Here is a 266,078-nt window from a genome sequence, read left to right as displayed (position 1 = left end):
ACGATTCCTACAGTGGGTGGGGGTGGGGGTGTGACCTAAACATCTTATCAAATCACACATCAATGCCGGATTTACGTATAAGGCAGTGGAAGACAGGAGTGCCTGGGGTGCTCTGGTCCATGGGGTCACGGAAGAGTCGGACACAACTAAACAACAACAAGAAACTATAGCTTAGGGCCCCACTCTCCTGGGGGCCCCAAAAAAATTTTAAGGAAAAAACCTGGATGTGTAGCAGTGGCCCAAAGGGGCCACAATGAATATGATAATGTGAACCCCAATAAATAATTGAATATGCTATTATAGAAATGTTATGGTAACCTGTTGCTTTAAGGAAACAGATGATTTGACCTTCCCTACAGGGAAAGAAGGACAACAAATAATGTCAATCACATTCATAAGCTAGAACATAAGTTGATACATAGAACAAAGGCCTAACACAGATTCCCATGCACGCAAACTAACGAAAATGTAACAATCTCTGAGAATCAAGGTTTAGTTAACAATGCTTATTGCGCATTCGTAGTAGATTAGGCAATGTACATGCGTACTAAACTAAAATGAGGTAATGAAATATGATTGGTTAAATTGAAATGCTTTGTCTGAAATGTTATAAATACCCCTGCCCAGACCTTTGGGTGGGGTTACAGGCTTGCGAAAATGATTCGACTGTAACCCTTATTACTTTGCAATAAAGAAAACAAAATGGACTCCTAGCTCCTCTAGTCTCTGAGTTTTATTGGTATAGCTCAGAAGAAGGGCCTTTTGCCCAATGCAACAGATGTACATTTCCAAAATATAAGATAAAAAATAAATAAAACCTACATACAGCAAGTGTTTTCTGTTGTGTAGGCTCCTATGATGTAAGTAATGGGCCCCGCCTGCTCCCTAAATTTTATATATATATTAGATACCCGTTAGGTCCATAAATTATATAGTGTTACAAGAATTTTAAGGTCACATGTGTGTATTAGATCATAGAATCATGGAGTTGGAAGAGACCACAAGGGTCATCCAGTCCAACCCCCTGCCAAGCAGGAAACACCATCAAAGCATTCCTGACAGATGGCTGTCAAGCCTCTGCTTAAAGACCTCCAAAGAAGGAGACTCCACCACACTCCTTGGCAGCAAATTCCACTGCCGAACAGCTCTCACTGTCAGGAAGTTCTTCCTAATGTTTAGGTGGAATCTTCTTTCTAGTAGTTTGAATCCATTGCTACCTGTCTGCTTTTCTGGAGCAGCAGAAAACAACCTTTCACCCTCCTCTATATGACATCCTTTTATATATTTGAACATGGCTATCATATCACCCCTTAACCTTCTCTTCTCCAGGCTAAACGTACCCAGCTCCCTAAGCCGTTCCTCATAAGGCATCGTTTCCAGGCCTTTGACCATTTTGGTTGCCCTCTTCTGGACACGTTCCAGCTTGTCAGTATCCTTCTTGAACTGTGGTGCCCAGAACTGGACACAGTATTCCAGGTGAGGTCTGACCAGAGCAGAATATAGTGGTACTATTACCTCCCTTGATCTAGACGCTATACTCCTATTGATGCAGCCCAGAATTGCATTGGCTTTTTTAGCTGCTGCATCACACTGTTGACTCATGTCAAATTTGTGGTCTACCAAGACTCCTAGATCCTTTTCACATGTACTGCTCTCAAGCCAAGTGTCACCCATCCTGTATTTGTGCCTTTCATTTTTTTTGCCCAAGTGTAGTACTTTACATTTCTCCCTGTTAAAATTCATCTTGTTTGCTTTGGCCCAGTTCTCTAATCTGTTAAGGTCATTTTGAAGTGTGATCCTGTCCTCTGGGGTATTAGCCACCCCTCCCAATTTGGTGTCATCTGCAAACTAGATCAGGATGCCCTCAAGCCCATCATCCAAGTCATTGATGAAGATGTTGAATAAGACTGGGCCCAAGACAGAACCCTGTGGCACCCCACTCGTCGCTTCTCTCCAGGATGAAGAGGAGCCATTGATGAGCACCCTTTGGGTTTGGTCAGTCAGCCAGTTACAAATCCACTAGCCCACATTTTACCAGCTTCTTTACAAGAATATCATGGGGCACCTTGTCAAAGGCCTTGCTGAAATCAAGATAGGCTATATCCACAGCATTCCCTTCATCTACCAGGCTTGTAATTCTGTCAAAAAATGAGATCAGGTTAGTCTGACATGACTTATTTTTCAGAAACCCATGCTGACTTTTAGTTATCACAGTGTTCCTTTCTAGGTACTCACAGACCGTTTGCTGAATGATCTGCTCTAGTATCTTTCCTGGTATTGATGTCAGGCTGACTGGGCGGTAATTGTTTGGGTCCTCTCTTTCCCCCTTTTTGAAAATAGGGACATTTGCCCTCCTCCAGTCTGCTGGCACTTTGCCTGTTCTCCAGGAATTCTCAAAGATTACTGCCAGTTCTGAAATCACCTCTGCCAGTTCTTTTAATACTCTTGGATGTAGTTCATCTGGCCCTGGAGACTTGAATACATCTAAATTAGCCAAGTATTCCTGTACTACCTCCTTACTTATTCTGGGCTGTGTTTCCCCTGCTGAATCATCTGCTCCATATTCTTCAGGTTGGGCATTGTTTTCTTTCTTGGAGAAGACTGAGGCAAAGAAGGCATTGAGGAGTTCTGCCCTTTCTCTGTCCCCTGTTCGCATTTCACCATCTTCTCCTCTAAGTTCATAAATGTTCATAAATGTACCAAGCAAACGCATACAAATATGTAAACATGTCTGAAACCCACAGAAAAGTCCTGAAACCAATTTCTCTCTCCCAAAATGAGCTCAAATATTTCTCTGCAAGGTCGAAGGAAATGGGAAATCTCCCCATTGTCTTTTTGCTCACAAATCCTGTCTTAAGGGCACATTTAAGATATGAATAGGGTGTGAGCCCATTAGTTATCATAACAAAACAATGGCCAGGCTCCCTAGGTAATCCAGTCAAGTGACCATTAACAGGTAACCTGGCAGACATGATAAAAACAAAATAAAAATTTATTTATTATTTAGTTTTGACTATGGCAGACCAATACGGCTACCTACCTGTAAATGATAAAAACTCACTCAGATTTCTGTTGTAGACTGCCTTTTCTGTGATGTAGGTACAGTATCTAGGGGGTGGTCTTGGGCTACACTTCTGTGATGTATGATGTTTCTGGGGGTGGCCTTGTTCTCCAGGGTGGGCAATTTCAAATGTCTATATAAGGGCTTGTGCGGCTGTGCTCGGGGTCCCTCCCTCCCTTCTGTGTGTGTGGGGGGGGGGAAGCACCCTGTTGCAACAGCTTTAATAAAGATCAGGCTTACTAGCTGCTTTGCTTCTCAATATTCTCTGGTTTGCCTCTGTTATTTTCTCCTACCGATAGAGAACCCAAAGAAGGACTCTATATGGGTTCTTGGGTACCCCATAAGGGAAAAGGAGTTTATATTCTTATAGCAATAGTATATATTCAGCACAAAAATCAGTGACTATTTGTTGTTGACAAAGACCCTGCATTTCAGGGTGCCACCAAAGCACCCATATAGTTGATCTCTGCACATGGACTTTGTAATACTGCTGCCTGATTTTATAGAACCGTAGACTTGGAAGGTACCCCGAGGGTCATCTAGTCCAACCCCCCTGGCAAGGCAGGGATCTTTTGTCCTCCAACCATCCCTGGATGGGGTAGTATTGCCAACCTTCTGGTTCACAGCCAGAAACTCGGACCCACTGAACTGATGCAGCCATTGGTCTTGTTGGTTGAGAAGGAAAATTCAGAGCACTTTTTTGTCCAAGCTATTGAAAAGTTTTATCTTCCAATAGGAGTGATGTTGGGGTTTCTAGGTTGTTATGCTATGAGCTTTGGGGCTACTTTAGGTGGTGAACTTATTGAATGTTGCCAATTCAGCTACTGGTAAGCTTTTTACTCACTTCTTAATGTACGATGGTACCTTGGTTTTCGAACGCAATCCGTCCCGAAGGCTGTTCGAATTCCGAGACGTCTGAAAACGGAAAACTCAATACGGAAGCAGGGTTTCATGTTTGACTTCTGAGGCGTGTTTGAAAACTGAAGTATTTACTTCCGGGTTTACGGCGTTTGGAAACAGAAACGATCATCAATGGAGACGTTCGAAAACCGAGGTACCACTGTATTTAAAATGAACTTCTTTCTCAGATACTTTCTCCCCATTGTTGAATTTCCTTTGAGACAGCAGGGAGCAGTCCTTTCTCAGCTCTTCACTGTCCGTTATGAACTGGTATTCTAAACACTTTTCGACTTTAAAAATATATAATTAATTTCCTTTGGTCTTCTAGATTGCCGTTTCCACGCCTTACCTATCATGTTGTCCGTCTGGTTGCTTCAATTTCCACCCCGCTGTAAATCAACAGGGATTACTGGGACTAAGATCAGAGTCAAGTTTTGTTACGTATGTTGTGCCAGTTATATATTTCTTTTTTAAAAAAGGAACTGTAAATTGCTGGCGTTACATTGCAGTGGTATAATTTGTATTACGCATTATGATTTTGCAGCATTACTATACACTTCTTTATTGTCCTATCGGCTGCATTAAGCACATATGTACAGGCGAAACTCGAAAAATTAGAATATCGTGGAAAAGTCCATTGATGTAAGCAATTGTTTTCATTAGCTACTGGAGTTTAATATATGAGATAGACTCATGACATGCAAAGCGAGATATGTCAAGCCTTTTTTGTTATAATTGTGATAATTATGGCGTACAGCTGATGATACCCCAAAGTTGATTTTATGCAGGTAGAAAGAGGGCGGGACGTACTGTCTTGTTTTGGGTCTTGCCCTTGTCCAACAGCTGCCAACCAATTACCCTTAAGGTACTGGAGCGGGTGGCGCTGTGGTCTAAACCACTGAGCCTCTTGGGCTTGCCTATCGGAAGGTCAGCAGTTCGAATCCCCGTGACGGGGTGAGCTCCCATTGCTCTGTCCCAGCTCCTGTCAACCTAGCAGTTTGAAAGTACGCCAGTGCAAGTACATAAATAGGTACCGCTGCGGTGGGAAGGTAAACGGCGTTACTGTGCGCTGCTCTGGTTTCCATCACGGTGTCCTGTTGCGCCACAAACACCGGCTGACACGGCCTGAAAGCGAGATGAGCGCCGCAACCCCATTGTCTTTGACTGGACTTAACTGTCCAGGGGTCCTTTACCTTTTATTACTGCAGCCCTTGTGTGTGTGGGGGGGTGGAGATTTCCCCCCTCGTTGTTAAAAACCAACAAGAAAATGAAAAAGGAAAAGGACTGGTTTGCAGATGTTGTTGCCTTAATCATTCAACCCGATATTATGTACATTCATAAGCAATTTCCACTAATTTCAGAGGGGTTACTTCTAGGTATCTGGACAGGTTTGCAGCCTTACAGTATGATCCCACATGAGTTATTTCCAAAGAGGCAGCTGTAATATTGTCTGCTGCAATAAAAAGAACAGAAAGTCTTGTGGCACCCTACAGATGAATGTATTTATTATTTTAGTCTTTACGGTGGCACGGCAATCTTAGCTCTTTATAGAGAGTTCAGCATGCTCAAGACTCAACCTCCCTAATTCCGCATAAAAATTAAGGAGCGAGCCTATTACCCCAGAGATCCTGTAACACTGAAGTACTGTCAAGTCACCAAAATGTGAAAAATTCTAGCCTTTTAAGGCATGAGAGCAGTTTATTATTTAACAATGAGTCCCTTAAGACAAGATTCAATGCCTGAAATACTAATATAATACCTGAAATATAATAGTTTAATATTGGTTATAGGAGAATAGTCAACATTGACTCCCCGTTCCTCTCCAGCTCCGCCTCCTCCTATCCCAGTCCTTGCTCTCTCCCCAAAACTGCTCTAGAGGATTCTCCAACCCTCCAGAGCAGATCTTAACAATGTATGAAGGATCTAGGAATGGTGGGCGGGTAGATATTCACAGCTGGTTATCCACTCATAATGATAAACTCATAATAAACATGAGTTTGGCCAAACTGCGAGAGGCAGTGAAGGATAGGCGTGCCTGGCGTGCTCTGGTCCATGGGGTCACGAAGAGTCGGACACGACTGAACGACTGAACAACAACAACAACATCCACTCATAATAGAACATAATTTTCAGAATGTCTGCAAATATCTATTAGAAATCTCCAAACTTCAGTCAAGGGAGTCGTACAAGTGGAATACAATAAAATAAAGACATTTGCACACCCCTAACATCTAGTTAGACCCAGGTGGCATTGTGGGTTAAACCACAGAGTCTAGGGCTTGCTGATCAGAAGGTCGGCGGTTCAAATCCCTGCCACGGGGTGAGCTCCCGTTGCTCAGTCCCAGCTCCTGCCCACCTAGCAGTTCAAAAGCACGTCAGAGTGCAAGTAGATAAATGGGTACCGCTCCAGCGGGAAGGTAAACGGCGTTTCCGTGCGGTGCTCTGGTTCTCCAGAAGCGGCTTTGTCATGCTGGCCACATGACCCGGAAGCTGTCTGCGGACAAACGCCGGCTCCCTCGGCCTGTAGAGCGACATGAGCGCCGCAACCCCAGAGTCGGACACGACTGGACTTGATGGTCAGGGGTCCCTTTACCTTTAACATCTAGTTGCATTTAGTCTTTGCCATGTTTTCCCGTGAACCATCATTTTGCAACTAATCCACAAATGACATTCATAGTTTTGTGCTACGTCACAGAATGCCTACTCAAAAACACTGGATTCAACGGGGCTTAGCCCCCCCCCCCAAGTTATGCAGAATTACGGTATACTTAAGTCCTTTGAAATCAATGGGACTGAAAAAGGTGCTAACTCTGCAAAGAATGTACACCTGGAGCCTCTTTTGTGCATAAATGGAGTCGTTCCCATATGAAGGATGTGGACCCCCAGATGTTGGGACTTCAATTCCCATCAGCCCCAGCCAACACAGTCTACGCTCAGGGATGATGGGAGCTGTAGTCCAGCAACATCTGGAAGGCTACAGGTTTTCTAAATTAACCATGGGTAATGTAAGAGCCAATTAAAAACAATTAAAAGGCTCTAGTCTTCTCAGCCCTATTTTGCCCATGCTTATTGAGTAGCAAATTCTACTGAGTTCAGCAAAACATATTCCCAAGTAAGGACATGTACTGTTTTAGTGTTAGACCTTGCTTAAGTGTGAGATGAAAAGAGTACCAAAAAAAACCCTGATCATTGGTTTTGCTCAACTTCCTACATTACAGTGTCTCATTTTTTTTAAAAGAGAACTGCTTGAGAGAAAGAAAGAAATGATAAGATACTGAAATATACTAAAATTCATTTTGAAAGCTACAATATTAGAAGCCGATTTGATTGTTATCTTAATAGAAAAGTGGAACGCCCATATTAAATAAAACTTTGTAAAACAGTATTCAAGCAGTCATTTAGAAAAACTGGGCTTCTTTAGATCCGATTAGAAGGAACTTTTCAAACAGAAACAAATTATCAGGGAATAATGATTGAAAGGAATCTTTAAAAAACACCAACAATCAAACGTGTAGGTGAAATATACATATCTGAACAAAATAACCAATATAAATAAATACATTAATAGTACGTGTCCAAGTCTCAAAACCTTGCTTATAATTAACAGTACAGCAAGAATCACCAGCAGAAAACACCTTCCGATTCAATCCAACATCAAGGGTAGCAGATCGATCTTCCCCCAAGAACAAACAGAACTCTTCCTATTTTCCTATCACACCACCAGAACGTTCAACTTTGAGTCTTTTTTTTAAATTGGACTACAATTCCCATAATCCCCAACCAGCTAATGGTCAGGGATAATGAGAGTTGTAGTCCAACAACAATCTGGGGACACAAAGATGAAGGACAGTTTACCACCCACACGAGAGTTTATTTAATCAGCCATTAACACAAAGCAATGAAGCCCCAGTAAGAATAGTGGCGTCCCAGTTCTATGCCTATGCGACGACAAGAGCTATGGGCCACCTGTACTTGGTGGAAAGCTGGCTTTGATACTTTGAAGTTCTAGATATGTGGGTTATTTTGGGGTACCACTTCTCCGTGTATTCCACACTGCAACAGCTGGTTAGCTTAGAAGCGGCAGAGCTACCCCCTGAATAAATCAATCTGAGATATGCACCCATCTATTGAAGAGGCCAAATTGTAGACCCCCCTCAGGCCTTAAAAAGTTCGCTCTCTTCATTAGAGGGGCCGAAAGAGTTGCACATACAGCACCACAGCTCCACTGTGTTGCCTCTTTCCCCTTTTAATGCCTGAAGGCAGCTGCGGTGTTAAGAGCGAACTCAGATTACACACAAGGAAGATGCTAAATATCGCCTGAAAGCCGAAAATTCCATACACACACACAATTCCAGCATGTAGGTTTCAGACCTTTGGCCTTGCAGATGTTGCCGTACCCCCAATTCCTGGTCACTGGCCATGCTTGCTGGGGTTTGATAGAAGTCCCCAATACCTGTTTTTAGATCTTTAAGAACAGAAAGAGCACAAAAACAAGGCCCAAAGGAGCCCTTGTTCTGCCAAGTTTCTTCCCCCCCCCGTAGGATTTACACCAGATTCTTCTGACCAAGCAATAGTGCTCCCTTCCATCTACGTGGCTCAACTGAGCCACATCCTGAGTTTATTGTAGCTGCCCCATTACTCTCCACCTCAGTTCAGACAGATCTATGGTGCCTGAGGTCTGCCTCCTCCTTTCCATTGACCTTGAACACCCCCCCCCCCGGAGTGGAGAAAAGGGCAGAAGGAAACTCTCAAAAGGGTTGTGAGAAAGAAGTTTAAAAATGAAGAGGTGTGGTCAGTGATGTCTATTAATCTGCTATGTTGCGTTAGATTAGTCGTATCTTGTGTTGCGAACACTGCGTGTTGCGTTCGTCACGGGATACGAATGCGCCAAACCCGGAAGTACCGGAACGGGTTACTTCCGGGTTCGGCGGTTCGTGCATGCGCAGACACGTCCAATGACGTCACGCACATAAGCGCCGAATTGCGCAGCAAGCATGTGCAGATTCGGCACTTCAGGATACGGACCTTTCAGGGTGCGAACGGGGCTCTGGAACGGATCCCGTTCGTAACCAGAGGTACCACTGTATTGTCCTTTAATTCAGCACCTATCTATCTGAACTTTGGGTGCCTGGCGGCTCAAAGAGGGGACAAAATCCTACCATAGCTGGTGATTCTTGACCTTACAGGGGGAACCAATGGATGGCATTCAAAGGGATGTCTCCCTAGGGCACAACTGCTGCGAGTTAGGCTTTGCGTATTTAGGTGTCAGAGAGAAAAAGCTTTTTCCTTAGGGTATGCTTCAACATGACGAAATACTGTTCCGTAGGGTGAGTCCTGTTCCGCGAATAAACTCTGTTGTTCAGCTCCACCAGGATATCCAGCAGATGCAACTTCCTGTAAGGGGAAGGGGGGGGGGAGGAAAAGAGTGAAAGTTGTCAATAGCCACATTGCAATCTGTAAAAAGTAATTTCCAGATGAACAGCTCTCGACTTTGCCGTAACATTTTGGCAACCGGACATAGTGGAGTGTATCACAATTTAAGATGGTGGGCAGGTAGCTGGGGTTTCACCTGCGCTGTGCTTTGCAATATGCTCCATAAAGCAAAGCAAAAGGGGGTGGGGAGAAAAGGAGTTTGTTTTTAAAAATGAGGAAGAGAGGCGGGAGCTCAGAGCTCCCTTAGACCACCCCTTTACAATGCTCCTGGTTCATTCTCTCCAGTGCTATAACGGCTAGAATCTTGGGATTTTTAAGTGAAAGCAGTTCCTTAGGTGCCAAAATTCCAACAGATCAGAAAAGACTATTTATGTATGCGACAACAGCCACTCGGATGTTACTTGACCAGAGATGGAAAGAAAAATGGCAAATTAAGTTGATGGACTATGCCAAATGGAGAAAAATGACCGGAAGAATCAGAAATCAGGAAGACCAAAATTTTAACAAGGAATGGGGAAAATACATAATTTTCCTTAAAAACCATTGTACACAATTAAAACCACTAGCAGAATTGGAATAACACTTGTAGTTCAGTGTTGAATTTTGGTTATACACTATGCTGTTTTAAATGTGCATTTTATATTTGACTTCACTTAGCAATGTTTTGTTTAGAAATGTTTAAGATTCTTTTCTCCGTTAACTTTGTCTGTGTTAAATATGCATTCTGTAGTTGACCTCCTTTGTAATGTTTTGTTTTGAAATCTTTTAAGATAATATTTTAGTTCCCTGTTCATTATGTTGCTTCGACTGTATACTTTATATTGGACTGTCTTCAGAAATATTTGATCCTGGATTTTTATTTGATGTTTAATATGCTGTAAACTGCTTTGAGATTTTTCTGAAAAATATAAGGCGGTATAGAAATGAAATTAATAATAGTAATAATAATTTAAAAGATTTGGATCAATAGCAAAGATGCAGGAGGAAAAGGTTAATACAAGGACCCACAAAGGGGAGGAGGGAAGTTCAGGAGATTCTTTGAAATTCTCTTTTTTTATGTTGGTTGTTGGATAATCGATTGTAAATTTTAAAATCTGAAAAACATATATATATATATAGTGAAAGCAGTTCCTCAGAGGTTTAATGTGAGGTTTGGAGCTTACAGGGTTAAATAAGCTCAACAGTCCGCCCTGCCCACAGGGAAGATGTGTCATACATCCAGGTAGTTCTGCTTTATACGAAGCCTATGTGATTTGTGACGCACTCTTTTTTCTGTTCAGTTCTCGTTTCACTTTTGACCAGGCGAGATGTCTTCCGTTAGCGCGGGAAAGAATGTCCGTGATTTATGCTTGTAAATAAACCTTGCTTGCTTAAAACAAGCTGGACTCTGTGGAATTTATATGCTGGCAAGAAAGGCACACACACCGTTGCGCAGGAGAAGTTTGAAAAACTCTGCAAAAACTCTGCAAAAGCACTAGAGAAGCAGAGGGAAAGGCAGCAAGAAGCGTTGCTGGACGCCATCGGTGTTTTCCAAGTGCTAAACTGTTTTTGAGGCTTTTCCAGTTAAAACAAAATACCCAACAGTTAAGTTCTGCAACCATTCCCATATTTCCGTCCATTTTCTGCACTCATACAAAAATGGAAAGTACACACAGGAACCACCCATAGAAAAAGTGGAACTGTTACTTTGCTGTTATTCATGTTGAGGAAAAAGCCTTCTCTCCCCCCCCCAACTTTCTACCTTTTGTGTGGCTCAGTCAGAAGCTCAGCTAGAGCAGACAGGTAGTAAGACGATGGACTCTGCAACCTCTCCAAGTGTGATGCATCCAGCATACACTGGCTCCAGAGAATGTCTGCTGCTTGTGGGATGGTACACAGATCTCCTCCATCTGTCTCTATTAAGCTGGTATTCTCCTGCCTGCTTCCGGGCTCAACATAGTTCTGGACGAAGAACAGCTTCGGTTTCCCCGAGAGATAAACACACGCATCCCCAGTAAAGAAATTCTTCACCCTCTCCAGGGAGAATGCCGGAACACCGTGGTCAGTGCAGAAGATGCCGTGTTCGTTCCCTCGGCTGATGAGGACGCAAACGAAGCAGTCGTAGTCCTTGTGCTGCTTCAGCCTCGCGACTTCGAACAGCTTGCGCACCAAGGAGTCCACGCTCAGGAACAGGCAACAGTGGACTTCGAAGGACAGGGCACTGAAGGCTTCTGCCAGCATACCTGGAGAAAGAAAAGCGCCCGGAAAAAGGAAATTATGGAAGTGCCTCGCCAAATGCAAGGCGGTTCTTTTAAAATGAGATTCAGAGGCGATACAAAGCACAAGTGAGTGAGAAGATTAAAGATTTTATTCTGAACAGCAAGCCATATATACATTGCCAAGCAAGCACTTCAATCTGCCACTTGGAAGCCCTCAAGAAGTGGCAAAGGGACTCCCCAGGTAGCCTTGGGTTTGCACAGCCCTGCAACTGATCAGTCTGTGCACAAGCTTCTCAGAACTTGGTGCAAAATCATCTGATTTATAGATAGCTAGCCTGTTAGCCTACGTGGCTTGCCTGACAGGCTATGTGCTACTAGCTATGTGCAGATTACCATACTTTTCTGTGTATAAGACGAGGTTTTTTTATTTAAAAATTATGTTAAAAATTATGGTGGTGGACTTATACACTGATAGTGCATAGGGGAGACGTGGGACTGGTTGTTGCCACGAGCCTATGATTGTCAGCAGCTATTTGGTGTGTTATTGGTTGCTGCAGCAAGGGCTGGTGTTGATTTGCTGTCGCTGCAGTAAGCTCAACAACTCTGGGTCCTGTCCCGTCCTGTCCCCCGCCAAGAAAGAAAGCTCAACAGCTCTGGGCAATTTTCCACCCCAAAAAAGCTCAACAACTCTGGGCAATCTCCCATTTTCCTAATTTGAAGTCCCCAAAAATAGGTCTTATACACGGGGGCGTGTTATACACGGAAAAACACGGTATTCATAAAAAGGTACCCTGCAATATCACTTCATTCCAAAAGATTAGGACTAGGACATTAAAGGCTGTTCTCAGCCATGAAAGAGTTTAACAAAAGATAGGGAAAAGGAAGGAACAGGGGGCAGGAAGAGGGCAACCAAGTTAGATCAGTAACTCATCAAAATACAAATATCTTCCAGATAGATAGCCCATACAGGAAGTTGGACAGCCATGTCGCTCGTTGGCTCTCATTACCTAGGTGCAGGCACACAACCTGAACTCCCCATGAAAGACCAAGTACATAGTCAAGTGCAGACATGCTCAACCTGTCGACCACAATCGACAGCTAGATCCCCAGGTTATCCTGGTCGATCGCGGGGTCCTTATCGATCATGGGATGATAAGAAGTGAGGAATGAATGTCTCTGCTCCTGCCCCCCTCTCTCTGTCCCTCTGTCGCGTCAATTGGGGCGTTGTTTTGCGTTTTCTGTTGGCGATTTGAAATACGATGATTGGCTGTAGCACTGTGCTTGCTGCGTTATTAGTGGCAGAGTTTAAGGTGAGAGATTTATGTCATTCCCCCTTAAAAAAAGCTCAACAACTCTGGTCAATCCTCCCCCAAGAAAGCTCAACAACTCTGTTGACTATATCACTGCTAGCTATTTTATACTGGGAGTTGGACGGGCCTGGTCTAGTGGATGCTCCTGAAATCTTAACATAAGAAGAGACCTGCTGGATCAGGCCCAAGTCCCATGTAGTCCGGCATCCTGAGTTCTAATGATATGAGAGACACTGTCTAGCAGCTTCAGCCACACCTGGAGAAATCAAATCTGGCCTCAGCAACAGACACCGTAGTCCAGGGATACAGAACTTGCAGCCCTCTGGATGTTGGTAGAGCCCCAACTCCATCCCTGACCATGTTGCTGGGTGGGACCAAGATTCCCCGCACCTGCCATAGCTGCATCCAGGTAGGATTACAGCAACGCTTTCTACGCCGGGTAGCCTTTGAAGGCGGTTTGGAAATGGCAACTGATACAGCATAGGGCGGCAAGAACATTGCTGAATGCTCAAAGATGTGAGCATGTTATGGAGACTTTACATTAACTATACAGGCTGCCTATCTATTTCCAGGCCCAATTTAAGGTGCTGATATTTACCTTTAAAGCCCTGAGCCCTGAGTTCAGGGATTCCACCAACCATGCCCTCCCACGCCAGGAAATCATTCATTCCACTATCCCTCTGCCATTTTCTTCTTCTTTTTCACTCAGCAAGCAAACAGCCACCTTTCTACAACTACTGAGCACGCTCAGACCTTAGAGGAAGTGATTCAATTCATTTCCTTCATAAAGACTAATATACAGTCTAGCCATCAGAGGGCAGGATTGCATCCTTATACCTCTCTCTAATTCAGTCTACTCTGGTGTGTGTTTGGGGGGGGGGGTTAGTATCTACAGCACACCACATATTCCTGTCTGACTTTTAATAACCTGTCATGAAAATTTCCACAGAACAATTTTACCCTAGAGCAGGGGTGGCCAGCTCCCAAGAGACTGCGATCTACTTACAGAGTTAAAAACTGGCAGTGATCTACCCCCTTTTTGGGGGTTCAGGTCAAAGTTGTTGAGTTTTTTCAGGGAGGAGGTAAAATGTTGAACTTTTTTAGGGGGGCGACAGCTGTTCAGCTTCTTTGGGGGGACCCAATGATCTACCAGTGATCCACTGCAGACGTCCAGTGATCTACCGGTAGATCACGATCTACATGTCGGACATGCCTGCCCTAGAGGATTCTCAGCAGGAAGCAAGACGGGCGTAGAAACTTCCTCCAATATAAATATAAAAAAATAGGCAACCTTCACACAATAAATCCCCAGCCCAACAGGGTTGTTGTTGTTGTTTTGCGGGGGTGGTAGTTGGGGAGATCCCCCAAACATTTTTTGATATTCAAAAGGGAGGGCACAGGTTCCTTCATTTTTGCTTATACCTTCTTGCCGGGTAATTCTAGTTGTCTCCCACCTATCCAAATACATAGATCTTGACTGCAGTTCTACCACATCCTTACAATAATTAACCTGCACACATTTAATTTTGGCGAGACGTGTTAAGCTGTGCATAAAACTGCCTCGTCTCCCGAGATTGTTGCTGATGAGAAACAGGAGAGAAAAAGGTTACTGCTCCTTTTCTTCCTCTGTTCTCATTCCCCCTAAAGGCACAAAACGGCCTTGACTGCACTCATTTGTGCTATTTTTAGCCACTTGTGTGTTCCAGTAGCATGTATCAAGCCCTCAAGAGATTTTTATTTTTGCTTATGTTAAGAGACTTGTGGGGAATTTTTCCAAAAAAATAAATAAATGGCTGAAGGTGAAGCAGGGGCATGTAAGAGTTAGCCTGGGCATCCCTTTTTTAAAATGTTGCAATCACATTTTTAAAAATCCAAAGGAAACAAAAATATATATATTTTTGTGCAGTTTCATAGGGGGGTAAGCAACACACAAAAATGCTTTAAAGCTTGTAGAAAAAGACGGTTATGGACAGAATAGAATAGACAATATTCAATTTACAATGAGAATAGATTAGATTCTAACTATAAAACTAAGGCGAAATATTGTTTTGCAAGCATGAATTAGGCACCTATGCTTTTTCTCATGAGAATGTATTCCTAGGCCTGGTTAGATCCACCCCAAAAATTCATTAATGGACCCAACTGCAGAGGGGGATTAGAAGTGTGAAGGAGCAATTGATCCCATTCAGAGAGAGTTCAGGTAAACTTATCTAAGATGAGTTTCCCATCCAGGTCTCTCAGCGGATCTGATTTCACAATTTTTCTCCTGGCTATGTTAAGAGACTGTCGTCCCCGTTCCCCACCACTTCCGAGCTCGATTCTGGATGATTACTTCCACAATAGAAGGCTACAGTCTTTGAGAGAAGGGAAGGCAGATTCTGCAAACAGGTGGCACCATGTCATCAAGTCAAGCTCTGATCAGATCCCAGACTGAGACCCTATCTGCCTGCAGACTGTCTCGCCAGAGTGGTGCATGCTCTATAGTTATCTCCCGCTTGGACTACTGCAATGCACTCTATGTGGGGCTACCTTTGAAGATGACCCGGAAACTACAACTAATCCAGAATGCGGCAGCTAGACTGGTGACTGGGAGCGGCCGCCAAGACCATATAACACCGTTCCTGAAAGACCTATATTGGCTCCCAGTACGTTTCCGAGCACAATTCAAAGTGTTGGTTTAAAGCCTTAAACAGCCTCGGCCCAGTATACCTGAAGGAGTGTCTCCACCCCCATTGTTCAGCCTGGACACTGAGGTCCAGCTCCGAGGGCCTTCTGGAGGTTCCCTCACTGCGAGAAGTGAGATTACAGGGAATCAGGCAGAGGGCCTTCTCGGTAGTGGCGCCTGCCCTATGGAACGCTCTCCCATCAGATGTCAAGGAAATAAACAACTATCTGACTTTTAGAATACTTCTGAAGGCAGCCCTGTTTAGGGAGGTTTTTAATGTTTGATGTTTTATCACTTTATTATTTTTAGTATTATTAATATTCTATTGGTAGCTGCCCAGAGTGGCTGGGGAAACAAGCCAGATGGGCGGGGTATAAATAATAATAATAATAAATTATCATTGACTGTACTTTTTCCATTTCTTTTTAAACATATACCATCCATATTGTCTTATTTGGATTGTTTTGGGTATTATTGAATCAAAAGTTATCATCTCCCACCTGCTTCCCCCTTTTGCTCTTTTTTATTACAAGATGGCAACAAATTGTAAGGGACTAGTTTATACAAATATCAACAACCTAAGATATGCTGATGACACAACCTTGATGGCAGAAAGTGAGGAGGAATTAAAGAACCTTTTAATGAGGGTGAAAGAGGAGAGCGCAAAATATGGTCTGAAGTTCAACATCAAAAAACCTAAGATCATGGCCACTGGTGCCATCACCTCCTGGCAAATAGAAGGGGGGGAAATGGAGGCAGTGAGAGATTTTACTTTCTTGGGCTCCATGATCACTGCAGATGACGCCTGCTTCTTGGGAGGAAAGCAATGACAAACCTAGACAGCATCTTAAAAAGCAGAGACATCAGCTTGCCGACAAAGGTCCGTATAGTTAAAGCCATGGTTTTCCCAGTAGTGATGTATGGAAGTGAGAGCTGGACCATAAAGAAGGCTGATCGCCAAAGAATTGATGCTTTTGAATTATGATGCTGGAGGAGACTCTTGAGAGTTCCATGGACTGCAAGAAGATCAAACCTATCCATTCTGAAGGAAATCAGCCCTGAGTGCTCAATGGAAGGACTGATCCTGAAGCTGAGGCTCCAATACTTTGACCACCTCATGAGAAGACTCCCTGGAAAAGACCCTGATGCTGGGAAAGATTTAGAGCACAAGGAGAAGGGGACGACAGAAGACGAGATGGTTGGACGGTGTTCTCAAGGCTACCAACATGAGTCTGACCAAACTGCGGGACAGGTGGGTAGCCGTGTTGGTCTGCCATAGTCGAAACAAAATAGAAAATTCTTTTCAGTAGCACCTTAGAGACCAACTGTGAAGAACAAACAAACACAGTTGGTCTCTAAGGTGCTACTGAAAAGAATTTTCTATTTTGTTCAAACTGCGGGAGGCAGTGAAAGATAGGCGTGCCTGGCGTGCTCTGGTCCATGGGGTCACGAAGAGTCGGACACGACTGAACGACTGAACAACAACAACAGTTTATACAATGTAGTGCTAAGCAGGAAACAGCAATTTCAGACTTCGTACACGCTATACCTTTAAAGTACACTCAGAACACATTCTTTGCCTCAAAGAATTCTGGGCCCTGTAGTTTACTCCTTACAGGGTAACCATTCCCAGCAACTGCAGTACCCAGAATTCTGTAGGGAGCAGGGAATGTGCTTTAAAGGTATAGTGTATATACACAGTCTTAGCAAAGTCTTTAAACCTATCACATAATCTAGGGGAAATCAAAACTTTGCGTGACCTGTTAATCTAGGGACTGCCTCCCTTTCCCTTCCTTGAAGACTTTTTTTGTGACAGATCCACAAGATATGGTTGGTAGAGAACTTCGACCACTTCAGGGCCCTATACCGATGCCAAGTACCTAATTATCAACTTGAGCTTTCAGCCACCGTTGTTTTGCAAGCAAAGCCTGAGTCCATCTCATCGAATCTGAGCTATTAAAAGATTACACGAGTTGCAGACTCTGGCAGTTAAGGAGGAATTCAATTTTTTCCTAGCACTTACTTGTATCATTGCCAATGCAGTCTATAATCAAGCATACTCCCAAGGGCTTGCTCCGCATTCTGTATTTGTTAAGGACCTGCATTGAATGACAAAATGTAATTATTTAGATCCTATCTCCAATACATGGACTTTCTGCTCATTCCCTTTTCCAAAGTATTTTTTGCCGAGCCTAGTGTAGTTCTACGGATAACTCCAGTTGCCCTTTTTACTGTGCATTCATGATGATTAGTGCTCAGAAGCAGTTATGAATAATCCCACTTCCCGTACTGTTTGTGCCTGCAAAAATCTCAGGGCAGACATCATCCTTTGCTTTCAATTGGTGCATGCCCCGTAACTTCCTGCTAAAATCTTCTTTTTTTATTTACTACAAATGTTCCAGTTCATCCAACACTCCTCACCCGACACACTATTTTGTTGTAGCAAAGTGCAAGAGTGCCCCATCTGTCCAGGATGGCAATAATGTTGGGGAACATCTAATAAAGCAGAATGATGTATGGATGAGTACAATACACATCTACTTCTGATGCACTAGTATTGTGCGGAATACACCTGCAAGAAATTCCTAGCCTAGCGGGGCCCTGAGCCGAGTGAAAGCAGACCTTAGATAACAGAGGTGTTGGCAGTGATAGTTTTTTTTTAAGAGACAATGGCTCTCACCTTCTGTAGGTCTGGGAGAGGTCTATGGGTTGGATCTAAGACTACAGCTGCAATCCTAACCCTACTAACCTGGGAGTAACTCCCGAAGAAGAAGAAGAAGAAGAGGAGGAGGAGTTTGGATTTGACATCCCGCTTTATCACTACCCGAAGGAGTCTCAAAGCGGCTAACATTCTCCTTTCCCTTCCTCCCCCACAACAAACACTCTGTGAGGTGAGTGAGGCTGAGAGACTTCAAAGAAGTGTGACTAGCCCAAGGTCACCCAGCAGCTGCATGTGGAGGAGCGGGGACGCGAACCCGGTTCACCAGATTACAAGTCTACCGCTCTTAACCACTGGACTCAATGGGCAGACATGGTTAGTATTCTAGTCCACGTTGGTTGGACCTAGTTCCCAGGACTCTAACCGGCGGCAGCTCCCCCCAGTCTCAAGCTGAGCAGAAAAATGCTGGTGACAAGATGGTAAGAGTCTATTAGCCCTCAGCTTTTGTTTAAAGCTCAAGTACTGGTGTCCTCACGCACAATTTCCTCTATTTGTAGCGTTCTAAAGGGCAGGTCGCGTTGTGATTTTCTTGTGTGTTTGGCCCAGGGCCATGAAAATCTCACAGCCATGAAAATATAGTGGCAGGCAAAGCAGGAGAATTTAAAGAGGGAGGACTTGTCACCCCTCACTTGCCTTCCAAGTGCAGTGCATTCGACAGCTCTAAGAAAGGCACAGTAGAAAGTACAGCCAGGTTTTAAAGCACCAATCCATTACTTTCTAAAATTACATCACTTTCTGCACTGAAACAAATGGGTCTGAAGAGTAACTAGGAAAGACACATGCGCCCACATATTGTACGATACCTGTGCTTGGGCTCCTCCTGTTTCTGGTATTGATATGTTAACCTTTGCTGCTACAAATACAAAATACAATGTTGTTATTTATGGAAGATCTGTATTTTCCTACAAAGTCATGTTTATTTATTTTTTTAAAAAACAACAACACATAAAGTCACGTACACACATATACAGCTGTGACATTATAGCAGGGATAGGAAAAAGGGTGACCTCCAGAAATGGTTGAGTTACAATTCCCATCATCCCTGAACATTGGCTATGCTAGCTGGGGATGATGGGAGTTGGAGTCTAACAAGACCTCGAGGACACTGTGTTGCCAAACCCTGATGGTACATTTCACCTGGCCAAAAACATCATCATCATCTACCCCAGCATTATAACTTTTCACCTGGCCAAAGTAGCAGCAGCAGCAGCAGCAGCAGCAGCAGTAGTAGTAGTAATAATAATAATAATAATAATAATAATAATAATAAATATTATTATTTTATTTATTCTCCGCCCAGCTTGCTGGGTTTCTCCAGCTGCTCTGGGCAGCTTTCATCACATATTAAAGATTGTAAAACATCAGACATAAAAAAATTCCTGATACAAGGAAACTTACAACGCTATTAATGTCAATTTGATTAAACAAAGAACATCCTCGGGTAAGCATATGGGATCCAGAAGTGTGTTCAAGATCTGTGGCTGTTGAAATATGACTGTTATAAACATATTAAAACAAATGGGGTGATTTTGGTGCATATTCCTACGTAGAAGTCCAGATCACAGCTGTCAACTTTTCCCTTTTCTTGCGAGGAATCCTATTCGGAATAAGGGAATTTCCTTTGAAAAAAAGGGAAAAGTTGACAGCTATGTTCCAGATGCCCAAGCATAAGACAGGCACCGAAGTAGAGTGTCGGGCTTGGATATGGAAGATCCCAGTTCAAACCTTTGATCCTTCTTTCCCAGCACTCAAAAGGATGTTGGATGTTTTATTAACAAAACTACACTTCTGGACTACTGACAGTCCGAACAGCTCCACCCTATACATGTCTACTCAGAAATAAGTCTCACTGAGCTCAATGGGGCTCACTTCCAAGTCAGTGGGTATAGGATTGCAGCAGAAGGCTACTAAAGATTAACAGGCCTTACTTACCCTGAAAGGCACATTCTCCATTTGACAGCTTTCCTTGGTTCCCAACCTGCAAATGAAACCAGCAACTAATCACATTTCACTTCTTGTTGAAAATTCCACACTGGAAATTATTAGGAAAGGGAGAGACAATATAAGAAGGCAAGTATTACGACAATACCTGGGTAAAGTTAATCAGGTTCCCCTCCCTATTCTAGAGCTTAGGCCGCAGGGGTCAGCAAACTTTTTCAGCAGAGGACCGGTCCACTGTCCCTCAGACCTTGTTGGGGGGGGCGGACTATATTTTTGGGGGGCAAATGAACGAATTCCTATGCCCCACAAATAACCCAGAGATGCATCTTAAATAAAAGCACACATTCTACTCATGTAAAAACACCAGGCAGGCCCCACAAATAACCCAGAGATGAATTTTAAATAAAAGGGCACACATGTAAAAACACACTGATTCCTGGACCGTCCGCGGGCCGGATTTAGAAGGCAATTGGGCTGGATCTGGGCCCCGGGCCTTAGTTTGCCGACCCATGGCTTAGGGCCATGCAGTGGATGCTATCTGTAGTAGACCCAGTACTTACAAAAGGAAATCCTTCTCCCTCAAAGACACTATTCGTTATGGGATCTGCTGCTACAAGCTTCCAAGCGATACATGAAGTATTTTTTCTTTCTTGTGTCCTAAAGACCACTTTTCTTAAACAACATGCAGCTTTTTGAAAATATTTTGCGTTCTCTTTTCAAAGGGCTGTTCGTGTTGCCATTTTTAACTTCCCAGAATGTGTTCAGCTAAAGTTCTTGTAAGCTAACTGTCACATGGACATTGGAAATTTTGAAGATACTGTTGGAATGAGGATACTAAAAGTCTGGGTTTTCAGTCTTCTAAAAGGATCTATTGGGTGGCTTTACATGTTCAGAGCAGCAGTGAGGAGTTAGATGCGTAAGTGACTTATAATTCTGGTAATTATGCAAAGTGTGTGTGTGCATATCGCTGTTGCACATGGAGTATCTTTAAAATATTTTTTTAAAAAAATAATTTAGTGGATTAAACACATTCACAGAGGATAGAACTATGGCCACACCTTCACCATATATCTAAAGCACTATTATACCACTTTAATAGTTATGTCTTCCCCAATGAACCATGCAGATTGTCGCTTATTGAGGGTGTGGAGAGTTGTGAGGAGACCGCCTCACAGATCTACAATTCCTAGAGTGGTTTAACAATCAATCTCTCTTCCCAGGGAAACAGGGGGAACAGGGGAGTCTGCTAATAGCACCCGTAACAAATTGGTCCCTAGGGAGTTTGGGGGCAAAGTCATGACTGTTTAAAGTGGTATAATAATGCTTTAAATGTGTGGCCCAAAATGGCTGAATGGAACCTCCACCGGCAGTCGCAGAAGGAAAGCACAACAGAGAATAGCTGCTGGCTTCAGGCCCTGCTTTAAGCTTGGCAAGCATCTGGCCACCAACTGTTGGAAACAATATTCTGGCATATAGGAACTGACACTGCAGGGTTCGTCGTATGCTCTTCATTTGGAGCACTTGTTTTCTTAAAAAAAAAAAGGTGGTGTGCTTGTGTGCAAAGATTTACAGTAGCGTTAACTAGGTATGATTTACAGCGTTGTGGGTTTGTGCGCACGCTTGAAGCAGAAATTAAAGTAATCCATCAAAATAAAAGGACAGCAAACTGCTTTCTCTGTAGCGAAAGAGCTATTATCCAGCACAGAATGATAGCTCGTTCCAAGTAAGTTCCGAGAGTTAATTAATCAACAACAGGAGTCCCTTACCGAGCAAGGGTTATTTACTTGCCCTACTCACACAAAGGGGCAGGCATTTCTGTCTCCCCACAAATGCCATGAAGCTGCAGGGAATGCATACATTCACAGCCAGCAGCCACCAATCCAGAGTCTTCCCACATGCTGCTGTGCTCGCAGAGCACCCCTCAGCTGCCCTTTTAGCATACCCCAAGCCTCACTCCTTATTGTGGGGCGAGAGAGCAATCCCGACACTTCTGCTCTTCATCTCTTTGGCAGAGCAAAGACACTGGGGGAGATATGCAAGCAGGTGAATCAGGATCACAATCAGCGTAGATGTGCTTTAAAAAAATCAGTTGAATGGATATTATACACACACACACATATACACACATATACACATACACACACACACTGTGTGTGTGTATGTATGTATGTATGTATGTATGCATATATATACATACATGTGTGTGTATATATGTATACACACACACACACACACACACACTCTGCATGAACAAGGCCCCAGGAAATTGTGACTATTATAATAATTTGTTAAGCCACTTTTCTTAAAGCAGCAGACTCTTCATTACGTTAATGATAAAATAAACACGCAAATAAATGAACGACAGGCTCAGATCTGAAAATGGCAATTAAATACAGTATATATTCCTCTCTCCTCCCGGCACAACTTTTGGGTGTGAAGATCATAGGCTCTCGATAGACCCTTCCTCTTCAGTGAGACAAGGAAACTCAGCACCCCGGCAAATACTACAGGTAGTTTTCAAGCAGTCTCCATAAAATTCAAGCACATGGCCCAACTCTGAAGTACAAGATGGCGCCGTTCTTGTGCATTCTTACAGGCGATTCATAGACCCTCCTGTGTTACACTGCCCTGAAGAGGATCTACCTCTAGCAGGGTCCAAAAAACTGGGGGGGCAGGCAGCAGCACAGTTCTGGAGAGGCAGCCAGGAGTGTAGGCCTCTCTCTGTGCTATAAACAGACCTACAGGGGCTCCTGTTTTTGTACAGGCATTGCACAAGCTGCTGGGGAAGTGGTAGCGCTTCATATATTGCTGAGCTCCAACTCCCATCAGCTTGTCACCCAGTCTAGTCAGGAATGACAAGAGCCACAATCCAAGAAGATGGGGAGGGGCTATAGGTTCCCCAAGCCAACGTAAAGCAAAGCTCCCAGTGTCACAAGCTGGCCATCCCGTGTGGTCCTTCAGTTGTTGTCTGGACAACATCATTGGCCATAGTGCCAGGGGCTGATGGGAAGTGGAGTTCAACAGTATCCTGAGGGCCACAGGTTCCCCACTCTTGGCCCATGAAGTATCACTGCTTGGGATCTACCCATCAAATCCAGTCCCAAATCTGGAAGTTAAGCCCGTTGTTCCAAACATCCAGCTTTGGCAGTGTAGCAACCGACAGGCAATATTGCACCTTATTATAGTATACACTGCACCCATATTCTCTATTCAAACTTCAAGGAGGTGTTAAAAGTGCTACGTCGTGCCAAATCCAATTTTAAAAAGGTACTAAAGCAGCCAACTTGTCGATTCAGTCATTAAACCATGCTTTCTCATGTTCTGTTCTTTCTATGGGACTCTGTATGTAAGTGGTCTCCTTGGCTCTTTCTATCAGCCCATATGGGACCAGCCTGGTGAACTTTTAATTCCTTACCCTTACGGTTATGATCGTGGGTTCCCACTTAATTTTATTTTGATTTTAAATGTGATTTGAATTGTATTTTAAACTAATCGTTTGATTTTGTGTTTTTAATGTATTATTTTATTTTGTGTTTTAATGTATTATTTTATATAATAATAATAATAATAATAATAATAATAATAATAATAATAATTGCACCACCCTTTCTGCTAAAAGCATGACTTGACAACCATTTCAGTGCATTGGGTTCATTCACACTTACCCTTGGAGGATCAGCAATAGACAGCTCAGGAAAAGATGCCTGAAGTCTGCTAGCACATACCGACGAAGAGCCAATGGGATGCTCTGGAGCTGAAAATTGAACACAGGTTCTCACAAATGCTATAAACAGTCATAATTCCCTAGCAGCATAACTTTCTACTCCAGCCCCATCCATTGCTTGATTTCATTTTTGTTTTGTTTACTGTAACTAAACACACATCCCTCTCTGAACAATAAGTATGTGGAACGTCCTTGCAGTTAATTTCTATTTTGCTCCATAATCACTGAACGATTAGTACTGAATCTGCCGTCTAGCTGCAATGGTTCCCTATAATCCAGTTGTGCTTTGTCTCTTAACACTTTCAAGCGTGGAACTTAAAACTCATTGGGACTTAATTCTGAGTAAACACATTTTAAGACTGAGTCATTCATGGCCCTGGGCCGTGGCCTATCCAAACAGCATACTGGCACATTCTGCTAAAACTGTGCCCCTGCCCTTCCTCCCAGAAGGAGAGGAGGAAAAAAACACACATCTTCCCTTTACAGAACTGTGGGTCCTTGCACCCTTTCCATAAAATGTAAAATGCTCGGGTTTGGCACCATCAGGGAAGACCTTGCATTAAAGGAATAAATAAAGTGCCCTTCGTTGCTTCCCCACTTCTGAACTGGTGAACAACACTATGCTGGACTCACGATACTCAGAATGCCTCTCCCAAATTGAACCCTGTGTTAATCATATGAGTGCCCCCTCTGGTAGGAGATTTGGAGAGCAGTAACTGAGGAAAATCAAAACAAAATCGAAAATTCTTTCTAGTAGCACCTTAGAGACCAACTGAGTTTGTTCCTGGTATGAGCTTTCATGTGCATGCACACTTCCTCAGATACCTGAGGAAAATCAGTAAGCCTTACATTTAAACAGCACCTCTCTCCTCAATCATCCTGGGAACGGTTAACAGTGGTGGTGTCAGGGACTGGCAGAACAAGTGTACACCAAGGGAAAGGAGTCTGACTTGGAAGAGAGTGGCAGTGATTTGTGGCAACGTGTACGAGCCAGGAGGCAAGAATCAGAGGCAGGGGAAGCTTCAGAGATGGAGGAAGAGGAAGGCTAGGCAAGAGAAGGGTTGGGTGCTTTCCCGCCCTCTCCTGCACCACTGTCTCCCAGAACCAGGAGAGACGTGAAAAGAGGAGAGCAGCGGCAGATTCTATACAGGCGTATTCTTCGGAAACGTGCACACAGCCCGTCGGAAGGCACATAAACTGGTGAAGGGGGAGTGGTTCCCAGTTGCAGGCCCGGGAGTAGCTGCCGCGACGCTACATTGGTGTGCTTAGGTAACCAGAGCTGTAGAGGCAATTGTGTTACTCTTTGACAACAGTAACACTCATTTTTCAGCCTGGAGAGTGAGGTCCAGCTCCGAGGGCCATCTGGCAGTTCCCTTCTCGGTACTGATGCCCGCCTTGTGGAACAGCCTCTCATCAGATGTCAAGGAAATAAACAACTATCTGACTTTTAGAAGACATATGAAGGCAGTCCTGTTTGGGGGAGTTTTTAATGTCTGATGTTTTATTGTATTTTAAATATTTTGTTGGAAGCTGCCTAGAGTGGCTGGGGAAACCCAGCCAGATGGGCAGGGTATAAATTATTATTATTATTATTATTATTATTATTATTATTATTATTAAGAGTTACCTCTCTGCCATGGTCACTCCATTGGCTGGGAAACAGCCTTGGCAGGTGGGGAGTGTAGCTCTGTGCGCTAAACTACCCAGGATTCTTAGCAAGGGGTTGTTGTTGGAATGCCTACTTGGGGATACCCAAGTGAGACGCTTTTCCACACAAAGCAGGTGCTCAACCACTGAGCTACAGCTCCTACCAAGAACATCATGTTCAATTTCTCTTTGATACTCTATTCAACATTAATATCATTTCACAGCCTTACCTTCCTGCTTGAACTTCTGGATCCTCTTCACCAAGTCTCTCCTGCACATGTGCAAGAAGCAATCTTCCAGAAAATCTAGGCGGCTAGGAGACACCAGATCTAGGTTCTCAAGGTCAGTTATAATTGTCAGGAAAGTCTATAAGAGAATTAGAACAAATGTATTAAACAGCAGACCAAGCAGTATGCATCCAATTTGCCAGAGAAACAAAATGGGGAACAATATGCTTTTTATTTTAATATTTCAGAGGGCATAAAGACGTTTCTTTTTTCTTTTTGGTTGATGTGTACAACCAACACTGGCACTAGCGTTTCCTACATAAGCTACTGTCACGGCAACCTTGCCTTTGGTGTTGCGGTGAGATAACACCCGGCTCGTTTCTCGCTTTTGAAAGCATTTTATTGTCCTTACTAATTACAGAGCTATAATTCACGTCTACACTCCATTAAAACAAACATCCTAACTGCTATCTTCCGTCACGCGCCTTTTCCAACACAATAACCCCTTGGTGCTCCGGAAGTGACGCGTGAATCTCTTCTTCCCGCTTTTGTTCCCCTCCCCCTGTTTATTACTGACATCAGCACTCCCCCTTTCTTCTGGCGATACCTCTAAGAGATTGCTGTCCTCATCGTCGGACGTATCTGTTGAGATTAATGGGCCCGGTTCTCGATACCTCGCCCCCTCCCCCTGCCTGTCTGTTTTGCTGCTTTCCCTCACTGATCCTCCTCCCACGCTCCTCTCCCTATCCAGGCTTGTCTCCGTGACATCCACTCCCTCCTCCAAGCCCCCTTCCTCCCCGGAGTCGCTGGACTCAAGCGGATGGTGTATGATCGTGCTAACATTCTCCACTTCCCCGTTCCCATGCTGCCACTGTTCCGTGCGCGGTGGAGTGACAAACCCCAGGAAGTCTGTGTCCTCATTTTCATCCGACTCAAACACCGTCTTCCACTGTTCCGTCGTAAAGGGTGCGAATGACACTACCTCGTCCACCTCCTCCTCTGACCAGTCTGGATGGGGTTCCTCTGCCTCCTCCCCTCCTCTGGACCCTTGGTCCCCCATGCCCTCCTCCTGATGTCCCTGCCAACATTCATACCCCGGTGGGGCTGGCTTTTGTGGGTATAACGCATGGAATTCAGCCTTGAGGTATTCCTCCTGAATATTATCATGGCGCATCCATGTGTTGTTCTCGGGGTCCTCCCCTTCCCAGGCTACCAAGTATTCCACCTGCCCCTCCCTCCACCGGGAATCGAGGATCTCAGTGGCCTCATTGCCTGCCCCCACTTCCTCCACTGAAGGCCCTGTTGTCACCCCCCCTTCCCCTTGATAAGGGTGCCCTTCCCTGTATGGTGTTAACAGCGCTCTGTGAAACACGGGGTGAATTCTCATGTCCTCAGGCAACCTCAGCTTGAAGGCTACGGGATTGACCTGGCCCACTACCTGGAAGGGTCCCAAACGTCTGTGCTCTAACTTCCTGCACCTGCTTCTGGTGGGCAGCCCCCTGGAGGACAACCACACCCTGTCCCCCACCCTGATGGCCTCCCCCTCCCTCCGATGCTGATCCGAAGCCCTCTTATAGGCTTCTTTGGCCCTGTCCAGCGTGCTCTTGAGTTGCTCGTGCAGTTGGAGCATCTCCTCCGCAAAATTTTCTGCCGCTGGCACACTCGGGCCCCGATCCTCTCCCCTCGGGAACGACTTCGGATGTCCTCCATAGTTCGCAAGAAAGGGTGTCATCCCTGTGGAAACATTAACTGAGTTATTATAGGCAAATTCCGCTAAAGCTAGGAACTTTGGCCAGTCCGTCTGTCGTCGGCTAACGTAGCAACGTAGGTACTGCTGCAGTATAGCATTGGCCCTCTCTGCCTGTCCATTCGTTTGCGGGTGCCTGGCCGTCGACAAGTTGAGTTCCACACCCAAGAGCTCCATGAGCTTGCGCCAGAACCGCGACGTAAATTGGCGGCCTCTGTCGCTCACGACCCTCGATGGTACTCCATGCAGCTTGAAAACGTTGTCTACAAACAACCTGGCTGTCTCCTCTGCCGACACCGCCCTGGGACAAGCCACAAAATGGCACATCTTGGTGAGCATGTCCACTACGATTAACACTGCCGTCTTGCCCTTCGACGCCGGCAGATCTGTCAGGAAGTCAATGGACACCATCTCCCATGGCCTCCCCGGGGTGGGCATGGGATGCAACAGTCCGGCAGGGGGTCTATTGTCACTTTTGACCCGTTGACACAAATCACAAGCTTGCACGTAGCCTTTGACGTCCTCCTGCACCCCTGGCCACCAGAAATCCCTGGTGACCAACTGCAAGGTCTTTTGCTGTCCCGGGTGCCCTGCCGAAGGGCTATCGTGCAGTTGCTTGAGAACCTTAGCCCTCAAGTGATCGCCCGGAACATATAATGCTCCCTTGTAGAACAACAGTTCATCCTTGGCTACGAAGCCGTCTTCCACCCCTGTACCTTGTTGAAGGTCTTTGAATTTCTGCTGCGCAAACGCATCTTCCCTAGTTAGACGTCGTATGAGAGACTCTTGATCCCTGGCTCCAGCGCACTGCCATCGGCTGGGTGGCATCACATGTCTCTCCTCCGGCACTCCCTCGTCCTCTAGGTACTGCGGCTTGCGAGACAAGGCGTCCGCCCTCGCATTCTTGTCCCCCGGGACATAATGGATCCTGAAATCAAAGTCGGCAAAAAATTCCGCCCATCTGAGCTGTCTCTGGTTGAGCACTCTGGCTGTTCTCCAGTACTCCAGATTCTTGTGATCCGTGTAGATCTGGATCTGATGGCGGGCTCCGATAAGGAAATGCCTCCATTTTTTGAGCGCCGCTACAATGGCCAACAGCTCCTTATCCCAGATGGTGTAGTTGCGTTCCGATTTGCTGAGTTTTCTTGAGAAAAACGCACAAGGTCTCCAGTCGCCTGCTGCATCCTGTTGCAGCAGTACCGCTCCTACCGCCCTGTCCGACGCATCAGTTTCCATGCGTATGGGCCGCTCCGCGTCGAGGTGCAGCAGCTGTTCCTCTGAGGCGAATACCTTGCGTAACTGCTCAAACGCCTCCTGCGCCTCTGGAGTCCACTGAAACTTCTTCTTAGTACTCAACGTGTCGGTTATTGGGCTAGTGAGCTGCGCAAAATTCCTGATGAACTTGCGGTAGAAATTGCTGAACCCAATGAAGCGTTGTACATCTTTTCTGGTCTTGGGTGTTTTCCAATCCAACACTGCCTTTACCTTCTCCCCGTCCATTGCCAGACCTTTGTCCGACACCCTGTACCCCAGAAAGTCCACTTGCCGCACATGAAATTGGCATTTCTCCAGCTTCGCATACAGTTGATGCTGTTTCAACTTCTGCAACACCTGTCTCACATGCTGCTCATGCTGCTTCTCATTTTCCGAATAAACCAAGATATCGTCCAAGAAACATACACAGCTCCGGTACAACAAGGGACCCAGCACATGGTGCATAAAGGCTTGAAAGGTGTGTGAGCCCGCCTGGAGGCCAAAAGGCATCACTGTGTATTCGTAGGTGCCAAACGGGGTAAACATAGCTGTTTTCCACTCATCTCCTTCTCTGATCCTTATGAGGTTGTAAGCTCCTCGTAAGTCCAACTTCGTGAAAATCTTCCCTTTTCGCACTGCCGCCAACAAGTCGTCGATCCTGGGCATCGGAAAGGCGGTCGGTTTCGTTCGCGAGTTTAAGATCCTGTAGTCACAAATAAGGCGTTTTTGTGCCGTATTTTTCTTGTCCACGAAAAAAATCGGACTTCCTCCCACCGCTTTCGATTCGCGAATGAATCCCCTTTCCAAGTTCAGTGTGAGGAATTCCTTCAGCTCCTGCAACTCCTGCTCCGACATAGAATACAACTTTCCTGCAGGCAACTTTGCCCCCGGCAGCAACTCAATTTGACAATCATACGGCCTATGGGGGGGCAGTCTGTTGGCTTCCTTTTCACTGAACACTTCCTTGAAATCTTCATACTGTGGTGGAATTCCCCTGGAGTCTTCCAACCGTACCGTGGCGATCCTCCCCTCCGTCTCCGACGTTTCCACCTCCATCAGGCAATTCTCCGTGCAATGCGAAGATCCGAAGGTGAGCGACCTCTGGTGCCAGGCAACGACCGGATCGTGAAGATCTAACCAGCTCATGCCCAATATGATTGGCGCTCCGGACAGGTGTGTGACATTGAAAGCAATCACTTCCTGATGCCTCGAGACGCTCATCCTCATGGGCGGTGTCTGATGTCTCACTTGGCCCCCCAGCAGCTCTCTCCCATCAATTGTGGTCACCCCCAGGGGAAAATCCAAAGGCAGTAAATGGATCTGGTGGGCCTTGGCGAAGCTTTCGGACATGAAAGAGGCTGAGCTGCCCGAATCTAGTAGAGCTTCTACCTCTAGGGGGTACCCGTTTGGCAATTCCAGCCGTACCATCAGCACAATTCCCGGCCTGGGCTCCCTTGGAGTCACTGCACTCTGCTGTTGTGGGGGGTTTACTTGCGTGCCGCCTGGTCGGTCTGCTCCTCTCTTTTTTCCAACCAGGCGTTTGGCGTCTCCCTGCTCCTGTGCTTCCCCACTCGCCTCCTGCCCCGCAGCCGCTGCCATCCCTTGCCACACTCGCTTCTGCGAACACTTACGGGCTAGGTGTCCCGTCCTGTCACACACAAAGCATTTGCGCGTCTCCTTCTCCCCCTTGCTTAGCAGCTCCCTGCGAGGTTTCTCTTCGAGGCTTTCTCTTGTGTCCCCACGACCGATTTCCATTGGCTCTTCGGGGGGCAGATGCTGCCTGTTTCCCTGAACCGGCTGAACACCCTGGGAAGGCCTCCTGTAAGCATGGAATGTCTTACTGCCCGGTACATTTCGCCCTTCCCATTCCCTTAGTTCCTGCCGAACCCCCACTTGCAGGGCCAGTTTGATATAAGCATCCGTATCCTTGGGTTTCGGTCCCCTGCTTATTTCATCCAAAATTTCCGGGTTCAGCCCCTGCTGAAAGAACGCTTCAGTTTGTGGGGCTAAAATCTCCCATCCCAGTCTATGGCAGAGAAGGGTAAATTTAGCCACATAATCTCTCATTGTCCCTTTCCCTTGTCTGAGACTCATGAGTTCCTGCTTTGTTATCTCTTGATCAATGTCACTTGTGTAATGAGCCGCCATGGCATCCAAGAAATCCTGGAGATTCCCAAGCGCTGGGTTGTTACTTGCCAAAAGTGGGCGTACCCATTCTCTCGCTGACCCCGTCATGTGTGAAATAATAAAGGCTACCTTCTCAGCATCAGTCTCAAAGTCTCTCCCTCTCACCCTCAGGGCATAATCAACCTCAGTCCTGAACCCCAAATATCCCCTGGGGTCCCCATCAAACTTACTCACTGATGCCAGCTGTTGCCTCTGAGTCACCACTGCTGTGGCTCCTCCTCCACCGGTCTTGCGAGCCTCATCAAGCCTAATTTGAAGATCTCGTAAATCTTCCTCCAGTTTGGCAACTCGAAGCTCAGAACGCTTATTTATCTCTTCCAAATCATCAGCTCTGGCTTCTTCTTCCTGCCGAACTTTCAAAATTGCTTCCTTGGCTTGAATCTCCCAGCTGGCCCTCGCAGCTTTCAGCTTCTCTTCGACCCCTTCCATATCTCCTTTCCAACAGTCCCACAGCAACGCAGTAGAGTTAGGATGTGTTGTCACGGCAACCTTGCCTTTGGTGTTGCGGTGAGATAACACCCGGCTCGTTTCTCGCTTTTGAAAGCATTTTATTGTCCTTACTAATTACAGAGCTATAATTCACGTCTACACTCCATTAAAACAAACATCCTAACTGCTATCTTCCGTCACGCGCCTTTTCCAACACAATAACCCCTTGGTGCTCCGGAAGTGACGCGTGAATCTCTTCTTCCCGCTTTTGTTCCCCTCCCCCTGTTTATTACTGACATCAGCACTCCCCCTTTCTTCTGGCGATACCTCTAAGAGATTGCTGTCCTCATCGTCGGACGTATCTGTTGAGATTAATGGGCCCGGTTCTCGATACCTCGCCCCCTCCCCCTGCCTGTCTGTTTTGCTGCTTTCCCTCACTGATCCTCCTCCCACGCTCCTCTCCCTATCCAGGCTTGTCTCCGTGACAGCTACCTTGCGAGTAAGCACAAAATATTACTCTACCCATCCGAAAACACTGCAAAGTAGATTTTCCCATTTTACAGACTACGAACTGATTCCAAGACACGGTGGCATGAGCGCAAAGCTGCCAGCACTGTGAGTTTACTGCTGAGCAGATTTTGAGCCTGCATCTTATATGGAAAGCCCTAGACTTTTATTTACAGCAGGGGTGGGGAAACATTTCCAGTTCAAAGGCTACATGGCTTTCTGGATAACTTTCCAGAGGCCACATTCATTTGTTCTAGCACAGTTCAGTATTTACAGTAAGCTAGTTTCTACAAAAATTCACACCACCCAGGCAAACAAGAGGCATTGTAAGGGTTATAAGGGACATATTCAAGCCCAGCAAAAGCGCTTAAGGACTTTGTGGCCAGTAAGGGGTGTGGCATGTGAAAGAGTCTCAACGGCCAGATTTAGAAGCTTGGAGGGCCACATTCAGCCTTGGACCCAAGGTTTCCTTAATCTACTGGATCAAAAAGGGCCCTCATCAAAGAAACTTTTGGGTGGGAGAACAGATTACAGAAGTGTTGTTAGCTATCACATCGAGAGCTGAAAGAGAGCCTGAAGCTCTTGTGAGACCAACCAAAATAAGTTCTCAGATGAATGATTTGCATTTCATTCCCCTGCTCAGTCAGCTACAGAACTCTTGACTCATATCTAAGACATATCTCATATACATATGAGACATAATTCTAACTATTGTAAATACTGATATTCCCCTTGTGAGACACAGATCAATACTTTCAAAATTCCAGTGCAGGAACAACTGCACCCTTGGGTGGAGGGCGGATGAAAAACGAAAGAGAAAGAGAAAGAAGAAAAGACAACTTCTTTCTTTTCTCTACTCAGTCATTTTGAGTTTGAATTCCCTCTGCTCCAATTCCTCAGAGCATGTAACAGAGAAAACATCCAACTGAAAACCAGCTTTAGAAACAAGCAATTCAGGGGTGTTTTTTTTAGAAGTGTGTTATTACATGCAATGCCTATGAAAAGGTGCTTACATTTTTTTGTGAAATTCCAGGAAGGCAAAAAAAAAAAAAAAAACCTCATGAGTTGACAAGGCAGCCACCCAATGCCTTTCCACATCGCCCTTTGCTGTCTGGATTTGGTACCCGGTTGGAATGACAGAACGATGCTCTCTGCTGAATTTAACATGATGGGCTTTGCTGCCTTTGGGACACGCCGAGCCAAAAACTGTTTACAGCAACGTCCGATCAAACCTGTTAATGCATGGGTAGGCAAACTAAGGCTCGGGGGCTGGATCCGGCCCAATTGCCTTCTAAATCCAGCCCGTGGACGGTCCAGGAATCAGTGTGTTTTTACATGAGTAGAATGTATGCTTTTATTTAAAATGCATCTCTGGGTTATTTGTGGGGCATAGGAATTCATTCATATCCCCCCCCCCCAAAAAAAATATAGTCCGGCCTCCCACAAGGTCTGAGAGACAGTGGACTGGCCCCCTGCTGAAAAAGTTTGCTGACCCCTGCGTTGATGCATTTGACCTTTTGTGGGAACAGATTCTTCCACCTGCACATTTGAAAGGGCATTATAATACTAGCCCCATCACATTCTATCCTGATCTTTCCATTCCACTGTGTTTATTCATTCTGCCCTGATCACCAAAGTAGAAAACTTTATTCAGCCCAAGGGCCACATTGCCAATGGTGGATGGTACCAGGCAGAGCAACAACTGCAACTCTTACGTTGGCAAGGAACTCTACATTCCAGCTGTGCAAAAGCCAGAAGGATTTTTGACACAACCACGTCTCTTCGTCAGCCAAGCAAGAGGCATTATCACAGCTGCGACTCGACATTTAACTCCGGCAAAACTACTTGAAGGCAATGTGCAGGAGGACTGGTGACAGTGCCACGGGCCAGGGAGAGGCCTGGAGGGCCACACTGAGCTATCCTCTGGTTCAGGGTTTCCCAAACTTGGGTGTCCAGCTGTTTGTGGACTACAACACCCATCATCCCTAGCTAGCAGGACCAGTGGTCAGGTGTGATGGTAATTGTAGTCCAAAAACAGATGAGAGACCCAAGTTTGGGAAACACTGCTCGAGGTCCCCCCCCTAAACTTCCTTCCTTCTGAGTATCTGCTCTCCTTCCATTAAAAGGAAGCACAAGGCTTTTCACACAAAGGAGGCCTATAAACTTAACAGCTTCACAGTTTAGTGAAGCTCCAAGATTTCAGAAAGAGGTAACAAACCTTCTCTTTTGTTGTCTTCCCGTGGGATGTATCGTTCATCATGAGGAACATAAAGGAACGCAGATCTTCTTTATCCAGTTCCTTGCTGATTTCTGCCATTAGCACCCTGAGCACAAACACACACAGAGTTGCCATTTGAAATCAATTCATAATCCCATTTCTCTTGACGATTGGGTCAGTCAGTAATTCCCATACCTCAACACACAATTCTTTCCTGAAACCATTTTTTAAAGACACACAAACACACCCTGCTTTTTTTTTACACTACGGTATTTATGCTCACGGACTGGAACGATCATTCTCCACCTGCTGTCCCGAAAACATTTAAATAGGGGAATTAAACAAAATGGGTTATGATACTCCACTCATGGAAGTCTCTTGGATGCAGTGAGTGGAACTGGAGGAGAGTGGTTAGGTTGGTTCTCTCTCCTCTCCTGAGCTACTCTTGATCCTTTGAAACAGTGTAGGAGGTTGCAGGGGAAAGGCGGAGTTTGCTAAAAATCACCCACCTTCCCCTTTCTGTTCATGGAAAGCTCAGCTGGAGGAAACAACCTTCTGAGAGTAGAGAGACACAACTGAGCTTATTTCCTAGGGGGGAAATGCACAGGACTGCACTGTGAATTGCAAGGAATGAATGAATACTTATAGGCTGTTGTCAGTCCACGGTACCCACTCTGAGAGTGGATTTCTGCTGTATTTATGCACTGAATATGACAGCAGCGTTCCATCACTGCCAATGCAGACTTGTAGCAGAATCTCTCACCTCTGAAGGAAGTTGCCCTATCTTGTATCTGCATAAGAAGCTGCTTTGACACGAAACAGGAGGCACTGCAAAATCCAGATCAGGTGAGCTCCTGATTCAGGCAGGTGAGCTCCTGAAAAACTGAGTCCTTTTTAGCCTTGCAGTTTTTTTAAAAAAGAAAGAGTTGGAACAGGCTTCTATCTGAAAAGCCACTTCTGGTCGGCATGGACCAGCCTTCCCCAAGTTGGTGTTTTAAACCTCCAAATCCCATCATCCCTAGTAGCCGTTATGGCTAGGGCTGATGGAAGCTGCAGTCCAGTCTGGCAAAGGCTCGTGTACACATTACATTACATTGGCTCCCAGTACATTTCCAAGCACAATTCAAAGTGTTGGTGCTGACCTTTAAAGCCCTAAACGGCCTCGGCCCAGTATACCTGAAGGAGCGTCTCCACCCCCATCGTTCTGCCCGGACACTGAGGTCCAGTGCCGAGGGCCTTCTGGCTTGCTGCGAGAAGCCAAGTTACAGGGAAGCAGGCAGAGAGCCTTCCTGGTAGTGGCACCCGCCCTGTGGAACACCCTCCCACCATCTGTCAAAGAGAACAACTACCAGACTTTTAAAAGACACCTGAAGTCAGCCCTGTTTAGGGAAGCTTTTAATGTTTAACAGACTATTGTATTTTAATATTTTGTTGGAAGCCGCCCAGAGTGGCTGGGGAAACCCAGACAGATGGGCGGGGTATAAGTAAATAATAATGATAATGATAATGATGATGATGATGATGATGATAATAATAATAATAATAATTTCCGACTCAGCAGAAGGCATTCTTTCCTCCTCTCAGCGGTCTGGTTTACACAACACATTAAAACTATAGTTTGAAACAAACCAAGGCACATTGCTCAAAAGTTCCTGCATCACTCCTTTTGCTGCGCTGCTGACATAAGCCGGAGTCTGGCGAGTCAGGTTATCTGAATCCTGATTTGTGGTTTGTTTCCTGGCATGCACTGGGCAGGGCGGGGGAAGATGAAACAGGACGCGGGGACAGAACCCACTTGCCCCTTCTTCGCATTTCATGCCCACATGGAGTTGGAAAGCATGGAGTTGATCTGATTTTACTATCTTGATTTAATGTGGATGTTTTCCTCTGGAGGGAGAAGAGGAAAGAATACTGAACTGCAAAATATATGCTGAATCCTACCAAAATACAGTGGTACCTCGGGTTAAGAGCTTAATTTGTTCTGGAGGTCCGTTCTTAACCTGAGGTACCACTTTAGCTAATGGGGCCCCCCACTGCTGCCACACCATTTCTGTTCTCATCCTGAAGCAAAATTCTTAACCCGAGGTACTATTTCTGGGTTAGCAGAGTCTGTAACCTGAAGAGTCTGTAACCCGGGGTACCACTGTACTGCCATCTGATCTTTCTTGATGTTTAAATATGAAACAGCCAAGTGAGTGCGGTTACCTTAAATCACTAGACATGGAGGAAACTGATGCACTGAACTCACCTGTACTTTGGTATCAACGGGGGATACCGAGACAAATGGGCTTCCACAGCTGCCCTCCCAGTCCCCAGGACTTTCCTCAGCAAGTCAAATCTCTTCAATCTGTACAGGATTTCAGACAAGGTGCTGGGCGTCAGTATCTCCATCTCGTTCAAAGCCACAAAGAGTTTCCGTGTCTCTGACGCAGGTACGTCAGGAACAAGATCTCGGCACAAATACTGCATGATTTCCCTTTCCTCCGCGTCCAGTTCCTGTTCGATTCGGTGAAGGAGGGCAGCTGGCACTTGGGGAACTGTCATCACAAGCCACTGTCCCTTTAAAAAGTCGTGCGTGTTTCCTAAACAGGAAACCGAAGTCATGAGCCTTTTTCTCCTTTCCCCCTTGATCTCCAGCAGCCGGGCTTCGCTTTCGGGTCTTTAATGTGAAAAATAAAAGCTGTATGATGATGAAGAAGAAAAAGAAGGGGGAAAGACCAAGAGATACACAATGAACAGAACTGTACCCAACACACACTTAAGTTTGTTGTCTCATCCGCTGCAATACTGGGGTCAAGCCTAGCCCTTGAACTGCCGAAGTTCTGTGAAAACCTGCCCTTTTCTTGACTGCACAAGACTCAGACTGAATGTAAAAACGGAATGCCCAGTTCAGACCAAAATTTTTTATCAATCACATGCCGAAGAGGAAGCAAACTAGTCAAAAATACATGCTGAAACAGAGAAGTCACATTCCGATAAACTACTCCCACACAGTTCAAGTCATTTTTTAAAATAATTATTCTAAGGGGTGGGGAGGGCTAAGGTTGAGAGAAAGTGGCTTCCTTAAGGCTGGTTATTGAGGCTATGGCAGCTCAGTCTTTTACAGAGCGATCTTATACAGATCCCCGGAGTCTTATTCCCAGGTAAAGGATTAAGTGGGAAAGGACTGCAATAAAAAGAACTTACTGGACAGGAAACCCCATTAAACATGATGAGACTTACATTGGAGTAAGCACGCATAAGATTGCTATTTACATTTTGCCATGCCTTCTGGAGGGAAAAAGAGTTTTAAATTCAGCTTTTACTTGTGCCAGTGAACCATCAGAAATATGGAAATATTATTTTAAAAGCTTTTCATGCTATCACTAGGAACTCCAAATGACCCTAATTGCATCGTCCAGGCCAGACACTGAGGTCCAGTGCCAAGGACCTTCTGGCGGTTCCCTCACTGCGAGAAGTGACAGGTAGGTAGCCGTGTTGGTCTGCCATAGTCAAAACAAAATAAAAAATAAATAAAAAATCCTTCCAGTAGCACCTTAGAGACCAACTAAGTTTGTTCTTGGTATGAGCTTTCGTGTGCATGCGAGAAGTAAGGTTACAGGGAACCAGGCAGAGGACCTTCTCGGTAGTGGCACCCGCCCTGTGGAACACCCTCCCAGCTGATGTCAAGGAAATAAACAACTATCTGACTTTTAGAAGACATCTGAAGGCAGCCCTGTTTAGGGAAGTTGTTAATGTTTGACGTATTTATCGTGTTTTTAATATTCTATTGGGAGTCGCCCAGTGTGGCTGGGGAAACCCAGCCAGATGGGTGGGGTAGTAGTAGTAGTAGTAGTAGTAATAATAATAATAATAATAATAATAATGCAGTGCCTTCCAACTGAAAGCTTATAAAATTATGGAGGGGAAGGCAAATACAGTAGTACAAGAGGACTTGTTGAATTCAGTGGCAGCTACTTAAACCAGGCATAGGCAAACTCCGGCCCTCCAGATGTTTTGGAACTACAATTCCCATCATCCCTAGCTAACAGGACCAGTGGTCAGGGATGATGGGAATTGTAGTCTCAAAACATCTGGAGGGCCCGAGTTTGCCTATGCCAGGCTTAAACCCATTCTCTGCCAATCCATCACAAAAGAAGGGAGGACTTTCCTGCTTGTGCACTTATGACATTTTCCTAGGTTCGATACAGAAAGAATTCAAAGAGACTATGAAGAAGAATGCCAAGGATCAAAATACTTATACCTGGAATGACTGCCTGATATACAAGAGCACTGCTAGGAAGGGTTTGAGAGGGATATGATGGGAATCTTAATGGGACATGCTCTCTTTTCCCCAAATAATATCAACAAGTAAGACTTTTGGGTTGGTACATGTCAGGTTCGAATCCACATTCTCCAGTCATGATGCTTCATGTACCTCACAGGGTGGCCATGAAGGGAGGGAAAGCGGGGGGGGGGGAACACTCTGCCTTAAATTCCTTAAAGGAAGGGCAGGATCAAAATGAAATGAAATAAAAAGCATGCTCTTCCCATGCTGAAAAGAAGTACAGTGAAGACGTACTCTGAAAGAGAATTTCAGAAAATTTTAAATAAAGGAACCACGAGCCTAAGGTTGCAATATTATGCATCTTTATGTGTGAGGAAGCCCCACTGAATACATTTGTGAATAAAGTACTGAATAGGATTTATGCAGGCTACAGAGGTTTTGATTAGAGAACCGTTGGCTCTGCCATTAAATGTGCACTCCCACTATCGGCAGATGGAATAAAATCTGCAGTCCGTATCTATCTTGCCATTTATTACGAAATACGGCATTCCCCCCCCCCCCAAACCAGCACTGATCCGAATTGAGGGGGAAAATGACCTAACTGCATTTTAAGCTTGTAATGCACACACAGCCAGAGAGACACCCAGCCTCTGTCCCAATAACGACCTATGAAGATCCGAAGACCAGGTTAAGCCCAATATTAGGATACAAATCACCAAAACAATATTAACTTGTTGGAAATTTTGGCAAAGACATGACAAATCAAACCTACCTAGAAATTAAAACTGCCTGTTCATAAGCCGGCTGGATCCTTCTGCTCATGGGCAAAAGTCCTGAGAAATTAAAGCCTTCTATATCTGCTGTCCACGTAATGTTTTCAGTCCTGAAATTAGCTTCTGGGGGGGACCAAGAATGACAGAGGAACTGGGCTCTCCATTATCTGATCAGAAACATTAATCATCCTTGACATCCCACAGGAATTACCACTCTTCACACTCAGCTAAGAAAGTCATGTCACCGACATTCCACACATCACATGCATACTTTAAAAAATCAGTCATCCCCCTTGAAGTATTTTCTTGCAAAACAACTAAGGAAGCCAAGGGGCAGAGTCAATTTAAAGTACTGAAGAGCACATACCGGTATACATTTCTCCTTCTCTCACACAAACATTCACACACCCAGCTCCTGCCATTTAAAAACAACAGTGCTTAAATTTCCAAATCCTCGTTTTAAAAAATTACAGTATAAAAAATGCACAAGGGCCTAGTGCCCACAGGTGCCAAGTTGGGGAATTCCTGTCTTATTTGGTGACAATTATAGTATTCCTGCTGCGTGACAATTTGTTTGAAGGCATCTATAACCAATTCTTCCGCAATTGTGTAGCTCCAGGTTCCTTGCTGAGTCTAGACTTCAAAAGTTTAAAACATTAAACTGTCACGGGACTAGTTCACCTGACAGGATAAGCCAATCTATGGCATGAGGAGACTGCTGTGCTGCATGGAGCTAATACAAAGTTTGGCTTAAAGTGTGTTGTGTAAAGTGGGATTCATGGTTAAGCGCCTCCCTCACTAGCTACGAAATTATCTCAGGGTGGCAGTAAAAAGGACTGTGAAGGAATAAAGTCCCCTCTGGGAGCCTACATGTTCATGCAGGCTTGGAAAACCATAGTTTGGCTTGCTGTGTCATGCATAGCAGAATCACACACTCTCGGAATAAAAGCATAAACAATTAACGAGTAATAATAATTCCAGATTAGTAGCCATGATGTCCTACTGAAACTTCCTGGTTTCTCTCTCCTCTACCTCCTCCTACTTTAATTTAAAGTAATATGATCTTGGTCATGTTGTTCAGATGCCTGATTAGCATCTTCCAAAGCAACTACTCTCTTCCGAATTTAAAAATGGAAAGCGTAATGCCGGTGGTCAACAAAAACGGTTTAAAGACTCTCTCAAGGCAAATCTTTAAAAATGTAGTACAAACACAGACAACTGGGAAACACTGGCCTGTGAGTGCTCCAATTGGAGAACAGCCTTTACCAAAGGTGTCATGGGCTTTGAAGATGCTCAAAACTCAGGGCACAAGGGAGAAACATGCCAAGAGGAAGGCACACTTGGCAAACCCTCAACATGATCAACTCCTGCCCGGAAACCTATGTCCCCACTGTGGAAGGAAATGTGGATCCAGAATTGGCCTCCACAGTCACTTACGGACTCACTTTTAAGACCGTATTCATGGAAGACAATCTTACTTGACTACGAGTGATCCCCCAAAAAGAAGAACATGATCCTGGAAAAGGAACGGGTTGATTCTTCCATTTCCTGGATTTTGTATGGAAACAAATGGGTACGTAATTTCCACAGCTGCTCCAATCCATCTTTTGACCAGTGAGGAGGTCTGGCTACACCAAAGTTGCTTGGAGAAAGTTCAGGGATGGGCAAATTTCAGGCTTGCGAGATGTATTTTGTGTAAAATAGTGGTTCAGTGACTGGACGTATGTTAGGAATTCAGGAACCACATGCTCAGGGCAGAAATTTGTGGTCAATATTGGAACAAAATCACACCTTTGTTATTTCTAGACAACTGGGATCTACTGCAAATCACCCAATTCCTGACTGAGCTGCATTTTTTTCCTTCTCAGTCATGTACACATAATACATTTAAAGCAGTGGTGTCTAAACTTTTTTCAAAGAGGGCCAGATTTGATGAAGTGAAGGGCCATGGGGGCCAACCAAAGTTGTTAACCTTTTTTAAGGGTTGGAGTTGTTGAGCTTCTTTTAGGATTGAAGTTGTTAAGGGTTGGTGTTGGTTTTTTTTTTTTTGGATTTTACCCCAAGAAATAGACTGCCACAGGGGCCAGAGTAAACCGACCGGGGGCCGGATTAGGCCCCTGATACGGACTTTGGACATGCCTGATTTAAAGCAAACACACCTTTAAAACAACATTGGGAAATGTAAGTTGTGAAAAGTGTTGTGAATGATAGCTCTGTAAGGGGTAAAGTAAAATTCCCAGGAATCTTTTTTTTTGGGGGGGGGAGATGTACATATAACCCCTGTTGCTAATTAGGATGTGGGGCTTTCCTCTGGGAAACTCACAAGAACTCCAGGCTAAAGGGGAAATAACTAATAATTCAAAATGACGTATGTAATCACATGCCCTTTCAAGCATGTGAATGAGAATTTCTCTTGAGGGTGAAAATGCTTGCTTTTGAATATAATTATGATTCAAACAGAAAACTCAAAATAGGAATACAGTACAATGCCACTTATGACACCTGTTTGATAGAAAATAAACCTCCATACCTAAATCCTTTAAATGTTATGCAGGTGGGGGGTTTTTTGCCTACCCACTTGTTCCAATCATTCATTTGTGCAATCTAAGCCAATGCAGTAAAGGATGCTATCAGAAATTGTAAATAACTGGATTTTTGTGCCTTTTTAAAAACCACTTCAAGTTAATAAATCTGGAATAAGGGTTCCAGGCTGTTAAGTCGCTTTGCTATGCATTCCTGCCATTGCACCGCTATTGTTCTATTGAAATTGGCTCTTCGCATATTTACCGTATGTGGGAGTTTTCCAAAAAACCCATTAAAGTGACCAGAACAACTGAAATCATGCGCTCGATTACAAGGCATCTGTTACCTTCCAACAAAACCACTGGGGTAAAGCTATCAACAGGATAGGGCTCTCAATGAGCTCATGTAATAAGTTTTTAAAGAATGTCTCCTATGACTTTCTTCTCTTGGGGAAGACAGGCAAAGGGCAGAAAGGTTAAGCCATTCTCGTCACAACCTGGGATGTTCCCTTTTCATTAAAGAATTACCCTTAAAATAAGAATAATGCTGGCGGAAATAAGACAACGCGTAACGCCCTTCTAATCTAATGCGTACTTTGGCCCGAAGCAAAACCGAAACGGCGTCCTTGGCGCACAAAGCGCGCTTGGATGCAGTTCTTTTAAAAAAAGAAAGAAAAAAAAAGAAAGCGGTTTATGTCGCAGCTCTGACGTTAACCCTCTAAATAGCCTCTTCTTACAAGCCGACTCCCTTAAAAAAAAACTTTATTCTGAAGTATCCCCAACGTTTAATGGGGTCGAGAGCAGAGGATCCGCAGTCTGAACTTGCATACGTTGCAAAGAGAGACGCCGCGCAGTTTCGAGCGGGCGATTCGAGCGGGGCTTACTTTGGAGTAAACCTGCATAGGCTCGCCAGAAACAGGCGCCGATCCCTCCTCCTCCCACCCCATTCACACGACTGAAGTTATTCCAAGCCGCGCTTTCAGAAGCAGGCGGGTTTTAGCTGCGGTTCCTTTTCCACACCGCCTTACAAAGCGCGCCATCCCGTGGGCACCGCTCCTTACCTCTAAGCAAGTCCTACTCGCACAACCCCACCTCTCGATCCGCGCTCCCCGGTGCCTTCCCCCTTCTCAATACGGCAGTCTCCAAACTTCGGCGTCCGCCATTGCCAGTTGTTACAAACTGCCTTGTTGGCTAGGCTCCCTTTTTGGGGAGTGGCGCTGAGCGAGCGGCGCGCAGTTCCTCCGCAGACCAGAAGAGCGAGTCAGCTTCCTTTTTACGCGCAAGGAAGCCCCGACCGTGCGTACAGGATCGGACCGCAAGTGCTTAGCAAATTTTTTTTGAAAAGGAAACAAATGTTCCAGAGCTTCCTCTACAACAAATTGGACGATTTCCCGCGCCAATACTGAATGGAAGAATCATTCAAAAGCAGTAGTTCCCAAAGTGGGTGGTGCCTGGGGGGGCAGTAGGATTCCCTAGAGGGGTGCAGAAGGTGTAAATGACTGACTTTTCAAAGCTGGTATCCTTAGATCAAGTTCAGCCATTTTGTTTAATTAATTAAAGTTTTAATTGGATTTTTAACAAATGGGCAGTTCCGATTTTCCTTTTTTACCGTGTTGCAAACTTCCTTAGTGGGTTGCGCAAATCACTCTTCTGAAAAATTCAGGGTAAGGGGCACTGGATCAAGGGGTGGGGCGGCGTCCCCGAAAAAATAGGTAACTATTGTTCTAAAGCATTGAAAGGCTAGGAAGGTTTGTAGTTAAATTTGTGGTTAGGGAAGGGTTATGCTTGGGACAATGACGTTTATGATGTAGGTGCGAGAATATATATGTATATATATTTGCCGGTTTTAGATAGAATCCGTCTCGCCGCCTGAAATTTGTTCCTTTGCAAGAGCTTTTTCCTCCCACAAACCACAACGGAAGTCAAATTAAAGCGAAAGAGGAGGAGAGGCTGCAAACCAGGAACCGAAAACATCAATGGACTCGAAGCAAGCCAGATGGGCGGATTATTATTTTGTTACAGGAATTTCCCTGAACCGCCCAGCTCCACAGGCACGACACTCACGCACACACACTTGAGTGAAGATATTTCTTTCTCTAGTGTTTCTGTGATAAGTTCATTTAGGGTTGACCGTGTATCCGATCTAAACCGTACCACTGTTGTTCTGCTCTATCGAAGGAGGGAGGCCTGGTGTGCTCACACGGCAGCCATAATGCAGAGGTACCAGCACATCCACAGCGGAGCCCTGCCAGAGGATGTCCCCACTCAAAACTGCCAAACGAGGGGTCATTTCCCCCACAAAAGACCCACCACCTGAAAATGGATTGAGCCGGGGCTAGAACAAAGGACAGTCATTAGCCCTACCGGGGCAGGGCAGGAACTCTGGAACACTCTATTGTTTTGAATAAATGTGTGCCTGGGAGGGGTCCAAGGGCACTCAGGTTACCTCCCTTGACCCTCCCAATTTGTGATGTAGTTGTGATGTTTCTGTGATGTAGTAATGATGTAATTTGGGGGTGTAACTTGGGGGAATTAGTGGCTAATAAAGGTCGGGGTCTTCTTTTGTTAAGGGCTTCCATTTTGCTCCACCTGGTGGCGGGTGGGGGCCCTGTAAACAAAGACCAAGCCTACTGGCTGCTGTTTTGCTCTGGCATTCCTGGCTGCTGTCTGTTTTTTTGACCAAGGGAGCCCTCAGATTTCTCTTTTAACATTATTCTCCTATTATTATTATTAGGCTGCAGTTGTAGACACACTATTTTTATATCTATCCCTCCTAAAGAAGCCCAAGGTACCAAACAATAATACTTGAGAATTGTCACTGAGCAATTCTGAGCACTGACTTCTCAGTAAACAAAAGGATTGAACTGTTAGTTCAGGAAACACTGATTCATAGTGCGGTCCAAACTTTGCATGCCTGCTCAGAGGTTAAGTCCCACAGAGTGCAGTGGGGCTTACTCCCAGGTAAGTGGAGGTAGGATTGCAGCCTTGGGGGGAGATGACCCCATTTGGGAAACTTACAACAGTTTGGGGTTGCTTGGCAAGCTCCCTTCCACAAGGCTTACTGAAGTCAACACATTTGTTTTTGAGTACTGGTACATATGTTATAGGATCGGCCTCCACAGAATTGCAGGACTAATCGCCACAGGTTATTCTATTGACCCTAATTTCTTAAACTTTAAAAATACATGTTTAGCAAAATGCAGAATGTTTTACAATATTCATTATTATTATTATTATTATTATTATTGCCATTTTACAGACAGGACACTGAGACTCAGAGTGACTTTGCCACTGAGACCATCCATGGTTGAGATGAGAGATGAGCCTTGTTCAAGCACATCTTTCTACCACTTTGGTAAGGTGTTATAATAATTTTTAGGTCTTATATATAAAATGTTCATAAATGTATCAAGCAAACACATACAAATATGTAAACCACATGTCTGAAACCCACAGAAAAGTCCTGAAACCATTTTCTCTTTCGCAAAATGACCTCAAATATTTCTCTGCAAGGTCAAAGGAAATGAGAAACCTCCCCATTGTCTCTGTCCTCACAAATCCTACCTTAAGGGCAAATTTAAGGTGTGAATAGGGTGAGCCTGTGACCTGGCTCAGGAATTAAGTATTGCAGGCACATGCGCTAAACCAGGGCCATGTGGTGGGCCGGACTATATTTTTTTGGGGGGAAATCAATCATATGCCCCACAAATAACCCAGAGATGCATTTTAAATCAAAGGACAGACAGGGTAAAAACAATGCACTCAGATTTCTGTTGTAGACCACCTTTTCTGTGATGTAGGTATGGTGTGTCGGGGTGGTGGTCTTGGGCTACACCCCTTCTGTGATGTATGTATGATGTTTCTGGGGGTGGTCTTAGAACTCCAGGGCAGGCAATTTAAAATGTGTACATAAGGGCTTGCGTGCATGGCTCGGTGTCCTCCTCCTCTCTCCTGCATGTGGGGGAGCACCCTGTTGCAACAGTTAATAAAGATCAGGCTTACTAGCTGCTTTGCTTCTCAATATTCTCTGGTTAGTCTCTGTTATTTTCTCCTACTGATAGAGAACCTACAAAAGGACTCTATATGGGCTCTTGGGTACTCCAAAAGAGAAAAGGAGCAGTTTTTTTTTTTTACTTATATCAAAGGTAATGTTGGTTTCCATTCCAACATATATCGTGGGATGGCGTTTCCCATTCTAGAAAATTCATACGGCAGAATTTAAACTTTTGCTACTCCAAGTTAATTTATTCAAGTATAATTTGAATAAATTTGGAAGACAACATTTGTCTGACAAGTGGGATAAACATCTAATAAAACAACAATGTACATACTGGAGAGTTTTAGTTTGATTCTTATTCTCAATTTTAAAATTGTTTTAAAGGAACCTCTAGACAAATCCATCTGTTAATCACTTCTCACACCCTATTAATGCAAAATAGGTTTTTGTTTCACAAAGTTTAAACAGTAATAATAGAAGTAATAATAATTATTATTTATTCCTTCCCATCTGGCTGGGTTTCCCCAACCATTCTGGGCGGATCCCAACAAAATAATAATAATAATAATAGCAACAACAACAATACAGTGTTACCCCGTGTTACGCACGTGATCCGTTTTGGATTGCGCTATGTAACACGGGCGTGCTTAACACGAACACCTCCCCAAACAATAAACCTGGAAGTTCGCATGTTTTTGCGCTTCTGCGCATGCGCAAAGTGCGCAGAACGCACCTGTGTGCACCCGCACGTCGTGCATGCTCTGGGGAGTACTTCCGGGTCACGGAGGTCCCTAAGTCAAACGTACGCAACACGGAGTGTACGCAACTCGAGGTATGACTGTAAAGCGATAAAACATGAACCATTAAAACTTCCCTAAACAGGGCTGCCTTCAGATGTCTTCTAAAAGTTAGATAGTTGTTTATTTCCTTGACTTCCGATGAGAGGGCATTCCACAGGGCAGGCGCCACTACCAAGAAGGTCCTCTGCCTGGTTCCCTGTAACTGCACTTCCCGCAGTGAATTTGGACTTTACTCATAGATCTCAATGTGACCTTTAATTGCTACCTGATGTTTGGTTTCCTTTGTTCCGTATTCAAACCCTACGTGCAAATATTTACACATATAAGCAATCATTAGCTATTTCAGTACTCTACAGTCTGAATGATAAATTAACCAGTCAGTATTTAACAATGCAATCCTCTGCATCTTTACTCAGAAGTAAGCACCATTGTAAGCACGGGCATGCGTGCATAGAACTGGTCTAATAATTTAGATGTAAGGTGGTTTCCTCCAACTTTACTGCAGAACGGCACTGACATAACTGACAGTGCAATGCTATAGCAAGTCTACTCAGAAGTAAATCCCATTGAGTTCAGAGGGGCTTACTTCCACATAAGCTGCTATAAGATTGGATCTAAATTGACTTAAAGTTGATTGCTTAGGTCTTGCACTGTAAATCCAGCGATTTGGTGTGTGTGGTAATTTTAGAGCACGTAGGCCTTTATAGTTAGATCGTATATCAGATTTCTATAAATCTAATAATGCAATGGGTTGAGATCAAGGGCCCACCTAGTGCAGCACTGTGTTTCTAAGGGTGCCTCGGAGAAGCCCACAAGCAGGCTGAATATGCCTCTGTTATGAGAAAAAACTGCTCATTTTCCCTTATGGGATCCCAACAGCCCATATAGAGTCCTTTTGTAGGTTCTCTGTTATTTTCTCTTTTGTAGGAGAAAATAACAGAGACCAACCAGAGAATATTGAGAAGCAAAGTAGCTAGTAAGCCTGATTTTTATTAACTGTTGCAACAGGGTGCTTCCCCACACGCAGGAGAGAGGAGGAGGACCTCGAACAATGGGGCGCAAGGCCTTATATATCCATTTTGAAATTCCCTGCCCTAGAGCTCCAGACCACCCCTCTGTACATCATATATACCGGTACATCACAGAAAAGGCGGTCTACAACAGAAATTGGAATGTTGTTTTTCCTGTCTGCCAGGTTATCTGATGGTGCCTTATCAGATTGCCTTTTCTGGTAGTCTGGTAGTCTGGCCGTTCCTTTGAGATGGTAATTACTTAATTCCTGAAACAATGGGGAGGTTTTTTTCATTTCCTCCCTCCTTGCAGAGAAACATTTGGTCAGTTTGGGAGTTAAAATGGTTTCAGGACTGTCTTCCTGCGCTGCTTCAGACATGTGGTTTATTTATTTATGTACGTGTTTGTTTGGCACATTTATGAACATTTATTATATATCTAAGACCTTGAAATTCTTATAACACCTCTGAATATGGTGCTTCTATTTAGAAATTATGGTTTGTAGCTGTTAGACCATCAGTAAGAGAGGAAGCAGAAGTCAATTGACATCATTCCTGGATATAGTCTGCCTGCCTGCTAGCTATCAACTGACATCACAATCTGTTGGGAGAGGAAGTAGCAGCATTTCCATTGTTCCTTGACCTGCTGAATTTATTCCTGCGGAACTTTATAAATAAGAAATAATCCCTGATGGGGTTCCCCCCTCCTCCTTCCCAATCCATTTCCCTTTCATGCTGCCTTTTGAGACTGCAAACCTGAAGGCGGGGACTGTTTTATTTCTGATCTTTATAAGCAGCCCAGGGAGTCTCTTGTAACTTGAATAGTGAGGCAAAAATGCTGTTTAAAAGAAGAAAAGGAACAAGCCTAGTCCCCATTCATTTTGTGTAATGGCAATTGCCCCATCTTGCATCAGTTTATTTCATCATAATGTGGGGTTTTTTGGATGAAGTACTTCTTTTTATCAGTCCCAAACTTACTCTTCGTCTGTATTGTTGAGTGACCCTGCATTGTACAACAACAACAACAAACAATTTATTACTTATACCCAGCCCATCTGGCTGGGCCTCCCCAGCCACTCTGGGCAGCTTCCAACAGGATATTAAAAAACACAATAAAACATCAAACATTAAAAACTTCCCTAAACAGGGCTGCCTTCAGATGTTACAAGAGAGAACTGGTTCATCATGGTTATACTTCTGCATAAACACCTGTTACATCAAAAACAGTCCTGCTCCACTTTAGGCATATATATCTGACAGGTATCTGGACATCCTTTGACATGTAAACTTAGGCAGTGACCATTTTAGATGCGTCAAATTGACGCGGGTCCTTTTGGACCCGGGAAAAGGCAGGATGGGGTCAGGGCAAGCTTATATGCTCTCTGCCAAGGCATGCGGGGCCCATGAATGGAAACCCCACACAAAATGGCTGCCGGGGATACAGCAGAAGTAAAGAAGTTCATTGATGAGCCCATGCAAGTAGTACACGGGTGTTGTTATGCTCGCATGAAACAAGGGACAGCAGGCAGGGTGTATACACGAGAAATGTGAGGTCAAGGAACAAGTTGGCGGCTGATGTTATATTTTTAATTCACTGATATCATTACTTTCTAATGTTTTATGTTTACAAGGTAATGTTTTATTCCCAATAGGATAGGTTTTACACAGAGAAACTAACATTTTTTTATAGCATTACCGGACATTTTCAGAAGGTGACTGGAGAGAAGTGACTTGTGGGGTGCCACAGGGTTCTGTCTTGGGTCCAGTCTTATTCAACATCTTTATCAATGACTTGGATGATGGGCTTGAGGGCATCCTGATCAAGTTTGCAGATGACACCAAATTGGGAGGGGTGGCTAATATCCCAGAGGACAGGATCACACTTCAAAATGACCTTAACAGATTAGAGAACTGGGCCAGAGCAAACAAGATTAATTTTAACAGGGAGAAATGTACTACACTTGGGCAAAAAGAAGAAGAAAAAAAGAAAGGCACAAATACAGGATGGGTGACACCTGGCTTGAGAGCAGTACATGTGAAAAGGATGTAGGAGTCTTGGTAGACCACAAACTTGACATGAGTCAACAGTGTGATGCAGCAGCTAAAAAGGCCAATGCAATTCTGGGCTGCATCAATAGGAGTATAGCGTCTAGATCAAGGGAAGTAATAGTACCACTATATTCTGCTCTGGTCAGACCTCACCTGGAATACTGTGTCCAGTTCTGGGCACCACAGTTCAAGAAGGATACTGACAAGCTGGAACGTGTCCAGAGGAGGGCAACCGAAATGGTCAAAGGCCTGGAAACAATGCCTTATGAGGAACGGCTTAGGGAGCTGGGTATGTTTAGCCTGGAGAAGAGAAGGTTAAGGGGTGATATGATAGCCATGTTCAAATATATAAATGGATGTCATATAGAGGAGGGAGAAAGGTTGTTTTCTGCTGCTCCAGAGAAGCAGACAGGTAGCAATGGATTCAAACTAAAAGAAAGAAGATTCCACCTAAACATTAGGAATAACTTCCTGACAGTAAGAGCTGTTCGACAGTGGAATTTGCTGCCAAGGAGTGTGGTGGAGTCTCCTTCTTTGGAGGTCTTTAAGCGGAGGCTTAAAGCAAGAAGATCAAACCTATCCATTCTCAATGAAATCAGCCCTGAGTGCTCACTGGAAGGACAGATCCTGAAGTTGAGGCTCCAGTACTTTGGCCACCTCATGAGAAGAGAAGACTCCCTAGAAAAGATCCTGATGTTGGGAAAGATGGAGGGCACAAGGAGAAGGGGACGACAGAGGATGAGATGGTTGGACAGTGTTCTCGAAGCTACTAACATGAGTTTGGCCAAACTGCGAGAGGCAGTGAAGGATAGGCGTGCCTGGCGTGCTCTGGTCCATGGGGTCACGAAGAGTCGGACACGACTGAACGACTGAACAACAACAACAAGCGGAGGCTTGACAGCCATCTGTCAGAAATGCTTTGATGGTGTTTCCTGCTTGACAGGGGGTTGGACTGGATGGCCCCTGTGGTCTCTTCCAACTCAATGATTCTAAGGTAAAATTATAATTCGTTGGTTTTCTAGGAGCAGTGCTTTTTAATCAAATGTAGGTTTACCAACCCATGGATTGCAAAAAGATCAAACTTATCCATCTTTAAAGAAATCAGCCCTGAGTGCTCACTGGAAGGGCAGATCCTGAAGTTGAGGCTCCAGTACTCTGGCTACCTCATGAGAAGAGAAGACTCCCTGCAAAAGACCCTGATGTTGGGAAAGATGGAGGGCACAAGGAGAAGGGGACGACAGAGGATGAGATGGTTGGACAGTGTTCTCGAAGCTACTAACATGAGTTTGGCCAAACTGCGGGAGGCAGTGAAGGACAGGCGTGCCTGGCGTGCTCTGGTCCATGGGGTTACAAAGAGTCGGACACGACTGAACGACTGAACAACAACAACAGGTTTACCAAGATAAATGTTGTCCAGTCACAAAACGAGTAAGTTTGAATTCCTGACACTCAAAAACATATTTTTTCAACTGATGAAATTTTTAAAAATTAAGTTTCGCCCTCTAAAATGACACACCCTAATTAGTACGTTTGTACAGTGCACTTGGAACATGTCTCGGGGGTTTCTTCCTATTCTAACCTAAAGCAAATAAAACAGGATCCCTGAAACAAGGTAGGAGCTACTTATATCCCTCTCTTGTAATTCAGGCAGCAAAAAAACAGCAATTTACAAAACATAAAAACCGTTACATAAGTTGCCACACAGTGGCTTAAAATTGGCAAAGCAACAGCCATGATTTACTGCCTCGTGCCTTAAAACTGCCTCCAGGGAAAGTGGTTATCGTAAAAGCTCCCTCACCAATAATGAAACTGCTGGCAGAGAAAAATATACTTCTGCAAAAAAATTAAAAAAATCAGAACTGTGTTGTAAGCAGTCTAGCATACAAGAGCCCCTATCTGAGGTCAAATTTAATATCTGCCCATCCATTTGTTTCCAATTCCCAACGTTCATGCTGCCAGAAAACAGGACCAGGAAAACAGAAGCAAGTAAAAGTGGGGAGCCTCTGTTTATGGAGCGAGGTTTTTTTTTTTTTTTTTTTTTTTTTCATGAGGCGCATTGTTAGTGAGCTGAAGCAATGTCTCTGCACAGAGAAACCCATTCCATCCTGCAACTGGCTGGCCAGTGAAAGACGAGCTGAGCAGAGTGCCAAGTCCTTAAGTGCTACTTCATCATCTCAGTGCTCCCTGCAGTCACTGGAAGCCGGCTTCCCTTTTTGTGAGTGCAGCCAAGAAGAAATTTCCCTTAAAAAAATTAATTCTGGAAAGAGTTATATGGGAGTTGGCCCTCCATAGCAGGTGTCGCCAACCTTTTTGGACATTTCGGATTCTGAGAGAGTGCTGGGGGTGCCAGTCAAGAAATAGCTGCTAAGTGGGGACATGGAATAACACAAAATGGCTGCCATGGGGAGTGTGGCCTAGCACAAAATTTAGAGAGGCTGCTCACCCTGCTGCCCTCATAGCCTTTTGCTTAGGGGAAGTCGGCTATATCCTGTTGGACCTGATTGTGGAGAACATAACAACGTTGATTTTACACACAAACCCTGATGCTGTCTGATAGCAGGGAGCCTTCCTCAGTAACCAGGCAAAATATGCTATGCGGCCATACCACACAGACCCTAATTTCACAGAATTTGCTTAGAAGTTACCTGTGCGTTTTGCGCCATGACCTTCTAGTGGGGCTAGAGACTTGTTTATTAGTTATTTTTTAACGGAAGGTGAAAAGTCTGAGGCACCTCTCTATGACACCATTGAAAATGTTGCACACGCTATCAAGGCCATGGTTGCTCCACAGACTGTCATGGCTGTGGCATTGCTGGTTTGCTGGGATTCAGCAATACCAGCAACCTAGATTGGCACTTCAAATCATAAGGTATTGTTCCCTGTCCCACTAGCAGAAACGCTCAAAGAAGTGCCTTTTAATATGCCACAGGGGTTGCAATTTCAAACCCCCCCCCTCCATCCAGACTAGGCATTCTCCAAGCTCTACATCTTCAAGCTGAGTGATCAGGGTTTATAAATGTTGCATTGCTCATAATCTTAATGCCAACTATTTTGTTGAAAACAACGTCTGCTGAAGGAGAGTCACGAGAGGGATCAAAGGGGGCGGCCTTTGAGATAGGGGTCTAAGTAGTCTAATGGAGAGTGCGAATGACGTTTCACAGAAGATCCATGCTCAATCATTAATGCCTCCTTTGCAGGCGTACAAATAATGCATCATATTGTTCGAATGCAGCTGTCTCAGCCCATAGTATACTTACTGGTGAATAAGCCTCATTGAACTAAATAGGGTATATTTCCAGGGCATATACTCCATGAGGAACGTTTGAGCATTTCTATTGAACAAACGCGTAAAAGAGAAACTATATTGGTTCATTTCAGAAACTTAAATATCCATCTGCTGACTTCACTATGTCAGATGCTCCAGGGCATTGTGGGAAATATAATGTTGTGGTGGTAGTGGGGTGTTACTTGTGGGGTAGCTGGGTTGTTGGGGGTCGCCTTGCTAAGAACCCTCAACCCTGTCCAGCTGTACTGTCTGCCTGCTTCTGGGTTCAGTTCTAAATGCTGGCCTTAATCTTTAAGGCTACTCTGAAAACGATTGAAAGGGTACAAATAAAATGAAATGGTCTGGGACCAGGATATCATAAGAATATTTTTTCAAAATTCAAAAACAACCCCCCCCCAATTGTCCTGAGTTGGACACATCATTAGATAAGATTAAAATAACCTATGTAATGTAAGCAGAGAGCGTATCATACCAGCCTTCTGCTTAGATCAGCCAGCCAGTTCTGACTGACGTCCACTCTATTTTTAGACCCTTGTGTCTGGCACAAGCTCTCATGTTGTTGAGCTCCGTTGCCAACATGTGAGATCTCTAGATCCCTGTAGCTATCGGTGTTTGTGAACCCTGATCTGTCCAGTGATCACGTTCCTACTTGTGTGACACTGTTTTCATTTGCAGGGCAGTCGCTGCTGCTTATAGGCTTTATACAGGCAGCTAAATTTCTTCAAGAATCCAAAGTTCTTCAAAATAAAGCAATTATAAAAAAAACCAGCCTTAAAATCTGTAATAGAGCATTGTATGCATGCTGGAAGGGACGCCAGCATTTTTGTAAGGTTGTGAGCGGTTTAATATGCCTTGTTTTGTATGGTTTCCAGCCTTTGCTTAACTGAATACGCATAGCGTTAATGCAGTATATTGCAAGTAAATGTACAAACAAAATAGGAAATTCTTTCCAGTAGCACCTTAGAGACCAACTGAGTTTGTTCTTGGTATGAGCTTTCGTGTGCATGCACACTTCTTCAGATACCAAGTGTGCATTCTTTCAGTGTGCATGCACATGAAAGCTCATACCAAGAACAAACTCAGTTGGTCTCTAAGGTGCTACTGGAAAGAATTTCCTATTTTGTTTCGACTATGGCAGACCAACACGGCTACCCACCTGTAAGTAAATGTACAGTACACTATCTCAGAATCCTTTCCAAAAATCTTCTCCAAACAGCAGGTGCTGGGGCTGAGGATGCATTAATACAGGAGAGGGCCTATTAGAAGAAAGTAACAGCTGATTGGAATGGGGTCGTAAGGCGAGGTAAAGTTTCACAACAACAGTACAGCTGAAAGTATGGTGTAGTAGTTGTTACAAAGTTGGACTAGGATTTGAAAGACCGGGATTCAAATATTCAGTCAAATATGAAGCCTATGAAGAGAAGACTCCCTAGAAAAGACCCTGATGTTGGGAAAGATGGAGGGCACAAGGAGAAGGGGACGACAGAGGATGAGATGGTTGGACAGTGTTCTTGAAGCTACTAGCATGAGTTTGGCCAAATTGCGGGAGGCAGTGAAAGATTGGCGTGCCTGGCGTGCTCTGGTCCATGGGGTCACGAAGAGTCGGACATGACTGAACGATGAAACCTATTGTGTGTTACTGGGCCAGATACATTCCATCAGCCTAAGCAACTTCACAGGGTGGTTGTGATGATAAAATAAAGGGAGGAGGGAAGAACATTTTGTACACCACCTTGGAGACAATATATAAACAGAATAATAAAATGACAGGTTATCTTTCCTGGTTTTTGATTTTAGAGAAACTCACATTCAAATCCCAGGGTGGCTTTGAAGGTTATTTGTGTTGCCTTGGGCATGCCAGCATTTCTCTGCTGGATCTCAAAAGGGCTGTTTTGAATTGATGGTAAAGATGAGGTGGTATTGTCGCTACCCATCCTTAGCAAGTTGGATGGAAGCACAGAGCATTAGCTGTTACCCAAGTGCAACAGTGCTCTCCCCACCTGTAACTTCCAGCAACTGGTATTGAGAGATATGCTGCCTCAAGATAGTGAAGGCAAAGGTTGCCATCATGGCTAGTAGCTACTGATCATCTTTTAGAGTCCTCTTTTAGAGGCATCCCAACTTGGTTCCCATCACTGCCTCCTTTTGATAGCAAATTTCAGCTTGACAACTTGCTGTGTGATGAAGTACTGTACTTTCTGTTGCTTCAGCTTCACTGGGTGTCTCTCGAGTCGTCTGACTCACACACCTTTGGAGTGTTGGTTCAGATGCTCACACACTCCCAAGCTTTTGGAGTCCCAGTCAAAATATGCATATAGATGCCAGTGTAATTATGTGCATTTTGGCACAGAAATAATTTTTAAGCTAACTGGGCATGAGTGGCTATTATTCGGCTTTATATTTTCCTCCTAACGTTGACTAAGAAAAGGAGGTGTACTTCATGTCACTTACATTTTCTCCCTCTACAAAGCTAAATTTATTATTCTGCCTCTAAAGAATTTGACACCTTGGATTATAGGCCTGCTGTGACAGTTTAGCACAGGGAATTGTTGCCATGGTTAACACTACAAAATGAGAAAGATAACCTTTAACTGAAACAGCCGCAGTTAGGCTGCCCTGCGCACCTGTAAGCTACTTCTACTTCCCAAGTGTGTGTTCCAAACAGTTCAGATTTTGCAGCGCATGTTCACAAGACAGGCAAAGCATTGTAAGCAGACTCTATATCCAGGTTTACCAAAATTTTAACTGCCTCATGCTTTTGAATATCTGGGGACAAGATGGCTAATGAGGAACAGTAGGCAAGTTCTGGAGCTTAAAAGCAAAAAAAAAAAAAAAACCCTGCAACAGGAGAGTGAAAAAAACAAAGAGAAAACAGTTTGACGTTCTAAAAGACAAAGGTGTTAGGATTATTTGCAAGGGAGACAACACTACAGGGAGACAACGCAAATTACACACACACACACACACACACACCATTCATGAACTGAATGAGATTCAGGGTTGATTTAGGCTTGTATAAAAGTCCTTACTCAGGGCAGCATTCCGTTCAGCTGTTGTAGTGTAAGAAGTTCTTTGGCCATACAGCAACAGCCAAACACAAGCCCAGATGCTGCCTGGAACATACACCCATGTGTTGTTTTTAAAGAAAGCCAGGGTAGAGTACAGTGGTGCCCCGCTAGACGAAAATAATTCGTTCTGTGAAAATTTTCGTCTAGCGGGTTTTTCGTCTTGCGGAGCGGCAATGACAGCCGCGCTCCGCAAAACGAAAAAAAAAAAGACGAAAATTTTTCGTCTTGCGAGGCAGCCCCATAGACTTTTTCGTCTTGCGGGGCAGCCTTCCGCTAGACGAATGCCTTCGTCTAGCGAGTTTTTCGTCTTGCGAGGCATTCGTCTAGCGGGGTACCACTGTATTGGTTAATGGTTGGAGATCTGGTTTCAAACCTCTAATTGGGCTCCAAAGCTCCCTGGGTTCTCTGGAGCTAGTCACCTTCCCTCAACCCAATCCACTTCACAGGGCGGTTGTAAAGATAAAGGAGGAGGGTGGATCGTGTGGGATATAAATGCAAATAACAGTAGCTACGGCAGGCATCTGGAGTATATGCTCATAGGCAGGACTTCCTGGTGGCAGCACACAAAGGAGTCAAGTCTAAAGCTTGGCCTTTTAGTTCCTTCTCCTGGCCTCTGAGCCAGTCAAATGGAAGAGAAAGCTATTAGGACAAAAATAAACCAATGGCAGACGTATCTTGCTTTGCCATGGCAATCCAATAAGGCGTAGTAATCAGCCTGTGATGTGTTTTAACCCCTTCCTTCCCCATGGGAGGTGAGAAAAAGAGAGCACACTGCCATTCTTTTTGAAGAACTTTAATACACATCTTTTCATGCAAAGTCAGAACACAGCAATCGATTTGTAGCTTGGAAGAGAGAAAGCAACTGATCCTCAGTGCTGGCCCTTATCCTTCTTTGGAGGGAAAAATGTATACTCAACCGCAAGAGCTACCACAAAGGCTGTAAATCCCCATTTGAATCCTTTGCCGAGAACTTCCATGATAGTGACAGGTTTTGCAAAGGTGCCCATATACCGCCAGGCTTCGTTGCTAGAGGCAAGACAAAAAGAACAAAGATGAACAAAAAGTAAAGTTGTACAACTGCCTATGTTGGTCTACAAATTTAATGATATATCCTGAAGCAATATTACAGTGAAAAGTGTTGTGGTTTTTCAGGCTTGTATCCCTACAGAAGTTAACCTAAGGAAATCCATAGAAGGAAAGCTTCTTGTCTTCTTCTCCCCTCTGCAACCCCCACAAAGTATCTCTGAAGGGCCCCACCCTCTTGAATACAGTAATGTGGGATGGACTGTGGTGCGGGGGATGCCCAAAACGGCTTGGATCTTAAGACAGCAAAGGAAGTTCACAGAAGCAAAGTTTCCCATCGCTCCTTCCCACTCTTAAGTTAGACTTTTCTATGAGGTCTGTCGTTTTTAATTATCGATTTTGCTTACAGGTTGTGTTTATTGCTTGTGGTCTCTAATAAGAATCCATTCAGCTATAATTCATAAGCAACCATATAATTTTCCTTGTCGGTCTACTGCAATCACTGAGCTTCTGATGCCACTTTAGAATGATGCATTCTTTGAAAGAGCAGCTCTCTAACATGCTTTAATGCTATCCTGGGAACATTTTCTAGTGTTTTTCAAACTTGGGTCTCCAGCTGTTATTGGACTACAATAACCACTGCTAGCTAGGGGTGATAACTGTTGTCCAACAACAGCTGGGTGCCCACCAGTTGCGTAGGAAGGGCAGGGCGTAGGGGGTGCTTCGCCCCGGGGAAGGGGGGGGTGACACTTGGTGGCCCCTCCCGCCACCCGGCACCCTGTCTGTGCTGCTCAGTGCATCTGAGTCGGTGTCGCTGCTCCCGCGGCAACCGAGCGAACTGCCGAGAGAGCGGCGGCTCGTGGGGCTGCCCCATCCGTAAAGCAGCATGGACGGGGCATCCCACAAGCCGCCGCCTGCCCGGTCGCCGCGGGAGCAGCAGCGCGGGGTGGGATGCACCGCGCATGCGCGGCACTTCCATGCATGCACAGCCCGTCGCGACATGCGTCCTGACGTTGCGACGCCCCGCCCCCCAGGGGGGTGCGTCCGCGCACCGCCCTGGGTGGCGCAGAGGCTTCCTCCGCCACTGGCACCCACATTTGAGAAACACTGCCAAGAATGTCCAATCCCTTCCCTAGATATTACAGCACTCTGGCTTGCAAAACTCCTATGTGCATCACTTGGTACTACCTGAATAAACTTCCTTACTGTGCAAAGGAAAAAATTACATTCTTTCCTCTGCCCTCTTTGCCTCTGATCTCTCCCATCACTAGCATATGGCCCTTGGAAGGGAATGTGACCCCTGGGCTGAAGATAGTTCTCTACACCAATCCTAAGTATTTCAGAGGATTTTGTTCCTGAACTGACATTAAAAAACAACCTGAACCTATTTAGAGGGTTTTGGATCTTTCCTTGTAAAAGGAGGATATTGTCTGCTATACAGTAAGTCTGTGGCTGACAAGAGCAAGTGAAAGGCCATATTTTTGCCAGCTCTTACCGAAGCCATGGATCCTTCAGACCACGCCGAGCCAACCTTTCTTGGATATCCTGTAGGGGAGTCCCCTCTACCTTCCATACTTTGGGATCAGGAAATTCCACTTTGACGGGACCATGTTCATGACCATGCCCCATGCTTCTGGAGAAAGATTTAAAAGAAAAGAAAAGCAGCTCTTACAAGATACATTGTACAAGGTTATTTATAAAACTGCATTCAGAGCTTCTCTTTATAAAATAATAGGAAATTGACCAGCCACCACACAATGGCCACATAAGAAATGTGTCAAGTATTCCTTAGCAAACTGCAGTTATTCATAATAGCAGTTCATAATACTCTAATTGGCTAAGCCCTTTAAGAACTGGGTGGAACACCCCCACTCAGCACTTGAGTAGAACATTTAAGTAGTGCTGTATTTGCAGGAGCACAACTTAGCATCTGACACCCTCTAGCATTTGCTGCAGAATGGATGGGAAGAATGTTTTGTTTTGTTTTTGCTCCCCCATCATTCTCTTTTGGAAACCAAGTTGGAAAAACTGTCTCCTGAAATTACATATAAATAGGGGTGGGTGGGTGTGTCTACCCTAAAAGCCTTCCCTGTGATAATTTCACTTAGGACAATTAAATGTCAAGCTACAGCTAAGGGAGGAGAAAGACACACACACGCACACACGTGTGTGTGTGTGCGCAGAGTCAAAACTCCAGTTTGAATGCTCCAGCAGTACAGTATTGCCAAGGTCATATAGAAGTACTATGAAAAAACTGCATGGAAGTGGGAGTAGAGGGATTGGCCATGCTCCTCATGTGGTTATGTCAAAGGTACAAGTCAGTACAGTATTTACATGACACTCAATACAACTATATTTCGCACACTTCACATGTTGTTGTTGTTCAGTCGTGTCCGACTCTTCGTGACCCCATGGACCAGAGCACGCCAGGCACGCCTATCCTTCACTGCCTCTCGCAGTTTGGCCAAACTCATGTTAGTAGCTTTGAGAACACTGTCCAACCATCTCATCCTCTGTCGTCCCCTTCTCCTTGTGCCCTCCATCTTTCCCAACATCAGGGTCTTTTCTAGGGAGTCTTCTCTTCTCATGAGGTGGCCAGAGTACTGGAGCCTCAACTTCAGGATCTGTCCTTCTAATGAGCACTGAGGGCTGATTTCTTTAAGAATGGATAGGTTTGTTCTTCTTGCAGTCCATGGGACTCTCAAGAGTCTCCTCCAGCACCATAATTCAAAATTCACAAAAGGCTCATTGACTGTTATGGAAATGATTCCCCTGCAATGGAAGTGCTTCCCTGAGACAAGACATCTGGATTAAATTAAACTTTTAAAAACTGCACCTACTTTAAGTGGCAGTAGGTTGGAAAGGCCCTAGACCAGTGGTTCCCAATTAGCTAATTACTGAGGAACCCCTATTTTTCAAAAGCCAATTTACAGACCTTCTACTTTTGAAAATTTTGATAACTATAGCATGGGTGTAGCCGGGGGAGGGCAGCTGCTCCCAAAATCAATACAAAGCTGTGATTCTGCTCCCCCCAAAAGCCTGCCCCCCCAACAAAAACCCATGCTCTATGGTAGTCACCACTGCTACAGCACATTTTGTTCCAAAATTGCTTTGCAGTGGTGACTACCATAGAGCATGGGGTAAAAAATATGAAATAAAATAGAGAAAGAAACTGTACAAAAATGCAACTTTAAAAATTATCTCCAGTCAAATTAGGAAATTCCCCAATTTTAAGAGACAAATTGTGTTTAGCAGTTCAAAGCTGCAATAAACTGCATTTTAATAAGCTTTATTAATTACAATTCCTTCTAAAATTAGTTTTTAAATGGCTTGCATTCCAAGAACGGCGGTACAAGATCATGGAGCTTCTATTGCTTGCGAACAAGATGTACTGACTTGCATTAGTCATACTCCAGATCTGTACATAAGACATAATCATCATTCTGCTCTTGAAAGTACTCATTTGACTCAGCAGTTAGATAAGTACATAGAAAAGACTTTGCAAGACTGAGATCCAGAACGATGAAACTAAAAGGGAATGAATGAATGAATTGGCGTCTTCCCATTCTTTTGACAGATCAGAAAAAAACTTTAATGGGTACTTCAATAAATTTTAGATGACCATTTATATTCTCAAGACATGATGTGCCCTGACGAGGCTTTTAGTCCTTGAATAAATTATTTAAGACAACAACCAAGGGTGACATTTTAGCTTTTGGTATATGAGTAGCAACTAATATTCCCTGTTGTTGTTTTCGAGTCTGCTCCCCCTCCACCTGCCTAATGCTAATAATGCAGTTGCATCTGACTGGTCAAATAGTGTCAGTGTACTGGAAGAAGCAAAGATCACCAGTGTCGAAGCAATTATTCTTCAACATCAACTTTGTTGGACTGGTCATGTTGTGTGGATGCCTGACTATCGTCTTCCAAAGCAACTACTCAATTCTGAACTTAAAAATGGAAAGCATAATGCTGGTGGTTGACAAAAGAGGTTGAAAGACTCTCTCAAGGCAAATCTAAAAAAAATGTAGTGTAAACAGTGACAACTGGGAAACACTGGCCTGCGAGCACTCCAGTTGGAGAACAGCCTTTACCAAAGCTTGGAAGACACTCGAACTCAGGATGCAAGGGAGAAACGAGCTAAGAGGAAGGCACGCTTGGCAAATCCACACAGTGATCAACTCCTGCCCAGAAACCAATGTCCCCACTGTGGAAGGATGTGTGGGTCCAGAATTGGCCTCCACAGTCACTTACGGACTCATTGTTAAAACCGTGTTTATGGAAGACAATCTTACTCGGCTACGAGTGATCACCAAAGAAGAAGAAGAAGTTTTGAAAGCCTTATTATAGGCTTGCAATCCTATAATACTTACTTGGAAGTGAGCACCACTGAAAACACCAATATTTATTTCTGAGTAGATACATATAGGATCACACAGCTGAACAGCAAAAGGTGCTTTCATTATAAGCAATCTGATACTTATGCCAATTACAAAGAGCAAGTGAGTTAATGTGATATCTCAACAACAGACAAGTTTTTTTTAATGTAATGAATTATTATAAAATGTCAAAATAATATAAAATGATTAATATAGCAGTTCTTTTCTTTGGCTTTTATCCCCATACACTAGGTGTAGTAACATTAAAAAGGACGAAAAGAAAACTGGAAGAAAGCAAACAGCAACTATTTATTTTTTAAAAAATTCAGTTTTTAAATGCACTTGTACTTCATAGGCAGTAGCCAGTACATGAGGGACACATCCCCCCCTCCCAGTGCTTTACTTTTCCATGGAAAACTTTGTTTCATAAGTTAATTAGGAACAATGAGTGCATTCCAAGTGCAAATAGCATTTTAGGCAAGGGTGATGATTTCAAAGCTGTAAGCTTTGTTTACTAAACGCAAGGAAAACATGCAAAATTTGATCACTCTCTACAGCATCAGGAAGTTTTCCAAAGGAAGCCTAACAATTTATGATGCAAATTCCCATATGCAAATTCCCAGAATTTGCATAGGAAACTTTCCAGTTCAAGGTTTTCCAGATAACCAGCATGGCTGGCTGTAGTCAAGCATCAGCAGGCTGTTCTAGGCAGCATCCTTTGCCACTGATGACTGCTTCTATTCCTCTTCAGTGATGCCTTCAGTGATGCAGGGCAGCAGCAGGAGCAGCTCTGTTTGCCCAGATTGCTGCAGAACTAAGGGCCGAGCAGCATCCAGTCTTTCCCTTGCTAGCAAAGGACACCATAATGATATTGAAGAAGTTACCAACCTATGCTGCAGCAATCTTGGAATATTTTACAACCCTTGACTGCACTCAACATAGGTGGTCAGCCAACATTATCAAACTACTAAACTAACCAGCATGGCAACCCTAATTTCAACATTAAAGAATTCCTTCACCTGAAAATAAAACTAAAGTCTGGTATACAGCAGCCACAAATATAGCTACTTGTCTGGTGGCTGGAGGAGAATCTTGCTTGTCACAGGAAACCAAACATAAATAATGTGCAAGCAGATGGGCTAGGAGCTACAAAGTTATGCCTTTTTGTTGCAAGGGATCCAGACTTGCTTAACCGAGCTGGTACTTCTGAGGTTTGTATAATTCCAAACCAATATGTTCTGCCCCCCCCCCCCCAAAAAACAGCACCGAAAAGCTACCGTAATTTTCTACAATAGAATAACTACATCAGTAGCGGTACCAATATGTTCAAAACAGTTGAGCTACTGATATGAATATTTGTGATATGATGAGCAATGCAATTCCCTGTCTCCACAATTTTGTGATTCATAAACTGTCCACTGTCGGTGAACTGCATGTTCTTACTTTGCTTCCCACCGACAGCTCTACCTTGTGTGTCTGTGTGTACATTAGCTTCAGCTGAGCAGCCACTGCGGTGAATCTCTCTGACACCACCACCAGAAACTCTCGTTTGTTCTCCTGCACAGGTGCATATAACTCAACAGGTGTGGAGTTTTATTTCTCTCTGCTTTATCTCTCCCAACAACACATTGTTCTGTATCCTAAGAATGCCATGTCCTTCCACTAAGGAACATGCACAGGGTTACCCCACAGCTAAACCACTGAGCCTCTTGGGCTTGCCAATCAGAAGGTTGGCGGTTCAAATCCCCACGTTGCTCTGTCCCAGCTGCTGCCAACCTAGCAGTTCAAAAACATGCCAATGCAAGTAAATAGGTACCGCTGTGGCGGGAAGGTAAACAGCGTTTCTGTGTGCTCTGGTTTCTGTCACGGTGTCCCGTTGTGCCAGAAGCAGTTTAGTCATGCTGGCCACATGACCTAGAAAGTTGTCTGTGGACAAACACCGCCTCCCTCAGCCTGAAATGCAAGATGAGCGCCACAACCCCATAGTCGCCTTGGACTGGACTTAGCCGTTCAAGGGTCCTTTACCTTTACCTTATCCTAATAATAATAATAATAATAATAATAATTTATTTATACCCCGCCCATCTGGCTGGGTTTCCCCAACAACCCTGCAAGGTAGATCGGCTTAATCGACCGACCGTTACTAAAGGTATTCAACGGACTACCAAGATGCCTTTGATTTCAAGATGCATCAACTACCGCGATGTATTGAGTAGCCCCGTTCAGAACAGGCCGAACTGCAGCCAACCACCGCCTCGAAAGCCTTGCATCTTTTATCGGTGACCCAGATGATTAGGGCAAGGAATAAGGCTTCCCAGTCTCGGCAAGGAACATAAAAGGGGAGCCGCAGGGCGGGGGGGGGGCAGACGTTAAAAACAGGAGGAACCTGTAAACCATCCCATACCTGGAAGCTCGGTGACCCTTTTCAACAGGACTTCAGGGAGCCTCACCGGAAACGGAAGCCAGTCCCGTCTTGCCAAGCTCGTCAGGAAAACCTAACCGAGCTCAAGTGGTTCCGCATAAGGAAAGAAGGCGAGGCGGCCTTTTCCGGGTTCTGAAGCTCCGCCCCTTTTCCTTCAGGCTTTAAGCGGCGCCGCGCTTCTCCATTGGCTGTAAGGTCTTTCCCCCCCTGCCCTCCCCGCGCGCCCGTCGGAGGGAAGCCAATGAATTCTGCGCTTGCTGGGGGAGGGCCAATGGGCGGGCGCCTTGTTACGCTGCAGGAGACGCTGACAGGGACTGGAGGAGGAGTGAGCGCGGGGAGGTCGGAGGTGGGGGGAGGGGGAAGCTGTGGAGAAGGAGAAAAGCGAGGCATTAGCAACAGCGCCAGCAGTAATGGTGGCGGCGGCGGCGGCGGCGGCGGCGGCGGCTGAGGCGGCGAGAGGCTGCTGTGGTTAACGCCGGTCCTTCCCGCAGGTGGGTAGGCGAGCCTCTCCTTCTTTCCCGCTTCTCGTTCCCCGCTTTCGGTGTGAGGGAGGGTGGTGGGAATGGACTGGACGTGGGGCTTCGGGAGCGGCTGAGGCGCCGCTTCTCGGCTGTGACAGCTTCCTACCCCCGCTGCCCCTTCCTCCTCCTGCTCCCCGTTGCTGGCAGGTGTTTCTTCGGCCTCCTTTCGCCACTCTGGCTCTGAGCCTCCTCAGAGCACCGCCACAGTATAAACAGGTAGCAGCAGCAGCAGCCCTTTCCTTACCCTTGGCAAAGTGGAGCCTCTCTGACGTGACCATTTTTCTTTCTCTCACCCCCCCCTTCTTCTCTTTGCCCTCCTCCCTGTTCTTCCAAGACCGGGTTCCTTTCCTCCCAAAGCAAAGCTTTATTTCACTCCTCCACCCGTTCGCCTTTAGGCTAAGCTCCCCTTCTCCAAAATCTCACAGCTGTTACCGGGGCGGTTTTCATCCCAGGACAAAAAAGCAACAACAGAAAACATCGCCTCACAGAGCCTTTTGCTTACAAGACATTTGATGATGTCCTGGCTTCAAGCTTGCACCTACTGGTGTTTTATTTTTATTTCTCCTCCAAGGTACTTGAGGCCTCTCATTGCACCTTCGAGGTTTACTCCTTCCTTGAGGGATTGGCAGCACGCTTTGCCCACCTTCAGAATAAAGAGAGGAGACCCCTTTTCTAGTCGGCAATACATCTATTGGTTTGTGCTGCGTTGCTCTCCGAGATGTCGAAGCGATTCTTTTCTTAGCAAAGTCCCTCACTGCGCTGCCACCCCTTTCTCAGTTGGTGCTTGGGAACCCTCCTCTTAACACATTAACTCCTGATACAGTGTGGGAAATGTGACTGGGCAAATTTAGTAGGGACACATTTATATCTGCAGGTTATGCAACCTCTCGACTACATGGCACATGCAGACATCCATCTACAGAGCTGGTATAGTGGACGTACATTGGCACACATTGTGTTCATGTAAACATGTAGGCTTTTGAAGTTGAGTGAGAAAAGCTGCCATACTAGCATCTATACATTCAACATTGAATACAGTTTCCTTAAGATAATAGATTGGGTTGGTGGGTTTGCTGATAGTCAACTGGATCCCCCCCCCCCCCCCCGGAAGAATGGAAGACCAGCGTTTTATAATCTACAGTGGGAGGTAAGTGCAAGTTCAGTATTTCCTTAAACAAGGATATTAATTCTATTGATTTATAGCTTTGTTCCCTCAAGTAATTGCTTTTAGGGACTTTGTAGGTATTCAAAGGGATGAGTAAGATGTACGTTAAGGTGTCTCCTGAAGATGATTCTTACTTGTCAGTCAGATGCCATTATGCAGGCTGGCTGGCTAATGCACCTGAACTGTGTAGTCTGTTCCATCTCTCCTGTGTTGAAAGGGCTGAGTATGCAGCTGTTTCATGGTTCAAAGTAAAACTGTAATTCTACTAAGTTTTGCTTATTTTCTTGCATCTAGAAGCAGAATAGGATAACTTATAATGATATAATTTTTTAGCATGTTTGTGTCAGACATTTAAAATGCCTTATTTAGAGTAAACTTCCATTAACTATAGTCTTGTTTAATCAGTTATCTTAGAACATTTGTTAACTTCTGTTATGAGATAATTAAAGACTGGAGTAAAAAAGCTTGTGAAAGAACAAGCTTCACATCTAAACAAGAAGTAGTCATTGTGGTGCCCTTCAGATGCTGTAGACCAGTGTTTTTCAACCTTTTTTGGGCAAAGGCACACTTGTTTCATGAAAAAAATCACGAGGCACACCACCATTAGAAAATGTTAAAAAATTTAACTCTGTGCCTATATTGACTATATATAAAGTAATTTTCCCGCGGCACACCAGTCAACATCTCGCGGCACACTAGTGTGCCGCGGAACAGTGGTTGAAAAACACTGCTGTAGACTACAACTCCAGTTATTCCTGAACATTGTCTATACTGGCTGGGTCTTACGGGACTTGTCATTCAAAACATCTGGAGGGCACCAAATTGGCCACCCCAGATATAAAACATTTGGACTACTGTTTTCTGTCCTTATGTGGTTTCATAGTTTAAATCTTCAAGAGAAGGTCTGATAGATGGATAGCCTCTCCAGTTCCTGGGATACAGTGACAAACTAGGTGGGAGTAAAGTTGTCTTTACAGGCTTGGCTTTATATAAGATGTAAAACTGATTAGAATATTGTACTATATCTTTAGGTAAATATGCTTACTTGTTTATGATTTCCATTCTATGTTAACTGCTCATGTTAACTGTATATATCGCTTCCTGTTATTTAAGTATGCTCAGCCTTATAATGTTACTTTTTAGGGAATTTTTTTTGATACCCTATTTTTTCTATCCATAACACTTTTCACTGTTGTAGCAGAATAGGCTAATATGTTGGGGGGTGGGGCTGATGTTTACATTGGTCTTAACTGGATGTGTAGACTGCTCAAGATGCATAAGCTGTGACTTGCCTCTGGAGCCTTGTGGGGCTGAGCAAAACTATATTGTTAGCAATAGCATGCCTAGGGGATGGGGAGAGTCACTTTTCTTTGTACAGGAAAATTAATTGTAATTTTGGTTTATCCCACTGATTTTTGTTTCAGTGGATGGTGGGGGGGGGGAATAGAGGATACTTAAGAACATAGTCATTGGTATTTTGAACTTCAGGCTTTTTACTGTATCCAAAGACATTCATGGGTTTCTAGACAGCCCAACACACCCAAAAGGCCATCATAGGCATGTTACATAAGGTATTTGTGGTACTCTTCAAAAGTGTTATGAAGAAAGGGCAAGATGGTTCAAGCAACATAAAACAAAGGAGAATACTGACAATTGTTACCCACACACCTCATGTGCATAGTAAATGCACTCCTTTGGGGGGTTATATAGGTCTACACATGCTATTACCCTATTTTCTGTAACTTTGCTCTAATTTTTTCTCTGATAACAATAGCAAAATGTGAAGATTATGCATAAATCTTCTTTCTCAAAACATTTGTAAAAGTCTGTAAATGCAGGTGTATACACAGCAGCAGCTAGACACATACAGCTCCTAAATAATAACTAATAAATGAAATTATTATTTTTTCATAAAAGTGACCCAAAGCGACTTATAAATAGCAATTGTGAATTAATGTACAGTTTGAGGGTTGCTTCCAAACCATTACTTGCACCCCTACAATCTAGTTTGCATCCTATATTTTGAGCTCCCATTGCTCGGTCCCAGCTCCTGCCCACCTAAGCAGTTTGAAAGCACATCAAAGTGCAAGTAGATAAATAGGTACCGCTCCGGCGGGAAGGTAAATGGCGTTTCCATGTGCTGCTCTGGTTCACCAGAAGTGGCTTGGTCATGCTGGCCACATGACCCGGAAGCTGTACGCCGGCTCCCTTGGCCAGTAACGTGAGATAAGCGCCGCAACCCCAGAGTCAGACACGACTGGACCTAATGGTCAGGGGTCCCTTTACCTTTACCTTTAATTTATCATTACTTCCTCTACTCGTAGCATAGTCCAGAAATGCACTTGAGTTTTCTGTGTGTCTCACTTGCTGTAGGCTTCAGTGAGGCCTGGATTTGACCCATGAAGACCCATGACTGTCTCTTGGAAGGTTGAAGGGAGGTTTGTGTAGAGGCTTGCACTGTCTGGCAGATGGTATCTATGGATCTACAGCAGGGGTCAGCAACATTTTTCAGCCGTGGGCCGGTCTACCGTCCCTCAGACCATGTGGTGGGCTGGACTATATTGGGGGGGGGGGATGAGCAAATTCCTATGCCCCACAAATAACCCAGAGATGCATTTTAAATAAAAGCACACACTCTACTCATGTAAAAACACCAGGCAGGCCCCACTAATAACCCAGAGATGCATTTTAAATTCTACTCATGTAAAAACACAATCTGTGGGCCGGATTGAGAAGGCAATTGGGCTGCATCCCACCCACGGGCTTTAGGTTGCCTACCCCTGATCTACAGAGATATCCATGGAATAACATAATGGGTGCATCTTAGTGGATTTTAGGAACTGGCTTCTCATTTGTACAGTTCTCAGAACAGAAAGCAGATGAATGTAATGAGATGCGTGTTGTAGATGTGATATGAGGTCATCCTCAGTCATTGCCGCCAAGGTATATGCAGTGTTTACCCAGTAGCTCTTTCTGTCTGTCTTTCTGCAGCCTTGACTAACAGCCTATACTCCTGGACAGAGAAAAGCAGCAGAAAGCTACTGCTTTTTGGATCTTGAAATGTTTTGTTTAAGAATGTCATCCCTGCCTTTGACAATGGGAATGTTTGACCAAACCTGTTGCTGTTGCTACAGTTCTGCACTGTTGAGCTCGGTAGACTAAACATTTTTTTCCTGTTCATTGTTGCATTTGGGTTGTTTTTCCCCTTGCCCTCTCTTTATTAGTAGGACAACATGGAGAAATGTTCTGTGTTTTCTCTTTTTTAATGTAGTAAAAAGACTTGTGAGTTTCAAAGACTAAGCCAGGAGGCTTTGATTATAAAAGATCTCATCAATATGGTCTCATCCCTAGTTTTCTTATACTTCATTGGAGTACATCCTGTACTGTATAAGGATGCTCAGTCAAGAGGAATTGTCCAACCCTCTTCTTCCCACTGAGCCTGCCCTATTCTCCTAAAGTACCAAATTACAAACCCTTACTGCTTGGAATCTTGATTTGAGACAAATGAGACTTGATTGTCTTAAGGTGACATTGCTTTACAGTTACTGTAATCTGTCCTTTCAGCAGTTCTGTCCATGGGCTAGGTAAATATTATCTAAATAGAAACCTGATATTGTATGCTACAAGGAATGCCTTTTGCAGCAGGTGTTACAAGTCCCTGTAGAAGCCGATGGTTGTGATACAAAGGGATGAAAGAGAATGTTCCATTTAGGCACCTACAGTTTTTGCATCGTTTCCATTTTGAAGCTACCTCATAGAAACCCTATCCCCTAGACTTAAGACGGCAAAAGACACAGGGGATTGACAAGTCAGCTCTTGGAAGGGAAACTACAGCTGTTACAAATATAATATTTCCTCCTTGGGTTTACCTTTAACACATCCCATGGCAAATGACCAAGCAGCTTAAAAAAGGAGGAGGAGACTTTAAGAGCTGAAAATACAGAGTCTTTCTTCAACCCCAGCCCCTGTTTACTGTGAAAACAGCCCTGAGTTTTATGGAAGATTAGTATTGAAATATGTGAATTTGATTGCAAGTGTTCTGGATTGTGAATGATAGTAGGATCTAAAAAATAATGAAACTACGGTAGTTCTGAGAGTCCAAAGGGGCCATTAGACTTGTTTCTCCTCAAACAGCAGCCTGCCCATGTCACATGGCAAACTGTGAAATTCCCTTCAGGCTCATGTGAATTAGGTACCATTCTGTTTCTGGTACAGTACACAGTAGAATAAGGCAAACTATTGGCTAATTTGCCATGTGTTCACCTTCTACCATTTTTTTTAGGATAGGTAATGCGAGTGAATATTTAATTGATTTAATCTGTTCAATGAAATGAAAACTCTGAGCCTCTTTGAAGATTAGTGTTGTCTGTTGGTTTGCAAAGGTATCCTAATGAAAGAACACTGTAGAGAAAGCAGGCTTACTGTTCTTTTTGCAAGCCCTGGTGGCAATAGCCTAAAAATCTGCTAAGAACCGTTTCATAGTTCTTCTTTTCCCACTGCAGTTGTAGCTGTGTGTGTGTGTTAGTAAAACTATTTTTAAAATTATTGCATTGAGAAGTAAATAAACTATATCAATGTTTGTTTATACTCTCCCAGAGCAAAAAAGACTTCACAGTAACAAATTCAGCATGTTAGATAATTTTGAAGTGATTGTTTGAAAATTAAATCCCTCATGACCAAATGGAGAAAGGAATAGGACCATGTGTTTATCTCTTCTTTAATATTGTTTGTTACCTTTTAGTTCATAAAGGGAAGTGGGGGTAAAGAAAAATATCCTGTAGCTAATAATAATAATAATAATTTTATTATTTATACAACGCCCATCTGACTGGGTTGCCCCAGCCACTCTGGGCTGCTTCCTGCAAAATATACAAACACAATAAAACATTAAACATTAAAACCTTCCCCATACAGGGCTGCCTTCAGATGTCTTCTAAAAGTTGTTTATCCCTTTGACATCTGATGGAAGGGCATTTTACAAGGCAAGCGCCACTACTGAGAAGGCTCCTTGTCTGGTTCCCTGTAACTTCACTTCTTGTGAGGGAACTGTCAGAAAGCCCCTTGGAGCTGGACCTCATTGTCCGAGCTGAACAATAGGGGTGGAGATGCTCCTTCAGATATGCAGGGCTGATGCCGTTTAGGGCTTTAAAAGGTCAGCACCAGCACTTTGAATTATGCTTGGAAACTTACTGGGAGCCAATGTAGATCCTTTAGGATTGGCGTTATATGATCCTGGTGGCCACTCCGCAGTCTAGCTGTCACATTCTAAATTAGTTGTAGTTTCTGAGTCACCTTCAAGGTAGCCCCATGTAAAGCGCATTGTTCTATTCCAAGTAGGAGAACCAGAGCATGTACCACTCTGGTGAGACAGTGTACAGGTAATTAGGGTCTCAGCAGGGGTACCAGATGCAGCTGGTAGATAGCCACCCTGGACACAGAATTTATCTGCGCCTCCAGGGACATCTGTGAATCCAAAATGACCCCCTAGGGTGTGCACAGCTACACCATTTAGGACCAGGGAGTCCACCACACCTTCCTCCCCCCCCCCCCCGGAACACTACACCTGTCTTGTCTAGATTCAACCTCAATCCGTTAACCGCCATCCATCCTCCATCCATCTCCAGACACTCACAGAGTACATTCACTGACTTCACCAGTTCTGATTTAAACGAGAGGTAGAGCTGGGTATCATACTGGTGAACACCCAGCCCAAACCCCCTGATGATCTCTCCCACCATCTTCATATAGATGTTGTAAAGCATGCAGAAGAGGACATCAACCAGTGTGACAAAGGTGGTTTCATTCTCATGATGGAGCCTGAATCCCAATTGGAAGGGATCCAAATGGTCCACATCCTCCAGATTAGAGTGTGCTCAATCACCTTGCCCAGGAATGGAAGATTTGAGACTGGGTGATAATTGGCCATAACGTCCAGGTTTTTTGAATATGTAGTTTAATAAGTAGTTTAATAAGCGGTTTTATAATAAGCGGTTTAATAACCATTTCTTTTAGTGGTTATCCAGGAAAACTCCCTCAAAGAGGGAAGCATTCATCACCCCATGGAGCCCATTGCCCAGCCTTGCCTAGCCCTGCCTAGGAGCCAGGGTGGGCAAGGGTCCAGGTGGTCAGTTTCATTTGTAGTTTGAACATGGCCTCAGCTGCACTAAAAACGTGCAAGGAAAGCATTTTCTTTAATGGAGTATGAAGGAAAATTCCTAAAGCACTTCACTGAGCAGGCATTTTCCATTTTCCTACGTAGATGTTTATAGTGGATCATGCTACATTTGTTTCATGTGGTATAGGCATTCACTTACCTCCAGAAGTGAATGTCTATATTTGCACACCTGATATCCTACATAGCTCAAAGACTACAGTGGTTTAATAATTTTGTGATCCTTCATTCAAATAATGAAATGAAGAGCTGAGAGAATTCCAGTTAGCTACAGGCTCTTTAACTGGATTTCTTACTCAATGATGTAATGTGCTTCCAGGGATTCCCTTTCCTAATGTTTTTGGAATTGATCCCACTAGTCAATAAGCCTCAGCTCAAAGTGTATCTCTTACAAGGGAAAACTTCAGGCACTTAATCTGTTCTGCTTTGTCATGTGCTGACATGCCTCCCACTTCTAGTTGTAATGCTTGAATTGCATGTTTTGCGGAAATATTGGGCATGTATTTTGCCCTCCCAGAAAAATAAACAGCAATGAATAACTGATAATTATAGTTTGACTGTTTCTAAAACTAAAGTTGCATTCCTGTGCACACTTGTTTGAGAGGAAGTACCATATAAATTGGTGAGGCATCTGCTGAGTAAATATGACTAGAATTCTTCTGGAAACTGCCTGACATATCACCCTGAAATCTTCGTATCTTCTAAGGCTGCAGCTGGTATTCCTGTACATATATGCATTTTGGAGTTGAATAGATTTTGTTTAGTATAAAATAGTATTTGCATACTCTGTTTTATTATAGATAATTGGTAAAATGGGGACACTATTTTTACCAAATTGAAATGTAATTTATATTTCTAAAATGTTTACATGCCTTGCACCTGCTTTTCCTTCCTGGGTTTCCTTCCCCCTCCTCTTCCTGGTTCTTACTAGGCACACATCACTCTTCTTCTGTCTGTCCTTCTGTCAGATGTGATCCCAGAGCAACCTCACAAATTGTACTCTTCAGACGCTAGGGCTTTTCAGATGATGGTGATCTTTTTTAAAAAAATGTTATCTTAAAAAATAACCCAAAGTAGTTTTCAAAGAAACAAATTAACATAAACACAGATCCTCTGGAAAGCTTTCATGTAACATTCAGAAAGCTTTAGTTTGTGAAAACAATAAGCAAAAGTATGTCACCGTCTGTGGGGAATTGCATTAAAGAGCAATGAGCTACTCAATGTCAGGCAGTTTAATGTTAAATCAGTTGTTTTAATTATGAGAGAAGCATCTGTTTACTTACTCTGTTTGTGCTACAGGACAATGAATGCTGGACAGTAACAACACATATATGTGACATGTGCACACAACTTCAGAGATGATGCACACTTTATCTAAGTGGTAAGGTTTGCATCCAGAGAAGATTTGGCAGAACTCTGCTCATGCCGCATGACTTTCCTGGCTCTTCTCCCACTGCAGGCCACTGTGCTCCCCCAAAGGGTTGATGCACCCTCCGGATGGGCACAGCAGAAGAACTGGAAAATTGGAGGGATTCAGTTAATCTGATTTGCCTAAACAGAAGTGGTCATTTTGCTAGCACAAGACATATCTGGAGCCAAGCCAAAAGCATTATAATGAAGTCGGAAATGTAACTTCACATGAATGTATTAGTAAATGTTGGTAGCAATGGCAAACTGAAGATTTAAAAAAAGATTGCTGTAGTGAGTCACTAAAAGATTGCCTTTCCTCAGACTCGTTTTAATATTGTGTGGCAGGTTAGAATGAACTATTCAAGGTGGAGAGGCCATGGGGTGCCAAAAAGTTTGTTTTGTTGCAGAGGCTGCTTGATCAGGTGATGGTTGTACAGTAGTTGCCTTGCTATCCCCATCTAAGTTCTAGGGAAACTTGTATAGTACCTCCCAAAAGAGTTATTTTAGGTACTGGAACTTCCTGGATGGGAGGTTAGGGGGGTGGGGGATGTACAGAGATTAAATGGAGGTTTAGATTGTTTTGTAGGGCGTATCAAGCCAAACAGTCTTCTTGCTAGCACCTGACATTCCTTGTTCCCATTTCCCTCTCACTGTCCTAATCCTAGCTGCTGTATTTCTTTATAATGCTACACTTATCATGCTGCCACTGAGATAGAGGAGGAGCCATAGCTGAGTGATGGAGCACATGCTTTACATTCAGAAGGTCCCAGGTTCAATCCGTGGCATCTCCAATTAAAAGGATCTGATAGATGCTGGGACATGCCACTACCTGACTATGGAAAGCTGCTGCCAGTGGGTTGGTTCTTAATTATATTTGATTATTCTCGTATTACCTGCCTTGTACTGTACAAAGTAGAGCAAGAGAGAAATATTTTAAATAAATGTTTGATACCCTCTTCACCTGCAGCTTCACATAATGCATACTAATTTGTTTTCAAAACCAACGGAATTTAATCAGGAAGTTCTGATGTAAAAATTAAAAGTAAGAAAATTCCACCATGAAGGGCTTGCACACGGATTCGTTGGAATGTACTGGAGTATATTGACCTCTTCCCTGCCAGGAGAATACTATTGTTGCCTTCAGTGTCTTGAGTTCTCTAAGCTGCAGAACTGTGGAGAAGTATTAAGTATTTTCTCTTTGGCAGCTGATAATAAAGGGTGCAAGAGATTAATGAACAAAAACTGTTTTTAAGATGTAAAAACTAAATAACCCTGATGAAATTGGTTTTCTCATTGAATTCCACTTTCAGTTGAAACAAAAGTTTATCTTTAAGGTATGTGTTTAAGTTTTCATGCAAACACAATGTCAGTTCAGCACCCTGGTTTTAATGTGCACATTCATCTTCCTGCAGTTCATACATAACCTCATGATTTTATAACACAGCACCGTTACTTGGTAGGTCACATCCATGCATTTGCCCCCCAAATTAAGTGTTTGATTTCAGCAAGGTGTAAATACAAGGGTCTATAATTCTTGGATGGCCTTGACAGCTCAGCCAAAAATTGTTGCCACAAGATTGTGGGTAGCCTGCAGGAAAGGGTATGATGGAGTGCATGGGATCTGGCTGCTGTTCAGAGTTGCATAGTGTATCTCCACAGTGGTAGTGAAGGAAGCCTTCTGCTTCCCTTTCCTGTGTGGGAGCAGGAAATAGGGGTTTGTTACTGTACTTTGTTTCTTCATGGTAGAGAAACTCGTTCCCTTGGTCAAGCAGTAAACAGCTCCCTAGTCTTATTGCTAAGATTGAACCTGCAGAGAGGCAGGAATCACCTCCTCAGCTTTTAGCTTAGGGGTGGTGGGGGGTGTTTGCCAAATGTAACACTTTAGAATGATCTCTCTCAGACCTGAGGAGTAGCTGGTTTCTGTATTGTTGGATTGTTGGCTTCAGATCTGAAGAATAACTGTGCCATGTAAACAATAGGCGCATTGTATTTAACTATTCAGTTGCATAGTAAATTATTAAACTAGTATTAGAGGGCAGAGAATCTTGTTCATTTTTTGTGTGTGTGTACCTGTTGCAGCAATATTTTCCACTAGCAGGGCATAAAATGTCATTAGGCTTTTTTTGGTAGCATTTTAATGTGAGCTTTTAAAAACACCTATTTTTTAAGATAAGTAATTCTTCCCTCCCTCCATAAACATGTGATATGTAACCTAAGCACCTTATTAATTAGTGAGATTTTTCATTTGTCTGTACAGCATAGGTAACAGTTTTTGTGTGTTTCTGCCTGGCACTTTGCTGGTCTGTGCTCTGGCAGAGCTCCCTCTTACTGTAGGTAAGGTCTTCTGTTGCCAGAGTCAGGCACACATATATACTGTATACTTTGTGTATTCAGTTTCTCCATTTCATTTAAGAAAGGGAGACCTCTTGTGTATGTGGATGTAGGCCTAAAACTGTTAAATTGGCTTTGTCAGTATTTCGGAATCTTTACATTGAATGTCTCATACCGTATTCTAAGCATATGCTCATGGAATAGATAAGTAGATACAAAACTGGGCAAAATGTATATTCTGGAAACATAGTTATAGGAAGCCACAGAAGCAGTTGATTTAACTGTACCACTTATTTTTTTTAATTTCTTTTCATGTTCCCAGGTCTACTAAAAAAATAGTAAACAAAGTGCAATTTTACAACAATTAAATACATAAATGAGAACAGCGACAGCATCATATAGATAGTAAAACTAAAGTTATCCAAGTTAAAAATGCTAACATTAGCAATTATCAAAAGCCTTGGGAAACAAATGTTTTTGCTTGGTACCTAAATGATGGCAATGAAGACCCCATGTGACCTCCCTAGGTAGCGCATTCCAAAAGCAGGAGCCACCACAGAAAAGATTGTATTCTTGGTCGTAACCAGCTGCATTCTACAGACTGTGGGGGCATCCTGAGAGAAATTATTTCAGTTGGTGGGCAGATTTGACACTTGGAAGCTCAGCTCTCAACGCACATCTGCTACCAATGTCCAGTGAGCATCTCTCTAATATGATGTCATGCTTCTTGACGTTGCCCTGTGGCAGACTAGCCAAGGCTTTATTTGTTGTTGGCGCAGCAAGTCTTATACTGCCAGAAGTTCTCTCTGTGTTTAGAACAACCAATTTTCAACTACTATTGACTCCATTGCCTTTTAGGAGCCAATAGATATACTAGGAATAAGAACGGATTATTCTTGCGTATCTCGCTTAAATTTCATGTTGCTGTTATTTGTATAATACAGTTTTGAATCTGAAATTGTATATGGATTTGTTAATGATTCTGAATTGGTCAAGCAGTTTTGAGAGTGCAATTGCCATGATTTGAGAGGAATTGGTTTGGCACTAGGACATGGGACATGAAGCTTATTGGGAAATTATAATTTGTAGCTTTTGTTTTTGCATAATTTTCTGTTGTGAACTCTGTTTATGATTTCTCTTTTAGTTGTACAACTATACTTGTTTTTCCATATTGGGTGTGATTCCCACTGCAATTAAAGCAGTGAACTTTAATTTTAAAAAGCTAGCAATTTCATTCAGCAGTTAGCAATGCTGTCAGCCATTTACATACTATTTATACTGCTTGCAGCAGCTGGAAACTATATTGCTCAATAAAAGGTGCTCTATATTTCTTACTTCTAAAGATTAATGCACGTTCTGTCTCAAAAACTCTGAAAATGGATGGAAATTAAGGGAAGGATCAGGTTATACTCCTAGTAAGAGCAGGTACTGGGATGCTCACTTCATGCTCTCTTTTTCCTTTTGGCTGAATCAGACACCCATGACACCAGCCTCAAATGAAGGTAAATTTGGTTGAGGTGCCTGTTCTGGGAGCTTATTTTCTCCCTAAACAGATCCTAGCTTATGTTGGGATCCTTAAGCATTATCTAGGACAGGGGTCAACATTTTTTTTTCCACCAGGGGGCCGGTCCACTGTCCCTCAGACCTTGGGGGGGGCTATATTTTTTTTGGGGGGGATGAACGAATTCCTATGCCCCACAAATAACCCAGAGATGCATTTTAAATAAAAGGACACACTCTACTCATGTAAAAACATGCTGATTCCCAGACCGTCCACGGGCCGCATTTAGAAGGCGATTGGGTCGCATCCAGTCCCTGGGCCTTTGGGTACTCCTGATCTAGGACAATGGACTGCTGCACTTCTGTGTAATTTACACCTTAAATCTGAAATGAGCAGGTGAGTTGTGAGAAGGACCCAAAGACTTGCCAATAAACGTGGTTAAGAAAAAGATTCCTGTCTGTCACTTTCTGTTTTAACATTCTTTTTATCTTCTATCTATTCCGTTTATATTTTAATGTTGACTAACTACTGAATAATCATTTTTGGCACAGTTCTGCTTGTTAACATTACTCATGCACATATGGTGACTTCTTGCAAAACCGCTGATCTACTCGAGCTAGATTGTTCGAGATACGTTTGTATAAGAGAACCCAAAGCTGAGCATCTTTATTCTCCTAAAATAGCTACACAAATGTGTATTTCCTTGAAGCATTTCGAAGCTGTTCCATGGTAACATAATGTTGTTGCCATTATAATTGCCAGGTTAACCCTATTCAGAGTCTGGTCTCAGTGATAGTTTTAGCTGGACAGTAGTGCTATATACGGTAGTGAAAAGCAAGTAAAATAAGACAGTAGACTGAAAATCCAGCAGATATACTCTGCCCTTTCTATGTTTCTAATAGGAAACTTTCAGATAGATCTTGTTACTTTGGCCCAACCCTTCCTTGGGTCAAGGCCTATTTTGATTGGCATTGTCAAAACAAAAGACATTTTCTGAACTGGGATTTGTGAAATAGTCATCTGCTTCACTGCATTTCTACTCACAGAAGAGGAACCTTACTGTCTTTGTGTGCTTGTGGCATGGACTGTATATTTACAGGTATCTGTGCACATGGGATAACTCAGTGCCAGGCTGCTCTACAAGTTGAGACATGTATAAGTTCTTTCCATGTTAGTGGTGTTCTAACACTCCAGAGAATAGAAATTGTAATGTAGAATGTGTTCCACTTAAGTGTAGAACACACTCCCACACACGCTCATCGTAACATTGTTGGACAGTGTTTTATGTTGTCATTTTTTTTATTGGCCTGTGTGGCTTTTGGGGAACTGTACAAAGTGGAGAACAAATAGGCATGTGCACAGCAGTGTATGAAAGGGCAGTCTTAGGAGTCTTGCTCAGTAATGAGAGGTTTTTGTGGTTGTTACTGCTGCATAACCTCTTATAAATTGATGGGAGCAGGAAGAAGTAGGCTACTCAAAACAGAATGGCTCTCTGGCTCTTTTCTTCTTCTTACCTGGAAACTTGGAGGGAAGTCTTCCACATTTTTGACCACGTTTTAAAAGCATTTTGTCTTTACTCTTAATGTAGCTTAACAGATGAACTCGATAAGGACAGAAATTCTTTTATCAGGAAATGAAAACTGACCTGTAGTGGGAAACTGCATGTGTTAGGAACAGAGGAAAGTCAAGTTTTTATTTGAACAAGGCAATCTTCAGTGTTGGATTTAGCATAAGAGAAGCCAAACCTGTTATATAGGAGCTGACGAAAGATGGATTGGAAATCTCTCTCACTTTGCGTCTGTTGAGTTATCACACAGTAGCTGACAAGAGTGTTTCAGGTTTAGTGTAGGATGACTGCGTGATGTTGTTTCTAGGGAAACTGGTGGTGGGAGCATGTAAAAAGGTAAGAAAATACATTCTCAGGACAAACGCTTAAATGAGTTGGCTTATGAGCTTTTTATGTTTGTTGTTATGCCTTTTAGCTATTTCTTCAGCCTCCAGAGCTTTTAGGTGATGAGCTGCATTCTTCTGAACACTGTATATATTAAAACTGTATTCTTAGAGCATCTTCAGTGAATGTCTTTATAGGTAGAGAGTTAGAGGCTGAACTGTGTGGTAGCCATGTTTACTGATTATACCAAATTGTCCAGGGTGTTTAAAACAAAAAAGGGGTTACAGAGAACTCCCGATAGGATCGCTCCAAACTGGATGAATAGGCAGTGAAATGGCAAGTTGAATTCATTGTTAGTGGATATAAAGTGATGCACATTAGGGCAAAAATAAATAAATCTTAATTTCACATTTATGCTAATGGAGTGATTGATAAGGAATTAGACCTTGGAGTCACAGTATCAGTGGAAGGTGCAAGCCCTGCGTGCAGCAGCTGTGAAAAAAAACAGATGCCATGCTAGAGATCATTAGGAAAGGGATTCAAAATTAGGCTACCAGTATCATAAATGGTGTTATACAAATCTGTGGGGTGACCACACTTGAAATAGTCTGTACAGTTCTAGTCCCCTCATCTTGAAAAGGATATTGTAGAGCTGGGAAGGGCAACCAAAATGATCAAGGGGTTGGTTGGAGATACTCCCTATGGAAAAAGTTAAAGAATGTTTTTAGTTTAAAGGAAAGAGAGAGGTATATAGAATTATGCATGATGTAGAGAAAGTGGATGGAGAGGTTTTTCACCCTCAGGGGCACCCAATAAAGCTAAATGTTGGAAGGTTTAGGAAAGACAAAAGGAATTACAGGTCTTCAAATATTTAGCTAGCTTAGCTGAAATTGTGATATGTGAAATTTCACTCCTTTATTTCATATTTTACAGAAACTCATTCTCTTTTTGGTATGATCTGTTACCTTATATATTGCAAGTAGAACAAGAAATGTCACATTTTATAGATGGACATCTGTTTAGTACTGTATAACGTAACTGATTTTTGTACAGTAGATCTGGAGTTGGTTGTACAGTAAAGGCCTTGTGGTCAGTATGAAATTTGATACATTGTTGAAACTCCTGAGATCCTCAGTTTGCTTTTTGCAACAAGTTGGTAACTTTCCTAATTGCATAGAAGAACTTGAAGTATGATAGTGTGCTGCAAAGGCTTAGACACTAGGTTAGTAAAATGTTCTGCATTTGTTTCCAAATAGGCTTGATTATATGGTCACCACTGTGCTTTGGTTTATGAGAAAAGAGTGGGAAGGATCCTGTACTTTTTGCATGTAAGGATTCTTTTCTGGTACTATACCAGCTGGTGAGCAGACATTTTTGTTGCTGAATCTGAATAAGTACAACAAAAACCACTCACCTCCCATAGCATCTCTTTCCAGGTTTCAGGAATAAGCAATTAACACAGAGAACTTCTCAACACACGTAATTATTATAAACTATTTAAATGAATGTGCCTGGAAAAATCATTGGCTCCTGGTCCCCCTAAGCCTCTGAATAATAGATGACTTGCATAGGAATATAAAATTAGTTTTCAATTTTCTGATTGTTGAGTTTTAGTATGAACCGAACATTGTAGCCATTCTTGGGTTATGTCAGTGGTTCCAAACTTTTTCAAAGAGGGCAGATTTGATGAAGTGAAGGGCCGACCAAAGTTGTTGACCTTTTCTTAGAATTGAAGTTCTTGAGCTTTTTAAAGGATTTTACCCCAAAGTTGTTGAGCTTCTTTTAGGATTGAAGTTGTTGAGGTTTTTTTTAGGATTTTACCCCAGGAAATAAACTGCCACAGGGGCTGGATTAAACTGACCGGCGGGCTGGATTAGGCCCCCGAAACGGACTTTGGTCATGCCTGGGTTAGGTGTACCAATCAGTTTTTGTTTTTCAGGGTTAGATTTCCATTGCTCCTTAGTTACTCAAATGTTGATTTGCTTGCTTAAAGAAGGCTGAATGGGTCTTAGGTGCAGTATTCAGTGTCTTTCTTCAGAACCTTAGCTGCAAGTCTCTTCGAGTGCTGTGACAAGATGCCCTTTTGATTTGGTGTATATGTACCAATGAGATCTTTTTCTTAGTTGTAGTCATGTTGTGACATGCTCATCTCTAGTCCAGGTACCTATCTGACAGGTGGTTGTAATTTCAGCCGCTATGCTAGAATTTCTTGTCTCTTAAGTAAATAAAAAAGTTGTTAGATAACAACAGGATGTCTCTTATGATGCACATTCTTTCAGATTTAGTAAAATATTACAGCTTGACTGAGTTTTTATTATAGTTGCTAAAGTGGTTTTAGCATGTGTTATTTTGCTGTCTACGCAGCAGTTTTGTGGCAGTTTTTTGGGACTGGGAGGGCCCTTGTAGAAAGACAAACAACTATTGTTCTAACTGGACCTGTTCACAGGACTATGTATTATTGCTCTTCCTTCCTATCTCACTGGCGGAGTAAGCAGGAATGATGTATGTCTGCCACAAACATAGCTACTTCTCTGGCGGGAATTTTTTTTGAAGATCTATGGTGTGTGCCATCAGAACATTTCTCCTGCATTCCACTTTCCTGGTTGTAAGCCCCATAAAACTGTGTGAGACGGACTGGTTCATTAGATAGGATTGGACTTTGACTAGCTAAACAGAGGAGCGAAAGAGTTAGGCAGTTCAATTTTATTTCCTAAAATTACTCCATAGCTAGAAATTACATGCTGAGGGTATGAACTGTGTTGTGTATGGGGTAATCTCAAATGGTTGAGGTGCTGCAAAGTGTCCATGCTTTGTGCAGTCAGCTTACTTCAAATGTGGATACAGGGTATCTGCTATTTTTTGTAATTGTAAAGCTAGTAAGCAATAAATGCACCGTCTGACAAGTTTTATGCCAACTTTATAAATAAGCCCACAAAAGTTCCTATCCTGTAAAATGTTTATTAGTCTGCTGTGAGCTGGCAAAGGGAATTCTGGCCCCTCCTCCAGCAGTCCACTGCATTTCTAGCCAGGGAGACAGAGTGCTGTATAGAAATTCTGTGTTTCTTTGCTATATGTGATTTATTGTCCCTCAGCCATATACTCAAATAACACACAACCGAACACAGATACGCACACCTCAGGATACACTGCAATAAGGCTGGAGGACTTGCAGCCTACTTGTCTGTCTTGATCTGTCGGGGCCCACCTGTCAATTCATGTGAAGAACATAATTGCAAATCAGAACTCTTCACCTACCCCGTGGGTTAACTTGCCAGGTAGGTATGACTGCCCACCTTTTCAGTCACCCGGTGCCATTGTGACATCAGATGATTGACAGGTGGGTGACCCACCTTTGCCTGTCAAAGTTGGCCTGTGTGAGGGGGAAGAGATAAAAGGTTCCCCAGCCGTGTACTGCAATGTTTTGTTGCAGGGCCACATGTTTTGGCTGTAACAATAACAGCATTTGACAGCTGTGGCAGACCCTAATGTCCAGAAACCACCCCAATTCCTTCCAGAGTCCAGTTTGTTGGTCTGCTTATTTTTATTACTACCATACACCATAGCCTCAGAAGACTCTCAAAGCAGCTTGCAAAAGATTTGCCTAGTGCTATCACATTTTAAAAGATTTGCACATGGTGACAAGTTTATTCAGAAACATTTTTTTTCCTCCTTGTTCGTCTTGGAAAGCCTTCTGGCCTTGAGTTGCCGGGCAGCAGGCTTCCTCAGACTCTCTGAGGTGAATGAGACTAAGCATCTGCTCAGGCCTTGATGAAGCAAAGTATTTTCTTGGCCTTTCCTTTGTTTGATGGGAAATGGGTAACTGAAGTATCAAATCTTTTTGCAAATCTTGGTTGAGACAAGAACACTTTACACAAGATTAACCTCCTAATGTAAGTTGTATGTTAAAGACTGCATACATCTCTTGCATAATTTGTTTAGATTATTTATACCTCACTTTCTACAAATCAGTTAATCATGACACATATCTTTACTTCTCTGTGTGTATTTGCAACAAGAAGCTGAAGTTGAATTTATGGTGCAGGATGACAGGCCAATATTTTCTTAATTTTGAAGTTTGATATAGCATTTCAGTATCTAATTCTTGCTAATATAAGAGGATGGGATGGTGCTGTGTTGGTCATACAGTGGAAAGTGTGGTACCGGTAGTTGGGAACAGCAATGTAGCCTAAATTGCATACATATATCCTGAATGAATATATTCCTGCAAGCCAAAATGAGATGAAATGAAATGAAATGGTAGAGGCAATCAATTCTTTTGAGTGTGGGATTGCCATTTCACAGATGATTTTATGTTCAACATTTTGGCCCGAGTACTGATAACCCCCCCCCCCAAATAGAATTGGAAACTTGTTCTTGAAACAATTTGATATATTCAGATTTCTAGATGCAGATTTTTAGATATTAAGCAAATAACTGACACAGAGGACATTTTTTAAAAAAAAAATCCCTGTCTTGTCAGCTCTGTTAAAAGTATTCTGCCCTTAGATACAAATGTTCTATTTTTATACTGCAATATGTTTTCTATGCTCAGACACCATAAAAGGCTCATCTTGATGTCAAACTAAACCATGGTTTATCTTGATGAAGATGAGCTGCAATGAGCCATAATCTCGTGTCCTCATCCCCTCTTGCACTGTGGCCACAAGAATCTTTTACTTCTGTTTCTGATTAACAGGCACTTGCTTCATCTGAATGCAATGGACTGTGGTTTCATTTTTGCTATGGCTTGTTTGAAACAAGCCAACTTCAAGCCGTAAGTTATGTAGCTGGCTTGTTCTAGTCTTCCATCCTGAGGGAGGAAGTGAATGCACATGTGTGATGTTTGCTGTGGCTTGTTCCATTATAATAAACTATGGTTTGTCATGATGTCTTAACCAGCTTGGAATCCAAGAATCTGGGCATAGCTGTAGGCAATTTGAAGATTAAAGTAACTCCCCTTTAATACTTGCATCATACGTGCAAGAGCTCTTTGTTATGCTCATCATTAGGCCTTTTTAGCCGAGAATATAGTTTGATATACAATAATGTATATATTCATGCTTTCACTGCATTTTATTCATTCTTTTTAAAAAGTATACTGTGTTGTATTGTTGACAGAGCTGGTGATTATTTGAAGGACTGGCAAATGTATTTCGAAGTGGAAAATGGCAGTATTCCACCAACTTCGTTAGAGAACTAACTTATCCAAACAGAGGTAAAGTGGAACACTATATGTGCTGTTAAATGTTTCATGTCAATGAGGACAAGTTAAACAATGATGACTTGGTAACCCATAGTTTATTCTGGTGGTGTTATGTGATAGATATTCTCCAATTTTCTTCTGGTTAACTTTGCCAGTGCTTACAACGAACCAGTTCATACATATGGCTTGATTTCTTCTCATATTATTTGCCTCGCAGTTGAATGTGTGAGCTTGATTTCATTGAAATTGCTGAGTTTGAGTTGATGTGCAGGTGATTTTTATCTATTGGGTTGGGTCCAGAGTTCAGCACTTATAATGGGACTGGTATGAGATCTGTTCGTGGTAGTTGCCTCTATGTGATTATCCAGAACAACCTTTCTCGTCACATCACAGCCCAACTGGTACAGCCGAGTCCCTTAACCCTTAGATAATTCCCAGGGGGTGGGGACTGCTCTGGGAAGGAGGTGAGAGAAGTCAGTTGCCAGACCCATTTTGCACACTTAACTCTAGATCCAGCTCACAATATTTAATCTACACAGAAGCAAGTTGTCTCTTGATGCTGCAGTCATCGAGTGATGAACATGGGGCATTCCACCGTGACGTGTGTGACATTCAGACAACGTTTTCAGTACTTTTGTAATTATTTTGACCCTAAAACAACTGCTGGTTCAAAAGCAATTAATTGACACCTGTCATTTATGTCTTAAGATATAATTAATTTGATTTGGAATATTTTTTATGTTGCCTGAATAGAGATACAAATTTTTAATTTTGCGTGACGTGTGTGACCATTTTGCAAATGTTTTTCCCTCTCTTCTCAAGTTCTTTGAATATTTCTGTGAGTTCTTGTAACATTCATGGAAATAAAAATTATTAGAATTAAGCCATATATGTGTAAATCCAAAAGAGGGGTTTTAGGAATATGAAGTAGCAATACTAAGGCTAAAAAACAACAAATAGTACTGTGACGTGTGTGACATTTAACGTGACGTGTGTGACCGCATATGAATTTTTTTTCTAATGAAACCCTTAAAAATATCATTTGTGTGGATAATTGTTATCTTTTTACAGATTGAGGTTAACAAATTAATAAACATTAACATAAAAGTGGAATTGGACACAAAGCAATCATCTTTAATGTTTGCACAACTTGTAAAGGTAAAGGTACTCCTGACCATCAGGTCCAGTGGTGTCTGACTCTGGGGTTGCGGCGCTCATCTCGCTCTATAGGCCGAGGGAGCCTGCGTTTGTCCGCAGACAGCTTCCAGGTCATGTGGCCAGCATGACAAAGCCGCTTCTGGCGAACCAGAGCAGTGCATGTAAACGCTGTTTACCTTCCTGCTGGAGTGGTCCCTATTTATCTACTTGCACTTTGACGTGCTTTTGAACTGCTAGGTGGGCAGGAGCTGGGACCGAGCAACGGGAGCTCACCCCGTGGCAGGGATTCGAACCGCCAACCTTCTGATCAGCAAGCCCCAGACTCTGTGGTTTAACCCACAGCACCACCTGGGTCCCTGCACAACTTGTAGAACAGCCTTATTTTATTGACAGTTACTGAACCAAAAATAGCATTGCATTGGTTCATTCGAACACATTCACTTTACTTTCAAATATATTCAGTTCTCTGACAAAGTGAATTAATTTTGGACAATTTTCTCTAGCTCTTTGTTCATCTGAAATCCAAGCCACATCTCCCCTCACAGTTCTTCTTTCAGGAACAGCTCCCTTATGAAGAGTCCCAGGGCCAGGGGGTGGGGCAAGGCAGGTGGAAGGAGGCCTTCCACATTTAACATTATTTATTTATTTTTAAGTATACTACACTTACCTTGACTTGCCAATGCAACTTCAAATTTGTGAATTGTTACTCAATAGAAAAAAATATTTGGTCAGCAAATGAATATTGATGGAGCATAATTTTTTTGTGATGTTTTGAAGATGGCACAGTCACAGTTAGCCCTTTGATGCCAAATTATGGAGCAAAATACTTCAAAGCTTAATCATAATCTAATAAATTTTTCTGTCAAATATTTGTTTGCCATAACAGATGTACTTGTTATGATCTATGTTAATATTTTATTATTTACATGTATTTGCATTTTTAATTTAAAAAAATGCTCCTGTCTCACACGTCACAGTCACACACGTCACAAATAGTGACGTGTGTGACTAAATTTAAAAAGCCCAACATTTTTTTTATATTTTTTTCAAAAAAAATCCAAACTTTTTTTTAGTGTTTTTAAGTTTAGTAAGCTTATAAAAAAAAATTTCAGCATGGTGAAGTTCATGGCTACATTATTAGATAAAAAATATTAACTTATTGTGACGTGTGTGACACTGGAAGCCAGAACCAGTCACTTTAACATGGACAAAATTTAATCAAAATCAAAAATACTTTTCTGCCAAATATTTTTGGCAGAACAGATATACTTGTTATGATATATGTTAATATTTTATTATTTATTATGTTTATTGCATTTTTAAAAAAACATGAACTCATCATTAAGATTTCATTTTAGAAAGTGACTTTCTGAACTTGTACAGTTATTTCCAATTTTCACTCCCCCAATTTTCTTTATATCAAATTATATTGTCATTTTAACAAAATATACACTTTCAACTACATAAAATATTTTTTGGGGAATTTTATCTTTAATTTTAATATTTTAGACCACAGGACCACTTTTCATGGAATGCCCCACATGTATATGTGAACCACTTTACAGCATAGGAAACAGGGGCAGGTCAGCTAGTGGAAATCTTAGTACATGCCAAGAATATAAAGAAAAGAGAAAATAAGAAGAGAAGGGGAAGCTCACAGGACCACAGAGGTCACCCTTGGGAAGAAATTCAGGGAAACAAAACCCCATGCAGAATAGGGACACAATGGAAAGGCTGCATGTGCTCCACATAAGATGGTTCTAAATCAGTGAGGTAACAGGAAGAGCCCAGAAAAGAATTGGTTCCATCTTGCCAAAACTTGCTATCTTTTCAACCTATTGTCTTAAAACTGGCATTGTTTTGATATCCTGTCTATCCCTTGCAGTTTAGTTCTCTTCCCCCCTCCCCCCTTCCCCTTGATAGGCATTATTCAGCCAAAGGGTCTGTAAGTACAAATATATATTTTGCTGAATTTCCACTGGAAAATGTGGATGTGGCATATTACCAAGGAAGCAATAACATTAACACCTTGGCAAGAGAAATCACAGAGGTTTCTTATGAACCAGCATCTCTACAGTTCTTGACCTCTGCTTCTACTATCCTCCTCCCCCCCTACATATATATTAATTTATAAAGGAAATTCTTGTTTGTTTGTTAAAAAAAAACCAAGTAAAAGCAGCATTTGCCATTATAATCACTCTTAATATAGGATCTCAATTACAGTATTTATTTCTCCAGTCACTTAATAGTTAAATTATTGTGGGATTTCACATCCCAGACCTTGAGTGGCATAATTATTCAAAGTAGTCTGCTGTTTTTGACTAATTGTGAAAAGGCTTCTCCCAGCGCTTGCCTCTTGCAGGGGATCATCTCAACTACACAGCAACAAATGGGAAACTTTAGTTTTATTACTAGTAATAGCACATTCATAAACAGTTTATTTATACAAAAATAAACTGTTTATGAATGTGAAGAGCTGGTTTTAAGACTTGAAACGTTTATTTCATGTCTATATGCTGAAGTTTCACAACTTCTCAGCAACAAATAGAGGAAATAGGTATGACGACTTTAAAAAAAATATATACTTCAAGGGGCTTTTGAAAACTGTTTTCATTTGTTCCATGGTCAGGATTATCATTAGAGGATCCTATTGTTCCACGATACAGTTCAGCTTGTTCTGATTCTCTTTTCTTTGTTCTCTTATTTGGTAAGAGGACAAGCACAAGTTGTCTTGAAGAAGTATCACTTTTTCCTTTCTCTTCTCTCCACCCCCACCCTTCAGGCACTTAAAAGCGTAATCACATATTAATCATTAAGAAAGAAGGTGAAGCTTAAAATAACATGCAGGTTGCTTGAGATAAAATTGCACTATGGGACATTAAAAATCTTTCTTTTTAATATACCTTGTATACTGTGCACTGTGCTTCATTGCTACTTTCCCTTTCAAAGGTGAAAAAGGAGTAAAATTGTAAGAAAATGCTTGGATCAGAACGTGGGGTTGTAGAAGAATGGCTTTCGGAATTCAAGGTAAGCAAATACGTTTTTGTTACTTTTTTATAAAAAAAGATTGATATGTTTTGCAACTTCCTTGTGTAGCTGCTGGACATATGGTAGCATTGCCCCCCCCCCCAAAAAAAAAACCATTTCTCCCCACCACCTCAATAGTCTTCAACATTGTCACAAACAGGGCCTATTTTTAACTGAAACATGTATTTGGGTACCCATTTCCTAATCTCTTACCGTATATTTGCATGGTGGTAATGCAACCCACCTTGGATTAGACCATGTCCCACTAGGGAGTGGGTCCTGACCTGCCAGTTGAAGACCAGTGATCTGTGGAGTGCATGGAGGATCTAGACCTGGATTGCCTTAACTGGATTGGGGCCAGTGCATTTCTTTCTTTCTTTCTAGTCAGAGAGGCCAGTGTTTATAAGCCACCCATTCTTGACACTGCTGTGTATTTCTTCTCCTAGGCATTACCTGAAATGCAAGTATCCAGTTATGCAGCAACACTTCACCGAAAGAAAGCATTGGTTCCAGCTCTTTATAAGGTCATTCAAGATCCAAATAATGAGGTACGAGACAGCCAAATTACCCTTAATACAAATGATGTTGTTTTTAAGAGCTTCCTAATTGCTGTTCCATTACCTAACTAGTATGAGCAAAACTCTGTTTCCATCTATCCTGCATTAGTCTGCTTCAGTGGTCTTTGACAGTTACAGAATGTTCTCCAATTGAGCACAACCAAATTCAGAGTATTTTATCGTATTCGACATTGCTGCATTCCACAAAAGAGTTCTGTAAAATAGTTTTCTTCTTAAACCATTTTTATGGACTGATACGTTAATTATTGGCAAATTTTCATTTTAGAACTGATTGTTTGTACAGTGTTCCTTGGTAGACACACACACACACACACTCTCTCTCTCTATATATAAATAATCTCTGGGGTGTTTGTGTTGGGGTTCTTTGTCTCTTCTAGCTTCTGGAGCCTGTCTGCCACCAGCTCTTTGAACTCTATCGTAGTTCTGAGGTTCGTCTCAAACGGTTTACGCTGCAGTTCTTGCCAGAACTAATCTGGGTTTATCTTCGTCTTACTGCCAGCAAAGACAGACAGAGTAATGGTTGCATTGAAGCCCTGCTTTTGGGGATTTACAACTTGGTAAGTAAGACTGATGAGAAAATGGTTGAAAAGTGCTTTGAATTTTCCCATCAGTATAGAGTAAAAAAAAATCAAGACACCACTCTTTCACGACAGGCTATAAAGTTTCCAAAACACCTTGGACTATTTTTATAAGATCAACTCTTATTAAAAATTAGGATGTGACTTCCCCCACCCCAACTTTTTGGGTAATGCTTTAAAGGAGTGCATATCCTGCTTCTGTCTTTGAAGTTTAGTCCAGATCTAGACAGGGTGATTCTGGTTAGTACAACTACTGATGTAGGAAAAGGAGTTTGCATTTCCTTGGATTGGGTTGTATCCCTTGAAATTCTTAATAGACTATTTTGACCCTTTTACAACCTCTAAAGCAGCTCTGTATGCTTAAGCTGCAAGGAAACTCCAGATGAAAGAAATGGAAAGGATCAGGGCAGTTAGCATAGGGAATTCTTAAACAAATAATAGACATTTTAAGGATTTTATTGTAATCAGAAAATGTTTATTTTAAATTGTATTTTATTATAATCTTTCTAATGGGGATTTTATATGGAAACCTTTCTGAAAGTTATCAGGGCAAACAGCTACGGTGGATGATTCCTTGAAAGCAAGGAACTGCTTTTGGAAAGTTCAGCTGACAAATAATGTTTTCACCACAGTCTATTATTTTTGTAATAGCATCACTTGTTTTTCATTGGCTTTATAGCCCTAATATTTAAGATATCTTAGTACCAAGGTATCATCTCATCTCATATATGAGATCAGTTGCAGAGGCTTTCCTTTGCACCTCACCAATATCAGAGGTGTGTAATGGGAACATGGTGCTCATGTCTAGTTTTGGGGTCCTGCCTCATCCCCTTTCTGACTGATCAACATCTCATGAATAACATTCATTTCTGGCACGTATTTAGCTTGCCAAGCTGATGTTGCTTTCATTGGCTTTCCAGAGGATTGGTTTTTAATGTGACTTTGTCTAACAGATTGGCCAGTTCCATCATCTGGATGGGGTTGCACTCTCTGAAGGTAAAAGTTTGTCGTTTGAAAGTGCTCTTGGATCCATCTCTGACCCTTGAGGCTCAGTGGGCTTCAGTGGCTAGGAGTTCCTTTTTCCAGCTACATCTAGAGAAGGATAGCATGCCTTGTACTAGCTGCCCACGTTCTACGCGACAGTGTTCAGCGTTCTTGTATAGATTTACAAGACCCTTAACTCCTTTCCAGCTGAGATTAGACAGGGACCCGACAAAGAATTTTCTATTCCAGCAGCCCTTTTCAGGAAGTTCTCTGTTTTGTGATTAACTTTAATTGATTTTAGCCACGGTATGCTTTGAATTTTTCCGTGTATACCACTTTGACATTCCAGTGACGAAGCGATATTTAAATAGCTCGGATAACTAAATTACACTAAATATAAAAAAATTACACCCTGTCAGAGCAGCTTTCAAAATTTGCAGTCAGACAGTCTTACGATCTAAACAGATATGACACACAAGGAAGAAAGAGTTGGAGGGAGGAGAGGAGAAGCAAGCTCAGGTGCTAGTTTTTTAAGCACACTATATATTTATTTCTACATAGAACTTGTCTTTCTAGCAGAGCAACTCTTCCCTGGAAAAACTCCCCCCACCCCCCAGCACTGTTCATTAGATCTGGGAGCAGAGCAGGTGGCAGTATCTGGGCTGCTCCTTGAGTACTTTTATCTATTGTTCCCTGCTGTCTGCTTTTAAAAGTTTAATTGCTTGTTCTCCCATTTTATTGTTTTTGATATTTGTTGTAAACTGCCCTGACTAAATGGGAAGGTGGGGTATAAATATTAACCAATAAACAATATAGGACTTGCAGAACTATTGAGCAAAGACTTACAATGACTAACAGTAAAATTGTTGAAAACGGGCTGCCACAATTTTTGCCTGGATATGTTGCCCAAAAAGGGCCTCCATATAGGCCTGGTTTTTCACTTGAAAGGTCACATTGTTTGCCACAGAGCAACCTTGGCTAATGACATGTACATTTGTTAACAAGGCATTATGATTCAAGGTAACTTGGTTTTCCGATATCTTTCTTTTCATTGCAGGAAATTGCTGACAAAGATGGGAACAATAAAGTTTTATCTTTCACCATCCCTTCCTTATCCAAGCCATCAATTTACCATGAGGTAAGTGTGTGCTTGTGCTGCCAGGCAGTTGTAATTTTAAAAAGTTTAGGCATTTCATTCTAAGAGAACTCTAAAACGTAAATCTTAAAGCTAAAATCTTAAAGCACCTTCTACACTTCTTGGTATATTGTAATAGGATGGTCCTTTTAAATGCCACCACCCTATGTTCACTCTCCTTCCTGAACATCTGTGGTACCTTGAAGTTTAAGCAATGTTTTATTTCTATGCAGCCATCTACTATTGGATCCATGGCTTTGACTGAGGGAGCCCTATGTCAGCATGACCTCATCAGAGTGGTTTATAGTGACCTTCACCCTCAAAGAGAAACATTCACTGCGCAGAACAGGTAAGCAGTTGATTCACCAGAGAGTTCACTACCAGTCTGTCAACATCTTTGTAAGATATGAAGAGATGTTTGCTTCCAGGTTTTGCAGCCTGAGATAGTTAAGCAGAGCAGAAACTGTTCGATATCTCTGGACAATAGACATGTTCTATTGCAGGGGCGAGGGAACCTTTTCTGGATCCTTATTTCACCCACCCACTTCAACGTGGTGGTGCACCCACCTGTTTATCCCCTGAAGTCATCATGACACCAGGTGACAAATTTAAAAGGACTTGCGGCCCACGTTGATTGGTACTGAAAGCAAGTCCCTTTGAAGGTGTGCTTTAAACACCTGTCAGATGATTAGGACTGACAGCTTGCCTTCAGAGGGGTTCACTATGAGCCCTGCTTTGTCTATTACCGTATATACCCGAGTATAAGCCGACCCGAATATAAACCGAGGCACCTAATTTTCCTACAAAAACCTGGGAAAGCTTATTGACTCAAGTATAAGCCAGTTCACCTTTGCCGCTGTGGAGGAGGAGGAGGAACGAGCAGCCCGAAAGCAGCCCTTTGGGCTGCTCCTTCCTCTTCCTCCTTTGCCAAGTTTGCATTTATGCGAGCAGTTCAGGAATGGAACAAGCTGCCTGGGGAGAGTAAAGAACCGCTGTTCTTGTATGCTTCTTAAGGAATGGTTGACTGGGGAGAGCGGGTGGCGGCACGAGCGGAGAGAAAGGGCTTCTTTCTCGCCGCCCCCACCGCCCGCCTCACTTGAGTATAAGCCGAGGGCAGCTTTTTCAGCACAAAAAATGTGCTGAAAAACTAGGCTTATACTCAAGTATATACAGTATTTGCCAGTGCACTTTGAATTGAAATTGATTGAAATGGACAAAGCGGGCTTGCAGCAAGCCCTTGAAAGTGCGCTGTCAGTTGTGGTGAGGGACTCCCTAGTTTGGCTTGTCCCATTGGGACTTGCTGTCAGCACTGATCAGAAGCTATCAGAAGTGCACTTCAATTTCCCAGTTGTTCATTTGACGTTTTTATAGGTGTGTTGGCAGCTGGTGGGTGTGGTTTGGGGGGGGGAATCCATGTGGGCCCAAATTAGGTGGGTTGCCATTTCTTCCTGTCTGTTCTAATGGGTGTCTTATAATATACAATTTCTTCTGAATGCTTTTATCTAATTGATATTAGACTGTGCCCCATGCCTTTGTAAAAGTTTGTGTAATTATTAAATTGTTAAACTTTAATATACTGTATTTGATTTGTGGCCACTTGTGACGCATTCTTATTCTTGAATACCATTCTTTCCGTTTTAGACCTTGCAATTCTTAGTAATTCATGACCTGAATGCAAACTTTCTGGCACATCTGTGGCTTCTAGTTCTACTATGGGTGCTCTGTGTAAAGGAACTGAAGAATCTGGTTGCCTCTCTTAGCTTAACATTTTTGCTGTATGAGAACTGATTATGCTATTGAGCTTTTAAAGCCTTGCAACACTTCTATGCCAAACCCCAAAAGAATGAATTCAAAGAAGTGTACTCTCAGCTAATATTCTCCTGTTAGAGAGTTCTATTAATGGGTCTATTTTTTAAGAGGTGAGACTGCCGATTTCAGTCTCATGTTTGTCTTTTCTGTGGTTAGGTTTGAGGTGCTGAGTTTTCTTATGCTGTGTTACAACTCTGCGATCGTCTATATGCCTGCCTCTTCCTATCAGTCACTTTGCAGGATGGGTTCCAGGTGAGAATCATATACTTGACATCGTTTAGAAAAATGTTTTCCCCCAGGTTTGGTTTTTAAAAAATCTGTCATACTGTACAAAGAAAAAAGGGTTGAAGCTTCACACGTTATTACTGTTACATTTGACTTAAAATGTAAAGACCTAGATCTGTTTCTTACAGGATTAGCAATCTGTGTCCCTATTTTGTGTGTGATAATTTAATGTGGTGTATTCTTTTTTTATGGGAGGCTTGGAAATGGGATGAGATCACATTTTTTTCTAAACATACTTTGAGAACCCTGTTTTTACTAGGTATTCAAAAGTAGATTTTGGAGCATCCCGGTTTCCCTCCAGCAGTTCCCAGGCTCTGAGCCTTCTTCGCTTGGAGGCTCCCCAGCTGGTTCCTCCCACTATCATTACACTTCATCCAACCAATCCATGATTGTTAGATATGACTTGAAGGGCTGCATTTGTCCCCTAAGGGTATAGCATACGGTATATCAGGGGTGGCCAACTCCCAAGAGACTGCGATCTACTCACAGAGTTAAAAACTGCGAGTGATCTACCGCCTTTTTTGGGGTTCAGGTCAAAGTTGTTCAGCTTTTGGGGAGGAGGAAAGCCACATTTGGGGGTGCGCAGGGTGAAAATGTTGAGCTTTTTGGGGGGAGCCAGTGATCTACCAGTAGATCACAATCTACCTGTTGGACGTGCCTGGCATATATGAAACAAGTTGCTACTTTAAGAAATGTATGGGCTTAGAGAAATGATGTCATTTGCACCCACTTTATCCCTCTTAGGGTCCTTTTAGTGAGAAAGGGTTACCCATGCTGCATAAAGCATCCTCATAGGAGAGCATGGATTTGGATTCTATGGTCTCCCACCAGATCCCTTTAGGTTCCATTTCTGTTAAAATCGATCATTTTGATTGATACAAGGTCTTGGATTTGACTGGATGACAAATTTCCAGTGCTGGGCCCTACCCATAGTTAGCTGTTACATGTGTGTTAGCTGCAGTTAGAGCAGTGCCTCTAGATGTTGGACTCCAGTTCCCATTGCCCTTTATTGGTCATGCTGATGGGTGCAGGGTCCAAAAACATCTGGCATGTCATAGGTTCCCCACCCTTGACTTAGAGCAATAAGGTAAGAATGGCAATTAGAAGGGGATTGGCAATTTCCTTGTTCCTCATTCAGGTGTTCCACAGGAACAAAAACTGGGTTGACCTTGTGTTATGATTAGAGAGGTATTGGTTTTTCTGATCTTGAGCTTCCCAAGTGTCATTATGTATTACATTTTCTTGATTTATTCCCATTAAAAAAATCTTCCCCAGCGATAGGGGGGAAATTATGGATTCCACCCATCACCCTTCCATTTTAGTCAAGTAGCTTTTCGGGGGGTGGGGAGCTAGAACTAGAATTGATTATGCACGATATGTAATTGACAGTATGAAAACTTGTTTACTCAAAATGTTCGTTACATCAGGATTTCATAAATGCTCTTAATGTTTTGCCAGACTCTGTGTGAGTGGGTTTCCACGGCAACATGAGAAATGCTGGAAGGAAGATTGTGGCCGAGTGGTACTGGATCCTGACTTCATGGTGCAGCTGCTCACTGGTGTCTATTATGCTATGTAAGTATTCAAGGTCTGGACAAGGAACCGCTCCCTATTTTTAGGTGGATCAGAATATATTTACTTTTTTCCTGTCATCTAGCTGCTGAGGCACTGAGCAGCTATTACCTATTCCCCCCCCCCTAGGATTGGCCATTTTAGTTAGTTAGCATCTTGTAAATACCTTATCAGCCTAGCAGAGCAATCATATGCATGTCTACTCAGAAGACAGACCTATAGTATTCAATGGGATTTACTTTCAGGTAAGTGGGCATAGAATTGCCATCAGCTTTAGACCCTGAGGTTTAGCAGTTCTGGCTTGCTTTAGATGTATTGTGGCAGTATACCTTTTAAAAAGTTTTTTTTAAAACCACTTTGCTTAATTGTATATGTAAAAACTATTGAAAGGAAATGTGTTTGCCTAAATACCCTCCGTTACTGTACTTAATATACAGGTTTCCATTGCTCTTTATGAAGTGATATAAATTAGTAGATTATTTTCCACATTTGTTTTAAAGATATTTTTAACTATAGGAAACTTCGACTTTGTTAGAAGTGCTAATGACACTCTCCTGATTTGGGGAAGTGCAGGTAGGATGAATTTGTCAATAATATGTATAGTTTTTAATAAGCTAATTGCTGGAGTAAATTAATTGCAGCAACACAAAAAGAGGGCTGTATTTGGAAGGTAAGTGGTAGGCAGAAAAGCTCACATTCAGAAAAAATAATGAATCATCTTGTTTCCTTTTTATCCATATGTAGTTATAATGGACAGTGGGAAGTTGGCCAAGAAGCACTAGATGACATAATTTACAGAGCCCAGCTTGAACTTTTTTCTCAGCCACTGTTGGTAAGGAAAAAGTAACTGCAATCCATTGATATAATTAAAATGTGTGTACATATGTGTGACGTGCTCAAACCCTTTCAAACCTTGCTTAATCTTTTTTCTAGTGGTCTGTGTGGTAGGGACACAGGTGGCGCTGTGGTCTATACCACTGAGCCTCTTGGGCTTGCCAATCGGAAGGTCAGTGGTTTGAATCCGCATGACATCCCGTTGCTTTGGCCCAGCTTCTGGCAACCTAGCAGTTCGAAAGCATACCAGTGCAAGTAGATAAAAAGGTACCACTGCGGCAGCAAGGTAAATGGCATTTCTGTGCGCTCTGGCACTCGTCACGGTGTCCTGTTGTGCCAGAAGCGGTTTAGTCATGCTGACCACATGACCCAGAAAGCTGTCTGTGGACAAATACTGGCTCCCTTGGCCTGAAAAGCGAAATGAGTGCCATACTCCATAGTCAACTTTGACTGGACTTAACCGTCCAGGGATCATTTACCTTAACCTTACCTTACTTGTAGTGGTCTCATGAGAAACTGTGGTGCTGTGGAGAAACTGTGCCATGGAGCTGTATGTATTAAGCCTTCCCAAGCAGGGCTGAGAACCAAAGAGTTGCTTGGCTTCATGTATGGCGGCATTCAGCAAAATGCCAGTTGACTGGGGGCAGAGTGGAGGTGGATCAGTGACTTGTGCTCTCCCAGTATGCTTGACCAAAGCACTCCTTTGTGAATCATGCAAATGTGGACTTTGACTATGCCGCAGGGGAGAGGAATAGCAACCTCTTTGGCCTGAGGAGTGGCCAACCCTCTGGTGGCAGCATGCCATGCCCACTGCCATGTGCAAATGTACATGCATTATGCACACAGATGCATAGTCTCCCCTCCTCAGCTGGAGGTTAGCGTCCCCTCCCTGCTCATCAAGTGTTCAGTCTGATAACCATCTCCACTCAGATTCTGAGCTAGATGTTTAAATATCTCCGTTTACCGCAACATTGTTTTCCTTCACATTTCTGTTTCTTTTCCCCCCTGCTGGTAGAGTCTTGGGGGCCAGGGAAAAAATTCTTCTGGTGACAGATCAAGCCTCCTGGCCAGGCAGGGGTTAACCATCCTGTATTATGTCTCAGTGTCACATCACATATGTTTGTGATGGGCAGAACCATGATCTCTATAACTGCGAGAGGCAGTGAAGGATAGGCGTGCCTGGCGTGCTCTGGTCCATGGGGTCACGAAGAGTCGGACACGACTGAACAACAACAAATGAGGGAGACCTAGAATGAATGTTCTTGCACACACGTTGTGTTTGTATTTGGAGCCTGTGTCTTAGTGAAACGAAATAAAGCCCAATGCCTTCACGTTGCCATTTTGTGAGTGTCTCTCCACCGCCTCCATTTTATTCAACATTCCCGAAATCTGTTCATTCCAACTCAAGAGATCTGTGGGTTTCTTGTACAGCTGATTCTCTGCCGCAGTACAGATAGTGTTTTTCCACTTCCCATTTCTCCTAGCTCTCATGTTTTCAAAATGAGTTTGCCTTGCTATTTAAGGAAAACAAGACTAAAGCAACTGTGGATCGGTAGTTAATTTGATGACTCCCCAATCTAGTCCCCGCCATGTCCTGTTAGACTGTAACTCCCAACATCCTTGAGCATTGGCCATGCAGGCTAGGAATCATGGGAGTTATAGTCCAAAGCGCCTGCAAAGGCTGAAGAAGGCTGTTCTAGTTGGTTAACAGTATATTAACTTGTGTTGGCAGTAGCTGAAAAAATAGAGCTCCAAAAGATTAGATATTGGAATGGTAAGCCATAGTTTATATCTTTCGTGATTCCACCTTGTCTTGTTTTCTCCTTTTGATGTAATTTCTGCTTCAGTTCCCAATCATGCTATAAAGTTCTATTTTCGCCCTCCTGGTTTTTATATATGTGACTCTGTATATTAATTGATTGGACTAAGGAATGGTCTCTCTGCGTATACCCTTTGGCAGATGACATATGAATATTGAACGATAAAAGCTGCGGAAGTACTTGGCCTCAACTAGACATAAATAAAAATAAAACTGGTAACGAAACAAGGGATCTGCACCTTTGTCTGTGAATGTAGAAAAAGAACATAACCACAGCAACAACCATTTCTTTATAAGCCACCCATCTGACTGGGTTGCCCCAGCCATTCTGGGTGGCTTCCGACAAATTAAAACACAGTAAGACATCCAACATTAAAAACTCCCCTATACAGTACAGGGCTGCCTTCAGAAATGACATTCACAGAGAATTGAGCCATGGGGCAACAGATTTGAGCCAGGGCTGTTAGTTGCTGATTTCTGTAAAGATTAGAGGCAGAGAGCCAGTTCAGGATGTACTTCCTAAAAGGTAAACATAATAATATTGAAGTCTGATACTCATGCAGCAGTCTAAAAACTAACTCAAATAAATGTGTGTGTGTGTGTGTGTGTGTGTTATATAGCATTTAAGTACTAGCCATTTTGCAGCGGAGTACTGTGGGCTCATTTATAGGCAGAAAAGAAATGCAATTTTCATCTTCTGAATAGATTTGATTTCATAGCTTATTTTATGAAATGTTATTGGCTGGAACATTTAATTGCATGCTTCTGAACACCATAATGCCTCTTACCTGGTGAATTATTGGAACCATGATTTCTTTTAGGGGATGACTAAATGCAATACTAGATTGAAAATTTAACTGAAAAAAATTAACCTACTGCTGGCCTGTTTCTGAGACCAGCTATGCTATAAAACTTGTAGGTGGATTTATGTTTCAATTCAGCTCTTGTTTCTGACTAAACAATGAGCCCAACAGAAAAGTAACTTGTGCAGTTCTTGATTGATTTGTCTCATTTAATACTAATAGGAGTAATACCATCCTCATGTCAGACACTTGTCAGTTTTCTCCTAAACTACTTTATTATGGAATTTTCTTTTCTTTTAGAACTGTCTTCCTTCTGTGATTTTCTCTTATTTAAGAAATAGATTTGAGTGTCCTGGGATTGCAGTTAAATTTATATACAGTGGTGCCCCGCTAGACGAACGCCTCGCTAGACGAAAAACTCGCTAGACGAACGCATTCGTCTAGCGGAAGGCTGCCCCGCAAGACGAATTTGTCTATGGGGCTGCCTCGCAAGACGAAAAAAACTTTTTTTTCATCTGGCGAAAACCGCGGTTTGCATTGCCGCTTCGCTAGACGAAAAACCCGCTAGACGAAAATACTCGCAGAACGAATTATTTTCGTCTAGCGGGGCACCACTGTAATGCTCTTGGCTCTTTTTCCAGTTTGTTCTGTTTTGGGGGGTGTTAATCCACTTGTTGAGAGCAAATTTGTACAGCATTTTACTGTTGCCATAGGTTGCAAATGCTATGAAGAATTCATTGCCCTTTGATGCTCCTGATGCATCTCAAGGAGGACAGAAGGTGTTGAAGGTGGAGGTTACTCCAACTGTGCCGAGGATTTCTCGGACTGCCATTACAACAGCTTCAATCCGTCGACATCGCTGGAGAAGAGAAGGTAATTCTTTCCGGTGTTAAGCTATTAATGTAGCATAGCATTATTCACCTCCATTGCTACAAACTGGTCTCTGAGCGTGAATGTTAACATTGGTTTCTGCAATATACATAGTTGTGATCAATTTCTGTCCACTGCATGTGTAAACATTTAATCATGATATCCTGTAAGGAGGTCAGTATCCTTACTTTATGTTCTGGGGAACCTAGAAGGGTTTAAGTGATTTAAGTGGTATCCTATGGTACAGATTTATTTGTTTTTGCAGGGCTAGAACATAATGAAGTTTTGACATCCTTTTCCATATTCTGTAGGTTGGATCATATCTCTTAAACTGTCCAAAACATACTCCTGTGGCTTGAAAATATGCTCATTTGCAGTTTGTAGTATGCAGCCACATAGTAGCTCTGAAAATTAGGAATTTTGGATGTTTCAAATTCCAGGAGTGCAATTTTGGAATGTAAAAAATTTGAAAAAAGAGAAGCAGTGTCAAAATAATAATAGAGCTTGGACAGAGAGGATTCGTAACTACTGTATAAAACTAATATGGTTTTTGTTGACAAAATTTATGACTGGCATTTAAGAAATACTAAGAAGCTTAGATAGAACTTTCACCAAGTTTATATAATATGTACTGTCCCCAGAACTATATTTTCAGGCCCTAAACTTGAAGGAAAAAGAAAACCTTGTTGGTGAATGCCAGTTTGTGTGTTGAGCCAGTTTTGGACTTTTCTCATTATTCTTAATGATGAGCAGCTTCCTAATTAATTTAGACTGGTTCTAAAACAAACATGAAGTTGAAATTTACGAAATAAATCTATTATAATTACTTTTTGTGCAGGCAGGGCATCATGTTTATTTTAGAATTGTGTTTATTTTCAAATTGCATCATTTTAATGCTTTTATTGTTACATATATTAGAGTAGAAAGGCATAACAGGCAAACTTTAAAAATGGAATTCTTCTCTCCATTAAGCTTCCTTCTGCTGATACTCTGGTGTTTCTTTCTCTTCTGGTTTCCTGACCCTAAAACCAGTATTACCATTTCGCAAATCCTTGGTCATGTGTGTCCTTATCAGTGATATGTTGTATGCTGGTCTCTTTGTCTACAGCATGTCTATTTATATGGTGTCCAGCTGCTGTCTGCCTAGTAAAGTGCAGATGGCATTATTGTTGTGTTCCATGTCTATGCAAAACCTTCGTTTCCCTGCCTGGGGTGGAATGTTTAGGGAAAGAGTAGAAAAGCACTAAAATATTATATGTTGAATCCCAGATGGCTTTGACTTCTCAAGCGATGCTGACTTGAGCATTCCCGGATCTCCGATCCTACACGGCTCCACAGACCTAGGGATCAAACGCAAGCAAGAGGGGGACGTGCTGGTGCTCAGGACCCCTGAGCATGGCTCACCGGAGCCCAACCTGGCAACAGCCACAACAGAGGGTAGGACAGAGATGAGGCAGAAGTCAGTAAGGCAGTTGCTGGAGAAGGATCCTTGCTCCTTATCCCCAAGCAGAAATCCTTTTCATTCTGGAGTGTGTTTCCACTATCCCAAGGTGTATTCTCTTCCGCTTCTAATACACATATCCCTTTTATGCTTAGCACCAGGTTTGGAACTAACTTTTCTAGTACTATGCAACTCAGACCTCTTTGTGACACTTAGCTTGGCATGGCTAAAATAAGGCAAAGCACCACACACGATAACTTTGGGATTGCTTGGAAACACCCTGTTACTGAGCATGTTAACTCAATAATAATCAGAATAATCAGAATAAGTGAATGCACCAAGTAAATAGGCCAAAATCATTTTGTAAATCTGGAATCCATTTAGGGTATGCAATTTTTATTTTACCCCGATACCAGTTAAGAAAATATTTAATTAAACAAATTTCTAAAGTTTTTTTTTCTCTCGTCAAGCATCTTTTGCATAACACTTCACTTGCTCTGTTTCCAGTTTGCTTGATTGTTTTAATCTTCTGCTCATGAGAACTGTGTGAGTGACCAGCTATGTCCTAAAACTGAATTAAATTCTAGTTATGAGATTGTGTCTCATACCAGGTTGTCCTGTTAGGTGCAGCCTAATCTTTGTGAAAAAATATAGCCTAATACAGTGGTATCCTTCAGGCCATTAGTGCCTTTTTATTTGGACAAAATATTATCTTGTCCTCTTGAAGGAAGAGGTTCTCTTGTTATGCAGTTCATATGATCAGTCTACAGTCCCTTTGGTCCTGATGGAGGGATGCTTAATTTGCTGTACAGTTATATGGATACATTTTGCTATTCCTCAGGTCCTCTGAACCTGTTTCTGTGAGACCCCTTTCTATATTTGGTGCAGCCTTTTTGGCATGGCTGATGACTCAAGTCATATCTTTTGTGACATTGTACTTGCAGGCTATGTCCTGCACATGCGTTGCAGTTTTCGTAAGGAAGGTTAACATTCAAAATACTTCTAGAGTTAATGTTTTGTTGCATCAAATGTAAAGGAGAGACAAGACCTTAGGCATCAGTAGAAAATTATGGAAGTGTTAAGCAATTTTAGAATTAGCTCGTGGTGCAGAATGAGTTTGAGCATGCTCAGTAAATAAGAGCCTCAACCTTTCTCCATTTGTCCCAACTGGTCTGTTTTTTGTTGTTGTACTAACTAAAACATTGCATGTGCATGGCCAGAAGGATGCTGAGAAATCCTCACATGCTGAGTATCTTCTTTTGAAAAATGGTCGCTAAGTATGTGGCACTCACATTTTTAAAAACACGTCTTATTTTTAAAGACCTTCAGTGTTGTACCGCGTGACTTTTTATTTGGAGTGTGCATCACCCTAGCATGGTTAATGGCAAATGGAGGGAAGAATATTGGAGCACGGCTCCAAACAGAGAAAACTTGAGGTTGGCTTTTTTCTTCAGGCTGAGCAAAGCTGTTTTTGCAGTGATGTTATGGGGTGAAAATTGTGATGCAGGTTTGGAATTGGGTAAAAATAAATAAATCCTGTTTGTAATGTGAGTTTTCATTTTTGTGATTTTTATTGATGATGTTATTCTTGCAAAAAATACAATTAGTAAATACTGTTTCTTGGCTATGCTAATTTCTAATATTCCACGTTTTTAATTATGAAGAGTGGTAGGTGGAAGACTTGGTTTTTTTGTGAAATAAAGCTATGTCAGTTTTCATATACAGTGGTAGCTTGGCTTTCAAACGTCTCCGTTGACGAACATTTCGGTGTTCGAACGCCGTAAACCTGGAAGCAAATGGTTCAATTTTTGAACAAGCCTTGGAAGTTAAATATACAAGTACAAGATCCTGAGGCCTAGCTGTCAGCTATTGAGTTTCCGGCTTTCCAACGTTCCAGAACTCGAACGGTCTTCCGGAATGTGCATTACGTTTGAAAACTGAGGTACCACTGTACTGCAAGTTAACAAGAAGTGGAATAGTAATGTCTGTATGGAAAGGTGTGATATTGGCAGCAGGTTTTGGTTAGTGGTTTGTGGCCATTGGGCAAAAAAGCCAGAAGGTGATAATGTGGAGAGTCAAAAATAAAACTATATTTTAGTATGACAAAAACTGTCCCCTGGTACATGCTTCTGATTTTTTTTGTTTTATTGTTGTGACAGACATTTTGCTGCCTATCTAGGCTTTGTTAAAGAACTTTTGTTTTTCATTTTCTGTGGGAGAAGAAAGCTGTGCATTTCCCTTGGCTTCCTTGTTTTGATTGAGTCCAGAAAGGAAGTAGGAGGGTGGATATTGTTGAATAGTAACTTAGTTAAGCAAATTGCTCAGAAACCTCACTGGAGTGTCTGGGATCTGGTTTGAAAGGTACTACCCTGCATGTTGTCTTGTCTGTTTTTCACTCTTGAGCACTGCTGAGCTGCTTGGGCCTCTGCATGGTGGTGGCCTCCCAAAAGCTCCCGCCGAGCCTCTCTTGACTCTTTTCTCCGAGCAGAATGGATACTTCACAGTGTCTTCCTCAATTATTGTTGCAGGTCTGCCATCTTGCAGGTTCAAACCATTTAATTTTGATTCCTTTGCAAAATTATCACGGGACTTCAGTTGCACTCATGGAGAACTTTGGCCATGCAGTTCTGGAGCTTCTCCATGCAACTTTTACACTATCCATTAGAATAAGAAAGGATTGAGAGAGGTGGTGTTGGTGGCAGCTGCTGCTCTTCAACCAAATGCACTATCATCTGGCTTTGCATGATGATCTCAAAGAATGTAAATGTTGCGTCTGATAAAGGGGTGCTTTTGTTTTCAGGGTGTTCTGTTCTAGGTATGTATTAAATGGCTTTTGTATTTGTACGTGTAAATAATACCATGTGCAGAGTGACTTGTTTTCTTTAAATGTTGTCTTTGATATATTGGGAAGCATTGTATGGAAATGTGCGACAGGCTGCTTTCTAATTTTGTTGCGTTTCGCAGGGCAATGTTATGTTAATATTTATAAAGACGAGTTGAATAAATTCTGCTTAGAAAAGAACAGAAAATACCCCTTCAGTGTGTAAAATGTTGTGTTTTCCTTGACAGTTGAATTTAATACTAGATTTAAAAATCTGCCAATATGGTAATCTTACTGAGGAGAAGAGATGAAAGACAGGATATATTAGGAACCACTTGATAAAAATGAGGAGCGTTGCATAATTATGAAAATTGAGTTAGGGCAGTGATTTCCAGTTAGTGGATTAGAAGCTACAACATCAGCTACAGAAGGATACTACAGTATGGATGATGCAGGAATGCTCCCAAAGGTGGCAATTCTTCTTATTACCCACCTAGAAGGAGATGAGGCTGGAGATGCTTCCATATGGCACTAATTCCACACTTATAGCATTGACAGTGGAAAACTGCTCATCATGTGGATTGCCTCAAATGGAGGTTTCATGCCAGTGCTGCATGTTTCCAGCACTTAGTGTTGGCACAACAGGCAAATCATGTAGCGAGTCAAGTAGCTTTGAAAAGCTACGCGCCCTGTGTTTAGCAGTAGCCCCATAAAAGTATTTACAACGGCACTTTCATAGAAACGACAGTATAGTGAGATTCTACCTTAAGTCACGCACATCTGGAACTATAATATTGCTTTCAGGAAGAATGAATACAGGGGATAAACTGGCTAGTCAGCATCTAATCCATGTCATTTTGCTTTTGTTTCCTTTTTTTTATAAAAAAAAAAAAACTCACTAAAATTCACAGAAGCAAAACACGTAGCATGCATTCTTATATTAATGGCACCAAAACATTCCTTCAACACATAAGTCCTATAAGGACAGTCAGCTCTTTACCTGTACAATGTCTCTGGAAGAAACGGTATTTCAGTATGCCCTCCCAGTCCTGGAGGCATCTGCCACCTCATCTTCAGTGGGGTTGCTGTGGGTCCTGGCAGGAGGCAGGTTTTCTAGATGCTTGGAACAGTTGTTACCTTGAAAATGTTCAAGGCAGCTCTTGGACCACCTCATAAGAACTGATTGTACCAGGAACATGGCTGGAAATTTCAGAACTGAGTGCAAAGGTTTGTTCTGACTCCTACAATGGTCCAGGAGGTGTGGATCTGTTCAGTTCAATCTTGACATACGGAGCCAGTGACTTCCTGTATCCTATCTAATAAATGAATTTATAGCTACCGGTAGCCGAGAGAGAGAGAGAGAGAGAGAGAGAGAGAGAGAAGCAGATATTGCCAGGCTGCACTGGGTATGTCAAAGTGTTGGTACCTGTCTAAGCTGGTTACCGGTATGTACCTTCATCTTCACATTCCATTTTTAGATGCTTATGTGTTGGAAGTAGCACTACAGTGTCATTGATATAAGAAACAATTCTAAGGTCAGGAATATTACATGAAGGACTTTGATAACTTGGGTAAAAGTGCTGTATTGTATTGGTAGTAGCGTATAAGGGCCAAACTAGGTGTGCTGGTAAATGTGTGATTGTACTTCTTGTGTCTAGTTTGTCCTTCTAAGAAACTCCCTTCCCACTGAAAGCTGATGCTTCCTCTGGAGGGGATGCTTCTGTATGCACTCATGGAAGCTTTGATGCGATGGTGATTTTCATTGTGACTATGGAGAAGGGAAGGATTGAACCCCCCTCTTCCTGTGTGCCTTGGTCTGAATCCCATTTGGCCCCTCAAAACTGCTATTTAGAAGGGAAAATAGACATGTTAAATGCAATTATGCCCACTGCATGTCTAGTTTGGCCATAACCATTGAAAATGTAAGTAGGATGCAGAATATTATCAATGGAACGTAATTTGTAGGAAATTGTAGCCACCCAGAACTAATAATGTTTACTCAGAAGTAATCCCTCACGAGTAAGTGTGTTTTAAGACTTCAGCCCTGTATGGATCTTCTGGGCTTTGACAGAAAAAAATATATATTGTGTTTTCAATCCTAACCATGTTTATTAGGGGAGTTAAGTCACAGAATAAAACACAAATTTGTGAAGAAATGTTCTAGGTGCTGTCGTAGAAATGTTGTAAAATTTGTACCATGATGGTTTCGTTTCTCAATCTGATTTCTTTTGGGTTTTTAGATGGTGAGGGTGTCAATGGAAGAGAAGAATCTGTGAATCTTAATGATGCTGATGAAGGATTTTCATCTGGGGCATCCCTGAGCAGCCAGCCAGTTGGAGCCAAACTTTCATCCACATCACAAAGGGGCAGCTTAAGGAAAGGAGTGAGTGGGCGTTCAGCCAAGGATAAGGAGATTTCTACACCTACCAAATCCATGGAGAGCCCTCGAGAATCTGCCCGTAAGCAGTACCTGAACCAGTCTATTGACCTCAATACAGATGCAATTGAAATGACTCCTACAAAGAAACACCTGAGCCTGCCTGCTGGGCAGGTGGTGCCAAAAGCCAATAGTGTGAGCCTGATTCGGACTGCTAGTGCTTCTTCCAGTAAATCATTTGACTATGTGAATGGCAGTCAAGGGGGTTCAGGAGTTGGTGTTGGCGGTGAGGGTGTTACTAACTTAGCAGCTGGCAACACCAATCGGTTTTCAACCATTAGTCTACAGGAGGACCGCTTAGGCCAAGCTGGAAATGGCAAAGATGTCATCTCGCCAGGAGCTCCTCTGACCAAGCAGTCCCGATCCCCAAGTTTCAATATGCAACTCATATCCCAGGTTTAACTTCGTTGTCCTTCCTCTACTTTCCCCCTTTTGCCCAATTCCTCGTTGAGCAACAACAGCAACCATCATCCTATAGTGTGAAAATCCTGGCTTTTGTGATCTTGTTCAATTCATTTTAGATGTCATACTATATTTTGTACTGAAACAGCAATAAAACCTCATGTTCCAATCCCCCCCCCCTACCCTTGCCCTCCCTAAATGTTGTTGTGAAGCAAGTATAAGATGTACTTTATGCCTTTTCCATGCCTTCCTTTCTCCTTGGGTGATGTGCAATCCATTGTAGGCTGATCAGTCCCATTTCAACACTGTGAGTTTTGAGAAGATCGGAGGAAATGGTGAATGTGATCCCTATGAAAATGAAGCTTTGGCTTTTTTTTTTTGAGAAATAGAAACGGGTTAGCTTTCTCAATCTACAGTTCTGCAAAGACTACTGGACTGTGACTTTTTGTCTCTTAGAACCAGGAGTGCCTCAGAGATTCTAATAGGACTTTGGACCTCTGAGTGAGTGCAATCAATTCCAAGGGAGGGAAACGCTGCCATTGCTCCTGGTGGCTGTCTGAATGCACTTTGTCATGAAAATGAGAGCAGTCCTCCCTCTCTACCATCCTCTATTCTTCCTCCCCAAACACTTCACGTTCAGCAATTGAGACATGCACGTTTTCAAGTGGTTGCCTCCTCAGAAAGAGTGGGCTGTAAGTAGACAGTGTAGGTTACAATGCACTTTTAATGGCGTTGTAGCCATATTTCATGTTACATGTCTTCCCCGTCCAGGACACAGGGTTGATTTGCCTATATGCCAGGACTTCATGAAAGATGAATTATGTTCAAAATAAGTGAGAAGTAGAAAAGGAGCACACAGGCTTGCCCAGCACTGCTCCTTTTAAAAGAAGCTATTTTTGTAAGTTGATATTCTTTGAAATGAACAAGAAACTGCAGATGAAGAGAGGCTGCTTGCTGTGGTGTGACTAAATTTAGTCACAGAATAGACTCGGAAATCTGCGGTAAATACAGAATGTTCTCCAGAAAGATATGCCAGGAACAGAGCCAGTGGCTGCAGGAAACATAGGTGACTGAGTCCTCTTAAAACCTTTGCCCAAACAATGGGTTTTTTGGCAGTCCTATCTCCCAGAAGGGTAACAATTCACTGCCTATATTTTGATTAATCTATTGCAGTTGTGACTATTTCATCTAGCTAATGTAAGGGGAGAGGTGGAATCCTCTTCCCTCTAATAATCTGGGAACTCGTATAATTGAAACTAATTTTGAATGCATGTGACTGGTGTGTGGGCAATATTTGGCGTTTACGCTGTAGATCACTGCTTTAAATTGCATTTCTTATTCTAAAGAAAAGTATTCATCATGTTTTGGACAGTCTTGTGTATACATCAACAGCATAAGGGGGAATTTTGCCCTTTTATCCCTTGTACATTGATCTGGAAATGTGCAGGTTATGAATCTTAAGAAAAAGCTGTTAAGTTCTGTCTCCCAACTCTGGCATTTTGGGTTCATTACATTGGAGAGGAAGGTTGGGAGGAGTAGAAACAATAGGTTATTTTTAGAGAGAATAAAGACTATGATATTTAGAACTACAAAGTGCCATTACTCTGCTAAATAAATGAAAACAAATTTTTAAATATAATTGACAACTTCCAGTTCTGCTGCTCTCTTGCTTCCCTGACTCATAACTTTTAAAATTCCACTTTTTCAAAAGGACCTAGCCTACCTAATAGCAATGTTGTTTTGTACCATTGCTGTAAGAGTTATAGCAGTTCTGTAAAGGGTTCTTACTGAAGCTAAACTAATGTTGAACCATTACATACTAAGGGATGGATTTAGAGAAAGTTATTTACACTTAGTTTCCCATTCAAAGCAGTGGGACCTTTAATGACAAAGCTATTACCTTGATTTCCCTCAGACCTGAGTTCAACTAAATTAGTTTGAATCCAATCCTGTATAATTGAAACTCAGGAAGGTTCACTTGTGATTAAATGCAACTAATAAATATCCAAAGTAATAACTAAACAGTGTGTAAGGTGTCGACTAGACTTCTTTTGGCTCTGAAGTCAGTCATTATAGGAAACATCTAGAAGGTATACTTCAGAAAGTGCTTATGTTCCATAGACTGGTGAAGGAGCCTGGTCACACCTCTTAATTTTCTAGCATACTGGTGGGATCCACTCTCAATTATTGTTCTATAGAAACATTTCCTTTAAAAAAACAAATAGCAGAAACTATAGCCAGGTCCCCAAAGGCTGCATGACTAGTTCCTTAGGCTTTGGGTTTGGTAAACAACAACTCACCATGCCGACTGTCAAACCATGTTTCAAATGGAGGGAGCTTTTAAAAGAAAATTGTGAATCACGACCATGGTGGCGATAGCTCTGGTTGCAATTATACTGGAAATTTAAAAATAAAAACCACTGGGTATGACCAAGCTCATAGGCACATCTCAAGTACCTTTTAGGATCCCACTCTATGTAGTCTACACAAATGAAGCCAAAAAGAGAATCTTAGTCAAAAGAGGGGAAATTTACATTATTGTAAAGCAGGGCTGGGGGACCTGAGCTTTTTCAGCTGCTTTTGACTATTGTTCCCATCGTCCCTGATCATTGGTTATGTTGGCTGAGGCTGATGGGAATTGGAGTTCAAAAAAGCATCCTATCCCCTTCCCTTGGCTGACGTGTGCTGAGGACCAAATCGGTTGTTTGTACTTTTTCTTTCTGAAAGACACGGAAGTGAGATGTTCAAACGAGTTTTGGAAGAACGCGCCAGCCTATTCTGATTTGTAATGGCATGTACACAAAGTGCAGAAATGCGTATTATACATCCCAATGGGTGGTAGTCCTGCTATCAGGTTTGAATGTGTTTAACAATAAATCTTTATTGCTTATTAAAAAGAAAACCAAAAGATGTTGTGTATCTTCAGCACATTAAAATTACAAAAAAATAATAAATTATATATAATGTTTGTGTGTGGGATGGAGGCTGTCTCAGATAAGGCTGCTGAAACCCAAATTGGTTCTTTTTTTTGTTGTGCAGTAGAAACATCTTGTACTTGGTTCTTTTGTTTTTAGTGCCTTCTGGCATAAATCTAATATTTGCTTGCTGCTCTTCTTCTTAAATTCCTTTTATTGTCCTCTTTTGACGCAGTTCAGATTCTATCCCTGTTTTAATATGCACTTTCCCAATATTGTGGGTTCAAGTGGTATGCTTTCCTTGTCCCCCAAGGATCTTTATGGTATGTTCTGTAACAGATAAATGCTGCTGGGCGTCTTTTCTTAACGGTGTGTGTTTGTGTGTCACCTGCTGGTATCAAGCAGTCATTTTAACGGGTCCATGTTGATGCTGTTGGAGCATCTGTTGGTGTATGTGCTGCTCCATGCTATGGTGTTCCAAAGTTCTATCGAAAACCTGTACTGTCTGGTGCTTAAGGGATTTTAAGTACTGGCTCAATATAGATGTAACACCTCTCCCCTCCCCACTCATTTTTTTAAAAAAACCCCATGTTTGATACTGGGAGTTAGCCCAAGTGTGCTCCTTTCCTCTTAGCACCTTGACTTTTGCACGCTCTCCTCCTCCTTTCTGCTAAAATCCCACCCACTTTCGTTTATTTCTGGATTTGGTGGCACACTAGTTCTCGGGAGTGTTTTGAGTATCTATAATGTATTTTAGAAATATTAATACAATACCAAAAGTATACAGAGAGTCAAACACTAGCTTTCAGTTGCTGGCTTAAAGCCTGACTTGGGGTGAGCATTCAACTTGACACAGACACTATGCTAACAACATGTTGAAAAGGAAGGAGGACACAGGGAAGGAGCCAAGAGCATGTGACCCCAAGGGAGCTCCCAATATTTTAATCATCTTAAGAGACTAGAGAAATACTAGGTCTTCATTGAGCCACTGTGCTTTCTCAAGAAATGAATTGAACTGAAATGATACAGCATTGAATTGATGTGGAAAGGCCAGAGTTGTCAAATGAACTCTGATTTATCATTTGCCTTACGAGCTGTTTACAGCGTATTTTTAGTCACTTCCTAATAACTCGTGACAAAAACAGTATTTTCATTTAAAGCCCTTTCCCCATAATTACTGTTATTGTCACAGCTTCTGCTTTTTAGAGTGTGGTTTTACACTTTAACATCTTGTGTTTAAACTGAAGGTACCTTGTGGAGGAATGTGAGCAGGACATATGTTAGTTGAAAATGTGATGTTCATGTGAGATTTTGCAGGAAAAATCTCTGAGCTGGAGAGGTTAGGATCATAGTTCAATGCAACAATTTTCACTTGCAAACCTCTAGGGTGGAATAACGTTACTTTTGAACAGTCCCACAATTAAATAATATCCTGCTTTTAATTTTGCCCATGATTTATGTATGAGGAAAGGTGAACATACAATTGCAAACAGACTTATTTTAGTTATGTTTGGATATTGGGTAAGGGAGCTATCGTTTCATGCTGCAGTCAACAGTGTGAGATGTAGTGGCTAGATATCAAACAATGTTAAGCACTATATTGAGAATGAAAGTGTATTATTGTACATCTGAAGAGTGCAACTTAAGGGCAGGACTTCGGTTCAGTTCTTAAAGTGATTATCAGCGTGAAACTAAAGTTCCATATGGAAGTGATGAATTTGTATCACAGTGGATATGTATTAATGTAGGTTTTGCAAATTTAGTTAGTGTCTGATACATATAGCAGATGCTCTAATTATCTTGTTTCTCTTCCTAGATTTAAGCTTGGCAAGTTCAAATATTTTGCCATTGAAGTAAGGAAAATCACAATGTTTTCAAACAATTTTATTTGCACTATTTTGTGAACAGTAGAGTTGCAGGGGTGAAGGACTGGTCACCCCCTTATTGGATGAGTGTATGCAAATAGGTACATTTGTCATGTGTTGACAATCGATTGCCTCAGTTGTTTGTATGCAATATGTAAATATAACCGTAATATTTTCTTGCCTCCAAAAAAAGTTAAGGTTTGCCTTTTCATTTTTATTAGTGTTTACCTGTAAGTTAAAAGATTGATTAAAATTAGGTTTGAAAGTACTCATTTTAGGGTAGGGAAAGCTACCCCTCTGGCCATGGTTTTAAGCTAAGATGATTTCCCCTTCTGAACTCACACACTGCAACAATAAACAGTTCAGGATGTTAGACAGATTGTCAAACATACTGAAAGAATGGCCAAACCTAAAAAAATAAATAAAAAAAATTGGATAAAATTATAATTTCAGATGTTTTGTTTCTTAACATCTTATAGGTTTAGACAGGAAGATGGAAAACACTGCGATTATAAACTGCCTTTAGTACTCAAAATATAAGCTGGGAATATTCAGTCCATGCCAAATACTGTTGAGTTGATACATTATCTAGTATTAAATACGTTAAATAAACTAATGCCTATAGGCTCAATTTATTTTTGCAAACCTCTGCTTGGGTTAATTCCCAGTTAATCTGCTTCATTCCAACAGTTTTAACAAATCTTATCTAGTTTGTTTTATACAGATAAATATTAAAACAGATAAATCTAGAGAAAGTAAAGCATTCTTGTATCTAACGGACATCAAGGTACTTAGCACCATGTTGAGTCAATGGAACTAGATCACTTACTGATTTGAAAATTGTCCAGATTGTCCTACTGCGATTATTAATACGAAGCTTGTTACTTTTTGTTGTTTGGGATCCAAAGATAATTTAGAATCACTCAAGTGCTTGTGAATTTAATTTCTAACTCTTAAAAAATACCACACTCAAAACTGACACCACCTGATGCCATTCAGTAAGCCACATTTGAAACTTTAGCTTTTACAACCGTGTGCTATTTTGAAGCAAACTAATCTAAACTCTGCTTGGGCTCTCAGAATTATTTTTACAGGTGTTGGATTGCAGTCACTGTTTATAATTCTATTTAGTATTTTAACTTTATGTGCAGCAAGTAAATTGAGTAATCAGTGCTCTGCCCTAAAATATATATTTTTTTGGGGGGGGGTGTGCCTAGGTTTGGTGGAGCAGAATGTATTCATCAAACTTGAAGAATTCCAGAGAGCATGGTGTTTGTGTATGTATGTTTAGTCATTTTCATCATTTGTAAATTCCAAGCTAACTCCAGAATCACAATTTTTAAAAACGCAGGGGCAAACTATGTAGATAATAGCCATTTTAAATATATATTTACTGAAATTCCATGTGGTTATCAGGACTGAGGCTTGGAATTGCACAAATCACAATAGGTTATGTAGTCATATTTAGAAGTAGAAAATATAATATCGCAGATGGGTGCAGGGTTTGGGGTATAACTTTTTGTGTGTGTTTTTGTAAATTCCTGAAGAATTTGTGTTAAAAATGTGTCCAGTCTTCAGTAGACTAACGTTTAAAGCAGAGTTCTCAGAATTGGCCTACTGTCCTTTCCCAAAAGTAATGTTAGACAAAGTGCTTAGGAATAGTTGATCATTTTGCATATTTCTTAACAAAGTCAGTTGTGTTAATAAGCTGTTTCATTTTCATAACTTAATTTGCAAGGTAGATATATTTTAGTGAGCACAGTGGAACGTTGGTATATTTCTGCTTTTGTCATTTGTTTTAAAAGATGACTTCAAAACAGTTATCTCGTGCTAGATGTTGAAGAATTAAAATAATTAAACATTGAATTATATGTCGGTACCAGATAAAACGACAGTAGAACACTTTTTGGTGCTTTATTTCAGATGGGACCAATATTCTTCCTTTTCTGGCACTGAATAAGAACTCCTGCAGTTAACAGCCCACCTAGTTCAACAATTACTCCCAAGTCTTTATAAAACAAAATTTAGCAGGACTTGAAATTGGAGAAAGTAAAAAAAAAAATACTATGTTTCACTGAGTTTACCCAACTTTCTCTTTGACTTGAAATTTTATTTATAATGAATGTGTGTATCTTTTTTAACCTGTTGATTTAAGGATTATGGGGGGGGGGAGTTCATAAAAAATAGTCATGAATGTTTGAGCGTGTGTGTGACAGAGAGGGAGGGAGGGAGAGAACTGTTCCCTTGTAAAAATACTTTCTACAATGTCTCACCATTAGTGTAGAAATTTGTGAGAAGGGCATTAGTAATTTTGTTCTGGCTGTGATTTGGAAAGCAGCTTCCAAACTATAAGTTACACGGAAGTCTCAATTGGGGCGGGACTTCTATTATTATTTAACAAGTTGCAAAAGGAGTTGTCACTGAATTTTTAATTACAGGTAGGTAGCCATGTTGGTCTGCCATAATCAAAACAAAATAAAAAATAAAATAAAATCCTTCCAGTAGCACCTTAGAGACCAACTAAGGTGCTACTGGAAGGAATTTTTTTATTTTATTTTGAATTTTTTATCTTTGTAATAGGAACACCCAATTTACCATTAATCGTTTGAATCTTATTATCTGCAGGAATTGCAATCATTTTAAAAGCTGTTGTATAATGTTTAGCTATCGAAAGCCTCCCCCCTTTATTTTCTCTCATACAAAGGTTTACTTCTGAACTAAGATTTTTGAAGGATTTTTTACTCTTTCGGCATTATGTAACCTGTTTTACCTCGTTTGCAAAAGGAGCATAGGCAGCAAATACCCTGCTTACTGTAAACAAAAACTATTTGGCAGAAAGACTTGAATTATGTTAATGTTCCACCAGCATGGACATGCATGTTGGTATAACTCCCAAAACGTTCAGAATCTGGTGCTGGTGAAATGCTAATCAAAATGCGTATGTAATAAATGCAGTCTTTACGGTGTTGGGGACCCTAAACTGGAACCTGTGAATAGCTTGTATTAACAGAACTCAGATGACATGTTTTAAGATCATTATATTGGTGCATGTAAACCATTATCTTAACTGTCTTACTGAATCTGGTTAATGCTGTTGACTGTTGTTAAAATGTGAAATGTTGATCTTGTAAATACCTGCCAGAGAGAGAATATTTTAAATCATTGTAAATAGAGGTGTATAAAATTGAAAAAATCTGCAATGCAGAAAAGATATATATATAAATATATAAAGATGTTTAAATAAATATTGTGCTGTTTCTGGAAAAATGTGGCACTGTTGTATTTCTTCCCCAATTTTGCTTTACATCCCTTGGAATGAAGAGAAGCCGCTGCAAAGAGAGCTTTTCTTTTGTTGAGCTTTTTTTTTTTAATAAAAAAAATTGCCCAAAGCTCTTGAGGTTGTTTTTTTTTGAAAAATCGCAAAGAAATAGGACATTTTTTAGCTATTTTGAGGGAAACCAGCAAAAATGACACTACCGACATCGGATTTCCCCAGACACTGCTTTTGACTGTGGTATTCTGGTTATGTCTGGGAAATTCTGGACATATGGCAACTCCAGGTCTTTCATTGGCCATTCAGAAATACTTTTTGCTCTTAAGCCGATCCCTCAAAACTGGTGGAACACAGTGACAAGTGTATTTTTATCTCTCGCTGCAGAATTTGCTGTTCCATGGAAAGGTAATGTGCAGAGAGAAAGATTGTAACTGATTCAGACATTTGTTGTTGTTCAGTCGTGTCCGACTCTTTGTGACCCCATGGACCAGAGCACGCCAGGCACGCCTATCTTTCACTGCCTCCCGCAGTTTGGCCAAACTCATGCCAGTCGCTTCAAGAGCACTGTCCAACCATCTCATCCTCTGTCGTCCCCTTCTCCTTGTGCCCTCCATCTTTCCCAACATCAGGGTCTTTTCTAGGGAGTCTTATCTTCTCATGAGGTGGCCAAAGTACTGGAGCCTCAACTTCAGGATCTGTCCTTCCAGGGCTGATTTCTTTAAGGATGGATAAGTTTGATCTTTTTGCAGTCCATGGACATACAATGTGTGTAAAACTTGTCATCTCACAATGTGCTAATTCAAATATATGTGAACGCTATGGTTTAAAAACAAAATTCACCAAGTTAAAGAAATTCAAATACTCTGTCAAAAATAAGTGTATTAGTATGTCACCTTCCTTCATTTAGGATTAGAGGGTTTTGACTATTTGCATTCAACCATCATGAAAACAGACAAGCTGAAAGACAGGGAGCTTAAAAACACTGATGCATAATCCAGAAGGCACTTTTTATCAGAGCAACATTTTTAACAGAAGCAATTCAGATGTCAAATTATAATTTCAGCCTAAGCATATTTCTATCCTGCTCAAGCAGGCTTTCACTCAGAATTTTGTCCTCTACAGCATGAAGTAAATATATGTATATCCTGCCTTCTTGTGGCACGATCTTCGTAAGGTGGCTTATATATCAAATAAAAAGCCAGTAAATTTTTTAAAAACACTTCGGGAATCAGAATTAAAAAGCTAGGAGAAGCATCTTTAAAATTGGCTTAAAAGCCATCATTGCAGTGGCCATGTGTACTTGCTGGGGGAGTCCCAAAGGTTTGGGCTATAAAGAACCCTGAAATTTTGCCAGAGATGGCACTAGATAGCTAATAATAATAATAATCTAAGCAATGTTTACATAGCATTTTTCTCTTTTGTTATAACAATATAATTTCTGACTTATCTATAGAGTTTGTTTTCGTGTGTGTAGATCCATCCCATGTGTTATATACTATTAATCCACACCCACATTTTACAGCCTGTCACTTTTATCTACTGTTGCTGAGTCAACAGCTGTTCCCAACTGCAAAGCAAGTAGGAGCCAACCCTCAATATGCATTCTAAGTCATTGTATGTGACAGCAGAGCATGCACAAGCCGATTCTGCCCCCTTTTCTGGCCATTTCTGGGTCACCATGGTGTGTGTGTGTGTGCACAGTCATGCACATATTGAATGTACATAAATCGGTCATTGCCTGTATCTAATATCTGGATACTTTCCCTGGAGGTGTGAGATAAGGATGTCTACTGCCTTAAGGGGGTGACCGCATAACCGAACATAACAAATCGCTTCCCTTGTCAGTCACATTTTTATTTGCTAAAAACCACTGGTCACCTGAAACATTATACAGGTAGATTTTGACATAGGTGATTTCTGGGACACATTAACCCCATGTTGTGTGATAATTTTTTGTCAGTTTGATGTAAGAAAAAATCTGCCCTTATTCCCTTATGGGGTATACAAGAGCCCTTTTAGGTTCTCCATCAGTAGGAGAATATAACAGAGGCCAACCAGAGAAGATTGAGAAGTAAAGTCTTTATTATCGCTGTTGCAACAGGGTGTTTTGCAGGCAAAAGACCTAGAACAATGGAGCGCAAGCTCCTATATAGACTTTTGAAATTGCCGCCCTCCAGCTCAAGACCACCGCTCCATACATCATACATACATCAGAATTACATCACAAATTGGGAGGGTCAGAGGAGGTAACCTGAGAATTCTCACACCTGTGCCATCCCTCCTTGACCCCTTCCAGACACACATTTCTGCAAAACAAAAGGTTTCCTGCCCTGGCTGGCCCTCCATTGTGAGGGAAATGGCCCATCATCTGGCACTCAGGCAGAGGGCTGCTCACCTTCTCCCTCCTGGCAGAGAAAACACTTGGCCAGCTGGGAGTCAAAAAATGGTGTCAGTCCTGCTGCTTCAGACATGTGGCCTTGTTTGCTTGGTACATTAATAAAAGTTATTATACAGTGGTGCCTCGCAAGACGAAATTAATTCGTTCCGCAAGACTTTTCGTCTTGCAGAAATTTAATTAATGCGTTCCTATGGGGGGGGGGGAAGTCCAGGGCGTCGGCCGATTGCGCCCATCATCTTGGCGGGCGCGATCGGCCGTCGCCCCTTCTGACCGGCACCGGAGCCGCCGCAGCCTTAAAACGTGGCGCGTTGCGGCTCCGGTGCCGGTCGGAAGGGGTGCCGGCCGATCGCGCCCGCCCACCCAAGATGGCGGGCGCGATCGGCCGGCGCCCCTTCCGACTGGCACCGGAGCCGCGCGGCGCCGCATTTTAAGGCTGCAGCAAGCGAACAGCCTTAAAGATGCCTGGAGAGTGTTCTCGAAGCGACTGGCATGAGTTTGGCCAAACTGTGGGAGCAGTGAAAGATAGGCGTGCCTGGCGTGCTCTGGTCCATGGGGTCACAAAGAGTCAGACACAACTGAACGACTGAACAACAACAACATCATCTAGTTTAAAAATAGGCTATTTTTAATGTGGATTCAGGTAGGTAGCTGTGTTGGTCTGACGCAGTCAAATTAAAAATTGTCCAGTAGCACCTTAGAGACCAACTAAGTTTGTTCTGGGTATAAGCTTTCGTGTGCATGCACACTTCTTCAGATACCTGAAATATCTGAAGTACCTTGGTAAGGTGCTACTGGACAATTTTTTATTTTTAGTGTGCTGATTTGCAGCTGTCGGGAAAGCATCTCTTAAGGACATTGGAAATGGGTCCACGTTTCAAGCTTTCTAGCACAATTTTGAACAGATTAGATATTTGCTCCAAATAGGATTTTTTTGGACACCCTTGTATTTGCTATAATTTCAACCAGCAGAAAATCAAAGTGCTATGGACACGGAACAATTTTTTTTTTAAAAAAAACACTTATTTGTAATTCAAGCGAGTTTTTAAATAGTTCTTGGTAAGCGCTGCCATCTTGTGCTGAAACACAAAACAGCACCTTCCTTTAAAGATTGCCACTTTTGAATGAACAAGAAACCAACATTAATGCTGATGTAGTTAGCCATCCCCCGTTCCCAACAGAGCTGGCCAGATGCCCCGCTTTCCCTCTGTCCCCAGCAGTACCTGAAACTGCCCCTTTCCAAAGAGGCTTCATACATATCCAAAATGCCTTTAGCTACCCCGTGAACCTTGACACGTGCAGGAGAGATGCTGACCCCCCCCCCCGAAAAAAACTTGGGCTGCTTTTCTGCTCGGTCGGTAGAGTCGGTAGACATCTCCTCGTCATTCTGAGGCCCTGCCCGCGAAGTTTACATTCGCACCACCACCATCATTTGGGTCTTGCTGTGAACTTACTGCCCAGCGGGAACAGAAATGCACTCTGCACATGCTCGGAGGCGCCCTGGTTTCTCTTCTTGACTCCGAACGGAGAAGCAGCCAACAGACGGGGACCCAGCCAACGTCTAAGAATATCCCCCCGCCGCCCCGCCGATCCCAGAAGGTTTTGCTGTGGGGGTTGCTGGCGGTTGGGAGGAAGAGGCGCTCTGCACTTGGCTCAGAGGCACCGGAGCCTCGGTTCCCGTCGCCTCCCATGGGGGCGGGACGGAGGAGAGGTCCGGCTCTGAGTCTCCACCCTCCGGGCTGCTCCGTCTTGCTGGGAGGCGGGTTTAAGGCGCTCGTGCGGCCGCGGCAACTTTCCCAACAGAGCCCAAGAGCCGCCGGTAAGGAGCGTGGAGCCCCGGCCAGCCAGCGAGCCAGTGATCCGGTCCCAGCGGGCTGCGGCTCCTCTCGCCCGGCGACGGACGCCGATCATTTTTGCTTGGGGGGGGGGCAGCTGGCTTCTGGGGGGGCCAAAGTTGCCCATGCAACTTTGGCTTCCTAAAAAAGCTCCACAACTTTGGATAGATCACTGCCAGTCTTTTTGTCACAATGGGTGGATCACTGCCCGTTTGTTTATACTGTGAGTAAATCGCAAGACTGTTTGCGATTCGGTTCCCATTCCTGTGCTAAGGGTTTCACTTTAAACACTTCAAGGGTTGATGGAATAACAACAACAACAACAACAACAACAACAACAATGAAATGTGGCTCCCCATTTGTCACATGCTTCCCCCCCCCCCGGCCTGTCAGTCTCCTGACACCAACGCATCATCAGAGATCTACAACCTCTCCTAGACAATGACAGTTCTCTTTCTCAAGCTCTGGGAGGAAGACCCTTCATCGCCTACAAACAGCCACCCAATCTCAAACAGCTCCTCACCCACAATAATACAAAAACAGGACTCAACATGGACACTGGTACCAGAGCCTGCAATAAACCCAGATGCCAACTTTGCTGCCACATAAACCCGGATAACACCATTACTGGTCCCAACAACATCAAACACACCATCTCAGGACTATTTAATTGCTCATCTTCCAACATTGTGTATGCAATCAAATGCCAACAGTGCCCTTCAGCTCTCTATATTGGACAAACAGGCCAAACCCTACGCCAAAGGATAAATGGACATAAATCTGATATCAGGAATCACAAGACAGAGAAACCAGTAGGAGAACACTTCAATCTCCCAGGACATTCTATAAAAGATCTCAAAGTAGCTGTCTTAATACAAAGAAATTTCAGAAATAGACTGGAAAGAGAAGTGGCTGAATTGCAACTAATCACCAAACTTAAAACCATGGAGAAACCTGGTTTGAACAAAGACATTGGATTCTTATCTCATTATACATAACAAAGCTATCTTTAGCCATCTCACCCCTTGCCTTTCCCTGCAAGACTAATTGCAGCCGTTTAGAGTCGTCAACAGGTTTTCCACACTTATCAGCCTATCACCCATTCCCACCACCCTTCTGAGTAATACCCCTCCCCACTCCCCCACTATATTTAAGGATCTGGTGACTTCTGTTTCAGTGTATCTGAAGAAGTGTGCATGCACACGAAAGCTCATACCAGCAACTAACTCAGTTGGTCTCTAAGGTGCTACTAGAAAGAATTTTCGATTTTGTTTTGACCATTTTAAGCGTCAGGCGAAAACGTTTCCTGATAACCAGGCCTTTGCCTATTTAAACCGGTGGCCTTTTAAACTGGGGCGAGGTGGTGGTGGTGGGGTTGTTTTGTTTGTTATTACGTTGTGTATTTCTGCGCTTTCATACAGTAAGCCGCCTTGTGAATTTAATAATAAAAAAGGCCCAGAGGCTTGCTTGACCCGAACCCGCTTCGCAGTTTGTCACTGCAGGCCTTGTTAAGGGGGGACGAGCTGCCACGGAGGCTGAACTCCGCCTGAGGCCTTGTCTGGGCGCCACTAGTCCGCGCAGACTCCCTGCGCTTTTTCGTTCGCCTCACAACAGCGCCTTCCTCACGGGCGGAGGGAAGGGAAGGGGAACCAATCGGCTCTAAGGAACGGGAACCCAATCGCAAACCCGAGCGTTAGGTTTTCCCTATCATGGGAAGGCGGCGGCCAGACCGGCCCCGGCCTATCAGAAGGGAGATGGGCGGGGCCGTTGTCCCGGCGGACGGCGCGGGAAGTAGAGGGCTAGTTCCGGCTGCGCGTGGGTCCGTTCTTGTTTATTCGCCTCTGTGAGTTTTAACGGGGGGCTCTGGGCGGGGCCAACGGTGGGTGGCGAGTCCCCGCATGCGCCGCGCGTTGGGCTCGGTCACGTGGCTTCTGAGGGGGCAATGGAATCCTCGTGTGGAAAGGGGTTGGCGCGCTCTGGGTGTACCTTTTACCTGTGTACTTTACCTGAGAGTAAGCCCCGCTGGCCCCTTTGAATTCGAACAAGCCTTGCTTCCGAGTAGAGTAGACCTTGGCAGAATTACTTTGTGTGTCTCAAAGGGAGGGCAGGAAGGCAGACTCAAGTTCATGAGGACTAGTGTTTTGTTGTGTTTTGCTATGCTATGCTTTGCTTTGCTTTGTTAAAGTCCCAGTGGGCCAGTGCAAGGTTTGTCTTCCCCAAATCGTCATGTTGACCGGCGCGGGGGATGTAGCATAAGTGCAGCTGAATTCAGCTGCCCTGTGAATTGCCTCAGGACTGCAGCTTTTTAGTGGTTACGTTAGTTCCTGTGGGTTTATTTCACAGTATACAGTATTGGGCTTAAATATTTGTATACACTTTCAAGGTAATCGCAAACATGTCTGCTGGGAAACGAATCCTGCGGAGTTAAGTGACCCTTAATTTCTGGTGTTCATAGCTCCCTGCCATTAATGTATAAGCAGAATAACTCTCAGAGGTCAGCGGTATTTACTGGCACTGTGGTCTAAACCAGAGCCTCTTGGCCTTGCCGATCAGAAGGTCTGCGGTTCGAACCTCCGCAACGGAGTGAGCTCCAGTTGCTCTAAATAGGTATCGCAGCAGTGGGACTGTAAACGGCGTTTCTGTGCGCTTTGGTTTCCATCACGGTGTTCCGTTGCACCAGAAGCCGTTTAGTCATGCTGGCCACATGACCCGAAAAGCTGTCTGTGGGCAAACGGCGGCTCCCTCAGCCTCAAAGCGAGATGAGTGCTGCAACCCCATAGTTGCCTTTGACTGGACTTAACTGTCCAGGGTTCATTTAACTTTACATTTTACCTTTACTCCTAGTCCAGGTAGATGTGCCTACAGTACATAGGATTGCAGCCTTGAATTGAATGAATCAGGTTGTGAGGGTCATGGCTGTTAGTCTTAGAACAAGAATCCAGGTACTTGTGTCCTAACACCGGCTACGTCAGGCTGCAATCTTAACCCACTTACCTGGGGAATGTAGGACTTAATTTCTGAGTAGACATGGCTAGGATTACACTGAACATGATAGTTCATACACAAAGGACTCCTGCTCGCGCAGTGGGGCTTTTCTCCTCCCCTAATGTCAACACCTTCAAATTGGTTGCAGGGTGGTGGTAAGGAGAAATCCCAGAACAGCACAGGGGGGGAGAGGAGTGTTTGTTAAACTGAGGTATGCTGTTGCCATGACACTATGTTGAATTCTTCCCAGAGTTCTAGTGGGACTTATTTTAGTGACTTATTTTAGGAACAGTGTGTTGGTGCTTCTCATTGGCTCTCTCCATTTTGTTGCAAAGTGTAGTTTAATCATGCACTGTTCGTTTCTGCAGTACTTTACTGATCTTCACCGTCTCAATTTTGTGAACGTTTGTGCGGTAATCTACATCCCACTTTGAAACTTGAGAGTGACCAACAACACTTATAAAACACAACAGATACACCAAGAAGCTCATGTTCAAAAATGAAACAACCAGGCACACTAGGCATCAAATGCTCTTTCCCATGGGGTGGTTGCTATAAGTTGGCTCTTTGAGAGTCAGGGAGAGGACAATCCTACTGGAGGAGGCCCTGAATTTGCCTTTGCCTGCCTCCCTCATTCTTTTACTTCCTGTCAAAGGGCAATTGGTGTCAGTTGGCCCAGGGCAGGGAAGGACCTTAGACAATCTTCCTGGAGCTGCCCCTGATGTTTTATTTGCCTGCCTCTCATTCCACAGGGCGATTAGCATCAGTTGGTCCTGTGCTAGGCCAGCTGGCCAGGGAGGAGGGGAGATTGAGGACTTTAAAATCGTCAACAGATCTATGCGAGAAGAAAATGGTTGGAAAACTCAAATAAAACAAATCAGAGGCATTGAGTAAAAAATTTCATACTTGGATTCCTTATCCATAGATTGCAAGTTGTTGTTTTTAAATTGCTTTTTTAAATTTTGGGGAATTTCAGTAGGGTGCCATATCTACCCTTCTGACCATTTTAAGGTGTTTCTGGCTCTTCCTTTCATTTCAGATTAAAGAACTTGGACAATGTAGGCTTATCCACTTAAGCTGTCTGACTGTGTGGAAGTGTATTCTCTCCAATCCTGTTCATGCGGATATGTGAGGTTGTTTTTATCTCTGTAAGTTCATTTGAGTAAAATTTGTTTTGAAGGTTGGATTTTATGTGTTTTGAGGTGTGAAATCTTAATTTTGCTTTGCTTAAGATGTGGTTAGCAATGGGGGTTCAGCCCAAAATTGAAGATGACTGCCAACGTGGTGGTGCTAAATCCTAAGACATTCTAGCAGGGACTTTATTGGGGAGATGATCCAATACCTTGTTTAAAACATCATCTGTTTAAATATTGCAGTCCTTAATGGTTGTGGGGATGGGGGTGGGAAACAGTACTTCTTGTATAAATGGGTCAGTGCATCTGGCTGTTAACCAGAAAGTTGGTGACTCAAGTCTGTCCACCTAGGGTGGTTGTGGGCAGGATTCCTGCTTTCCAGTGGGTTGGACTAGGTGACCATCACAGTCTCTTCCAACTCTACAATTCTATGATTCTCTGAAAGTAGAAAGGATTATTATTGCTACTAATCTTTCTATGCTTCTGCATTTCAGGCTTGGTTACATCTCCTATTGGTAATAAGGATAGTTTAATTGTACTTGTGCTTGGATAGGAACATGACACATACAGTACTTTGTTTTTAGTTGTAGGCTTCTTGCTATGAGTAATCCGAAGTTAAAGAAAAGCGATGTGATAGAGGTCAAGTTTGTGGCAGATGAGGATGTCCTAAAGCACATTTCTGAAGATGCAGGTATGAATTGCTTAAACAAAATAAAAAATAAAAAAATTCCTTCTAGTAGCACCTTAGAGACCAACTAAGTTTGTTCTTGGTATGAGCTTTCGTGTGCATGCACACTTCTTCAGATACAAGCAGTATGAATTGCTTGTTAGTGCAAGGACACCTTATTTACATCATTATAAAATAGGGTACAGTGGTGCCCCGCTAGACGAATGCCTCGCAAGACGAAAAACTCACTAGACGAAGGCATTCGTCTAGCAGGAGGCTGCCCCGCAAGACGAAAAAGTCTATGGGGCTGCCTCGCAAGACGAAAATTTTTCGTCTAGCGAAAGCGCGGCTGTCATTGCCGCTTCGCTAGACGAAAAACCTGCTAGACGAAAATTTTCGCAGAACGAATTGTTTTCGTCTAGCGGGGCACCACTGTACTTCATTTCTCAGCTGGGTTTTTAAAAAAGTAATTAGAAACTCTGGATATCTTTAAATGCCTTTAAAGTTACATATTTTTTAAAAAGGAGAATGTCTGGTGCTTTTCCAGATTTTCTTTTGAGTGTATGCCATAATGGAAACCCTAGGTTTTTCTAAGAGACCAAAACTCTTATCCATCGTCTTGTTTCTTGAAGGAGGTGACTATTCTTTGTACAGTTCCCCCAGCCACCAATTATGATCTGCTTATAGATCAGGACAGACCTTTTATCCACATTCAGAAATCTTAGGATTGCAAGTTAATAGTGTTCAGAACTGCAATGGTATTACTATCACTAGGTCTTTGTATGCTTATCCACTTGGTGGAATAAGCAGTGGGGAGGTATTTCTCAGAAGACTGACTAGTTTTGCTGCCTTGCCGTCAGTTGAATCCTTGCCATCTTGTGGAATAATTGTTTTTGGTTGCCCTTTCTCAATAAAAACTGGCTAAGGGATTTAATTTGCTAGAATATGTTGCTCCCTTAGTATTTCAGGAAGAAAGTGTTCTGCTCCTCAGTCTGAGTTGAATGAACTCTAAATGGAAATAAATATACTGTATGTTACATGCAAAGGGCCTAAGGCTGTAGTGCTTAACACTTACTAGAATACAGTGGCTGTTACTTCTGAGGAAACATACATAGGATTGTGTTGTAAGTGTGTATGCAGAGAAAGATTTGGCAGAAACAGGAGAATAGCTAACTGTTTCTGGTTTGTTTGACATTAAAGCCTTATTGCTACTCTTCCAGGTCATAAGGTTCGAAAGAACAAAGCTGCCCATACACTTGATGCAAAAAGATGGGTGAAGAAAACAGAAGGTAGCTCAGATAATGAGTCTCAGGAAACTTTTGAAGAACAGGACTATGTTTCTGTCCTAGGCATCCAAGGTATTTATGAGAAAAGGGTAACACTTTGAAAAACTTTCCCCAACTATTAGCCTTGTGAATGTTGGCTAAGAAATGGCTGTGTTCGTTCAGTATTGATATCAATACAGTTTTATGTGGGTTGACCCACCCATTTTCACCGTAAACAATGTTTGCTCATTTAACAACATACAAGTCCTTTGCTGTTTTTCAGATAATTGTTATAATTTCTCTTCCCACCTCCCACAAGTTTGCTTCTGAGGGTTTTTGTTTGTTTGGGTGTGTTTTAGGCTCTTTGAAAAATGGCTCCAGTGCAGGTGGTGGGGATGTCTTTCCATTCCAGACTCCAAAACGCTCTAACAAGATGGCAGAAATGGGTATGGTCTGTTTTGTTAAGCAAATTACTGGTAACGATTTGATCCTAGTCTTAGGAATGAAACTGTGAAGGAATAAAACTGTTCGATCATTCAGTTACAGAATGCTTACTTTCTGTAATTTTTCTTATGGTTTTCAGAACCTTTAGTAAAATTGAAATTTATTGGTTGTTTAAATCTGTTCCAATTCCTTGATTTTCTTCCTCAACTAATTGCCTCACAACGCTACTCAAAACAATGAGTTGGCTGGACCAGTATGTGACATGGTTCACACTTAATGCTAAACCATGGTTTGCTTAGCCTAACTGTGGCTTGTCTGAATGAACCCAGCCCAGCAGGCTAACCATGTGCAGGTATGGTTTGTTGTTGGCTTGTTTTTAACTATTGTTTGATACTACTGTATCTCCAAACCAAATAGCCTTTCTTAACCATAGTTTATTTGAAACCCGCCCCCCAAGCTTGACAGGCTACAAAGGCTCAAGGCAAGAGCAGCTGCAAAACAAACCAAGCTTTGGAGAAGCAAATTATGGCTTGTTTGGTCAACTGTAAGACAACAAATTTATTTGTATGGCTGTCTAAGCCAAATGTTGACATAGCAAGACCATGCAAACCTGGGCTCTTGGAGAAGAGCATACAGCTGTTTTGTTGCTGTGCAGTCCTTTTGAATTTGTGTCAAACTAACGCATAGTTTGATCTAATGCAGGCATAGGCAAACTCGGTCCTACAGATGTTTTGGGACTGCAACTCCCATCATCCCTAGCTAACAGGACCAGTGGTCAGGGATGATGGGAATTGTAGTCTCAAAACATCTGGAGGGCTGAGTTTGCCTATGCCTGATCGAATGCATCATCTGAACCAGACCTGATGGTTGAACTCTCTCCTCACCACAAGCCGTGGTTTGGCGTAGTGTGTCATGTCAACCAAGCCAACTGGTAACTTGTGGAACAAACCAAGGGTAAAGCAAGCCATAGCTGGGTGTTGTATGTGAACATGGCCAGTAAGCCACATAGGGTATAGGGCTGTTTTAGGAGGCAGCCACAGAGCGGATTAACTTAGCTGCTTTACTTCCCTCCTCTCCTCACAGTGCAGGCCCATTCTCTCTGCTTTGATACTGTATATCCAATGTTTGTCAATGCTGCTGAACAACAGAATATTGGGATATGAGCTTCACTTTCGCCACAGTCCTGAGAACCACATGAGTAACCTTTGTAGGGCTTGTTGAGGCTTTTGGCTTCTATTTCAGAACAGCAGCCTTTTTCTTCTGCATAACAATCTGCTTCTGAACCTGGGAGAGTTTTAAAAAGTGTTTGCTTAGCAGCATGGTAGTTGTTTCAGTTCAAATATTTACAAGAGAAAAATCCTATTTGGTCCATGCAAGTCTTGGTGCCTCTGAAGCAGTTGCAACGTTATTGTTTTAAAAATGCTGGTGGTCACACTCTTGTGGTAATACCGCCTTTCATCCAGGCATCACAGGGCATTTGTATCAGATTGCTTGTATTACCTTTGGCTTGTACTACCTTTGTACCAATATTTTGGTCTCACCTTTAACACTGTAATAAATAATGACTAATGAACAGTTTATTTCTTTAACCTCATGTTTTAACAATGGCCTACACTAGCCTTCCCCAATGTAGCACCCTCCATATGTTTTGAACTGCAACTCCCATCAGCTCCAGTTGAAAACATCTGGAGGGCACTAGGTTGGGGAAAGTGTTTTAAATTGCATTAATATGTTGTGTGCATGCTTCTTTAATCTGACATTTTCCTTTGTTCAAAGCCTCTGAGCTAGCTCAGACAGCAGGTAGCAATGTAAAACATGAGAAGCTGAAGAATCCTGAAAAGGGAGCAAGCACTCCTCAAAGCAGCAAGAGTAAGTTCTATTGAAGTAATAAACTAAATTATCAAATGCTTTAGTAAGAGCTGTGTTTCGTAAAAGCTGCTTTTAGAAGGTTTTGCTTTGGGGAGAATTCACATGTAGCTTTTACACTTACTATTTCTTTTGTGGGTTTTATTTTTTAGTATCTAGGGTTAACACAATGGTTCTTAGCTAGGGAAGAAGAATTAGAGTATGAATGTCTTGACAATAAAGGCAGATGAATATGTGCTCTTGATTAGCGTGAGCCTTGACAAGCTAGATTGCTGATTTTTGCTAAATATTTAACACACTTTTTACCTTTTCATCATAGCCATCCATGTGCCAAGGCACCTAGTTGATTGAAATGAAAGGTGGATTTTGGAATCCTGTATGTGTAGCTTTCTACTATACTTATTTATTGATTAACAAATTTGTTTTACTGCTTAAACAAAAGACCTGTAAGTGGTTTACAAAAGACAATCTGAAATACTCATTTAAGATAGCGATAGAATCAAGCATTAAGAACAAGTTACATTTTAAAATATAAATACCTAAATCACATTCTAAAATGTTGAAGGAATGCATAACTAGTTAGCATGCAAGTTTCCACTGATAGGGTGGGTTTTGCTATGCAAATTTCAGGGATTTCACTCCTATTCTAGCACACTTTTAAAATTGCAGGATCATAATCTGCCATGGTTCCTGTGACTGTGTGAATATTGAGTTTGTGTTGAGCAAATGGCTCAGATACACTACCTTCCAGTGACTTCAAGAAAGCCAGTTTGGCTCTACAGTTTTCTTGGTGTGCCGTTTCTTGTCAGCTACTCGTACACAATCATAAATCTTATATGTACGTTGAGTCCCAGTGTAAAAATATGCTGGCACTTGGGGATCATGTGTTATCTGAGAGGAGAATTTAGTTAAGGTGCAGTAAGCATTTTGGGAATACGAAATAGTTTATTTAGGAGAGACTTGGGAAGTGGAGAAGCCTTGGCAGTGCTAGGCACAGAATTAAACAGATAGAAAATAGTCAATATAACTTACCGGTAGTTCAGCCTTTTTACATGGGAAGTCACTGGATGAATTTGTCACCTGCATTAATTCTGCATAGAGATGAGGGCATTGTCCAAAGTTCAACATTATTTGCAATCTGAAGTATTCTCTGGTATGAGCATCTGAAGATGCTTAGTTGAGGAAGTACAAAAGAACTAATGTTTCTTAGTATTTTGTGACAGTCTTTGTTTAATTTGCAGAGTATTCAGCTTCAAGCAAAGGCAAGGTGGAGGTGAGTGGCAATTTTTGGTGGTTAAAAACATCAGTCATTGATGGAGAATGACCTTTCTCCATTACGTTTAGAATCTGTAAGTGTTGTCTTCAGTAGTTTGGCCAAATACAGGGGACTATCTGAGGCGGCTCTGAACATTTGTAATCCAGTATAATGCTTGGATTTACATCCAGCAACATGCAGTGTTGCTTCCTTTGACTGATCCTAAACTAGTATTAGGTAAAACTGTACTGCTTAGCTATGCGTTTTTTGTTAAGTTTTATCCAGCAGTGGTATTCAGCTGTCAGTGGTATTGGAGGGAAGACATTTTCAGGAATTTCCCCTCCCCTAAATGTGACTAGGAGAACTCTCAAACCCCTGGAACTGATTTAAGGGGTGGGGCTGCAGCAAGAAGGGGATATAGCTGAAAATTGCTTCTCTCTCCATTCTGCAGATTGAACCTTACTGTCAGCTGAGTGATATATAAACATTTTATCTGGATTGTATTGTTGACAAGAGATTTGAGTCATCTAGCAGAAGAATATATAAATCTTTGTGATGATGATAAGATGCACACCTTATGTGGCAGAAGAATGGGTTTGCCCTTCATATTAGTTGAGAACTGAGTAGCTGGAGACTTTAGGGAAGATATCATATCATGGCTACCTACATGGATTTTTCATGACCCAACTGCTCAATCATTAAGATCAGCATGTACTCTCTGGACCGTTGCTAGCACATGCTGGCTTGGTAGGTATCAGACAGATCCACCTTAGTAATAGCACTGCTGTATCCCTGGAAAGATCTGACAAGTTCCCCCTCTTCCCATTTTTAAATCAGTATTGACCACTTTTTAAATTCTAGAAGACATTTTATTATTGATTGTTACAGGTGGGTAGCCGTGTTGGTCTGCCATAGTCGAAACAAAATAGGAAATTCTTTCCAGTAGCACCTTAGAGACCAACTGAGTTTGTTCTTGGTATGAGCTTTCGTGTGCATGCACACTTCTTCAGATGCACACGAAAGCTCATACCAACAACAAACTCAGTTGGTCTCTAAGGTGCTACTGGAAAGAATTTCCTATTTTATTATTGATTGTGTTTGTTTTTACTGATTGTGTGACTGTTACGTTTTAATTTAATCTTAGATATTCTTCAGATTGTTATTGTAATCTGCTTTGAAATGTTGGGTTTAAGTAACTTGAAAATATAGCTTATGGATCTTCCTTGAAAAATCAACTCATGGCTTCCTGGGTATGAAGTAACCTTGAGAATAGATTGAGACTGCTTCATGCAGTCCTAGTGTTCTGCAAATATCCATAAGACATTTCCAGGTCTATTTCAAATATGAGTTCAGTCTTAATGTATTGATCTGAAATTGGTACATGATAGCTGTAAATCTGTAGGTTTGGAAGAAACTAATCTAGACTGTCCCAGAAATAGAAACAAGTACAACCTAGGTTCTTAACTGACTTTGCTTGGTCTCTAGGTCTAACAATAATGAGATTCCACAACTAGATTCTGCAGGTTACATTCAGTTTTTATGTTTAATGTTTTCTAAACCATCTAAACAGATGAGATTTTATTTAGAAGATACTTCATATGCTTGCTTTATTAGCAGAGTAAAAAGAATGAATTCATTTCAAAAACACCCTACAGACTCAGGAAAAGAATTACGGGTAAGCATTTGCATTAAATTCCAGCTAATATAGTTCAGTGGTGTTTTATAAGATGAGATTTCATTCTTGTGCTCTGCCTCTTCAGTTGTGACATTAGAGTATAACAGTTTCCAGAGCTGTATTGTAGCAACTAATCTTGTAGCACTTTAGAGATGAATAAAATTATCATCTCATAAGCTTTTGGGATGGTATTCACCTAAGGAGCTGAATCAAGCAGAAGCTCCCCTCTCCTCCCCCTGCTCAACCCCTGAAATTGACTTGTGGGGGTTAGGGGAACCCCAAGAGCAGGTTGGGAGGAGGGTGGGGCAGATTGTTTTGCCTGGCAAGATGAAATGCTTGCTCAAACAGAATGTTCGTCATAGTGTAATGTTGAATTCCATCCTCAATTTATTTTGCTCTCTCCCTTGTGCTTTAGTATTCAACTAAGGTTCACTCACACTAGGCCTATTGAAATTAATGGACCTAACTTAAATGTGTTCATTAATTTCAGTGGGTCTGCTGTGAGTAAAATTTAGTTGAATAACACCCTGTATGTGGGAAAGCAGTATCCTAAAGAAGGTACCATTTTGTGTTGGGTTTTCTGTTTCATCTCTCAGGTGAACTGTTAACCCTCACTGACTCTATTGTATAGATTACCCATGAGGTTCATTGATACAGTGTACTTTCTTCAGTGACACAGAGAGAGATTTGTCTGAATACCAATTCCGAAAGCTGTTGCCCATATCATAGGGAGATCCGGATGTAACCTTTCTTTAATGTGCTGGTTTCAATTAAGTAGTCTTAATTCTGTAGTGTCCACCCATTATTTTTAGATTGAAACTGCTTCAGTTCTGATTGGGGGGGGGGGGGTTGAATACATTATGGCAGATTTCTGTGGGGATTTTTTTAAATCTGTGCAGTCATTTTTCCACATTGACATATACAAAGTGTGGTGTGCAGTAGATATTGTTCCCTGTATTTCCAGTGTTCAGACAAAATGCTGCCAAGTACACCACTAAAATAGCACCACCTCTGCGGACGACAGAGGTTTTGACAGGTTCGGGGGAATCCAAGCTTTGCAGAAGTTCAGAAAAATTGTTAGTCAAAAAGCAAAGCAAAAAATTGGGGACAACCCAAAGCAGACTAAATGACGACAGAGTGTGTTTGGTGACAATTAAGTTCTGGCTGATTGGGAGCAGGGGAGGAAATGAAGTGCCTGGATTCCTGAACTCCACAGCAGCATTTCAGTTGTGTCCTTCAAGTCTACATGGATAATATGAACCCTTGGGTTAGGCAGTGGCTTATTTTCTTGCCACATACTGTGCTCTTTCCCCAGTTTCCCCCTACTTAGAGTATGTTGAGATTCTGTTGTTATTTGAGAAGGTGACTTTGTGGCTTAAATAGTGATACCTTGGTTCTGAAAGTTAATCCATTCCGGGAGTCCATTCGACTCCCGAAACCGTTCAAAAACCAAGGCACAGCTTCCGATTGACTGCAGGAGTTTCCTGCACTCAAGTGGAAGCCGCATCCGATGTTCAGCTTCTGAAAAACGTTCACAAACCGGAACACTTCCGGGTTTGCAGTATTCAGCAGCTGATTTGTTTGACAACTAAGCCATTCAAGAACCAAGGTACCGCTGTATGTGTGTGAGGTGAAGGTAGAACTCCATTTACTATCTGTAAGGAAACAGTTATGTGCTCTATCAATTATGTACCACTTGTAAGTGGCCTTTTTCCTATCCAGTATGCAATATAAAGTTGAAGTACAAAATTTCCAGTGTACAAGATGAGTTAGGAATGGAAACTCACAAGTCTCTTGCCCAATGTTTGTTTTTTAGCTTTAAATATGTGCTCTGATACTGAAAGTGATTATTCCACTTCATGCTCCGAAGAAGAAGAAGATGACAGCTGCAAAGAAACTACAGATAATGCTGTCAATCCAAAAATGCTGGCCAGACCCCAGACATCATCTGCTCCAGCTAACAAAGAAACGCCAGCTAAGAAGCTGAAGAGAGAAGTTCCTGTGAGTGTGGACGCACTTCAGTTTGTTAATCACATTGGCTGTTGGCCATAGAAATAAGGACTTCTCAAAACATTTCTACTGCCAGTCAAACATTGAATTAAATGCGGGCCTGTCTCTGACAGGAAAGATTGCGGATGTCCTTAGTGGCAGTTTAATCCCAATTGCAGGCTTAATTCTGCAGAAAGGCGCATCATATGACTTTTTTGCTGTATTATGATGTAACCTTTTTTAAAAAATATTTTTATTTTCTTGATTTACAAAGGTAGTGCAATGTCACTCTCGTATTTTTCCATATAACATTTTTACAAATCAGTTTTTGTTGTTGAGACATTAGGAAGAAAAGGGGGGGGAGAGGTGGGTGGAATGGGGAGATAGGTGGGGTGGGGTGACGATGTTTCTATTTTACTTAATATGAGTAGGGTTTGGTGTCAGCGTTGTTTGTGTAGGTTCTCTGTTGTTCGCTTGTGCTCCTTTGGCGGTGAGAGAGGTCGGGGTTGGCGTAGGTTGTGATTGTTCATTTGTGGTTGGCTGTGGTGATCTTTGGTTTCCTGTTGGAGTGGGGTTGGTGGGTGTTTTGGATCAGGTTAGCCATATTGATTTGCATGCTGTCGGTAGATTTTTGTCATTGTCTTGTTGGGCTGTGTGTGTGATGAAGGGGAACCATACCGGGGTGAAGGTGTCTTCTTCTTTTTGTCCCCATGTCAGTTTCAGGTTACTGGTTAGTTTTTCTAGTAGGGCTGTTTCCCATACTACTTGGTACCATTGGTCCATGTTTGCTCCTGTCAGGTCTTTCCAGTGTTTGGTTATGATGTTTCTGGCTGCTGAGAGTAGATGGATTATGACTTCTTTGTGTTGTAAGTGGGCATTATTGTCTTGGAAGATGTTTAGTAAGACCAGTTTTGGGTTGGTTTCTAACACTTGCTTGGTTATTTTACATATTTCTCATGTGATTGTTGTCCAGAATGTTTCGATTTTGGGGCACTCCTACCACATGTGGAAGTAGCATCATATGACTTTTGAAAGGTGCACTGGAAATAACCCTTTATGACTATTTCCTTGGGCTTGTCAAGGCAGGAGATGCTGTCCCAGATTTACATATAAAGACCCCTAAGTGCGATATATGAGGTTTTATACAGCTTGGGACCTGCACCGTTCAAGGAGAGCATTCTCCCATACAGGCCTGCATGTTGTGTTGAGATCTAGGATACAGGCCCTCCTGATGCTCCCATATTTCATTGGAGGTTGCTTATGGTGTACCCTGAATTAGGGCTTTCTTTGGGGGGGGGGTGCCATAATTATAGCATTCCTTCCCCTCTGAAATATAGTGAACACTGACGCGTGTATTTTAGGTACCTGCCGAAGACACATGATGGACATTAATTTTTGAGCCCATTGTTTCAGTATTCTATAATTTTTGGTTATTTAAATGGGTTGATACAGATTTTTATTGTTTTTGTTTTGTTTTAAGAATCCTCTGGAATTGCATATGACAATGAAGACAGTGTGGATCTTTATTTAGATTTAAGTCCCTGTGTGTGCAATGGAATTTATTCACAGGTAGGGGTTTCTAGGATTGCAGCCCAACAGTACAGTGCTATTGCATGTCTACTTGGAAGCCTTAACTGAGTGTCTTGCATTTACAGTAGTACCTCAGGTTACATACGCTTCAGAAATAATGCTTCAGGTTAAGAACTTTGCTTCAGGATAAGAACAGAAATTGTGCTCTGGTGGTGCAGCGGGAGGCCCCATTAGCTAAAGTGGTGCTTCAAGTTAAGAACAGTTTCAGGTTAAGAACGGACCCCGGAACCAATTAAGTTCTTAACCCGAGGTACCACTGTACTCCCAAGTAAGTTTGCATAGGATTATATCCTTAGTCTATGATAAACTTTGTTGTATACTTTTTGCCTTATTATATAAGGAAATTTCTTGACTAAAGGATAATGATTGTGAGATAGTTATGCCTGAAATAACATGTGCATTTAGAAATTTTCCTTTTCTTCTCAATTTGCTGCTATCCCCTTCCCCTTCCCCCATTACTGAAGCAGCTTCCCACTTTGTGTTTCACTCTTCCTGCAGAGTGATTTGGTGGAAGAGTATTTTGAAGCACATAGCAGTTCCAAGGTTTTAACTTCTGACCGAACACTTCAGAAGCTACAGAAATCAAAACTGGATCAGGTACAGTATGTGCTATGAGGGACTATTTGTATTGGAATTTTCTCTTGAGGTCTTTGTTCAGAGAAACTTCTAGTAACTCTCTTTGCTTGTTCTTGGATGGACCCAGTGGTTGGTTGGTTGGTTGGTTTATTTTACCTTACTGGTAGTAGCACAATTTGAGTTGTAATGCTGAAAACGTTGAGAAAAACTTTGCAACAAAAAGGGCTTGGTTAAGCTAGAAGAGGGGTGTGAAACTTCTGGCCTGTAGGCCATTCTTGCCTCGCCACCTTAGCCCACAAGAGCATTTTCCACAAACCATGCCCACCCGCCAATCAGCTTGCATTGCTGTTGATGTCAGCTGGTGGGCAGGACCTTTTTGGAAAGCCCACCTAGCCATCCCACATTGATCCCATCCACCTCCAAAAAAGATCAGCATGGGGAAGGCTTTCCAGCTTGGTTTCGTTGCATGTGCAGCAAAAGCAAGCAGACCTGGTTTTTTTCTTCATCACTTTATAATGGAGCAGTCCCTGCCAAAGGCAATGTCTGCTTTAGAAATCAGCTCTGACCAGTGTTCAAAACTCCCATTGTTCTAGGGAATTTCATTAGCGCAAGCAGTTTCTGAGCTTTGGGCGCAGTACGGCACCTAAGATTTCAGATTGAAACTGCAGAGTGGAAGGAAAGGAGGACCTTTTTCTGCCTCCCCACTTCCAGCTACTCTCTGAAGACTGGAGAAGAGACCCTCTTAAGAATACTAGGGGGGTAGGCAGGGGAAGGACTAGATCGTGTGAAAAATGAACATAATATTTTAGCTGCAGTTCATTCATTTTCGGCTTTGCATTCTTGTTATTAAAAAAGTGTGCCTAGACATTCCGTTGTTGCGCCCATAACCTAACTTCAAGGTGCCATTTAGCTCCTAGCCTTCATATCTCAGTTTGTAAACACTGGGTCTGACAGATACTGCTCCATCATGCAATGCAGGGAAAGAAACAGGCACTTCTTTCCCTGCTGAGACAGAAAAGTGGGGCCTGGCTGAAAGCAGCGGTTTCTCCCACCCTGTTTTAATTAGAAATGTATTGCTTCGTTTCTTTCAGCCCTGCACCTATTCTAATGGCTTATTTTTCCCTTCCTGATCTAGGAGTCCCTGCAAAACATCTTGAATAAAGTACCTGTTGCTTTTGCTTCTGAATGTGAGGCGTTAACCAAGCAACACAAATCTCTCTTTTACAAATGGATGTTGCAACTGCAGTAAGTATCTGGTGGACTTCTGCAAGAACATGCAATATACAATGTTCTCTTAAAACAAATTGAAGTTGCAATTAAGCCTAATAGTTTCTTAGGCTCGGAAATAGTTTTCATTGAATAAAACCACACTCACTTCCCATGGTGCAGCTAATGTATTTTCTGGAGTTGAGGTCTTTGTAAAAGGAATCTCATGTGGATGATGTTTGAGGGATGGAAATGCTTTCAACCCGGTTTCTTAAACAGATAGGAAACTATCTCATATAAAGCAGTCACAAATCTTCTGGGTGATAGCTGTTGGTTTTCTATAACAGAAAAGTACGTGGGATTTAAATAGATCCTAGATTGTAAAGGTCTGTTAGCTAATTGTCATATCCACGTTCCAGATTGAATATATGGGGGAGAGAAATACAGATTGGGTGCTGTTCACAGTATGGCTCCACCTATTTCCATTCCACTGAAGACACTGCAAGTTGACATCAGGAAAATAAACAGATAATAGGCATAGATGCTGCTTTTAGCATTTATGATGCAGAACTGAAGCCAAATGAGGAAGGTTAGGGCCTTTATTACATTTCTGTTTTCCAAGTTGCTCATTGCTCTCCCCCCCACACACACCATTTTATCTTCACAACAAACCTGTGAGGTTGGTTAGGCTGAGAGATTGTGATTGTCCTAGTGAACTTAATGGGTGTGTAGGGATATGTATCTGCATCTCTCCGGTGTGACACTGTAACCTCTATATCACATCAATTCTGTGTTTATCTCTTGCAGGTTAAAAAAAAGTAGGCCCCTACAGTAGTTTTGTTGCATACTCTGCTTCAGAATTGGAATTGTCTCTGTTCCCTCTTCCTCTGCTACTTTGCAAAGTAGGCAGCAAACAAACATGACAGTGGGAATCTCATTCTTTCTGCTGAGCATTTAGTTTTGCTTTTCAGGACTGGAAAAGGATTGGAGGTTTCTTCAAAGATACTAAATTTAAACAAACTTCAATTGTTATTATTTGGGAATGAGGACGGAATAAGTGTTTACAAAGAAAAAACAAATACAGTTCTAACTGTCAGAATAACAAAAAGTAAAATACTGTTCTCGATAAGAACACTTTCATTGGGTTATGCACTATATTGTAAATTTCAGAGGTGTTTTCTTTCTTGCAGCCTAGGATTCAATATTGTGCTGTATGGATTAGGTTCAAAGAAAGCTCTGTTGGAGAATTTTCGCATTTCACTTCTTCAAGATTCTGTTCATATTGTTGTGAATGGGTTCTTCCCCAGCATCACCGTGAAATCGGTAAGAAAAAAAGAGACATATATGCATGCATGCATTCAGAGAACTAAACAAAAGCTTCAATACAAACTGCATGGTTTATTGATAAAAGGTAAAGTAAAGGACCCCTGACAGTTAAGTCCAGTCACGAACGACTAGGTTACCGTTATTTAGAACACAGCTCAAATGAAGTTGGTTTACATTCAGTTCATCTCTTAATTCTAGCAGACAAAGGCTCCAGTACATAAAGGCAGTCCATGGTTTTGGTTTGCTTTGACTTCCTATATGGGACTTCATTTGCAAATATTCTTTATATGAAAGGGCAAGTTGCACTGGTTGGAACATAGAAAAACCTACCTAGTGTGCGTTTTAAGTTTATACTTATGAAAGCGGCAAACTGCTAAGGATTGCTTCTGATATTGTGAAGTTTGTATATGGAAGGCTCTTCTGTGTATTGTATTTGTGGATTTTTTCCACTACATGTTGCTTTCAGTATAGGAATTCTGTGAAATAGTCCTAATATTGAGAGAGCTGTTTTTAACTTGAGCTAAGCTCTCTTTGAAAAACCATGCTTAAAAAAACAACAACACAGTTCCAAAGGAAAATGGTGACCTGCTGTTTTTCTGTGCCAGATTCTTAATTCCGTAACAGAGGAGGTGCTGGATCATGTGGGCACCTTTCGCAACCCCCAGGATCAGCTGGACTTCATTGTGAAAAGGTTTAAAGAAGGTAATACAGATGGGCCAATATATTAGAAGTTCGGAGTCTTCTGAAGTTTTTTTTTTAAAAAAAGATTGGATCAAACTGATGATTTGGTTTACTCATATATTTATTGCCTGTTTAAATACTGTTTAAAGTGATTATAATGGTGCTTATTCTGGCAATTCATCTAGGATGCAATACCAATTTATAAAACATGGGACTTGCTCCAGTAGGCTTTGAGTTATTGATGTGGGTCTACACATTATAGCTGGGATTGATAACTAGGCATTAGTTTCAGCTAAACAGCTGTGCAGTTAAGTCCCACCTTGATAGTGCAACAGTATTTTATGCAATTATCAACACAGATCTAGACTTCTAGATTTGAGTGGGGATGTTGCTCAGTGTTCAAATGAAACACGAGTGGCTTTTTTAAATAATAAGTTTTATTGATTTTCAGTGAATAAACATGAGTTTTCCCCCATCCCATTTTTAAAAAAATATCCTTAAACTTTAAAAGCGTAAACTATATACTATTAGGGTTTCCCCAGCCACTCTGGACGGCTACCAACAGAATATTAAAAACACAATAAAACATCAAACCTTAAAGACTTGTCTCGTGATAGGGCTTATTTCCATAACTATTGTTATGAGTTTAGTGGGCCAGACTCCCTTAATTTCCTGGACCCCAGGAATTTAGAAATTAATGAAGCCTCCTCCTAAGATAATGCAGGTATTTAAAAAATGACACATAAAAGTGTTAAACTCACTGTGGCAGTTTTAGAATTGGTTTTTTGCAGCAAAATATATTCCTAAGTAAAGTGAATGTATCTTCCGTTATTAAGAAAATTCACTATTCAGGATACCAAAATGGGCCCAGTCAAGGTGCAGTAGTGGGCCCTGGAATTGTGGCATCCTAGCCTTTTGGGAGATGATTTCAGACCATCAGCAACTGTGTTTCAGGAAGCTAACTTAACTTAGTTTCTGTATTTATATAGCTACACATAATGGGAGTTCTTCGGGAAACTTATAAAATAATAATAATAATAATAATAATAATAATAATAATAATAATAATAATAATAATAAAAATTTTATTTGTACCCCACCCATCTGGCTGGGTCTCCCCAGCCACTCTGGGCGGCTTCCAACAAATACATTAATCACAGATTAAAAACTTCCCTAAACAAAACCTATCCTCCCTCAATTAAAATTCAGTGAGTTGCATCGAATGCTCTCCATACGCTCTCTTCGTTTTTAGATACTTAGAAGTACTAAAAGGAGGAGTAGAAGGTTGGAGCAAACACGTTAACCCGAGATCTTGCCAGATGATGTCACCACCCCCCTGAGGGTTTTTTTTTTAAAGCAAAATTCTTCACAGTTCATTTCCCAGTCTCTGGTACTGAATCTAAAAAAATGCAAGTGGTGAGAGAAGTTTTTAAAACAAAATTTTGGGTGGGAATCTGGATTACAAAATATTATAGTATGGGTTAAAATGGAATTATTTTATTCAGAATACATGTTTGTATTAGTTTGCATTACTAGCCATCTTTGATTCCTGGACACATATAGGTTGCTTTTACCTGAATGACTGGTCCTGTGATTTTTGGAGGTGATGAGCAGCCTCAGAAAGCTTGTCAGCATTTGGCTGCAGCTAGGTGACCTTCCTACTTCCTTGACACCCTGTTTTTAACCCTTGTACTTCTTCTCATTTGCCAGATCCTTCTCTGGAGCTCTACCTGCTCATCCACAACTTGGACAGTCCAACATTGAGAGGAGACAAAAACCAACAAACCCTAGCACAATTGTCATCTCTTTCTAATCTCTACCTCATAGCATCTATTGATCATATTAATGCACCACTCAGTGAGTTCTTAGGCCTTTCAGCCCCTCTAGCTTGAAAAATTCATCTTAGTCAGTGGGAACATCTGTTTGGTACATATGTAATGCATTCTGTGGCCGTATTCAGATGCATATCTTACCCATGGTTTGGTATTATAGCTGAACACAAGCTTGCCCACAAACCAGGTATTCGCATTATGTACCCAGTTGTTAGTTATTAATAGTTATGGAGTCCACATGGCATCTTAGACCAATTGAGTTTGTAGTATTGGGCACACTGGTGTTCTGGCTTGGAATTGTTTACAGGAAGGGTGGGGGACTGCCAGCCTCTCCTCGTTCCCACTGTTTCCCCACACACAGCGATTTGGGGAGCATCCTCCCACCCCTCTCAAAATCTCCACATAAAGTGGAACTACATAATTTTTTACTTTTTCTTTCTTTTCTGCCCTTGTAGTGTGGGATCAAGCAAAGCAAAGCATGTATAATTGGTTGTGGTATGAAACGACCACTTACAGTCCTTATGTAGAAGAAACATCCTTTGAGAACTCTCTCTTGATACAGCAATCCGGGTCTTTGGCTTTGAGCTCTCTCACTCATGTTCTGCGCAGTCTCACTCCAAATGCAAGGTAGGAACTCTTCTGTGATGTTGGTGTTGGGGATCTTTGCTGAGACCAGGGGGCTAGTTCTCAGGTACTGGGGGTGGGTGGGGTGGTTTTTACATAAAGCTTCAATGTTGGAAACGGAAAGCTGCTTTTTCATATTACAGATAGGGAAACAAGACCTGAATGCTATTTTCCTAGTGCCTCAGAGTTCATGTTGCCTAATATTTGCTAGAAACACAGCAGTGGGAGACTCCAGATCTTCCCCTGCTGTATTGTAGAATCTACAGCGCAGATCATGACTAATACAGCCCTACGGATTATCTTCATTTTCCCTTTTGTTTTCTCACAGAAGGGTTATGCTGCATCAACAGAAATGGTGTTTCCCACACAAAATAATTAGTAGAATTAGTATAGCTGACGGGAGATTTTTTTAAAAAGGTTTTCCTCAGAAGGAAGTCTGTAGTTTGGAATAAATGTGGATTTTCAGCAAGGATGTAAAGGGAGGGGGAGCAAATGCTTTGGTACACAACAGAGGGAGCTGTTCCAGTTCTGGGTGGAATCACAGCAGAAAGTACAAAGCCAAGAACAGAAATAGGATGTTAAAAGTGGTCGTGTGCACAATTAAGCCCTTTTTATTTTCAAAACATGTTTCCTCCCATATTGTAAGTTACGTTTCTGGTCTTGTTTAAAGATACTTCTTTTACTTATCAGGGGGATTTTCAGACTTTTGGCGGAATATCAGTTGGAAAATAAGGATAACACCTCATACCCAGGTAACTAAACAGACATGAATTCTTAATTTTTTTCTGGAGGTCAAACTAGGGTAGCACTAGGACATGAGCTTTAGCCTAAGTTATGGATTCTGAGCACAGTGTGATGAAACTTCTGTTTTATGTGAGTATCAGTTGTTACTGGGCATGTGGACAATTCATATGAGATGGTGAGATTGAAAGCTCTTCCAGTTGTCATGAAGTTTTGAGGGAACACAAGGGTGGGGGGACATTTCTAGTGCATGGCTTCCTCAAAGAAAAATCTTCATACTACCTTTTGAATAAAACCTCCTTCAAGCATCATACAGATCTCGTTAGCAACATTGATCTTCATTTGAGCAAGACCTCGCTTTTAATGCTAGGCATTCCATTGCTTCTTTTCCCCTGCTAGGACTTTCATTCCAAGATTTCTACCAGCAATGTCGGGAAGCCTTCCTGGTCAATAGTGACCTAACTCTCAGGGCTCAGCTCACAGAATTCAGGGATCACAAGCTCATTAGGACTAAGAGGGTGAGTGAGGCTGCTATAGACATGCTAATGTGACTATTTGTTTAACAATGCCTATGCTGCAGAAAAAAATCAAAGAGTGTATGATTCTGGTTACAGGGTGAATGACAATAGAACTACAATTAAATATTTGTGGTGTGTTTTAATAGACAGAAGTACCACATGTGTGTTCATGTTATTGAAACAAGCCAAAGGTTGCTTATACTGTTGTGAAAGTTGCCATCCAGAATGTGGAAGCAGTCTACTACAAATTTCTGGTAGGACATTGGATCATGCCTTTTGAGGAGGAAATGTGCTCTAGTTTGTTCTAGTCATAGCATAACTTGACAGGGCAAATCCCTATCAGTGCATGACTGCTAGTTGGATTGAACAAAAATGCTTTGTTGTTATTATGCCTCGGAACTAATGAAAATAGTGTGCTTGTTTTCAGGGTGCTGATGGAGTTGAATATTTATTAATTCCTGTGGACGCTGGGACCTTGACTGACTTTTTACAGAAAGATAATGTTTGAAGGCTCTGAAATGTGCAATAGCAATTGCTCTCAAGAGCTGCTGGAATACTGCCTACAGTGTAGTCAATTTTCAGATCTCAGGAGTCTTTATCTGCCTGTAATAATTGAGTAAAGCATTGTTTGTGCAAAGCCAACGTTTAGATATATCTAAATCTGCTCAGGTTTTCCAGTTTGGATGACGATTTCCTCCTTTGTATTCCATTACAAAGAAAATGTGACATAGGAATGTGCCTTTCTGCTCATAAACCATCTGGGAATAGGGGTTTGGCTGAAGTAACTTGTGCTTGAAAATACACATTGTTGGCTGTTAGCAGCTTGTTTTTCAACAATGAACGAGTATGTCATATTTACAGACTACCTTATTGGTTTTCTAACGTGTGCAGTGTGAGATGGACTTGGGCAAAGCAAAATACAAACACCAGAGACCCAGGTTATTTTGGACAAGTTTGTTGACGTTTTAGCCTTCATTGGTATACAAGCCATTGTAAAGTTAATAATAAGTTGGCACCTGTCTCTGCAATGTAAAAAAAAAAAAAAGGCAGCTATGCTGATTTTTCACATCAACTTTCTTAATGATAACACCAGAAGTAATGAGAGGTAGTATTTGGGTTGTTTTTTTTAAAAAAAAAATTGAATAAAAATGTGTAGTTGTAAAATAGTTCTTTTTGTATGGTTCTAAATAAAACACAGTTTATGGTCCTGGCGAAGACCATTTGAAAAAAGGTCAACTGAAATGGCAGAAGAGGCGCTGTTGAGTGGGTGGAGTGATCAAATGTCTCTTCTTGTGCCAGGTAGTGGGATGATGGTGGTGTCACTACATTCATGCAGCCCTTGTGTGAGCTGGCAGAAGTGCTGCTGTAGAGCCAGTGGAAGATCCTGAAATCGGACAGGATGGTCCCTGAGCGCTTTCCAGTTCCAACATGTGATAATGTAGGGGGCTGATCAAGGCAGAATTCACCATCCCCCTAGTGCTGCATAAAGCCCATACCATCAACAGCTGGAGTTTGGACTGATCCTTTACTCAGGAGTTCAAATCCCACTAAATTCAGTGGAGCTTATTCCAAAACACATGTTCATGGGATTGCAGCCTAAATTAGATATTGCTGGTTCTGACATCGAAGTGGCACTGAGATCAACCCCTGACAGTTCAATTACCATTAGACCATTGAAAGTTTGTTTGAAAAAGTTCTGAGATGTGCATCTCCACGTACTACATAAATCATTGGTTTAGCTGACTTTTTGTCTTACATTTTCCAGCATAAAAAGCTAGCTGTCGGGTAGAAGTGCTTTCTCTTTTTTTGGGGGGGGGGGATTCCTTGCACAGCATAACATTCCAAAAGTGAAGTTGAGAAATAGTTTTTTCCTGAAATTCCTGATTAATTTTTGTGCTGATGCTACCAATCAAAGAGTGATTTTGGCTGCAACCCTGTGAACCTACCTGGATGTCCTCTTTGGGGCCCCACAAATGGCGTTACGTTGCTAGTGCCTCTTTGCTTTGGTGCCCTTATAGTTCTCCGTCAGGTACCCCTCTACACTCCTGGGAGGCAAATGCCTCCTTACTACGGAGGGAAGCATCACATCACCCAGGAGGAATTGCTGTTGAAATTCTTCTCTCAACTTCCCAGTGCCTAGTCTTTTGCATGACTGATCACACCCTCGCCTTAGAGAGAGCTCTGCTCCCCTTGAGAACTGCCTACCTCACAAGGTAAAATGCAGTAAGATGAGATAACAGTACCAGCTGCCCAAAAATACAAAGCATTTGGTTACGTGGAATTAAATAGCAGGGCACATAGTTCTCAGTTGTGATAAAGACAGACACATTTTGCAAACAGGTTGTCAGCCAGCCATTTATTTCCATGCAGGTTATCCCTAGCACTTTGAAAACCATATTGTGCTTTTAACCAGGGCCTCTCCCGCTTTATATTTTTGTATGTTAAGCCTCTGATAAATACAGTCTGAAGTTCTGGACCTCACACTTTTGCTATACCACTTGAAGGGGGTCTCTGTCTCTCTCAGAAACTACGATACAGATCTTGTTCTGAAAGTGCGAAGTCAGCTCCTTTTGCAGCTCCAGCAGAAAGCCTCGCTCAGTGTTGCTGTGCTCGCACAAGATCACACTTATCCCTTTGGAAACGGCATCCAGTACATCGTGGTGGGACATCTCTCCTACCAATATAATTAAGATACTGGTTATTGATTAGGACTTGGGCACTTCGCTTGTAATTAAGACAGAAAAGAGCCAATGGCCGTGTTGGTTACTGATCTTACAGGCATTGGCTGAATAGCAGAGTACAATGCATACTTTTTAAAAAATTGTAGTGATGTGAACAGGTTTCAAGAAATATCGATCTGGGTTGAATCCAGGCAAATTCAGTGCCGAGGAAGATGCCTCCTAGGTACCAAAAAGCTTCATTTTCCAGTTTCCCATAGAACCGTGAGGATGCATTGCAGGGAACTGAAGGCTGTGCAAGACTCTCGCATCCCCACCCAATCCACCAACTTTCTTTTGTGCATGTTTCCTGCATCTAACCTTTTCCCTTCTCCCCAAGACTTAATTAAAGCTGTGACACGAGATTTCCAACATGTGTTATACTTGCTGCTCTTCACTCTGCCACTGTGGTTTAACCGTTAAACCCGGTGTCCTCCCTACCTTGATTCCTAGGCAACCAAACAGGTTCTTTGAATCGACTGCTTCCATACATTATTAGTGAGAGGTTCTTACCTGTCAGGTAGAGATCACTTTCTGTGCCTTTCAGAACACTACTTCCTGAGCCGGCGCAAAGGGCAACCACCTTCACCTGGGATTCTACAAAATGGTAAAACCGGATTGTTACACCATAGGTCCTCTCAGGGAGGCTGGGGAACCTGTGGTTCTCCCAAGGGTCTGATGAGAGTTGAGGTCCAACAGCATCTATCTGGAGGGCAGCAGGTTCCCCATCCCTATGCCAAGGAGCAGTATGCAGTTTCCAAAGCGTTCTACAGGAGGAGGCTATAACTTAGCAGAAGAGCACATTTTGCCTACAGGAAACCTCATGTTCAGTTCCCACAACCAAACTCCAGTGTATGTAAACTCTGGTCGCAATACCCTGAAAAACCTCCAGCAGCCGAAGACCATAAAGAGCTGCTGCCAGGAAGATACCACTCATCCTAGGGGGGCAAGCGGTCAAAGCCTGCATCCTAGATGCATATAATGCTATAAGACCAAGTTAAGTCCTCCACAAATCGTAGTGAGCTTCGCCGCTTCCATTGTTCCCCATTGTGAGATGGAACTATGTTTATTAATAGCCTACCCTCAAAAAGATCAGAAGAAATTTGTTTGGATCTGCTCTCTCTTTGTGTGCATGTTTTTAAACCACTTCCAGGAGTTCCAACTGGTCCAATTACAGACCGTCCGAACTTGCTTTAGTCACTTTTACTTCTGCAGTTCTAAACACGCTTACTAGAGAGGAAGTCCCACTGAATTCAAAGACATTTACTTGGACGTAAGCCCCATTAAGGTCGTGTTCAAACAGTGTGGCCAAGACTCTGGCACTCAAGCAGTGTTTTATAATTATAACCTGCCTTTCCTCCAAGGATCCGAAGGCTGCTTACATGTCAGGATACATGGGCTGCCACCGTTTAATTGTAGGAAGAAAAACAGTCACTTCAGAAATAACTAGCTCTCCTTTCTGCAGCGAGCGGACATTCTCCTGTCGCATACAGAACAATGGACCATTTATAGGAAGTAAGTAATGCCTGTCTGTGGCCCAACATTTTTCATATGAGGAAATACAAGTACCATACCCAATGATTTTCCAGCTCCAAGGGCTAGGCGAATATGAGACAGTCTTAAGTGGCTTTTCACTCGTTCAACCAAGACAGAAATAGAGGCTGGCTCCTTCAGTGCGCACAAACGTCCCATGCCAGTATCTTCAAGAAGAGGCTGAGGAGAAGCAAAAATTTAAGAGTTCCTTTAATAGGTCTTACACACTTCTCTGCCCACTTCAACAAGTGACACTTTCCCTAGATACAAGCACATTTCCAAAGACGTGATACTCGAAGGACTGTATCAGTTGTTCCCAAAAGTTTTCCCCTCACGGGCCACTGATTCTTCTGCCTGTTTTAACAATTGTAAATGCACTTGTGGGACTTATAATTGCAATTTCATTGCTCCTTTCCTTTTTTTATACATTGCGTTCCGTATTACTTGAATGCCATACAAAGCAAATTTCAATGATACCAAATACAATATAAGCAATACTACAATACGAGTATGTAATGCAATGGATGTGCCACCTCTCATCTTCAACCACAGATCCACTGCAGAAGACCAATTTGGGAACCCCTGGACTATTTCACGTAATTTGTTATTCTTTCTAATAAGTTGTTTTAATTTTTGATGTGCCAACAGAAAGACTCACAGCCTTTGCATTCCTACCTGGGAGCAGGCCCCATGGTCTTCACCAAAAATGCACAGGAATGGGCTGTAACTGTGGAGTCTCAGGATCCCAAACTGTCTTCAAATAGTGGATGCAGCCACAACTTCCTAGTCACCATTTCTGTCATTGCACCGGCTCACCCCACCCTACCAGCAACTAACCTAGTGGAAAGCACTGCCAGGAAACAGCAGCTGCATCCAGATCTGGAGCACCACATTATATCCTCCATGAGATCACATGGCAGAGGAAAGCAATTAACATTTGCTGCATAAAATAAGTGTTTGAAGTCTTGCCCTCTACCTATCTTCGTCAGTTCCCAATCTTCTCTCACACACCCAGGAAAGACCTCTCTTGGCTTCTTAAGCTTATATGTATCCTACAGGCAGGGCACAGCAACCCTCCAAACAGAATCAAGCTAACAGTGCAGGGAAACAGTTACCCAGAGGCTTCAAAAAGGTGTGTGTGTGACACACACTTCCAATATAACAGGGCTCCAGATGCTGCTGAACTACAACTCCCATCATTCCTGGTCACGGGCCATGCTTTCTGGGGCTGCTCAGAGTTGTAGTTCAGCAGTCCCAAGGTTCCCCCACACTTGCAATATAATGTTATGTAGATATGGGCAGACAAGCTGTGCTCAAGGTGCCAATGTACACAATGGGGTTATTGATGGAGATGGGGAACGGGCTTTTTTAAGCTCATTGAGGTGGCTGGCCCATTCATTCCACCTCCTTCCTAAGATAGAAGTCTTCTACTCTTCCATCAGAGCACAGTATCTTTTGCAGCCTCGGGCCAGACCCCTTCCTCAAAGCAAGCCTGGATGGCTCAGTTGGTTAAAGCATGGTGCCGATAATGCCAAGGTTGCAAGTTCGATCCCTGTATGAGGCAGCTGCATATTCCTGCAGGGCTAGGTGATCCTCAGGATGCCTCCCAAATCTTACAATTCTATGTTTCCATGCACACGTGTGACTTACCTTCTGTAATGATATGATTTCAGTCTTTTGATAGAGAAGACTTTTCTGGGAGAGCAAGGCCACCACTTGCAGCAAGGCTTGCTGGGTGCAGTTCACGCTGACTCGTGTCTGCTCTTCCCCTTCAACCCTTGGGGAAATTGTAACTTTTTAATATTCTTTTTAAAATAAAATAAAATATCAGTTGTGATCTACCAACTATGCTTTGGGTGAATAACATTAACTCCAATGCTCTCTTGAAAGTAGGCTCAGAAACTCCTGCTGCTTCTCTACTCCATCCATGGTCTTTGACCCTCCAGACGTTGATGGACTCTATGCCACCATCCCTCATTACTGGCTCCCAGTTGGGAGTGGTACTGATGAGAGTTGGGGTCCAACAACATCTGCAGGTCCACAGGTGCACTACAAGGATCCCTCTCATCTTCCATGCTAACCCCTCTGAAAAGGTTGGGTCAGGTCATTCAAATGTTCAAGGAAGGGTATTACCCATATCCACAATGCTTACTCATCTCCCATCATATGATATTGATATTATAGTAGAAATTCTGTAGTAGTGTCTGGTGGCAGTTATGGATTGGATGAGGATGAAGAAATGGAAGCTTTATCCAGATAAGATGGACATACTGGGGACTAGAGGTTCTAGTGATCTTAAGAGGAGTTTCACATGTTCTGGAAAGAGTTGCTTTCCCTCTGAAGGTTTGGGGTTTTCTGCTCCTGGGTGCTCTAGAAAGTAGCCAGAAATGGCTTCTACCAGCATTATCTTATTTAATTCATACATTAAATTTCTATCCTGCTTTTCACCACCCAGCAATTCCAGGGCAAGTTACTTCTTATATATAAACCAATATACCAAACATCCATTAAAAGTAATTAACATCAAACCAAGATTCCTAACACATCATTCCACAATTTGCTCCTATATTTGTATGCCTAATTGAGCCCTTTCTTGGAAAAGCGGGGCCTGGTCTTATTCAGACTCTAGTCACTTTTGGATTAAGTTATCTAGGGAATTGGCTTTCCTGCAGAAAAAGGGGTTGGCAAACCACAATTTCTGACTGGGCCAGCAAGGCCACCCGCCAGAATTGTTGGCTTCTGTTTGACAGCAAGCGTGAAACACCTTGGGTAGCCTTCAACATTACCTGGCGGGAACAGTTGTGATGAGCGACACCTCTGGCACCCCACGCAGAGTGGGCAAAATTGTGTCTAGGTTGTCGTCAGGGCAAGCACTAAACTCAACGCGAAAAGACCCCCCTGTTGGGTAACTGGAAGCTGTTGCAGGCTGCAAGGGAGCAGAGCTGCAGGTACCTGAGGAAAAAGAAAAGTACCGTATTTTCCGGCGTATAAGACGACTGGGTGTATAAGACGACCCCCAACTTTTCCAGTTAAAATATAGAGTCTGAGATATACTCGACCGCAGATTCTCCACCTGGCGTATAAGACAACCCCCGACTTTTGAGAAGATTTTCCTGGATTAAAAAGTAGTCTTATACGCCAGAATATACAGTAGAATATTAAAGGATTTGTACAACACACATGGCAAAATTCATTCTTCCTTGCAACCTGATGTATATATCGTAAGATTGTAGCCAGGTCTCCAAGCAGCCATCAGCTCCAGCTAGCATGGCCACTGGACACACGGCGGGAGCTGATGTCCAACAACATCTAGAGGGCACCAGGTTGGGAATGCTCCTGTAAGGAATCTGTCTGCAAATTGGGTGTGCAGAAAGACAATGTTCTGCACTGCTTTAGAAAGGCTGTTCATTCCATAAAGCCCTAGTCACCATTTATGTCCGTGTTAGACCTCTCTCTTCCTATAACCATGCAGTAATTCCATGGCAGCGTTTCTTTAAAATTATACCCCTCCCTTATTCCAAGGAACTCTGGGTGGAACATGTGAAGATCCTAGATCGCCTCCTAGCCTAGGCTCAGACCAAGACGACTGCAACCGTGTGACTGCAATGAGTACATTTAGATGTCATCGCACTACGTTGATATCAAAAAGCCGGGTCAGATTTTTTCAGAAGATGAAAGGCAAATACAATCCAGATTCAGCTGGTGAACTGGAATTCCACAAACAAGTAAAAAGTAGAAAATAGGCTGAAATGATGGAACTTGTGCCACAGGTCAGAAATACATGTGTGAGAGAGTCCATTCCTAAGCACTTAACCATGGTGAAGAGATTGGGCGTGAACTTACATCTACACTGCTTCAGTATAATAACCTTACCTGTTTTCTGCTTTCAGTTTTCTGCTCTCACATTTCCCCCCCCCCCTAAACAGCAATAGGGCAGCTTCTACATTTACTGACACAGCCATACTTTTGTAAGCCATTGAGCTTGGTGTCTGTGCAGCGCTTTTCAAGAACAGAAAATATCAACATTAAACATTAGGAGGAACATTAAGTGTTGTGGTGTTTTTTTCGTTTTTTTTTAAAGTGCTGATATGTTATGGTTGGTTTTCTTCATGCATGCCACATCCGAATATATAAATTTTGACATTCATTTTATATTTAAAAACAGTAACGTCTCACCAAGTCCTTTTGCAAGCCAGTTATTGACTCCATGAGGTACAGCGTCATACGCAGTATGGGGAGAATAAATGCCAATTCGGTTCTCCAAGGCTCGGATCACAAGACGTTCTTTCCACGTTTTCCACGTTATGCGTTTCAGTGGTTGGAAAATAGGCGGGTGGTAAGAGAGAATGAGATCTGCCTTCTTCTGCAGGGCTTCTTCCATCACTTCCTCTGTGAGGTCATTGGTCAAGAAGAGGGTGCGGACAGAATGGGGAGGGCTTGGCTCAACCAGGAGCCCCACATTGTCCCAACTTTCGGCCAGAGAGAGCGAAGCAAAATCATTCAGGGAAGAAACGAGAACTTTCAGATCCATGAAGGATCGCACAGTCAAATTGATCAAAGACCGTACATGCAAGAACTGCCTCGGAATTCGCTTCAGTTGCATGCAGGTTCCTAAAGAACCTGAAAGGAGAGGAAGAAGAAAAAAATCAGTAGGTCTACCAATATTTGTTTATTTCATAAAATTTATATACCAGGTGTAGAAAAACCTCAGAGAGGTTTACAATAAAAGATAAAACAATAAAATTATCACTAAAAAAAGGACAACCGCAAATTAAAACACGCAGAAGATTAAACCTGCAGTAAAATAAGACTAAAACAAAACTACAAGCTTTCTAAACATCTGGGTAGGGAAGGATGCAATAGAATAAGATGACTTATTACAGAAATACACAAACCCTTAAGAACTTAAAACAACCCTAATGCAAATCTGAAAACAAATGACAATTAAAATTCGCAGGAAATTTTCCAATCATAACATCATCTCTGGGAATGTTACATCTGTCATGAGCCAGCTGCCTAACCAAGTAACCATGGACAGGATTTTAGCAGCAAGGATTCCACCAACATTTTGTCCAAAATGAAGTGTTTTGACAAAAAAGTTTGAGAACCACTGTACACAGGATTAACCATGGGGATGAAAAAATTGTGTGCCTCTTTGCCGTGCTATAGCTGAGATTGAGCAACAACAACAAAAAAACACTGCACCAACTTGCATCCAAGGAATTTACACTGTAGCTGCAAACAACATAATTGCTGGCCTCATCCAAACTTTCATTTCTCTAACAATGTGGTAATAGCCGAAGTCTCCACAGCTTTTTGGTGGAAGAGAGAAATGTCCCCTCCACTGCAAATAAATCCTCTCCCCATTTATTCTAAATCCACACCTTTTTTTAACAGCTGGTTTTAAAAGCTCATGACCTCTGACCATTAGGTCCAGTCGTGTCCAACGCTGGGGTTGCGGCGCTCATCTCACGTTAATGGCCAAGGGAGCCGGCATACAGCTTCCGGTTCATGTGGCCAGCATGACAAAGCCGCTTCTGGCGAACCAGTTTACCTTCCCGCTGGAGCGGTACCTATTTATCTACTTGCACTCTGACGTGCTTTCAAACTGCTAGGTGGGCAAGAGTTGGGACCGAGCAACGGGAGCTCACCCCATTGCGGGGATTCGAACCGCCGACCTTCTGATCAGCAAGCCCTAGGCTCTGTGGTTTAACCCACAGCACCACCCGTGTCATAGATATATGTAAAAAGCTAATCACAGTGGAAATTACCTGGGCTACTCTTTTAAAAGAAAAAAACCCTCTAAAGGGCAAAAGCTCAAGATAAAGCAAGATTTTAAGAGACCTACTCTCACAGAAGTGAATCTAGAAAAGCAGCCTCCCTAGTGTCCAATGATAGTCCCACACTTTACCAACCCCCCCCCCACCTCCATAACCTAGTGATGTATTGAAGTGAGAGCTGGACCATACAGAAGGCTGATCGCGCAGAAGAATTGATGCTTTTCCATGATGGTGCTGGAGGAGACTCTTGAGAGTCCCATGGACTGCAAGAAGATCAAACCTATCCATTCTGAAGGAAGTCAGCCCTGGAAGAACAGATCCTGAAATTGAGGCTCCAGTACTTTGGCCACCTCATGAGAAGAGAAGACTCCCTGGGAAAGACCCTGATGTTGGGAAAGATGGAGGGCACAAGGAGAAGGGGACGACAGAGGATGAGATGGTTGGACAGTGTTCCTGAAGCTACCAACCTGAGTCTGACCAAACTACGGGAGGCAGTGGAAGACAGGAGTGCCTGGCGTGCTCTGGTCCATGGGGTCACAAAGAGTCGGACACGACTAAACAACAAAGTGGGCCAAAAATCGAAAGGACGAGAATCCTGGCTACAAAACTTGACAGCCGATCCCATGGAACCCAATGGGCCTTCAGAATAAGTGTACACAGAAGCTTGGATCATTGCTCGGATCCAGCCTCCCGAATCGCCATGTCATTTTGCATACCGCTTTATACCTGTAGTCCTCAGGGCGGTTCACAACATATAAACATAAGTTAAAATACAAACCCAACTCGTGTGTGTGTGTGTGTGTGTGTGTGTTTCTTTCCCTCATTTATAAAATCCTTCTATTAAGTATTTCAGGGGTAGAGAATATGCTTTAATATGAGCGCCCCAAAAGTGAAAGTGTGGGGGAGCGAATAAAGAGGTGAGCAGGAAGAGGGCAGGGAGACGGATGTTTTCTGTGCAAAGAGTATCATCATCAACAATAATAATTTTAAAAACCCAAGCACTGCATGCATTTTCTTGCATGCATTTTTTTTTTGTACTTACAGAACGTGCAGCAGGATAAACCGAAGCCCACCCAGGCCTGACTCTGCTCGGCTCCTCCTTCGCTCCGCGGACCAAATCCGGCGCCGCCTCCTCCCCTCCCGGCGGGCTCTCAGGCTCGGGGAAGCGCTACTTCCTGCCTTGGCCCCACGAGGAGCAAAGCGGCGCCCAGGCTGCCTGGACTGCCGTCCCTTCTTAGGTAAGCGGTGAGCGGCGCAGGATCAGAGCCCGACCCTTTAGCAGTGCAGGATCCGCCCTTTTGCAGCGGGTTGGGTGGAGATGAAGCGGGTTGATCAAAACGGATTTCTGCAACAATAAACAATTAAAAAAAAGAGTTCGTAGCTGCAATTGCAGCCTTGATTTTCACTGGCCTCCTTCTTCTTTATACCCCGCCCATCTGCCACCCTGGGCGGCTCCCAACAGAATATTAAAAACATGTTTAAACATCAAAAACTTCCCTAAACAAAGTAGAGAGAGAGAGAGAGAGAAAGGAAGGAAGGATGGATGGATGCTGCGTCCCTGTTATTTCGCTTACCTGGGAGAAAGTGCTCCTGAACTCGGCGTTTTTTCTTCAGATCAGGTTATATCTTTGCTCTTTGGATGTACGTCCCACCCCAGTTCAGTGTTTACTTCTGAGTAAACATGCTTAGGATCAGGTCATAGGAGCCAAGGGGTCTCTCTCCCCCCCCCCCCATATTGTATTCAAGTTGGCACCCCTGGATCAGGTTTCACAAAGCAATGGATTTGGTATACCTCAATATTAAACGTACCTTTAATGCTGATGTAATATTAAATGGCCAAACTGCGGGAGGCAGTGAAGGATAGGCGTGCCTGGCGTGCTCTGGTCCATGGGGTCACGAAGAGTCGGACACGACTGAACAACAACAATATTAAATAGCTTTAACATTGATGTAGATGTACATAGGAATGACAGGAGTGTGGGAGACAGGTGTGGGGAATGATGTATAGAGCAGTGTTTTTCAACCTTTTTTGGGCAAAGGCACACTTGTTTCATGAAAAAAATCACGAGGCACACCACCATTAGAAAATGTTAAAAAAATTAACTCTGTGCCTATATTGACTATATATAAAGTAATTTTTCAATTTTTCCCACGGCACACCAGGCAACATCTCGCGGCACACTAGTGTGCCGCGGAACAGTGGTTGAAAAACACTGGTATAGAGCTGTCCTTAAGGTCAGATCACCTGATTCTTAAGGATAGACATGTACTTACTATTTCCAGATGGGAAATGCAGAATCTCAAATTTAAAGGTTCCCATGGAGAGGGAAAACAAAATGCGTATATCTGCTAGCAGCCTATGTGGAAGGGATCCCAAAATGGGGTTGTTGTTACATCAGTGGTGAATAGATGAGGTTGCTGTTTTCTTTGGGGTATCTTATTATCCTAGAAAAAATATCAGCCTTTTTTTTTAATACAGCAAGGAGTGGGTGAAGGCAAAAGGGGTAAGATTATGATGTTGCTGCTGGTGATCTTCTTAAAAAATAAAAAAGCAACGAACTGATTTGACATACTCTTTCTCTCCCACATCCCATGGCATACCATTATGCTCTTTCCTCACAGAGTTGTGAAATCCTGACAGGTTCAGATGGTTTTGCCTCTTCTGACTGATATGCTTTGCATTCCTGGCCAGCAAAGATGGTAAGACTGGTTGTTTCAGTATCTTATCTGCTTTTAAGATAACCATTGGAGACTTCCATAAATATTCTTCCAGTTTAGTTTCATAAAGTTATTTATGTAATCCAAATGTTTTTATTTTGATTATATTTTGTGGTTTTATATTTTGATTTTGTTCTGTGATCTTCGGGTATAAGGCAGCATATACCGGTAAATTTTGTTGTTGTTGTTGTTGTTGTTGTTGTTGTTGTTGTTAAATAATGATGATGATGATGATATAAAGTACTTCTCACACATTATCTTGGTAATCCTCACATTTTTAATTTTTTAAAAAAGTTTTCTTTCTTAGACTTGTATATCACTTTACATTAAAAAGCGATTTACAATGCAGTAGACCTGGAACTTATACGGTGGTTACGTTCCATGGATAGTGCATAAAGCCAAAATCACACATAGTGAAAACACATCGGGTGCAATGGCAGGTGGGATTGCAAAAGTTTCCGCCCCACCTTTAAATTATCATTGTTACTGTTTTACCAAGTGCATAAAGCTGAATGCGCACAAGTTAAATGTGCCAAAGTTGCGGGTCTACCGTACATGTAAAATAGAATAAAACATAATAAAAACATTGAAACAAATGAACAAAATCAATACAGTAATAATTATATAAAACAGATGCTAAAGCCTGGATTGCATAGCTTTAACTAAAAACTAATGATGGGCATGCTTGATATAAGATTTTAATTCTTCCCCACTTCCCAGACTGTGACCTTTAACTCAGTTGCATGTACTTCCTTTGTCATATGCATAGGATCTATCCTACATAAATACCTTGCAGGTGAATTATTTTTTCCTCTGGGCTGCAGACTTGATCAGGGCTTGCAACACAAATGCTCTTTAGGCCTTTTTGCTAAACATTCCTGAAGCATCTTTGCGGAAGCCAGTTGAATGTTCATACCGGTACCTCCTTGCATTGTAATTCCTGCAAGTGGGGGTCAAGTTTCCACAATTGGAAAACCTGCCTGTTTGAAGAGAGAGGTGTTTTTTTTTTTTTTTTGCATCCTGATATTCTATGTGTGCATTCTGAGCCAGACACCTGAGGGGGTGGGGGGAAGCTAACTAGTTGTGGAAATGCATTACTTTACTGTACTTGCAAAAGGATAGCTAAACAGAATGGGGGGGGGATGTTATTGGGTGGTTGTTTTTATTTTGATTACATATATATACTGTGGTTTTATATTTTGATTTTGTTCTGTGAACCACCCTGAGATCTCTGCGTGTAGGGCGGCATATAAATTCAAAAAATAAATAAAATAAAAGAATAAATATTAAACTTTTTGGCTGTCTGTAAATAATTTTAAGATACTTTTGTGTGTGCTTCTCCTCTTGCTCTGAGATAACCCGGCTTAATGGTATTGTTGATTTTGCTGCTGTTTGCCCGGACTGCTGTGAATAAATAACATAACTTAATTTTCCCTTTCTCCTCCCCAGGCTGTGACCCTACACACCGATGTGGGAGAAATTAAAATAGAGCTATTCTGTGAAAGAGCACCCAGGGCATGTGAAGTAAGTGATGGTTCTCTCTCTCTCTCTCTCTCTCTCTCTCTCTCTCTTGCCCCCCAAACACACCACAGGAGAGGAGGATAGGACACATTGTTCTTTCCAGAGGTCTGAACTGATGGCTTGCAAAGAGCTGTTGAAATTAGGCTAAGGACCACAGGTTGCCCACCTCTGTCTGTTAAATAATATGAGCAGCCGCCTTCCATGTTTAGATTTCATATACCAAATTGAGAGCCGGTGCGATGGGTTAGTTGTGTTGGACTAGTACCTGGGAGACCAGGGTTCTTCAAATCCTCCACTCCACCATGATGCTAAATGGGTGACACTGGGTCACTCTTAGCTTAACCTACCAAATGGGGTTTTTGTAGGGATTAAATGGGGAGGAGTAGAATCATGTTCGCCACCTTCAGCTCCTGGGAGGAAATGGTTGGATATAAAGGGAATAAAATAATTCAGTTAAATTAAATTCTCATTAAGGTACAATCAAACATGAAAAGATAGGTAGGGTTAGTGAACCATCCTTGTTTCCTGTTAGAATAGGTGCTTTCATTCCTTAATAGGCAGTCTGCTGTAATTAATAAAGCTATGCCCTGACGCCTTTGCACCCGTTGATCCAGTTTCCTTTGAGGCACGTTCTGCTTTCAGAATAGTTTCACCAGATAAAGATAAGCCAGTCTTCAGTTCATTCCATTGGCTGCAAATAGTAGAACGTAACATAAATGAATGTGGCGTTAGGGTAAAGATTTGTTATTTCATAACAACAGATAAAAATTAAAAGATGAAAAACCAAGCAAGAATAAAAAGGAAGAAAAGAAAAAAGAGAATGAAAGAAAAAAGCAAGAATAAAAGTTGTATACATATAAAGGAAGACTATTTACGTTATTTGATTCCCAAGTATCATTCCAGATTTGTCAAGGTTGTCTTCAAAAAGGTGCTTCCACTGTGTATGTAATGAAGGGATGCCAAATTGTATTAAATTTGTCTGGAGGTTTTAGTCCTTGTCTAAATCTCAAATTATGCAGAATTTTCTCCATTATAGCTATATTGATATCAGTGAATGCTGGTTACATGAAAGGTGCTTCCAGGCAGGGATTTATTGTGCATTGCCAGCAGCTTGTCTATGCAAGTTTTACACACAGTTGTTATTACCAAAATTTTGTTACATTTTAATCTGGATTTTCTAACTCCACAAAAAATCAGATTGGCAAAAAAAAATTGGTTTAAATAATTTGAAGGTTACTGCAGTGAGTGTTGGAAAGAAAAGGGGGAAAAGGGGGAAAGAAAGGAACATGTGATTCAAAGGGGACAAAATTTTATGTCCTCGTACCATTTTGCATTTTACTGCTGGTTTATTTCTTAACTAGCCCTCTGGTTCTTTTTCTAGAATTTTCTGGCACTCTGCGCTAGTAACTTCTACAATGGCTGTATTTTTCACCGGAATATCAAAGGATTTATGGTGCAGACTGGAGATCCAACAGGTAATTCCTTTTTTTAAAGTTAGGTAAAGTTTACCTAAAGGTAAAGGGACCCCTGACCATTAGGCCCAGTCGTGTCCGACTCTGGGGTCGCGGTGCTCATCTTGTGTTACTGGCCAAGGGAGCCGGCATACAGCTTCCGGGTCATGTGGCCAGCATGACAAAGCCGCTTCTGGCGAACCAGAGCAGCGCATGGAAACGCCATTTACCTTCCCGCCGGAGCGGTACCTATTTATCTCCTTGCACTTTTGACGTGCTTTCGAACTGCTGGGACCGAGCAACGGGAGCTCACCCCTTCGCGGGGATTCGAACCGCCGACCTTCTGATCGGCAAGCCCTAGGCTCTGTGGTTTAGACCACAGCGCCACCTGCGTCCCCTAGGTACAATATAGTCCTCCCAATTTTGGCTCTTTCTACCCTGTAGATGCCTTGCAGTATGTTTGCATGACTGTCTTGCATATTTGGGGAGCTCAGGGGAGAGGGATGGGGTGTTCTCTGATCTGCGGTGAGATTTTTGAGAGATGAGAAATGGCATGAGCAAAAGTCTTTTCACTATTTCTTGCCTGATTTTTCAAACAGCAGCACAAATCAGAGAGGACATCTCCTATTGCTTAGTCATCACCAATTTGCTAAGGACTTAAGGGAGATATGTGTATGTTGTGGTCATGGGGAAAAGGTGCCTGAATTTGTAGGAATCCTACTAACCTGTCTACTCAACCTCCCCCATCCCTCTTGATCTTTCAGGCACCGGAAAAGGAGGAAATAGCATTTGGGGCAGAAAATTTGAAGATGAATACAGTGAATACTTAAAAGTATGTTTTGCTTTGTTCATTAACAGTTTCTTGTTGCTGTACGTTTATGTGAACAGGGAAGTTGCCCTTTTTTGGCTTGGAAGGAAACGAAACAAACCCAGAGATGTAGTAGCATATAATGATAATTTATTGCATTTTAGTGTGTTACATTTTAAGACCATCTGGTAAAAGGCAGGAGAAAAAAGCTATAATAAAAAACAACACCCTTGTTTTTGGGTCCCCACTCCCATTTTCCATCTTCTTCTCTCAGCACAGTGTCCGTGGAGTTGTTTCTATGGCAAATAATGGTCCGAATACAAATGGGTCTCAATTCTTCATCACCTATGGCAAACAGCCACACCTGGACATGAAATACACTGTGTTTGGGAAGTGAGTATGACGGTATTGAATTGTATAATGCAAGATTTAATTCTGTCATCATACTAGAGCTGGCGGCCACATGAACTCCGTCATGCCAGCCTTAAGTTTTTATGTAGGTTGAAAAATTGTCATCAGAAGTTTGTGCCTTTCTGTGCAAGGAGGTTCTCATTGCTATTTTTCATTTCTTGCCTGCTCAAACAGGGTAATCGATGGCTTGGATACCCTGGATGAGCTGGAGAAACTGCCAGTGAACGAGAAGACATTCCGCCCCCTTAATGACGTCCATGTTAAAGATGTTACAATTCATGCCAACCCCTTTGCTCAATAGCTGCAAAGCGCCCATTCAGATTCCTGGCTTGAAAAACTGCTGGTGGGTCTTTGAAGACAGATGGGCTTGTGCATTCTCTTGGAATTACAGACTTCCCAAGCTGTTGAAATTTCAGCATTTCACGGAGGGAAAAGCCACCTTTTGATGTATGAAATTGTACACATTTAACAAACCTGGATGTAATTTTTTAAAAAAATAAATAAATACGTATATATATTTTAATCAAGTCATGTTTCCCTGTTGAAGTTCCAACTGGATTATACCAGCTGTTCTTTCAAAATGCTTTGTATGCTGACTTGTCTTCAAGGCCGGGTTGGTTGAACAGTCGGGGCAAATGGTGTAATAGTCCCACAACCTTATGTCAGGCCTCATCTACACACCCAGTAAGTGCCTACATCTCAGTGCACCTCCCTCCAGGACTCCCTCACACCCAGCCAAAATGCAGCCCATAGAAGAAGCCTCCTTGCTCCAAATTGACTTTGCCCTCTTGCGAAGCGAAACACAACTTTTCCAAACAGGCCCATGAGCTGAGCAGGTGCAGGGATCTTGATTTTAAAAAAAAAACGCTTTGCGTGCCCCCATCTAATCTAATCTCTGTCTCTCTCTATTTATTGAAAGGGGCAAGATTAGATGGGGACACAAAAAACATTAAATCTCTCTCCCTCTCTCTCTCAAAATGGCAACCTGCCCCACATCAAGGTTTGCCATACGTCCAGAAAGTCCCAGACATAGCCATCGTTAGCAGTATGCAGAGGCATAAAAAAATGCCCGGCAAAATCTGGATGTACGGCAACACTTGTTGGCAGTATACATTTGGGCAATTATCCATAAAAATAGCTCAGAAACTCAATGCTTTTTTTCTTAAAAAAATGTTTAGGAGTACGTACTTTCAGTTTGGGATGCGGGTGGCGCTGTGGTCTAAACCACAGAGCCTAGGGCTTGCCGATCAGAAAGTTGGCGGTTTGAATCCCCGTGACGGGGTGAGCTCCCATTGTTCGGTCCCAGCTCCTGCCCACCTAGCAGTTCGAAAGCACGTCAAAGTGCAAGTAGATCAATACGTACCGCTCCGGTGGAAAGGTAAAACGGCGTTTTCGTGCGCTGCTCTGGTTCGCCAGAAGCAGCTTAGTCATGGTGGCCACAAGACCCAGAAGCTGTCTGCGGACAAACGGCGCTCCCTCAGCCTATATAGAGCGAGAGGAGCATGCAACCCGAGAGTCGTCTGCGACTGGACCCAACAGTCAGGGGTACCTTTACCTTTACTTTCATTTTGACAAGAAAATCACCATTTTATAGTTCAAATCGGGAAAAATAAATACAGTAAATGGACAAAAGTACAAAGATTCACAAAATGTTTAGGGGTATACGTACCCCAGCGTCCCCACAGAAAAAACCCCACTGCAGAATAAAAGAAGCTCAACAATGTTGTAAGAATTTCAAGGTCTTTCATATATTTATATAATGATTGTTATTAATTTACTAAACAAATAAGGCCACATGTCTGAAAACAGCACAGAAAGACAGGCCTCACTCCATTTTGACTCCTAGCTGGCCAAGTGTTTTCATCTGCAGGGAGAAGGTGAGAAGTCTCTGCTTGAGGGCCAGATGATGGGCCATTTCTCTCACAAAGGAACAGCCATTAGCCCTACTGGCCGGGGCAGGAAACCTTTGTTTTGCAGAAATGTGTGTCTGGGAGGTGTCAAGCAGAGATGGCACAGGTGTTGAAAATTCCCAAGTTACCTCCTCTGACCCTCCCAATTTGTGATGTAGCTCTGATGTATTGGGGGGGGGGGTTAGTGGTCTTGGGTTACATCTCTTCTGCTGACTGGATGATGTTTCTGGGGGTGGGCAAGACTCCAGGCGGGATTTATTATTATTATTATTCTTAGAAATGTCTTTATACCTGCATTGTTCTGGGTCTTTTTTCCCTGAGAAACACCGTTGTTGCAACAGCTTCAATAAAGATCAAGCTTACTTTGCCTCTCAGTCTTCTCTGGTTGGCCTGTTTTTTACTCCTGCCAATGGAAGAACCTGCAAGGGACTTTGCAAGGGCTCTTGTGTACCCCCATAAGGGAATAAGGGCAGGTTTTTCTTAGAACAACTTTGCCCCCCAAAAGTTCAGCTTTTGTCAGGATTTTCACTTTTTGAAATATGGCAACCCTAGGGCCTTATGCCCATTAACTTTTTTTTTTGGGGGGGGGAGACTCAAAATATTTTATCGTGGGGGCGAAGGGACTTCTGCCTGGAGTTGCCTCCTAGGGCCAAGGAATAGAATAACAGAATCAGGATTAACACACACCGACCAGCGAAACAGGTGGGCGGGGCTTATTCCATCCAATCCAAACGCCTTGGGGCGCGAGGCCCGTGACGCAGCCGCACACGCACAGCTATTGTGACGACCTTCCAACTTCCAGAAGGTTCCTCGCAGCCGGCGCCATTTTGTCGAGGCGGACGGGTTGTTGTTTTCTAGCCGCGGTTGCTGAGGCCGGAGAGGAGGAGAAACGGGAAGGCTCGTCGTGTCCGGAGGCGCCTTTTGAGAAGCGGAGTCTACTCCGAAAAGGAGAGCGGTAAGTGTCGGGTGTGGGTCAGCGGATGGGTCGGGACCACGGAACGGCCGGTAGTAATGGCGTGTGAGGGGAAGGATTCGAGGGGGGGGGGAGGGGAAGCCTCTCCTATTTTTACCTCAGGTTTTTTTCCCTCAGGGAGAAACGCACCGGGATGGGGTTGGGTTGGCGGGTCGAGAATGGTTTCCCTCCCTCGCTCCAAAGCCGAGCCCTTCCCGCCATGTTCTCCTCAGGGAAGGAGAGCTTAAAATGGCTTCGAGGCCTTCGGTTTGGCGTCGCCTACGCGAAAGGCACGTCGCGTCCCTTTCTAACCGTCCAAGCTCCTCTGAGAAATTGCTCCGCTTTCTTGGCGCTTCCTCGGCTCACACATGTCGGGGGGGAGGCGGCAGAACCACCTGCTTTTTGTGTCGTCTCCCCCGATTTCTCCGAGATCGAGGAACCCCCAGACAGGGCGAACAAACGAGCGACATAATTTCCCAGTGCGTCACCGGCGTCGTAGTAATAAGTGTTGTGGTTATAGCACAGCCGCGAGCAGGACTGAAGGGATATATATTAAGGGGGTTGTTGTAAAAACGACAAACAACATCAACATTACCTGGCAACCCTTCTGCAGTAACAAATGGTATCACAAAAATTACGAAAGAGGAATGGAAGTGGACGGAAAGGAGATTGGAAAGGAGAATAAATCCGGTTGGGGAAAATCACTAGCCAGAAGTCTCATTTTTCTCCCTCTCTGCTTGTTCGGTTCCTTTTCCTCGTCCGTCCCCCCCCCCCCCCGGAAACCGTACTCTGTATACATACACGAGTATTGGCCTTGCTAAAACTAAGGGCGGTGGTTAAAATTGCGAAAAGGGACTGTTTGTTAATAAGGAAAAGGAAGTTTGCATAGCCTGGCTAAAGCAGGAAAGAGAAGAAAAGCCTGTGGTGGTGGTGCTGTTGCTGCCCCATGGGAAGAGTGGACTGAACTCCAGTGTCACCACCAGAAAAGGCCTTGTTCTTAGTACCTCCCAGTTAAGTGGGCCACAAGAAAGAAAAAGAGGAGTCAAACCGGTAGGCATCACCCATCTGAATATGTGCCTGTCTGGACGCTCGGGTCTTACTCATCTGAGATCCTTCTGTTTTCCCTTCCATCAGAGATGTGGTGGTGGCTGGCAACTGGTGGCGCCCCAGCTAGGGTATGCCATCTCCAAGGAGGCTTGCTTCTCACTTCATGTCAAAGAGCATTTACTGAAATACAGTCAAACACTGTGAAGTATATCTAGGTATTGGGTAGCTGAACTATACAGTGTCAGTCACTTGTTCCTTTTGTTTTTGTCATTAAAAACGCTGATTTATTACTAAATGTTTCTCTTACATGCCATGTAAGTTACTTTCCGATAGTCATCAAGGCTTCAGGTTTCTGCTTTCTTTTCAATAAGAGGCAATAACCTAAATTGTAGAGCAAATGCCCTATACTATTGTTCAGAAGGGCATTGTACAAAGGTGTTTAAGAAGGTGGCAACAATGGCCACCTAGTCTAAAGGTGTTTTTCAACATTCTTTCCAGAATGTCTTGCTTGCAACAACACCACTGTAACACTGCACAATCAGTATGGTATTCTTCCTATTGATGCCAGGATCTTCTCTCTCTCTTCTCCTGTAGGCATATCTGGTTTGATTCCATCTTTTCTTCTCTGCATCACGATCCCATTCCAAAACTTTTTGCAGCTCTTGTATCTTAAAAAGTACAGGGTGCATGCATCTCTATTGTAGTTATTCTTATCCATACATTTGCTAGAGGCATCTGCTTCCACAAGGCAGGGATTTATGTCATGATTTCGAAGACGTTGCAGTTTTCTAGACATAAAGATATTGGTTTGTGGTGGTACTTTAAAGATAGCACCTCACCCGCCGCGTGGAAAACTGACTCCCGGGCTCGGGACTCGCTTCCAATTCGAAAAGCTTCCTTTTGTTTTTGTGTGTTTGTGGTTGATTATGTCAGTTTCAGTTGGGTTGCTACTATAGTTTGTATACAAAGGGGGATGGCTGGTTTAAAAAAGTTGAAATCCTATGGTGTTAATGCCCAGTAATATATAATTCTATTAGCATAGCAATACTGTATTGGCATACAAGTTGCCCAAATTTGTGGGCACATTTTGCCACTGGCTATACATGTAATTCATATCTGAGGCATGTTTAACTTGTACAATTTCAACTTTAATGTGGATGTTGGCTGGCCAGTTGAAATTGCAGAAATTAAACGCACAGAAGGTGGCATGCTTTAAAACTAACCATGCACAAAAAGAGCTTTTAAGCTCTTCTCCTTGCTTACTGGGCTCTGGGAGGCTATCCTGAGATCTCAGGTGACCTCACAAGATCTTGCCAGGAGCCTTTCAGAGCCCAGCAAGCAATGTGGAGAGCTGAAAAGCTCTTATGGTGTGCTGGCTCTGGAAGGCAAGACTGCTCACGCTGGGGCATTTCAAGGGGTTTCGATTTTCGGCACTTGATCTGTACTGTGGGGTGTGAAGTGCCATGTTTTTCCATTAATATTAGTGCTTTTTTCCATGTTAGGCTTCATATTGCAGTGCATGAATGGGGATTCCTGTCACTGCGGTATTTTGGAAATCCCAGCTAGTCAGTTGCATAAGCCGTTGGTAGTATTTAGTCTCGTTGCTGTGTTTTAGGTTGCAGCAGTTTTGAGTATAATCATTAAGAGTAACTTGTTGCTAAAATGTACTGAACTCTCACACTGAGAATTAAAGCAAGTGTGGGTTAAAAATGAGCAGCACTGTCAGCCCAGACGAAGTAATTACATGGTAAGTAAAATGCTTTATTAGGAGCAACCAATGGTACAAAAATATGCAAGCTTGCATAGTAACTTTGTGGCAATACTTCTGATCAGTTTGTTCTTGTTCTTTTCTGTTTATATGTTAATTTTTTAATGCAAGATTTGTGTAGTTCAAAAGCTTACACTGCACTGTGAATATGGATTGGTCCTATTCAAATAATTACTGTTAATATGAGTCTGAGGCATTTCTGTGCTTCAAAGTATAGGGCCCCAATAAAAAAATTATCATTTGACTGTGGTAGAATTGAAGCCATTTAAATTGTATATTTAAGTTTGATCTCATTGCACTGCTCAATAGACTGTCTGAAAGGAAGAGAGAGATTTACTGGAAATAGTTCTAAAACTGGTGTATATATTAATAGTTACTGTTGACTTTTTGTCTCATAAATGTATGTATTTACAGATGCGGTATTCAAAGCAAACAAACTATTCTGATTGGGAAGAAAAACAATGTTTGGATCCTAAAAAAGGCAGCAGCCATCATAAGAGAAGAAGAGAATCATACAGCAGTACGCATGAGAAAAAGCGCAGCAGATATACTCAAACCCAAACCTATGATAGGTGAGTTAGTTCGCCCCCACCCCATATGGCAAGTCTGTATCTTCAAGTGTTTATTTAGATTTTATTAAATTTAGCACTATATCATAGAATTGTTGAGTTGGAAGGGACCTGGAGGGTCATCTAATCCAACCCCCTTTGATGCAGAAATCTCAACTAAAGCATCCATGACAGATGGCCATCCAACTTCTGTCTTAAAATTTCCAATGAATTCCTTAAATCTCAGTCTGAATTTGAAATACACACAAACAGACATAACTTGCATGCATGAGAACTGCTAGTTTAATGTTCCACATTAGATTCTTTTGTTTGTTTCTCTTCTAGCCTTTATTCAGATGCCAGCTCCTTCCATGAAAGAGATAATCATGAACGCCGTTATGTTGAAGAATACAGATACAACTACAGTCAACTGTCTGAAACCAGGCACCATTGCAGAGACCATGAAAATGGTTATCACAACCACAGTAGCAAGTCATCGGGGCATAGCGGTGGAAGCAGTTACAAAAGAAAACACAAGACTCATCATAGTAAATCACATCATTCACACGCGGTATGTATAATTTAGAGCACCTTGAATGTGATTATACATATAACTATTCACTTGAATAATCACACAAGTGAAGCGAGTTGGAGATGTATTTTAGCATAGAAGTATGCTTTTTCTGCTAGATCTTACGTTCCTGAAATGGGAAAGTTCTGTAACATGTAGACAAATATTTTCTAGTGTTATTAGTATTGGTTATCAGGCAGTATTCCACTTTTCTGTTTGAATACCTGAACTAGTCGTTTGTTGGAAGTATGGCTAAGATGCACCATGAATATTGTTTCCCCTGTTAGGCAAATTAAGTGGAACCAATGGCTTCAAGTTACATTCTGAATGTCTTATTGGACAGTACAAAAATGAAAGTGGAATAAATGCCTTGTAAACTGATGCTGATGCTGTTGTGTTAAATGTTAAACACTATTTATTAGATTAACGTAATCTCTCATAACCTTTGCAGAACAGCTAGTCAAGACCATGATCCCAAATCAGGAAGGTTGATGGTGCAGGGAAACAAGTTTCTTTGCACCGATCTATCTTAACCAAGCTAGCACATAGGTGCTCCAAGGAAGGGAGTTGCATGTTTAGTACAGCTAGTACTGTTGGGTTCTCAGCTGAGGGACTTGGTCCACACATTTCTCTTCCCCACTCCCAACCATCCAGCAGTGGATCAGCACTGGCAGAAGTGGTGCTGATAATTGGCTGAGGGAGGGAGATGTCCACAAGGATAGCAGTGGGTGCTGTGTAACGATCAGGATGGATATGTGTAATGCACATATCTCCTCAACTGAAGTGGTGGCTGTGTGCAGTTAAGTAGGTTTTGTGGCTTTTGACATTACTCACAGAACACCTATAACAAATTATGTGTACTGTACAATATGTACTTTAAACGCTTTACATTTTGTTGACACTCCTTATTTACCAGTAAAAGGCTGCACATTATGCAGTATAAATTCCAGTGCTTGTTATGTTACAGCATTAAACAGAAGACATTTTATTTGCAAATCTTAAAATATATAGTTTTTCTAGTGAACCATATTTTTAAAAGCGTTTATATTGTGTGTTATTGCCTTGCCACTTGAAGTACCTTATCTGAAAATCTGTTCCTTGCCATGTTTTTCTCCTGTAACCCTAAACTATGTGCCCTGTGAAATTCTGGGGAATTTGAAATTGTTCCTGCCAACCGTTTGTGGCCTGGCGCGTATCTGAATGCCTGAATATCTCCCTGCTGAATGAATTTCGTATTCTGCCCTGAATTCACTCGGGTTTATTGATTGGCTGGATGATCTTGGTGCCGCGCACTTGCCGTTACCAGAGGAGTCATCGAAGGAAAAGATCGAGGAGTGTAGAGGATGATGAGGAGGGTCACCTGATCTGTCAGAGTGGAGACGTACTAAGTGCAAGATGTATAGAATATTTTTCAAAACTTATACACTTTTCAGATAGAATAATTTCTTTTAGATAAGAAGCCAGGAGTCTTTGGAAGTCCTTTCCTTTCTTTGGTTTTTTGTTCTGTGTTTTGTTTTTTTCTTTGGGGGGAGATTATTTTTATATAGAAGTTAAATTTTAATTGGAACTTCTTATATAGTGAGCAAGTTAATTTAGAATGAGATAGACATAACTGTCTTGAAGAGTTGTCCAATTAAATATTTTAAAGATGTCTAGTTACACTTTTTTTAACATAGCGGCACTACCTAGAACATAGCATGGTATTTTGAATAATGAAAATACACCACTGTTTGTATAACTAATTTCTCCACTCTGTTTTTAGATGAAATAGTCAGTATTCTGGGTGAAGGTGCTTTTGGGAAAGTCGTGGAGTGTATTGATAACAAAGCGTAAGTTTAACTGTTTTTCTTGTAAGAGCCTGACACCTAACTGGTGGCACATGTCTTTCTCAGATCCTTCTAGAGAACCCACCTTCCATGAAGCTTTTTCCATAACCCCTTAGTTCTTTTTCCCCAGATGAAACAAAGAAACCTAGGTACTTATGATGGCACTTACACATGCTCATCTCCCTTTCCCATCTGGTCTCACTTCCTCTGTCTTTTCATTGTCTAAATCTAAGTTGTAAGCTCCTCAGAAAGGGGATCTTTTTGTTTGTTGCTTTGTAAGGCACCGTGGTGCTATTAGAGCAATAATAAAATGGATACACCAGCTTTTTGTGGTTCAGCATTTCCCAGATACAATTGTTCATTCAGCTTGTCATTTCCTGTCAAAATAATATGCATTGCCATCAAAATAATATGCTAGAAATAATTTAAGTGTTGATATGAATAGTTGTTTAACTGAACAAAACTTGTTTAAACTTTGCTTTATACCACGGAGTAGTCTTGTGACTCTTCTAAACTTTTTTTTAGGGGAGGCAGACATGTAGCAGTAAAAATAGTCAAAAATGTTGATAGATACACAGAAGCAGCTCGTTCAGAAATAAAAGTACTGGAGCACATAAATACTTCAGATCCTAACAACATATTGTAAGTATATTATAATAATGTGAAGTTTTTGCAAATGCTTGCATGCTTATGCTTTTGTGTGTATTTGTGTGATTTCTTTTGAGAAGAAAATAATGGGGGCTTTCATTGGTGTACTGAATACAATTTTCTTGTTTGTGTTAAATTTTAAGTTTGTAAGCTCAGTTGAGAACCCTGGATCATCTCTAGCCGAGTTGAATTTTGAGTACTCCTATTAAGATAAATGGGCTTTCAGTGGGTCTACTGTTAGTATAACTAACATTGGGTATTATCCTGACTATTTTGTAGCATCTTCTGAATGACATTATTGTATTTACAGTCGCTGTGTCCAGATGTTGGAATGGTTTGAACATCATGGCCATGTTTGCATTGTGTTTGAACTGCTGGGACTCAGTACATATGACTTCATTAAAGAAAACAGTTTTCTGCCATTCAGTCTTGACCACATTAGACGAATGGCTTACCAGATTTGCAAATCTGTAAACTGTAAGTACACATAGCACTTTATTTCTGTTTCTAAAATGTCTCTTGAAGCAGTTAGTAGTAAAAGAAAAAGCACAATGCATAGTATATGTAGGAGCAGTGTTCTGTTTAACATCTCTTGTAATAATTTTCTGACTTTTTACAGTTTTGCATTCAAACAAGCTAACCCATACGGACCTGAAGCCTGAAAACATACTGTTTGTGAAGTCTGACTACACGGAAGCATACAACCCCAAACTGGTAAATCTCTCATTTCTTACATTAAAAAGCTTCTCTCGCCATTTATCTCTTTTGCGTGTATGCTTAGTAATTGTGGTATGTTTCAGAAACGTGATGAGCGTACACTGAAAAATCCAGATATCAAAGTTGTGGATTTTGGAAGTGCAACATACGACTATGAACATCATAGTACTCTTGTGTCTACAAGGCATTACAGAGCTCCTGAAGTTATTTTGGGTAAGTAGAAAAGTAGTCTAGAAAGTTACTTTTCTTACAGTACTTTTGTGAGTCATTTTTAGACCATTGCTTAGTGAGGCTGCTTTAGGAGTTGCTAGTATCAGTTTCTGTTCACCACCTTGGCACCCTGTGCATTTTGGAATTTCAACTTGAATGCTAATTCTAAGTAGTTCTAAGTGTAGCAAATGTTTGTTTCATCTTAAACTTACATTAGAATTAGGGTTTCTTTTTTAGGCAGTCTGTTTTGTGACTTTCCCATTTACAAAATACACGAACCTGTTTGAAGAGCTCTTTAAGCAATTCAGTTACAGATCAGTAACACCATAGGTCTGAAAAAGCTACATGACTTAGTGTTCATAATTTATTTTCTCTCCCCACAGCCTTGGGATGGTCACAGCCTTGCGATGTTTGGAGCATTGGCTGCATTCTTATTGAATATTACCTTGGATTCACAGTATTTCCGGTATGTAACTGCAGAAACATTGGATATAGAGACAGCAGTGACAAATCTTACTTCGGAACACGTGATGTTTTACAGAAAATGCTATCATAAAAACCAATAGTTACATTTTGTTTTTTTAATGTTAACCTGATGAATCAGAATAAACTTGTTTGTGTGAAGTACAGGTGAAACTTGAAAAATTAGAATATTGTGGAAAGGTTCATTTCTTTAATTCAACTTAAAAGGTGAAACTAATATATGAGATAGACTCATGACATGCAAAGTGAGATATGTCAAGCCTTTATTTGTTATAATTGTGATGATTATGGTGTAAAGCTGATGAGAACCCCAAATTAACAATTTCAACTTTGGGGTTTTCATCAGCTGTATGCCATAATCATCATAATTATAACAAACAAAGGCTTGACATATCTTGCTTTGCATGTCTATCTTGTATATTAAACTCCAGTAGCTAGTGAAAACAATTGCTTACATAAATGGGACTTTTCCACGATATTCTAATTTTTCGAGTTTCACCTGTATTTGACCTTCAGTTCTGCAATAGGACAGCAGCCTCTCTTCTGATGGAGCCCTACAACGCTGCATTTCAAATTTACTGACTAGTTGAATTCCAAAAAGGCTTGAGAGGAATGGAATAGTACAAACCCTTGTTCACATGGACTTAGGTGGGTGTTCCTTCAGTTTCAGAGGCAAGTGCTGTGTCCCTTTGTACCAGTAGTCTCTGCAGTGGGTGCCTATTGCCATTTTTCCGTTTCATGAGCCTTACTAAATTGCAGCTGCTATGGAGAGCTGACTGTTTAGGAGAGTGCTAGGTACTACTTAACCTTACCTTGTATAGGTACTATAATGCAAAAGCAAACTTGCTTTCCTCAAAGCTATGCAGCTGCCAGAGAATCCAGAAGGCAACACGCTCCAATAGTTGGCTTTATATACTGTGAATAGTTCTAGCTTTCCTTTTGAGTTTATCAAGCACACTTATATGGCAATATTCCATCTTTATTAACAGACACATGACAGTAAGGAGCACCTGGCAATGATGGAAAAGATACTGGGACCGCTACCAATTCATATGGTCCAGAAAACAAGGTAAACTTTTTTAAAGGTTCCATTTCTATTAACCGCCTCATAGCAGTGCCATCCATTTCTATTTTACATTTCCCTTGATCAGTTTGTGGTCATTGTTGTCATAGCAACCACTTCACAAATAAATGATGTAATGAATAGTGTTCTAGTCCAAACCCTCCTTTTTGGAATATTGGGCCGGCTATAGCTAATTACTTATGCTTCAACAAAGCTTGCCCCCCTCTCCTTATGGCCCCTGCCAGGGGTGAGAGAACAAGGGGAGGAAAAGAGGTGTTGTTTAATCTGGCAAGCTGAAATGCTTTTCCTGACAGAACAATTGACCTAGTGCAACTTAGGCTGGTTTATACTGGTGACAGTGTCCACGTGTACCTTGCATGGGTGTGGACAACACTTCCACTGATGCACATTATGGGGAAGCTATGTGGTAAATTTCCCCCTGAATGGAAAATAACAATTTTTAAAATAGTCTGCCTGCTGTTCAGAGGCCGCTGACTGTGGACATAGACATAGTCCTTACATATATGTCCAATACGCATCCAAAGCAAACCATGTTGATCACTACCTTTTGTGGGAGTGAATCCATAATGTAACCAATCTAGAGGAACTGAAACTCGTGCATTTTCAGCTCTAGTTGCAGTTACTTGTTTTAATATTTATAGACCACATCTCACTCAAGCGTGCATATTCAAGAGTATGGCATTGTATAGTATAAATTGGCTTGTTAATAATGCCAGTGTAGATGAGTTACGGGGTCACTATTTGAACTACTTTGCTGCTTGTTTCTTTTTTGAGGATAGTAGCAGGAACCATGTGTGGCTTACATAACTCATGGTAAGCTCAATGTAGTATTCGTGCTCAGTGCACTGCTAGTTTTAGTATCCAGGACTACTAGAGTATTGTACAGTGGTGCCTCGCAAGACGAAATCAGTTCGTTCTGCGAAAATTTCGTCTTGTGAATTAATGCGTTCCTATGGGCAAAAAAGTCGGGGCCTGTTGCCAGCAGCAACTCCCAGCTCTGCCTCTGCCGGGCTGCTCAGCACTGTTGTTTGTGTCCTTGCCGCCGCCGCCACATCCCCTCAGGTGGCAGGGCAGGAAAGTGGCCGCTGCATCCTGACCGGGCTCGGGCTCCAGCCTGGGAAGGGGGAGCTGGAGGGAGGGAAGGGCGGCGGAGCTGCGCCTGAGGGGAAGCAGGAGGAGTAGTATTGTTGTTGGGCAGGCTCGTGCTTTGTGCTGCTGCAAGGAAGGAGGGGGCTACACCGGCAGCAAATACAAGCAGGAGGAGCTGCTCCGCTTCAGGTTCCCCCCGCCGCCGCTCCCTCGCTTCAGGTTCACAAACGACTCCCTCCGAGAGCCACACTTATTCTTAGTGGTACCACGCAAGACAAATGCCTCACGGAATGAAACTCCTTGTTGTTGTGTTTGGTTTTCTTCGCGTCTAGTTTTCGTTTTGCGAGTCAGCTAAAAAATCGCAAAACCCTTTCGTCCAGCAAGTTCTCCGTTGCGCAAGGCATTCGTCTTGCGAGGTACCACTGTATAGGGGAAATGGTACAAGTTGGGTTTCTTGCAAATAACATGAAGTTTACAGTTTAGTCATACCTCAGAAGTCAAACAGAATCCATTTTGGAACGAGTTCCACTTCCAAAGCTCCTGCAGCCAATCGGAAGCCCCTTTGGATATCCAGCTTCCAAAAGAACGTTCGAAAACCAGATCACATCGGTTTTCGATTGTTCAGGAGCTGAGGTATGACCATTCATGTTTTCTAAACCCTTCACAAGGGTAGCAGGGTGAGCATGCAACTCATGCCTTCTGGAAGGGGTAACTTTTGCCATGGGAAGATATTTCTGCTCTTAATGTGTTTAGGAACCCTGTTTTTTAATGGAGTTCTAAATACTGTGAGAGCTTACAGGAAAGGGAACACTACACCCCTCATAGGTTGCCCCTCAGACTCGTGGAGGTGGAGCTAGGGTGCTATCTTCATTCTTCCTTTTTGCATGAGAAATCTCAAGCAACTGAATGCAGCCTGTCACTCATAATTACTACTTCTTTTTTTACATAACAAGAAAACGCAAATACTTCCACCATGACCAGTTGGATTGGGATGAGCATAGTTCTGCTGGAAGATACGTTGCAAGACGCTGTAAACCTTTGAAGGTAAGAGGTGTAACTGCATAACCATAGCACACTTTCCCCTACCCCTCGTTTGTTTAGTTTCAGGGTGCTAACTTGCTTTTCCCCTTACCCCAAGGAATTCATGCAGTGCCATGATGCAGACCATGAAAATCTATTTGATCTCATCGGGAGGATGTTGGAGTATGATCCAGCCAAAAGAATTACTCTTGCAGAAGCCTTGGAGCATCCTTTCCTTTCCCCGTGTAAGGAAAAGATATAAATAGAATTCCCTAGGCGATTATAGACTGTGTCAGTCAAAAAGCAACTAAGACTTTTTATGTATTTATTTTGTAATTAGATCTGTAAATTTCTTTTCATATTGTCTTGTTCATCTGTTAAACCTTCCACTTGAAATAAACCATTTGACAAAAATAACTTGTCCTAGTCTTTAATGTTACTCTTTTGTTTCTGAACCACCACCACACATGCAGCCCTGTTGCAGTTGGAACAACAGGTTCTGTCCCAGTTTGGCTGCCAATCAGGCATTCTCTACTATACAGTTAAACAATCCACACCCTTTTGTCAGTTTGACATGATGTGCAAACTAATAGATAGCATAGAGGAATTGTAAATCAGTACTGTATTGTTGAACATGCCCCTTATATACTTTGGCATTGTAATGGAGACATAGCCATCTGTCTGTTGTAGTTTTCAGAGAGCTGCTCTGCAAGGCATGTTGATTTAAATCTCTCGCCCCTAGAAAATTGTCTAGAACCAAATGTAACCCACCTGCTTAAAAAAAGCCTTTAAAAAGGACAGAATCTGCATTTTCACAAAACTCCCTGAAGTATCCTGTCTTTTGGTCCAGGATGAATGCACTAGGAAAAAGGCACAATTGCTATAAATGGAGCCTATTCCAAGTTTTTATGGCCAAAATCTGGGAACATTTGTTAGGGAAGTAGGTATATACCTGCATCTTGGTGGAACTGTATACACACTGGTCTTGCTATCTGAATGCTCATCCAAAACCTTACAACACGTGGCTGATTCACATAGCTGGAGTCTGCCCACTTACGTTTCACTGGTCAGAAGCAGCCATTTTGAGTAGAAACAATGAACAGAGGGAGAAGAATCAGACACACTAGTTTTTCCTTTGGCATTTCAGGGTGGGAAAGCAGGACCTGTGCATGTACTGAAACAGATTGGTCTGTAGAAACCCATGTAGCACTCCCTGTCTGCTATCTGGACTGCCTCACTCTGCCAGCAGGCCCACTACTAGAGTCACATCTGCTATATCACATCTTGCTGAATGTAACCAGAATATATTCTGACCTGGGATATTCAGAACACCTAATGCACTTTGGGTCCAATTTAGACAATTCCCCAATTTGGGTCCAATTTAGACAGAAACCATGGGGGTCTGAGGAAAAGTAGTATAGCTTATGCAGATAGTATGCAAGAGTTGCCTAGTTTCCTTCCATTCTTTTTCAGTGAAAGCAGCACTGAAGAACACACACTTTCTCTTCCTGATCCTGGTAGCAAGAATACTTTCTCCAACCATGTAAATTATTGGGGATCCAAATGACAGTTTGAGCTTATTTGGGGTTCCAGAATCCTTTTCACTTTCACACATTCAGTATCTAAAATGCAAATCCTTTTAACCTTTAAATGGGATTGTATTCAACACTTGTCCTACTCAAGAGTAGACCCATATAATAATCTAGACCCCACTAGACATAACCTAGTCACATTCATTTTTGAGGACTTGGTTTACTACAAGCTAAAAAGTAGTATACAATAACATTGCTCAAAAATGGTCAATGCAAACCTTTTTTGAGAGGATGAACCTCTGCATCTGTTCATTCCGATTCCAACTAACAGCAAGGCAGAAAAATACATTTTTCAAAGAGAATGTAGATTGTTCAAGGTTCTGCTTAAGACTGTGCAAGAACACCAGAACCAGGAAGCTGAAGGCAAAGAGCTTAGTTTGAATATTGAGCTTAGTGACTGCAAATTGCAGTGCTATTATGAACAGGGAATGATGTGATGTTAGGAATCCCATCACTCTTGCTTGGATCTAGTTATCTTTCACACAAAATTACACAAGTATGGCCTCTTTACTTTGGATACTTGTACAGTTTTAATTTGCAAACAGAATTTTTATAACAAATTTCATTTTTCCAAATCATGTCTACTTGTAAACTTTTTTTTATAGAAAACCCAGGGATAAAATGAATTTTAAGTTGTGGAAGGCCTTAAATTATGTTACAGTAGAAAATACAGGAGGTAGAAGGTAACTCAAAAAACTAATGCAATGTTAGAATCAAATCTATAGCTCCTGTAAGCTACTAACACATGGTTTTAAAAACCTAAATCTGGTGTTCTCTAATGACCATAGAAAACACAAACATAAATTTGCCATGAGAGCCCTTATATCATGCTTGATACAGGGAGGTAGGATGTAAGAATCAGAAGGACACAAGACATGACGTTTTATCTACTGCTCCTGTTTGCTTTACTGTTTTTGACAACTTAGTCACCTTCTTCAGTTTCAGACTCAGATTCTGAAAGAAAACAAACAAGCATTCCAGCATGAGAAAACTTACTCAAATGAATGCACAGTAAGCAAAGCAGAATTGCATCAGGCTTACTCACCTTCCTCAGCATTCTTGAGCCATTCTACAAACTTTTTCATTTGTTCCAGAAAGACACTCTTTCCTTTGGCAACATGTGCATCCTTATACCATTTCAGGATGGGTTCTTCACTTAGCACCTCAGCTGTTGAAAACAAAGTGGGGTTAGGGCAAGTTGCATCTATCCCTTCACGCAGCACAGCTCAGAAAAGAGATGCCAAGTCATATCATGTGTTTTCAAAGCACAGAAGTGCTTAAATGCAAACCCTCTAAAAAAACAACCACCAGCAAGCTTGCCAAACCACATTCCTCATGCTCCGCGGTCTTAGCATTGTTTGGGCTGTAAATTTCCACTATACTTGACCAGTTCATCAAGCAATGCATTTTATATGTTGCTCAATCACATCTTTGTAACTGAAGCCTCATTAGGACACCCTATTTTCATCAACAGGATACTCAAATAAATCTCAAAAAAGCCACTTGACATCACAATAGGGGGCGGAGTTCTGTTAACACTATTGTGGCTTGTCAAGTAATTTGTTTAAGCAGATGCAACATCAGAAGACAAAACACCCTTTTCAATTGGCATAACGGAATTATGGGCTGCAGCTTTCTTCTTGGAGATTAAGACTTTACTGATAAGCATCAGAAGCTACAGGTTAAGTAGTTAAAATGAGTTAGAGTTAAAATGTTAAACTCTTGAGTGTTCTATCTTCTTTTACACATGACTGAGTGTTAAAGCATTACCTTTGTAGAAGAGCACCACTATTTTCTGGAAGGCTTTCATGAAGTGGATGTTGTCATAACAGTACTCCTGAATCTTGAGCAACAGAGTCAGTTCAGACTGACCTTGGGTTGTAAAGGCAGCAAGAAGAGGGCTGTATTGCTGTGAATATTATAAACAGTTAACATACAGGAAAAAAACCATACACGCTTCTATTCTGATCAACAGCTCCCAGTTCTCCATAAACAGGCCTAACATTCTATCGCCTTTTAAATGTGTTGGAGAGCGAGTTATGGGTGGTTGTTTTTTGTATTACATATTTTGTGCTTTCATTTTGTTTATGATGTGAACCGCCATGTGATCTTCAGATGAAGTGTGGTATACAAATTTAAATAATAATAATAATAATGTTTTGCCTACTAGTTATGCACAAGCTAGTGTACACCAGAATACAGCTTAAAATTGGGCTTATCAGAAATCATCAATACATTAATTTGTCCTAAAATGGACATGTACATTTTCAAACCCTGCTGCCAGAAATGCCTCTTTCATGAAGGAAAAAAATCCTGACAGCAAAAACCAGCTGTCTGGGAACTTCCAAGAGGACTTCCCATAGACTTCCATTGAAATGAACTGCAGCTTCTCATTGTTCCTGGTCACTGGCCACATTTGCGGGCACTCATGGGAGTTATAGTTCAGCAACTTCTGGAGGGCCCAAGGTTCCCCACCCCCATCTTAGAAGCATGCTGCGCCAAGTTAACTATTAGTGATTTCCCATTTTCTTTTACAGACAGAAGAGTAAATAAGATTTTTCGAAATCCAGGAACTCAACATTTTAGAAAGAATGTGAGCCCTACATTGTGGCATTCAGGGTACATTTTGAACGGAATTACACTGAATGAGATAATAAGCTTATATTAAATCAGGAGAAATGAAGAGAATACATTTGAAAAATCTAGTTCTTACTCTAATGCAGCCCATTCTCTGCATATCAAGATTGGCAATACAGTATTATGACTGGGACTGTATAACATTATGCAGCGTAGCATACTTCTAACCGCTAACCTTCTTTTTCAGGGTTCTAGCCACTAGCTTTCATTCCCTGCCCTACTGTCCAGGGCACATTTTGTGACCACTGAGCAGGTTCAGTCCCATATTGGCCTGTTTGGGGCTTTCACTCTCTCCTCTTCTGGGGCGTGTGTGTGGGGAGACACATTCATGTACAACCCCAGCTACATTCATTTAAAAAAGAAAAAAGAAAATTCTCATTTGATTTGTTTGCAAACCTCAGGGTTACCCCTAATATGACATCTGCATGAGCACCTGAAAACTCAGCTGGATACAGAGGGAATGATCATGTGGACTTGGCACCCATGCCTGCACTGCAATGGACCCACAGAAGTTTATTTATATGATATACTTTTTAAAAAAATGAACATAAAAATACCTTCAAGTGCTTGATGGCTTGTTCCGCTACTAGCTCCTCTTTTTTGTTCCATTCCACAGTGCTCATTACACTGGACCAGATAATGCCTATCACAGTCTGTTCTGATATGTTGTTTTTCTTCATCTCTTCCTTGACATACAAGATGATCTAGACAAGCAATTCCAGGGAGTGTTACATAACATACTTGCACGTGTATTGACAAGCTTTGCTTAGATTTTCAGATATAGATTTCCTTGGGCCTAGAGATTAGCTTTGTTCTACCCAAGCAGTAAATGGCACCACCCTCGAGTAATAACAACTACAACTACTACTGCTGCTGCTGCTGCTACTACTACTACTACTTATTTATACTCCAGCCACTCTGGGTGGCTCCCAACAAAATTTGAAGCACAATAAAGCATCAAACAACTGAAGAAGACACCTTCACCCCGGTATGGTTCCCCTTCATCACATACACAGCCCAACAAGACAATGACAAAAATCTACCGACAGCATACAAATCAATATGGCTAACCTGACCCAAAATACCCGCCAACCCCACTCACACAGGAAACCAAAGATCACCACAGCCAACCACAAATGAACAACCACATCCCAAGCCAACTCCGACCTCTCTCACCGCCAAACGAGCACAAGCAAACAACAGAGAACCTACATAAACAATGCTGACACCAAACTCATATCAAGTAAAAAAGAAACACAGTCACCCCGTCCCACCTGCCTCCCCGTCCCACCCACTTCTTCCCCCCTTCCCCCCTTTCTTTTCTAATGTCTCACCAACACTGACTTATAAAAATGTTATATGGAAAAACTTGAGAGAGACATTGTACTACCTTTGAAAATCTTTAATAAAAATATTTTTTTTAAAAAAAATAAAGCATCAAACATTAAAAACTTCCCTAAACAGGGCTGCCTTCAGATGTCTTCTAAAGGTCAGATAGTTGTTTATTTCCTTAACATCTGCTGGGAGGGCGTTCCACAGAGTGGGTGCCACTACTGAGAAGGCCCTCTGCCTGGTTCCCTGAACTCTCACTTCTTGCAGGGAGGGTACATTGTGTACCACCTTTTAAGACATTTCTGTCATGACTCAGAATGTGAAATTCAAGGTGGGAACAGCCATTTTCCCATTCCTTTCTACAGTTCCTGCCTATAGACACAGGCATCTTGCTTCCCTTCCCCCACCCCCATTTTAGAATATAAAATCTTAATACATTTCTTATTGATCATGGACACCAAGCACAGAAACTGAGCAGCCCAAGTGTGCAGAGGGCTGATCTATGGTAGCCTTCCACCCTCCAAATTGTTTGGATCCCCAGCTACCATGAGCTATCAATGGCTATGCTGCCTGGGGCTGGTGGGAGCTCTAGTCCTAAAACATCTATGGTTTGTGCACTGTAACTTATCTATGGTTTGTGCACTGTAGCAACAACCAATCCTTAGGAAGCAAGGTGAAACCAGCCAACTCTGCCCCAATCCCTTGCCAAGGAAAAGGGTTCAAATCCCTGTTCAGTCACAGAGCTCCCTGGGCAGTGGCCTTGGAGAACGTCACCATCTTGCAGACCAGCTTTCTTCACAGGACTTACTGCATAGATCAGCAAGATAACCCAATGCATGGTTTCCTGGACTCCTTGCAGGATGCAAATGTGATAAACACAATAGCATTATTCACAGGTGAAAACAGGTACGTATGTATATGTGAACATGCTTAACTGTTCCTGAACATTATCGTTATTTTCACAAATATCTGCAGTTATTTCAAAAATTATTAAACAAGGTTTCATACTTCCCACCTTGCTGAGTGTCAGCATTTTACACTGTGCAGACATTAGTGCAATGTTAATTCGCCAAACACACTTGGAAAGAAAATATTTTAACAGCAAAAATTGTTACAGCAATTGAGACAGCTAGAAAACCAAGCTACTTTCACCTTCCTTGGTTGCCATGCCAGATGCCAAATTTAAGAAACAAGAGTATTAGAGACCAAAGAGGCTCATAAGCTATGAGCAGAGGAAACCATTGTACTTACATCCTTAAAGGGATCCCCACGTGACATCTGCTCCTGAAGTTCTTTCTGCAGTTCTTTACGAGCCCCTATGCACTGCTGGTTCCGGACGTATTCAGAAAGTTCCTTTAATCCTGCATCAGTGAAGTATTTTGTGAAGTGTTCAAGGCTTTGCTTGTTGGCTGGAAAGAGTTCCTGAAACATTTATATTGATTATTTGCGGTGTACTTAAAAAAAGTTGCACATCTCCATTTTCACCACCAAAAGTAATTATCTTATTTACTTACCATCAGCCTGTTGTCCATGTTGACTTTACGAAGACTAGCAGCCACTGCATTGATATCTTTTTCATTTATCCATGATTTGAAGAGTTTTACTGCAAAGGCTGCTGAAACACCTGCATGAGGAGTTGTATGGTTACTTTTAATACTCTTGAAGAGGTGTCCTGCTTAATATTGTTCTACTATCAGATGTGACTTACCCTTGGCCCTCCAGATGTGCTTGGACTCCCAACTCCCTTAAGTCCCATAGAACAAGGCCAATGGTCGAGAATGATGGGAGTTGTAGTCCATCTACATCTGTAGGCCACAGGTTAACATATAAAAACATAGGTGGTTTTGTTGTCTCAAACTGTTAGCAGATTTTGATAATGAAATCGCTCTTTGTGTATCATTTCCTGACTGGCTTCACGAGGAAAGGTTTTTCTAGCACTCTCACTGGACATGCATAGATCACACTGGATCAGGGTGGATAAAAATAAATGATTTAATTTTTTTTTTTAAAAAAAAATCGGATTTCTTTGATTTAAATCAGATTTTTTTTAAATAAAATGCTTTTTGGGGAAAATATATTACCATCCAAAGGTTATTCAATCATGAAATAAAGATTAGTTTTTTAATTATGTAGAATAAGGCTATATATGTTTAATTTTTTGGTAAATAAATTCCATTAATCCATTCACAATGTCATTTCTGCTCTTCCAGAGGTTTTTGTAAGATTATTGGGCAGATTCTCTGCCTACAAGGTATTATCACAGATGCTTGGTTTACTTTTGCAGTTCTCAAAACTGAATTTGACTCAGCAGAGATCACATGCCTCTTCTTCACAGCAAAAATGTTATAACATGAACAGAGTTGAGAAAAAGACCTTAATCCTATTGTTCTACAAACCTATGAATACAGAATCAACCCCTTCAGTGTTAAGTTTCAAGAAGTTCAGTGAACAGAATAGAAACAATATTTTTCTGATTGTTTGGAGTGGAATGGATCTAATAAATCTGTTTAAATTGTTATTATTAAGGTAATGATTATTTTTCTCCTTCCTAAGTACAACAGAAAAGTTGTCCAAATATGAATGATTAACCTATTAAACTGGAGATTAAAAAAAGTAGTATGAAAAGTTGTTATTCTAAAAATCTTCATCTACTTGCATATTAAAGTTATACCAGCAAGAATTAGTCTTTATGTAGAAAACTGTGATTTAAATCAAATCCACCCTGCACTGGATGATTATATGGTAAGGTTTTGCTTCACTATAACTAAAACAAATGCATAGTCTGTTGCCTAGCACCTACATCAAACTGTGAATCTTTAAAAAATTCTGGGTCTTGTAAAGTTCTGAGAAAAATACTCATATGCTAGGAAGTGGGGCTGGACAGGTCTTCCATTGGTGAAGAGAAACCTAACACTGCGCAGGAGTACACCTCTAAATATCAAAACAGATAGGGAACACTTCCACTACTCTAATTCCAAAATAGTTTACCACAATTACCTTCTTTAACTAGATTCTCATTATACAGACTGTTGAGAATTGACGCATTAAGTGTCCCATTGGCCAGAAGAATACCCGTCAGCATGGCCAGTTTGTTCCGCTCAGACTCTGAAAAACCTTTCAAGAATAGCAGCAACTGCAAAGGGTAAAAGGTATAGTCAACACTCTGAAACAAGTGAAGAAGTGAAATAATTTATGTATCACTGGAAACAAGAAAAGGACTCCCTTTTGCAGAGTTTTTATTACAGTGACTGAAAGTCTTACGCAAAGTTTCTGCACAGCCACTTACTCTGATGCCTATGGAGAACTATATCCTCCCAGTAACCAGAAAATGGAACTTTTATAAATGGGACAGAAATTACTGTACTGTATTCTTTTCTTTCAGGCCCTAAGTGACTAGCCAAGGAATATGTGCACATGCAGACTAAATGTTTTGCTAAATAGTAACAAACACATAAATAAATAAATATACAGGAGTATCTGTAAAGCCATGGTCTGAAAAGTAGTTTCAAGTTGCAATACCTTTTTGACTTCATCCTCAAAGCCTTTTTCCAGGTATTTATAACGCCTGATCAGCTTGTTAAAGACCTGAAAGACAAATGTAAGCAATTAAGACTATAGTTTTCATAGAAAAGGTGGGCAACCTGATACTTAGGGGCCATATGCAGCCCTGCTTTCATTTTATGTTCCCCCAGCGCCTTCAGAATCTTCCCCAGCATTTTTGCATCCCAGCAGAGTAACTATCTTTCTGTCAATTTCCTCATTTTGTCAGGCTTTCCCCCTCTCTATGTAATTTCAGAACAACTGGAAGAAGCAGTATTTTTACCTGATAAAATCAAGTGATTTTTAAAAACTTTCCCCCCCACTTCTTATTTGACTTGAGGATAAGGAAATCCCACCCCTCCAATAATCCAGAACACTTTTGTCTCTGGCTGTGCCCATCACTGCTCCGGCTCTGGTCAGTGCCAGCAGGCATCCCTCAGCAATTAAGCCCTCAACAGATAAAAAGGTTTCCAATCCCTGTTGGGCTCAATCAACAACTCTTTATACATGCATCTTGCTTTTTGTGTGTGTGTGTTTATATTGCAGGGAGGTAGAATCAAGAACAGCCATTTTTTAAAAACAAACCTGAGCAAATGCTTGCATCGTTTCTAGGTCTTCCTGTGCTGCAAACACACAGACATCTGTGCGCATCATGTCATCTGCCAGTGTACCACCTGGGGCTAATGAGAAATTGGTGTTAATAGTTTTATAAGAAAAGCTAACATTGGCTAAGATCACTTTCACTACTGTAATTAGAACAGCATTTAAATTTAATACAATGCAATGTGCAGTAAATCAACAGCAAGTGAAAACCAACTATTTAAAGTTCAATGGCAAATGGAGCAAGATAAAAATCTTTACCAGTGCTAAGAATTAGGAACCCCACCTTTTTACAGGCATGCTAGTTTTTCAGGAAAACACTGAAGTTTGACTAGAAGCTTTCATCTTCCTAAATTTGAACTGGATCATCAGTTGCTAACACCTACCACAAGATACTACGTCACTTCTGTGTTTTGCAAAGTCCTTCACAGAGAAAAGAGCTCTAATGCTATTATATTCTGGAGGTTACAGAGGCTGCTTAATCAGTAGCAACTGAGATCATGACCAATGAATGGTTGGTTAGTTTTAAGATCCAACCATGCAAATACACAGGCACATTTGTAAACCAAAGAGCCCCTCTTAGGTTCACTTACCCAGCATTCCACCAGCCACCAGAATGTCAAAGAGTGTCTCTGCATAGCGGCGATAATCAAGTTTTGCTCCAGAAGCATCAAGGAATTTTGCTACTGCTTCCAAGTCACTGCCAGTTTCATTTAATCCTTGAATAATACAGTCCTGAAACTGAGTGGGGTCAAACCTCTCTTTTTCATCTGCAATAAATAAATAAAATATTCTGTGAACATAGTACTATTTATTACATTGTTTCTTAATACAAAATCATATTACAGAGAGTGGCCCCAAAGTAGGTATACAGTTCAATCAATGAAATTCATCACAACAAATTATATGGGTACAAATAACACACACAACAAAGTGGCAGTTAATTTCAGGCTGGCAGTTGGAAAAAATAGTGGAGCCAGATAAAATTTATTTTATTATTATTATTATTAGAATAATTTATATACCACACTATACCCGGAAATCTCAAGAGTGGTTCACAGAACAAGATAAAATGATTTTTCTTTACTGATAAAGTGAATGATGACAACAAACTTGTGTCAAAAACAAAGAAAGTGGATTCTAAAGCAGTATTACCTACTTTGGGAAACTCTGTAACGTAGCTCCTCAATAGATGCTGAGGAACAGAAAGATTGGAAACCTTTCTTCTTTGAAATACCCTTTGAAAGTCTGGGCTGACCAGGAAGTAGGGCACTCAAATCATTCTAATTCACTAGAGAACAGTACAGTGTTACCTCTAGTTATAAACATAATTCGTTCCGGAGGTCTGTTCTTAACCTGAAACTTTTCTTAACTAGAGGTGTGCTTTCGCTAATGGGGCCTCTTGCTGCCACTGTGCCGCCAGCACAAGATTTCTGTTCTCATCCTGGGGCAAAGTTCTCGAGGTAATTCTTCCAGGTTAGTGGAGTTTGTAACCTGAAGTGTTTGTAACTCGAGATACCACTGTAGTGAGTAAGAGAGCCTTCTAGGGCTGGGGCATGACACGGCCTCTGTATATGTGAAATCCCGAACCCAGTTCCCCAGTATTTCTCACTCTTGTTGTACCGTATTTTTCGCTCCATAGGACGCACTGGACCATAGGGCGCACCTCATTTTTAGAGGAGGAAACCCAGGGAAAAAACATTTTTCTGGTTTTCCTCCTCTAAAAGCCCTGTTTGTTTGTTGTTGTTGTTTTTTAGGATCAGCTGAAAGTTTTGCAGCTGTTTTTGCAAAGGCAAAAGGCCTTTTTTTAGGATCAGCTAAAGGCTTTGCAGCTTTTTTGCAAAGGGAAAAGCCCTGGTTTGTTTGTTTTTTGGGTTTTTTTTGAGGATCAGCTAAAGGTTTTGCAGCTTTTTTGCAAAGGGGGAAAAGCAAAGCTCCTTTTGCAAAGGGGGAAAAACAAAGAGGAAAAGCCCCATTTTTATGGGGTTTAACTCACATTTCTGAAAAATCTTAAGGAAAAGGAGCCATTTCTACTGTTTCCAGACAGATAATCTAATCAGCCAGTCACATGTCCTGGGGAAACAAACAACCTCCCTCTGCAGCACATTCAACAAAGGAGGGCAGGGCTGAAAGGGAGCCGGGACTCTTATCTCTCTCCGATCTATTTCTGATCAGCTGCTGAGCGGGGTCCTTTCAACACTCCCTTTTCTCTTTGTAAAATAAAAAGCACAATCTGCTTTTGGCTCCTGGGCAATTCAGCTCCAGGGACCACCATTCGCTCCATAAGACGCACAGGTATTTCCCCTTACTTTTTAGGAGTAAAAAGGTGCGTCTTATGGAGCAAAAAATACGGTACATGTTCATATTGCTGATACATCAGCCTTTGCCAGCCAGGTGCCCTCCAGATGTTCTGGACTACAACATATATCTGGCTAATACCAAGCTGTAGTCCAAAACATCTGAATAATCACAATACAAAGAAACACAACAAGTTTTGTATATGGACAACCATCACACTGTATGGAACACTGCTGAGATAGAAGGTTGGCATTTAATATACTGCACATCAGGGGGGCATATTATGGCCATTTTCCACTATAAAGTTACAGGAGATTTCCATTACACTTTGGAGGCCCATCACCAGGCCCTTTAAAGACCTATGCTTTCCCCTTTTTTGCATGATATATGGTTTGGTATTTTTAGCAAAAAAACAAACAAACAAACCCTTTTCTGTCAAGAAGTGTGGTTTGTATTCAAAGAAAGTTACCTTTAAAAAGTTAGCACCCACGTCCCATCGATCAAAATAAAATGGTTCCATATCAGCCTTTGGCTACACCCTTCTTTTTCTGGCATGGCATCAGTAAATTGACAACAATTTCCTGAATTATCAGCCAGTATCCAGCCCAGGTTGTGGAAGTCATGAGTTTTCAGGTTGTGGAAGTCATGAGTACAGCATTCATAATTGAGCAACCATTAAGGTCTGTTTCAATTTTCCACTAACATAGGTTCCCTTTCAGTTTAAGTAGGGATTCTGACACAAATCAGTTTATTACTTCGCAAGCTAACTCTGACCAGCAGTTCCAAGAGCTATTTCTACCTCTAGCCATTTGATTACATTCTGGTTCTCTGTATAAAAACCCTCATTTGAATGCCTTGCAGAAGTTCTCTTTAAACTCATCTATTTAAAAAAAAACTTCATGGGCCTGCCTTCATGAATATGCTATATCCCTCAAGATCTTTGAATGGCCAGCTTCTCAGCTTCAAATAAGCCACTTATCTGTACTAGAACACAAGAAACTCTCACTGTAAGATACCAGAAGTACACAACAGACGGAAAACTAAGGGCCACAGTCACAGCAAAATCCTTTTTGGCATTAGTGTTGTCAGTTTGAGAACTCTCTTAAGCCAAGAATATCTGCTAAAAAGCAATCAAAATATCAGCTGCACCTGAAATCTTAATTTCTGTTTTAACCTATTACCAGTCTATTTATAATGGGCTAAAATTTTAGCACCACCCACAGAAATTCAAAGTTAAGTTATAATTGCTTGCTACTCCACTTCTGAAAACGTTACATGATGGTAATAAAAATTTCTGAAAACATTACATGGAAGTAAATTCCATTAATATGAGAGGATAGTCTTTCACTTATGACATTTAGAACTCAGGTATCACTTTTCTTTGATCGTCAAAATACTGAGCATTTGTTATCCAAAGACTAATACCACAGTATTAAGTCATGTGTGTACTCCAGCTCACCCACCATGTTTCAGCAGATCAAGACAGTACTTATCTATTTCTACTTCTGGGTCCCACTCCCACTTACTAATTTCATTTGTTTACTGGAATTCCATCCTTTTCACTCATTCAGTTTCATTCTTTCTCACTTATTTGAGCAGAGCAGTACTAAACAGCAGATTACACTCTTTTCCCTAGAACATCCTGACAAGAAGTGTGCAGCTCCTTCAGTTTCAAAGGTTTAACAAAAACAAAACAAAAAAGCTGGAAGGTCCACTTTTCTCTCCTTTTACTGAAGAAACACTGAACAGACACACACTCCTTAACATAATTACTACCCACAAGTTAGTATTCCTGTGCTTTCTGGCATGCCACATAGCCAGTTGGCTGGACTATTTATATGTCATAGTAGCAAGAGATATACGCCCTGTGCAGAGGCAAAATTAAGGCCCTTTCCTAGCCATAACACCTTTGAAAGCTCATAGTTGACCAGCTTGAAGAAAAGTTAAATATAGCACCTACCCATCTAAAACAAACATCTCCCCTAAAGCCAAGCATTAAAGCACCATGAAAATTTGAATCCATGGGTACAAATACCATGTGGCCCCATGGAGCCTTCAATGTAGGGTTCCTCAGGGTTCGATTGTGTTCCCCCTGCTGTTTAACATCTACATGAACCAGCTGAGTGGAGTCATCCAGAGTTTTAGAGTATGTTGCCAGCAATATGCTAGCGACACACAGCTCTTCTTTTCTCCTTTACATCTGCAGTTGTGGCAGCAGATGTGTTGGACCATTGTCTTGCCTCGATAATGGATTGGATGAGAGCCAAAAACTAAAACTCATTCCAGGTAAGATTGAGGCACTGTTAGTGGGTGGTTCTCTTGATGGATGGATAGGAGGTTGCCTGGTCTTGATGGAGTTACATTCCCTCTAAAGGAATAGATACACAGGTTAGGGCTACTTCTGCATCCATTGCTGCAGCTTTGCCCAGGCCTTTGGCTAATTAGCCAATCTATGGCCTTTTAAACTGTGTGTAGATTGTTGTTTATTTGTTTGTTACTATGGGATTATTTTAGTGGTTTTATACTATTTGATGTTGTAAACCACCCTGTGATCCTTGGGTGAAGGGCAGGTGTGGAGGGTGCATACAGGATTAGACAGAGAGGAAGGGGGAAGTCCTGCTGCATCAGCATAAGTCTATTTCACACAAGCAAGGATGCTGCTGCATACAACTCGCAGTGAACAATTTTGTTCAAGCTCAGTAGGTGAGAACATCAGTCTATCAGATAAATCAAAGGCTGTATTCTGATTTTTAAACAGACTAAAAACCTGTCACTGGGAGACAAAGGAGAATGGGTTCCTTAGTTCACTGGCTTTAATAAAATTAAGATTTTAGGTCAAAGTATATTTTTGTTTAAAACAAATGTTTTTATTTTAAAAGCAGGTGGTAAATGAAGAAAAGAACAAGGATATTGATACTACTCTTACTCTTGCATTATATGTACAATATAGCTGCCTTAATATAAAGAAGGTATAGTTGATCAAGGATCAATTCTAAAGACTTTCCACCAAACTGTCAAAGCAGCTTGCTTTCTCTCTCTCTCTCTCTCTCTGTGTGTGTGTGTGTGTGTGTAAAAACACAGTACAGAGTACAGACCACAAGCAAACTTTCTCTCAAGATGTCCAACTGTATTAGACAGAAACAATTTAATTAAGTAAACATATAATTAGACTTACCTCTTTTCCTAGTTTTAAAACGCTGGCCTGATAGCGTTGGCTTTTGCTGCTTTTGATTATTCATAAAAGACACCCTATGGAAAGAAACAAAATTTTCAAGATGTATCAGTTAAGCAGATGATCCCCAAGAGTTTTGGAAGACTTCAGTTAAGCCTCTGCCAGCTATTGGCAACATCCTAAAAATTCGTCTTAATTGTTTCCTATTTTATTTAAGTATTCTACTTTAATGTTTGGAAACATTAAGTATTTACAAACCTTTTCCTATGTTTCAAAATACATTACAGACCTCGGGTTCTATGATGCCTAAATTGAGTAAATCTGGGCTGAGAGATTAGAAACATGCTGTTTTTCTTCCTCCTTCTCCCCCTTGCATAAGAATTCCCTTCTCCCTTTCCCAGTTGGTTCTTACCACAGTTTTCCCTAAGATCTAAATTGAACAAACTACAGTATGGTTAGTATGGTCAGTATGATCTGAATCTATGGTTTGAAGACCAAATACTTTGACTTCTGAGATGAGTAGTTGATACTGGACCAGCAGTTATCAAAACATCAGAGCGCTGGGCCTGAGACCAAGAGACTCATACAAATCAAGATCTATTAATGAACTTGGGGGTCAAACTTAACTTGAAATCAGGGGACTTCCAACCTCATTTTTACCAGTACTCTGCCTAAAACTAAGTAAGGCCATAAATTAAGTCAGGACTAGCCCCTTGACAAAGTGTTCTCTTGTGGGCCATTTCCTATGTCAGTGGGCTCTGGTGGGCTTCAAGGGCTATGCTCCAAACACTGCTGGGTACATGGTCTAACTATCTTTTTATTTCAGCGCAATGCCCCATAGCAACACTTGGCTAGGGGCACTGTGATAGATTTTAAGTTGGTTAGATCCAGTTGCCTGACACTGCCAGCAGTGTTGGGCCAGGAATGGCAGGTGCTGACATAAGTATAGAATAGAACAGAACAGAATAGAAACAACATTTTTTTTATTGTGCTAGCCCATCCAATTCTTTCTTCCTGATCTTTCTAGCTGCCAAGGCAGCATTGGCCCCAAATATATCCCACATCATGAGATGAATGTATCAAGATAGCCAAAGGGTACATGGCTATGTCCTCACACCTCGACTTCACAATTATAGGTAAAAAGAGAGGCTCTCAGTCCAAATGTATTAATTGTATGCATAAAATCCAGCCTTAACACAAAAAAGCAAAAGCATGAACTGCATTTAAGGCTTCATGGGAAAAGGGAGAGGTTGGGGGCAGGCGGAGCAGATTTAAAGGGGTGTTTGTGGTACTCTGAATACCCCAATATGTCTGTAGTCCTATGCACACTTCCCAGTAACTAATTGCACCTGAACAAAATGGGATGATTCTGAGCAGGTGTGCTGAGAATTACAGTACAGTTATCTGCTCTTACAAAAAATGATAGCTGTCTATAAAACACAAGGCAGGACCAATGTTCCTCCTCCATATTTCTAGGTATTGGGGTGTGAATGAAGTTTTGGGGGTGGGCCAAAATTTCTCAGAATTCCTGAATGCATTCCGGGAGCATGTAGCATAGCCAGTGAAATTAGCTACCCCCTTCCACGTTTGGGAGGTGGCAAGGGTTGGATTTTGAGGGGTCGAAACTTAGCAGCAACCCCATGGCTACTGCTTAGCTAGGGGAAAGCCCCCCCCCCCCCGCCACAGCGTGTGCCTTGGAATAATGTTACATCAGGACACAGTGTAAATTCAGGGCGCTCGGGGAGAAGGAAAATAACTTAAGACGCCCTTCACGCTTTTGCAAAAAGAAAAAAAATGCAGGGGGGGGGAGGGAGGAGAATGCAAAAAGCTGTTTTATCCACAGGGCTCATTTCACCCGTCTTCGTGGTATTTAAAAATCCTACTTTCCCCAACATGGTCTCTCCCAGAAAAAAAAACTAAGAGTCACGAGCGCCATACAGATTTTGGAAAACGTGCCAGTTTATAATCTTGCACTGAAGCAAAAGGCTGAGAAATTATTTTCAAAATGCAATCGCCAAACGTTAAGTCCCCTCCTCCTCCTTCCCCACCAGGCGCCACCCACTCAGCCCCGGGACGTGTCCCCACCCTTCACCCCTCAGGAGAGACACCCCACCCCCCTCATCTACAAACACGGGCAGGCCGTGTTTTTTGTGTGCCGTAGTTGGGGGGGGGGGGTGGTGCCCCGCCTCGTGCCGCTGCCTAGGCCGGAAATGGGCCTTTTCCCGGAAGGCTCTTCCCTCAGCCGACCCGAGACGCCCTCCTCCCTCCCTCCCTCACGGCCACCGCGCGGCCTACCCACCGAGCCCTCCGGCGGAGGCGGCCGCTGCAGGAGCTGGAAGCGATGGCCCCGGAAAGGAAGGGAAGGGGGAAGTCTCCCGCTAGCGCCGCCCCGGCTAGGCTTGAGTCCCGCGCTGCCCCTCCCGGCCGCCGCCGCCGCCACAGCCGCGTCCCCTCCCTCCCTCAGCGGCGTCACTGCCCAACAGAGGCCGCCGCTTTGTTACCCGCCAGGCCGGGCCGGGCCAGAGGGCGCGGGCGGCGCAGAGTGAAGGGAAAGGAGGGGGGGAAAGAGGAGAGGGGAGAAGCAGGCCCAGCAACCGGCCCTGCCAGCGCGGCCGTTACGGACCGGCCTCGCGCCGCGCTCCCCGCCCAATCACCGCCCGCCAAGCCGCGTTCTCTCCCCACCCCCCCAGCGACCTATCAATCCCGCCGCGCGCCTCGGGCCTCACCGACTTTTAAGGCAGGAAAGGAACGTCCAAGGAGCACAAGCTTGACTAAGCGGCGCGAGGAGGACGAAGAAGGCGGGCGGTCTGAAGCGGCTTCAAGTCTCCACCCCTTTCCCTCTCCTCCTCTCCTACTTACTCCCTCCCTCCACACACAACCTCCCCCGCGAGGAGAGGAAACAACGCGAGAACACGCGGGTGACGGGCTGGAGGGAGGCGAGGCCTGCTGGGAAGAAACTATAGTATTCCTCACAGCCGTCGCACGGTGGTGGGGGGGGGAGGAGAGAGAAGAGCGTCGTGCTGGAGGGGCGGGTGCGTGACGCTGGCTGGGCCCAAAGGATATATAATTAGCTTTTTTTGTGGGGGCTGGGGGGGTTGATTATTTCCTCATACAGAGAGGGAGATAAAGTTAAAAACGAAGCAAGTGTGTTTGTTCTACCCTACCCCAGATTATTCCGGAAATGGGCTCGTCCAGCTCGCCCCCTCCCGAACTGCGTCACGTAGCAATTCGGCTGCGGGATTTGAAACGAGACTCCGCTCTCCCCTTCCACCCCCCCCTCCCTAAGTAGACGAGTCCAGGTTCGTCCTTTTCCGGGAATGCCCGGAATACTTTGTGGCGCAATTCATTGAGCCGAAGGAGGGGAATTGAAGCGGCAGAGGAGGAGCGCAGGTTGTTATCGCTGTAGGAGGAAGCAGGCCAGAATTTCTGGTTGCTTTTGAAATTTCGTCTGTCTCGAAACAGTGAGAGCTTGCAAAAATAAATAAATGGTGCTTATGACTTTTATTGTTTCCGCGTTTTTATATGTATGATTTACTTGAGATTCCTGCTTTGCAGGGGGGGGGGGTTGGACTAGATGACCCTGGGTACCCTTCCAACTCTACAGTTCTATGATTTGGTGGTAGCAGTTTCCATCAGCCAAAGGGAAAAGGGGGAAGTGGAAATATGCAAAGGTTCATTTGCTTTTAAACTCAGTCGGGTTTTCTAGTGTGAGGAAATGGTAAATTATCTGGCGCTCCCTGCACTGTGAGGGGAGCAATAATCATCATTATTAATTATTCCCGTTGTAATCCTTGATATTCTTACAACACCGTGTTCAGGATTTGAGACAGGTCACTCATGCCAGGGGTCAGCAAACTTTTCCAGCAGGGAGCCAGTCCACTGTCCCTCAGACCTTGTGGGGGGCCCAGACTATATTTTGGGGGGTGAAGAATGAATGAATTTCTATGCCCCACAAATAACCCAGAGATGCATTTTAAATAAAAGCACACATTCTACTCATGTAAAAACACCAGGCAGGCATCACAAATAACCCAGAGATGCATTTTAAATAAAAGGGCACATTCTGCTCATGTAAAAACACGCTGATTCCCAGACCGCCTGCGGGCCATTCAGAAGGCGATTGGGCCAGATCCGGCCCCCAGGCCTTAGTTTGCCTACCCACGACTCATGCCTTCATTACAGGGGCTGGATGCAAAATTGGGTTACAACAACCCTGCACTGTAGTCAGGAGGTATTATCCTTACGGTTGGCACACCAGCCAGTGGCCTGGGCAAGTTGTGTCAAGCCAAATGTGTATTATTACTTGATCATGACAAGATACTTCATGTTCTGAGAATGACGCTGTGTAGGGGGAGTGGGGGTTATTGCTTTGTTTTGCTCTTGCTTATATTAAGTTTTTTAAAAAATAAATAAAATCTTGTGTTTTTATGTTGTGAACTGCCCTGAGATCTACAGGTGATGGGCAGTATACAAATTAATTAATTAATTACATAATAGGTGGCAGTTTATCTTTTGTTTGTTTGTTTGTTTCATTATGGTATCACTTGTCAGCGAGAGTGAGATCTGCTTGTGCCCTAGGCCTCCCAACATTCGGGAGAAAACTGTGCAGGGTAGCAAATTCTATCGCAGTAACTGCAAACACCCACCAAATGACACACGCACTGAGTGGCAAGCTCAAAGACAGAGAGACCCTGGTTCAAATTCTCACTTGGCCATGGAGCCTATTAGGTGATGCCTGGTGAATCTCATACAGTACACTGAGCCTGACTCTTGAGTTCTGTGAGGGAAAAATTAAAAAACGGGTGGGGGTGGAGGTGGGCTGCTCTGGACTCCTTGGGGAGACAGCAAAATACAAATGAAGTAAGTAATTGCGACTCGCTGTACAGTTTCATGACAACAATTTTTTTTAAAATTAGTGTATGTCTCTAATCTCTTGAAAACAATAGTTCTCAAATCATTATGCAAGTAAAGGTGATCAGCGTCAGGATAATGAGTGATTAAAGTTAATGCTTTAAAAGTACTTGACCATTATTTTACCAGCTAACTGCCTCCCTTTTTATGGGTCTGATACCCTGCCCCAGGTATGGTTCAGGTTGAGGAACAGAACGATGGCTTATGACGGCCTTGCAACATAGTCCAGAGTTGCTCCTATTTTGCAACTAAAATTTGCCCTCTGGCCTCCACAACTCGCCTTGGCAGCACGTGATCACTTTCTGCTTATGGTAGTTTTCTGTTTTCTCAACAAAAGATATTGCTGCGTGGGTCTACTCTTGAGTAAAGGTTGATTGAATACCAAGTCTGTGGGCAAGTTCCAGGAGAATGTCTCCTTAACTGGCAAGGGACAGAATGTATAAGCCAAATGAGTGCTTCAGAGCACTCCCCTGTGCCCTAACGTTTACTAAGTGATTCTCCCTACACCCACTTGATCCTCAAAACCCAAACCAACAATCTCACCCCTCTCTAACTCCTATGAATAAATGTTGAGGTGTATCTGTGTGTCCGGTAGGCAGCTACCCATTTGTAGCATTTTATATGCCTACAGTCAATGGCCATTACAATACAATATGAACACAAATCACAGATGTTAGATATACATTTGCTAATTCTCACAGTTTGGAATTACAATTTCTTATCCCTTATACCACGTCTATGCTTGAGTATGCGCCTGCTGAAATTCACAGATTTATTTTCGTACAACGATATAATTTTTAAAAATCTTGTCATACAGCTGAAATTAATATCGTCGTCCTTCTTGCGTGTGATTAGACACTTCTTATGAGGAAGAACATACAAAAGCGATCACAACTTCGGCGGAAAACCAGGACATTTAGTCTACTTCAATAGCCCATGGTTTATAGGTCCCAGGCTGGTCCTTTGGAATCTAAAATTGAGGGAGAGAAACAGAAGGGCTATTCTCATGTGCCATTTCATATTAGGAAATAAAAGAAAATCAACCAATATAAAACTTGTTTTAATGAGAGGAAAGCTACAGTGCATTGAAACATGTGAGATAGGAGTTTCTATCGCTCTGTACACACTTCAGCCTTTGAATCACTGTAGTCTAGTTTTTTTCTCTCTCTAACAGAACTTTTTTAGACATCACTTTGCAAGTGTCCATACCTGCATGCTATACAGGCAGCACAAACAGTTGTTATTTTTTATTTATTTATTCAACTTGTTAATCACTTTACCTTGCTCAGGGCAACCCAAAGTGACTTACGGTTGTGAAATCGTTCACACACACATACAGGGTGTGTGTCTTCTGGCTAGTGTGCATTAGTTTATTTGCCCCCATCCCTTTCAAGACCCCACTATAGTGGTACCTCGGGTTACATACCCTTCAAGTTACATACGCTTCAGGTTACATACTCCGCTAACCCATAAATAACGCTTCAGGTAAGGTACAGGTAGGTAGCCGTGTTGGTCTGCCATAGTCAAAACAAAATAAAAAATAAAAAAATTCCTTCTAGTACCACCTTAGAGACGTAGTTGGTCTCTAAGGTGCTACTGGAAGGAATTTATTTTATTTTATTTTATTGCTTCAGGTTAAGAACTTTGCTTCAGGATAAGAACAGAAATCGTGCTCTGGCGGCACAGAGGCAGCGGGAGGCCCCATTAGCTAAAGTGGTGCTTCAGGTTAACAACAGTTTCAGGTTAAGAACGGACCTCCAGAACGAATTAAGTTCTTAATCCGAGGTACCACTGTATTCTTCTTTCTCCCTCCTGTGAGTTTATTGATAGACTGGAAGGCCAACAGCAAAGGATACCTAGAGGCTTCCTCCAATGTAGTCAGCTTCATAACTGCATATTTATTTTCTTGTGGTGAGGGACTCTGGATATGCTCACAGCCTGCCTGCTCTGGCACCAGGCACACAGGAAACACCACACAATTTTATTTATTGAATAAGGAATGGTTGGGAGGGGGGAGGCACCATTTTGGCTTTTGCCTCAGCAGCAAAATATTTTGGAGTGACCTTGAGGGGGAGCCATTAGAAGCAGGAAGGGAGACACTTCCTGCAATGTCTTTTTCAAACCAGTTATCATATATCTCTATTACTATGAGGTATAAAAAAATGATTTTTTTTAAAGTCTCTTAAACTGTTATGCATATTATGGACCAAACCCGTACATACCTACACATACCTATACAAACTCAGAACAGAAGTACCGGTAAATCTCACTGAGTTCGATGAGGCTCACTCCCAGGAAATTAGCTACAGGTTTACAGCCTTGATGTCAAATATTCTAAAGAGCAGCCTTTAAAAGCTGTTTTGTAATGATAGTTTTTTGACACCCCCCCTCCCTGCCCTCCCTGTTGAAAATGCTAAGTTGTTGTTGTTGTTGGGCGCAAAATTGGTGAGTCCTGTGCCGCATCTTGGAGGTGAAGGGCAGGGGTAGGATTCTTGCTATAACCCAGGACTGAAGTGATTCTGTCAATAGTGCTCACTTGTGCTTTATTTAGCACCTTTCAAGTACAGTGGTCCCTCAGGTTACATACGCTTCAGCTTACAGACTCCGCTAACCCAGAAATAACGCTTCAGGTTAAGAACTTTGCTTCAGGATAAGAACAGAAATCGTGCTCTGGGGGCGCAGCGGAAGCGGGAGGCCCCATTAGCTAAAGTGGTGCTTCAGGTTAAGAACAGTTTCAGGTTAAGAACGGACCTCCGGAACGAATTAAGTTCTTAACCAGAGGTACCACTGTATTTGAAGCACTTACTGTCCGATTGTTCTTCTCATCCATCTGAATATTCCAAGGCGGTCACAGGTACCTATAGGTTCCCCTCCTATGTCAAATAAAGGTAAAGGTAAAGGTACCCCTGACCGTTAGGTCCAGTCGCGTACGACTGGGGTTGCGGTGCTCATCTCGCTGTATAGGCTGAGGGAGCCAGCGTTTGTGTGCAGACAGCTTCTGGGTCATGTGTCCAGCATGAATAAGCTGGTTCTAGCGAACCAGAGCAGCACATGGAAACGCCGTTTACCTTCCCGCTGGAGCGGTACCTATTTATCTACTTGCACTTTGATGTGCTTTTGAACTGCTAGGTGGGCAGGAGGTGGGACCGAACAACGGGAGCTCACCCCGTTGTGGGGATTCAAACCGCCGACCTTCTGATCAGCAAGCCCTAGGCTCTGTGGTTTAGACCACAGTGCCACCCGCGTCCCATGTCAAATAACTGGGGTCAAATAAGTGTTCTTTACTTTTTTAATAATACATGGAAGATGGATCTCCCTTGGGAGGTTCTGGACTCTCCTTCCTTGGGGGTTTCTAAGCAGAGGTTGGATGGCCATCTGTCATGGATGCTTTAGCTGAGTGTCCTACATTGCAAGGGGTTGCACTAGAAAGATGGCCCTTGGGGTCCATTCCAGCTCTATGATTCTATGTTTCTCTGCTTCAACAATATTTCATTATGTTCCTACCATTTTATGTAATTGTATTTTGTTTAAATTAAAAAATATATAAATAAAATATGTTCTATTTACAAACAAAACATTTACCGGTAAATAGCTACCTTTTTACTGGTAAAATGGGGGTGGGGCATGGACATAGCCAGGATTTTTGTTAGGGGGCGGGGACAGGCTTTTGTTAGGTGTTATAGGAATTCTAAGGTCTCATGATATATAAATCATATGTTCATAAATCTACAAGGCAAACACATACATAAGTATATAAACCACATGTCTGAAATAGTGCAGGAGAGCAATCCTGAAGCCATTCTGACTCTTCCAAATTGACCTGAAATATTTCTCTGCAGTGAGGAAGGAAACTGGAAAACCTCCCCATTGTCTCTTTGCTCAAATCCTGTCTTAAGGGCGTATTTGAGTATGAATAGGGTGAGGCTGTGACCTGGATTCAGGAACTAAGTATTTACCATCACAAAAGAATGGCCAGGCTGCCCAGGTAGAGGAATCAGTGACCATTATCAGGTATCCACTGACAAACAGGGATTTTGTTGGAGATCGCCTCCTTCTGTGATGTATGTATGATTTTTTGGGGTGGGTCTCTGGCTATAGGGTGGGTGGGCAACTTCAAAAGTCTGTATAAGGGCTTGCGCACCATTGTTCTGGGTCTCTCCTGCCTCCTGCATGTGGTTGTGAGCACCCTGTTGCAACAGTTAATAAAGATCAGGCTTACTAGCTGCCTTGCTTCTCAATATTCTCTGGTTGGCCTCTGTTATTTTCTCCTACTGATAGAGAACCCATATAAGGACTCTATGCGGGCTCTTCGATACCCCATAAGGGAAAGGGAGCAGTATTTTCTTGTAACATAGGGGAGGCGGAACCTCAGATTTGTATTGATTTTTACTTATTTTGGGGGCAGCTACGCCCACTAGACTAGATGGTCCTTCAGCCATTTTATCCTAGGTTCTCTGCTCTGCTGAGTCATACTGGGCCCCTCAGTTCTCTGGCCCAGTTTTCTGTGTCTTGCTGATGCCAACAGGAAGAAAGCACAAAATGAATGGAATATAACGTTGAGTTGTTGTTTTTAACGAAGTACTCTATTTACCATCTCTGTAAAGTGATCAACACAGGCCATGCGAATCCTTTCTATGCTCAGCGGACTGTCCAATGTGAAAACACGGTGTAATCCTCTTTCCTTCCGGGCAGCAGCCACTGCATCCCGTATAGCAAAAAAAACAGAGCATGCTTGGAACACCCCAGCTTCACCTACTCCCTGTAGGAAGATGAAGACAAGCAACGATGGAACGCAAAGATAAGGCAATATCCATACAGTTTAGACCATATATTTTTTCCCCAGTCACCAGTTGATAGTGACTAACTATGGGCATGCAAGCTCCTGCGTATAAATGGTTCCAAGATGTCACCACCACACCTCAGCTAAAGCTCAATTAAAAAAACTTTAAAATAAATTGTTCCCATTAAAATTAAGAGTGGTTGTGCAAGTCGGAGTTTGGCAGATTGCAGACAATGTGTCCAGACTGGCAAAGCATCCACTTGAGATATTTTGGCATTAACTGGAATGGGGAAACATAAGAAGATAAGCTGGCAATAAAATATCAGAAAATGGCTTTAAAGGCCTTCTTTTGTTTCTAGAGATAACCATCTCTAGAGCATCTGCTTTAATTGAGCCTCCTGGAGATTCATTGTAATAGTAACTAATCTGTACCAAACAGCCTCTTATGTATTATCCATCACCACACTTTTAATTTCAGTAGCACCTTAGAGACCAACTGAGTTTGTTCTTGGTATGAGCTTTCGTGTGCATGCACACGAAAGCTCATACCAAGAACAAACTCAGTTGGTCTCTAAGGTGCTACTGGAAAGAATTTCCTATTTTGTTTCGACTATGGCAGACCAACACGGCTACCCACCTGTAACACACTTTTAATTTGTTTACCTTGGAGGAGTAGATTGCAATTGGGTTTCTTGAGTTTGGCAAGAGGTAGATTCTAAACTGTTCTGGGACATCACAGACAGCAGGAATTTTATATGTGTCTGGACCCAGGGTGTACTGCTGTCCTTCTGGGGAGAAGTATATTTCTTCCATCGTATAAAGTCCAAGTCCCTGCATAAAGCCACCTTCAATCTGACAGAATAAAAATGCATAAATTCTGATTTTCATTTTAAATAGATTGTGATTTGCTCAAAGTATTTACACTTTTCCCTGTGCAACCACGAGGGCTGGAAACTCCTCTGTGTTCAGTGCTGCAGTTCCAGACTTGCTGATTGCTAAACACCTTCCCCTTACTAAAAATGTAATAAAAATGAATTGGGGAATGGTTGGGGTGGGGATAGGTACTGCCTGTTTTCAAGGAAGTTGTCAGCGCTTTCATTTTGCAGGGTGGATATAGTGTGCAATCACTGAAATATGAGGTGGGAAAAGAGGAAGTCCCTTTTAGTATATAGGACTGCTTCAGTGGCAGCAAAAACAAGTACCATATACGTGTCAGCTATGAAGCTGGTGTAAATTTATTATAAAATACTGTATAATGTAGGCAGATCACTTGCTAATGGAGAAATGGCTACTGAATGATAGTTCCAATATGAAAGACATTTCATTTTATACCCTTTGCTGTGATGCCCTCTCAAGTCCTCTCTCTGCATATTACTTTCCCTTGAATCAGGGGAGTACCAAATCAGTACACTTTGCAGAAGGACTGCCCACCAAACTTATTCATGAAAGGCTACTTGCTACCCGCCATCCATTAGATGCAGGTGGAAAATTGCACTTTTGGCACTAGATCAAGGCTGACGGGAGGAAGCATGCCAATAATAAAATGCAACTGGGCATTTATTTATTTTTTTACCATTCAGAAAGGCCCCGATCTATTTGCTTACAGCTAGTATAAAGAGTAAGTTGAAAGCTCTTGGTACATGCCTGTCCTATGTCAACAGCTGGATTGATGCTGAAGCAGGCATCCATGACAATGTCTGTTCGGATGTTCTGTTGGACAAATAAGCTGTTGTCAGCACATTATAAAGCCTTAAGAAAAAATAGAAGACAAAGGACACCCAACTCGAAAGTACATTAACCATGAACACAATATCAGGGGCCTCAAAATTGAATTTCTAGCACATCAGAACATTTCTGAAGCCCTGAGCCCTGACTCGCCCTTTTGAACTTATGCTTGCAGAAGTCCCTGAATATGAGCACCGGATGATTTCCCCCCCACTGACCAGAACAAGGAAGAGGGACGGAAACCAGAAACCTGACATTCTGATGTTGATGTTCAGTCTCTCTCTTGCATCTGAAAAACTTGGGGTTTACTGTCGTGTCCCAGATAGTCCAGGGTTCCAACAAAGGAAGAATCCTATTCCAAGCATTGTCTTGTAAGGAGAGGCCATATTATAGTGCAGCCAATGTTCTGTCTATGCTAGAACATATGAAGCTGTCTTATAAAGTTCATCCAACTAGCCCAGTACTAAATACTCTCACTGGCAGCAGCTCTCCAGACAATCTGCTACCTGATCCTTTCAACTGGAAATTATAAGGATTAAATCTGGGACCTTATGTAGGAGAAAGAAGATTTTATAATGTTATAAAGTTACTAAAGAAGATTAGAAATGAATGCAGAAGAGAGGATGTGAGGAGGTCCCCAAACAATGTTAGGAATAAGATAAGGATAGTTAAATAAGTGTTTATTTGTCAAGTTTTTTTGTATTTTGTGTAGTTTTGTAGTTTTTTTGTAGTTGTATTTTGTGTGTGTTTTATTGTTAAAATTTAATAAATTTCCTTAAAAAAATAAATAAATCTGGGACCTTATGCAAATGAGGGGTTGTACACATTGAGTTATGGCCTCCAAAAAACATGGCTGTGATGACAGTGCCTGGTTCCAGATACAGTTTGTAATACTACCAAGGCACAAGTAAGAGTATTCTAGCCGTTGCAGTATATGGGCATCTTAAGCACAACCCAGCTGTCCATTCCAACAGCAATTGAAGTTTTCCATCTTCAGTGGCCGACTGTTTATTCCTTTTTGATACACAGTCATATTGCCTACTTTTCAAAACACCTAGTGGCACAATGTTCCCTCGGTTAAAGAGCAGTTCATATCCAAACAGAGAGGAAAGGAGACCCATCAAACCACCCAGTGGCCTATGAATTGCCAAAGAGGAGGTAGTGCTCAATTTTTACCTTATGATCACCTGTCAGGCAGTCAATCTCAACCTCTGAACAAGCAGTACCAAAAACGTAGTATGGAAATGCGTGGCCTTCTCCTGTCTTCCAGTCCATATTGGTGACATATCCCCTGATGGGTGGAGGGGAAGGAAAAAGTTGTTTAGATGTTAAGATTTCAGTTTTACTACAGCATGCTCAACAGAAATCATGTAAAAAAAAAAAAAGGCCAAATTACTTGAATGCTCTGTATTTTGCCAGCACAGGGTGGGAAGCAGAAAAAGAAACTGGTTGTGAGATGGACTACCATGACAGAATGGGTATTTTCCTGTTGAACCATATCTGATTATGGCAATAGACATTGGTCCACACCCCATTTCCGGAATCCTGGGATTTCTTTGATGCCATCTAACCAGTGCTATTTTGCTAGAAAGAGGGGTTCCGGAACTCTCCATGAATGCCTTCGTTGTTCTCTTATAATGGCAATGGCGGCCACCTGAAAGGTGCCAGAACTGAGTTCCAGTGAGTTCCAGCTGAAAGAAAGCCTTATATCTAACACTGGCTCCTCCGACATAAGATGTGGTCTCCTGGAAAACAGTGCAGCCCCTTTGCAACATATACAGTAAGTATAGCTGGCATCAGGTGCACCATCCAAAGCTTGAGACTTAACTTTAAACTATCCAACCCCAATCAGTCTTAGTGGTACTCCAAAAGACAGCAGTTTAGGAAACGAAGATGGATGCCTTACTTGAAGTAGCCCGAAGCTGAGAGGTTGATGCTTTCCTCATAAGCTTTCTTAATCTGCAAGAGGAATATCTTTAAATCAGGTTTTTGGCAGATTTCAAAAATAAATATAAAAATAAATGTGTATACAGCAAAATAACAAGGAGCATTAAGAATGAACTTTCTATCTCTGCACAACACAGGCAGGATTTATTATTTGTCTTCCAGAGCCACAACTGCCTGCACTGAGGCTTCCTATGGTATCCATTCAGCCCCACAGAACTATAAACATTCTAAGCATCACAGCAAAAGGTGGGGTGTCTCGGGTGGGGTGTCTCTTTTTCCTGTGCTGACTGACAGCTTGCAACCAGCTACATGACTTGTGAGTGAGCAGCCTGCATGGGTCCTACAGTCCAGACCAGTTTGGATGATCATGTTTCAGCTTATCAGGCAGAGATATTATTGTCTGAATGTAGCCTGTGTTACACTGATGGGTAGGAAAGCCCATCACAGGCTTAAGTCCCTGTGTGTTTAAAATTGAGACAGCTGAGGTTGCTTGTCCATTACATATGCAAGATCTCTCTTTTTTTTATTTACCAGTATATCCTACCTTGCTCCCAATACAAGACCCCCAGGCAGCTCACAATATGAATTAAAGCATCTATGACTAAAAATACAATGCTCAATGAATTTCTAAAAATAAATAAATGAGGTACCCTGTTAAAACTCTTGAACACTTAAAACCATTTAAAAACACAATGACAAAAATGAGAAGGAAAAGCCTTATGAGTCCTACTCTTGTTTTTTAAAGTAGGAGAATCGTCCAATTTAAAGTAAGGATCTCAATTAATAAGGCATAACAAATCAGAATGAAGTAATCCTGAGCATGCTGTTTCACTGAAGCTAGTAAGAAGTGCCTTGCAAGATCAGACAAAGGTTTGCCAACTCCTACATTCTTTGCATTAAGGGACGCGGGTGGCGCTGTGGTCTAAACCACTGAGTCTCTGTGGCTTGCTGATCGTAAGGTCGGCAGTTCAAATGCACGCAACGGGGTGAGCTCCCGTTGCTCTGTCACAGCTTCTGCCAACCTAGCAGTTAGAAAGCACACCAGTGCAAGTAGATAAATAGGAACTGATGTGGCGGGAAGGTAAACGGCGTTTCCATGTGCCCTGGCTTCCATCACAGTGACCTGTTGTGCCATAAGCGGTTTAGTCATGCTGGCGACATGACCTGGAAAGCTGTCTGTGGACAAACGCTGGCTTCCTCAGCCTGAAGCAAGGTGAGTGCCACACTCCATAGTTGCCTTCGACTGGACTTAACCGTCCAGGGATCCTTTACCTTTATTTTTACCTTACATTCTTTGCAAATATTCCATTAACTAAACAGGTCTTAAACAGTCCTGCAGAAATGAGCTAGAGCAGTGTTTTTCAACTACTGTTCCGCGGCACACTAGTGTGCCGCGAGATGTTGCCTGGTGTGCCGTGGGAAAAATTGAAAAATATATAGTCAATATAGGCACAGAGTTAAATTTTTTAACATTTTCTAATGGTGGTGTGCCTCGTGATTTTTTTCATGAAACAAGTGTGCCTTTGCCCAAAAAAGGTTGAAAAACACTGAGCTAGAGATCTACTGCTGGACTGTGAACTGCCCTGTGATTTTGACATCTCTCCAAAAATACCGTGTATGTTTTACATTGAATCTGGAACCACTGCAAGATCTGAGATTGCACAACATGCTTAGATTTAATTTTGGACTTCCGGCGGCGACGCAATCGCCGGGTGGTCGAGGGCTGCTTCGGGTCCGAAGCACCCTGTCCATCCCGGGGGTTAGGAGCCCCGCTACCGCAAAGCGGGGCTCCGGTTGGGGTGCGGGAAGAGCGTCCCGCACCCTGGGCTCCCCGGCAGCACCCGCGGAGGCTCCGAACCCTTCCCTCGCTCCCCCTGTAAAGGGGGAGTGGGGGTGAAGGGACAACGGAGCTGGGCTTCGGGGACATGCCCCAACCGGGATGTAAATGCGGCGACAGAGCCCGCGGTGAGCGTCTAAGTTCTACCTTTGAAGAACGGAGCTAAAGGAACCCGGTGGTCGTGAGTAAAGAATCTGATTAGAAATCGTGTTTTTGGATCGATCCGGGGGGAAGGAGAAAGGCAGCCTGCCTCCCTCCCTTCGAGCTTAAGAAACTAACCAATTTGAGTGATTACTGCTACAGAACTGGTTACAAAGTATTTAAAATTGACACATGAGACTGGCAAACTCTTTTCTTCGGGAAGTTAACTAGAGGAAAATATCTCCATTTAATGTTGCGGTATTTGCGCTCCAGCTCAGGAAAATGGCGACGAACAAAGAGGCAGGAGTAGAAATATGACACCCACTTCCTCCTCCTCTGCCAGTATGCTGGGCTTCGTCCTTGAACTGGTATTGAACTCTGGACTAACGGATGAACAGAGACTCACTGCCTTGAAGGTGGAACTGCTTTGTAGAAAAGTCAAAGTCTTGTGTGGGGGTCTGAAATGGAACCAATTGCCCACAGAGGAGGCTTTTAAAACCTTTGACACTTTGGAAGAATGCCTTGCCAAGGAGCTGAGAGGGTGGATGGAAAGATGGAGAGAAATGAGTGAGCTACTTCGGAGAAGAAATTCGCTTTTTGGGGGTGGCAGCCCCAAGGCGACGTCAAGATTTCTTATATCCAGTCCCCGAGGTGTGAGCTCGGGGGCCAGGGACAGAGAATTAAGGTATTTACAAGAAGAAAAGGAATGCTACAAAGAACCGAAGAAGCTGAGAGATGATGAGATGGACACCTCTGAACTCGTGGCAAGGAGAGGTTTGGACTGTGCCTGGATCTGTGGACGTTTGGAGAGGGAAGCTACATGGAAGTTCAGTGCTGATGCCACCAGGAGAAGAATAATGGACAGAGGGGGTGTGGGGTGAAGCATTAAGCAAAACTTAAAGTAGCCTGATATGGTAAATTGAAATCGGAGGGTGAATACTGTCAACAATATTTTGTTATATTTTTTATTTGAATATGATAGGAGATATTTCAAGTTTTTATGTTATTAGCAGTAGTCTTAAGGATAGAAGAGATAGATTTGATGCGAATGATTTGGGAAGATCTGTGAGGTGGAGTATAAGTAAAGTGAATTGAAGTGGATTAAGTTTATGGATTAAGAGGATTAAGATTAAGATGTAGATTAAGATAAGAAATCGATAAGAATAAATGAAGAAGAATTACGATGAGGTATTATTACGACGATGCATTCTCAGTAAAATGTTGAAGATATAAATTGAATGTAACTATACAATTGAACTTAAATTTTTTTTTTTCAGGAGAAATGGTTATAAAGTAGATTAAGGATACAAATTCGAAGGTGAAAAGGCAGGGGAAGTCAATGGTCAAGATATGGAAATAGAAATTTTTTTTTTTCTAGAAAGATGCAATAAGAAAACTTGACATTGTTTGCATTTGTTTTGTTTGTTTTGCATTTGTTTAATTGTAGGTGTGGGTGTGGGTATATGTTGTTATAGAAAAATGCCAATAAATTCTTATAAAAAAAAAAAGATTTAATTTTGGTCTAGCTTAATCAGTTGCATCTTAGGTGAAAGTTTTGTTCCTCTTCAGATCTGGTAAGCTGCAGTGCAGCAGGACACCAGGCTGGGGAAGGCTTGTTTATTTAGATTAATAGCAAATGGGAAAAGGATAGGTTTTTTTTCTGAGTATGTGATGCAAGTCGGGTCATAATTCAGTTTTAAGATATAGATGGTGTTTACCCAATCTTCCCATTTCCCCTGAGGGTTTTTCTTCATTATTGGTTCTAGGCGCTTCCGGAGAATTTGGCAGGCATTCTGTGAAGCAGGGTGGCAAAGAAAGATAAGACAAATTAGTCAACAATAATGAAACCCAAGTTTCACTGTCAATCTATCTACCGTATCTATCTATCTATCTATCTATCTATCTATCTATCTATCTATCTATTCTCAGTATTGTACTCAGTATTGTACTCTAGGATTGGCACTTTTTTCTGGCCTTAAACTTCTTTATAACATGAAAAAATTAAATAGGCCAAGTATCCTCAGCATAGGAGAGCAATTTGTCAAAAACAATTTTCAGTGCCATTGTTTATTTTTATTCATTTGTTTATAAGATTTTGACAAATTCTTCTCTGGGCAGGTACTGAAATTAGAATACATTTTCAAATGCAAAATCAAAGAAATACAAATTTCACTGCCAGGAGCAATAACCACAGATTGGCCCAGCATGAAATAACCACTCTGAAAATAATGTGCAATGAGAACTTCTAAAAGAATAACTGTAGAGTATTGCAACTGATTACAAAATAATGGGAAGCTAGGGTGGAATTCATGAAGGAAAGTACAGCTAAGACTGATCTTGAGAGTTGCGTTTGTCCTTAAATATGATTAAAAAAATGGATATTAAGAAACTGCTTTATACCATGTCTGGTAGTTGGTGCCTTCAAGTTCAGTAGTTTTACCTGCCCACACCTAATATCAGGTGGATGTGGCTAAACAGACTCAGGGCCAAATGGGGAGGTCTGCAAGCCTCATTAAGGCCTGCAAGCTAAGGAACCTGGAACACAAGCCCTCTATACCATGATGGTCCTTCCTAGTAAGGCTATAAGTGAGTACAGGAGTAAGCCTGAACTCTCTAACACAGGCACCCCCAAACTGCGGCCCTCCAGATGTTTTGGCCTACAACTCCCATGATCCCTAGCTAACAGGACCAGTGGTCAGGGATGATGGGAATTGTAGTCCAAAACATCTGGAGGGCCGAAGTTTGGGGGTGCCTGCTCTAACAGCTAGAGAACGAGGCCCCATTTCAAATAAAGTTTGTAATGTTTAAATCCCACTGAAGCCAATTCTCCAATTTCAGTGTTGTTGTTGTTTTTATAGTGCAACCCAATACATGTCTGGTCAGATGCAAGCCCTGCTGAGTTCACTAGATCTTATTTCTAGGTACGTGGGCACAGAATGACAGCAGGAATGAAGAACCCATGGACCTCCAGTGTGTATTTTTTTTAAGAGACTACAACTCCCATCACTTCTGACCACTGGCTATGGTGGCTGGGACTGATGGGAGTCGGAGTCCAAAGAACCTCTGAACTGCTGCAGGTTCCTCACCTCTAAGCTACAACCTTAACAGCATCCAACATTGGCATCTGTTTACTCTGGGAAAATTCAGTTTAGAAAACCAAAACAAAGCCGTATTATTAAATGATCCAGTTCATAGGCCTTGAGTTATCATCGTAGTACACACCATACATGTAAAGCACATGCAATGCACATCTTCCTCCCAAAGAATTCTGGGAATTATAGCATATTAGGGAATTGTAGCTCTGTGAGGGAGTAAACCACAGTTCCCAATATTCTTTGGGGGAAGTTATGTTTTTTAAACGTATAGTGTATATGCAGCCACAGCGTGCCAGAAGAAGAGAACATACACAAAAGTATTTTGAACAAACCATAGCAATATCAAAATATCAAAAGCACCCTGAGCAACCGGAAGAGGGAAATTCTCAGAGAACTTAAAACAATAGCCACAGATAAGTATCTAACCTGGACTGCTTTCCCATTGACTTCAGTGCTAATTGATCCTGCGGTGATCATCCCATTAGGTATTGTTACAGAAGTTGTTTCATAAGGATGTATGTAAGATAATGGTATCTTCAATTCGTGGCTGGCAACCTTTTAGTTTAGAAAACAAAGATATTGACCAGGGGTTAATGGCATAACTTCAAACCAACAGGGGAAAATAACATTTATAGCTACAACGAAATAAAAAATAATAAAAATTCCTTCCAGTAGCACCTTAGAGACCAACTAAGTTTATTCTTGGTATGAGCTTTCGTGTGTGCATGCACACTTCTTCGGATAATTATTCAGATTTATAGTTACAGTTAGACACATAAGGAGCAAACTTGTTAGAAAATTAGTTATCTAGCTCAGAAAATATAAACATTGAATTTTTTCTCTATTTTTAAAAACACAGGTGTAAACTGGAACATATACAATTAACTAGCAAAGGAGTGAGTAGCTTTGTTTGTATGTAGGTGTTTGATATTTTGTACTACCTGTAACATCTTGGTGTATATTCCTTGTCCTATTTCCACTCCACCATGGGACACCAGCACAGACCCATCCAGATAGATGTGGACCAGAGCTGCAGCCTACAGAAAAATAACAAACTGATTATCCATCAGATCAAATCCTACTATGATTTGATACAGGAAAACATTTCAGGAGCAAAGAAGATATATCCCAAAGTGGCAGAATAAAGGACACGTTGATAACAGAGTAGAGTGCTCAAGCACAGGTCCCAGGTTCGGTCACTTGATGAAAATTTGGGGTACTAGCAGGGGTAGGAAAGAACTCAGATGGAAAGCAGTTGCCAATGATGGTACTGACTAGATGAGATTTTGGTCTGATATCTTAGGAGCCTTCTTGAACCCTAGCATCAGGATAGAGAGAACTGTTCCTTATAACAATATTCTTCAGCTTTGAGTCCCTGGATAATGTTGAACTACAATTCCCAGCCAGTTTAGTCAACAATCAAGGATGATGAGTGCACTGAGAAATCTGTCATGTCTCTATTTAGTTCAGGTGAATAGTACTCACCACTTTATTAATTAACCGCTGCCACCAACCAGTCTGTCTGGCATTTACGGTACTTCACTCAGTTCCGGCAAGGAGAATATTGGAACAAAACTGTTTTATTTGAAGTTTAGTACATAAGCATATGGTTTCTGAATAAACAGTACTTTCTTGGTTGTGTTCTTGTTAACAACAGTGCCCAACGATTTCTCCCATCCCCTGTTCCTACTTCTTCCCTTGCCACCCTTCTTCCCACCGCTCAATATCCACAACAAGCCCCAAAAGACTCAAGACTAAAGACCCAAAAGACTAACGAACCAAAGAACCCCCTTCCTTCCCTGGGAGGGGTTTATATAGCCCACCTAACTCCACCCCTAAAGGTTCTTATTGGTTATTCCTTTTAACTCCTTCCGTGCCATTCCTAAGTATGGGTGATCGCCACACCCTAGCAACAGGATAGAGAGAACCGTTCCTTATAACAATATTCTTCAGCTTTGAGTCCCTGGATAATGTTGAACTACAATTCCCAGCCAGTTTAGTCAACAATCAAGGATGATGAGTGCACTGAGAAATCTGTCATGTCTCTATTTAGTTCAGGTGAATAGTAAATTTCCAATTCTTTTTAATGGCTGCACACTGTACCCTTGATCACATCCTTTATAGATGGGGCACAAATCAAAAAGCCGAAACAATTCCCATCTCTGAACTGGGGGGTGGGTGGGGAGAAATTACTCCTGTGCTTTTGTTAAAGCTATGTCTCACCCATGTTTAAAATGAATAGAAATACTCCAAATAAATAGATAATGTTATGAGTTGGGGGGGGGCAGATCCTCTTAAATTATTAGATGTTGCAATTTAGCTAATATTTGGAATACTAAGGAAAGATGCCAGGCACAATGTAGAAATACAGGCTATACTTGTTTTCCTGTTCAGGAGATCAGCTGATAGAGGTGCCATTAAGAAAGGAAGGGGAGCAGAGCACTGGGACATTAAGAGTGATTGACAATGCAAATACTGTCCCCTGCCCCCCACCACCACTCTGAGTAGTGGACAGAAGAGTTAGGAGGGGAAGGTTGCCAGGGTTGCAGGGGGATTATGTCACCACAGGTTTTTTAAAAAGGTGTCCTTTTTGCAGGAGGCTTGGGCTGTGTTTTTTAGCAAAGGTTTTGGGGAAGAAGCGTGGAGCCAGATGCCATGCAGGCTGGTAGAGGAGACACTGAGGTGGCATTTGGGCTGCCTTTGAATCCAGTGCTGTGCCCTCTTGAACCCTCTCTTCATCCAGACACAGGCTTGAATATGTATAAATAAACCATATTTCTTAAAGACACTACAGTCTCCGCTGTGCCATGATTTTCCAATGGAAACACAAACCCTGCCAAGCCATAGCTGTCAACTTTTCCCTTCTCTTGTGAGGAATCCTATTCAGAATAAGGGAATTTCCCTTTAAAAAAGGGAAAAGCCAAGACCCCTGGAATCGTGCATTGTACGGCAGAGATCGGGGTGGCCTGAACAATACACTGGGGGCGTGGGGTGAATGGGTGTCCCACAGTTTATTTAATGGTAAGCGCAGATCTAGGAAGAGATGGACATTTGAATTGGGACTGTGGCACCAGTGGAGAGAAGGCTTAACCCTTTCCCTCTGTGCCATTGTACCCACACAAATTGCTGTCTGCCCTGTATGTTTCTAACAACTTTGACTGTTGTTACTCTGCTTTACTTTGTAGAAGGGCAGATATCTAGAGTATCAAAAAGCTTGCCTGGTGGTAATATGTGGTATTAAATCCGACTGAAAACAGCATAGGAATGATCTCAATCCCTTTCTTCTTCCAGTAGTTTTGCTTGTTAAATTCTTCTGCTTCTTTTCTCCTGTTGTAGTAATCAGACTTCTCCAGGCATTCTTTCCAACATGCGACAAGATTTGTAGCATCAACCTCTTCTTTGTAGGGAGTCTCAGATACTCCTTTGTACATGTTCATCCAACGGACCTTTAGAGGAGACATGCACGACACTGTTATCTCTTCCAAGTTCTTGTAAGCCAGAACATTACACGTTAATTACATAAGCTGTTGTTTTCCTGCTAAAGAGGTTTTGTATTCAAAAAGTGTTGATTCCATAACTACTAGGCAACAGAAACGCCCCATCACTGCATGCTGCAGTTACTTACACACAAAAGCCCTGTCCCAAAATGAAAATGATGGCAATCCATCCTACTCGTGGGCTGAAACAACTCATCCAAACTTGTTCCACTGCTTTTATCTGAAGAGACAGCATCTTCCAACACACCAGAGAATAGCAAGCTACCCTTGGAGGCCTGGGGCATGCCAGGAAGTACACCATGTTCTTTCTCCAACACTTTGCTGTACCCCCCCCCCCCAAGCAACTGCTACTTGAAGCATCTGAATCACTTGGCCTAATGGTAGGACAGGCCCTGAGAATGTTATAGCAGGCAAACAACAGCATCAGGTCTTTCGGAAACAAAAGCATAGCTTTCAACTCTGGACTTCTAGCGAGGAATTAGCACACCCAATTTTAATGGGTCTTTCTAACAAAACAACCAGTGCTGCAACCAGTGCTTAGTGAGCTCCCTTGTAGAACCCAGCAGGGAGAAAGATGGGGACAAGACTAGAATTAGTTGGCTCTGCCTCCATCTACTGTTTCTGCCCTACCAGTCCCAAGGAGAACTAGGCACCACTGAAGCTCAAAGCTTCTGGCTGCATTCACAATATTCAGACAGTAGCCTGTAAGAGAGGCCAGTGTACCCTCAGTCTGCATAACCAGCCCCCAATCTCAAAGTAAAATGTCTATGTTTTAAATGGCAAGATGTCACTGGCAATTTCAGAACCTTTCAGCACGTAACATGTGCCCCCAAAAGGCAAGTACAGGTGAAACTCGGAAAATTAGAATATCGTGGAAAAGTTCATTTATGTAAGCAATTGTTTTCATAAGCTACTGGAGTTTAATATATGAGATAGACTCATGACATGCAAAGCGAGATATGTCAAGCCTTTGTTTGTTATAATTGTGATGATTATGGTGTACAGCTGATGAAAACCCCAAAGTTGAAATTGTTAATTTGGGGTTCTCATCAGCTGTGCGCAATAATCATCACAATTATAACAAATAAAGGCTTGACATATCTCGCTTTGCATGTCACGAGTCTATCTCATATATTAGTTTCGCCTTTTAAGTTGAATTACTGAAAGAAATGAACCTTTCCACGATATTCTAATTTTTCGAGTTTCACCTGTAAGTACTCCAAAATCAAGTAAGGATTGCTCTCAAAGTTAGCAGAAGTAGGATAATTTGGGGTGAAATTTACCAGCATTACCTCACAAGCCTGTACTTTAAGTAACCATGAAGAATATTGTGTTGCAGAAGGAGTAGAACAATATTTGCTGCTTCAGTAATGGTCTTTGCCATCCCTTTGTTCCCCAAAGTGAATTGTGGCCAAACTACCACAGTCCTGAGAAAGTTACCGCATTTACTCAAGTCTAATGGGACGCGGGTGGCGCTGTGGTCTAAACCACAGAGCCTAGGGCTTGCCGATCAGAAAGTCGGTGGTTCGAATCCCCGCGATGGGGTGAGCTTCCGTTGTTCGGTCCCAGCTCCTGCCAACCTAGCAGTTCGAAAGCATGCAGTGCAAGTAAATAAATAGGTACCACTCTGGCGGGAAGGTAAATGGTGTTTCTGTGTGCTGCTCTGGTTTGCCAGAAGCGGCTTAGTCATGCTGGCCACATGACCCGGAAGCTGTACGCCGGCTCCCTCGGCCAGTAAAGCGAGATGAGCGCCGCAACCCCAGAGTCGTCCACGACTGGGCCTAGTGGTCAGGGGTCCCTTTACCTTTAATGCACCATTGAATCTAATGAGCACCTGTTTTCAGAACCTTGAAACAAAAAAAAAGTATTTGCTGGCTAATGTAAATGTGCCATCGAATCGAATGCACACCTTAATTTTCACAATGTAATTTGACCAAAAAAGGTGCACATCAGATTCAGTAGTTGATTTCATTAAAGGACAGAATCAGAAAGATCTGGAATATTTCAGGGGGAAGGGATGGTTTAATTCTGATATGGCTTATATAGGACTTGAACGCCTGCAAACCATAGTTTCACCACATGAGGGAGTGTTTGTATAATCTTTAAACATAGACCATTTTAGTTTCTTCTAATAAACACCCCAGGTCACTTCCAGATGACCTGCTTATTGAGCATTCACCATGATTTGTTTGCACAAAGTTTTCAGCAATGTTATATGATGTTGGCTGATTATTGAGTATTCATTCTGATTTGCTTGCAGGGAATTTATATGACATTGCATCAGGCAATTGTTTCCATGGCAGTTTCCCACCTAAGAAAAGTTGATTTTGGGGGGAAGCATGGGCGTAGCCAGGGGGGCGGAGTGAGGGAAGCTGTCTCCCCTAAATCAATAAAAATCAATAAAAATACTTAACTAACTGAGGTTCTGCCTCCTCCCCTAACAAAAATCCTGGCTAAGCCCATGTTGAGAAGTTTTTCTTTTTTCCGTTCACAAGACACAAATCCACTTTAATCCCATAACCTGAATTTGCCAGTATGTGACTGAATCTCACCCACAAAATAGGAACAGTCTGGGAAAGTCCCTGATTAGAATAAATTTATCCTCAAGAAGAACAGAAACCATCCAAATACTGAATCAGGTGTGACCTGAAGCTTATTTTCAGTCTCGGCTGATATTTGTCAGGAGCTTGGGGGTTATGGCCAGGGACAATTGGAGTCGGTGGGGGGGGAGGCAGAAGATCCATCAGGCTTGATACTCAGCCTCAAAGGGGGCCTAAAATTTAGACACTTGTTAATTTTTTGGCATTTCATAAACCAACTGAAAATAAGCTGGGGTGGTGGTGGCCTTAAGGGGCATTTAGAGGGAAGAATCTGTTGGCACAGGAAGGGTTAAGCACCCCTCCTTTCTGCCAATCCTCTCCTGCAAGTGGAGACTCACATGCATTTATTTGTTTATTTATTTATTTATTTGTTTGTTTGTTTATTTATTTATTTATTTGCAAATGCAGGGTTGGGAACATGGATTTGCCATGATAACGTGGTATTTGTACCCAAGTCACAGTACATCGCTCCTCGCCCAGCACTTCATCTGATGGTTCGTTCGTTTACCTGGTCATGTGGCATGCCAAGTTGATCTGCCACAGCTGCCACCCATGTTTCCGCAGCAAGGGCTGTCTGTGGGAATCCAAATCCTCGAAAGGCAGTGTTTGACGGCAAGTTAGTCTTACAGGCCCATCCACGGCTTCGGAAGTTGGGGATATCATATGCGTTGCAACTCTTCAGCACAACATAGTCTATTACCTTAATGCATGGGGATAGATAACAAACCTGTTAATCACGAGTACAGCGTCTTATGAAGTTGAATGTGGCAAACAACAACTGAATTGTGTGTACACCTGGATGCATGTACATCCAGGTTCCATATTTCTTTATCCACAGAGCAAACCAAGGGCTTGTGTACACTGGAGCAAAATGTACACATACCATTAATGTAGGGGTGTCCACATAAACACCCTCCACATCCCAGTATTGTTTCCCTACTTTAAATGTGGGTGTCCCCCCGAATCCTGGCCATTTCCCAACCTTCCAAGGATTGAATAAACCCACATTTAAAGAAGGGAAGGTTGGGAGAACGCTGGGATGGGGAGGACATCATCTGGTACCCCTTTATTAATGTAGGCAAAACAGGCAGGTGCAAATTCACATTTCATTCCAGTGTGAAAACAAGCCCCAAGACTAAAGACCCACCCTCACATCTACTGTATTTGGGTCAGTGTGGACAAGCCCCTGGAGATGAACATCTGAACTATCTGATGGTCTAACTGGTTTTATTGACAGGGTGGGGAACATGTGGCTGCCCATACGTTGTTGTCCCTGGATGGACAAAGAAAGGACAAATCAATGGCCAGGGAAGATGGGGAATTGTAATCCAGCAACAGCTGGGGGGCCCCAGGAAGGGATGGAGGAGAATTTTGTTTGGTCCACATTTTAGGCAAACTGACGTAATTTGCAATTCCTGGCCACAGAGTACAACATAATCCTCCTTTGGATTTTGCACTTCTCTGGGTTTTGTTATAAAGTTATTGGCTCAAAATGCCTAAACAAATACTCTGTACCTGACACTGAAAAGACAACAAAATGGGCAGCAGGCAAGACTCTCTGAGGAGGGCATTCCACAAGTGGGCACCAGCAACAAAATTGGAATTTACTTCTCAGTAAATATGCACGAGACCAGGCTATAAATCTTGTAATCAGGGTTACTTGACTTCGTACTTAGGAAATTTATATGCCATGCTGTCAGAGAGTCACAATCAAAGCACCTTCAGATGGCACTTCATTCTGTGAGGAGACATTCTCTCCAGCTACTAGGTAAAGCTACCCAAGCTAGCTTCAAACTTTGCTGTTTTTTGGAACCTAGTACACCACCTAAATTGTTAATGTAAAATCTGCCTGGCTTCTCTGTGTTCCTGTTTCCCACTCATCAACAAACCTACATGTTCCTCCTAAGGCTGGAGAAAGATCTGGGTAATCAGCTGGATTTCATATTCTAAGGGGATTCTCAGTCATCATATATTTATCCTTCCCTGCATCCTTAGTGCATTCCGAAACTTCCAAAGAATCTCTAAAAGAGTCTCAGTTGAATGGCTCCTCCCACCTCTCACATTCCATCTTATGCTGGTAACTGAGGCTGTGTACGGGGGCATATCTAGGCTCCCTTGCACCCTTGGCAAGGGTGTCGCGAGGGGGCGGGGGCGGTCCACCCCAGGTTCCAGGGGAGGGGGGTGACACTTGGGCCAGCCCCGCCCCGCCGGCGGGCCCCGAGCAAGCCGTGGAACAAAGCCGCTCCGCCCCGCGGCCCATCCGGGGTCCGCCCGTCGGCGCTGCTATGGGGCTGCCCCACACGATCGGTGGCTCGGGGGGCTGCCCCGCCCGTGCCGCTTTGAAGCAGCATGGACGGGGAAGCCCCAGGAGCTGGCGCTCGCTCGGCAGGTCGCCAGCTCGAGCAGCAGCGCCGGAGGGATAGACTGTGCATGCCCAGGTTTCCTACGCCTCTGGCTGTATCAGCGCCTCTGAAGACGAGAGAGACCATGGACCAAAATGTTTCAAATCTGGTTGTTATCCCATATTGATGATGAGGGCTGTGACTGCAAGAGAAAGACTTGCTTAAGGCTGCCTAGTAACTTCATGTCAGAAATGAGATCCAAACTCTGAAATCCCGCCATGCGCAAAGCACCCCTTTCTCATTCCATTTTCCACTTGCGAATTCAACGTGCTGCCACTGAAAAACTTACCAATTCTGATTCATCAGGAGTACACCCGCCATTTACGTAGAACAAAAGATCAACAGCTTTGATTTTGCCATCATTCATGAATCCCACCTAAAAATGCAATAGCGTATTGCAGTAGTTAAGAATACATCAGACTCATAGCCCAACCTCTAAACTGTGTGAATTTATCTTGGAAATCACTGGTGTTTCTTTTAACTTATTAGGTTTCCCTTGGAAAGGATAAATCTGAGAAGATCCTTGATGCCTGCTATCTATCCTGTACAGCCCAACACACATCATATTTCCCTTTTGACCATACCATGCACCCTCGACGTCCACAAGGTATTAGTGCCTTGTCTGGGGTCGATATTACTGTTACTCATTTTGTAACGAAGGGAAAGTCAAAAGTGTTTTAATAAATAAACAAATACTTTGGGGTCAAAATAATCCTCTTGGGGAAGAGTAGGGAGAGATAACCTCAAGGACTTAGCCCAGTGGAAGTGCAAAATCTAGTTCAAAGCATGGGGAAGTTTTGCATGTCACTGAAACAGAGCTTGTAAAAATCAGTATTACTTACTTTATATTGCCCCCTAAGAGGATGTCGACCTCCAGGTATTAGCATGTCATCATCTCGCTCCATGATAAAACGGACCGGGCGGCCAGTTCTAAGCCAAACAACAAAGACTTAGGCTACCTTCAAGGTACTGTAAGCTGTTAGCATAACCAATAGCTCCACAGACATCCTGTTTGTCTGCTCATATTTAGCATTTTGATCTGCTCGCAGTGAGGTTATATGACAATAAGCACTCATGCCGATTTGCTTGCTCAGTGTTTATTCATCTTTCTGTTGAGCACCCATTCATTCTGCACTTTTCAGTGCATATGTTCCACCAGGGCAACAAGGTGCTTTAATCTGCTTTTATTGTACAAGCCTAATTTCTAGTATGGCCTTGAATCTCTCCTGCAAAATGCTGACCCCTGGAGGCAAACAACAAGTAGATGCTAACTGGGAGTTATAAAACATGCATGATAAGCTGTGTGGGGATTGCCTTTCCTTTTTGGAAAATACAGAATGTCTATAAAATTCAATTGCAAGAGGTTTTGTATATGAACAAGGCAGTTGTTGTTTTAGTTGCTTTCAGTGAAATCACAGACAACCGCAACACTTACTTGTGTGCAGCAACCGCTGCAGCTGCTGCAAAAAATGAAGGTTTTGTACTCTTTCCCCCAAAAGCTCCGCCAACTCGCTTTGTGTGGGTCATGATCCTATTGGCTTGAACATTTAATGTGGAAGCCACTGTTTGCTGCAAAAGAAAAAATGAAACCAAAATAAAAGCATTTTCAGGTTTTAAAAAAATGCCTAGTATTTCCCTAGATCATTAATAGCATGTTTACTCCAGATGTACATATTTAATTTCATCTCCTTGCATTTCCTGCACATACTAATTGCCCTGCATTACCTTTTGTGAGCCCAATCTTTTAATTGAAAATACTGCACAATTTCCAGTATATTCTGGATAAAACATGTCCCGCCCCCACCCCACCCCCAAAAGTCTGGCTGGTAGGGAAACGGTGAGATGGCTTTGTGCAGGAGAGAGATTCTGCTACAACAAATTAGGAGAAAAAGAACCACTACCGCCAAACAACAGCAACATGTCTATGGAGAATGGATACACATGCTGAGAGACAGAAATTCAGCATGTGTGTATATGTATTTTTGTGTGTAGAAATTAAAAGATGACAGCTACCAAAGGAACACAGACCCCGGGTGAGTGCCTGGAATCCCCAGAATCTTGCAGAGAGTGGGGGTGGCACCCAACTTTTGTAACAATATAAATGCTGCTGTTGTTTTTTTAATTACAAACATCAGCAACTGATTACATCCAGTTTAAGACTCTTTTGTGCCAGTGGGGTCCATCTCGTGTGTACTGCTGAAACAGCTGTGGAGTTTTCCCACGCTAGCAGTCAAAGACTTGAGTTGCCTCACCTGGACTCTCGAACCAAATTGGGTAGACGTGTATACATCCATTTCCTTATCCTCTTTTCTTGGAACGACAAACACACTGTCTGTTTCCAGGTAAAAATGCTCTTGCCCTCCGACGTGGATTTTGCCTGTTAAAAAAAACAATTGCACGGCTAATTTGATTAGGTTTGTACCTCACCAAACTACGCAACACTTCATCGCATGTCTTAGCCTGTAGGCTTGATAAAAGGGGATGGTTAAGAAGAGCAGGAATAGCAAACAGATTGGTAGAGAGGCACCGAAGGGCAACCAAGAAGAGCCCCCAAACAAAATAAAATATGAAAAACTACTCAGAGGACTAGACTGGCGTGGGCAAGAGGGGAGCTGATGAGTTTATACAGTCGTACCTTGGTTGTCGAACTTAATCCGTTCTGGGAGTTCATTTGACTCCCGGAATGGTTCGAAAACCAAGGCGCGGCTTCTGATGGCCTGGAGGAGCTTCCTGCACTCAATCAGAAGCCCCGTTGGACATTTGGCTTCCAAAAAAGGTTCGCAAACCAGAACACACACTTCCGGGTTTGCAGTGTTCAGGAGCCAAAACGTCCGAGTACCAAAGCATTCGACAACCAAGGTATGACTGTATGTCTGTCTGTCTAGCTTTAGGAAAAGCTTTGAGTTTCTGTTTTCTCTTCGAGGCATCGGCAGTGCTTTTGCTTCTCTTTCTTCTTGGAGCTGAGGCGGTGTGCTATGCAGCTCTTCAAAAATTAGACTACAGTATTTCTCTTTCTGTGTGAAAATAACAATAAAAGTATTTTACAAAATTGGGGGGGGGGAGGAATAGGCTGCAATCCTCATTCCTGGTAGTAAGCCCCGTTGAGTTCAATAAGGCTTACATTTGAATGGTGGTTTTTCATGTCTGAGAATAATAAGGGAGCTGTTTCTAACGCTGGGGTGCTTGAGGAATTGGCTCCCTACAAAGGTCAGCTATCCTGTGGATTTTGACATCCCGATTTTATGATGCAATTTGTGGGTGTGTTTTAGGCTATATAGAAATGTGAATTATAGCAAAAATATGTTAGAAATGTGTATTTTATGAGAAAATGCATACAAAAATACAAATTCTTATGTTGCTTTGTTGGTTTTTTTAAACCACAGATTACAGCAAAAAAGAACAAAACAGGTTTTTTTAAAAAATGAAAACATGCAGAATTAACACAGACCAAAAGCAGACTGATCCATGCACCCCTATTGTGAAGATATCTAAGTGTATTGTGTTTTACCTGGACAGCAGAGCAAGGCTGGGGGTGGGGGAGGAGCAAACCACAGATTCTCTGCCACAGACTCTCCCTACTCACTAAACCCTGTTACCTCTTCAGCTTCCAACACCTCCTCTTCCCAGTCTTCCCCTCTGACCACTCATTGTTGTCCCACCATCACTCCCTGGGCTCTGAGCTTTCTTCCCTTGGTGCAGGCACCCCCAAACTCGGTCCTCCAGATGTTTTGGGGCTACAACTCCCATCATCCCTAGCTAACAGGACCAGTGGTCAGGGATGATGGGAGTTGTAGTCCCAAAACATCTGGAGGGCCAAATTTGGGGATGCCTGCCTTGGTGGCTTCCCAGCTGGTTCCTCTCACCACTCCTCTGCATCCAACCAGTCCATGACATGGATAAATGGATCTTTATCCATGAGTGTCCACTTGTTAGGGTTTTACTCTTGTTTTAAATGTATTTGTTGTTTTTGTGTTTTTACCGTTTTAAATTATTTTATGTGTAAATTGCCTTGAGATGGTGCCTTAGAAGGTAATTAACAGAAGAAGAAGAAGAAGAAGAAGAAGAAGAACTGAATCGAAAGTCTTCCCCATCTCTGATTCACACAGCTATGTTTTCTGCACAAGGAGTGCTCATGGTATAGTCGTCACCCAGTAATCATACCAATCTGTGATAAATTTAAATGAAATGTAAACGGACAGAGTGAACCTGCTTGCTGCTATGTCACGAGAATCCCATCCATTGCCGATAGCACCCTACCTTCAATGACGTTGTCAACATTCTTAAATGATTCTGCAACGTTTCCTCTTTCTATTTTCTTTTCTTCTGTCAAGAATGACTTATGCTTAACTGCCTCCTGAAAAATAGGAGAAAACACAGATTCAGTCCCAGAACACAAAGCACTATGTCGTCGTCGTCATCATCATCATCATCACTACTACCATCTTACAGTTTTTCAGATGCACTGATATTCTTTCCCAGTATAGTTTGCACCGATTTTACTCTAGCTAAGGAGTTGGTTCGTGCCTGATCAGAAACTAAACAATAGGCTCTTTTCCTGTTCATCAAATCCCTGTTGTTCAAATATCTGTGTCCAAAGTGCTGTACGGGAAAGAACTATCTCCAGAAATAAACAAATACATTTTAAAAAGACCCTTGGTCTGTCTTGGGCATCCCAAAATCCACCCTCTTTCGTGTTATGGTGATGGCATTTGGTCCATCCGTCCATGTAACACTCAACCCCCATTCTCGTATTGTTCTTTGAAAGTTCGTTGTATCTACTTTTGGGCTCCCCAGTGAGTATTACCGGTATTACATGAGTAGTACCTGTGAGAATGGAGAATATATTTCATCCAGAAAGAGCTGGAGGTGTAGCACAGTAGCCAGAGTGTTGAGCTTTGAGCTTAATTTACTAGGCGTCTTCAAGAGAACCAATATCGCTCAACCACCTTCCCCCACACTCTATCATATGGGGATAATGATACTAACATCTTATAGGTTGTTTTAAAGGTTGCTGAGATACTATATGCCACGGGTGGGGGACTGTGGCCCTTCAGGGTTCCAACTCCAATATGGCCAATGGTTACAGATGATGGGAGTTGTAGTCCAACAACATCTGTAGGGCTACAGGTTCCCCTTGCCTGCTGCATGTAAAGTGCACTAAACGGTCTGAGGTACTCTACAAATGCGAAGTACATTAGTATGTACTCTCTCATCCTGACATTGCTGAAAGGAGACTTCTGTATACTTATGGATATTGCCTCTTTCTCAAAGACACATGTCTGATTCAAGAGATGGCAGAACAACCTAATAAGCCGACGAGCCCTTTTGAACTGAAATTCAGAACTATAAAATACATGCACACGGCAGCCATATTTGGATGATTAAAGCTCATCTGAACAAGCTGCGATACAAATGAGCATCAGTTTGGCTTAATGTGCTGACTTGTTCCGATGCTTCTTGGTTCAGACAAAATGGAGAACTGTAGTTGGTGAAATCCTTCCTGGCTTGTTTGTTCGCTTGCACAAAGGCGTGAGTTTGGGGTGGTTGATGGGGAGAGTTGTAGCCAAAATGCGACACAGCTTATTAAGATACTAGCTGGCCCGGCCACGCGTCGCGGCGGTGGCTTTTTTTGTGAAATGGAAAAGGAAGATCTATATATAAATGTAAACTGTCCATGCCCACAGCTTCTCCCGTTGAATTTCCGCATGCCTCCTCTCCATCTTTCCCCCATTTCTGCCTGCCTCCACACAGCTTCTCCTGTTGAATTTCTGCCTGCCTCCTCTCCGTCTTTCCCCGTTTCTGACTGCCTCCACACAGCTTCTCCCGTTGAATTTCTGCCTGCCTCCTCTCCGTCTTTCCTGTTTCTGCCTGCCTCCACACAGCTTCTCCCGTTGAATTTCCGCCTGCCTCCTCTCCATCTTTCCCCCCGTTTCTGCCTGCTACCTTCCTCTCCCCCGCACTTTTCCTGATCACCCCGAAACTCTGTTGCTTACTGCTGTATAATTGCAAATGGAGCTCGCATTCTGGAAAGCGGCTGTCGATTGCTGTGGCCTGGGAAGGCGCACACGCAGACGGCTTCTTCAGGGGTTGGTGGCCTCCATTTTTGCCCCACGTTACCATAGCAACCTGGCCTCACAACGCCGCCTGGCCTCAAAGCCCGGCTTCTCTCCTGTCTCTAGAGGTTTGGTCGTGTAGTAGCAGCTCTATCGCCCCCCCACCCCGCCCCCACCTCTCTGCGAACAGCTGCCTGCTTGTTATGCGTTGTCGGGCCCCTGGAGGCGGCGGCTGAAAGTTAGGCCGCAAATGGCGGACAGCCGTTTGAGGCGGCGGCTGTAAGTTGTCACCTCGGGAGTTGGGTGGCGCCTTTCTATTGGTTGCTAGTTGTGATGTCAGTGCTGTTGCTGCTGACATCTAATAGGCGCATCATTTTTTTTGCATTTATTCTTTATTTTATGTATGACAGGTTTGGTTTTTTTGAATTTTTATTATGCCAGATCCTTTTGCCATCGTAGTGGAATGCTGTGTCCTAATTTGATGCGATTTGGTCCAGCGGTTACGCAGCAAGGGTTTTTTGGACAAACATGCAATGGGAACATTTATATATATATATAGATGGTCATATGGGCGGTTTGGCAAGATGGCGCCGGCAGTAAGTCTTCTGTGAGCCTCAACAGAGTGAGTAGGAGCTTTTTACAAAATAATAACAATAATACAGAAAGACACTCAGAAAAGATCAAAGTCTAGCCTGATAAAGAATCCGGGAGCTACCAGGAGGTATTTCTAAACCTCCCCTTTCTCCTCTCCTGAGCTTTTTATCTGCCCTTTGTAATCCCGTGGAAGCCATTCAAATTTCCCAAGGCCATCCTGTGTTATTTGAGGCTATCTGAGGCTAATTACAACCTCTGAGCTCCTTTTGAATAAGGCCCTAGCACACGGCTAGAGAAGATAACTCAAATGGTACTTACAAGACAGAATTATAAAGAACTGGGGATTCCTCTAGCACAAGCACAAGCTGCTGAACCCCCTGCCCCAAAGAAAAAGCAGGCAAAAATTCCATATTATTTTAAACCAAAAGCAGAAGAAATAAAAAACACAGAGAGCCTGCATCCGCACGAATGGTCTGTCGACCGTACCTCGCTCGGAAGGGGTATGGAAGCAGAGGGAGGAGGAGGAAGAAAAGGAGTCGACCTGGCAACCGAGTTAAAGCAGGCAACTACAGAAAATACAGCCTTTAAGGCACGATCAGAACAGGAGCCTCAACTGGGAAACCCAGAAACCAAGTCAAAAGAACCCACTCATCAATCTATGCTTAGAGGGAAGGGGGGGTCCACTGCCCCGACTGAGGTGGAGGAGTGGCTAAACGACACAAGAGTTCGACATCCAGACCTGGGCAGCTATAACTACATAATGACAGGGCTGTATAAAGATCTGTTGGAAGAACATCAAACTCAGTTAACTAAAGAACTGGGGCCAATTAAAAACTTTCTCTCAGAATGTTTGGGTTTGCTCACCTCCCTGATTGAACTAATCAGGAGGAAAGAGGACTGCCACTTTCACAAAGAAGCCAGCAACAAGCCAATTGGAAATAAAACCCAGCCCAACATCAAAGAAAGGAAAACAAGCAGAGCCAAACTAGTCCAGGGAAAAGTACTGGCCACTAGGAAACCTTCCTTAAAGGGAAAGAGTTCAATGCACAAGAAGTCGAAGAATGTGAAAATGGGTCGAAAGGCTAAGCTGCCCTCTCGGACTGGGAAAATGAATTTCTCAAAGTTATTCAAGATTCTAGATGGTCATATGAATGCTATCAGTGTTAACCTATAGGCTGTCAAACCAGGGTATTACATGTTCTAATAGTATCTATCCTTAAGACCGAAAGGTCATGCAGATCCTATGCAGGTGTGTGTTTGCCATCCCACTTCTTTGCCTCAGGTCTTTGAATACTATGAAGCAGTCAGCCATGGAGGGCTGCTATTTTTATTGCTGACTTTGGGCTTTATCTGGCAGGAGGAAACAGGATGCTAGACTAGTTAGGTCAATGCCTTGGCTTTTCTAATGTTCTTATCCAGTGCTTCTTTTTTCTTTAAAAATGTTTTTGGGTACTCTCATTTTGACTTACGAAAATCACCATTTTCTAGTTCAAATTGGGGGGAAATGAATACAGTAAATGGACAAAAGTACAGAGATTCACAAAATGTTTAGGGGTCTGCGTCCCGCGCCCCCCCCCCAGAAAAAAATCACTATTCTTATCTATTCCAACAGTTAAGATAGAGTTCAAGTAAAGTACACCTTGAAGCTTCACAAATGACAGGCTGATTTCTTACCTCAATGGTCAGAATCGGTTCCAGTTCTTGGTACTCTATCTTCACTTTTCTCCTGGCTTGCTTTGCGCACTCGTAGGATTCTGCAACCACACCGCAGATAATGTGGCCGATACATATTACCTGCATGACACCCGACCAACAGAAATGGAATGGCTTTACTAGACAGATCAACAACAACATGGTTGTTCAATGTAATTCAATAGATTTCATGCTAAGGCTGTGGGTTTCAAACCATGTTCCAGAGACTATCCTGGGGTCCTCTGGAAGCTTTTGAAGCACAGCGAGGATATTAGTAACAGCAGGTGAATTGCCCTGAATGACAGCTTGCTTACCACTACCAACCTTCCTCTTCAATGTACAGCCACAGAGGAAGGGTGGGCATATTCTAATTTGCATGTCTCATGCCATGAGTAATCTCTTGTTATGTATTGAAGTTCTCACCCTAGGCCACTAGGGGTGTGTGTATATAGTTCTTTCTGCTGCAGTTTTCACTCAGGTCCGCATATGCAAATGAAGGATTGTAAAATGACGTTCAGGGATTGGATAACTACAGAAAGTTGTTACTGTTGCTTTGTAGCTGAGTTCTATATAAGCAGGTTGCTGAGCCCTTCAGCTCACTTCTGTTCCAGCCTGAGAATAAACAAGAGCTGTTTGGAAATCACTGTGTCGTCTGCTGTGTCCACCCACAACTTAACATCTCTGACCTCAACTGAACTGAGGGCCCACCCTAGAAGACTCCTCAGAATTCTCTGCAATGACCAGCTGACAAGTGGATAGGTAAGAGGTTTGCCAATGAAAGCCACTGGTAAAGTATATGTGGCATTTATCTTAAGTAAATATGAAGTACCGTATTTTTCCGTGTATAACACTTGGTTTTTTAAAAACCAAAAAAGTAGGTTTAAAATTGGGGCTTGTCTTATACGCGGGTAGTGCATATACCCATTTTCTAAATTTGGGGTCCCCAAAAGTAGGGGGCGTCTTATACACGGAAAAATACAGTATGCATCATGTAGTGCTTCCAGTTTATCTGTTTAAGCAGAAGACTTCCATACAAGAGCAGATAAATTAATTTGCTTTCAGGTAGCTAGGGTGTTGGTTTTTCTTTTATATATATAAAAAGGGTATACATATTGTTGTGTATTAATTCAAGGGTTATCATATCTGTATTACTGTTGTCTGTATTCACATTAGGGGAAGGTAATTGCCTTCCTGTTCCAGAAGGAACAGTTACTATTGGTTCATTCAAGTTGCTGCATTTGGATCCTCAGTCTTATTGGTTCCCACCAAAAGGCAGCCTTGTGATTGCTTGAGATTGTTCCCTCCAAAATGTATCCTCTACTGTCCCTATAAATGTATCTCCCTCTCCTCAGTTCCCCAGTCTTGTTTGTCTGAATAAAGAGCGTTACATGAAGAAGCTGTCTCCTGCCTGCTATGTCAGAGCTGAAATCACTTGCTGAATCACGATCCTCACGTTACAACACATATTGGAGACCAAAAAATATACAGCATATAGAATGACTGAGGACCAACATAAACATTTGATTTTTTTGAACAATCCCTTCAAATTCATTACAATTAAGGGGTGAAGACTGGGCTTGTGTCTAATTTTATGGGATAGTGGCTAAGAGGCAGTGAATTTCAAATTCCCAACTCAAAAGTAATCTCTACCACATACCCAAATAGGTGGCCTTAAATAGCCCAGTACCTCCATCTGATATATGGGTTAATAATATTGACCCACCATACAGGGTTGGTCTAAGGAGTTCTAGTTGCAGGATCCTATCAAAGGGTTATAGCTATGGCAGAGTGCATATGCTAAATGTCCCAACATAATGGAAATTCATCTCACCTCCCCCAATGTGTGCCCCATACCACCCCCAAATTTGCTCTGGAGGGTTGGGGGAGTCCCCAGAACAGATTTAGGGGGATGCAGAGGGAGAAGGGTTTCTGTTGCACAAGGAAAACCTTTGCGTTTGCAGAGTCTTAGCCTCAGTGCTATGTTGAACACAAGCCTTTAAAAGACATTTATGTTTTAATCATGCATTCATGGATCCTTCAAACAATGATTCAGACAGACACTGTGGGGCCTCTTGCACATTTAAGGGTTGCCTAGAACTGAGATTTTCACTATTTGACTTTCCCTGTCCAGGAGATATGGTGATGGAAGATGTTAGAGCTAGTACAGTGGTACCTCGCAAGACGAATGCCTCGCGCAACGAAAAACTCGCTAGACGAAAGGGTTTTGCGATTTTTTTTGGTGACTCGCAAGACGAATTTTTCTATGGCCGTGCTTCGCAAGACGAAAATTTCAATGCATTCCTATGGGAATTAAATTTCAATGCATTAAATTTCGCAAGACGAAATTTTCACAATACGAAACGACTCACAGAACGAATTAATTTCGTCTTGCGAGGCACCACTGTAATTACTTTTCTTCCTCTGGAAGTTTGTTAGCTTCCTCTGGAAGTTTGTTAGCTTTTTCCTCCAAAGCAACTCGGTTCTAGTGGTCTAGTCATGCCCAAGGAATTGTAAATGTAGGCCTTTGATAAAGAAAAAAATATTTTTAGGGTACAATTCTGGGCCTGCTTATCTCTGAGTAGATGTTGGGATAGGAAGGCAAAAACTCAGAAGGTACCTCTTCGCTAGCAAAAACTTCCTCTTTTCCATCACCATTCTCCCCTGGAATATCAGCTGCTGTTACCACGGCAACCACTCCTGGTTCTTCTAAGGCCTCTGACACGTCAATGGATCTGGAAAGGAGAGATAAATAGAAAACTTTTGTTCCAATGGGTTGCAGCGATCAAACATGATGGCAAGATGAATTTAAGAAATAAATGATTTAAGAAATAAACATTTAGGGGCTAAAGTAAACATGCACTTTTTTCCTATGTGACTAAGTTGTGCACAGCTAGTATTTCTGCAGCTGGAAACAGATAGTGAAACAACCCAATGTATTTACAGTAATCTTAAAAACCTCTTTGTACTATCTTAACTGGTATCTGTATATGTGTGAAATCACCCTTAACTGCAATACAGGCAGGCAGGTGATATGGGCAGGTCGGGGTCAGCCCTAGACATTTTGCAGGACAATAAATGGTGCCGTCCCCCATGCCATCCCCACTCTCAAATCAAGTTGAAGAGTGCCCATCTGGTCAAGTAATTTGAGGCAGAAAAGACTACAAGCACGCCTCCCCACCCCACCCCACCCGTCCCTGAGAGTTTAAACACAACAATAATAAATTAACTAGCAAACCATTTGCCACCCTTTCATGACACTCCAAATCGGCTGCCTCAGGCAGCTGCCTCACTGTCCCTAATGGTGGAACTGAGTGTGGATATCAGCCTTGTGTGTTGGATGCACTGAATAAGCACTTCCAATGATCCCAAAGTGCACTCCACTCTTATTTAAAAGAGCTGTATGTCAAGCCCTCCTCGTTTGCAAGCACACTTTCATTCCAGCCCACTCCTGAAGTAAACCAAACCAAGATTCAAAGCATGTCCGGTATCTATTAAAATATGTCCTCCTTCCCATGTTCTACTGCCACACTTTCCTCATGCGCTTTCCTTCTTGTTACTTACAGAATCTTTGCGTGGGCGCATGTGCTGGTGACCACAGCCATGTACAGCTGCCCTTCCACTGGAGGCATGTCATCGACATAGTCTGCTTCACCAGTCGTATGTTTAATACCAGACTGGTGCATGATGGGACGCCCCACTGGGTCCTGAGGAGGCTGACGAGGGTCTACATCCTGCCATATGGTAGAGACATTTACTATACAGACGGTTCATTAGATTACTGAGTATTACTCAGAAAATCCTACTAAAATTATATGGTGACAAAATGGTTGTATTTCATTTTGTACAGGCTGAACGTTGGGCCCAGAACTTGTACCATGTTACTATCTGTAACCAAAGCTCCGGTTCCATATTGGCTTAAATAGGAGGACCAGTCAAGCTATTAAATCACGTTGGCCAAATTAACATTTTCTATTAGTATATGTAAACATTTTCAGTTAGTATCCTTGGTATTATGAAGGACATTATATTATGGAGAGCCAGTGTGGTGTAGTGGTTAAGAGCGTGTTATGTACTGAGTTGAATAGGATCCAAACTGCAGCAAGCTGATTGGTCCTAGAACAATAGGATTGAGATTGCAGCAGTCTGACTTGTCCCAGAACAATAGGATTGAGATTGCAGCAGTCTGATTGGTCCCAGAACAATAGGATTGAGATTGCAGCAGTCTGATTGGTCCGCAGGAGCCACCCAATCCAGCTCCAGGTGGAAGTGAATCTGCACTCTGATTGGCATACAGGAGTATCCCTGAATTAACCAATCACGTGGGGCCCATTGTGTAAATAGTGTATATAAAGCAAACGTTTTGGGGGAACTACATTCCTCACTACTATGAGCTGAATAAAGAGCATGAAATTCACACTCGACTCCGAGTATCTTTCACTGGCGACGAAGGTGGGATCCCGCTGAGCTGACTGCCACACACAGCACCGCAGCAACGCCACCTGCCGCACAGCTGCCTCGCACCGTGTATCCAGGCTTCAGCTCCGGGTCCCAAGGAACTCAAGATGGCAACGGACAGCAGCTTCTCGCCGTTCAACCCAGCATCAGGAGACTGGGAAGGATACGCCACCCGTTTCACCTTTCTTCTAGAAGCTAAAGGGGTCACCAACGATGCCAAGAAGAGGGCGATATTCTTCAGCGTCTGCGGAGAGGAGACATTCGAAATCGCCCGGGCTCTCCTTGTGCCTGATGATGTCGCTACTGTTCCTTACAAAACAGTAATGGAACGGCTGAAGGGGCACTTCTCGCCACAGCCCTCGGTGGTGGCTCGTCGAAATGCCTTCTATGCAAAGCGGCAAGCCCCTGGGGAAACCATAACGGGGTTTGTGACCTCCCTCCGCCAAGCCGCTCGGTTCTGCAACTTCTCAGAGTTGGAGAACATGCTGCGTGACCGCCTCGTCGGTGGCCTGAGGGACGAGAAGCTGCAACGACGCCTCTATGCCAAGAAGGACCTAACGTTCCAGGTCGCTCTGGAGGAGGCCCTGGCAACAGAAGCCGCCGAGAGGTCGATGCAAGAGGCACGGCCGAGCGTGCCGTCCCAACCAAGGGTCCACCAGGAGGACCTCATCGACGATTCAGGATCAGACAGGGAGGAGGTGCACAGAGTACAGCAACGCACTCAAGCCGTGCACACACCACAGCTGCCTCGACCAGAAGGAGGGAACTGCGCAAGCTGCGGGGAGAATCACGAGAGGAGGACCTGCCGTTTCCGCAATGCCGAGTGCAGGCAGTGCAGAAAATCAGGCCACATCGCCCGGGTGTGTCGGGCTCAGCCCATCCGACGCCAGGCATCAGATGACCGCCCCAAGAGCCCCAGGTCCCAGGGCCCAACGCACCAAGGCAACTCGATGGAGACCATGGACTACCAGGTATACCAGTTGCCCCACCCCAACATAGAGAAAATTTATGTAGAGGTACAGATAGAGGGGGCCCCGTGCCGCATGGAGCTGGACACAGGTTCAACCCTATCCATAATCTCGGCACGGACTTTAAGGAAACTGTGCCCTAGTGGGGGTCCCAAACTCAGGCCAGCCCCATTCACCCTCCGGGACTTCCAGAAACGTAAGGTCCCCACAATGGGGGTGGGGACCTTCAGGGTGCAATATCGAGGGCGGACGCGGCAACTGGACTTGCTCGTGGTCAAGGGCTCCTACGTTAGCTTACTGGGATTGGCATGGTTTGGACCACTGGGGCTAGCCGTCACCGGGGTGAACCGCACTAGCTTACAAGTGGATGTGGACGCCATATGCAAGGAGTTTCCGGCGGTTTTCGATGGGAAATTGGGACAGTATACGGGCCCCCCTATTGCCCTACAGCTGGACCCCGCAGTACGACCTATCAGGCTCAAGGCCCGCCGGGTCCCGTTCGCCCTGAAACCCCGTATAGACGAGGAATTGGACCGGCTCGTGGAGCAAGGAGTGCTGGAGCCTGTGCCTAATGCCACCTGGGAAACCCCGATCGTTACACCCGTCAAGCCTAATGGTTCGGTCCGCATCTGCGCAGACTACAAATGTACCATAAACAAGGCCCTCATGGCCCACGCATACCCAGTGCCAGTGGTCAGCCATGTCCTCGCCACCCTGGCTGGGTCAAATTTTTTTGGCAAGCTGGACTTGGCCCAAGCCTATCAACAGCTGCCAGTAGATGAAGCCACAGCAGAGGCACAGACGATTGTGACGCACAGGGGAGCGTTCAAGGTAAAGCGGCTGCAATTCGGTGTCAGCGTGGCACCAGGCATATTCCAGAATCTAATGGACTCGCTGCTTAAAGGGATTCCTGGCGTCACCCCCTTCTTCGATGATGTGTTGATTGCCGGGCCCACGGCAGAGGAGTTTGAGGACCGCCTTCGCACCGTTCTGCACCGTTTCCAGACGGCGGGTCTCAAGGTGAAGCGGGAAAAGTGTCTACTAGGAGTGCCTCAGGTGGACTTTCTGGGATTTATGGTGGATGCAGAAGGGGTCCACCCGACTGGGGACAAGGTACGGGCCATTTGTGATGCCCCAGCGCCCAAGGGCAAGACTGAACTTCAGGCCTTCTTGGGGCTATTGAACTTTTACCATGCCTTCCTTCCTCATAAGGCAGCAGTAGCAGAGCCCCTACACAGACTCCTGGACAAGCGGGCCCCTTGGGTGTGGGGCCAGCGCCAGGAGGCCGCATTCCAGGCAGTCAAGGACTTGCTCGTCTCAAACTCGGTCTTGGCACACTTCGATGAGAGGCTGCCGGTGGTGCTAGCATGCGACGCCTCACCCTACGGCATCGGCGCTGTCCTTGGACACCAACTCCCAGATGGAAGAGAGGTGCCAGTGGCATACTTTTCCCAGACACTCACCGCAGCCGAGCGGAACTACTCGCAAATCGACAAGGAAGGTCTGGCAATCGTGAAGGGGGTAAAAAAATTCCATGATTTCTTGTACGGGCGGCCCTTTACCGTGGTGACTGATCACAAGCCGTTGCTTGGTTTGTTTGCCCCCGAAAAGCAGACCCCCCAAGTGCTGTCTCCTCGTGTCCTCAGGTGGTCAATTTTCCTTGCCGGCTACCAGTATGCACTGATTCACCGCCCTGGGAAAGCGATGGGCCACGCAGACGTCCTCAGCAGGCTACCACTACCAGAAACAGGCCCCGACCCAGCACCCGCACAAGAGGTTATGAGCCTGGAGTTGCTTCCCGACCGCCCTATTCAGGCACAAGAAGTTGCACACCATTCCAAGAAAGATAGGGTCATCTCCCGGGTCCTGGACTGGGTGTGGAGGGGATGGCCCAGCAGCAGCCCCGGGCCAGAATTCGCTGGCTACACAACCCGTAAACATGAACTGTCGGCCCACAAGGGGTGCCTGTTATGGGGAAGCAGGGTCGTAGTTCCTGAACCCCTTCGCAAAAGGGTCCTTGCAGCCCTTCACGAGACACACCCAGGGGTAGTGAGAATGAAGGCCCTCGCCAGGAGTTATGTATGGTGGCCAGGGATTGACGGAGAGATAGAGACCTGGGTCAAACACTGCCAGGCCTGCCAAGAATCCCGCCCAGATCCCCCAAGGTCCCCAGTGCAGTCCTGGGAGTCCGCCCGAGCACCATGGTCACGCCTGCACGTGGACTTCGCGGGCCCCTTCCAGGGGAAAACATTCTTCATAGTGGTGGACTCCTACACCAAATGGCTGGAAGTCACACTGGTACCATCCACTTCTACGTCCGCAGCCATCCGGGTACTACGCAGGCTGTTTGCAACCCATGGACTCCCTGACACTCTCGTCTCAGACAACGGAACTGCATTTACGTCAGAGGAATTCCAGACCTTCACAGCGCAGAATGCCATCCGCCACATCCGCTCAGCACCATTCCACCCTGCCACCAATGGTCAAGCAGAGCGCATGGTGCGGACCACCAAGGACAACCTACGCCGCATGACGCAAGGGGACTGGGAGTACCGCCTTGCCACATTCCTTCTAGCACAGCACAGCACCCCCAGCTCAACGACTGGCCGGAGCCCCGCTGAACTACTAATGGGCCGGCGCCTTGCAATCAGACTGGACCGCCTCCACCCCGACAGAGCTCAGGATGAGGTAGTGGTGGGTGAAGGCAGGAACCCCCGGACCTTTGTGGCCCAGGATCCAGTGTACGCAAAGAATTTTGGGGCAGGCCCGGCATGGGTACCCGCCACAGTCACCAGGGTGACAGGCCCCGTGTCATACGAGGTGCTAACAGAGGGGGGGCAATGCTGGCGCCGCCACTGCGACCAGCTACGGCGACGATTCCCAGGAGAAAACCAGGAGGAGGACAGGTCAGAGGAGTCCCAAGGGAACAGTGGGGCATTGAGACCCGTAGAGCAGGAGGGGCTGGCAGGGGAGGCAGAATCAGTAAATACTGAGAGGACCCGCGAGGCCGAAAGGGCACCGGAACCAGAGCCACGACAGAGCGAGCTGGTTGCGCCAGACCAAACAGCCCCATCACAACCAGCAGCCTCGGAACACGAGCCAGAACCAGAACCCCTGACCAGGGAACAGCCCAGGCCGCAACGCACACGTAGGCGACCAGTGTACCTTGAGGACTATGGATGCAACCTCCCAGGCACTACTGGAACTTAGAGGGGAGGGGTGTTATGTACTGAGTTGAATAGGATCCAAACTGCAGCAGGCTGATTGGTCCTAGAACAATAGGATTGAGATTGCAGCAGTCTGACTTGTCCCAGAACAATAGGATTGAGATTGCAGCAGTCTGATTGGTCCCAGAACAATAGGATTGAGATTGCAGCAGTCTGATTGGTCCGCAGGAGCCACCCAATCCAGCTCCAGGTGGAAGTGAATCTGCACTCTGATTGGCATACAGGAGTATCCCTGAATTAACCAATCACGTGGGGCCCATTGTGTAAATAGTGTATATAAAGCAAACGTTTTGGGGGAACTACATTCCTCACTACTATGAGCTGAATAAAGAGCATGAAATTCACACTCGACTCCGAGTATCTTTCAGAGCGGTAGACTCGTAATCTGGGGAACCGGGTTCGTGTCTCCACTCCTCCACATGCAGCTGCTGGGTGACCTTGGGCTAGTCACACTTCTTTGAAGTCTCTCAGCCCCACTCACCTCACAGAGTGTTTGTTGTGGGGGAGGAAGGGAAAGGAGAATGTTAGCCGCTTTGAGACTCCTTCGGGTAGTGAAAAGCGGGATATCAAATCCAAACTCTTCTTCTTCTTCTACCTCACGAATCTGCCTAATCCTTGAGATAACCAGTGGAGACCCTGCTCTGTGTCCCACCACTGTCAGTGGTTCAATTAATGGTGACATCAGGTAGGATCTTTTTAGCAGTAGTGTCTAGATTGTGTAACTCTCCCTGCAAGAGATTCATATGGGCTTCCATACTGCAGGTTTTCTGACTCTCCTTAAAAGCATTATGTTTCAGTTTCAGTTAAAAAGAGTTAAGAACTATCTAAAACATTCAAAAAATGACTATATCAATTATAAGCCCCAAAAAAGATTAAAACACATGCCAACTTTCTACATGTCTGGACAGGCTTGCCTAAACAAAAATGTTTTAGCAGGCAATGAAAATAGTACAGTGAAAATAGTACATTTTTTGCCTCTTTGTTTTTTTTGTTTGGTCTGGATTTGTCCCCTTTGCTGCGGCAGCGCGGCACAGGCTTTTAAAATCTTAAACCTATTTTAATAATTTTATTGTTTACTTTTTAATGGTGTTGTATGGTGTTTTGTGTAAAGGCATGGACCTCACAAACCTAATAAATGTTGTTGTTGTTGTAATGAAAATAGTACAGTGAAGGCGCCTTCCTGATGTCATTATGAAAATCTGGCTTTGCTATTCTGACCTAGTTCTGCCACGGTGTGCATTCTGAAATTTGCTAGACTCACTGACCTTATATTCTGTTATTTTCCCAAGGATGTAAGACCTTAATGACATGATTGCTAATGTGAAAATTGCCAGGGTTTGCACTGCTATCTGTTCATACAAGTCTCTGATAGGGATACAGTAATAATCTATTGTACAGGCTTGAAAGTGCATACAATGCCATAGTAGACATCCTCTGGATTTAACCATATGAAATGCTAGCCTCTGTTGTATTGTATTGCTTTGTTTTATATTTTTATTGGTGTAAACCACTTAATCAATTAGTTAAGTCACAGATCACTGGGTGGTAAGCCATGCTAAGTACTAAGACTAGACCCATTGAACCCACTGAAAGTGTAACAGAGATTGACTCCTGTATTGTACTTTGTGTGTGCGGCTGCCCTTGAAAAAGCTCCATAAACTGCAATTAGAGCAAAATACGACAGCCAGGTGCTGGTTGGGGCAGTGGCTTGAGTGCATATAACCACCATTTTACAACAGCTACACTGGTCGGCAATTGAGTTCCAGGCCCAATTCAAGGTGCTTATAAAAAAAGGTAAAGGGACCCCTGACCATCAGGTCCAGTCGTGTCCGACTCTGGGGTTGCGGTGCTCATCTCGCTCTATAGGCCGAGGGAGCCGGCGTTTGTCCGTAGACAGCTTCCGGGTCATGTGGCCAGCATGACAAAGCTGCTTCTGGCGAACCAGGGCAGCGCACGGAAACGCCGTTTACCTTCCCGCTGGAGCGGTCCCTATTTATCTACTTGCACTTTGACATGCTTTCGAACTGCTAGGTGGGCAGGAGCTGGGACCGAGCAACGGGAGCTCACCCCGTGGCAGGGATTCGAACTGCCGACCTTCTGATCAGCAAGCCCTAGGCTCAGTGGTTTAACCCACAGCGCCACCTGGGTCCCGTAAGGTGCTTATACTTCTGTTTAAATCCCTGAATGACCCGGGTCTCATGTAGCTGAGAGAATGACTGCTCCCATCCAAACTTGCCCATGCCTTGAGATCTGCAGTGGTTCCTGTGCAGGGAGAAGTACATAGCACAGGGTCCTGGGAAAGGGCCTTTTCGGTGGTGGCTTTGCATCTATGTAATTCCCCACTGGGGTGCATCTGGCCACTTCCCTATACTCATTTAGGAAACAGGTCAAGACACACCTCTTCTGGCAAGTTTTTGGAAGTGGGCTGGGCTTAAGATTCATTTGTTTTTTTTTCACAGCTGGAATTTTATGGAACTGAACAACAATTTCATGATGATTTTTCTTCTGTGTGTCTGAGTAAAGGAATTGTTTTCATTATACCTGATTTGTATTCTATTGCTTTGTTTTATATTTTTATTGGTGTAAACCACTTAATCAATTAGTTAAGTCACAGATCACTGGGTGGTAAGCCATGCTACGTACTAAGACTAGACCCATTGAACTGAACGGATATGAGTAACTTAGAAGCATTAATTTCAGTGGGCCACTCTGGTTAGATCTCAGTTGAATACAACCCATTATACTTAGAGAAGGGTGGGTTAACATTGATAGCATTGACATGAATGTTAATATCATATGATGAAAAGCAATGAAAACAATCTCACTGACCTGGTATATTTGCATACCCTGAGGTGGTTTCTCACGGAACTCGCCTAAAGCACTGGCATATTTCTTTGGCAAGTCAGGATACTTAGACGGATTCTGCGGGAAGACAAATTAATTATATATTACCTCAATTTTTCCCAAGCAATTCTTCAGGGGCAAGCAATCATATAATGGCAATTCGTTGCCCAAATATGTACAACCAGGGTGCTGAAATTAAGGCATGACTTGCACAACTTCTTCTGGCATGTCCTTTCTACACAAAGTGGGGAGGTTTCCAGTCATGTAGCAAAATCTCCACTTATAACATTTTAACAAACTTTTTTAATTTTTGCAAAAAGTTGTATTCAAGCCAACATGAAGCACTGGCTGAATGAAAACAGCATGGCATCTGTTACATAGGAAGAAAGGCCAGCTGTATGCAAGACAATTTGTCTACATAGGTGCAGAAAAAAACGGTGTGTAAAAATTGTTAATGGAAACAATTATCTTTGGTAGGGGCAGGAAAGTAGGAGGAGCATTGTTTTTAGGAGGAGGGATAGTTTATTTCTTATCCACTGTCAGGGATTTGCCTTCTCCTTGCGAGGAGAGCCCAGGGGGAGCTCCTACTCGTGAGGAGAGCCTAGGCGGGAGTACTCCTCGCGGGGAGAGAGGGGAAGGTGATCCTGCTAGTGGGGAGGATCAGGGTAGGGAACCTCCTCGAGAGGAGGTCTTGCTCAGGTACAGGGAGCCCCAGCCACTGCTGTCATCTGACTCCTCTCAAAGCCCATCACCAGAGCAATCTCCCGCGGAAGAGGAGGAGCCGCCGAGGGTCAGGGATGCTGGGCAGAGACCCAACAACGCCAGCCAGAGGCGATCAGAGGGGGAGTTGCAGCTTCCTGCACCAGCACAGCATGGGGGGGGGGGTCGGGGGACACAGAAGACGTCGTTTCAGGGTGCCGAGGCTTTGGTGCTGGGCGGGAAACAGGAGGGGGGCACTTCCGGATTCTGCAAGCGAGTGAGCGGTCATGTTTTTAGCTAGCTCTGCACTGTAAATAGTTATGCACAATAAAGTAATCTTTAGTGTAAGAGGACTCTGTCGTTACTCATGAGCAACACCGTGGTGTACCCTGACATCCACCTATAGTGAACACAAGGAAAAGCCTTGTTGGATCAGACGAAAGGTCCATCTGGTCCAGAATTCTGTTCTCATAGTGGCCAACTGGGTGCCTATGGAAACTACGCAAGAAGGAGATGAAGACAATGGCACCCTCTTATATGTGTTGCAACCCACTTGTATTCAGAGGCATGTGTGCCATAAGCAGCATGTGAATATGTACCCAGCTCAATTACTAACTGCTTAGAGAGAAGAAGAAGAAGAAGAAGAAGAAGAAGAAGAAGAAGAAGAAGAAGAAGAAGAAGAAGAAGAGGAGTAGTCTCAAAGCGGCTAACATTCTCCTTTCCCTTCCTCCCCCACAACAAACACTCTGTGAGGTGAGTGGGGCTGAGAGACTTCAAAGAAGTGTGACTAGCCCAAGGTCACCCAGCAGCAGCATGTGGAGGAGTGGAGTCGCGAACCCGGTTCACCAGATTATGAGTCTACCGCTCTTAACCACTACACCACACTGGAGAATAAAGCACACACCAAAAATAAGGCCAGGCTTGCTCTTGTGCCATTAATATCAGCTTGATTTACAGCAGAGGTATTTCCTATACCACATAGCTTTTGGGAACTGAGTGAACAGTTGCTGGAGACTGGAGTGAAAAGGTATAAGGCTTTCTACTCAAAAAGGAGGGGTGATTATTATTTTCTCTCCACCTTTGCTTAATACCCAGCCTGATGAAGAGCTCTGGAGAACCCCAAAGGCTTGGGTGCCATTTTGTGACACTGTTCTTAAAGATATAGCCCTACTTTGTTCTTTGGGGTGTTATTTACCATGTTCTTTAAACCTTGTAGCACTTGCAGATAAAATCTGAAGAAGAAGCTGACAAGCAGAGTTCGTCTGTATTCCACTTTTGCTCCTGGGGCTGAAGGAGAGAGGATAATTTCTTCAAGAATTAGCCTGCAAGCTTCATTCAGCATCTCTTCATCCCAGTTGCTGCGGGGAGAAATAATACAACCAAATAAGTTTATTTTAGCAAACGATAGATATATATATGCAGTGTTTTGAAGGGGTAAGGAGAAAAACGTTTCCAAATGCATTTATTACAGTGACTTTGATAATCCGAAGAAGTGTGCCTGCACACGAAAGCTCATACCAAGAACAAACTTAGTTGGTCTCTAAGGTGCTACTGGAAGGAATTTATTTATTTTTTATCTTGTTTTGATAATGACACTTTGCCACAAGAAAACTCAACAGATGGGATTTCATTTCAGGTTTCTCAGGAACTGAGAAATAATATTATTCAAAATAATATTATTCAAAATAGGCCCGTTCTATGGTAGGAAAATAGATTGCATAATATGAACCAGTCATAGCTAATCTTGATACGGAAGAACATGACGTTAGTGACCCAGCCTACATCATCCACAGTGAGCATTAGGAACATATGGATATAACACTGAAAGTCGTTGATCAGAATAATCAGTCTCTAACAGTGACCAGTCAGATGAGATGCCTTGAGAAACTCACAAGCAGGATATGAAGATGTTCATAGGTCATGACTTGACTAATACGGAACGATGAAGTTAAGATTTGTGTCATCTTGACCCAAATAAGTAAGAGTTAATTGAATGTGGAAGGTTTTGTTTTATTCAACATTGTGTTTTAAAGTTGTAACCTGCCCTGGGACCTTAGGGAGAAGGTTGGGTAATAAATGAAAAAAATGAATGAATGATCTTGCCGCAGTTCAGGGAACTGAATTATATGAAATCTAGTCCTACAATTCCCTGGGCCCACAGAATTGGGGGGTCGGGAAATCCCAGAAAACTGATGGAAATATATGTATAATTGTTCTCTTAAATTTTATCCCAAATTCATATTCACAGAAATTGCAGTTCTTCTTCACTTCCCACTCCAGTGTGGTTTGGTGAAATGTTGGAGAGGTGCTTTTGTTTGTTTGTCTTTAAGAACAGCATTCTGAGTCATGATATAAACCAATTTTGAAATGAAGAGATTTGCCCACCTTAAAAAAAAAAGTTTCTCATTACTACTTGCAGACAAGGTTTAAGTACAGAGAGAGTTTAATTTTCCTAGCTTCCAGCTTCTGACATCCAGGTGGGCAAAGCTGGAAGCAAGAAACAGCTACAGTGGTACCTTGGGTTAAGAACTTAATTCGTTCTGGAGGTCAATTCTTAACCTGAAACTGTTCTTAACCTGAGGTACCACTTTAGCTAATGGGGCCTCCTGCTGCCGCCGCACGATTTCTGTTCTCATCCTGAAGCAAAGTTCTTAACCCGAGGTACTATTTCTGGGTTAGCGGAGTCTGTAACCTGAAGCGTCTGTAACCTGAAGCATCTGCAACCCGGGGTACCACTGTATTCCTATATAATGTCAAATGGTATAGTCAATATACCAGTACCTTCCAATGAGCTTCTGACAGGTATTTCTTGCGCTCACTGTGGTAGGACCAATGCCACCATATAAAATAGCCATGTCCTCGATGACACCAGTGCCTGGCTGGAAAAGGACTCTCATTGAAGAATTTGTCACAGACAATGCATTTTTTCGGCGCTCAGCCTGTCGGAATGCTGACACAAATTCATCCTGGCAGGTGCAAGAAGGAGAAATTGGGTTATTTTACTGCCCTCGCCATGCTAGTAGCTTCAGGTGACATTATACATAAAGAGACTTCCGTGAAACAGTCAGTAAGGGTCAAATTACATGTTACATTATTTGTGGTTTTTATAAAAAGCATAGTTACCCTTGCCGCTTTTATTTTGGAAGGAAATAACATGTGCAAAGCTTCAGTCTGGAATGTGTTCCCAATCTGGGCCCTGCTCCTGTTTCCCTCTGAAAACCGCTCTCTTCACAGGCAACTGTTTGCCCTTAAATGCGTACAGTTTACTACAAGAAACACATTCAGGAGTAAAAACACCAGACAGGGGAGAATTTTATTGTGGGACAATGCAGGGCCCTGATCTAGATCAAGGATCTATTTCAGATTGGGGCCCCAAAACTGATTTTCTTCAGAATGGAAGTGGCCAGTTTAAGAATGCTTTTTAAAGGCATATGAACAATGCAATGTGTAATTTCACCCTGACAGATTGTCACCTTCAATCATACATATATGTGCCACACAATAAACTACACCATAAACTTGCTGGGAAGATGTTGGCATCCTAGCTCATGTATACACAGGGCAATGCACACGTGGTTGGTTGTTAACCAGGCATGTCCAACAGCTGGATTGCGATCTACTGGTAGATCTCAGGGGTGTTCCAGGTAGATTGAGGGATCTCCGGGGTGCTCCTGATTGATCCCCCTGGAAAGCTCAACAATTCTGGGGCACCTTCCCCCAAAAAAGCTTAACAACTCTGGGGCACCTTCCCCAAAAGATCAACAACTCTGACCACCCCTTCCCAAAAAAGAGATCAACAACTCTTGGCAATGACAATGGGTAGAGCACTGCCAGTTTTTTTTTTATAGTGGGAGTAGATCACTGTCTCTTGGGAGTTGGATGTTCCTGATATAGACTATACTTCCTATCAAACTCAACCACACTCAGTTGTTGTTTTATTCTTGCTGTATAGGAGTGGATTAAAGAAGGGAGTTGATAACTATGGCATCACATAGGCCATTCAGCCATCCAAGAAATCTGGATATCATTCGTCTACAGCAGCCCTCCCCAGTCTCCAGATGTTTTGGTCTAAAGTTCCCATCAGCACCAGGCTGGTCAGGGATGAGAGTTGTAGTCCAACATCCCAAGGGCATCAGGTTGAGGAAAGCTGCTCTAGAGAGATGGTGAAGGCAATGTGGCTGCTGACTGGTGAAGGAAATATTACTACCCATGGCACATAGGCAATCAACACTGCTCACAGGTGTAGCATATTTTTGTAGTTCTTCAGAAACCTGCAATACCTATGTGCCCAGTGGTAAGAGTGGGACAAAAGTTAATGAGTGTGTGCATCGAGACATGCTTGAGGAATTGGTTATTTGTAAATTCTAGTAAGAAATAAACTGATCTGAACTTTCCAGGGCTAATATAGAATCGAAGAATCATAGAATTGTAGAGTTGGAAGGTTGAATCCAAATGAGAGCGAAAGGGACTCAAGAGTTACAATTTTTTTTAAAAAAAATGTTGGTCTCTCTGTTCCCACACCCCTGAATATATTTTGAGAAGACTACCCATTTTATTAAATGCAGCTTTATTTACTTTTTCACTGCATGCTTTTTATGTATTGGCATATTGATTTAATGAAGTATGACTGCTATTTTGTCCTGTCTGTGAATTTTGCGTAGGATTTTAATTGTTATAGGGTGTTGGCCATTTGAGGTGTCAATTTTCTAACTGAAAACCAGAGGATAAATATAATAAACAAATAAATGAGCAACAGGGAGCAATATGTCTCTCATTAAACTTCCCACCCTCACTGATCCCTGGGTAATTTACATGTGATTTTTTTTTACTGGTAGATAAATACTTGGAAATATGTTGCCTCTCTCTCCAGGAATGTGTTGACCTGCCATTTATGTGCCTGCATGGACTAATTTATGTTGAGATTTTGATACAAATATTGTCTTGCCCAACCTAAGTGTTCCAATGGTGCAGAAGACATCTTGTGTTTGGAGGGGTGGGGAGGAAAACATACAGACACAAACTAACAAACACACAACTTACTTCCTTGGAGAAAGGGATAAACACAGAGACTATGACCTCTCTTGGTGAAAGGTCTGCCTGTGGCAATCGCGCAAGGAATTCATCATTCAGGGGAATCTGTCGTGATCCATCTGATAGAGAAAATAATAGCCTTTAGAGAATGAGCTCTTAACAGATACTGATTTTATCTGTCCCATGCAAGAGAAAAATACCCCCTGCATCTATTCAAGCTCTGAGGCAGAGCTGGCCCTCTTCAACGGCTGATTTACCCAACAGAAACATTTGTATGAAGGGTGCTGACAGCTATAAATATAATTCTAGCCATTTCAGATGCTCCCAATTTGTAGCCAAGGTAGCATTGCTCAGAATTTTGCAAGATCAAACCTGCACACTTGTCAGTTGGCATTTGTCATTGACTTCCACTTGTTTATTATTATATATTGTCTTACTGGGCAATATTATATATCATAGACTTCATGTAATAATATATCACCCTGCATTTTGCTGTAGTAACAGAACATCAGTTAGCAGGTTTCCTCTCTCTCTCATCATAGTCGTAAGAGCAAAACAGGGGGAAGGAAAGTAAGGAATCTGCAGTCTCCCAATGACTTCTGCTTTTAGGAGATGGTTTTATTCCCGCCCCCTCCCCACTATTATGAAATTGAATCACATCCACACCACCCGTTTAAAGCATTCTTGTACCACTTTAACAGCCACGGCTTCCCTAAAGTATCCTGGGAGCTGTAGTTTGTTAAAGGTGCTAGCAATTATAGCTCTGGTAAGGGTCTCCTAATAATTCTCAGCTCAACCAAGAAACAGGTAGTTCACAGTCCCTAGAACATGGGTAGGTAAACTAAGGACAGGGGCCAGACCTGGTCCAATTGCCTTCTCAATCTGGCCCGCAGATGGTCCGGGAATCAGCGTGTTTTTACATGAGTAGAATGTGTCCTTTTATTTAAAATGCATCTCTGGGTTATTTGTGGGGCATAGGAATTCATTCATTTTCCCCTCCAAAATATAGTCTGGCCCCCCACAAGGTCTGAGGGACAGTGGACCGGCTCCCTGCTGAAAAAGTTTGCTGACCCCTGCCCTAGAATATAGGATCTATGTTTACGAATAAAACATTGGAAAATACTTACTAGATGCTATGTTACTGTTGATCAAAGTGTCTAAAGCTTTATTAACAGTTTATAAGAGCAGAAAAAGTTCCTAGTCAGTTGATACGCTCACCATTTGTATTTGGAACTGTTATTTCATTGTGTACATTTTGATCAAACTACCAAGTGCAGAAATGTATGCAATGGGAGACATTGCCTTTTACCTATTGATACCAGATTCAGAAGCGCATTCCCAGCTGCCAGGACAGGGTTCAGATCCCAGGTCGATCCTCTGCTCACAATATGTCCTCCTAAAGACTAATGGACAATGATATCACTGTTAATACTACTAAATTGTGTATAACTACATTATTATTATTATATCCTTTATTTATTATTTCTTAAAATTTATACACTGCTTGATTGTAAAAACAACAACCCTCAAATGGCTAAAAAACACACAACCCCATTTCCCCTCTCAAAGGATTCTGGGCGCTGTAGTTTGCCAGTCACAGAGTTACAATTCCCAGTGTCCCTTAACAAACGACAGTGTCCAGAATTCTTTGAAGAGGGAAATGTGCTTAGCATGTGTTTTAGAGGTATATTGTGTAAGTTGGATTCAAATCCAAAGTTTTAAAAAACATTATTTATTTAAACAGGAGAGTGGAGGGGGACGACAACGACAAACTATGCATGTGTTGTTTTCCTTACGTTTTTAAAATGAAAACCAGCTTTGGAAAACTGAGTTTGACAACAGAGGAAAATGATATAGATACAACATTAATGGGATGTATAAATGTTATGGGAGGTGACTGCTCTGTGTGCCTTGGCACTAATGAGACACTTGAGTGCCCCTTAAAATAAAATACTTGCAAATCTTTCCATTGACTTGTTGTCAGTAAGAGAGTTGGGACTTTTTTGATTTGGACAGGCAGGTGGGTTTGTGAATCACGGTGTAGGTGGTGAACGTGTCTGGAGGCGGTTGGATGATGGATGGCGGCTAACAGATTGAGGTTGAATCCTGACAAGACAGAAGTACTGTTTTTGGGGGGCAGGATGCATGCAGGTGTGGAGGACTCCCTGGTCCTGAATTGGGTAACTGTGCCCCTGAAGGACCAGGTGTGCAGCCTGGGAGTCATTTTGGACTCACAGCTGTCCATGGAGGCGCAGGTTAATTCTGTATCCAGGACAGCTGTTTATCAGCTCCATCTGGTACGCAGGCTGAGACCCTATCTGCCCGCAGACTGTCCTACCAGAGTGGTGCATGCTCTAATTATCTTTCGCTTGGACTACTGCAATGCACTCTATGTGGCGCTACCTTTGAAGGTGACACGGAAACTACAACTAATCCAGAATGCAGCAGCTAGACTGGTGACTGGGAGCAGCTGCCAAGACCACATAACACCGGTCTTGAAAGACCTACATTGGCTCCCAGTATGTTTCTGAGCACAATTCAAAGTGTTGGTGCTGACCTTTAAAGCCCTAAATGGCCTCGGTCCAGTATACCTGAAGGAGCATCTCCAACCCCATCATTCTGCCTGGACACTGAGGTCCAGTGCTGAGGGCCTTCTGGTGGTTCTCTCGCTGCGAGAAGCCAAGTTACAGGGGACCATACAGAGGACCTTCTTGGTAGTGGCACCCGCCCTGTGGAACACCCTCCCACCAGATGTCAAAGAGAAAAATAACGACCAGACTTTTAGAAGACATCTGAAGGCAGCCCTGTTTAGGGAAGCTTTTAATGTTTAATAGACTATTGTGTTTTGTTGGAAGCCGCCCAGGGTGACCGGGGAAGCCCAGCCAGATGGGTGGGGTATAAATAATTTATTATCATCATCATCACTAAGACCACATCTTGTGTATTTAGAAGTGGGCACTATACAGCCAGTTGTCTATCCTCCAAACGCTGGGAAAGATGAGGAAAAGCAAAAATGACTCAGGCAATTTTAAGGACAGAGTGGGGTCCTTCACACAGACAAGTCTATCCCTCCTTCATCACCCCATAATTCTTCCTTTATTGCCAAATGTTCACCCTTAGTGATCCACCTGATAGTTCTGGAGCAACGGGGAAGGAAGCCCATGGCAAATGCTTTAGCAGTACAGCCCAGAGCATTGGATAGGGTGCAAATATTTATGGGAGAATGGAGGGCAGAACTGTGAAGCCATGGCAGGAAGTAATCCGTACCTGGTCAAAGGAAGCAAGGTGGGAAACCTACCGCCAAATTCCTAACTTGTTCTCCAGCAAGGGTCCTCAGTTGCTTCAGCAGCACACAATAAATCTTTGACTTTTCCACTGGGAGTTCTGGTGTGATGGTTAATAGGAAGTCCCTCAGCTGGGCAAGATGGATTGCTGCACCGATCAAGATCCCTGGAACCAAGCAATTTTCACAAGGGTGGGGGGGAGAGAGCACAAATGGGCATATTTAAACAGTCACACAGTCCGCAGGCAGAGTTGGTGTTTGTCATGATAAGGGGCAGCAAATAACTGATATATGCAATCATCTATAGGGTTGAAGCCAGACAGAGCTGGAGCAATTTACTAAGCCAGTGGAATGTTCCTCAGCTAAAGCTTAGGCAAGTGTAAATTACCCCTATTTCAAACTCTGTTCAGGAGCAGCTCTACTGCTGGCTGGGCCGGCCTAAGCCAGGCAGAGTGGAAATAAGCCTTTTAAATAAAGTTTTGTTTGGAACACCCTATTTGCTGGCATAGGTTCTGCCGGGTTGCCAGGTCATGTGATAGAGCTCGGTGGAGATAGGATCCACCGTTATTTCTCCCACAACTACCCCAGAACACCTGTTTTTCAGGGCTTCTGCCAGAGTAGGATCTACCAGTCTCACCTGAGCTAGCTGATCCATGGCGACAGATTTGTGCCAGGGTATCTCCAGATGATCCAGGATCTGGGGCTCACACCAGCATAGCCTGGTTGCACTAGGAACCAGCTGACTAAGCAGGATCTTAACTCCCTCATCCTGGTGAATCTTGGGTTTGTATTATCTCCTGACTTATAAACCAGGTAAAGGTAAAGGTAAAGGGACCCCTGACCGTTTAGGTCCAGTGGCGGATGACTGGGTTTGCGGTGCTCATCTCGCTTTACTGGCTGAGGGAGCCGGCCTTTGTCTGCAGATAGCTTCTCCGGGCCATGTGGCCAGCATGACTAAGCTGCTTCTGGTGAACCAGAGCAGCGCACGGAAATGCCGTTTACCTCCCCGCCGGAGCGGTACCTATTTATCTACTTTCATTTTGACATGCTTTTGAACTGCTAGGTTGGCAGGAGCAGAGGTCGAGCAACGGGAGCTCACCCCACCGCGGGGATTCGAACCACCGACTTTCTGATCGGCAAGCCCTAGGCTCTGTGGTTTAGACCACAGTGCCACCCGCGTCCCTTATAAACCATGTAGATAACATCAAAATAACAGGTGAAACATTGTCTACTAAATATGTATGCAAATAATAGATGAGAAAATGATATCTCTAAGATGTGTACAGTACATCCATCCAGACACAATGGCCTCAATCTAGCCAAAGTCAATAAAGGCAGAGTCCTATTGAAATCCATATTGTTTTAAAGCTAGCCACAACTAGTTCCATGATTGCTATGGGACAATGGGTCTATCCTTCAATGTATGATGGCAATACCTTATTCAGTGAAGCCCACGAGTTAAGAATTATCGCTTGCCTATATTCACAATGGCAATGCATACGGTGTTTATCATTGTAGCACAGTACATTAAGTACAGTTTATCACCACCCAAAGAACTAAAACACTGATCCCCAATGGTTGCCCCAGTGACTACTCAGAGACGTACCACTGTCTCCAACTTCAGTAACATGCAGATCTGGGATCCTAGTAGGATGAAGGAGAACGGGATGATAGACACAAAGAAGTTTCATATCAAGACCTAAAAGGGGCAAAATCACAATGAGATAAAGCAGGACTATAAGCAAGGTGGAAGAAACAACTTTGGGGGGCACCAGCCCCCTCAAATATTTTATTGGGGGGGGCAAAGGGACCTCAGCCTCTAGGAGTTGGCTCCAATCAATGCACACTCTGTCACATCTAGTCAGTCCCTCAAACAAGGTTAGAATCACATTTTTAACTGCCTCATGCATTAAAAACAACACACACCCTCTTGCAAGTTTAAACCTAGCACAGCAGCTTGAATCTTTCTCCCCAATGAGCTAATTTTCTATGTACAGGGAGATTTTGTTTTTTTACACAGCAAGCATTCAAAAATCAGATTCCATACCTGCTGTCTACAGTATTACAGTCCATTCTACCAATTCTGAATTCTGCTACATTATTCTGCTGCATACATCAGTCTCCCCACTATTAGAGTCACCTCATATCACCAAATTTAGCCTGAAGTGTTCTGCATGATCCATGAACAACTCAATGCATTGACAACCGCTACATCAGGCTTCTATTTTCAGTGATATTACTAACCAGGAATAGCCAATGTACCGGTAGATGCCTTCTGGCATACAGCTCCCATTATCCTTGGTCAGTGGTCATGTGATACATCTGGGGGCACCATGTTGGTGACCCCTGGTCTAGGTATAGTTGTATGCATGTATATAGATGTCAAAATGAAGCTAGCAGCTTCATTTTATCTTAAACTTTCAGTAGCTTTCCTTGCAGATGTTGCTTCATGCTATGCACACTTTGATCACGTCCACACCATATTTTCAAGGCGCATGTCTTCTCCCAAAGAATGCTGGGAACTGTAGTTTGTTAATGATTCTGGTAACTGCAGCTCTGCCATGGGTAAGCTGCAGTTCCAAATAATATTTGGAGGAAACCACAACTGCTAAAGTGGCATAAGTGTGCTTTAAAGGTATGATTCACAATTCTATGATTTGTGTGACCTCTGTGCTGATTGGGTGACTATCTGGGGCTGCATTTACATACCTACACTTGTGTTTCCTACAACAAGAGGTGCATTTGGGTAGTTGGCTTTCAGGTTGACAAGCTCTTGTAGAGACACGGGAGAAATCCAGGTGGTTCTCTCTCCATTGAAAACCAGTGTTTTTCCTTTGCTTTCTTCAGCCAATCTCTGTGAGGAAAAGCAACATGGATATAGTATTGCACAATGCTGAATGACATACAAACATAGCTGTTTCAAGGAGAACCAAGCCCTCTTTAATCCTGAACCACACCTACAGTTAAGTGTTAAGCACTTTTCCCAGGATAGCTCTGTAAGAAACTATGGTGTTGGTGTTGTTTTGTGCATCCACAACATAGAGGAGATTACGTTTACGGCAATTTAAAAACTACAAGAATTTCTGACTTTAAAAACAAGTGTGTAAGGAAAAAAGAAAGAAAACATTTCCAGAGAGTTTTCAACGGTGTTGATAAGGAGGACAAAGTAGCAGCGATAGAAAAACTCCACAGAGATGTGAAGTTGCTGTCTTTTTATACTCTAGTAAAGAGGTCTGAAATCCATGATGAGAAGGCAATTGGGGAAAATAACCCATGCATCCTTCTGGTAACCCCAATGAAGGAGGGATGCATTTTCAAGGGAGACCTGGTAAGCAGGTGGGGGGTCGGGTAAGTGTGTTGGGGTTGTTTGGGGAAATGCAACCCTGAGTGAGCGCTTAGAACCCGCTGGAATCTTGCTACCACTCAGCAAATATTGTAACAATATGCAAACACACACACACACACTTACACAGTATATTATAGACTCCTTCACAACAGACATGAACAAATTTCTCCTACCATTAGTTCAGGAGGAAATATATAATCCTGGGTTGGGTCAATGGGATGAAATCTTTCAGGCTTGCATAGACCTGAGCACATCTATAGGAAAAGAAAAGAAGGCTTGATATTAGCATGCACAGGAAGTGGAAAAGAAGGGTATAATATACCTCTAACAGTAGCCAAAAATTTGGGGCCCATGAGCCCATTTGGAGTTTCTTAAGGGAGTGCTGTAGGCAACACCCCCATCTGCTTGCTTCTCTCCCCACTCCCCCTGGACCCAAATACAGACATAAGGAGACAAAACTCAGTCACACACATATTTGCTTCCAGTAGCACCTTAGAGACCAAGAACAGACTTAGTTGGTCTCTAAGGTGCTACTGGAAGGAATTTTTCATTTTATTTTGTTTTGACTATGGCAGACCAACACGGCTACCTACCTGTAACCCATATTTGCTGTTCATACTAGTATTGGCAAAAGTCAGGCCCAGGAGAATGAAAATGGATCGTCCTGAATTTGCAACATGGTGTTCCCAAAACATTCAAATTAAAGCTTACAATGGTAGGCAGCATAGTAAAAATTAAAAAATTAAAAGAATTAAAAAAACCACAGATCTTGTGCTTACGAGCAAGTCAAAACCATTGATCCAAGGCACAGGTCCTCATGAACAACGAAACCACCAACAAATCACCAAACACATCTGTGGCCATAAGAGGTGATCTGTGCTTCAGTGATGGTTTTGAGGGGATGCTTTGTAAACATTACAAGGAAACCTTAAGGGTACCTCAGTTCCAGGTTTTTGGACTATTTCAGTGCTGGAAAACACCAGAACTGTGATTTTTACAGTTCATTCATTGGAGACACATGCGATCTAAGATGATGGCCATTCCAATTTACCGGTACTTCCCCCAGTCACCCAAAGAGAGTGGTTAACAAAGGACAGGCAAGGGAGGAGAGGAGAACTTCCCTGGAAATTTTGGATTTGCATGATTCGAAAAAGTGAGCAATTTGGTTGCACTGTAAGTTACAGCACAGCAATCTTGCGTTCTTCAAGCTAATGATTTATTAAATGGTCTGCACCAGCATTTCAAACTCTTACCCTTTCCCCCTGGCCCCATCTCCAACCCAGCACCAACCCTCTGCTCTGCAAGAAAGCACACAGAGATTTTTGCCTACCATCATGATGACACAAACCTAGTCAGGGGTGCCAACTTGAATAAAATATGGGGGTGGGGAGGTAAGCCCCGCCGACATAACTGATCACATGACGCACCACACACACACACACACACACACACACACACACACACACACACCATTTTAATAGCAACACCCATCAACTTTATGGGGCCTGGTACCCTCAAATATTTTATTGGCGAGTCCCAAGGATATAAAATCACATTGTGGATGACCTTTGTTTGGACAATGTCACCACCATTTAATTATTTGGAACATAACATGTTCTACTCTTTTTTTGTGTAAATGCATTAGAGCAGTTCTCCTCAGATGACATTAATCCCTACTTTTAAACACAAATAACCAAAGCTCTCTTTACAGAGTGGTCCGCTGCCAATTTAAGATTTTGCTTAGCAAACACCCAGATAGTTAAGCAGGTTTAGAGCTTCCTCTGCAATGTTGCACAAGGGTGTGGTGATTATATTTCGCTGTTGTGTAAGAAACACAAGCTCCGTTTAAACCATTTTCGACCTTCACACTCATCACAAAGCTTATGAAAGGATTACGAACATGGCATAAATCCTCTTTGCCAAAACTTGCCTTATTGCAAAACTGTATTAGAAGAGTGGAGGGAAATGCTGACAACTGAAAACATTAACACTCACCTATCATGTTACATGTCCTGTGTTCATACCCACTGCGGGTCAGAGCTAGTCTAATAAGAGTTCACTTGGATGCGTGAGAAGGGAGCTAAGCCACCTCGCCCTCTGAAAGCGATGCCTGTGTTTTTACGTTCCAAGTTTTACAGATCTGGCTTCTCCCTTCTAGGATTACCAAATGCTCCAGAGACTCTCATTAGACCTCTGAAACATAATTTAGCAAGCAAAATTGCACTCTGTGTGTTTGTTTGTGTGTGTGAAGGATTTTGGGGTGTATCGATCAATGCACACAGGGAGGGTTAACCCTCCTCTCCCTTACCATGACTCCAACCCCTAGTACTTCCCTGTGTGATAATTAAGCTTGAAAACAGTTGACAAGCACCACTTCGGGACTTTTTTCAAACCTAATTGCCACCTGGGAAGGTAGGTAGAGGAGGGGAGGTTGTATGGTGCCCCATAGCAGTGGAACATTTGAACACAATACCATCAACCCTCCCCGCCACAGCTTTGCAAAATCTGTTGCAAAATCGCATTAAGCTTGCACTGCTTCTGAAAGATGGATCCGGTTCTCACTAAACGTCAGAGGAATGCTGGCAGTTCTGGTGAACTGGTATTTTGTACTGTTTAACGTGGAACTACAGTTTCTCCTCTGGTTAGAAACTCTGTGATCCTGGGTTGACCTGAATAAAATCCTGGGTTGGAGAAAGATTTACGACTACCTGTATTTTTCGCTCCATAAGACGCACTTTTTCCTTCTAAAAAGTAAGGGGAAATATCTGTGCATCTTATGGAGCAAATGGTGGTCCCTGGAGCTGAATTGCCCAGGGGCCAAAAGAGGATCATGCTTTTTATTTTACAAAGAGAAAAGGGAGTGTTGAAAGGACCCCGCTCAGCAGCTGATCAGCAAGAGATCTGGAGAGAGATAAGAGTCCCTGGCTCCCTTTCAACCCCACCCCCTTGCCCAGGCCTCCATTGTTGAATGTGCTGCAGAGGGAGGTTGTTTTATTTCCCCAGCGACATGTGACTGGCTGATTAGATTATCTGCCTGGAAACTGTAGAAAAGGCTCCCTTTCCTTTAGAAGCTGCAGAAATGTGAGTTGAACTCCATAAAAACGGGGCTTTTCCTCTTTGCTTTTCCCCCTTTGCAAAAGGAGCTTTGCTTTTCCCCCTTTGCAAAAAAAGCTGCAAAACTTTTAGCTGATCCTCAAAAAAAACCAGGGCTTTTCCCTTTGCAAAAAGCTGCAAAACCTTTAGCTAATCCTCAAAAAAACAGGGCTTTTAGAGGAGGAAAACCAGAAAAATATTTTTTTTCTTGTTTCCTCCTCTAAAAACGAGGTGCGCCCTATGGTCTGGTGCGCCCTATGGAGCGAAAAATACGGTAATTACTTTCCGACATTCTCACTGCCCAGGCTTGCACCCCAGGGAGATCACTTCAGTGCTGCTAACTTCACCCCCGGAGGCGCACTCCATTGTCGCTCGAGACAGACAGGTGCCAACTTTCTATCAAAACACTGCTATTTTTCTGGGAAACTATGTTCCCTTTCAGAGTAGGGCTGGGATTGCTCCGAACCTTGCTCTCATCTGGCAAGATGGTGCTTTGAAGGATGGATCAGCATCTATGTATTTCTGAGCTCAGTCACATTCTGTGATATTTGTACAATCTCTCTCTATAGTTGCTGGTTCCTCGGATTTCATGTGACTCTGTAAACCAGGGCCGGGGAACTGCAGTGGCAGATTTATAGATAAGCGTAGTGTACACAGAGTTAGGGCCCCCTGCAGCTTAGCCCACCCCCACTAATTGGTATCCATTCCTAACTGAGTGAATACCTTCAAAACGTAACTGCAAACAATGAATTGTCATTGTTGAATTATAGCATTTTAGTGTGTTGTGTTGTTTCCACTCCCCGTTTCTCCTACTCCCCGTTCGAAGTCAGAGAAAAGGCTGTTCCATTAGGGTGTGAAGGCTTTCCTCAAGTGGAAGTTTTAAACACCAAGAGAAACTCATTGGAACTTGCGTAAAGATTGCACACGTTCAGTCATTGTGTGATAAACGTAGGAATTAGAAAGTGGTTGCTTACCCGGTTTCCTTCTCTAGAACACGAGTGTTCGTCTTTACCTTCTTTCTCTTCCGCTTCTTTCTCTTTCCCTTCTTTCTTTTCCCCTTCTTTCTCTTCCCCATCTTTATCCATGCAACATTTCCCACTCCCTGCCAGTGGGCAGGATTCCTAAAGAAAGAATTCATTCAATAGCGCTACAGAGGGTTACCCCATTCCAAGCAATGCATACGAGTTTTTAAGGCTGCAAGGTGAAGCAAGCCCTTTGGAACACAGCCAGGTCCTTTATATACAGTATTTATTTGTGGCATTTTCACCCAGCCCTTTAGCCCCAAAGGCTATCAAGCGGCTTACAAAATACTAAGAGAACTTTTGAGAAAACATGCGTAGGTTTGCACTTGTAAAAAATACGTGTTTAGATGTTTGTTGTGTTTATGTCCTTACATTAATACCCTACCTTTCTCCCATCATGGAACCCAAGTGGCATCCACATGGCTCTGAAGAAGTCTCTCAACCGAGCACCGAACAGATTCAGAACTGCTTAGCTACAGTAAAATTGTAGCTTCATGGGCCTTTAGATCAGGCACAGGCAAACTCCGGCCCTCCAGATGTTTGGGACTACAATTCCCATCATCCCTAGCTAACAGGACCAGTGGTCAGGGATGATGGGAATTGTAGTCCCAAACATCTGGAGGGCCGGAGTTTGCCGATGCCTGCTTTAGACCATATCCTGAAATTCTCTCTTTCTCACTCACTCACTCTCTCTATCTCTCTCAACAGGTCATTGCCAGATTTCTCCCAGAAAGGGTAAATCCAGATCAACAAGGGATGAGGAGATGAGGAGAGCCTGACAAGGACATTAGGTAGACTCTGAAAAGTGTGCATGAGGAGCACCAGCTCTACAAGGTACAGTGTTGCCTCGCAAGACGCAATTAATTCGTTCCGCGAGTCGTTTCGTATTGCGAAAAATTCATCTTGCGAAGCACGGTTTCCCATAGGAATGCATTGAAATTTAATTCCCATAGGAATGCATTGAAATTTTCGTCTTGCGAAGCATGGCCATAGAAAAATTCGTCTTGCGAGTCACCTAAAAAAAATCGCAAAACCCTTTTGTCTAGCGAGTTTTTCGTTGCGCGAGGCATTCGTCTTGCGAGGTACCACTGTATACCCCTCACTGGAAGCACTCTCCAACTCATGTTCCTCAGCAAGTGATATTCACTAAATACCATCCAGAGGCATGGTATTGGAGGTGATAGACAGCCATAATGACTAGCAGCTATTAGTAAAGCGAGTTCTCCTTCATGGAGAGCACGTGTTGCGGTGGGGGCCTAGCAAGTCACCCGTCTGTTGCTGGGCGGGATCGTCTGGATGGCCAAGGGCTATGATTGGGCTCTGTGGTTCGTTGGGGAGAATTGCATGTAGCAATTTGTGATGGACAGCCCTGAGGCTATAAAGGTTGCTGGCACGCAGCGTGAGCCCCTCTTCGCTGCGTGCAACGGATCACCCGCCCTCCCTCCCTTTAATTTGGGCTGCTGTGTTGACCTTGCTATACCTGTCATGGGGTCGTCTGCTTTTGGGGCAGGGGCCTGGTAGGAAATTTTTCCATTTGGCTGATTGGCTGGTGCCATTTGGTTTTCGCCTACTGCGTAGCAATTATTCACAACTTGTAAGGTTTGCGGTTAGGCATTGGTTATTGAATTGGTTGGTGGAGGGGAAGTGGTTGGCTGTGCCTGCCCCTCCAATGCTGCTGCTTCATGGGGAATTCCGTTAAAGGAATCCAGGGGCTCACCATGCTTTTGTCCGTACCCCCTGGTCAGGGGCTAGGGCCATGCAAGAGCCCCTGGGAACTTTAGGGGAGAGGCAAGGGCCTGACCACCCGGCTCCCATTCTCTCCCCAAAGTGTTTTCCCTTTACTGACTTCCGTAAGGCGGGCGGATGTCAGTCTGTCCCCAGCCGGGGACAGATAGTCAGAACCAATGCCTAAGCAACCAGTCACATTTTGTATTTAAGTTGTGGCCTCCCCGGCATCTCCACCAAAAAAATAAATAAAAAAACAACCAAAAAAATAAAATAAAAATAAAGTTGTGGCCAAAATTATGCCAAAAACCTTAAACTTAAATTCCTGTGTGAAGTGTGTGCTTATTTGTGGGGTGGCTTGGAGACCTCGACATGCAACCTTATCCTCTGTGAATTTGCCTAATTCCTTCTTAAGACCATCCAAGTTGGCATTCACCTCCACATATTGTGGTAGAGAATTCTATGCACTGTGTAAAGAGGGAACAATACACACTTTTCCTTAATCGTCCACCATTCAGCTTCTGGGGATGTCTCTGGGAGACATAGAGAGAGCCCTGACCACTTAGACCAAGCAAAAATTTTATATCCCTCTAGTCTATCATGTCACTTTGGCGAAGGGTCAAAAGTGCCTTGTTCCTTTGTGTATACCAACAAATAGCAACTTTAACAGTGTTATTTATTTTTCTATTTGTTTCTCTTACCGGAGAGAAAGCACTGAAGCTGTCAATTATAGGTCTGTATCCTGTGCAACGGCACAAATTGCCTGGAAGGAACGATCAGACACAGAGATAAATAGATCAAAGCTACAGTTTTGCATGTCACCTGAACCTAGCACTTCAATTCAACTTGTGTAACAGAGATCAAGGGCAACTAACTTTGGCAGGGATTTGGCCAGGATTTGCATACAAAACAAAATAATAATAATAATAATAATAATAATAATAATAATAATAATAATGTAGCCTTAAAGGGGGTAATCTCTCTCTGTCTGTCTCTTGCATACACACTGCTTCTTTTCCTTATCCATGTATCTGAGGATATGTTGATCAAAATGTAATATTGTTATATGTTTTAATTATTTGGCGGATGCTTTTTTGGGCTGTTAGAACTTAAAATAAAGAACGAGAAGAAATAGGTAATGGTACTTGGACCCAGTAAATTTGCTCTTCTAGGGTGGTGGGCTGAATATGACCTGTTGTCTGCTAGTTAGCCTGGACCCTACTGAGCCATAAGCAAAATGCATGTGCATTTCAGAAATGGGCCTTCAGAGCACACAGGCACCAGATGACACCAAACAACAGAGCAATACAAAGTTGTAGGGTAAGTGTTCTGCTACTAACTAGGGATGGGGGAACCTGTCAATTTCAGTCCCACTCATTTTCTCGTGTTCTGCATTTAGGCATCAGTTTGTGATTATTATTTTTTTAAGTCCTCGTGAAAATTCACCAGCACTTAAACTTGAATTTCTCCTAATATATACATTTTTTTGCAAATAAATTTTCCTGGATATAATGCATTTTTAAATGTTATTTTCACTTATATTTGCATTTTTTTATGCACACTTTACTCCAGTACATGCATTTTTGTACACGCCACTTGACTGGAGAACTGCATCCCAAAATTCAGAGAAGTGTGAATTTCGAAAGATGGCTGTGTTTTGTGCATTGTTTCAGAAAGTGCGAGTTAGGTAAGTTCTCCTGTAAATGTGAACTGAGTTGACTTTCTCGACCCACCCCTACTCTTAACTAAGCAATTGTACAAGACATTCAAATAAAAACAACAACTATTTTTATATATCAGGGTTGGTTTTTTTGGGGGGAGGGGGGATATTTTGAGAAAGCCAGCCTACCATCCAGACACGCAGTTATCTGATCCATGGTAGGTTCGGGGTTATTTCTTAAGAGCGAATACATAGACATCACCATCCCAGGAGTGCAGAAGCCACACTGAGAGCCGTGGCACTTTGCAAGCCTTTCCTGGAATGATAATACATATCTAAATGGATGGTGCATACAAAGAAACATCGACTTCTAGAGTATCACCCTACCTTCTCCTTTGCCCTCTTATCATTACTATTACTCAGTAAACAGTTACTTAAAAAATGCATCTTGTGCCCAAATTCATGGCTGTAGCTATGGGCAGAAGCAACAGGAGAAGTTTTGATGTGTAACTATCGTTCTTTGACATGGGGCACTCTGTCCTGGCTGCTGCTAAAAAACTCTGTCCCCCACCCCATTAAAATTCGCTGAATCAGAAGCATTAAGTCTCATTAAAAGTGGGTGGCACCATTTGACAGCGGCCTGCTATACAAGGATTAAGCAAAAGCGTTTCCCATCCTTCTATATCCATGCTACCTGTAGCTAGCTGGCAACATTTTTGGAGGAGGGCCAGTGACCAAGCTGGCAACGTCCCAGACATGGTCACAGGCCAGAAAGAAAAAGAAAGAAGTTCTAGAAATGGGTGATCCGTTCTCGAAAGCTTGATTCATAATTTGGCTCCACTACTGACACCATGACAACTACTGTTACTACTACTACTACTACTACTACTACTACTAATAATAATAATAATAAAAGGAAGAAGAAAGCAGCTCGGTTGCAATCTGTTTCAGATCCTGCCATACTCTTGGTGATGTCATTGACACCATAACAGGGTCCCAATCATTTCCCAAGTTCCATCTCCTATTTTCAGGGGCGTAGCAAGGGGGCAGTCCACCCCATGTTCCATAATGGAGGGGGTGACAAATTATCAAGGGACAATTACTGCCCTACTAGGGCGGTTCATAAAAAACTTTTTTTAAAAAATGCCTGCTCCAAAGGTCTTATCTTACTATACTAGGGATTATATAGCTATATATGAAATTTCATGCATATCGGTTAATATCTTGACCCTCCTCCACCAAAATAGCTGTTCACTTGGCTGTTTTCCTATGTCGTGAAGGCTGAAATTTCAGTTCAGTGGAGCACTTACTGTTCCCAACCCTAACCCTGTGTAAAGCCATCTAATTAGACTTTAATTTGATTTTGAGATGTTTTTAGGAGGTAATTTAATTATTGTTTGATTTTATACCAATGTTATGTATCTGATGTTAGCCACCCTGAGCCCAACTTCGGCCGGGGAGGGCAGGATATAAGTAAAAGTTTTTTTAAAATTATTATTACTTGTTATTATTCCTTTGTAAGAAAATATGAAATAATGTAAAACCATTTTTGCGGGGGCGGGGGGATAAATGGGGGGGTTGACAGTAAATTTTCTGCACCAGGTACCACCTGACCTTCCTGCGCCTCTGCCTATTTTCTATTTTGGTTGCTGTGGCAGATATTATTACAGCAGCAGATTTCTTCTTCCTTCCCCCCCTTTTAAAAATAATGTTTATTACATGTATTTTTTTAAATAAGAGAACAACAGAACATCAAAAAACAAAAACAAAAAACAAGACATACAGACAAAACACATACATTTCACAAATCATTACATTGGAATTTTCCATTGTATGGTGACTTCCCCCAACCCCCTCCTCTGAGCTTCATTGTGCATGCATTTCTCTCGTGTAGCAGGTTCTTTTTCTAAACATTTAAATCTCAAGTAATAATAGAATCAATAATTTGCAAAGCATCAAGCTATGTAAGTTACCGATAACCTAACTGTACTTCCATAAGGGTATTCTATATGTTGCAACATTTCTTCAAATACTCTTTAATTTTCTTCCAATCTTCTTCTACTTTCTCGTCTTTCTGGTCGCGGATCCTTCCAGTCATCTCGGCAAGTTCCATATATTCAAGCATTTTCATTTGCCATTCATTTATCGTAGGAACATCTTGTGTTTTCCAGTACTTGGCTATTAACAATCTAGCTGCTGTTGTGGCATACAAAAAGAATGCACCATCCTTCCTTGGGATCTCATCTCCTACAATTCCAAGCAAAAAGGCTTCTGGCTTTTTAGTAAAAGTGTTTTTAAACACCTTTTTTCAAGTTCATTGTAAATTTCCCCCCAGAAGTCTTTTATCTTGGGGCATGTCCACCACATGTGGGAAAAGGTGCCTTCTTTTTCTTTACACTTCCAACACTTATTATCAGCTGCATAATGCATTTTTGCCAATTTCACAGGTGTTAAATACCATCTATACATCATCTGTAGCATGTTCTCTTTCAAAACATTACACGCAGTAAATTTCATACCATTTTTCCACAGTCTTTCACAGTCCACTTCCTCCCCCCCCCTTTTTGGCAGGGAAATGCAATTTACCCAGGGTTGCTGGCACACATGCCAATGGAAGGAGGGTGGGAGGGAAGGAAGGCCGTAACGCCAACAGCCGGATAAGGGGAGAGGGAAAGCGAGGATGGGTGAGAGATGAGACAGTAGGGATGTGTTTTAATTTGTTGGAACCTGTCCAGAGTGGCTGGAGGAACCCAGTCAGATGGCCCAAGAAGAACAATGGGGCTGCAATGCTTGCCTTGGACCGGAGGCAAGCATTACAGACCACCAGGCTTTTTATATATTCTGAAACTCGGGCAAAGTGAACTTGGGCAACATCTCTTATTTTACTCTCACCTGAATGGGATGGAGCTTGGTTTTCGTACTTCCAACTCCTTCCACGGTAGTTACTGCAGCGCCATACAACAGGCATAATGGAAGTAGGCACGAGTTGGCTGGATAATGTCTTTGAATTGTGAAGGAGAATTTTGAAGACTAAACCAGGTTTTTCCAACCCACTAGGGCCATTTTTAGCCACAGATTATCTCAGGGCTAGCACAATCCAATATGCAGCAGTGGACACCAGAACTCGAAATGGTTGCTCCCCACCCCAGAACTACCCATTCTTTCCCAAACTGCATTCTCCATTAACCTATGTATATCAATCGGAAGGAGTGACAGCCAGGTAGTTTTTTGGGTGTTTTTTGGATTTGATATCCTGCTTTATCACTACCCGAAGGAGTCTCAAAGCGGCTAACATTCTCCTTTCCCTTCCTCCCCCACAACAAACACTCTGTGAGGTGAGTGGGGCTGAGAGACTTCAGAGAAGTGTGACTAGCCCAAGGTCACCCAGCAGCTGCATGTGGAGGAGCAGGGAACTGAACCCGGTTCACCAGATTACAAGTCCTCTGCTCTTAACCGCTACACCACACTGGCTCTCTAGAGCTGGTCTTCTTCAACCTTGGGTGCCCCTGGGTGTTAGTAGACTACAATTCCATCATCCTCAGTCAGCATGGATGATGGAAGTTCTAGTCCAACAACATCTGGGGGCCCAACACCCAAACTGAGGACCCCTGAAGCCATGTGCACCCTTTAACTTTGAAGTACATTCAAAACACATTGTTTACCTCAAAGGATTCTGGGCACTGTAGTTTACCTCTCACAGAGTTGTAATTCACCACCGTCCTTAACAAACTACAGGGCCCAGAATTCTTTGAGGGAAACAAGGTGCCTTGAATGTGTTTTAAAGGTACAGCGTGTGCACAGGTAAAGCGCTGAGGAGGGACCGCAACCACCCCTCAAGAACTCGAGTGGGGGAACAGTTAGATTCTGTCCACGGCAGCAGCCTAGTTGAGCAGTGCCTTGATGCTCTGAGGAGAAAAATTCCGCCATGCAGGCCCCTTAACCCTTCATGGCCACCAATGCTCCTCTTCCCCTCAGAGTTTGCCCCTCATCACTCCCTGCTCCCTTCCCTGTCCCCTGTCGGTACCACTGTCAAGTCTGAAGCAAGTTAAAATGGAGGCAAAATGGAGTCTGAAGCAAGTTTAAATGGAGGCAGACAGCCTCTAGGTCAGGCATCCCAAAACTCGGCCCTCCAGATGTTTTGGGACTACAACTCCCATCATCCCTAACTAACAGGACCAGTGGTCAGGGAACTGTAGTCCCAAAACATCTGGAGGGCCGAGTTTGGGGATGCCTGCTCTAGTAATTCAGCAGGTCTTTTTTGCACATTTCTGACAGATGCTCCTCTCAGCCGTCAGAGCAAACAACAATTCCTGGGATTATTTGTGGGAAAGCAAGCCATATATGGCAAGTGATTTTTTTTTTTTAATGACATCAAGTTTTGGTGCAGTTATCTGCATGAAGCACCTTTCCCTTCCTTAAGGATACCGTATCTTCTTGGTGTCTGGGTTGTATGTCGATATCATCACTGTGCAAGCCCCACAGCCTCCAATTCCACAGCCATACTTCGTTCCTGTGAGGCAGACTTATAGTTACAGTGGAGGGTCAAGGAAAATAAGTGCTGACTCCTTGTTTAATATCTGGATTCCCCACCCCACCCCCCGCACGACGTCTTTCACATTACTTTTTATTTCCTTTATGGGGTGGAGGAGAAAGAAAATAAATGAAGAGAAGGTACTTTATCAAGATGGTAGCTAAGTCTGAGAAGGCATTTTTTATATTAAAAAAAATCCTACATTTTAATGAATATTTTTAATTTAACTTTTTATGTAGCCAAAGACCACATCTGCACTATACATTTAAAGCAGTATTGTACCACTTTAAACTGTCATGGCTTCCCCCAAAGGATCCTGGGAACTGTAGTTTGTTAAGGGTGCTGAGAATTGTTAGGAGACTCCTATTTCCCTCAGAGAACTACAGTTCCCAGAGTGGGTTAACAATCCCTCTTCCCAGAGAACTGTAGGTTTTTGAGGGGAAATAGGGGTCCCTTAAATAGGGTTCCCTCTGTATTATTATTTTTTTGGAGGGAAATAGGGGTCCCTTAACAATTCTCAGCACTCTAAAAAACTACAGTTCCCATGATTCCTTGGGGGAAGCCATGACTGGTTAAAGAGGCATGATCCTACTTCAAATGTATTGTGCAAATGGAGCCTAAGACTGAAGTACTATGCACTGACCTGAGAGTGGGACTTACTTAGTAGTAAATATGCATAGAATTGTGCTGTAACTCTTGCTCTGTTGTGGTTTCTACTGAAATTCATATTTACCGTATGTATCTTTTGCAATATTTGAGCTATCCATTTGTACTTTTTGCTTCCACATTCTTATGACCTTTCAATTTGCAGTTGGTGTTTTGGCTTAAGCAAGATGGTACTTCATTCAGGCTGCAGTCCTATATGCTTTCTTTGGAATAAGCCCCACTGGCATTTAAATCAGAATGGATCTGTAGGATGACACTGTTAACATTAATGTATTTGTATCTTGCCTTTCCATCGAATGGATTCTCAAGTGAGCTGACAAATATAAAATTCATACCAAAGACAACTTTGGGATAATAAAATATGAATATTTAAGACATCATTCATATATACAGGTGAAACTTGAAAAATTAGAATATCATGGAAAGGTTCATTTCTTTCAGTAATTCAACTTAAAAGGTGAAACTAATATATGAGATAGACTCATGACATGCAAAGCGAGATATGTCAAGCCTTTATTTGTTATAATTGTGATGATTATGGCGTACAGCTGGTGAGAACCCCAAATTAACAATTTCAACTTTGGGGTTTTCATCAGCTGTACGCCATAATCACCACAATTATAACAAGCAAAGGCTTGACATACCTCGCTTTGCATGTCATGAGTCTATCTCATATATTAAACTCCAGTAGCTAATGAAAACAATTGCTTACTTAAATGGACTTTTCCACGATATTCTAATTTTTCGAGTTTCACACACACACACACACACATGTGTGTGTGTGTAAGGCCAAAAAGGAGCTCCCTAAAGGTTTGGCAGAATAAGACTGGTTTGCATATAACACTAAACCATGGTTTGTTTAAAAAAATCATTAGTTAACCAAAAGTTGCCCCACAGCAACCAAACTGCTTTCTCCAAAGTTTGGTTTGTTTCATGTGGCATGTCATGTGCCTTTGTAGTTTAGTGATTGGCTGGACCGAGGCAATCAACAAATCACGTTTAAGAAAGGGTGCTTGGTTCGCATATAATGTCAAACCATAATTGAAACAAACCTAGGTTTGTAAGTCAACAACAAACCATAGTTAAGCTACTAGACTGGTTTCACCCATAACTTTAAACCGTGGTTTAATAAACCACAGTTTAATGTTATGTGCAAACCAGAAGTCCTTGCTTTTGAAAAGCCAGGAGGGAGAATGCAGTAGAGAATGCAGCATCCAAGAGATGCTCCTCCTCCTTGTGGATGCAAATTTACCTTAGCTAGAGAAAGCATCCATAGCAGGGCACCACCAGAATATCAGTATGAAAATTGCAGATATTTTGCCCAAGTAGCCCATCCTTTGCAACTAGGGCCTGCCCTCCCATGAGACAAACTGAAGCAGCTGCTTTGGGTGGCAGAATCACAAAACCCTTGTAAGCGAGGCTACACAGCAGCTTCCCATTTCAACTGAGGGGGAGCAAGAGGATGTTGCTCCTGCCTGGAACTATTTCCATTCATGGGGTAATTACTGAAAGTGTTAACACTTCTGCTGATTCTTTATGCTGATTTTCTGTGAATAACTGTCCTAACAAGAAAAACAGGCTTGCTCCATTAAAATTTATGACTGCAGAGAATTAATCTCACTTTATAATTGACTTTTGCTTTGCAATATCTTACGCCCCAGAGTGTTTCCAAGTCCTGGTAAAATATTATTTGCAAACTTTTCAATTATGTAGAAGAGCAGGGGTCAGAAAACTTTTTCAGCAGGGGGCTGGTGTACTGTCCCTCAGACCTTGTGGGGGGCTGGACTATTTTTTTTGGGGGGGGAATGAATGAATTCCTATGCCCCACAAATAACCCAAAGATGCATTTTAAATAAAAGCACACATTCTACTCATGTAAAAATACCAGGCAGGCCTCACAAATAACCCAGAGATGCGTTTTAAATAAAAGGACACATTCTACTCATGTAAAAACACCAGGCAGGCCCCACAAATAACCAAGAGATGCGTTTTAAATAAAAGGACACATTCTACTCATGTAAAAACACGCTGATTCCCAGACTGTCTGTGGGCCGGATTTAGAAGCCGATTGGGCCGGATCTGGGCCCCGGGCCTTAGTTTGCCTACCCATGCTCTAGCGAGATTACTAAAACCAAAAACATTAGAAGGATGGACATTCTAGCAGCTGAACCTTTGTGATTCCACACTTTATGTTGAACACGAAGTTTCAGTAAGCTTCTAGTTCTAAAATATCTATTTATCTTTCCAATGCATGTAAAATTGAATTGTGGAATAGGGTGCTTCTAGACTAGGACTTGTAAAAAACAAAAAAACAAAACAAACCCTAAGAAACCTGTTGCCAAAGTATAAGATTTTTTCACAGAAAATGTAATTTTGGCACGTGTTTGTGTAGCTGGTTGTACACTGGAGAGTAGAAAAGAATATGTTCTGCAGTGTCCAGCATATTCAAAGAACATCCGCAATGGCTATCATTTCTGCCCTTGACAAAAGCTGAAGGGGAAATGTTCAGTTGGGCTAACATAAAGGCCCTGTGTTGGACTGGAATTATTAATTTTTAGATGTAGGTGACCCTGTTATCTGTTGTATTTAAACCACAGAACTTGGGGGAGCATATTATATTTACAGCTGACTCAATGTTTTGTTTTTCAATGTCCCTTAATCTGGTTTGAATATTGCGATAAATACATTGCTCACTTGAATTATACAAGGGTTCCAAGTCAATACCAATAGATCTGATTTTGCTATGTAAGAGTTGGAACCTTCTGGATTTAGAAGAGTCCCTAAGTCAGACTGCAGAGTCGAAGGTTGGCAACAAAAATGGCAACACAACCAGTATTTTATAGTACTACTTCTATACCTTTACCTATAACTATACTTGATTGAACTTGGGACCCCCAGGATACGTCTCAAGAAACTTTTCTAATCGGTAACAGAATAGTTATGCAACGCAAGAGCTTTAAAAGGATACGCCCCTTTCTCAGGTAATTAAGCAGCAGTTCTTCAGGATCAGCACATTTCTCTATCACCTGCATTAGAAAGAAGAAGAAGAAGAAGAAGAGTTTGGATTTGATATCCCGCTTTTCACTACCCGAAGGAGTCTCAAAGCGGCTATCATTCTCCTTTCCCTTCCTCCCCCACAACAAACACCCTGTGAGGTGAGTGAGGCTGAGAGACTTCAGAGAAGTGTGACTGGCCCAAGGTCACCCAGCAGCTGCATGTGGAGGAGCGGAGACGCGAACCCGGTTCCCCAGATAACGAGTCTACCGCTCTTAACCATTACACCACACTGGCTCTCAGGAAAGAGGAAGAGTCCAGAGAAACCTAAAAGGAAAGGAAGAGTCCAGAGAAACCTAAAAATACACCTTAAGAGGATTGCCTACGCTTTTGATGAGAGGAATTAATATCACATGCTGCTTTTCTTCAGTTTCTTTTATTCAGATCCAAGAATGCAGGTCTTATCACACCACAGGGAAACAGGAACTTGAGTTCAGCTACTTGGGCTGATGGCGTTCCAGGCATTTACTCTGCATCCAGAGTGCTCCCATCGCATCTTTTGAAATCTTGATTTATGCCTTGATTTATGATGGGAACTATTTTGGGGAGAACTTTCCAAAAGGAAACACGAACCCTGGGTAAGTGCTCCGAACCCCTGGAATCTCACACTGCTCAGAGATTGGGCTGGCATGCAACAATATTTTATAGCAGCTGAAGGGAACCTTCAGCCCTCCAGATGTTAAAATTATTAAACTTAAATGTTAGCTGAATACCACCCACTATTTTCCTCTTCTGATAAGAATAAATATAAAAGGAGGGCACAACCTAGCCAAGTAACCGCTTTTAAACACTGCCGATTACAATAGGACAGTTTCAAATGTGCTTAACTTTCTCCCACAGAAATCAAAGTGCCTCTCTTATAGTTATATCATACGAGACTTATAGTTGAAAGTATACAAAGCACAATTAGTTCATGCAGTTGTTTTCTTCCTATTTGAAATAACTGCAGAATTCAAGTTGCTAAGAAACATGACACACGTATTTTAATCATTTCCTCGTCCTCTCTGGATGAAATATCCATAAATGGAGATGTTTTATTTTCTTTGTTCTCAAGTGGAGAAAACACGTTAAAGTAAACACATCGGTGCATTCGAAACAAAATAAAAAATAAAAAAGTTCCTTCCAATAGCACCTTATATATAAAGGTCTGGTGACTTCTGTTTCAGTGTATCTGAAGAAGTGTGCATGCACACGAAAGCTTATACGAAGAACAAACTTAGTTGGTCTCTAAGGTGCTACTGGAAGGAATTTTTTTATTTTTTATTTTGTTTCGACTATAGCAGACCAACACGGCTACCTACCTGTAACTGAAACATGGGTGCATTTTAAGTGTTAAATTGCATGCATACCTCTTTTTTTTTTAGCAGGAAGGGATATTAATGTTATTTGATTATATTTCATTAGGGAACCTTTCATTGAATGTCCTTTTTATTTCAGTTACAGGTAGGTGCTGTGTTGGTCTGCCATAGTCAAAACAAAATAAAATAAAAAATTCCTTCCAGTAGCACTTGAGAGACCAACTAAGTTTGTTCTTGATATGAGCTTTCGTGTGCATGCACACGAAAGCTCATACCAAGAACAAACTTAGTTGGTCTCTCAGGTGCTACTGGAAGGAATTTTTTATTTTATTTTTATTTCATATTGTTGTAGGTTACTCACAGTTAACTCATGCCGTATTTTCATTTTTAAAAATTTGGTGATAGGGTATTACAACCAATTACTATAGCTTATAGCTATAATAATAGCTTAATCCATTTCCAACAGCATTGCTCTGACAGCTGTTGCTCCATCCTCATTCATTTCCGTAAGACCTAGGCATTCAAACACTAGAGGAAGTGTCTGCAAAGTTTAATTTAGTAATGTGAAATAAACATACCGGTAGTTGACAATCCCAGTCAATGATGGTCAATGAGATAGAGAAAGAAAGTCTCAACTTGTAAACAGTGACATTGAAATGACAGAAGATTGCAGGGAAAAGATGTGTAATTTGTAAGATGAATAACATCTAGAGAACATTTTTAATCTTCTTTGTAGATACAAGAATGTGCCCCTTGTCCTCCCCCCCACCTTAAAAAACACTAAAGTGCTAAAAGAAATCCTTACCTTCCTTCCGTTCACAAAAAAAATGAGCTCATTCGATTGTTGGGGATTAGCCATTCTCCTATATGAAAGCACACCTTGAAAGCTGTCAGATATTAAGCACCAGGACAAAAAAATAAAGATTCTACAGTTGCTTCCACCGCCACTTTGGTCTGTGTCGCCCAGAACCGAGCAACAAATTATATAGGCAAAGAGGAGGAGCCAGAGTGGAATTGGTTGGAAGAGCTCTGTAGGGTTGCTTTTCTTCCTCTCTAATCATGAATTTGATGCATGGTTGTAATAAATTAAGGTTTCTTGCAGGTGGCAGGTGCTTTTATACCTAAGGTTTTGTTTTAAAAAAGCAAAAGAACTGGTTGACACAGAAACCATTGTAATCCTCCTAAGCAAGTATGCCTTTCTGTACTGGTCTCCCTTTTCAATTGAACAGGGCACTGAAAGGTCAAAAGAGGAGATGCCAGCGGAATTTCAGAGGGAAAGGTGTTCGAAAGGTGGAGTGCCACTAATGAGAAGGCTCTTCCCTCACCTTGCCATAGAAGTGGGCCTTACCTAAGGATGGCAAGACTGGCAGATCTTGACAAATGTGCAAGTCAGTACAGGAACAGGAATTCTGTCAGGTGTCCAGGCCCCAACCCCCTAGCCACAAACAAAATAGCTCTTCTTTCTGCCTCTCCTCCAACACCCCCACCCTTCAATCCCTCACGCACTTCACCTTGTAGTGAATTCTTTTTTGAAATGAGTTCTGATAGAAGGACACCAAGATGGGGAAAGCTGACCTAGATGACGGTATATAGTCTCCCCACTTACGCACAGGTTACGTTCCGGGCCCCTGCCTGTGTAAGTGAAATCGCATAAAGTGGGGAGCACCCCACTTTAATAGGAAGGGCATGGGAGCCAACTCTTTGAGGCCAAGGTTCATTCACCCCCCCTAAAGTATTTGAGGCCCCCCCCCCCGTTAATGGGCATTGCCATTCAAAGTGTCTGTATGCTCTGTCTTGTGGTCGATTATACAGGGCGGTGCTTACCTGCCCCCTCCCAATATATTTTATTCAAGTTGGTACCCTTGAGGGAGGGTGTGCGAAGGGGGGGGGCAGAAGTGATTCCGGAGTAGGCAGGCTTTGAAATTGGTGCAGGCCCTCTTCCCTGTCCTGCTTGGCCGGCAGGGAGTGCTGGCTGGTGGAGGCTCTTGGCAGCTGATTTTGCGCTCCCCCCCCCGCCTGCACCCCTGGCAGGGGCCCACCTCACCACCCCCTAGCTACAGCCCTGTTACCAGCAGTGTTTGGATCACTGTGGCAAGGCTCTCCATGTCCAGGGATGGCAATAGCTGGCAAACCAGCCAGAGATAGTAAAAGGCACTGCTTGTGGAGGCCACTTGATCCTCCAAAGACAGCTCTAGGAGCCCTTCCAGGTTACGCACCTGTTCCTTCAAAGGCAGTGCAACCCTGTCCACAACAGCTAGCCTCCCCAATTTTTTGACTTGAAACTACCTATCCATGTTGATTGGTTCCTGGGATTATAACCACGGTAGGATCAGGGTTGACCGAGATGGGAAAAGGTATCAACATTGCATATTTCATCCCTCCTCCAAAACATTTGACTCTATAAACCACCCTCTGCTTAACATGCCAAAAACTTGTGGGCGGTTTCAAGTAAAAGATCAAAAATGGAAGCTTGCAAAGTTTATTTAGGTAATATGAATCCGAGGTACATCTGTGCACACTAAAACAGAATGGGACCTTTTGTTCAACCGTTATAGTGATCACATAACCTTAACAAGCTTGATTAAACCAGCAAACATTTCCCAGACTTAGGGTACTTACAGATGACCAGGTTATCATTCATTTTGATTTGTTTGCACAAAATTTCTTGAGGTTACACACCATTAGTTGATACTGATTTGTGTGGGAATTCTAGTACATCACATCAAGTAATTGCAACCCTACATTTTCCAGT

The 266,078-nt window shown here is 42.7% G+C and overlaps 10 protein-coding genes across 20 annotated transcripts; 4 read left to right on the top strand and 6 right to left on the bottom strand.

Annotated features, from left to right (window-relative positions):
* Positions 1–8,663: 8,663 nt before the first annotated feature.
* Positions 8,664–36,781, bottom strand: CFLAR (CASP8 and FADD like apoptosis regulator). Its single transcript, XM_033169576.1, has 9 exons — positions 36,416–36,781; positions 34,168–34,273; positions 25,829–25,964; positions 23,893–23,981; positions 20,219–20,264; positions 19,090–19,139; positions 17,591–17,666; positions 11,136–11,616; positions 8,664–9,355 (listed from the first exon to the last, which is right to left on the bottom strand). The coding sequence occupies exons 1-9, from the start codon at positions 36,769–36,771 to the stop codon at positions 9,220–9,222; spliced, it is 1,476 nt and encodes a 491-aa protein (XP_033025467.1). The 5' UTR covers positions 36,772–36,781; the 3' UTR covers positions 8,664–9,219.
* A 19,935-nt stretch (positions 36,782–56,716) lies between these two features.
* Positions 56,717–63,831, bottom strand: NDUFB3 (NADH:ubiquinone oxidoreductase subunit B3). The gene is made up of 3 exons (XM_033169565.1): positions 63,746–63,831; positions 58,458–58,595; positions 56,717–56,965 (listed from the first exon to the last, which is right to left on the bottom strand). Exons 2-3 carry the CDS (start codon positions 58,589–58,591, stop codon positions 56,809–56,811), a joined length of 291 nt encoding a protein of 96 aa, XP_033025456.1. The 5' UTR covers positions 58,592–58,595; positions 63,746–63,831; the 3' UTR covers positions 56,717–56,808.
* A 331-nt stretch (positions 63,832–64,162) lies between these two features.
* FAM126B (family with sequence similarity 126 member B) lies at positions 64,163–112,078 on the top strand. 4 transcript variants are annotated; one of them, XM_033169536.1, is made up of 13 exons: positions 64,163–64,254; positions 83,873–83,969; positions 88,065–88,142; positions 88,589–88,690; positions 89,098–89,277; positions 91,340–91,420; positions 91,651–91,766; positions 93,383–93,478; positions 94,970–95,086; positions 95,828–95,915; positions 99,253–99,412; positions 100,679–100,846; positions 105,912–112,078. In XM_033169536.1, exons 3-13 carry the CDS (start codon positions 88,092–88,094, stop codon positions 106,508–106,510), a joined length of 1,758 nt encoding a protein of 585 aa, XP_033025427.1. In that variant the 5' UTR covers positions 64,163–64,254; positions 83,873–83,969; positions 88,065–88,091; the 3' UTR covers positions 106,511–112,078. The 4 variants fall into 4 exon arrangements, with proteins under 4 accessions (XP_033025427.1, XP_033025418.1, XP_033025445.1 ...); XM_033169527.1 differs by lacking the exon at positions 64,163–64,254 and adding an exon at positions 65,385–65,431; XM_033169545.1 differs by lacking the exon at positions 64,163–64,254 and adding an exon at positions 72,982–73,002.
* A 10,742-nt stretch (positions 112,079–122,820) lies between these two features.
* On the top strand, positions 122,821–141,917 carry ORC2 (origin recognition complex subunit 2). 3 transcript variants are annotated; one of them, XM_033169509.1, is made up of 17 exons: positions 122,821–122,907; positions 123,497–123,603; positions 124,800–124,937; positions 125,204–125,290; positions 127,065–127,157; positions 128,396–128,427; positions 130,024–130,084; positions 131,901–132,085; positions 134,162–134,260; positions 135,375–135,484; positions 136,636–136,768; positions 137,377–137,473; positions 139,163–139,309; positions 139,740–139,911; positions 140,599–140,660; positions 141,049–141,167; positions 141,595–141,917. In XM_033169509.1, exons 2-17 carry the CDS (start codon positions 123,513–123,515, stop codon positions 141,673–141,675), a joined length of 1,707 nt encoding a protein of 568 aa, XP_033025400.1. In that variant the 5' UTR covers positions 122,821–122,907; positions 123,497–123,512; the 3' UTR covers positions 141,676–141,917. The 3 variants fall into 3 exon arrangements, with proteins under 3 accessions (XP_033025400.1, XP_033025408.1, XP_033025390.1); XM_033169517.1 differs by having other exon boundaries at positions 122,824–122,927; positions 130,027–130,084; XM_033169499.1 differs by having other exon boundaries at positions 122,824–122,927.
* Positions 141,918–143,508: 1,591 nt separating this feature from the next.
* NIF3L1 (NGG1 interacting factor 3 like 1) lies at positions 143,509–152,294 on the bottom strand. The gene is made up of 7 exons (XM_033169463.1): positions 152,240–152,294; positions 149,594–150,037; positions 148,204–148,369; positions 147,068–147,194; positions 145,459–145,597; positions 144,398–144,481; positions 143,509–143,841 (listed from the first exon to the last, which is right to left on the bottom strand). The coding sequence occupies exons 2-7, from the start codon at positions 150,018–150,020 to the stop codon at positions 143,657–143,659; spliced, it is 1,128 nt and encodes a 375-aa protein (XP_033025354.1). The 5' UTR covers positions 150,021–150,037; positions 152,240–152,294; the 3' UTR covers positions 143,509–143,656.
* A 73-nt stretch (positions 152,295–152,367) lies between these two features.
* Positions 152,368–158,579, top strand: PPIL3 (peptidylprolyl isomerase like 3). The gene is made up of 7 exons (XM_033169475.1): positions 152,368–152,435; positions 153,820–153,897; positions 155,365–155,439; positions 156,818–156,911; positions 157,652–157,719; positions 157,970–158,088; positions 158,281–158,579. The coding sequence occupies exons 2-7, from the start codon at positions 153,895–153,897 to the stop codon at positions 158,405–158,407; spliced, it is 486 nt and encodes a 161-aa protein (XP_033025366.1). The 5' UTR covers positions 152,368–152,435; positions 153,820–153,894; the 3' UTR covers positions 158,408–158,579.
* A 2,268-nt stretch (positions 158,580–160,847) lies between these two features.
* Positions 160,848–172,393, top strand: CLK1 (CDC like kinase 1). Of its 2 annotated transcripts, XM_033169402.1 has the most exons (13): positions 160,848–160,971; positions 164,198–164,355; positions 164,677–164,902; positions 166,209–166,299; positions 166,665–166,731; positions 167,254–167,370; positions 167,687–167,853; positions 167,996–168,090; positions 168,177–168,306; positions 168,687–168,769; positions 169,776–169,855; positions 171,913–172,003; positions 172,098–172,393. In XM_033169402.1, exons 2-13 carry the CDS (start codon positions 164,198–164,200, stop codon positions 172,239–172,241), a joined length of 1,449 nt encoding a protein of 482 aa, XP_033025293.1. In that variant the 5' UTR covers positions 160,848–160,971; the 3' UTR covers positions 172,242–172,393. The 2 variants fall into 2 exon arrangements, with proteins under 2 accessions (XP_033025293.1, XP_033025301.1); XM_033169410.1 differs by lacking the exons at positions 160,848–160,971; positions 164,198–164,355; positions 164,677–164,902; positions 166,209–166,299; positions 166,665–166,731 and adding an exon at positions 161,654–161,658 and having other exon boundaries at positions 167,355–167,370.
* LOC117058353 (coiled-coil-helix-coiled-coil-helix domain-containing protein 7-like) lies at positions 162,456–162,883 on the bottom strand. The gene has a single exon (XM_033169487.1). It carries the CDS (start codon positions 162,809–162,811, stop codon positions 162,554–162,556), a length of 258 nt encoding a protein of 85 aa, XP_033025378.1. The 5' UTR covers positions 162,812–162,883; the 3' UTR covers positions 162,456–162,553.
* Positions 172,394–174,077: 1,684 nt separating the features above from the next.
* Positions 174,078–190,008, bottom strand: BZW1 (basic leucine zipper and W2 domains 1). Of its 4 annotated transcripts, none has more exons than XM_033169423.1 (12): positions 189,877–190,008; positions 187,154–187,227; positions 182,274–182,450; positions 181,666–181,760; positions 181,060–181,125; positions 180,538–180,673; positions 179,055–179,164; positions 178,792–178,962; positions 176,766–176,912; positions 175,342–175,480; positions 174,617–174,739; positions 174,078–174,525 (listed from the first exon to the last, which is right to left on the bottom strand). In XM_033169423.1, the coding sequence occupies exons 2-12, from the start codon at positions 187,215–187,217 to the stop codon at positions 174,494–174,496; spliced, it is 1,260 nt and encodes a 419-aa protein (XP_033025314.1). In that variant the 5' UTR covers positions 187,218–187,227; positions 189,877–190,008; the 3' UTR covers positions 174,078–174,493. The 4 variants fall into 4 exon arrangements, with proteins under 4 accessions (XP_033025314.1, XP_033025324.1, XP_033025333.1 ...); XM_033169433.1 differs by having other exon boundaries at positions 189,881–190,007; XM_033169442.1 differs by lacking the exon at positions 189,877–190,008 and adding an exon at positions 189,450–189,574.
* A 2,120-nt stretch (positions 190,009–192,128) lies between these two features.
* Positions 192,129–264,747, bottom strand: LOC117058297 (aldehyde oxidase 4-like). 2 transcript variants are annotated; one of them, XM_033169388.1, is made up of 35 exons: positions 264,675–264,747; positions 261,943–262,000; positions 258,203–258,299; positions 256,670–256,778; positions 253,967–254,093; positions 252,819–252,880; positions 250,345–250,491; positions 246,451–246,531; positions 245,641–245,785; positions 244,538–244,630; positions 242,947–243,098; positions 240,958–241,051; positions 239,658–239,767; positions 237,399–237,583; positions 235,813–235,975; positions 233,904–233,996; positions 225,986–226,155; positions 225,042–225,156; positions 222,407–222,526; positions 218,343–218,439; positions 216,338–216,462; positions 215,521–215,654; positions 214,928–215,015; positions 214,375–214,461; positions 212,192–212,383; positions 208,805–209,032; positions 206,528–206,623; positions 206,013–206,141; positions 204,210–204,284; positions 200,473–200,525; positions 199,743–199,857; positions 198,486–198,551; positions 197,505–197,693; positions 196,653–196,820; positions 192,129–193,031 (listed from the first exon to the last, which is right to left on the bottom strand). In XM_033169388.1, the coding sequence occupies exons 3-35, from the start codon at positions 258,238–258,240 to the stop codon at positions 192,978–192,980; spliced, it is 3,900 nt and encodes a 1,299-aa protein (XP_033025279.1). In that variant the 5' UTR covers positions 258,241–258,299; positions 261,943–262,000; positions 264,675–264,747; the 3' UTR covers positions 192,129–192,977. The 2 variants fall into 2 exon arrangements, with proteins under 2 accessions (XP_033025279.1, XP_033025271.1); XM_033169380.1 differs by lacking the exon at positions 264,675–264,747 and adding an exon at positions 264,132–264,263.
* Positions 264,748–266,078: the final 1,331 nt, after the last annotated feature.

Source organism: Lacerta agilis, chromosome 1 (genome assembly GCF_009819535.1).
Source record: "Lacerta agilis isolate rLacAgi1 chromosome 1, rLacAgi1.pri, whole genome shotgun sequence".
NCBI classification, from domain to species: Eukaryota; Metazoa; Chordata; class Lepidosauria; order Squamata; family Lacertidae; genus Lacerta; species Lacerta agilis.
Note: the sequence above shows the minus strand (reverse complement) of the source record. Positions and strands in the feature narration are given on the sequence as shown.

Coding starts and splice junctions, on each gene's coding strand:
- CFLAR (XM_033169576.1), bottom strand. CDS start 36,771: ATGACTTCGGTTTCCTGTTTAGGAAACACGCACGACTTTTTAAAGGGA. Junction 34,274..36,415: donor CCGTTGATACCAAAGTACAG/GTGAGTTCAGTG, acceptor GTTTGTGCTCAG/GGTGCTAATGGCAGAAATCA. Junction 23,982..25,828: donor CCAGAAGTTCAAGCAGGAAG/GTAAGGCTGTGA, acceptor TTCAATTTTCAG/CTCCAGAGCATCCCATTGGC.
- NDUFB3 (XM_033169565.1), bottom strand. CDS start 58,591: ATGGGGCATGGTCATGAACATGGTCCCGTCAAAGTGGAATTTCCTGAT. Junction 56,966..58,457: donor CTGAAGGATCCATGGCTTCG/GTAAGAGCTGGC, acceptor TCTTGCCTCTAG/CAACGAAGCCTGGCGGTATA.
- FAM126B (XM_033169536.1), top strand. CDS start 88,092: ATGCTTGGATCAGAACGTGGGGTTGTAGAAGAATGGCTTTCGGAATTC. Junction 95,087..95,827: donor ACTGGTGTCTATTATGCTAT/GTAAGTATTCAA, acceptor ATCCATATGTAG/TTATAATGGACAGTGGGAAG. Junction 95,916..99,252: donor TTTTTTCTCAGCCACTGTTG/GTAAGGAAAAAG, acceptor CTGTTGCCATAG/GTTGCAAATGCTATGAAGAA.
- ORC2 (XM_033169509.1), top strand. CDS start 123,513: ATGAGTAATCCGAAGTTAAAGAAAAGCGATGTGATAGAGGTCAAGTTT. Junction 130,085..131,900: donor ACTCAGGAAAAGAATTACGG/GTAAGCATTTGC, acceptor TTTGTTTTTTAG/CTTTAAATATGTGCTCTGAT. Junction 139,310..139,739: donor TCATATTAATGCACCACTCA/GTGAGTTCTTAG, acceptor CTGCCCTTGTAG/TGTGGGATCAAGCAAAGCAA.
- NIF3L1 (XM_033169463.1), bottom strand. CDS start 150,020: ATGCAACTGAAGCGAATTCCGAGGCAGTTCTTGCATGTACGGTCTTTG. Junction 148,370..149,593: donor CTGGCTTGCAAAAGGACTTG/GTGAGACGTTAC, acceptor CTTTTTCCTCAG/GTACCTGCAGCTCTGCTCCC. Junction 144,482..145,458: donor TGGAGCTGGAAAATCATTGG/GTATGGTACTTG, acceptor ACCATTTTGTAG/AATCCCAGGTGAAGGTGGTT.
- PPIL3 (XM_033169475.1), top strand. Junction 157,720..157,969: donor AATACAGTGAATACTTAAAA/GTATGTTTTGCT, acceptor TTCTTCTCTCAG/CACAGTGTCCGTGGAGTTGT. Junction 158,089..158,280: donor AAATACACTGTGTTTGGGAA/GTGAGTATGACG, acceptor CTGCTCAAACAG/GGTAATCGATGGCTTGGATA.
- LOC117058353 (XM_033169487.1), bottom strand. CDS start 162,811: ATGTCTAGAAAACTGCAACGTCTTCGAAATCATGACATAAATCCCTGC.
- CLK1 (XM_033169402.1), top strand. CDS start 164,198: ATGCGGTATTCAAAGCAAACAAACTATTCTGATTGGGAAGAAAAACAA. Junction 164,356..164,676: donor CAAACCCAAACCTATGATAG/GTGAGTTAGTTC, acceptor TTTCTCTTCTAG/CCTTTATTCAGATGCCAGCT. Junction 168,770..169,775: donor TTGGATTCACAGTATTTCCG/GTATGTAACTGC, acceptor CTTTATTAACAG/ACACATGACAGTAAGGAGCA.
- BZW1 (XM_033169423.1), bottom strand. CDS start 187,217: ATGAATAATCAAAAGCAGCAAAAGCCAACGCTATCAGGCCAGCGTTTT. Junction 182,451..187,153: donor TTTTAAAACTAGGAAAAGAG/GTAAGTCTAATT, acceptor TATTTATTGCAG/ATGAAAAAGAGAGGTTTGAC. Junction 178,963..179,054: donor ACATGGACAACAGGCTGATG/GTAAGTAAATAA, acceptor TAAATGTTTCAG/GAACTCTTTCCAGCCAACAA.
- LOC117058297 (XM_033169380.1), bottom strand. CDS start 264,185: ATGGCTAATCCCCAACAATCGAATGAGCTCATTTTTTTTGTGAACGGA. Junction 262,001..264,131: donor TTTTTGTGAACGGAAGGAAG/GTAAGGATTTCT, acceptor TTTCTAATGCAG/GTGATAGAGAAATGTGCTGA. Junction 209,033..212,191: donor TTGGCATGCCACATGACCAG/GTAAACGAACGA, acceptor TCTCCTCTAAAG/GTCCGTTGGATGAACATGTA.